Source organism: Schistocerca serialis, chromosome 5 (genome assembly GCF_023864345.2).
Source record: "Schistocerca serialis cubense isolate TAMUIC-IGC-003099 chromosome 5, iqSchSeri2.2, whole genome shotgun sequence".
Taxonomy (NCBI): Eukaryota; Metazoa; Arthropoda; class Insecta; order Orthoptera; family Acrididae; genus Schistocerca; species Schistocerca serialis.
Window position 1 is genome coordinate 305,813,299 of NC_064642.1, and position 288,358 is coordinate 306,101,656.

Sequence of the window (288,358 nt, forward strand, 5' to 3'; positions counted from 1 at the left end):
GAACCTCAGTCACATTTTTGATGCCCTAGATGGTGCCATCAGTGATGTACAGTATGTTATTGACGATAGTCATGACTGTAAACATCTGTACAGACTGTAGCACATCACCTATCCACAAGTTATTAAATACAGACACAAAATAAATGTGTGAAAACATTAATGAGCTAGAGAGAACTAGAAGCAACAAAGAACATGAGAAGCTAATGATAAACTCTACTTGTCACATATCAATTAGTCAATTGTGTCACTCCTACATAACCATTCTGTTTTGAACTGCCTCCACCCTGGAACTCATGTCCAGTAAGCAAATCTCAAAGAAGACTTTTAACTTCTCCATTTTATTAGTATTTGCTAGAATTTCATCTTCAGGTTTGCTAGTTCCTCACTGTTTTCTTTTACCTGGTTACTAACTTCATATTCGAAAGCCTGAAACTATTCACTGTTGCTTTATATTAATCTTGATTCTAGTTGTTAATTGTCCTTGTTATTTCTGTTTTCAACTGTTCACTGCTCAATTTTAACTGGTCATTATATTCTTTAAGTTTTAACTGTAGTTGTTCACTATTTAACTCTGACACCTAACTGTTCACCTACTTTGGTACTGTTTTCAGCTTGGAAAACTTGAAACTTTCACTTACTTGAATGGAAAATACTGTCCATACACCTGCAAAATTTAGAGTTTTCATTCTTATAAACTATCTGCAAATTGATCTAACAATTTCCAGCAACCCCATTGTCTTCAAGGTCTTTTGATACCAGTTTTTGCAATGGTGATGACTACAAGGTTACAAATAAAACTTAAGAAACTAAAAATTTAAAGTCACTTATGTTATCTTCACGTGCAGTCCAATTGATTATTGGTTGTTTTATTACTATCTGCCACTACTGATTGTTAATTTTGAGAATCAATCTGACCATAAGTTCATGAATTTCAGAAATACGTTCATTAATGGTGCTTTTCATTCAAAATTCACATGTAAATTCACTTTCTTTGTCTGAAACATATAAATCCATAACTGTGATTAAATCGTCTTTAAATTGTCCCAGACAGAGCCAACAATTGTGATGACTCTCTCCTCAGTAACTCATAAACACACAATGTAGAATCTTTAAAATAGTAATTACTGTCCTTTGATGCAAGTGTGTTTGCTAGTACAGTAAAGCCACAGCGTATGAGAAAGATGGCGGCACAAAGAGCAACATTGTTTAGTACTAATCTGTTTATGGCTCCATGTTGAATTAATGCTCACTGAAATAACAGCGTCCAGGTGGTATGATCCAGGTTTTAATTTTAGAAATGAATACTCTGTGGTTGCAACACATACATACAACCATTTATTGACTTATTTCCATAATAACTTGAAATACAACACTTCATTTTAGTTGATGAAAGTAATAGTGATTTCACAATGTTCCAATGAACTGAAATTCAGCTTCACTCCATATATCATTCAACAACATGAAATCACATTCTCAATTTTTGGGAAACAAAACCACTAGAAATAGTTTCGAAGCATAAAATCGTGATATATACAAACTGTACATCATCATGGCAGTATGCACCAAGTGCTAACATCTACTTCCAACTGACACAACAAATGAGCTGCCTGCAACTCACCTGCTCCTGGCATGTTAACTTGACTGAAAATATTCCTACGTAACAACTGATCTATCAACTGCTTTAAAGAAAGATATATAAACTGCAATTTGTATTGAACATATGTAAAATAAAAACTCATATGTTACTGTGAAATGCAATCAACATAATTTTTTAAAATTGTGTTTTATTTACTTTTGTTTATATCTGATGTAGAAATGGGGTCTTCATATCCTTGAATTTTAAAATACAAAACATTCTTGTGAACACAAAATAAATGAAGAAACAGTGACAGCCATAAACTATTTTATTGATCAAGTTCTCACAAAAACCAGCATCGTGTAATTCCCAACTAAAGTGGCCTCAAAGTATTCAAAGGAAAGGTGATATCATAAGATTCAATTTAGTTTAAATAGCTCAAACCTTGGTTCATTACAATTGCCACTAATATTCTGCACTATATATGTTTTGTAATTGGTGTAAAGACATGAGTTACATTTGGTGACATACAATTTGCAACATAAAAACTACAAGTCACATGTTGGCAATAGCAACCACACTAGGTTCAGATACTGAGATACTTGTAAAAAACAATTGAAGTAACAGCCATATATGCTACACCAGAGTGCTGATGTGTGCACTTATAAAGAACATGGTTTTATACTTGTGCCATGTCTAACATACTTCATTGGGTATCTGTAGCCGGCCTGTGTGGCTGAGCAGTTCTAGGCGCTTCAGTCTGAAACCGCGCAACTGCTATGGTTGCAGGTTTGAATCCTGCCTTGGGCACAGATGTGTGTGATGTCCTTAGGTTAGTTATGTTTAAGTAGTTCTAAGTTATAGGGTACTGATGACGTCAGATTTTAAGTCCCATAGTGCTCACAGCCATTTGAATCATTAGGTATATGTTGGTAGGACATGAGCCACTCATTCACAAGAAAGGGTTCTAGTCCAATGCTCCCAAATAAACTAGCCATGGATTCTGTTGCAGAATTGAAGAAGAGGAGGAAGAAGAAGAAGAAGAAGAAGAAGAAGAGGAGGAGGAGGAGGAGGAGGAGGAGGACTGAAACATTTACATAGCAGAACTGTTATTCCAGCAGTTTTCTAATATATGCATTTTAGCAATGCAAACATGAGCCTAAACATGTGTCTAGGAAATTTACAAAGTAAATTTTCAGTAAAGTTTATATCTTCTCTGGAGGAAATACAGGATCTGGTCAGCTACCTTGATACCGTAGGGACCTGCCCTATTCAGGGCCGCTACGCATCAGGTTGGACAAGAGAAATGGTGCAGGTGAGGGTCAATTTACGCTGGGATGCACAGTGAAACAATGGTAACATTAACAAATGTTTATTTCCAGCAACAATGTACAGAGGGACGGCATGCTCTATGCTGCCCAGAGGGCATGCGTGAAATGCACTGATGACATGACAGAGCCTGAGATGTCCATTGCCCTGTGTAATGGGTGGCAGCTACCAGGCACTGTGTGGCCCCAAGCAGCCAAAGAAACAAGTGTGGCCACCAGAGTTTGGCTGGCTATGTACCTATGCGCTTACTCACAGTACCCATGTTATGCACTTGGGTGCGACAGCCAACATTAGATGTTCAATGTCAAGCAGCAATGGGCCATCACCCACCAGGGTTTGACAAGGATAGTGGCCGATGACACCTAGGAGGCCGCAAGAGCACACCTCCCCCAGCCAAATTGTAGAAAGCTTGCATCCCATCAGTGGCAGAGGCTGGCTGCACACCAGCTTCTCATGTAGTGAAGTTTCCAAGTACACCAGGTGCTATGTAATGGGTTCAGTGTGCCTCAGACTGGAACTTGACAAGTTGGTCAGTGGGCAAGCAGCCAGGTGATGCTCATCAAAAAAGTTAGTCACAGTGTCTCTGAAACTCAACAGACCGTCATTCTTTCAGGTTTAAGATGCAGAGAGAATGGTGGTGCAAGTGAATAATCTGAGCCTCTAGGCTTGATTATTTGTACACTTACTGCTAGTTAGTTAGTTGGTTAGTTAGTTACATGTTCCATCGATCATTTTGCATGAGAAACTGTAATGAAGTGGAATGGGTCATTTTTACATTTACATCACAAATTTATTTGTATATACAGTTACATTCTGAAGATTTCTAAGTTTTTTTTTCTTTTTCCAAAAAGAAAGAAAGAAAGGTATGCAGATGTGAGTTAACAACCATCCACCTTTTACGCAATGCAACAACAGAAATTCTTCTACAGAATAGAAGGAGTTGTCAAGGAGAAACTTTCTCAGTTTGTTACCAAATTTTACTTTGCTCTCTGTCAGACATTTTATATCACTGGCTAAGCAATCAGAAATTTTTGTTGCAACATTGTGCACCCCTTTTTGTGCTAAAGACAACCTTAATGTGTAGTAATGAATATCATGTTTCCTTCTGGTATTGTGATTATGTTCTTCATTGTTCCTTTTGAACTGTTGTGGATTTATGAGGGAATAAACATACCATGAAACAGTAATCATAACACCCAACTCCTGAAGTAGACGTCTACATGATAACTGTAGATGAGCACCACATATTATTCTTACAGGACATTTTTGCAAAATGAAGACTTTATTTCTTAAAGATGAGTTACCCCAGAACATTATTCCGTATTATGATATTATTGAGTGAAAATATGAAAAATACTTCAACTTACTTATTTGACTCTGCCCAAGATGTGGCTAAACTAAGTTGTTTTAAGAATTCCAAACTGAGTTTTTCCCCAATTGAAGTTCTCGTAAATATGGACCTCTAAGAATTTTGAAGTTTCCACCACATTTATCATTACCTCACCATGTGTTACACTTATCACTGCCACAGTACCTCTAGATGTGCAGAACTGAATATGTTGTGTCTTTTTAAAATTGACAGTGAGATCATTCACAGAAAAAAAACCAGTCAATGATACTTTTGAGAACTTTGTTCACCATTTCTTCTGTTTCTGTACTATGCTTGGATCGATTACAATGCTAGATGCATCTGCAAAAAGACTAATTCTGCTTCTTATATACTAGATGGAAGATCATTTACATATATGAGGAACAGAAGTGAAGAATGAAACTTGGGGAATCCCATACATAATTTCTCCACAGTCAGAATTATGTCCCTGGACTATATTGCTTGACTTACTAAGTACAACTTTCTGCAGTCTTTTTGTTAGACATAACATTATGCATTGGTTCGCTACAACATCAATCCCATAAAAAGTCAATTTATCTAGGAGAATACTATGATTCACACAGATGTCTCAGAGAGGTCACAGAAAATACCAACTGGCACCATTCTATTATTTATTGCTTGCTAAATCTGGTGAATGAACGTGTAAATGGCATTCTCAGTAAAGCAACCATTTTGAAACCCAAACTGTGATTTGTTAAGGACACTCTGAATTACAAAACTGCTCCATTCACTTCGGCTGTGGGCAGTGTTCCAAACCCACCTGGCTGGAGAGTTTGACGTAATGCCAGCAGTACTTCCTAGTGGCCTACTTGATTAACACATGGGACTGAGCGAGACTCTATTGCCTAGCAGCATCCAGAATAATGCTTTAAAAGAATTTACAGCTCGCAGGCCAAACCTTTTTGGGAGACAGTACACCTCTCCCCTTTTAAAAGAGTCATCCTTTATCTTCCAAGATGAGTTTTTTATTAGAATTACTCTTAACCATAAAACCTGCTGATGACAACACCCAGCTTTCACACTGAGCATCCCACTTGAGTTTCTCCTGTATCTACTATTAACATGAGCTTACTCTTAAAGTGCAGTTTTCAGAACCTTATTACAATGCAATCCTTAATCTAATGCTTATACCATTTAAACATGTATGACTGTGTTCATTACAGAAAAAAGTACCTAGTAGAAAAACATGACAACTGGTAGCTGAAATGCATATTGATATAATCTTGTGCTACAGTTTTCTTGAACATGTTATAACAACTGCTCCATTGAAATTTTCCCCTACTGTGATTCAATAATTTTGTCCAACAAATACATCAGGTTGGTGTCTGAAAAATGTGTAAAGCTTATTTTGCTATTGAAATACGTAAGTCTCTGTGCATATGCTTTTTTCTGTAATGAACACAGTCATACATGTTTAAATGGTATAAGCATTAGATCAAGGATTGCATTATAATAGGGTTCTGGATACTGCACTTTAAGAGTAAGCTCATGTTAATAGTAGATATGGGAGAAACTCAAGTGGGATGCAAATGTGAAAGCTGGATGTTGCCATCAGCAGGGCATATAGTTTTATGGTTTTTATCGTCAGCTGAAGAATTGTGTGAGTAGAATGTACACCAACAAAGAGAAGGTAGAAATGTTACTCATCTATGGGGAATTTAAGTTAGCGGAACAGTAATTGCAATACTGTTTTCTTATGTATGGGTACATTTAGTACAGTAGCTTAGTCCTTTTAAATACTGTTGTATAAAGTAAGCATACAGTAAAGGCTGTCCTTCCTACAAACTGCATCGACATAACGTTCCTTTTATTGTTGTTGTTGAAGGTAGGTGAAATGCTATGCAGGCAGCGGAACTGTACAGAGAGCAATATCCTGACAAGAGCCCACCTTCCCAATGGATGTTTTCTCATCTTGTTGCAACACTTCAAGAAATGGGAAGTTTCAACCCACGACAATGCAATCGTCATAGCACTCGCACATATGAAGCTGCCAAAGTTACTGTTCTCACTTCCGTTGCTATGAATTCACATGTGAGCACACAACAGCTTGAACACGAGATTGGCATTCCTGAAACCAGTGTACATCGTATACTTACACATCAGCGGTTCCATCCTTGCCATGTACACCTACATCAAGAATTGCTTGGGAATGATTTCCAGAATCATGTACAGTTCTGTCAGTGGGCACTGCAGCAAATCCTTGCCAACCCGAACAACTTCTACAATGTTCTGTTTATCAATGAATGTTCCTTCTCAAACAAAGGACAGGTACAAGGAGCATGCGTTAATGGTCCAACGACAACCCACGCTGGCTTAGACAGGTGGAACATCAGCATCAATGGAGAGTTAACGTCTGGTGTCGGATAATACAATTATTGGCCCTTATTTCATCAATGGCAGTTTAAACGGCACAGCATATGCCAACTTCCTCAGACGAATTCTTCTTCCTCTTCTGGATAAAGTGCCACTAACAACCAGAAGGCTTATGTTTATATTAAAAATGAAGAAATTCCTCCTGCTGTATTTAAGGTGTCGATTTTATTTTGGAAACTAGTTTCAACGGTGTAACAACTTCAGCTTTGGGCCCATACACTTTTTGATGTCAACTGTGTGCGGCTGATATTAGACGTCAGTGGTGAGATACGGATGTGCTCCGTGTGCAAGGTGGTTAGTAACCACCTTCCACACGGAGTGCGTCCATATCTCACCACTGACATCTAGTATTACCCGCACACAGTTGATGTCAAAAAGTGTATGGGCCCGGAGATGACGTTACAACGTTGAAACTAGTTGCCAAGATAAAATTGACATCTTAAATACAGCAGGAGAAATTTCTTCATTTTTAATATAAATTTATACCAGCTGACCTCCCACTGTCCTCCATTTCAACTATGCTTATGTGGTGTCAACACGATGGATGTCAAGCACATAATGCCTTGCGTGCACGTCATGTTCTGAACTGAAGGTATCCTGCCAGATGGATTGGCAGAGGAGGAATAGTTATTTGGCCTGTTAGGTCCCCTGATTAAGACCCTCTGGACTTTTTTCTTTGGGGATGCATTAAAGACACTGTCTATCGTAATATCCCAACAACTCCAGAGGACATGCAGGAAGGTATCGTGCTTGCTTGTAATTCTCTTCGGCAGGCAACACTGGAAGCAGTAAATAATTCTTTCATTCAATGAGTGCACCAGTGTATCGGTGTCCAGGGTCACCACTTTGAGCACCCTTGAATGTTCTACTCTTGGGCAATGGTACAGGAGGGTCAAAGCCAATTTTGCATTATGTTTTTACTTGGTTTTCATTTGTTTTCTGACAACTCCAGCAAGTGGACGAGTTTGTGATCATGGGCTCAAAGTCAATGTTGTGTTATGTCATTAATAACATTGTGTTTCAGTGAATGGTACACTGTGATACATTTTTGAATAGGTCTTTAGCAGAGGAAATGAATTACTGAATAAAAAATATAGGGTGCCATTTAAAAAAGTCTAACCGCTGTTCATATCTTTGTTAAAAAAAAAAAAAAAAAAAAAAAAAAAAAACTTACAACAAGGCAATCATGCTGATTGATGTCCCCCTGATAGCTAAAAAACATTTGCTTGAAATATTTTGTAATTTGCATCTCTACAAACAGTTATTTAGGGAGGTCAAGATAAATAGGACACCCTGTATAGCCCTTTCTTTTTCACTTGAAGGGTCAAGTAAGAAAACAGCCTTTACTATAAATTAATATGAACCTTCATAATGGTAGAAAAATTTGCTCATTTCTTTCCTTAATTATGAAAAATGATGAAAGACATTCACCAGTACCAAGGCATTGAGTTTATAATTAGGGACACTTGTTTTTAAATTAGGTATATGCACTCAACACTGTGCCCATACAATTAAATATCTTTCTGAAATAATATCAAAAGGATAAAGATTGCTACTCACCATAAACATGTCATGTGTTGCAGACAGGCACAACAGAAAGACTGATACACAGTTAGCTTTTGGCCAAAGCCTTCTTCAGAAAATAAAACAAACACACACACACACACACACACACACACACACACACACACACGACTGTTTTCTCCAGCTGCTCAGACCAGAATGCAATGGTGTCACATTGAATGCAAGCAGCAGTTCTGAGTGGGGCAAGGAAGGGGAAGGGATAGTAGGCGCTAAACCCCAGACCTTGTCCCCAAACAGATTTCCTGTGCCACCCCCAATCCCGCCACCACTTCAAGGCACAGCTACAATGAAGTGGCCTCTTTGTCCCCCCATACTATTGGAACCAAATCCTTTAGCGGAGCTTTAATTATATACCAACCTGCCCTGAAATGAGGTACACCCACCCAACATTCTTCCCACTTCTCCTAAAGTGATGTTCCATCACCCATCCAACATCCACGACATTCTGGTCCAGCCCTACATCACTCCCAATCCCAGTCCCTTGCCTCAGGGGTCATATCCCAGTGGAAGACCCAGGTGCAAGACCTGCCCAATGCACCTACCCAGCACTTCCTACTCCAGTTCTACCCCATCAGAGGTTGGGCTATGTGATTTACTAGCTCTGCTGCAACCCTTGGACAGCCATTTATATTGGTATGACAAGCATCCAGGTGTCCACCAGGATGAATGGCCACTGCCAAACTGTGGCTAAGAGCAAACATGCACCTGAAAATAACATGCTTGGTTTTAATGGCTGCTTTACAGCCCAGGCCATCTGGATACTCCCCTCCACCATCAGGCTTTCTGAGCTGCACAGATGGGAGTTATCCTTACAATACATCATCCAGCCTCAGCCCACAGTTCCCACAACTTCCATCCAGCAGTTTCCACCCCCTCAGTCCTACACCACATCCTATTTCATGTCCCCTCCTACTCTCATTGTGCACCATTCTCTGCGCTCTTTTCTCCCTCCATATGTACCCTGCAATATATCATACTTACCCTGCCCCCACTCTGGATTATTGCTTACATTCGACGTAGCGCCATTGCAGACTGGCCAGAGAAAATGGTAACATGTACGTGGAATGTGCTTGCTTGTGTGAATGTGTGTGTTTTCTCTTCTGAAGAAGGCTCTGGGTAAAAGTTAAATGTGTAACAGCCTTTTTGTTGTCTATGTCTGCAATTCAACATGCCATCTATGTGGTGAATAGCAATCTAGTTTTTTCATATTATTTTTGACGTTCCTACCTGGACTTTCCATTGTTTTAATTCCTTTGCTCCTTTTCTTGTAAGTTGCTAGTTGGTACCTCTTCTATTTTGGGCCTAGAACATAGTTTTAACAATGGTTCTTCTAAAAGCTCTTTATTCAATGTTTCTACTGGAGAAAGTCCAGTTGACATGCGAGGTAATTGATTAAGGGTAACTTGAAACTCCGGAAACACCTGTGGCCAGGTTGTGTGTTTCTTAGAATATGTATGATATAAACTTCCTATCTCTTTTATTGTTCTTAGCAGGGTTGGACTGTAAGTGATGTTTTGATATAAGTACATGTTTTGCACATTCCCTTGTCACAAACTTTGAAAGTACTACTTATAAACTGAGTTTTATTACCAGTAAGTTAGTGACCATGTTTGCTTACATCCAAAAAATAATCTCTTAGGCAACTGCTTATGGTAGTTGTATTTGCTAATTTAAAGTGATATATCTTTACATATTTAGGCTAACATTCTACTAAAACAAGATCATAAAAAACATCACTTCTGCCCTTTGGCAAAGGACCAAAAAAATCTCCAGCTTTTAAATCATGAAATGCTGTAAAAATTACTGGATACAATGTCAACATTTAATTTGCCATTTTTTCCTTAACTTTCTGACAAAGATCACAACTTCTTAATACCTTTTTTATTTCTCTAATTAAATTTTTAAAATACTAAAACTTTGTCACATGTTGGATACACTTTCATATACCAAAATGCCCTAATCCCTCGTGTGTGAACCAAATCGACCTACCATTACAAAGCAGCATGCCTCAAATCGGCAACTATTACATTGATCTATACCGGTAAAATTAAATGCAATAAAGTGTGCCACTACTCAGACATGGTAAGATGTATGAGATACCATTATTTTGACACATTTACTGCCATGGTGTAGTTGGGTTACCAACCCCTTGGGGCCATTTACTTTTTTTCAATATCCTGCTTCAGTTTGCTCCAAGTAAACTTGTTAAGTGCAAATATGGCATTTTAGTACCTTTTTTCTTTTTGTTTTGTGTGAGTAACATTTGATTCACATGGCCCCAGAGTAAAAGTACCAGGTGTGTCATTTGCTATGTCACTAATAATTTTAGGTTTGTACTCTTGTCAAGTTTTTCATTCCACACTATTATTTGTGTACAGTTCCAGTATTGCTTTCCTGCATTGTTGCTACAGTCTTATTCAGTGTTGTTTGCTCCATAACAAAGTGATATTGTGGCAGAAGAAAATGTCTCGTAGAAGTTATGAAGATGAACAAAAGTATGTACAGCAGCTTTTAGATGAAGTTATGGACATAAGTGATGAAGATTCTGTGTCCTTATTTGGTGATAGCTCCGACAAATTTTTTACCAGAGGAGACCGGAAGCAAAACCGGAAGTTCTGATGATTGAATCATATCAGTGAAGGAAGGAAGAAGAGTTTTCTGTCCACAATAAGTCAAAGAACCAGACTTCAGACTTCACAGCTGTAAAAACCAGACAACAAAGCACCTCTAACCGAGTTAGTGCCATAACTACTGCAGTTGATTCAGGTTCAATTAAAGTATAATATCAGAAAGATCTGAAGATGGCAATGACGCACATAGAACAAATTCTAATGAGATTGTCTGGGGACCAGTTATGGGTAAAAACATGAAAAACTTTACATTTATTCATTACAGTTCTGGTGTAAATGCTTCTGTTGCACTACGGTAACTCTCAAAGGCAAGACACTATATGATTTCTTCAAATATTTTGTAACTGATGAAAATTTAGAACATGTGACTCAACAAACTAATTTGTATGCAAAACAAGTCTTAGAAAGTCATTCAAACTTAACTTGAACAATTTTTAGGATTTTTTTGTTATGGATGTCACTAAATGTAAAACTGAGGATTCCTAATTATTGGTCAAGAAATATGCTCTGTCACAACAATGTAAAAAATGTTATGTCATGCAATCGTTTTGAACTGCTTTTACGTACGTGGCATTTTTCCGATAACAACCAGTGCCCACCGGGAAACCGCTTATTCAAAATTCAACCTCTTATTGATAAATCAGACTAAGAACAGCCGACCAGTTGCAAAGGATAAAGTAAACTTTACCTAGGTTTCAATAGATATAAATCTATCTTCTTCAGAAGATGCAGTATTATAACAACATGAAGTGATATGTCCTTATCGTTTAGGCAAACATCTGCATAGTTACATTAATCATATAAAATATAGCCTTATATGATTAATGTAACTATGCAGATGTTTGCCTAAACGATAAGGACATATCACTTCATGTTGTTATAATACTGCATCTTCTGAAGAAGATAGATTTATATCTATTGAAACCTAGGTAAAGTTTACTTTATCCTTTGCAACTGGTCGGCTGTTCTTAGTCTGATTTACGTGGAACCATTGCTGTAGCGCAGCTATGTTTAAAATACTCTTATTGATAAATTACTGCAGAGATTTCAAAGTGCAGTTGGGCCAGAGAAAGAAGTTTGCATTGACGAAACACTTGTGCCATTTCGAGGAAGACTAAGTTTCATTGTGTATATAAAGAATAAGCGCCATAAATTCGGAATTAAATTGTTCAAACTTTGTCTAAATGGTGGCTACACCTGGAATATGGAAGTTTACTGTGGGAGGAATGTGAATCCTAGTGTTCCTCTTGTCACTTCTGTTTTTATGAGCCTTATGAGTGGATTACTAAATGAGAGCCGAATCTTACACACAGACAATTTTTACAGAAGTGTTCATCTAGCACACCAGCTTCTTGAACAAGCAACACATTTAGTTGGTACTCTAATATCAAACAGAAAGCTGAATCCTCAAGATGTGGTACAGGCAAAACTGAAATAGGGGGAACACAAAGCAAAGGAAAGTACCAGAGGTGTAGTAGTACTGAAATGGAAAGATAAGAGGGATGTTCTGATGCTGAGTACTGTTTATGGAGAAGAAGAAGCAGAAGCTCAAACCAGGAAGGGCACAAAGAAAAAACCAGCAATGATTATTGACTATAATCAGCCAAAGTCTTTTATAGATCATTCTGACCAAATGATGTCATACTCGCATTGTCTAAGGTGGGGTGCGAAATGGTACAGGAAGCTTGCAATTGAATTGTTGGCAGAGTCAGAACTGGTAAATGCTCATGTGATTTACCAATACATCAACAATGAGATGATCTCAATCACAGAATTCAAAGAGGAAGTGACTTTGAGACTACTCCATACAGAAGATGCCGATGAGCCTGAGACATCTCTCATCAAAGCTAATGCGTTTCCTGCAGATTGTGAACATGGGAGTAGCTAGATGTAGGTGAACAGTGGACTATGAAAACAAGAAGAATGAATCTGGATAAGAGCAAGCTGCCAAGAAAAGCAAACAAACTGCAGGGAAATGTAAGACTTGTGATTCATATTTTTGCAAAGAGAGTTTTTTCATAAAGCACAGTGCATACAGGCGTTAGAGAAACTAAGTGGAATGACCCAAATTTTTCAGTTTCATTGTTGTTGCAATTACAGCTGAAGAATGTAAATAAAACTGTATGTGATTTGCAATCTACTGTGTAAGTAATATGACAAACTAAATAATAAATAAATAATAAAAAGAAGAAAAATCCAATATGACTGAGCCATTTGAGTTATATATAACTCACGAATTCAAATGTCAATAACTACTCTAGAGCTCTTGAAAACCGTAGGCCATGAACATTATTTGTTACTGGGGCCATAACCTACTATAACCCCAAATCACAGCATGCTCCTGTGAGTTACAACTCCACCATTAAGCTTTAAATGGAAAAATGTCCGTTAGTTGTATTTACTTCATGTGGCCCAAAGAGGTCACTTCCTGTGAGTTATATTTAACTCACATGGCAATCAATATGTTAAATACATTGGTAAACTAGGGAGGCTCTTATCAGATAATGCCAAAGGACAGCCTTCAAGAAATTTGTAGCATGTGAAGGAGGGAAACACATACTGATACCCAATTACTATCTTCAAGTCAATCCATTAACAAAAGTGATATGAGAATTACAACAATTAGCATGAAGTTATTGTTCAGAAATACATTCATAGTGGGCACAACTGGTTGTGGAATTTGAGAAAGTACTGAATGAGTTATCACATTCCACAAACCAAATGGTGTCCGATGAAGTAGTTTCATAGGTTAACAAGAGACAACCTTCGAAGAGGAAACCAGGAGAAACACTTACAGCCAGTTGTAGAAAGCAGAGGAAATTAGGAAGAAACACAGAAAATAAGGTTGTACCAGTCACATTCAATGTGGGGATATGGTTCTGGTTCATAATCATCAATTGTGTTCCAATACAGATACATGAATTTAGAATTTTTTCCCCTTGTATGAAAGACTGACCATACATTACCAAAGCCAGAGACCATCCAAAGACTGGAGCCATACAAGTGGAATGTTTCCGCAGTGGCAGATGTACTGCGACATGATGTTGAGTCCTGTAACACTGTTGCTGGCTGTCGAACAGAATGCAGAGAGCAAAATATAGAGTCCTTTGCTGTGTCTCTAAATATTGTTTCAAGTAAATGATGCAAAGCTAATGTGTCTCTGTAGTTAGTTTTTCAATAAAACTTTTTATGTGGCACTTAAAAATTTAAATACCTTTCCTACTTGACTTTGAGGAAATTAATTGATAAGAAAATGGATTCTTTTGCATCTTATGATCTCAGATTACACCTTGACAATGGACTGGCTCTCTCTTTTCATTATTGCTCATAATTATTCTGATACATCAAAATTATATACCTCACAACATATATTTCACAATGTGAAGAACATCACTAGCTGATTTACATCTGATGCATTTTAAGTCACACATGGATGCGCACTAAATTTATCTAAAATGTGGAATCTTTTTTAAACTGGAAGGGTATCCATGCCCTGTTTCCAATATCAAGTAAGTAGGTGATGTACTGTATATTGGTGGTCAGCCGCTACAGGCTGTGACTCACCACGCGAGTCTAAGGCCACATACTAAGTTAACATTAAGAGTTTTAAATCTAGAGGTAGGCTATTACAGATCCAGTGGCAGAATTAGCTGAACACAGTACGCATCATTTTTCTTGTTTTTGCTAACAGTTTCATTCACGAAACATTCATTCAGTAACTGTTTTTGTTCATATATTGTTGAACAAACGGCATGTGTTCCAGCAAACAATGAATGTGTAACTAGATTTTGCTATTGACAAACTATATCATACTGTGTTCTGTGTAATTGTAAGTGAGACAGACTGTCATCAACTTAAAGACATATTTATTGTGATAAAATTTGAATCTGTCACGAACTGGCTGAAAGAAAAAGAAGTGTGTGAGTAAGTAAGTGAGGCTGGTAAAGTGCTTTGGCAGGTTAGAAAAATCTAAGGTTTTGCATGTAGAATACGAGATATCATTTGCATTGCTTCTTACATGTACAACTTCGTTAATTTCACTGTTCTATCTTTGTTAATTTCATTGTTCCACCTTCACTGTTAATTTCAGGGAGTGCAAGTACAAATTCTTTGGAAACATAATGCAACAATCTGATCTGCAACTGTTGACTCTTTATCAGACTATACTGAAATTGTTTCAGAGCAGTGTTTAGTGAATATGGTTTGTTTAATCAGGGTTGCCACATTTACCCAAGTGAAATTCCCTGATATTTCCCTGATTTCCAGACAAATTTTAGCATTTTTCCCTGACAAACTTTGAGATCTTAAAGGTAAGTTAAGACATAAGTAGACAATCTGTCTTTGCAGCTACAGTACAAGAAACAATAGTGCAAACGAAGAAATGTCGTAACACTTGCAAGCAGATGGTGCTTTCTGAAGTGAACAAAAATCTTAAGTACTAACTTCAACATCTTTTGTAACGAACTGTTTTTAGATGGAGAAAGCAAGCCAGATGGTATGTGTGTTTCATTAAGGCCACTGATGTTATTTTATTTTAATATAACAAAACACATGAGATGACAACAATACGCACAAGACAGATTTAAAATACCAAGACTGATTTCAGAAATAACCTCAGAAAAAAGTTGGCCTCTTGAAAGAAATGCATTAGGTTGGAAAGAACTGTGTAAACCATAACTGTAGGTGATCGCAAATAAAATATTGGTTCTACTATGTTCGCTATTCTTGGTTATTACCCACTGTGTGATACCTATTATTTTACAGGTATTTTAAGATTTTTCTTTCAAGAAATACATGAGTACATAGCGTACAAATTGCCAGCGGCTGACACAATTTTCTTCTTCTTATCATCCATACTTTCTAACATATAAACTACTTTTAAAGTTCTAAAATGTACCAGAACAAATAAAATGTCAATAAGATGCCACACTGTACAATGTACTTGAGGTGAGAGAGTCACAATTCCTGAAATCGACTGCCCATGGCCTCTGGCCTGCTGAGGAGCACCACAGTCCTGGGTCCATGGATAAACCATGAAAATCCACTGCATTATGCCACACACGAACAGACTGTACCTGTGCGCAGATTGATGAGACTAGATCCCACGGGCAGAGCCCACACATTAGTGGTAACCGAATGGTTTCAGATCGGCAGTCCCAATCCATTACAGATACCCACAGAAACGGCCAGTGGTTTTGGCCCCTCACAGAAATCCACTCGTGTGGCCGCTATTCACAAGCGACAGACAACATGTTGTTGAAATGAGACCACAGTTCTCAATCCATGCAACAGGTAACTCATTAAAATACTCTAAGAATCAATAATAATGAGGATGGGCAGCAACTTACCATAAAGAGGATTGCTAAGCCACAGACAGGCATGTAGAAAAGACAGTCACCCTCTCAAAACTAAATTTTCAGCCATAGCTTTTGTCAGGAAACGAGAGCACACACACATCACTCACGCACAATTCACACAATCACTCGCACACAACTCGTGCACACATGACCGCTGTCTCTGCCTGCAGTATCTACAGTCTCTGAAGATCAGATCCAAAACAGCTGCTAGGCTAACGGAAAGAACTGTTGGCAGCACTGACTGCAAGCTGAGGGGAGTGGTAGGAAGGAGAGAAGCAGTAGTAATGAGGGAGTAGGGAAGCGGCACACATACCCAGCTGTTCCAGCCAGTGACGATGCACGACACCTCAATAAACAAACCATTTACTGAAACAACGAGATTTTTCCAGTGTTTCTTTTCTCTTCAAATTTATCTGATGTTTCCCTGATTTCTCTGATGTGTGTGAAATTCCCTGATTTCCAGAACCTATGGCAACCCTGTTAATGTTCTATTTTTATTGATGTAAGAATCACTCTTTCCAATAATGGAACTGCCCAAGGAAATCACGTGGCTTAATTCTAGCGATGCAAAGGCATCCAAGCCATTACTGTCACTACTTTGAGAAATGAGCGAGTGAACAGTATCATTTGTCACACCTTGTAAAGAATTGTAATGCATGCCCCCAGCGATGCTTCAATCCTATTTTTCATTTCATTTGTTGTGCACATTTACAATAAAATACCATAATTAACAAATTACATATTTATCTTTTTACAATTACAGTGTATTACATGTTGGCCCAGAAAGCAACCATCGATCAGTCACACTCGGAATACTTCTGAAATCACATCATTTCAAATTTTTGTAATTATTTGATGTCCAGTTTTTAGTTTCATGTAAAATAAATAAATAAAAACACATTATCATCTCCATCATAACTGCAATTGAATTAGTCTGTCAGTCGGATTTTGTCCGAAGAAGCAAGATGTAAACAACAGCACAAATGTACAAGTATCTCAAAACTTGTCACTTCGACAATTCTATAACTAAAAATGAGTAATGTATTTGGAATATTAATTCTTCTCCAATTCTGACTGACTGTGTAGTCCAGAATATTATTACAATAATGAAAATGTGAAAAGGAACACTTACTAAAAAATTCTCTCTCTCCGCACGAATGCTCTGTGAAATCTAGAAATTATACAAAGCAAACGCCATTTCATGTCATATCTTTCTAGTTTCTGTACTCGTCTTCATCAGTCCTTATGTCTGAAACACAATATCTTTTCTCCATAACTTAATTTTCTACATCTACATCTACATTTATACTCCGGAAGCCACCCAACAGTGTGTGGCAGAGGGCACTTTACATGCCATTGTCATTACCTCCCTTTCCTGTTCCAGTCACGCATGGTTCGCGGGAAGAACGACTGCTGGAAAGCCTCCGTGCGCTCTCGAATCTCTCTAATTTTACATTCGTGATCTCCTCTGGAGGTATGCATTCGGCTGCAATTTTTTAATGCTGCAACTTCTCTGTATACTACAGCATCATCCGCGAAAAGCCGCATGGAACTTCTGACACTATCTACTAGGTCACTTATATGTATTGTGAAAAGCAATGGTCCCATAACACTCCCCTGTGGCACGCCAGAGGTTACTTTAACATCTGCAGATATCTCTCCATTGAGAACAACATACTGTGTTCTGTTTGCTAAAAACTCTTCAATCCAGCCACGCAGCTGGTCTCATATTCCATAGGCTCTTACTTTGTTTATCAGGAGACAGTGCAGAACTGTATCGAACGCCTTCCGGAAGTCAAGGAAAATGTGATCTACCGGGGAGCCTGTATCTAATATTTTCTGGGTCTCATGAACAAATAAAGCGAGTTGGGTCTCACACGATCGCTGTTTCCGGAATCCATGTTGGTTCCTACAGAGTAGATTCTGTGTCATGTGTGTGTAAATCTAGAGCATGCATTGTGGAAGACACATGCAGACACGAACGCAGAGCAGAGAATGCAACAGTGCATTCAATCAACTGGCCACTCCACTCCCAGTACAGACTGGTATCATCTGGCCCCTCTTCGCAGTCTACCATACTGCATTGCCTAGTTAATTCTTTTGGCCCTCACAGCTGCTGTTCCCCAAACGTTCTGCTCATGTAAACTCAGCCAAAAGCAACTCTTCAACAGGTACTTTCTACAATTGGTTTATACAGTTACTACAGTTTGAAGCAGCTTACAGGTGAACATCTGAATGCATTGGATAATAAGTTAGTTGTGGTTCATACTTTGAGAGAAAAAGGTTATAGTGTTTTATAGTAAATATCTTGTTACACTTTTTGATTAATATGAAAAACAGAATGGGTTATATGGTTATTTTATAATGTCTTGTGAATAATCATATCTATTAGATGTTCATAGTATTAACATCACTTAGAGAGAGAGAGAGAGGGGGGGGGGGGGGGAAGAAAGAAAAGTGAGGGAGGGAGAGGGGAAAGAGAGAAAGAGAGAGAGAGAGAGAGAGAGAGAGAGAGAGAGAGAGAGAGAGAGAGAGAGAGCAACCCTGGAGTGGATTCTGTCAAGGTAAAGAGCATCATACTGAAAATCAGTATATGTAAACAAATTACTATATCAATAATAATTCACCTTACTATTGCCATGCTGAAATGTACCTAATTAAGTTCTGTAAATATCTTCGAGCTAGCACCAATAACTTTGTAATTACATATACCACCTCTCTCCAATATTCTCCCCTTGCTGCCATTTCATCTTTGTCTCCCCTCATCCTTGCACACAAGTCCTTCTTATCCTGGAGTCTAAGCGGCTTGCTCTTCATTTTTAATTTTGCTCAGTACATCCCTCTCTATTGTCTTACAAGGCAGTGAAAGGCTGTGGAACTGGAAGTGTGTGTTTCTACATAGTGAGTATATAACTCTACATGATATGCAGTCTTTTTTTATGAAATTGCTATTTGTCTGATTTTCTGAACAATATACCATGAAATTATTTTATCATTTGACTTTTCAAACCATAAATGGGTGTTAGGGTGTGGTTGACTTGTTTGGGAAGAACTACAAAAAAATGGTTCAAATGGCTCTGAGCACTATGGGACTTAACATCTATGGTCATCAGTCCCCTAGAACTTAGAACCACTTAAACCTAACTAACCTAAGGACATCACACACATCCATGCCCGAGGCAGGATTCGAAGAACTACACATAAGGGTACAAACCATTAGTGTCTTTAATGTAATTACAGCTCCAGTTTCAAAAAGCTGTATAAAGATGTCAAATTTGAATAGCATATTATTGATGCATGGGGGGAAACAAGATGAAATAAAATTTTAACAAAAATTTTACCAAAACATGCAGCCGTGTCTTAACATAAATAGGGTTAGCTACAAATGACAGATGAATCACAATTCGATGGCTAAAGTTTGAGTTGCACATTCCACCATCTGCATCTGCACTGTCCAATGTGCAAGACTGCTGAAGTTTGGCAGTCAATTATTGTGGTACAGTTAGTTAGTTAACTCAATCCACTACAGCAACATCATATCACATTGCAAGGGATAAATCAGTTTTTAATTGTTCTTAGGGCAAAAACCGAATAAAAAGCAAAATGACATTTATTTCAAAATGTCATGAGACTGGCACAAGACATGTTTCTGTATGCTGTCCACCAGTTTCTGCCATACCTTGAAATCAAGAAACAGCAGCTTCTACAACAGACTTGTATCTTGGGGGTCATGTTCAGAATGTGTTGTGCAATGTACCCCTTCAATTCAGCTATGTTCATAATTGGAGCACTGAACACAACATCATTCAGGTAATCCCAGAGCCAGAGATCACATGGATTAAAATTAAGTGATCTGGAGAGCCAGGCTGAAGGGAAAGAATGGTTGATAACTCTAGCATTTCCAAAATGCCTCTGCAGCAGCTGCTTCACGGGTTCTGTAATGCATGGAAAAATGATCATATCCACACTTACGCACTTCTGAAGGGTTTATATGACACTACCCAGCACATTAAAACTGTTTGCCAATCTGAGGCTCAAACTGAGGACTTTTTCCTTTCATGGGCAAATGGTCTACTGACTGAGCTACCAAGCATGACTTGCGACCCATCCTCACAGCTTTACTTCCATCAGTACCTCATCTCCTACCTTCTAAACTTCACAGCTCTCCTGCAAAACTTGCAAGGCTAGCACTTCCTGAAGAAAGGATATTGGTGAGAGGTAGCTTAGCCACAGCCTGGGGGATTTTTCCAGAATGATTTTTCACTCTGCAACAGAGTGTGAGCTGACATGAAACTTCCTGACAGAGACTTGAACTCAGGACTTTTGGCTTTTGTGGGCGAGTGCTCTACAGACTGGGGTACACAAGCACGATTCATGACCCATCCTCATGGCTTGAGCACTGGGCGAAATAAAGCTGCAAGGATGAGTCACAAGTCGTGCTTGGGTAGTTCAGTTGGTAGAGAGCTACCTGCGAAAGGCAAAGGTCCTGAGTTTGAGTCTTGGTCCGGCACACAGTTTTAATCTGCCACAAAGTTTCATATGAGCGTACACTGAAGAGTGAAAAACCACTCTGGTTGGTATGATGTTGGTGCATAAAAGTGTCTCATAGTATTTACAAGTGATGGTACATGTAACAGTATCTACAAGACTCATTTCCTTAAAAACAAAATTGAAAAATTGTTGCCCTATGATAAACGATGCTATCAACCTGCATCACACAATTGCCTTTGCAGAATGAATTGGTACCAGCTGATGTGCGTGCAACTTTTCCGTTCCCCATATTCTGGATATTTATATGTCCTTTGAGATGGAAATGGGCTTTGTCCACAGAATGTTCCAAAGCCATTCATTGTCCCAATTCCATGTGAGCAAGAAATGCCACAGTGAACATTTATCTTGCCAAAAAGTCAGCAGGAAGCAACTTCTAAAGATGGGTTACTTTATATCGGTAGCAATGCAGGATGCTTCGATGTACAGTGCTCACAATCTTATCCAGCGTTTGCTCAATTCCCCATGCACTACATGCCTGCACACTAGCACTCAAATCCACCACTAATATTGTGGCCACATCTTCAACAGACATTGGATCAACTGATTTCCTTCCACCGCCACATCGCACTTCAAAAGAACCTGTCTTTTCAAATTTTGTAATCATTTTCTCCAGACTGTTAGCAGACGTTGAACCAATGCCTTTTTTTCATACCTTGAGAGTCCAGAACTTCTGCGGGGCTACTGGTAGACAGTCGCTGTTCTTGTAAAGACAAAATGTAATGTTGTAACAATGGCTTTGATTGAAAGTAGTTTTACGCTTCATACTGACACGAGGGCTATCCACAAAGTACATTACGTTTTGGAATTAAAAATAAATAAAGTATTGGAAATTTTTTTTATTATATACAGATAAAAGCTACACTTAAATACTACTTTTCTACACAGGTGGCATTTAAATTAAGGCACTTATCGTAGCGATGGACGAGCTTGGAAATTCCTACGTCGTAAAATTCGGCCGCCTGCGCCTTCAACCACGTGGTTACCTCTTCTTGAAGCTGTGCGTCGTCATCAAACCGCTGCATAGCCAACCACTTCTTCATTGCTGGGAATAAGTGGAAGTCGCTCGGTGCCAGGTCAGGACTGTAAGGCGGATGAGGAAACAACTCCCACTTAAAAGATTCGAGAACTTCACGAGTGGCATTTGCCGTGTGGGCCCGGGCGTTGTCGTGAATCGGCAAGATCTTTGAGCTCAACTTTCCCCTGCGCTTGTTTTGTATTGCTCTTCTGAGGTTGTGCAGAGTTTGGCAATACCTTTGAGACTTTATTGTAGTGCCTCTTTCCAGGAAATTCACAAAAATCACACCTGTCCCAAAAGAAGAGGTAACCACGTGGTTGAAGGCGCAGGCGGCCGAATTTTACGACGAAGGAATTTCCAAGCTCGTCCATCGCTACGGTAAGTGCCTTAATTTAAATGCCAACTATGTAGAAAAGTAGTATTTAAGTGTGGCTTTCATCTGTATATAATAAAAAAATGTCCAATAATTTATATATTTTTAATTACAAAATGTAATGTACTTTGTGGATAGCCCTTGTATTAATTAATAATCAATGAATGTTATTTATGAAATTTTTCATAGAAATCCTTTACACATCAAATGAAATATTTAATTTACTTGCAAATGAAACTAAGGTTACCAAGTAAGATTTCAGAATGGAGGCATCAAGAGAGTTTAATCTGAAAATGTAGTCCTAAACAGGAGTCAAGATGAAAATCTTTTAAATGGGGATTACAGTATTACAGTTCTAAAGCCTACACCATCACAATCTCTCTGTATAATCTAGGAGGTTTTAACATTTACTACCCTGGTGGACAGACCACTATCAACAGTCTGACACACTTTCTCTAAATGTACTACTGCAGATACATTCGGAATTTAAACTAAAATAAAAACAATTTGGCATTTACGAAATGCATGTCACTACCTCTCTTCCCCTTACCAATCAAACACTGTTCATGAATATTTCCTCCTCAGCACCAGGATTTTGGTCATATTTGTAAAGGCTGGACAGCGAAAAACGTCAGTGAAACATTTATAAGAATCATGCAATATAGAATTGAAATGATTAATGGAAAATCTCATATAAGATGTGAAACAAATACTAACAAAGAGATAGAGGGGCTGGCCAGTACTTACCTCAGCTCAGTACAGCCGATAGATACACATTAAACAGAACTGAAAATTTACATTCCTAGCTTTCGGAACTTTGTTCCTTCATCAGGGAGGAGAGAGGGGAAAAAAGGGAAGAAGGGAAAGTGGATTCAGTTACTCACAACCCAGGTTATGAAGCAACAGGGAAAGGTAAACAGGGAGGGTAGCAAGGATGGAGGCATGGTTGTCAGAGGGAAGCCAAAGATCCTTTCCCTGTTGCTTCATAACCTGGGTTGTGAGTAACTGAATCCACTTTCCCTTCTTCCCTTTTTTCCCCTCTCTCCTCCCTGATGAAGGAACAAAGTTCCGAAAGCTAGGAATGTAAATTTTCAGTTCTGTTTTATGTGTATCTATCGGCTGTACTGAGCTGAGGTAAGTACTGGCAAGCCCCTCTATCTCTTTGTTAGTATTTGTTTCGCAATATAGAATTGCCTTCTTTGGATAACTGTATATAGAACATTGCTGTTTGCATTATGTATTCTTTTCAAACAGCATAGGTCAACAATGGCCACATCTATGACATGGAAAATAGGAACACAGAAGTTACGTTCTTTTCTATCAGACACCAAACTTTTAGCCCAAATATCTTTGCACTCAGTGTACAGTTTGCAACAAGTTTAACACCATCTGTTATTGAAACGATATTTATTCACTAATGAACACTTATGACAAGTTAAAATTGTGATCTGGATGGGGTCTCAAACTTCAGTATTTACTCTTCACAAGCAATGCATTAGAAATTTTGCTGCCCAGGCACATCTCACTCAGTATTTTACCTTGCCCTTTGTTCGTAGATGTCAATAATGCAGGCAGGATTCTATGGAGTTTGGAAGGTACAGAGGGTAGCTAGTGGCAAACTGAAGCTTTACAAATGGTCCATTGAGTGTGCTTAGAAAGCTCAGTTTGTAAAGCAATGCCCATGAAAGGCAAATATTCAAGTCTGAGTTTCCATCCAGTTATAACAACTTTACCTTGCCACAAATAAACATCTCAGGTACACTCCACTAAGAAAAATGATACATTAGCACTTCATTCGTCAGTAAATGTATGATTTGTTTTGCTTTACAAAACAAATACAAAAATTTCTGCTTGATATGGCAGATACGCATAAAAATCTGACATACATAGAGAGGAAAAAAGACATCACTCATATAGCTTCGATGTAGAATCAGAATACAAGAAAAAGACTTCTTTATTTCACATAAAAAGTGAGACAATCGAATATTAAAGATGACTTTGTTCACTTCCTTAGAAAATATACAGAAAGCTTTGAAGTGAATTTTATATTCAGTCTGTTTTTTCATACTCACTTCCATCAGATCACTGTTATTCCACAAGAAGTACTATCCATTAAACCTTTCTAATGAATCAGCTTCTTACAAATTTAGACCCTCCATCCACTGAAAAATCTGCTCCAGTATAAAAGAAACACTTCACTATCAACTTACGAAATAATAATTCCAACCAAACAAACAGCTCTTAAAAAAAGATTTATGTTTACTATGCTCCGCATTTTGATCTGCAAAAGAGAAACCCTTTGCAAATGTCATACGGTTCACAAAACTCTTTCTCTGCATATAAAATAGGCTGAATTTTCAATATTCTTATACAATATAAATGTTTCATGAACATTTCCTGCCAATTCTTAATAACTCACTTATGTCAAAGCTGAACAGGAACATTATATATGTATATAAATTGCTAAAGGAAGACAGTTTCAGTACCTCTGTCAAACATATAAATATGAAAAGCATATTTTGTGAAATGAGTGCAAAGTATAACAAGTATTAACACAGACATCATAACTGCATCTGCTGAAAGACAATTGTAATAAATATAATGAGGTAATTCACACAGCAAAGGAAAATACAATACAGGAAAAAAATTACAGACAATAAACACTATATATCTTTAAAATACCACTCTGTTGGCTGATGTACTAAATGATGATCCACCACCACAACTGCTTGGAGGGTCATCATCAGGTTTTCTTTGATTATACCAAGTCTTAGACATAGTTCCCATAGACAATCTTCGCCTTTCTTCTTTCTTTTGCTCTATGAATAAAGCATTGTCTTTGAGAACTACCTCTAACAGGTGAGGTTGTAGATTTTCTAGTGGGTGTGAGCCTACTTCCAGTTGGAGATTTTCACTTGGTAATGCATAAAACAATATGTAGGGAGTATCTGCTGCTTTAAGGTTTGTTAGCTCATCAAGAGAACTAGGATATATTGACTCATCATTAAATACAAACCAGGAACCACTTTGGTCTCGTGAGAACGTGTAATAGTGTCCTGAATCCACACTCCTTCCAGAATGTACAACTGCTGCATACAAATTATATGTCTCACAGTGTTTCTGTTGCTGTCCAGCAGCTACAACAGGCACAAATAATCTTTCATTATAATGCATCTTGTGAAGTAGCTTTGTTCGTTGCATTGTGGTACTATCATAATGAAAGTGTTTTATTGTAAGAATAAGATGAGACGGTGCTTGCAAAATATTAACAGACCGCTGTCCCTCAGTCAATGCACTGCACTTATCACACCTATAGCAATTATCTCCACTCAGTTTCTCTGCAGAAACAAAATAATCAAGCAAATTCTGCACATCTAACACATCATATTTGTTGTCCTCTTCTTGTGGGGGAAAAGACAACTGTAGATCGGTGAATGTATCTGTTTGGACGGACTGTGAATGACAAGTCAAACACTCATTACAAGTGACTATTTTTCCACCAAATGTTTGATGAACAAGGCTTAGGTGTAAGCTAGGAACCTCTGTTAATGTTCCTGCAACACCTGCTTCATCACCACACACAGAATGGATTCCACTATCTGCTGATCCTGACAATGTGCTGCTTAGAATCTCTGTTTTCTCTGAGTCAGTGCCATCTGCAATAAACAAGAAGAATTCAAAAAATTCTTTACATATTAATATGAAACATTTTAACATTAAAATGTTGGTTACAATCTAAAATTGTTGCAAATATGATGAACCTTTTCATTTAAATATAAGTAATGTAGGTTTTTTTTTCCTTCTTCTTATTACATTTATGACACGCTGTGTTACGTAACTTTGCATTTATGAAAAGAAAGTTACACAATTAATATGTTCTAAATCATTTTTAAATTAATGAACATTTTGTTAGTAAAACAGTTAAATTTCCAAGGACAGAGGTGGGGTGGTCACTACTATCCTTCAGGAGTCACAGTTCTTAGCATAGCCAACAGAATGTACAAAATATACTACAGCAGTCCTAGCTTTAGGAACCAGAGGTTCTACCTAAAAGGGGCATTGATTGGGAGAAGGGGCTCAATGGGCATATGTTGCTCAGAATCAAGCCTAAGAGGGCACATCCTGTACGAGAAACAAGGCAGAGATCAACAAAGCATCGTCAAAATTTGCATTTTTTCTTCACTTGAGTTAACATAATTGTCAAATTCTTGGAAACTACATTGCAAAAACAATGGCATTTCACTGTCTCTCAGGCCATAAACCTGGGTGTGATATAAAATACAGCTCTAAAGAAATGGCACGAAAATAAAAGCCCCCAGCCAATTTAACACAATTACAACTTTTGTTGAGTGATGGAATAGTTTTGTTTTTATTTCCCTCTCATTCTTTTCTATTATGTCTCCCTGAATTGCAATCCCCGGGGACTACCTAATTAATCTCTGCATAGACTTCTGCTGCATGAGTGAACCTCTAGCTCCAATTACGCTCTTCTCAGTTAATGTTTCATTGACTGGTAAGGAGCAATATTTTCCATCTGCACTGAAATAAATGTCTGAAGATATAAGGACAAATTTTCATCATATGTTACCTAAAAACCAACTATTTTTTGCATGATACATAAATGGGAATACTTTGAAAGTGTATTGTGTATTATGCCCAAAAAACATTTCCAATATTTTTATTATGAAATGCATTCTGATGCTGAATCATGAAAGGCAAGAAAGACTGGCACATGGTGAAAATTTACTATATATGCAGAGCTCCACTGCTATTTGCAATTAGCAAGTAACTATAGACAACATTTCTAAGGTTAACTAAACAGCAAACTATTTTTAGATGTCAGTCCATAAAAACTAAAGCTTATATCTACCAACAGCTGAAAAAAAAAAAGAAAAAAAAAATATTGGCTGCGGCCTTTTCACATCCCATTAAACACAAACAATTTCAAATAATTGTAGCACAAGGATAAATGTTATGCAGAAATAAATATTAATTTGTTGCATAAATTACTGATGAAACAAATAATTCAAAATATCTAAAGCAAAGTTTCATCTCCAAATATAAGAGAGACTGAAGAAGTTTGTCTTCATATACCTCTATTTTTAAAGATATTACCTTACTCTGTTTATCAATTTTTTTATGCTACTTTGATAATATAATTTAAAGCTGCACAACACTGTTGGCTAGAAGAGCTCGAGGGATATGATAACCCACACAATCCGAAAGATTTTCTTTCTTGGCTTCCAAATTGTGAGATTGTTTTGTTTGTCAAGTGTATATTACTGTAATGAATGCATGTGAAGTTTAATTCCATGTGTTGTTGATGAGTAAAAGAAAAAGGGAGAGAGGGAAACCTTGAGCTGGTACACAGCCTGCACATCTCTAACACTAACAAGGAAACCATCAAGCTCAATGTTCCCAATGGACTGACGGATAACAGTCAAATGATACTTGCCCTCACTTTGTGATATGCACTGAGAAGGTTAGTGATTTAACACATAACACTGGAAAAAGAACTTTGTACAACAATTTCTCCCCTCACTGGTAGCAAATACTAGTAATTAAAAGAAGTTCTACCACCCAGATTTGAAAAGGCTAACTCCAGCTCAAGCATCACTGACTAAGCATGCTTCAGCGACCACTGTTACGGGTGCAGTGTACACCATTTTGTCAATGTGCTGACTATTAAAAAGAACACTACCTCCATTTGATGATAATACAAATTTCTGTTGGTAAATTAGAAGAAAGGTACTAATCAAACAATGGAAAATCCAAGATGGAATGTAGAGTAGTTTCAGCTCTCTGGGACTGCAGACATGTGTGCAAGTTGCAAGTTGCATTTGTGTGTGTGTGTGTGTGTGTGTGTGTACTGCTGACAAAGGCCTTAATGGCCGAAAGCTATAACTGTGTGAATCTTTTTATTGTGCGTATCGCGACTCAGCATCTCTGTTATAAAGAAAGGTACTAATTTGACATTCAACAGTACAATTAGTGGCAAGTTGTGCCCCTAATTTTGTGTTTCGACATTTGTATATTGTTTTAACTTCAAACACCTACACATTTAATCACATAGCATATAATTACCTTGACTACAGTCTGCTAATGACTGTGCCTTCCTTTCAAGCACCCCACCATCCGAAAGATCCTCTTCAGTAGTCCAACGAGAAATAGAGCCCATACAATTGTCTTCTTCCTTTCCATCTCCTCCTCCTCCTCCTCCTCCTCCTCCTCCTCCTCCTCCCCCACTACCACCACCACCACCACCACCTCCTCCTCCTCCTCCTCCTCCTCCTCCTCCGGTGTCAACTTCCATTTTGACTGCTGGAGTTGGAACTCCAGTTCCCTCACTTTTAACAAACCTTGCTTCTTGCTCATGCAACACATCCAAAAGATACCTACAACACAACAGAATAAATAATACTGAATAACAAACTGAACGTTTCTTTGTGAACAACTAATGACTATGGCATACCAAAAAACTGTGTATATCATAGGCTAGGCACTTGAAATAAAATGGCACCACAAAACAGAAAATCAAATAGTTAGAAAATGACTTTCAGAGTAGGTCATCACTGGCATAAAGATGAAAGCAAATCAGATATGCATATGATCTTATCTCCCTAAATCTCCAAATCAAAATCTGTAGACAGCAATAGCTGTGTTCACAAGGGTAAAAGCACAGTGGACAGTCCTTTTAGGCACAATTGTACATGCCATCACGTCTAATTCCACTTCAAATATATTGCACAGAAAGTGTGGATCAACATATGGAACCACCTTTTAGAGAACATTAAGTATGCATATTGCCTAGGACAGTTTCTTGGATGGATAGTCCAGCAGCATGTTGTACATTCAGGCATGGTCTATCACAGGTTGAATACGGCACAGCCACGGTTGTGAATACAAACATCGAGCTATAAAATAAGAAGGCTGTAGGCATATAACCTGCTCATTTAAACTCTTCCTATATGATGAAAGCACATACAACCAACTGCCAATGAGAAAAAGTGTCCACCTCAAGGTGGTAAAATAGCATATTCACAATCATATTCTCGTCAATGTCTACCAGTTAGTGAGTAAAAGAGATATTCACAAATCAAGCTCTGGTGCGAGAGAGCCGAAGACTATGAGATGGAATCTCTGCTTTTAATAAAATCAGTCGGAAATTGCTTTATTTATTCTCAGTGATTATTGAAATAGGCTGGAGGTTTATAACTGAGGCATACCTATGTACAAGTATGTGAATGAAGGTTTGTGCAAAATATTCAAATATATGTAAACTGCTCATTAGAATAAACCTTCAATAATAAATAAAGGTGAACCTATCACATTCTGAAGTGAAGTTTTCCTTACAGCATCATATACATTGGCAGAAAGAAAACATTCATAAAAAACTGTCAGCATTTCTTTTGATCATTAAAAACACATTCTAGCAAGTAGTCTGTGCTCAGTTACTTTTAATGTTTGTACTATTTGTAGTAAGTGTCTTAGTACAATTAGACATTCAAGATCACAGTTATGTTCCCAGAGTTGCTACAGAACAACACAGAAGGAGTACCGCACACCTGCATCAGGTGCCCCAAAGTTTGCCGGCTATTAACCATCTCACATCCACTGCTGTTTTCACTCAATACTCATTTGATCAACAAGCATCAGAGGAAACATGCAACAATGCTTGACTGACTGCACAACAGCTGTTAGACACATATATAAGTGACCATTTGCTACTTTTAATAATTCAGTCTCAGGTTTACATTAAATGAGTTTGCAGTTGTGAATAAGGATGACTAGCAGCTGTAGAATAGTATGACAACAATGAAAACTTGTGCTGAACTGGGACTCAATCCCGGATTTCTCGCTAATTGCGAGCGGTCGCCTTACCATTTGGCTATCCATGGCCAGACCCGAAGTTCCAAATGTCATCAACCATGCATCTATGACCTGAACTTGTACATCCATTATGTATATTCCTGTACAGGTCAGGCACTGTATTTGAAAGTCGCTTGCCTAGTATCAGCAGCTAAATACAATATGCAGTGCCTGCATTATTCCAATTACAATGCAAAGTTCGTTTGGACAAACATGCATGAAGTTTGTGTCTGGCCATGAGTCATGCACGGATAGCCAAATGGTAAGGTGATCACTCATGGTACACAGGAAATCCGAGTTCGGGTTCCGGTCTGGCACAAATTTTCATTGTCGTCATTCCTTCTATAGCTGATGGTTGTCCTTGTTCACAACTGCAAATTCATTTAATGTATTACATTGCATGTATGCATGCATGCCCAAAGAAACTTTGCAATGTAAGCAGAAGAACACAGGCACTGCAATATCGCACTCACAGATTTGTCTGGTATGACACTGACTGAAAATAGTTAAACTGGCAGTTCTGAAATAGCCTGTCCAGCCCATCCACACTATTCAGTTTGTCTGATCTTGTTTACCATTTGCCAGTTTCCTAACCAAGTATTTAGCAAAGCCTCTTTCACTCTTTATTATTCTTGTATTACAACCTTTCGTCACAATCTCCAGTTAATCTGTATTATCACTACTATCAGCCTATTTTATCACTTTTGTCTGTGCCCCAACTGCCGAAGTTTAACATGGGCACCCTGTTGTAAAAATGAGAGATGTGTAGGAGAAGAAAGCAGAGGTAGATAAAAATTGAACTGAGCATTTGTACACACACATGGTAACAGAACTGTTGTAGTACAGATGAGTGATGGCTCATAGATCTGAAGTCAGGAATTATGGTTTTCCACGTATGAAAGAAAAAAGATAAGAAGAAATGAAAACAAATAATAAAGAAACAGCACTGTATATATCAAGTTCCCAATTATGAGCCTGCAAATTATCTGGTTTGCAGACTGTCTGCATAGTTCGACATTTTTTGGAAAAAAGAAAAGTAAGTAAGTATTCTGTTATGTTTAGAACAACTATTTTTGCTTAGAATACATTATTATGCACGAGACTCGTGTTTTATTTCCGGAAGACAATATGGGACCCAATCCCACCATATGATGTCCCTGATTTTTTTCTCCGTTGTTTTCCATTTTATCTTCATTGTAAATGCAGGAATCTAACTTTTTAACATATTCACCGCCAATTTCCTGTCTACATGATTCCATAGGAGCTAGTAGTTGATAAATTCCAACTCACCCAAGGATGACAGTGAAAGAAAATGATTTAGGTTTTCTTCTTGGATGGTTCCCTTTAGAATTCTTGCTCCATGTTGATACAAAATGAAAGTATACTGTTAAACATCGCCAAGGCAAATGCAGTGACAATCTTACTTTCCTACCTGCTGACATACCTCTATAATACCAACCTCTATAATACCATAGCTTCTAACCTGAATCATTGACATTTCTTGTTGTTGTTGTACTTGCAGATGATTTACATGTTCTTGGTACAAGATAAATATTTGCAAACTTGTTGTTTTAAGAATCAAAAATAAGTTAGAAAAGGGCAATTAGCAACAAAACTCTATCAGAGTTATGGGATAGGCATAGTGAGAAACTGAAAGAGAAATAAAGAAATGATGTTAAATTTTACAGTCACAGATGGCAGCCAAGTTCAACAGTCACAGTGAAAGCACCTGAAAACTTCAACTTACATGGAACTAGATGAAGCATTGCACTTATGGTTCCAGGTGAGGAAAGCAGAGGTTCCACATCAGGTCCAATGTTAACAGAGAAGGTAGGAGAGCTCTACGAAACTCTGATGACTGAAGAAAAATTTTGCAAGTCATCAGAATGGCAGACTCAGTTTAAAAAACACTACATGATTCTGGAAATTGCTCCTCAGGGCAAGGTTCTTAGTACCAACAAAGATTCAGATGATGCTTTTTGGGATGACTTCTTTAGTTACATGAAATAGAACTATTTTCTCCTGGGACATGTTAGGTGTGTGTGTGAAACTGTGCTGGACTGGAAGGGGATTCCTGCATGAATGTTATTCTCTCAGCTGGAAGTGCATGTTCCTGAACACTGAAGCCACTCATTGGGGAAAAACATGCACACATTTACAGGAATAATTAAGTTACCACTTTATTACATGCATCAGAAAGGAACCTGGATGGACAGGACTATCTACAAAGACTGGTTCTGGTCTATGTTTGCATTTACTGTGCATCTCTATTTGGAAGGAAAAGATTTACCCTAAAGAGTTGTTGATTTAATTTACAATGCACCTCATCATCCTGCAGATGATGTGCTCATTTTGAATGGCATAATGATTTTTGTGAAGTATCTTTTACCTTGAGTTTGTCAATCATATACCAATGAACCACGGTGAGTAAACAGCTATGAAACAACATTAACGGTCATATTTTAATGGAACAGATCGTGCAAGACGGTTCAGATATCATGGTTCAGGGCATCCCTGAATGTGTTCAATGTAATCCACAGTAGTTGCAAGACTTAGGACAACACGAAGATAACAAAAATAGCGAACTTGTGGAAGAAAACTGCAAAACCATTTAATGAAACTGGAATTTGAGGTTAGAGTAGCAAATGATATCACTACACATTGGACTGCTCTTGTGAAACAAACTTCAGGTTATGATGATTATGACAAAAACAGCTGTGAGTGATTAAATGGCTATCACTATGAATCAGGATTCGAGTGGCTTATGTGACACAGATATAACAAGAAGTGTTAAGTAAAGGAAACAAGACGGAGGAGGAACCTGTTATCACACACATTGAAGTACTGAAATGACTGACTATTATTAGAATACACAAAACAAAGTTCATTTAATTATAGCGACGTTTTGACGCTCCAGTAAGTAAGGACTGTCATTAGGAAAATGTGAACGAAAAGCAGAAACAAAAGAAATTAGGCAATTACTTCCCAAAAATGAACTGAAAGCAAGTAAGATGCAATGAAACAATGGAAACTCCAGGAAGAAATATCAACAATGTATGAACAGACAAACTGCTACCTAGCATAAAGAAGACGCATTAAGTTACAAACAGGCACAGTGTCTTTTAATTGTACCTGTCTGCAACTTACAGTGTCTTCTTTTTGGGAAGTAGCAATCTGTTTTTTTGTACACTGTTAACATGCACTATAATTTGTTTTAAATTTCATTTCAAAATAAGATGTCAGCTTATGAGAAGTGAGGCATAATTAATGTAGTGGACTTTCAAATGTGACACATAGCTTGCTTTGTTAACACAGTAATTACTAGTCTTCATAAGAGAAAGAGAGAGAGAGAGAGAGATTTTGGATAACGTGTGTTTCTTGGTTATTGTGTAGTTTCAAGTCTATATTATCCTGGGTAACAGAATTTACTGCAATGGCATTATGATAACCTATTACACGTCACTTTTCCACATCATTCTGATGTTACAGTTCCACCAGAATAAAAAAAGAGAATTATTTTTCATTTTTTTCTTGCACTTTATGTCACTCCAGAGACAATTTCTGCACTGGTGCTCATTATATTTTCTTGCCTTTTATCTCTCCAATTTACTTGCTGAAAGAATTTTTAAAGTACTAATTATTACTGTGTGTTTCCAAACCTGTACACCTACCAACCCTTTACCAGCTCTATCATTCAAATAGTATAAATAAATAACACAATGAAATACTTGCAGTGAGATCTTGGTCATTTCCCATAAGTCTAAACAGCTATAAAATCATAGTTCAGGTGCCGAGCTCATGAAAATCTTGACATGTAATGCATTTAGAGCTCCTATATCTCTTTTACATTTATATCAATAGTTTTAAGGACATGGCCTCTTGACAAAATTAAACCGAAACACTCAATGTCTGAAGGTTTCAGTGCATGCTGAAAATGACCAGCAGAAATAAATAAATAAATAAAACGAAAAACAGAAGCAATACACACACACCAAGAGCCAATTAAAATAATTTGTTATGTTATGATTAAATTAATTTTGAATACCGTAGCAATAGAAAAGAGCAGCATAGTTACAAAAAACAGCATGAACAATAAGTAAGCATTTTATGTACAATATTTACATGACCGACCTAGCCATTTTTTTCAGGTGCTGCTAGTTTTCCCGTTATGTGCACCCACTGCCTACACTCCGATCAGACTGATCTATTGTTGCTCTCTCGCCATTACTTATAGCCGAGTTCGATTATCAACTTAAATTTTCTCAGCATTTCTCTCCCCTGGGGGCTGTGATGGCCAGTGAGATTTTAATAAATTGAGTGCTGGACCGCAAGAATTACTTAAATTGAAATCTCCATCTCTATATCTGTTTATTAGGTTTCTGACATCTTTATTTCAATAGACCCCTTGATTAGGTGGTCCCAAAGACTTTGTGTTTGCACAATGTCACTGGTCCCATACTATTTCATTTCACGATTATGTTCGAGGCACTGCTTGGTGACAGCTGATTTTCTTGCTTGTTTTAGTTGGGTATATTGTTGATGCTCCTGACATCTTTCTTTGACTGTTCTGACAGTCTGCCCCACATAAGACATGCCAAACTTCCACTGGCATATGATACAAACTCATTTTTCTGATACCTAGATCGAGTTTAACATTACAAAGAACTTTTTGTTTTGTTTTGGGAGCGAAATACACTGGATGCTATGTTTCCATAGGAGTCTATCGATCTTTCCAGATACTGGGCCAGCACAAGGTAGATAAGTGATTTTTGGCTTCTCTTTCTTGGTCTGTCTCAATCCCTTCCTCAGGTGTTCTTGATTTTGACTGCATCACCTGTTCCGTCTGATGATCTGAGTACCCTCTGCTTCAAAACACTTTTCATAGGTGTTTTAATTCTTTGGCAAGGCTATTCTCGACCAAAAGTGCTCAAGTTATATGGACCAGAGTCTGAAGCACCAAATTTCTGTGTACAGATGATGACATCACGAGGTGTAGAGATAGGTTAGTGTGTGTAGATTTTCTATGTACACAGTGACCCAGGGATGCTTCCACTGTTCTCTTAACTAACCTGTCGAGGACAGGTAGTTGGCCCTTTTTTATAAGTTCAGTCATGAATTTTATATTATGATGGTCAGAGTTTAAATGTTCCAGAAACTCTTATAGCTTTTCCATTCCATGTGGTCACACCACAAAAATGTTGCTTAAGTATGAAAGAAACACATTAGTTTCAAATTGCCAGATTCTAGTGTGTCTGCTTCAAAATGTTTCAAGTACATGCTCTCCATAACATATGATAACAGACTACCCACAACTGTGAATTCCATTCATTCATAATATTTTCTGTCAAACAGGAAATAAGCTGCTGTCAAAATCAACAATATAGAGAAATTGAGACTGCTTTGATGCAAAACACCTTGTTATTTGTTTACTTGTTTACGAACCCAAACTAGTTTTGGCGACAAACATCACCATCATAAGTGAGTATTTTTAATCTTATTTATTTTATGCTATAGAATGTTTTTTAGAATTATTGTCACTGTTTGCAACATATCTTCTGTGCTTTTTTTCTGTTGACATCGCAAACAGTGACAATTCTCAAAAACATGCTATAACATACAATAAATGAGATTAAAAAAAACCACTGGTGATGGTGATATTTGTCGCCGAAACTAGTTTGGGACAATAAACAAGTAAACAAATAACAGGGTGTTTTGCATTAAGGCGCACTCAATTTCTGATATTATTGTTTTTCTATGCAAACACGGACCAAATAGATGAGTTCCAAGATAAAGTTATTGCTGTCAAAATGTATCTAGAAAGTTCTGTGAAACAATCCTCAAACTTTTTTTATGATTAGCTGCAAAGCAATCAGAAAGAGGAACTCTTGGAAAGAGGGAAAAATACATCAAAATTGACAATAATATCCATATCCTGGAGTCGCAATTGACTGAGGCAATGTACAAAATCAGTGGGCTGTGGATGTGATGTTCACACTTCCCCACAATGAGAACACATTTCAGGTACTTCGCCAGATGGTGGTATGTAGGTGTGTCAATTGCACCTAAGACTAAGAATGTCCTGTTTTCACAGAAGAGAAGTAAATCCAGAAGATTAAAGTCAGCCAGTGCATTGCACACTCTGATGTGAAGAAACGTTTAAGGCAACACGGCCTCAAACTTTCATGAAGTCGTATGCCCCGGCAATGAAACATCGTCTACAGAAGACTAGTGCTGGCATCCCTACTTTGACAACTGAGCAGGACACATCAACCTGCATCTGTAACAGTATGTGCAATCTGCACCGCTAGTCCAACAACCAACTTTTCTACCAGTGAAATTATGGTAATTGCAGAACCAAACATCAGAAAGTAAAACAGACACTTGTGACAGACAGGAGAGCAGCACCAACAAAACAGTTCTCTTAAAACTGCCTTACCATTGCCCCAAAATCCAGGGTAGGTTGTATTAATATGATGTAGATCTGCCCACTGCCAACGGCAACACTACAGTCATGGCACTGTGTGGACTGCAATAATCTGATTTTCGAGCCTTTGAATAACACTGCATACAGACAGACAGATGTCGACCCTGCAAGTAAAATCAAAAGGAAGGTGAAGACTCTTCTTACGATTCTGGCTTGCCACATAATTTCATTAAACAGCAGTGCCACCATGATTATACGGCCTTCCCAGGGTACACAAGAAAGGAATTCCTCCAAGAATCATAGTAACATTAGTGCACCTACATACCACCATCTGGCATGTTACAACTCATTTACAGTAATGGAGCCCAGTGTGTATCTCATTATGACAGCATATTCTGCAAAGAGTTTGGTGTTGCTCTCAGTGTCTCTATCAGGAATATACCACTGTGCAGCCTCTTGACAGATTTAAGTTGCCCTTCAAGTCCCTCCTCAGCTTTATGGATATAAAAGGTGATAATATTTCCAATAAATTTTCTAAACCTTTTAACAACAATATGTACATGGTGACAATTACTGAACTATATGAAAAAAACATAAGTAAGTTACAAATTACAGCGTGAACACACTTAATTCAAGATGTAAACACCACTACAGATATTCGGATTTACATTATAACACGTTCGATATGCCTGCCATCATTGGCGATGATGTGGTGCAGACGAATAGTGAAATACTGCATGACCCACTGAAGTGTCAGAAATTCAATTCTGTCTATGATCACCTGAATAGCTGTTTTCAGCTGAGCAATGGTTTTGAAGTTACTGCTGTACATCTTGCCTTTAATACAACGCCACAAAAAGGAGTTGCATGTGTTCAGATCCGGAGCATATGGCGGCCAATTGAGGCCCATGCCAGTGGCCTATGGGTACCCCAGAGCCAGAATGTGGTCCTCAAAGTGCTCCTCCATGACATCAAACACCCTTGTGCTTCCATGAGGTCGAGCTCCGTCTTGCATGAACCACATCTTGTCGAAATTGGGCTCACTTTGGATAATGGGGATGAAATCATCTTCCAAAATATTCATGTACCATTTGGTAAGTCACTGTGCCATCAAGGAATATCGCACGGATTATTCCATGACTGGACATTGCACACCACACTGTCACCTGTTGAGGGTAAAGGGACTTATCGATTGCTAAATGCAGATTCTTAGTCTCCCAAATGTGCCAGTTTTGCTTATTGATGAACCCTTCCAAATGAAAGTGGGCTTTGTCGCTAAACCAAACCATACAGCACATACTAATACTCATTATATACCCTGCGGCCAACTGTGCAGTTTGAATAGCCTAACACAAACTGTTTGTAAGGTATGACAATTTTATTTCATATAGTTCAATAACTGTCACCCTGTACCTTGTTTACCACAGGATGTGGTCCATTAATATTACTTATTTCTCTTATATTCAGTCATCTCAGGCAGCCTATGCACACGAGGTCTCTTGATGTTTGGGTGGTAATACTGCCCAATGGACCAACAGAACTGTTGGGAGTATAGGAAAGAGATTTAGGCTTCATGGAAGTTCCCCAAGCAGTTAGGGCAGTAACTGTCTAGCCAGACAGAGCCCCACTTGCCTGGGTACACTTGATCATGTATGGTTGGTTCTCTGGTTAGCTGGAAATGTATCATATACCAGTTGGCTGGATAAAGGAATGGGATGGATGGATGGATGGATGGATGGTTTGTAAGGGTATAGATATCAATCCAATACTTGAAGGATCAAATCTACCCTTATGCTTCTTTGCTACAGCACAGTGACATCACTGATGTGGGTGCTCTGTCATCTAGAAGGGAGAAATTGGTGCCTGGAGTTTGTTTGGCATGAAGGAGTGAGTGAGCTGAGCCTGAGCAAACCTGCAGGGCTTGTCCCAGGTGCTCACACATCCAGCAATCAGACATAAAAGTGAAGTATTTTATGGAAAGATTACAGTCCACTAAACTGGAGCATGCATGCAGGGCAGGCCCCAAGAGCTTGTGCTTCCTGCAATTGCATGTAAAAGTGAAGTATTTTGTGAAATGATTACACAAAGTCATGGCAAGACCAATTTTAGCAAGGTGGTACACTTGCGGAAAATGCCATCATGAAAAAGTGGAACACAACAGGGACTAGAACCTACAAAACAAGAGTTAGTGTGGAAACAGCAATGGAGACTAAATAAAATGAAACGACAAATAGCTTGGAGAGAGATGACAAAAATGGTCAAGGCAAATCAAATAGTAAACAGCAAATACTGGTAGTCTGATTTAATGCTAGTGTGTGACAAAGGGTAAAGACAAAGCCCTACATAAATTATCCCCAGTCTTCATCAGAAACACTTGGAAAGCATGAAAGAACTGCACATTAAGTACAACATATACTACAGTTCAAAGATGTTTCAATAAATTTAATGTCATAGTAAAATACATGATTAAAAACAGTTCATCACCTATTTGTAAAATGTCTTGGTTGCAGCAGCTACGCCCTGGTCTGAAGCCTGCCTAATCAACTGAAACGTTTACTAGGATAGCTCTACTTATTCTGTTATATATTAGCCTCTCAAAAAGCTTGTAGCAGCAGCTAAGTAGGGCAATGGGGCAATAGTTTTCTACCTTGTTGCTGGGTTTGCCAGGTTTCAGAACAGGTGTAATCTTCGCCTTTTTAAACTCCAATCGAAGTTTACCAGTCAGCAGGATGTCAGTGAAGAATTCTGCCAGCCATTTCTTAGCCTTTCCTCCCATATGGATCAGGAATTCTGGATGGATACCATCGAATCCAGGTGCCCTAAGAGGTTTGAGGTCCTTCAGCCCAGAGTCAATGTATGAAACTATGAAGGGATGGGTACACTCAGATGACGGAGATGCCTTCTTTTTCAGGTCACGAAGCTGTCATCTGGGCTTGGTGCACTCAAGAGCCGAGTATTGTGCACCTGTTTGGATTAACAGTCGTCATACAAGGCTTGTTGATACACAGCTGAATATGACAATGCGCATAATATCTGGCACAATCAGATCTACTCCAGTTTATTGGCTTCCACTGTTAACCAGTATAATGCCTCCTGCTCTACACAGATGTACTGCCCTTATGAGAGAATTCCACAAGATCTCCAGGAATTCTAACCTACCCGTACATAGCGACCTGCCACTTTTAAATCGCAAGAGACTGAAATCACACCATCCAACTCTGTGAGATGCTGCTGACATGGTTGCTAAAGATTTCAAACCTCTTGAAGAATGGAAAGGTCGGTGGGAAGCAGTGACAGATGTGCACCTGCGTAACATCTGCTCAGAAGCTAAACTTCCAAGTGGATTCGACCTACCACGCAAGACCTGGACTACTCTCAACAGAATCCGTACCGGCCATGGCCGATGCAGGGATGCTCTCTTTAAGTGGAAGAAGCTGCCTGATCCAGCCTGTGACTGTGGGGCTCCATACCAGACTGTTCACCACATTGTCAGTGAATGCAGGACTCGAGCCTATCACAGCGCCAAAGAGTACTTCCTGCTAGCAACTCTAGATGCAATGCACTGGATTAAAGGACTGGATATTCAGTTGTAAAGACAAACTTATGTTTCTTGTGCGTCAATATGTACATAATATGTATATGTAATTTAATTTCATGATATGTCTGTATTAGCCATACGCTAAATAATAATAATGTAAAATGTCTTTAGCAGTGCATAGAAGAAGCAAGATCATCTGACAGTTGTAGAGTGAAAGAGAGCGCTGAAATGATACTAAGTATGGAAAACTGGCTAGACAGTGAAGATGAGGTGGATTTACTGAAAAATATGCAATAAGTGAAGATTTAGGTGAAGTGGGCAGTGGGAACATAGCCAGACACGAGTAGCAGAAATGTCTATGGCAAATGGTTCCAATTTAAATAGTTCTCATGGATAGATCAAATGGGAGTGAACACAAATGTTTGGAAGATGAAGCTCATGACATTTTTTTTATCATCACCAGTAACATGATCTGTGCCCAAGAAGTCTCTTCTTGTATTGTGAGATGTTGTGTGTTTGGCATTTCAGGCATTTGGAAAGCCGGTTAATGGTTATATTGACAAAGCACAAGTATTGGTCTTAATTATTACAAGGCTTTACTCAATGCAGCAGCTCTGAAAATTGACTATCACAGACAGAGCTACAACTAACTCAGAAAAGGCTAGCTTAGTGATTCACCAATGACTTATTCATTTGATAATACAATAATTTTCATAACTATTAATTGTAATTACAAATACTTAGTCTGCAGACTTGTCAAATGAGATACAGAAAATGTGTTGCAATAGGTTTTAAATTCTAATCATTTGCATCTATCTGTGTCGGCTTTGTATGAGAACACATGAACTATCCTGAAAATAATAAATTGTCAAAATGCACCAGAAAACATGAAAACATAACCAGTAGGGAATCACAATTGCACTTAAGTACAGAATGCTTTAGTCAGCATTTCCCAATGTTCTATTTCTGCTTAATTTCCATCAAAATGACAAATGTAAGTCATTTTGTGTTGCGAGTCATCCCAGAAGTAGTGTACTGATTGTACAGAGAGGTTTGTAATTGACCTCACAATGTAAAAATTATTTCAGATATTCCTGAAGTCCTTGCAGAAGCTAATCTCATAATTTGCAATACTGGATTTATATTGGGGCCTATGAACCAGAAGGTTATTACCGGTGCAATGAAAAGTGAAATGAAAGAGCTATACAGGATTAATAGGAAGTTCTCCTTGAAATACTATATGAACTGAGTTAAAGCACTTCCAAAAGAACCCAGAGCAGCAGCATGGGTGGAGTGTGCAGCAGCTAAAGGAATAAAGGTCTTATCTGCAAGAACACTGAGATCGTCCATAAAACAGCAATTATCTGCTTTTCTGGTAGGTTACAATTTAAAAACGGTTTCTGAATTTAATCTTGGTGTTGGATAATTTTTTGTTCTCTTAAAATTACAATTAAATATCTCCAATATTTCTGTAAGTTTATTGGTAACACAAACGAAATATAGTTCCTGTAAACTGTAGTTAAATTGTCTTAACAGCTAGGAAACACAGTTTGAAAACAGGACCTGCAGTTCTTTGAGAAACAATGATGTAGCACAACAAAATTTGGCATCATCATCATCATTTAAGACTGATTATGCCTTTCAGCGTTCAGTCTGGAGCATAGCCCCCCTTATACAGTTCCTCCATGATCCCCTATTCAGTGCTAACATTGGTGCCTCTTCTGATGTTAAACCTATTACTTCAAAATCATTCTTAACCGAATCCAGGTACCTTCTCCTCGGTCTGCCCCGACTCCTCCTACCCTCTACTGCTGAATCCATGAGTCTTGGCAGACTACAAATAACACAGATGACGTGAAAATTACCAACTTACAGCTTCAAACACAAGCTCCCCAAATTTTAATAAGTTTTTTAGCCTCATTATTTGAAAAGCTGCCATTTATTATTGTTAAGAGACATCAGTTGACCTGCAAGTAAGAAGCTGCTTTTTAATCTAAATCAGTCTTCTGACACCATGAATTACTTTCACTGCACTTCATCTTCTCTCTCTCACTTCCAAATCTTATGCTGAAAACTGCTAACATACTCTCTGCTACAATCTGTTAACAAAGCAATGTAGTTTGCCCTTATGACAAAAATCTCAAACTTCAACAAACTTTAAAGCACAATGTCTTGTCAGATCTGTCATCACAGATAAAGTCATTTCTCAGCAAAATGATTTTTTTGAGGAAACGGATCACTGATTTGGAAGGCACCAACAACTTTTAGATTTGTCACATCATGGTTTGAATATTGCTCCTCTGCATCATAAATTCTGTGTCAAATAGTGTGCCATTTTGATAAATTTTGAGGATTTCTGCAAATCTTACCATCAGTTCTTAGTCACCAATAGCAATAAAATTTCTCAATGAGAACTGAGGCTGAAAATTAAATTCTTATCGAAGCCTTCCACAATAAACATGTTTTTAAATGTTTCAAACAGTCTCATAAGATATGTGGAAGCTACAGTATTATGTGTTTGGACTATTTTTGTATCTGTAAATCAATTTAACACTAAGCAGTATGTCCAAGGTGTGAGTCATTATTGAGTTTTTATTTGTTGTTTTCCCAACAACATTCTTAAACAAGTGCTCCAACATGTGACAGTAAATCCGTCTTGTTTTTATTTTCCACTCCTTGTCACGTAATATGTGAGAGTAATATATTGTATGTATCATACCTGGTAGTACAGTATATATCAATTACAAAAATATTACCTTCTGTTTAAATAAATCAAACATTTGAACACAATCACACAAAATCACACTTACGTTAAAAATTCTGAACTGTCCTGCTGGTGACCTGGTAAAAAACCAGGCGGTCGGCATATGGCTAGCAAATCTGTTGGCGATAATGCTGGTCTTTTTGAATGAAGTAATAAAGCAAAAAGTGTCTGAAGCTTCCATATTAACTCTTGATTGTAATTTTTTTCTTTGGACAACAAGCCAAAACAAAACCTGGAAGTAAGTATAAATGCATCATTTATCCACTAAACTATATCTGACATTGAAACAACAAGAAAGAACACACACTAGAAAAAAATTATTTCTATCACTGATTAATACTGCTAAAAGCACATGCACATAATGCATGCAATACAGCTGTAATGTGCATTGAAAAGGAGAGTATATCTGTTGATCCTTTCTCGTCACCACCAATAATAAGTAGTAGTTAACCCTAGTGACACTTTTTTGAGGGGAATTATGATCTAAAAGCTCTATCTTTTGAGCAGAATTATGATCTAATCTGTTACGATTTCTTTTTCAAAATTAAGCCGATAGGAACATTAACTGGGTTCAGTATTGCTGTTCATACAAATGATTTTAAGTTTATCCTCATACAATATTTTAAAAAATTTGGAAGCTACAGTTGTGAACAATTCAGAATACATAAATGTTGTTATCAGTGGCAACTGACATGACAAAAGTAATACAAATTTGGTAAAAGCTAAGTAATTTATTACCTCTTAAATATTCTATAACTGCTCAGTGTCTCTACAATTTCTCATATCATTTCAAGATATTTCCCAAATAGCCTAAATTTGCACTACTATGGCACCTTCTGTTAGCCTACTACATCTACATACTTCATGATAAAAATAAAAGAAAAGACTCTTACCTGTTTGTCATGAAAAGTGCTTGCAGTATACTGTTCATGTAACAAGTGTTGCCAAGATTATAAAGACCAACACGTCCCGTTAGTTGATATATAGGAGCTACTTCAAGAGCAGGCATTAATCCATTTAAAGGTGACTTCCACTGTTTGATACTAAGCTGGGACCTACTAAATCTTCTGATTGTTGACAATTCCTAGAGCAATAAGAATCAATTTCATTTGTCAAAATCTTCACATATAATACTGTGCAGAGATGATAACCATTCTATTTAACAGCCTCAGTGTCTTAACACCTTCATTCCAGAACATGAATTACTAAGTTAGATGGAAAATGTGTTCAATGTGTGCTCCAGTTTACTTACTTCTCTGAATTATATTTCAGAACTGTGTGGTTTTTCTATCTGTTTAATGTTTTGAGTCCACAATTTTATGATATATTGTACACATGACCTGTGGGGCTAGTTAACTAAATTATTATGCTGGCATTCTGAAAGGTTCTAAAATGAATCACTTGGTTTTCCAATAAGTCAGCTTTCAAGGTTATTTAGCATATTTATGATATGAGTCAGGAATTTTGACAGCAATGAAAATGAAATGGAGAGATGGTGAGGGGGATAGATATGTTGCCAGGTGAGTGGATGGTACATAGACACAGGAAGTTCCCAGTTGGATTCCAACCGATGAGAAAAGACTGAGACAATACTCATGCCTATTGGACTATATAAAATACAAAGAGCAGCACTGGTGTGGATAGCTAAAAATGTCACATATTGGGAAGCCTGAATGAGGCTTTTATCTACCAGGGATTTGAAATGGCTGGTGGTGGTGGTGGTGGTGACAATAGCAATGATGAACAATGAAGTATTTCATATGTTCATTACATCACTGAGATGGCAGTACTATCTGAGAGCCAAATATGATTTAATGTATTTGTAATTACATCTGTTATTAGATATTACTTGTGTGCAGTGTGTGATGAGCACAACAAAATAACTCAAAATGCAAATAGAACATATATGAAACAACTTTTCTTAACCCTTTAGTTGGTTTGCATACCACAGTGCTTTTCAAGGTGTGGTCTACTGAAGATGTTATGTCCTTGCTTTCCTCCAACATTTGAAGGGATTTTCTCAGCTGATTATTGGGGGACCAACAATTTTACATGAAACTACAGTGAAACTAGACATGTTTCACATGCACAAATCATTGTCAGAGATGGAGGAATAGACAAGTGACAAAAAAAAAACCTCAAAGGCTGGTCTTAGAATTGATTGTAGAAGTTTTGTTTTTGTAATTTGACACTTACCCAACAAAAGTTAATGTAAATTGGAAAGTTTCCTGTAGCTTCAAAAGTAATTTAACCCATCTGCTTTTTGTCCAGTTCAAGTAATATCGAATTCTTGTTTGGTTGTAACAATAATGTAACAGCATATCTATTTGTCTGTATGATTAATTTCTCAAAAGAATGATTGGTCCACACTTGCCTGAAATAATGGATAGGACCATTTCCATGAACAGGTTCTAGTAAACTTCTAGCCTATGTAGAGGGGGGGGGGGGAAACTTTTTTTCAAAATGTCTATTCAGGTGCAGGGTGCAGTTTTGATGCACTGGTTCTTATACCTTCAAATTTTCTAGTTCCAAACTTTCCAACTTTTAGATATGTATTCATCTTATCAAAGTTGCCATAAACACACTCACAGAATTTTTGCTTCAGAACAGCTAACAGTTTCATTCGGTCAAAGGTTCTGTACTGCTCTGTTTTCTCTGTTTGGTATTTGAAGACCTTGTTCATTTATTATTTTCACCATCTCACTTTGTTGTTTAAGTACTGCAAATCTATCAGTACTTATGCCATAAGATGCACCACGGTTTGGATCCAACAATAAACTTTTGGTACCCAATAACTTGGTCGAAGAAAGTTCAGAGCGTGACGTGCCCAGTGAAATCCTGGACAAAACTTTATGAGCACCCACCCGCACGAACCTTGTAGTGTATGTTGGCAATACCCATTGTGAGCGATCATGGGAAGTTGTGATGGCACAGCCAATGAGGAAACAAAATATTTTTTGTTTCAGTTGTGAGAGAAATAATAGGTATTTAACGTAACAACACTGTTAACATACTACATGTCAGACTGATCAAACTGGGTTATTGGAGAAAACCACTTTGTTTGGTGCTGCAAATGCACAAAAAACACTCACTAATTTAACAGAGTTTTTATCATCTGTTTTTGCTGCATCACAGCTTTTGAGTTACTGATATAGAGGTGTAGGTTGGGGAAAGTAAAGAATGAAGCACAAGCCACTCAGACCCCAGGGTGAGCAGTACTTGCTTTGAGGCTTTCTTATCCTGGTGTCTGACCAACTTATGCTTTGTTCTTAACTTTCCCCACTCTATCCCTCTCCCCTCTCTGAAGCAGGAATTAGTCAGTCCCAAAACTATGATAGTGCATGTACTTTTTTGTATGTCTCTATAAGCAGTCTTAAAATTTCACCTCATGAATGTAATTATTGGCCAGCAATTCCATTACACAATTTTTTGGTATTTGAGTATTTATCATTACTGACACCTGTGATTGTTTGCAATAAAACTGTAACCAATGACTGTAACCAGCAAATGGTCACAGTTCTTCATTTTTTACTGCTCATCGAACAATGTTAAAACTTGCTGACAGTGAAAGATGAGATTCAAAATTGTAAGAAACTATTTTGCTAGGTCATTATGTGACACCTCAAAATGTTCATGTAACCCTTAGATTGAGAAGACTTGCTATAAGCTGTCTGTCAGCTGCAAGTATGATGGTACACAAAGTAAATTTTGTCGTAAGAAAAAGGTGAAACAGTTTTAAACATCTCCATTACTTCTCAGGTGCACTATCTCCAGACCCACATGTCAAAGAATAGTGGCACTCTAGTCTTTGTGACATACTAGCTCTGGTCTGCACAAGAAAAGCTTCTAACTAGAAGCAAACTTATTTTGACTTACCTGTGCACTTTGTAACTTAAATTCTTAAATGTTTTGCATATTAATGTACAAAGTTTTGAACATGGTTGCTTGGTTCAGTGATTATTCATAAATTAAAATTGAAACAAATGAGCCCTCGGTCACAATTTTTTAGTCTTATTAAACAGGTTTCAACACTTCAGAATTTAGACATTTAAAGTGGTCTATAACATAATAACAAATTTATGGGAAATACAAGACACAGTACTTACATGTACGGACTCAAGCCGTTGCAACCTGTGGCTGTACAGGTATGAGCAGCCCTTAGAGGCTCGCCTTCACACATTCCTTTTAAATGTTTTGTGACTAAAGCCCTTCTGACCTGTTATTTATTTTATATGTGACATGTAAGTACTGTCTCTGTCTTGTATTGTTAGTCAGTACTTACACTCTTTTATATAAAAAAATTTTTCCCATAAATTTGTAATTACGTTATAGACCACTTTAAATGTCTAAATTCAGATGAAGATACTCTTAGAAGTGTTGAAACCTGGTTAATAAGACCAAAACATTATGACCGAGGGCTCATTTGTGTCAATTTTATTTTATATTGATTTACTTTTTTTAGGCACGATACCGCATTTTAATAAGTATATACTGTATAGCTGCACCATTGTTTTGCAGAAGTCATTTGTTTTTGTTCAAACACGCAATTACAGTTTTAAGACACCTCAGTTAGATGGCAGTTTCCATCCCTGCAGCAGTGCAGCACAACACAATGTTTCATTTGTGGATAGTTTTACAAGCTTCTAACTAGAAGCAACTTATTTTGACTTATTATTTTGATTTAACTGTCTCATTTGTCCCCTGAAAGGTCCACTACACTGGCTGCCATGGTTACTGCCCACATTGAGGTTGACCCCTCAACTACGGCCAAGCAGAGGATTGTTTCAAAGTGTGTCAGGCAGTGAAAGATTTTTTCTGGGGAGCCAACTGAAGAACCTTTTCAGTTCATCTGACAAAGAGATTTCAGGTGCCATCTGTGGCTGATAAAGATCCTGAGCCAGAAGCTATCACTTCTTCTGTTTGAAAAGAAACCTCTCAGCCTGCAAGATATGGGCATTCACAGACAGTGGGATTACTTGTAGTTGGGAGTTGCAATGGTAGGTGTGTAACAGAGCACTTTAGGGGTATGGCTGCCAAGGCAGCTAAGAGGTTCAGTGTGCAGTCTGTGTGCATATCATGGGGAGCAATCCCAGGAGGGAAACAGTTGTTCAACGTGCCATGAGGAGCACAGGATGCACCTAAATGTAGGTGCTGACTAATATCAGTATTAGATGTGTGTTGCTTTGAACCAGAAAAAATTCTCTCTTGGTCTGGGCATCTATCTGAAATAGTAACGACTGCCAGTCTTGCTTGAGACATAAAGGCAGTGTTCACCAACTGTAGTTGACAGAAACAGTCTGAAAACTTGTAAGTGTATTGCAGCGTAAGCCATTCTAAGAACCAAATGTTAAGAAAATTATTTGCTATGTAATGCTATTCCTGAGTTACTTAACAATGAAGTTAACCAATCTGGTCATCGTGTGTACAAATTCAGGTGGCATGCCAGAGATGGTATTGGCAAATGTGTTCTCCATTTGGTGTCCTAAAACCAAACAAGATAGTGATACAAAAATTGGGCATGGAACAGTAGTAAAGACTGAACTGGAGCCAAAGGCTGAGCAGTCTCGTGTATTATCAACTACGCTGTGAGAACAGCTGACACTAACTGCATCTGGTGGTCTACTTGAGTCTGCACGCACACACACAGTGGCCTTATTTACTAACTTCGATGCTAATTAACTCAGAACTGGCACTACACACTGAATTTTTTCTTAGCAATTATTTCTCATCACAACCAACCCTGGGACACTCTTACAAGCTTTTCAGATTGTTTCAGCTCCCTCTGCATATTCCATCATGCCCACTGTGTACATAACTATCATTCAGCGAGCATTCAATGTTGTCATAAAATCAAGGTCTTATTGTCATGTCAATAAATTATGTTCAAAGACAGGTGTTATCTCTCCAACCTGCAACATGTCTCTCACTCTTTGACAATCTATTTCACTTCTTATACTGACAACAACATTTCTAATAAATTAACTGTTCTTACAGGAATACTTTGCAAACAGACGTGCACTTACTACTGCACGTGGGCATTTTTTCAGTGCATTTCTGCAGAGCACATTACACTAATTTTGTTATGTGGTCTGTGTAATCATCCCCATGATGAAAAAGCTACAAATCCCTGAACAAATGCGTAACAGAACTCTTGTATAACATCCAAAATGAAATCCCAAGTTAAGTATCAAATTACAATGTATGGACGAAATATTCTGTAAGAAGATGCTAATTTAATTTCCACAAACTGCAAAACTAATATCTTAAACTACACAGTCTCTATAAACATAAAATCATATCTCAGTCTGTAATTACAATTTGTTTCCTTTGGATAAATATGCTGCCAACAATTAAGTTTATAAGGCAAACTCTACTCAATTTATAAAGTTTGTACACATTCATAAATTTACCTTGCAAAACACTTCACGATTGTATAGACTGGAGAACAGCATGTACCACACAATAGTCCCCACTCCTTGCCTTGCACTGCTCCAAGTTTCTTCATTTAGAATGTTGTACACCTCTCTTCCCTCAAGTTCATTTATAAGAGCATCTAACCAGAGATTGACATGTGTTGCTCTGAGCAATACTGTCGGCCAGTGACAAAAAATTTGCAATGCCTTTCTTACAACATCATGAAATGTGTTGTTACCAAGCACAGTTTTTACTTTACATTTAATGCACTCAGGCTCAAGAAGTCCCAAGATAACTGCCAAACCAGGGGAAGACACACTGCTGATATTTAGAAAGCACTCAAGCACAATCACTTAAGTACTGAAAGCTGGCTAAAGTCACAATAAGTCCAGCCGAAATTTTTACAAAGGATCTGGCGGTGTTTCAAAAGGATATATTAAATTTAATTGGTAGTAGGGTGTTTGTTCCTGTCAGCAGTAGTTTATCTTTTAGTGAACTTGATATAGATAGTACCTCTGAGTTAATATGAATAGAGGGTACACCTGACAACCAGAATAAATTAATAGAATGAATTCTTCATTCTTTTTAGAATGTGTGTGAAATCATACGGGACTTAACTGCTAAGGTCATCAGTCCCTAAGCTTACACACTACTTAATGTAAATTATCCTAAGGACAAACACATACAGCCATGCCCGAGGTAGGACTTGAACCTCCGCCGGGACCAGCCGCACAGTCAATGACTGCAGAGCCTTAGACCACTCGGCTAATCCCACGCGGCAATAAATTAATAATTGGTTCCTTTTATCGACCCCCCAGATTAGATGATACAGCTGCTGAATGGTTCAGAGAAAACTTGAATCCCACTTCAAATAGGTACCCCACACATACAATTACAATTGGTGGCAACTTCAATCTAACTCTCGTATTTGACAAAATATGTTTAAAGTTGGCTGTAGGCACAAAATGTCATCCAAAAACACATTAAATGCCTTCTCTGAAAATTATTTTGAACAATTTAGTTCAAGGGTCCACTCAAAGTGTACAAGGGTGCTAAAACATACTTGATCCTGAGCAAATAGGGAGTATCACGATGGACACATGGATTAGTAACCACAAAGTCATTGTAGTGAGATTGGCCACTGCAACACCCAAATCCACCAAAAGTAAATGCTAAATGTAACTACTTAAAATGCAGATAAAAATTCTCCAAGATTGGCAATGTCTTACAAAAGCTCGGAACTTAGTGTGTACTTCAAGACGCTTTCAACAGCTTCCACAATGCAACTCTGTCTCAGTACTTGGCAAGGCTCCAAAGAGATTACGGTCATATCTAAAGTACACCAGTGGCAAGACATAATCAATACCTTCACTGCATGAAGGTAAAGGTAATGTTACTAAATACGGTTTTCCAAAATTCCTCCACCAAAGAAGCTGAAGTAAAGATCCATACATAAAGTATGGAAAGTTGCAGAGGCCACATCAAGACTCGAGACAGGAAACAGAAGTAATCCCCTGAATTAAAGATCCACATCACTGACATCAATTTGCAGTAAGATTTTGGAACATTTATTATGTTCAAACATTATGAATTGCTTATATGAATGCACGATTTGTGTTCTTTCAAAAACATCTGAAAGAACAGACACCACACTGAATCCACAACTGTTGTAAATATTATGTAAATTGAAGGTGGATGGGAGAAAATAGAGAAGAAAGGAATGAAATTGATGACATCAGCTAGATCGGGACATTATGCAGAACCAGCGGCGATGAGTGAAAATGTGTACCAGATCAGGACTCGAACCCGGAATCCCCTGTTTACTAGGAAGTTCCATTAACTACTGTGCCATTTGGACACACTGTTTATTGCAGACTATCTCAGCATGTTCCCCGGCCGACTCTCATTCCCAACTAGTGCCACCTATCCACAATCCCTGTCCATTTTTTCCACAGTCACTAATTTTTAAATTCCTATAGGAGTTCGGATGTAAATGTGCATCTCTACTGAAGGTGGTGGATTCATTGCCCATTGGGGTGAATCAGTTATATGAATGTGTGGTGTCTGTTCTTTCAGACATGTCCTTTAATTTACACAATTATGAATTACCTAGATGAAAATGATCTAATAGTCAGTCTCTTGAAACACAACTAGCTCTTTATTCACACAAAGTAATGAGTGCTACTGACAGGGGATCTCAATTTGACTCCATATTTCTCAATTTCCGAAAGGCTTTTGACACCATTCCTCACAACTGGCTACTAATCACACTGCATGCCTGTGAAGTATAGTCTCATTTATACAACTAGAATCTTGATTTGTTATCGGAATGGTCACAACTCATAGTAAGTGATGGAAAGTCATCAAGTAAAACCTAAGTGTTACCTGGTGTTCACCAAGGAAGTGTTATAGGCTCCCTAATGATTTTAAAAACAATCTGAGCAGCTCTCTTAATGTGCATTTTACACCTGTGCGACTTTCCATCCGCACTAGGTGCAAGCAGCCTTTGCACGAAGAGGCAAGGGGTACACACACTGGTGCAAAATTACACATGTCTCTCAACTGTGCGCAAGGGGGTGCAAAAGTCTCCCCATACCAGATGAGGAGACACGTGCACAAGGGGGAAAGCACAGCCGCACATCGTCTACCCACAAGGTTCACAGTTGTAAACGCACCTTTAGAGTGTTTGCACATGACGCTGTTATTTGTGTTCTAGTAAAACCATCAAAAGATCAAAACCAATTGCAAAATGATTTACATAATATACCCATATGGTGTGAAAAGCAGCTGTTGACGCTAAATAATCAAAAGTGTGAGGTTATCCATATTATTACTAAAATGAATCAATTAAATTTTGGTTACATGATAAAGCACACAATCTAAATGCTGTCAATTCAACTGAATACCACGGGATTAAAATTAAGAACAATTTAAATTGAAATGATCATACAGATAAAATTGTGGGGAAGGCAAACCAAAGACTAAATGAATTTTATCCATAGTGGACGCTGTTGATCTCCGTGGCTGTTCCTTTATAGAGTGTAGAAAAATTTCTGCTGTGACTGGTAGCAGAAATTTGTCTGCACCCTACAAACCAAAGACTGCATTTTATTGGGAGACCATTTAGAAGATGCAACACGTCTCCTTAGGAGACTGTCTACACTATACTTGTTCATCCTCTTCTGCAGCACTGCTACATGATATGGATTTGAAACAGATAAGACTGATAGAGAACATCTAGAAAGTTTAATAATGGGCAGCTCATTTTGTATTATGGTAAAATAGGGGAGAGAGTGTCACAGATATGATACATGATTAGAGGTGTTAATCATTAAAACAAAGGTGTTTCTCATTGTGATGAGATATTTCATGAAATTTCAGTCTCAAACTTCCTCCTCTGAATGCAAAAAATATTTTGTTGATGCTCACCTACATAGGGAGAATGATAATTTTAATAAAATAAGAGACATCAGAGCTCACACAGACTCAAGTGTTCGTTTTTCCCTCATTGATCAGAGCAGGACAGCAGAGAAATAATCTAAAGGTGGTTATATGAACCTTCTGCCGGACACAAGTGTGATTGCAGAGTGTCTTGTAGATGTAGATGTAAATTTGTATGAACACTGAGCTAATCTGTAACCTGCTGAGTTCCAGGTGCAATGCAATAAAGTTTCACACTACAATAAGTTAGATTAAAACTCACAAACAATTTGTTTGTTAAGATGAATGACTTTGCAGTTACTTAATGGTGTGCTACTGGGTTTCTGCTGATATGTTGTTTCCATTTTATGCACTATATTTCAATGACTGAACCAGTTATTTTCTTCAAGTGCTGCGAGTTGCGATGTTGTGTTTACTCGTTACCTGGATTCCTAGCAGGTTGTGGACTATTGTTGGTCTCACATTGCTATTAATAGGTGAGTTCAACTCACAGTGCCCACTACACTCTTTTATGCTCTTTTGCATTTCAGAGCCTGTAATGTCATTCCTTAGAACTCATTCTTTCAATGTTTTGCAGCTCTAGTGGATGTAATGACGCAAAATCTTAATAAACTGAGAGCTGGACCCTAAGCACTGTTTAAACTGAAACCTCCATCCCTCTTTGTTAGATTTTTGGACATCTTTATTTCAAAGAATTTCTTAATTCTATTGCATTGCAGGCAGAAGATGTGCTTTGTTGATGTTGCACATTTTAGCAATTTTGACCAAGATAAACTGATGCTGCAGTGTTATTCTTTGGGATGCCAGTGTAGGAGTCTGCACAGAAACAGCTAAGCGAAAAATCCATGCAATATGCATTTTTCTTTATACATATGAAAGTCAACTTCAGAATTTCCCTTTGTGTGAGACTGCATGTATGAGTTTCATGTGCCAATTTTAAGTTCTAAATTTGCATATTTTACTGTTCACATCGCTTCTGTATAATCTTTCTGTGACTATACCAATACCCATTTGTATTGTGATATATCATGAAATTTCGAACATTCACAAGTGCAGTGATAAATCTGTACGGTTATCATCAATTATTGGCTTTAAGTTAATTGCGCTCTTTTAAAAGTTTTGAGAACAGCAGGCCTATCCTCGTTCAAAACAAACACACACTATTTTATTGTAAAATTATGTAAGAAATAGATTAATTTTGAGAATTTTCAGATGCTTACAGAACTATATTTTTGTAAGTTAGCAATACGAATGTTTTGGATATGTAACTTATTTCACAGCAAATCAGTGCTTGTGGTTAACAGTTCTGCCAAAGATTATATCATCCCTGAATTTCATTGTATATCAAGGCTAATAAATGTGTGTTTCTGACAATTTTCTGAAGCTACCACTGTCCTATGCACAACTTACAAGTAATTTGTAGTAAATTGGCATTTGTGATTTAGTTACTGTAGCAGATATTTTATCTAGCATACTGTGTTACATCCATGAAACTTCCTGGCAGATTAAAACTGTGTGCCGGACCGATACTTGAACTCAGGACCTTCGCTGAGTCTCGGTTCAGCACATAGTTTTAATCGGCCAGGAAGTTTCATATCAGCGCACACTCCGCTGCAGAGTGAAAATCTCATTCTGTGTTACATCTAGTTTTCCCTTAAAAAGGACTAGCCTTATATATTATCTGCAGTGATTGTAAATTAACTTTACTAACAACTATAATTAACCTCAAAAAGTTTTGAAAAATTAGTAGCTTTTACCACAGGTTTTGGTGTTGTCTTAATATAGATCTCATTTTGTGTATTTGCCTCGATTCTTATAGAGAATTAGCAAACTTTTTAGCTCAACAGATTAAAAGATAATCAGCAAGCATTAAGTTATTCATTCACTGCCTTGCAATACATTGCACCAGCCAAAATGCAGCCCCACTGTGGTTGTTGCTATCCAACACTGGATGAGTGGGTTGACATTCATAAGCAGCTGGAAATAGTCTGACTACTGTCAAACAATTGGCAGCTGCTGTGAATTGGTGAGTTGGAAGAGCTCCCAAGCATCGTGTACCTGTGATACCGGTACGAGAGGTCCCTCAAGTACTGTCCGCTATGTGGATCCTGTGTCCTCTGCAGATAGTACAAGATCTGCCATTACTCGTCCACTTGACTGCAAGTGGCATTTTTATAATAGAGCTAAGAGGACTGAGGGTGTTGTACTGATCCCCCTAACTAACAAATATGACGTGCTGTCTATCACTGAAACTGAGCTGGTGGGACTTACTTCATCTGTTTTGAGGAAACCTGTTTTGTCCATGTCAAGAGGAAGCAAACGTAAAAGGGTAGGCTCTATTACTCATCAGAAATTCAAATGTATGGTGAATGATGGTATCCCTTAGGGAAATGGCAGAGCAAGGGACAGGGAAGGGAACCAGGCGCACCCAGTGCATATGCCTAGGGCACTCACGCAATTTGTTGAAGAGGCTATTCCAGCAGCCATTGAGGGAATTACTTGGGTCATTCCAGCAACAGGCAGATAAGGTCGAGAAGACCAGCCTAGTGCGTGAAGTTTCAATGAACCTCACAATTTGCAGCATAGTCTCCAGAACTGAACACAGCCCTTTGTTCTGAGTTGAGTGGAAGGACTGAACCAGAGACTTCGAAGGTTCTGTGCCATCTAGGTTGTGACTTCCTGGACATGTGCCATACGGTTGAGAACTGTACGGTCCCTCTAAATATATCTGGTTTGCACCCCAATCAGAGGCTGCTACTCAGGTAGCTGATTGTGTGTGTGTGAAAGGGGGGGGGGGGGGGAGACCAGACAAAGGTGTTTTAGATTAGGTGACTCTCCATCCAATCCAGATAATGATAGCTGTAGGAAACCCAGAATTATGAGTTAAGATTGAGAGAAATGCCTACCAGAAGTGAGAGTGTGAACATTCTTATGGTGAAATGCCAGAGTATTTGCAACAAAGTGCCAGAGTTTACAGCGCTCATGAAAAGCACTGATGCTCACATATTACTAGGTACAGGAAGCTGGTTGACGCCTGAAATTGATAGCAGTGAGATTTTTGGGGGAAATTTAAGTATATATCAAAAGGATAGGCAAATGGGAAATGGACTTGGTGTATTTGTCACAGTAGTCAAGAAACTCAAATCCATCCCAGTAGAAATTGAAGCTGTATGTGAGATTGATTGGACAAGACTAACAAGGAGTTGACTCCAGCAGTGGGATTGACCAAACCAATCAATTGAATAAATTTAATGATCAAAGTCTTTTTAATAAACATTTAAAAACAAAAAGAATTACTGCACCTGATGAGAACTCACACCTCTAGCATGTGAAGCTACCCTATCCATTACACGACACAAACAAACTGATGCAACTTTTTTTAATGCTGATGTGTGTCACACAACATTCCTAAACTTTTTTCATCAATTACTCACAAATGAGAGTCCACCAGCATGAATGGCTGCAATGTGTGATATCCAGAGTCTTAACCTATACAGCTGCACATTTGTTTTCAGAAAGTTGATTCCACCATTGGGGACCCCTCCGCATCAGTATTATGGGCATAAAATAACTTGATCCTTCTATTGCCCACCAGACTCATCTCCTGATATATCCAAAAACTTTAGAGAAAATCTCAGTTAAGTTCACCAATCATACTGCAATCATTGGTGGACACTTTAACCATCTAACAATTAACTGGGAAAATTACAGTTTTGTTGGTGGTGGGCATGATAATGTATTCTGTGAAACATTACTAAATACCTTCTCTGAACACTGCCAAGAACAGAGAGTTATGAACCCCACTCATTATGGAAACATATTGCATCTAATGGCAAAAAATAGACCTGACCTCTCTGTGGATGACCACACTGAAACTAATATCAATGACCACAACACAGTTGTGGCGACAATGAGTACAAAGTATGAAGGAGCACTAAAATAAACAGAGATATATATATGTCAGTAAACTAGATAAAAAAAATCAATAGTGTCATATCTCAATGAGAAATTTGAAACTTTCAGCACAGGGCAGCAGCATGTAGAGGAACTATATATATAAAAAAATAGAGGGAAACATTCCACGTGGGAAAAATATATCTAAAAACAAAGATGATGTGACTTACCAAACGAAAGCACTGGCAGGTCGATAGACACACAAACAAACACAAACATACACACAAAATTCTAGCTTTCGCAACCAACGGTTGCTTCGTCAGGAAAGAGGGAAGGAGAGGGAAAGACGAAAGGATGTGGGTTTTAAGGGAGAGGGTAAGGAGTCATCCCAATCCCGGGAGCGGAAAGACTTACCTTAGGGGGGAAAAAAGGACAGGTATGGCGAGTGCATACCCGTCCTTTTTTCCCCCTAAGGTAAGTTTTCCCGCTCCCAGGATTGGGATGACTCCTTACCCTCTCCCTTAAAACCCACATCCTTTCGTCTTTCCCTCTCCTTCCCTCTTTCCTGACGAAGCAACCGTTGGTTGCGAAAGCTAGAATTTTGTGTGTATGTTTGTGTGTCTATCGACCTGCCAGCGCTTTCGTTTGGTAAGTCACAACATCTTTGTTTATATATTTGACCATGCACTGGATAGATATTTACCCACTAGAACAGTTCGTAATGGGAGGGAACCTCCATGGTATACTGTCACCTAAAGAAACTTCTAAAGAAACAGAGATTACTGCATAATAGGTTCAAAACAAAGCATAGGGCTATAGATAGAGAGATGCTGAATGAAATGCATTTTGCACTCAAGAAAACAAAGAACGATGCCTTCAATGACTACCGCAGCAGAATATTGTCAAATTATATTTCACAAAACCCAAAGAAATTATTATGGTCGTATGTGAAGGCTGTTAGTGGCATCAAAGTAAGTATAAAGTCACTCACGGACGAAACAGAAACTGAAATTGAGAGTAGCAAAGCTGTAGTGACCCTTGCCATTCATGGAAGGGCATGTGTGTGTAGGTCAAATATAGAGCTCGGAGTAAAGATGTGCATGATCACAATTAGTTCATAAACATCAGGCCACACACCATGGGAAAATATTGCTCAACAGCTGCAAAGTCTGCCTGTTGGAGAGCATCTCTTCAGAGCAAGGAGTAACAAAGGAGTTCTGGTACCATGGCACATCTCCAGCACCACGGAAGACAAACATGAAGTGTATACGCAATTATTGTTATATACATACATCAAAAAAAGTTTTGCGTTACCTCGGTTCCAAGAGTTCCGGAACCCGTACTAAAAAAACTGGAATAGAGATCAACATAAACATCATTTCCGCCCTTTTTATTGCTCATTAAAACCACACATTACATATTGTACCACCATACAGCGAGACCTTCAGAGGTGGTGGTCCAGATTGCTGTACACACTGGTACCTCTAATACCTTGTAGCATGTCCTCTTGCATTGATGCATACCTGCATTCATTGTGGCGTACTATCCACAAGTTCCTCAAGGTACTGTTGGTCAAGATTGTCCCACCTCTCAAAGGAGATTCAGCGTAGATCCCTCAGAGTAATTGGTGGGTCACATCGTCCATAAACAGCCATTTTCAATCCATTCCAGGCATGTTCGATAGGGTTCATGACTGGAGAACCTGCTGGCCACTCTAGTTGAGCGATGTCATTATCCTGAAGGAAGTCATTCACAAGATGTGCATGACGTGGGCACGAATTGTCATCCATGAAGACGAATGCCTCACCAATATGCTGCTAATATGGATGCACTATCAATCGGAGGACGCCATTCACGTATCGTACAGCTGTTACGGCGCCTTCCATGACCATCAGTGGTGACATCAGCTCCACATAATGCCACCCCAAAACAACAGGGAACCTCCACCTTGCTGCACTCGCTGGACAGTGTGTCTAAGGCATTCAGCCTGACCGGGTTGCCTTCCAACACGTCTCTGACAGATGTCTGGCTGAAGGTATATGCCACACTCATCGATGAAGAGAATGTGATGCCAATCCTGAGCAGTCCATCTGACATGTTGTTGGGCCCATTTGTGCCATGCTGCATGGTGTCACATTTGCAAAGGTAGATCTTGCCATGGACGTCGGGAGTTAAGTTGCATATCATGCGGCCTATTGCGCACAGTTTGAGACATAACACAATGTCATGCAGCTGCACAAAAAGCATTATTCGATATGGTAGCGTTGCTGTCAGGGTTCCTCTGAGCCATAATCCATAGGTAGCTGTTATCCACAGCAGTAGTAGCACTTGGGCAGCCTGAGCGAGGCATGTAATCGACAGTTCCTGTCTCTCTGTACCTCCTCCCTGTATGAACAACATCACTTTGGTTCACTCCGAGATGCCTGGACACTTCCCTTGTCGAGAGCCCTTCTCGGCACAAAGTAACAATGCGGACACGATCAAACCACGGTACTGACTGTCCAGGCATGGGTGCACTACAGACAACAAGAGCTGTGTACCTCCTTCCTGGTGGAATGACAGGAACTGATCGCCTGTTGGACCCCATCCGTCTAATAGATACTGCTCATGCATGGTTGTTTACATCTTTGGGCGGTTTAATGACATCTCTGAACAATCAAAGACACTGTGTCTGTGATACAATATCCACAGTCAACGTGTATCTTCAAGAGTTCTAGGAACCGGGGCAATGCAAAACTTTTTTTGATGTGTGTACTATTAACAGACAGAATGTTAGCGACAAGTCTTTGAGACAGTAATATTAATTGATTCCCATGTAACATTTGTGAAAGTTTGTGATAATACACAGAGTTAACTGGAACCAGTCTACATTTTATTTAAGTAGAGAAACAGTGTTTTGTTCTACAGCCACTTCACTTACAGAAATCTGCACAAAAGAAAGAAGTTCAAGCCGAGGAAGAACAGGGCACAGCATAGCTGGACCGTGTGGTAAATCATTTAGAGTTGCATGGCTGAATATCTACACCAATCTAATAAATGATTGTTAAGGTGGTGGTGTTAGGTGTAGCTGCATGGAGTAATAGGTCTCAGACATACATTGCTCAAGCAGTCAAAACATTGCCACACTAGCTAAATATAGCAGTCATCATCCACTTAATAAACACTCCAAAGCAAAAGCTGAAATGCTTAACTCCATTTTCAAATGTTCGTTTATAAAGGAGAAATGCTGCAATTTAATTGTCGTACCACTGAAAAGCTGAATGAATAAGTATCAGTCTCAGTGGTGTTGAGAAACAGTTGAAATCATTAAAACTGAACAAAGCTCCAGGGCCCGACGACATCCCGTCAGATTCTAAACTGAATCTGCTGCTGAGTTAGGCTCTCTTTTCAACTACAATCCCTTGAACAAAAACCCGTGTCCAGTTCTTGGAAAAAAAGCTTATGTCACATCCATCTACATGAACGGTCGGCACCAATGATGCCTGTTGTCGGGATTCCGAGGAAATCCTTGGGTCCTTTCGATGACTGGCTAAATTGGTGACAGCGGCCTCCATCTCTCAAGGAGTGGAAGCCGAGCTGATGATCTGCAGCATCGTACCCAGGGTGGACCAGGGTCCTCTGACTTGGAGTCGAGCGGAGAATCTAAACCAGAGGCTACGTCGACTCTGTGACGAAAGTGGTTGTAGATTCCTCGACCTACGCTATGGGGTGGAAGGTTATAGGATGCCCCTCAATAGATCAGGAAGCAGCTACATGGGTAGCACAGTACATGTGGTGTGCATATGGAGGTCTTTTAGATTAGGTTCCTCCCCATGGGATACAAACCGTTGGCCTGAAAAATTACCAGTTCATGACACTGATGTGGGTGTGCCAACTGTAAAAATTGTTAGTTTACCTAAACAGGTCATTCCAAAGGATTTAAATATGCTACATCTCATGTTACTAAATTGTTGAAGTGTCTGTAGCAAGATCCCCGAGTTACTCTCCAAAATAAACAGTAGCAATGCCAATATTGTATTAGATACCGAAAGCTGGTTGAAACCAGACATAAATAGCAGTGAAATTTTGAACTCAGATTGGACACTGTTTGGGAAGGATAGGACTGATTCTATGGGAGGTGGTGTGTTCATTGCAGTTAAAAGCTGTTTAAACACAGCTGAGATCGATTTTGGGTCAGACTGTGAAATAGTCTGGGTAAAGCAGTCAATCAGACAAGGATTGACCATTGTATTAGGATGTTTTTATAGACCAACAGCATCCGCAACAACAGTCGCAGAATGTCTCAGGGAAAGTCTTGAGCAATTGGTTAGAAAACCAACTCGAGATAGGAACATTTTAGATATCTTGGCAACAAACAGACCTGATCTTTTTGAGGAAGTTAATCTAGAAGAAGGTATTTGCGACCATAATGTCGTCGTGGCTTCTATGTCAGTGGAAGCTGCAAAAAGTATAGAGTTTTCTTGTTCGGGAAAGCAAATAAAAGTGTCATTAAGGAATATCTTCATAGTCAGATCCACAGATCCTAGCATTCACCGTGGGACACAAAGATATTGAGCATCTTTGGTCGGAATTTAAAGATATTGTCCAGCACGTGCTAGAGAAGTGTGTGCCTAGCAAAAATTTAGGAGAGGGAAAGGATCCATCTCAGTACAACAAACATATTAGGAAGTTGCTGAGAAAGCAGAGAATTTTTCACAGTCATTTTAAACATAGTCACTGCCCTGCTGACAAACAGAAATTATGCGCAATGAAAGCAGCTGTCAAAAGGTCAATGAGAGATTCTTTTAACAAATTTGAAAGCAATATTTTATCTATAGATTCTAAAAATAACACCAAAAATTTTGGTCGTACGTGAAATCTATGAATGCTACAAATAATTCAATACTGTCTCTTGCTGACAGTATGGGTACTGTAACGGATGATGATAAACAGAAGGCCGAAACCCTAAGCTAGCTTTCAAAAACTCGTTTACGGTAGAGGACTGCAGCATCATTCCCTCTTTCAATTATCGAACAAATGCAAGGATGGCTGACATAGTGTATAGTGTACTTGGGATTGTAAAACAGTTAAGATCCTTAGATGCAAGGAAGGCATCTGGCCCAGGCAGTATCCCCATAAGATCATATGTTGACTATGCTACAAATATAGCACCATTCTTATTCATCATCTACCAGAGAGCATTGGAACAGCAGAAAGTTCCAAGGGACTGCAACAAGGCCCAGGTCATAGCAATCTATAAAAAGGGGAACTGGCCAATTTCACTGACATCAATTTGTTGTAGAATCATGGAACATATTTTGTGTTCAGACATTATGACCTTTCTACACTCTGAGAAGCTCATCTGCAGAAATCAGCACAGTTTTAGGAAACAGCAGTCACGCAAGACACAGTTGGCCCTCTTTGTACATGATACACAACAGGCTCTAGATACCAGCTCCCAGGTTGATGCCATATTTCTAGACTTTCGAAAGGCATTCGACTCAGTTCTGCACTGTCGCTTGCTTCAAAAAGTGGGCGCTTACAGTCTATCCGATGGCATATGCAGTTGGACAGAAAGTTTTCTAACAGACGGAGAGCAATATGTCGTCCTGAATGGAGTGACTTCAACAGAAACAAGTGTAACTTCAGGTGTGCCCAAAGGCAGCGTAATAGGTCCTCTGCTTTATACGATTTACATAAATGATCTCGTTGATGGTATTGACAGCGACCTTAGACTTTTTGCTGATGATGCTGTAGTCTACAGGAAAGTAGTACCACACGAAAGTAGTGAACAAATCAATGAGGATTTGTAGAAAATAAATGCATGGTGTAATGACTGACAGTTAACTTTCAATATTAGTAAGTGTAACCTACTGTGCATAACAAGGCGAAAATCCCCATTAATGTATGAGTACAAAATAAATTCCCAGTCTTTGGAAACGGTAACATCCGTCAAGTGTCTGGATGTGTCTATTCGAAATGATCTCAAATGGAATGATCAGACTACACAAGTAATGGGCAAGGTGAACTCTTGATTGTGGTTTATTGGTAGAATCCTGAAGCGAAGCAGTCCTTCAAGAAAAGAAACTGCTTACAGTGCGTTAGTTCATCCAGTCTTAGAGTATTGTTCGTCCATATGGGACCTTTACCAATCGGGCCCGATTCAAGAAACTGAGAAGGTACAAAGAAGAGCGGCAAGATTTGTGACTGGTACATTCAGCCATCACAAGAGCATTACAAATCTCATAGAAAGTTTGAAGTGGGACTCACTTGCAGATAGACGATGTGCTAAACAGAAGGGGATGGTCACTAAATTCCGAAATCCGATTTTCGCTGAGGATGTAGAGCATATATTATTACCACCAACTTTCAAATCGTGCAATGATCACCATTCAAAGATAAGGGAAATTAGAGCTCATACTGAGGTGTTCAGACAGTCGTTTTTTCCCTCGCACCATCCACGAGTGGAACACAGGAGGGTAAATTGGCGCGAATTGTGCCCTCCGCCACACACCGCTTGGTGGCTAGTGGAGTATATATGTAGATGTAGATGCAGAAGGGTAGTAGAAGTGAGCCACAAAACTACCGTTAATATCCTTGACATCAATTTGTTTCATAATCTTAGAACAAATGCTGAGCTGAAACAGAATGAGGTATGATGAACAGAATGAGGTATGATGAACAGAATGACCACCTCCATGCCAACCAGCATTGATTCCAAATCATCGAACATGTGAAACCCAAGTCACACTTTTCTCACGTCACACACTGAAAGCTTGGTCAAGGCATGCAGGTAGATTTAGTATTTCTGCATTTCTGAAAAATTTTTAACTCAGTACCACACCTACGCTTATTGCCAAAAGTATGATCATATGGAGTATCAAGTGAAATTTGTGACTGGATTGAGGACTTTATGGTAGGGAGTTGGAGAGCCATTGTCAGATGTAGGAGTAACTTCAGGTGCAACTCAGCGAAGTGTATTGGGACTCTTGCTGTTCATGTTGTATATTAACGACCTTGTGGACAATGTCAATAGTAGTCTCAGACGTTTTGCAGCTGATGCAGTCATCTATAATGAAGTACTATCTGAAAGAAGCTGCATAAATTTTCAGTCATATCTTCATAAAATTTAAAAGTGGTGCAAAGATGGGCAACTTCCTTTAAATGTAAAATTGTGCACTTCACAAAACGAAAAACTGTAGTATCCTATAATATCAGCAAATCATCACTGAAAATGGTCAACTCGTAGAAATACCTGGGTGTGACACCTGGTAGGGATATAAAATGGAATGATCACATAGGCCCATTCATGAGTAAGGGAGATGGTAAACATAAGTTTTTTAGCATAATACTGGGGAAGTGCAATCAGTCTACAAAGGAGATTGCCTATAAAAAGGGACAGGAAAAATTCATTTAAACGATAACACGACAAATAATGCAAATTTGGTTGTTTTTAAGGAAATAACATGAATTCAGCTGTTTTTAAGGAGGTAATGCGAATACGGCGGTTTTTAAGGAAGTAACGCAAAATCGGAGTTCTTCAACAAAATTTCTCTGAGTCCTCGTAAGAAGTGTCATAAATCTAATGATGTTTAATGTTGAAATGTTATATGTTCAACTGTCACACAACTTTTTGCAGTCGCGACGTAACTAGTGGTCTTTCGAATATCAACTTTTGCGAGCGCGTACAAACGACCACTGTGTGAATTTCAATTATTTATTTCTTTTGCAGTGTACGTACCGCAGTGTGCCATTTCAAAGCAATGGCACAATGAAAATTTATCACAAACACATTGCCAATGTTTATTAAATGTGTTTAATAACACAACAACGATATAAGTCTTGAAGAAATGTGATCACTTGAGACAAGACAGTAGCCGAACGAATAAGCCACGAGGTAACGGATAGTTTCGTGGTTTACGATATGAATGGAAGTTCGTGTTCCACTGATGCTAATACTTTTTTTTTTTTTTTTTTTTTTTTTTTTTTTCCCCCCATCATAGCGTTGCCAACACAGTCTGGGTCTTTTGTTATGAATGTAATGCAAGTGTTTGGAAGAAGGGTGAGCGCAAACACTGCCAACACCGTCATCAATCATTAAGCTTACAACTCTACCACTTTTCACAGCAAAAGTAAAGGAAAAAATCCAAAAGTGTAATACAAGTATGTTCTGTAATAAATGATGCATTTCTGTCTGGTTAGAGATCGAAGAATGAAATAAATATTTGGGTGTTTATTTCCGAATATGTGATGAGTTCCAAATGCTTGGTGAAGCAGGTATCTTACAGGACAGCATTATGTTCTACGACTGAAACGAGCAGCTATAAAATTAATCTTTTTTGATTTCCAGCAAGCTGGATTAATAACAGGACAGCAACCTGAGTTAATCAGTTTGATGCAGAAAACAGCCAAAGTTGCAAAATTCAGCTACTTTTGTTTAATTGATGATCGGTTCCATGTATCAGAACCCTTCCTCAAATCATCCAAACAAAGAGAAAGGTCTACTCTGTGATAGTATGCAAACCACGTTAATATTGTACATGATTGTGTTTAAGCCATTAGTCAAGTTTGCAGAGACCATTCATTGGCAGGACAACTGTTTTACGTATGCTTGTTGCCAACCATTGCTAATGAGTATGTATTAATTATAAAAATTTTAATTAATATTGATATGGTTGTTTTCAAATTTTGTTGAAATAAGGTTTGTTTAAGCAGTTACCAGACAGCTTGCCGCGCATGCACAGAGCAGCGCCTACTCCTGCTTCTGGCTACTTGAAGTGTGGCTGTTTGGTGTATAAACAGTGAGAGAAAGCAGCCAGCATCCACCTGGAAAAATTTTTCTGACGCTGCCAAGCTGCCAGATTGACGGATGCACATAGCTGTCTGAGTTAGAGTGGGGGTACACTTCATTTGTCTCGTGTTTTGTTTGTGGCGCGTTTTTCAATCGTTTCGAAGCTATTGCAGTTCCCATGTTCGGATATTTCACATTTACACTTCATTATTAATAGTAAGGTAAGCATATGAGATGTTTTGTCTGTTTTCACCCCATTTGTTCAGATCTTGGTAAAAACAACTGAAAATGCAGTACATAAATGAGTCTTACTACCAGTAGTATATGTGTGTCAAAAAAGATACTACGTTAAAAGAAAGTATTTTTGTATTAAAATACTGTGCTACTGATGGGATGGAAAATGGAATTTGAAACTCAAAACGTGTACAGAAACATATTATAAACTTTGTTTCCAACCAACGTCTGAGTGAACATTAAAAAAAAATAAAGAAAATTAAATCTCGTCTTATTTTTAACCCAAGTTAAATACCTTTTGTAAATGTTTATAAGTATTTTGTTTCTTAGGAATACTTAAAAAATAACCTTCAAGCCTTCTTGGTGAAATTCATACAGAAAAATCTCTTGAGGATCCAGCCAAGACATTTTATTTATTAAGAATAGCATTGCAAAGGCAGAGATTTTTGTTTTCATTAACAGATTTTCTTCTAAGTTTCATTATTGTTATTCCATAAGAAATTTCAACCATTTAACATAAATATTTAAGTCGATGAGAAAAATTGTCGAGAATTGATTGCGGATCTGAAAAAAGGGAAGCTCTGTATATTTTTAATCTGCTGGATACATCACTGATAAATTATTTTTTCCCCAGTATTTAAAATGTATGTATCACTCCACACCATTCTGACCAAGTGCAGCAACAATATACAAATGTTAAAAATTTAAGTAATAGTCTCTGTTGCAGATACTTTATTGATGACAAGTTTCACGCTCCTAGCGGATCTTCACATCATTCTTGAGCAGCGGAGACTAGCTTCTGTGGTCTCCACGGCTCAAGAACAATATGAAGAAGTGGGAAACATGTCATCAATAAAATATCTGCATCATACTTTTATTTTCATTTTTACCTTTGGTGTTTGTTTTTAAATAATTATTTTTGTCAAAAATTTTTGTTAAAATAATTTTTCTCTACACTTGTCTCATGTTTGGCCCACCCTATCTTAGGAATGGTTCTATTTTAACATAGCATTGAAAAATGGTTAAATATGACAATTATAGATAACTGATTGCCAGAAAATAACATCAACAAATAACACCAAAGTGTGCAAAAAAATAACACTGATTTTGGTCATAAAATAACACCAATTTTTTCCTGTCCCTAACTATAAATCACTTGTGCAACCGGTTCTAAAATACTGCTCAATTGCATGGGGTACGTACCAAATATCAGTAGCAGGGGATATTGAACATATACAGAGAAGGGCAGCACAAATGGTCACAGGTTTGTTTGATCCGTGGGACAGTGTCACAGAGATACTAAATGAACTGGAATACCTTTGAAATAGACAAGCTATCCCAAGAAAGTATATTAACAAAGATTCAAAAACCAGCTTCGAATGATGATACTAAGAACATACTACAATCCCCTATTTATTGCTCACATACGGATCATGAGGACAAAATTAGAATAATTACTGCATGCACAGAGGCATTCAAACAATAATTCTTCCCACAGTCCATATGTGAACAGAACAGAAAGAAACCATAATTTCTGGTACAATGGGGCAAACCCTTTGCCATGCATCACATGGTGATTTTGCAAAATACAGATGTAGATGTAATCCCACAGTCCCAGGAACTTAGTGTCTGCAATATGATCCTTGTTTCATTGTATTTCATTTCATGATTATATTCAAGGCACCACTCTTGTGATAAGTGATTTATATGGTTGTTTTACTCCAGTCTGGCACTGATATACCTTTCTCTGTGCTTGACTTTTTTCACAGTCGGCCCCAAGTGGTGGTGGTGGTTAGTGTTTAACGTCCCGTCGACAACGAGGTCATTAGAGACGGAGCGCAAGCTCGAGTTAGGGAAGGATTGGGAAGGAAATCGGCCATGCCCTTTCAAAGGAACCATCTCGGCATTCGCCTGAAACGATTTAGGGAAATCACGGAAAACCTAAATCAGGATGGCCGAAGACAGGATTGAACCGTCGTCCTCCCGAATGCGAGTCCAGTGTGCGCCACCTCGCTCGGTCGGCCCCAAGTAAAACATGCTATATTCACATGGAACATGGTACACACCCAGCTTTCTGAGACCTAGATCATTGTCAATACTATAACGCATTGTATTTGCAATTGCAAAAGACTTTTTATGTTTGTTGATGGGAGCGAAAAATATTAGATGACATGTTTCTGTAGAAGTCTACCAATCCTTTCAGATATTGGGCCAGCTTAAGGCAGATAAGAGATTCTTAGCTTCTCTTCATTAGATTGTCTCGATATTTTTTCGGGCATTATTGACCTTGACTCCAACATCTGTTCCCATTCACTGGGAACAATATTCGTGCATGTTGTAATTCTTCAGCAAGGCTCTCCTTCACTGAAAATATGGACTAGTCAGCACCAAATTCTTTGTGACGGATGGATGGAGCCGAGGCAGTGAGCATATAGAACAGCATAACTCATAGCACATGTAGAAGATGGTAGGGCCAGCTGTAAAATTATACGCATAAAGTGGAAATTAATAACTCGGCTAAACAGCCAGAAGCACACCATTAATCAATCACACTGAGAAAGACTGAGAGAATGTTTAGAATGATGATTTTCTTAAAATTCTTTTAGAGAAATTACTGCAAATTGAAAACAAAAGCAGAATACTTAATTCAGTAATTCTGTGATGTCATAATTTGTATCACTGTGACAGTCAAGCTTAGATTTTCAGGATGAGATGTGTCTTCCTGTCTACAGTGAAGCAGTTGAGATCTGCCAGCAGTACAACATGGATTAAATTAGTACAGCTGACCCGTTCAGGCTGCATGTATACTCTGAGGCCTCATTAGTAGCAATAGTGGTTAAATATCTTTATTATCATTTGGTAGTGAATGGGTGGAAACAAATTCACTCTGTTAGTAAGCATATTTTCAGAGTTTGTGTATGTCAAGAAACAACAGTTTTGGAAATGAGCACTAAAACAGCTGCTTTTGGCTTTATCATTTCAAAAAGAGGGGTGATTTTATGCATTAACAAAGTGTTGCATACAAAGATGTCTTGGAAAATAAACTGCTATGATGATGTTGTGGTGGTCTTCAGTCCTGAGACTGGTTTGATGCAGCTTTCCATGCTACTCCATCCTGTGCAAGCTTCATCTTCCAGTACTTGAGAGATAATGGAAACTGTTTATTATCTTGTACTTGCAGTGTTGCTAATCGAAATACTGCAAGAAGTATCAAGTGCAAAGAACACAGCAGGAAAGCTATTTTTGAAGAACCATAGGAACAGACACAGTTGTGTTACAATTTCTGGGAAAAAAACTAGTTAACAGCAGTCCTCGGGAAATATTACATACTGTTGGATCAAATACCCTACACACGTCAAATACAGTATCAAGACAGTGTTTGTGGTAGAAAATTTGCTATGCTACTAACAGTGATGGGAGCAACAGACAGCATAGTGGTTCACAGCATGGGGGCTGGTCATATGACGCAGGCATGAGCCATCTTTGTACGAAGCGACCAATAAAGCATCAGGACCAGATAGCTATTTTCACAAAATACCAAGCAGCTCTGTGAGTTGTGCCAATAACATCCCAGTACATTGCAGTAAACACTTCACTTCAAAAGATAAGTCCTATTGGCATTTTTTACAGTTGCACCAGTGCAAGACGGACACCAATTTGTTTGTGAATTGGTGTCGACTGCGCACAAAATATGTTTTCATGTAGCAAAAGGAGCTCCTTGTTTTCTGCAGCATACCTTGGACAGAATGAGAACAGCAGTCCCTTGCATGTGCTGATCTCCAACCATCTTGGTGTACAGGGGAAAAATCACTGAAGGAATTCGAAAACCAAAGTGCAAGCCAAATATTGAGCGTAATCTGTCTCTCCGAAATAAAAACACAACAGAAAGCAGTAAAAACAGCAAGATAATAGTATAATACCACTATGACATAAAGGAGAGAGCTTCGCAAGACAGAACAAACCGCTATACAATGCACAGCACCAATTTTTATTTTGTCCCACAAATCAGAAGTTCAACCCATCTCACAAGCTAGAAGTAGACATGTTGACACATTAGCTGAATCAATATCCATGCTAAATGAAGATACTATACTCTGTAGCTGGTCTCTATATACTCGTAAGTATCAGAAACATAACTTCTCATGGAGAGTTATGTAACTGGATAGATAAAAAAATCTAGTCACCAAGTGGTGGCAGGAGAACACACGCATTAAGAAAAAATAGTTTTACTTATGCAAGGTTTTGGAGCCAGTGGCTCCTCCTCGCAGCAGAAGGGTTGAAGGGGAAGGAAGAGGACTAAAGCGAAAGGAACTGGGAAGGTTTGGGAAAAGGGGTTGAATTCAGAAAAGTCACCAAGAACCCTGGGTCAGGAGAGACTTACCAGATGGGATGAGAAGGAAAGACTGATTGCTGGGGACTCCACTGGACAAGATTTGAAAACCTGAGAACTTAAAGGTGGAAGACAAGGTACTATGCAAGACAGTGATTATTGCTAAAACATCATTAATGAGTTAGTAAGAATGTAAATAGGGTTGCCACAAATTTCCCTAAGTGAAATTCCCTGATTTCTAGACAAGTTTTAGCATTTTTCCATGACAAATTTTGAGATCTCATGGGTGAGTAAACGCATAAGTTGACAAAAAAATGTAGGGAGTTCTGCATTTCTAACTGTGTGAGCAAAAATCTTAAGTACTAACATCAAAATCTTTTGTAATGAACTGTATTTAGATGAGAAAGCAAGCCAAACGGTATGTGCATTTCATTAAGACCACTGATGTTATTTGATTTCAATAAAACAAAACACAATTGGTGACAAAAATATGCATTTCCTTTGAGTTGCAAGACAGATTTAAAATACCTTCACTGGTTTCAGAAATAACCTCAGAGAAACGTAGGCCTCTTGAAAGAAGTGTATAAAGCGGGACATAGTTGTGTAAATCAACACTATAGATAACCGCCAATGAAATGTTGGTTCTATTTGTTCGTTATTGTCAGTTATTACCCACTGCATTATATATATTATTTTAGAGGTACTGTGTGTCCGCCTGCTTAACTGAGTGGCACCATGTTTGCCTACCTCACAGTGGGCCAGAGTTTGATTCCCAGGTGGGTTGGAGATTTTCTCTGCTCGTGGAGTGCGTGTTGTGTTGTCCTCATCATCATTTCGCAATCGCTGACATGCAAGTTGGCAAATGTGGCATCACCTGAACGAAGACTTGCAACCCAGTGACCGAAATTCTCTGGATGGGACCTCCCGGCCATCAATGCCACACAATCATTTTATTTTACAGATACTATGTGATTTTTCTTTCAAGAAATATATTAATGCGTAGAGCACAAACTGCCAGTGACTGTCACAATTTTCTTCTTCTTACTGTGTTCATACTTTCTAGTATACGGAATACTTTCAAAATGCCAAAATGTATCAGAATAAATAAAATGTCTATAAAATGCTGCACTGTACAATGTACTTGCGATGAGACAGTCTCAATTCCTGAAACACATCACCTGTGGCTTCTGGCCTGCCGAGGAGCACCACAGTCCTGGGTCCAAGACAAAAATCCGCCACATTACGCCACACACAAACAGACCTGGCCTGTGGGCAGATCAGTGAGACTAGATCTGATGGGCAGGGCCTTAATGGAAATGATAGACTTCAGATTGGCAGGCCCCATCCGTTAGAGATACCCACAGAAATGGCCTGCAGTTTTGGTCCATCATGGAAGTCCAATCATGTGACCAACTATTCACGTGTCACAGATACGATGACGAAATGAGACTGCGGTCATCAATCCAAGCAACAGCTTGCATGAATACTCTGAGAATCAGTACTAATAAGGATAGGTAACAACTCACCATGAAGATGATCGCTGAGCCGCAGACAGGCACACAGAAAAGACAATGATACTGTGGTGTCCACCGCCAGACACCACACTTGCTAGGTGATAGCCTTTAAATCGGCCGCGGTCCGTTAGTATACGTCGGACCCGCGCGTCGCCACTATCAGTGATTGCAGACCGAGCGCCGCCACACGGCAGGTCTAGAAAGACTTCCTAGCACTCGCCCCAGTTGTACAACCGACTTCGCTAGCGATGGTTCACTGACAAAATACGCTCTCATTTGCTGAGACGATAGTCAGCATAGCCTTCAGCTACGTCATTTGCTATGACCTAGCAAGGCGCCATTACCAGTTACTATTGATACTGTGAATCATGTAACGTCAAGAGCGACGTTCACCATCAGCGGATTAAAGTTAAGTAGTCCACCAGCTACGTCCGTTTTCTTTAAATTCTAATTTCCTTGTCCTGTTCCAGACCTCACGCCAGCCTGCGTGAGCTAAAACACGTGCCTTTCAGCTTCCTCTAGTAACACGGTGTTGGCTCTCCTGCCAACCACAGCAGATACTCTCATAGTTATATTTTCGGCCACGGCCTTTGTCAAAAAGCGAGAGCACACACACTTTCACATAATCACTCCAATACAACTCACAGGCATGACTGCCGTCTCCGGCCGCTGTGCCAATAGTTTCTGGGAATTATATCCAAACAAACCACTCCTCACACTTCCTTGCCTCTCATTGGCAGCTGCTAGCTAGCAGCAAGAAGTGGTGGGAACACGGACTGCAAGCTGATGGGAATGGTGGGAAGGGGAGAAGCAGTAAGAATGAGGGAGTAGGGAAGTAGTGCACGTACTCAGCTGTGCCAATCCACCAGTGATGATGCATCACATCTCAGTAAACAAACCATTTCATCTGCCGAAACAAAAACAAGATTTACCAGTATTTTTTAATTTCCCTGATATTTCTCTGATTTCCCTGACATGTTTGAAATTTCCTGATATTCCCTGATTTCCAGGACTAGTGGCAACCCTGGAAGAGCTAAGTGCATTGTATGTAACAGAAGTGGGAGGGTGGCGGCAAAAAAATATGTTTGAAATTTCCTGATATTCCCTGATTTCCAGGACTAGTGGCAACCCTGGAAGAGCTAAGTGCATTGTATGTAACAGAAGTGGGAGGGTGGCGGCAAAAAAATAGACAAGGCAGAAAATGAAAGATGTAGAAAAACATGAGTGAAGAACAGTGTAGCTACTATGAAGAAATGCTGAAATTACTTAAATTAAGGCCAGGTAGGTGGTAAGAACTAAGGACACATAGTAGCTCTAGTTCCCACCAGCCAAGTTCTGACAAATTGTGTTGGTGGATTCAACACCATTACCTCAAAATCATTCTTTACAATCCTTCCAAGAATTTCTCCCATCCAGCACTTCTTCACAAACCTTCCTCACGTCCCTGTAACATGACCTTAACCCGTCCTCTGCAGAACTCCAGGCTCTGTGTTCCCTAAAAGCTGATGACTCCATCAATATCCCCCCCCCCCGCCCCCCCAAGCAATCAAAGGATCTACCACTGTTGTATTTGATTGACAGGAGTAGGTTAGTGAAGGTCTATGCCAGCTGTCCGACACTTCTACATACAGCATCTGCCATCAAGATCCCAGCCCTGTGATTCAAACTGACCTGGAGTCCCTCCTTAAAACCTCAGTCCCCTCAGAATTGCTAACAACTCAATCCATAGAACTTCTTATCCCACACAAACTATGCACCTCCACCTTGCACCTTCTTTGTAAGATCCACAAACCCTATCCTGGCCATCCTACAGTTCCTGGCTTCAAAGCACCCACTGAACGTAAATCTGCCTTAGTTGATCAGCACCAGTAACCTGTAGTACAGAGACTTCCTTCCTGTATTAAACACACCAACCCTAGATCGTTGCTGTTTAGTCCCCCTTAAACATCCCAACAACCACCACCACCTAGGTCGTTTGATATCCTTGCTCATCCCATTCCTACCATACACCTTGCTTGCCACCACTGACGCCACCTCCGTTTATACCAGATCCCCCACGTACATAGTCTATCTGCTGCCGAACATTTCCTCAGTCAGCATCCACCTGATTCAAAATTTATTACACCATCCTTGCTCACCTTAATCAACTTTATACTTACCAACAACTACTTCACCTTTGTGAGACGGACATAAAAACATATCAGGGGCAAATCCATGGGAAGCAGGATGGCCCCTTCCTATGCCAACCTTTCTATGAGTTGCTTGGAGGGGACGGGGGTTTCCTGGAATCCATAAACCTTCAGCCCCCAGTTTTGTTCAGATACATTGGTGACATCTTTGCCATATGGACTCATGGTGAAGCTGACCTGTTAAAATTTCTGGAATCTCTAAATACCTTCTCTCCCATTTAAATTTCACATGGTCCTCTTCTGAATCCCATGCCACTTTCCTTGATGTTGATTTCATCCTCACCGTAGGCCGCTACACACTTCTGTCCACATTAAACCTACTAACAACAAACAGTATTTACATTTTGACAGCTGCCATCCTTTCTATGTCAAACGTTCCCTCCCAAACAGCCTTGGCATTCGAGGCAAACATATTTGTTTGGATGCACACTTTTTACAGAAATATGCCACCATTCTCACCTCCGCCTTCACTGGATGTTATTACCCCAACAGCCTAGTTCAAAACCAGATTCCCCAGGCCATCACATCCAGTCTTATTACTGCTTATCCCTCCAAACAAACCAGCTTCAGAGCACTCCATTTGTCATTCAGAATTATCCTGGTCTTGAATGTATTAATCAGCTACTTTGACAAGGCTTCCTAAAATCATGCCCTGAAATGAGATCCATTCTGTCTGAGATTTTGCCCACCACACCTAGAAAAGCTTTTTGTCACTCTCCCAATCTCCGCAATATCAATATCATTGTCAGACCTTACGCTCCTTCTGCACCCATCTTCAATCCTATGGCTCCTACCACTGTGACCATCCCCACTAAGACTCCCCCTATGCACCCTCCTACCACGATTCATATCAGCCATGTGACTGGCAAAACACATGCTATCAAAGGAAGAGCCACCTGTGAAATAACACATCATATACCAGCTGTTATGTAAATACTGTTCAACCTTTTACATCAGCAGGACTAACACCAAGTTATCAGTCACGATGAATGGGCACAGGCAGAAGGTTTATTCTGGCAACACACAATATCCTGTAGCAGAGCATGCTACATAACATGACAGTCAAGATATCGGTGCCTGTTTCACCACATGCACTACATGGATTATTCTCAGAGACACCAGTTTCCCAGAATTCCGCAGATGGAACTAGCGCTACAACTTGTCCTTGGTTCTCGCCACCTAGCTGGCCTTAATTTATGTTAATTTCTTCTCCTTGAGCATTTATTCATAGTAACTACTCCTTTCTTCACTCTGTTTTTCTACATCTTTCATTTTCTGACCTGTCTATTTTTTGCTGTCCCTCTCCTGCCTCTGTTACATACAATGCACACAGCTCTTCACTATTATTAATTCATGCACAATGTTTTGGCAGTAATCTCTGTCTTGCATATTACCATGTCTTCCATCTTTAACCTCTCAAGTTCTCAAATCTCATCCGATGCAGTCCCCAACAATCAGTCTTTCCTTCTCATCCCATCTGGTCAGTCTCCCCTGACCCGATGTTCTGGCGACTTTTCCGAACTTTACCCCTTTTCCTAAATCTCTCCAGTTCTTTCCCTTCACCCCTCTTCCTTCTCCTTTAACTTGGAGGAGGAGCCATTGGCTCTGAAAGTTGCATAAATAAAACCTTTTTTTTTTCCTAATGTGCGTGTTCTCCTGGCATCCTCGGTGAGTTAACTTTTTATCCATCCATTTACATTATATTGTCAAAAATTGATTATTTTTGCTATCAAAGTGTGTGTTGTTCAAAAGGAGTACACAAATATGGCAAGGTATGTAGTTGAAGTTTTGAAGTGCAGCTGATCGTCACCGGCGTGGAAGAAATCTCTTATTTGGTGCTGAGCATGAACTGGTGCTCTCACTACATGAGCATGTTGCGGTTCGTCAGGCAAGGAAGCAAAATACTGCCTACAGTGCTACACTGAATTAAGACTACAGGTTTGGAGTATTCACAGCTGTAATAACTGTTGTAGCCAGCACCACTACATCTCTGTCAAAGCTTGAAGTAGGGTAACAAGAAGACCACAGTGGCAGTGGTCAATCAGAGATAGTGTCAGCAACTCTGACAACATTTCTTGAAATTTATTTCACCTTTCAGTGTATTTTTTTTAATTATTATTATTCTTTTGGCAGGCATATAATTAGGCTATTAGAAGTGTGCATTAAGACAGCTGCATTTGATTTCAGCTAAAGGTGTGATTTAGTCAATTATCGGAACATCAATGTTTATATAGCAATATCTTGAAAAATAAATTAACTGTAATCATCCAGCATTACCATCAGAAGGACTATAATTTTCCATGCCCAGTTATATCATCCCAGTTTAACCTTGTAACTTCCACTGCTAATATCTTTGTCCAACTATATGACCGCCTCAGTACTGTGGTACAATCTTGGGCGAGGGAAGAGAGGCCTTTTCTTTAACTACAGTTTCTCAAGAACTCACTAGGTTGTACTGAAGTCCTAATATAAATACAATTTTTATTACTACAGTACATTGCAGTGGCTGGAGAGTAGCTACCAGCAAAATTGTCTATCCATTGAAATGCACTCCTCTCCATAACAGTAAAATTGACAACCTTCTTAATGGGTGTGATGAAGACTATTGTGGCAATCCTATCACTAAGGCCCACACAAGACAGATTTTCCATTCACAGTAAAAATCATTTTGCATTTGTGCAATTAACTATTGAATGATACTGATGACACCAGCTTTCATATACGGAAAGATAGATCCGCTCTAAGCTTCAGCAACATAACAACTGTAATATCCTCAGCGTACTGCTCAGGGGGCACTGGGCAGAGGGTGAGTCAGTAGAGCAGTGGGTAACTTCCACACAACAAATCTAAAGGCCTTGGGCTCAATACCCAGCCAGTCTTGCAATTTTTTGCTACTTATCACTTCTTTCACCTATTCCAACCATTTTTTAAAGTGAAAAATGCCAAGTTGTACCATTATATGGAGTCATATCACATTGTAGATCCACCTAACAACAGGCTTAGTAAGCCCATTCAAAAATTAGGGGACAGGAATGCTATACTATATCCAAAAAATCATGCCCAGTAAAGGCCAATATTCAGGTTTATAAAAGCTTTACTTTTTCTACTTCGCAGGCCTGTCAACAAAATCATTTTCCTCCATCACTTTCCAACCTTATCACAAAATATTATATCTGTTATAGAGCTGATGTCAAACATGAACTGCTACCAGTAAACAGGTCCATCTCAAAGATGCAACTCACTAGCCCAAAAATCATGATTAATTTGATTACCATATTTATCAAGTAGTTTTTGTTTGAGTTCCCTGAAGTATTTGGCACTTGGCAAATTTATACATTTTAATAAAAGTAATGGACATGGTGAGCATTAATCCACAATTACACATTATAAAAACGGAAACACAAATGCTTGCAATGTTGGCAGCTGTGGCAAAGACGATCGTGGTGTCACGAAGAGAAACATTAGTATGTTGTATCTAGGAACATGAGCATAATTTTTCTTCTTTAGATGATTTAAACAGTCAAGTACCTTCTTCATTTGAAACATAGGAGTAGTACATATTTAGCATTCATACCTCCATGGCCTTAACGACTTCTTCATAATCTTTCTTGAAATTTGGGATTTCTTCATACATGATGCAACAGTAATTGTACAGAAAACGAAGGGAAGCACTAGCATTATTACTATTTTCAAGTTTTAACTGTGCTACCACACCCGGAATTTTTGGTGAAATCTGGAAGCAAACAAATTTCTGTAGTAATTGGTAAAATGGTGAAGCATGTAACACATTTTAAGTAGAATCTGTAACACCGCACACAGCAAAATTCACCTTACAAAATGTTACTACTTTTAAAGGGTTTTATTGCAATTATACAATCAAGAAAATATACCTGAAGGCATATTTTGCAACACTTTTACAAGTATGTATCACATTACATTTGCAATCATTTATATTAATGTTGTGACATGCCCAATGTAATATAAGCCAATTTAACTGAAATCATAATGCTGTACATTTAAATCATTTATTGTTGAGCAGAAATGATTAAAGATACTTTATTCTTTCTAACTTATAATAGTAGCAAACTCACATATTATTTACAATTACATTTCTACCTGTGAATAATATAATTAATTATTGAACTAATTCAAGTATATCTCATGTTGACATATAACCATTTGAAAATGACTTCACAGCCAAAACTGCAAGTAATAATTGTAAAATAAAGGGGTATTTTAATCCATCCAATGGCAGCCAGTATGGCAGAATGTTATGATTCAGTAAATTTGTGATGACAGTGAACCCTGTGGCAACTGCAACCGGCAGTAGCTGCATTCTCTGAATGAGGCTCCTGAGGTGGACACTTGATGTGGTGGTGGTGGTGGTGGTGGTGGTGGTGGTGGTGGTGGTGGGAGGGGGAAGGGGGTGGAGAGGAGGGGGTGGGATGCCTGCAGTTACAGAAAACACATCTGCCCCACTGATCTGATTACTATCAGGTACACATCTCTAGGGTGGTCGGACACAATCTGAAAAGCTTGGGGTGTTGGAGAGTAGGTTGTGCTGAGATATAACTGTTACAAAAAAAGTTTGATACTTTGTGCCACTTCAAAATTAATTAGCATTGAAGTTGGCAAATCAAGCTGTTGCACACACAAATTCAAGCGGCTCACCAGGGATGATGTTGCCAAGTGTATTCTTCATTTGGTTTCCTTAACCAAACATGAAAACGACACAAAAATTGGGCATGGGACAGTAGTAAGGATCCAACCCTAGCCAAAGACAGAGTAGTCTCCTGCATTATCATCTACACTATGATAACAACGGACACTAACGGTATCTGGCAAGCTGCTTGAATTTGTACATGTAATGGCATATTAGCGAATGTCAATACTAATTAACTCAGAAACAGCAGAACACATTTGATTTTTTTCTTCACATTATTTCTCAGTACAACCTACCCTGCAGCACTCTCACAAGCTTTTTACACTGTTTCTGACCACTCTACATAATGCATCGTGTCTACTGTGTACACAACTACATCTAGCCAGCTACTCAAAGTTATGGTAAAATCAAGGTCTTACTGTCACTGTGTTCACAGACGGGTGTTACTTTTCCAATTTACAGATGTCTCCAATTCTTTGAAAATGTATATCACTGCTTATACTGGTAACAACATTTTTAATAAATTAACTGTTTTTAAACAAATACTTTGGAAACAGACCTGTGCACTTACTATTGCACATAGGGCATTTTTCAGTGCATTTCTGTAGTGCACATTACACTAACTTTTGTTATGTGACCTCTGTAATCATCTCATAATGAAAAAGCTACAAATCCCTGAACAAATGGGTAACAGAATTCTTATAAAATATCCAAAATCAGATCCCATGTGAAGTATCAAATTACAATGTATGGACTAAATATTCTGTAAGAAGATGCTACTTTAATTTCCACACACAGTGCACAAACTGCAAAACTAATATATTAAACTACACAGTTTCTATAAACACAAAATCATTTCTCAGTCTGTAATTATGATTTCTTCCCCCCCCCCCCCCCCCCCCCCCCCCCTTTTGGATAAATATGCTGCCAACAATGAAGTTTATAAAGCAAACTCTGTTCAGTTTGTAAAGTTGGTACACATTCATTAAATTTACCTTGCGAAACACTTCGTGATTGTATAAATTGGAGAACAGCATATGCCACACAATAGTCTCCACTCCTTGCCGTAAGGCAGGTAACTGCATTGATCCAAAGAGTTTATCAATGGTTTCAAGAGTTACTTCATTAAGAATGCTGTACATCTCTCTTTCCTCAAGTTCATTTATAAGAGCATCTATCCATAGATTGACAATATGTTGCTCTGGGCCATACTGTCAGCCAGTGACAAAATATTTGCAATGCCTTTCTCACTACATCATGAGATGTGCTGTTATCAAGCACAGTTTTTACTTCACATCTAATGAACTCCGGCTCAAGAAGTCCCAATACAACTGCCAAACTAGGGGAAGGCTCTCTGCCGTCATCTAGAAAAATAATTAAAACAAAGCACAATTAAAAATCAGAAAGAGAGAAAATAAAATACTTTTTATCTTCATTAGCAATGGCACAACTAACAATGGGCTAGCCAGTCAATTGTTTCTTCATTCAGTCACGTTTTTCAGTCAAATGAAAAGTATAAAACTACTTTCTGTGGCCATGTCAGCTATAGGAATGTATGAGTAATTTCATTTTATGTGAAACAAATGACTGACAAGTCTCTTATGGTTATGTCAATTATATGAGTCTTTTCACTAATTTTCAGGGAAGTAATGTCTTCACCTATTTGTTCAACTTTTTTTGGTTGTACAAGAGCCATAACTAAGGTTGCCAACATCTTTAGAGACAAATTGTGCATCTTACTTGAAGGAAAAGTAAATAAAATGTGTATTTCTATAAATAAAGTAGTATGAAAATGTTGTATTTATTTATATTAATAGAACTTTTTCATGTTTCTGGCACTGAAAATAATTGGCGTTACATTGTGAATTTTTATGTTTAGGTAAATGAATGATTACTTTTGGAATTTAAAATTACTGAAGCTTGGTCTCCCTCTGTATTCCAGTTTGTATCATTGATAGCTCACTTTTGGTAAATACTTGAGTGCACAGAAAGCATATAGGACACTATTTTTTTACTTGTTCTGTGACTTAAAATCACTTGCTTTTAAGCATATGTTGCCACCTTTACACAGCACCTTTTTGCGAAAAATATTTTGTCATCATATTCTACCAGTCTAGCATTCACCTAGATGAGTGTGTGAACAGATGACAGCCTGTGACCAACTGCATCAATTACCTCGATGATATTGTTTTGGGTTCTTCCAATAAAGACCACCTTAGAAATCTCTGATCATTGTTTTCTGTTTTGCAGTATGCAGGTCTCAAGTGCAATCTTTTACAGCTGTCAATCAAGTACTTAGGTTTTGAGATTTCTCGCACAGGGGTCAAGCTGTTGCATCACCATGTGGATGCAACTGCAGCTTTGCTGCGGCCAACCCCCATTAGGGAACTGTGGGTGTTTCTAGGTAAAGTTGCGTACTATCTTAAGTTTCTACTGGTCAGCATCTGAGAGTCTCTGTGTGATGTTGGCAGACAAACACACAAACAGGTCTGAACGACCCATTGCTTACATTTCTAAGACTTTAACTTCAACTCTCAGAAGCAGTATTCTCAGACTGAAAAGTAGACTTTAGCGATAGTGTTCGCCTCAAGAAATTTCACATCTTCTTGTTTAATTCTAAGCCCCAGTTAATCACAAATCACAAGCTGTTGGTTGCTCTTTTTAACTCTCTAGCTTCCATGACAGACAAGGCAGTACATCATTTGCAGCAGTGGGCTCTTTTCCTCTCCTGTTATCATTATTTGATCCATTACTCGCTGACAGCACAACATGCCAATGCCGGATCTGGTGTTCGATCGGACAACTTGCTTTGCTTCTATTTAGATATTGAGAACCAGAATGCAGTCGGTGGTTTTCCCATCACTAGTGCCATGACAGCATCGGCTGTTGCCATGGATCCTGTACTTGATCAGGTCATCTCTTTTTGTGCAGCGCTGCTGGCCGGAAAAAGCCCTGGACCGTGCCTTGGATCTCGCGTGTAATTGCTTCTACTTAAAGAACTGTTTTCCTCTGTTTGATGGGGTTCTTTTGTTTGCTACAGGGAATGCTGCTCCCCAGGTTGTGATTCCCACTTCCTTACACCATACTGTGCCACGGCTTCTGAATGATGATATGGGGACTTCTCACACCAAAGCTTTGTCCCACCAGCATGTGTATTACCTGGGCATAGAGGGGGACATTACATGGCTTATTGCTGCTTGCACTAACTCTGTTCAGCATCAGGCAGCCCACGGGCACCTTTTTCCCCCTGGCAAACACTGCAGCACCCGTGGCAGCATCTACATCTTGATTTTGTTGAGCCCTTCCTAAATCAGTATTGGCTTCCTGTAGTGGCTGCCTATTCCAAGTTTCCCCATGTGGCACGTTGATCATCCACATCATTGGTGTTTTCCACAACTCGTTATCTCAGTCCCTTGTGGGACTAGTGTTCCCCCCCCCCCCCCCCCCCCACAGTACCAGTGCTATTTTCTGTAGCATTTCTTCTCTGCACCACAAATTTTTTTTCTGTGCCTAGTGTTTTCGCACACATATGTGGGTTCCCACCCCCTTGAAGGGAGGTGGTATGTACTTTCACTCATGCCACGCATGATTTGAGGGATCATGCATCTATACAGTTCACAAGCCCGCTTACGGAGGTCGCCTGGGTCAGCCACCTAGCACACTCTGCCGAAGAAGCAGTATTATTTAAGTGATCAGAAAACAAGTGCTCAGCCACATCTGTAACCTGTATTACTGTTGTCCAGTAAATGTGTTCAGTGCTACGCACAACCTGTACGTATCATACTATAAAGTAGTATGTTCCATAAATCATCTATGTTCTTGCTATAGCATTATCCTCACAAGTCCACTGACAGCACTGTTGATATTCCACGAGCACTGTACTTTATTTTTCAAATTTACCATGTAAAGAAACTTATCCGAACAGAATTTAGTTTTTTTAAAACTGCTAGCTTGGAATGCTGTGTGTATGTGTCTTCATACAAAACAAAACAACTCTCAGAAATGTCACATGTTTACAGAAATTGATTTACAATAATTATAAAATCTGTACATACCTTTATTAGCTATAGCTGTATAAACTATCTTCAGGCAAGAATAAATAATTTCTTTTCTCTGCCGCTTTTTCAAAGCATCAGTTAGAAAATCTCCAATTTTTGAAACATTTTCATGAAACTGGCGAATTGCTTCACGTTTAGCAGCAGGTGTTGCAAAGGATGAAAGGCATGCTACTATCGTTTCGCAGAACTTTTTCAACTCCTCTTCACATGGCAAACATTTTGGATGACGGTTCAAGAATACACAAACATCAGCCAAGAGTTTGTCATCAAATGAAACCAAGCGTAAAAAGTCTGTCAAACAGTGCTGCACCGTTGGTTCTAAACCTGCAAAATAAGTTTTATATAACACAATAACTGAACTGATAGCAAATTTACACAACTAGAAGGCCATAATTAATGTAACCGATGAACATTCTTGAAACTTGGTTATGTGTACAGAAAATGAAGACATAAAAAATGTGATTTTAACTGCATTTAAGTAACTTTACATACTGTCAAGCTCTTTAGTTTAAAGACTGTCTTTGATGCAGCTTCGACACTATGCACAACTCTCTTCATCTCTGCATAATTACAACTTACATCCATTTGAACCTCTTTAGTGGAGTCAAGTTTTGGTCTCTCCACCCCTGCCTGCCCCCCTCCACACCCACACACATAGAATCAAATTTTAGAATTCACACATATACTCAAATTTTAGAATTAGATTTGTTACTTCCCCCTCCACTTCTATCTGTTTTTTCTCAGTTCTTACTGCTTTCACCAAGCAAATGCATTGTCTCACTTTTCTGTCAACATTCCACAGTGCTACTTTTCTTACATTTCACAATCTATATTTCAGTATACTTTCTCAGCATTCAGTACTTCTGTATGTCCTTGCTCTTATTTCCCTAGATGCTGAAAAACCCACTCATTTCCACCAGCCTATATACTCCCGTCACTCATGTGATGTTTTGTTGTTTTTCCTTTTTGGTGTGACTTGCAAGAACTACTGTATCATTTTTAATTGGTTGCCACACAATATCATGATAATAAAAAAAATAAAAAAATTGCTGCAGCCAAGATATTTATGGGAGCTATGAGGTGGGTTAATGGTATCACACTGGAACGAAATTTTACCACAATTCTGTGCAACTCAACCATGGACACGTCACACACAATGGGAAGGTCATCACATGCGTTCTTATCTGCAATTTGTCCCTCTTTTGACACCTCTGTGATGGAGGCAACCACCACGAGGCCAAGGAAAACATCGATACAAAAAGACCACAGAGGGTGACGTAAAGGGTGTCAATGAAACCATCCCTTCCTGTGGGGAAGGCAGTTGGCAGCGAGATGAGGAGCAGGACGATGTTTTTGACAAGGTTCGACACTGATGCCATGCCAAGGCATTTCAAACCTACTGTAACAACATTGTGAAGCCACAACCCCATTGAATGTGCTCTGATCCCTTTGAAGTGTAGTGTGACCACAATTCTTGCTCCAGTGTACAGTGTGGAGCCACTAGGGACCTTTCAAATCCATTTTATGAAATTTAAATGTGATGCAAGGCAGAAATGTGTATTTGCACTTTTCATCTTTACTTTTTCACACCCTCCTGTGGCGTGATCATGGAAAGCTGCAATATTAACACAAGCATGAATAAAATGGCAAAGGTTTCCCTTATTTTATCATGGTGAACATATCTCCCTATATAGGTCTGCGTCAACAAAATATTTTCACACTCTGAGGAGAAAGTTGGTGATCGGAATTTTGTGAGAAGATTCTGCAGCAACGAAAAAATTCTTTGTTTTAATTATGTCCATCCCAAATCCTGTATCATTTCAGTGACACTCTCTCCCCTCTTTTGCGATAATACAAAACATGCTGCCCTTCTCTGAACTTTTTCGATGTACTCCGTCAATCCTAGCTGGTAAGGATCCCACACTCCGCAGCAGTATTCTAAAAGAAGATGGACAAGCGTAATGCAGTCAGTCTCCTTAGTAGATCTGTTACCTTTCCTAAGTGTCCTGTCAATAAAACGCAGTCTTTCATTAGCCTTCCCTACAATGTTTTCTATGTGTTCCTTCCAATTTAATTTGTTCATAATTGTAATTCCTAGGTATTTAGTTGAATTTATGGCCTTTTGATTTGACTGATTTATCATGTAAATGAATTTTAATGGATTTCTTTTAGCACTCATATAGATGACCTCACACTTTTCATCATTTAGGGTCAGTTGCCAATTTTCACGCCATACATACAACTTTTCTAAATCATTTCGCAATTTGATTTGATCTTCTGCTGACTTTACTAGTTGATAAATGACAGCATCACCTGCAAAAAATCTAAGACAGCTGCTCAGATTGTCCCCTAAATCGTTTATATAGATAAGGAACAGCTTGTGTTTCACAAGAACGACGTTTTCTAAACCCATGTTGACTGGGTGTCAAAAGACCGTTTTCTTCGAGGTAACTCATAATGTTTGCACACAATATATGTTCCAAAATCCTGTTGCATATTGACGTTAATTTATGGGCCTGTAATTTAGTGGACTACTCCCATTATCTTTCTTGAATATTGGTGTGAGCTGTTGCAGCTTTCCAGTCTTTCTGTATGGATCTCTCGTTGAGCAAAAGGTTGTACACGATTGTGAAGTATGGAGCTATTGCATCAGCATACTCTGAAAGGAATATAACTGGTATACAGTCTGGACCAGAAGACTTGCTTTTATTAAGTGATTTGAGTTGCGTCACTACTCCGAAGATATCTACTTCTATGTTACTCGTGTTGGCAGCTGTTCTTGATTCGAATTCTGGAATATTTACTTAGTTTCTTTTGTGAAGGCATTTCAGAAGGCTGTTTTTAGTAATTCTGCTTTGGCAGCACTATCTTCAATAGTATCTCCATTGCTATCGTGCAGAGAAGGCATTGACTGTGTCTTTACGCTAGCAGTATAGTGGCAGTAGGTCTGAAATGTTTTTCTCAGCTATCGATAAGAATATCGCATCATTTCAATGCTGGGTGTCATGGTTCTGATCTCCATCACAGAGGCGTCAAAAGGAGGAGTGAAATATGGGTAAGAGGGAGTGTGGTGACCTTCCCATCTTATGACACATCCACGGTGGCATTGGGCATAAATGTGGTAAAATTTAGTGTCGATGTGACATCATTAACCCACCTTACAGCACACATGAACTTCTGAGTTGTGGTCTTTTTTTGCATGTGTTGGCACCTTGGTGTTTGAAGCATCGCTGAGCTCATGAGTGACGTCGCTGGGTGCCATGCTTTTGCACTGTTACAAAGGGAGGTTATGTGCACCTTTGAGCTAAATTTTGAACTCACACATTAGAATCGAAGACATATCTGCAGTTTCAAAAAAGTGATCTCTTAATTTTGTTGCACATTGCAAATGACAAAAGCACAAATTCCAGAAAAGCTTTCTTTTCGTTTAAATGAAGAACATGCACAGCAGGAACGCTGATGTACACAGCAAACTGCCACTGTTGAAATATTATAACTACTACACAGCAAAAGCTTCTAAAATGGTGTTATCCACAGTCTAGTTTGCACTAAGACACTAGGTTACATGTGACTGCGCTACCTGACTGTTGCACACGCGCGGAACATGTTTGCACAACTTACTGATGAAACTAAGGAGTTTCATTCATCTCATGCCAACTTTGGCGACACTACCTGCACAGGTTTTGAGGTGGGGTGTGTCAGTATAGTATAAACAAATTGAAATATGAAGTGGGGAAAGGAAGAAATTCTTGACTTCCTGGACACCTTTGCTATGCGTAGGTGTTCGGGAGATTTCAATTATGTTGACTACAAAAACAGGCAGCAACGTGTTGCTGCACTTGAGACCATCCTATGCTATGCTATCTGAATGTTGAAGGACTGGTGATGTCTGTGTTACAGGGCATAATGCATTCAATTAGGAATATTGTACAAATGAACTACGAAAAATACAGGCACGCAAAATATCTAGCAGCAGAATAGTCCACGACTACGAGACAAAAATTCCATGGTTCAAGTTGGCTGGTTCATTTTTTGAGAGAAACTGTGTACAGGTGGAAAGGATACACAAATCTCCTAAGCTGAATTCTTTATTCAATGTTCATTTATTTAAAAAGTTATATCAGTGCTACACATTCACAATCTGTAGTGCAAAATTTGTAGTATTTGTATATATTTTTAAACTCTTAAATTTTGTCAAGGTACAGCTCCATCTGTAAGCAAGTAGGTGGAAAACCATTCTCTTCCTAATGCAACCTGTTTCAAATAATTATTGCTGCCAGCTTGCAGCTTTGCGTGTATCAGCCCCCTCCCCCAAGCAATTATGCTTCTCCATGTCCTTGGCTGATGAACTCCACTTCCACATTCTTTTCACACATTACAGTAACTTTTCTTTTTCTTTATTGATTGTTAAATGTATTTAAAAGAAACATGGACTGGTCTGGTAACGTCCTAAGATGTTTAAAATAACTTTTAGGTCACTGAGCAACTGAGCTGACGTCTTTTCTTGATTCAGTCACTAGCCCAAACAAGTTTCTTAATTTTTTTTATCTTTTGTCTTATGTAGCAGTCTCACGCAAATAAGCATTAACTCCGCCACAACTCACACAGCTGCTAAAATTTTCATTTTATGCAAGAATATACGGCTCTTACTGACAGCGCCATGTCTACGGACGTATATGAAACCATTTGCGTGCCACTAATTTCATGCAAAATGTGGCACAAGGCAATGACGTCACGTAAACTAGGTTTAAGTTACAAAATTCAGTCTGTCAATAATGATATTTAAATGTCAGCAAGTTAAGCCAGACTTTACTGCAATTATCTGAAAAAATTCACAACTAAATGGGTCGTCCCAAGTTCCTGAATCAAAATAACCCAAGTTCATTTTCAACAAAACGGTCACCTAATGTGAGTCTGCAGGATTTTGTGGCCACTGTCATTGAAGGTAAAACCATCACTGACCAAAAGATCTTCTAGAATACAAGGCTGTATCATTTTCCACTTCAAGTTTTTCTAATCAATTGATGTTTGGATGCCTCTGCTGAGATCTTCTCTAGAATCTCTTGACATTTGACATTATCTGAACACTACCAGCTAACAGTGTTCTGCTAACCATGAACTCCACATGATCCTAAAGAATATCTCCATAGAGGGGCCAAAACATTAATCGAGTAGCAGAAACATTTGAAGGAGAAAATGACGTGGCCTTATGTCCTTTAAGATTTTACCTTCAGTCACCTAACTGTTTAAAATTTGAAACTTCCTGGCAGATTAAAACTGTGTGCCCGACCGAGACTCGAACTCGGGACCTTTGCCTTTCGCGGGCAAGTGCTCTACCAACTGAGCTACCGAAGCACGACTCACGCCCGGTACTCACAGCTTTACTTCTGCCAGTACCTCGTCTCCTACCTTCCAAACTTTACAGAAGCTCTCCTGCGAACCTGGCAGAACTAGCACTCCTGAAAGAAAGGATATTGCGGAGACATGGCTTAGCCACAGCCTGGGGGATGTTTCCAGAATGAGATTTTCACTCTGCAGCGGAGTGTGCGCTGATATGAAACTTCCTGGCAGATTAAAACTGTGTGCCCGACCGAGACTCGAACTCGGGACCTTTGCCTTTCGCGGGCAAGTGCTCTACCAACTGAGCTACCGAAGCACGACTCACGCCCGGTACTCACAGCTTTACTTCTGCCAGTACCTCGTCTCCTACCTTCCAAACTTTACAGAAGCTCTCCTGCGAACCTGGCAGAACTAGCACTCCTGAAAGAAAGGATATTGCGGAGACATGGCTTAGCCACAGCCTGGGGGATGTTTCCAGAATGAGATTTTCACTCTGCAGCGGAGTGTGCGCTGATATGAAACTTCCTGGCAGATTAAAACTGTGTGCCCGACCGAGACTCGAACTCGGGACCTTTGCCTTTCGCGGGCAAGTGCTCTACCAACTGAGCTACCGAAGCACGACTCACGCCCGGTACTCACAGCTTTACTTCTGCCAGTACCTCGTCTCCTACCTTCCAAACTTTACAGAAGCTCTCCTGCGAACCTGGCAGAACTAGCACTCCTGAAAGAAAGGATATTGCGAAGACATGGCTTAGCCACAGCCTGGGGGATGTTTCCAGAATGAGATTTTCACTCTGCAGCGGAGTGTGCGCTGATATGAAACTTCCTGGCAGATTAAAACTGTGTGCCCGACCGAGACTCGAACTCGGGACCTTTGCCTTTCGCGGGCAAGTGCTCTACCAACTGAGCTACCGAAGCACGACTCACGCCCGGTACTCACAGCTTTACTTCTGCCAGTACCTCGTCTCCTACCTTCCAAACTTTACAGAAGCTCTCCTGCGAACCTGGCAGAACTAGCACTCCTGAAAGAAAGGATATTGCGGAGACATGGCTTAGCCACAGCCTGGGGGATGTTTCCAGAATGAGATTTTCACTCTGCAGCGGAGTGTGCGCTGATATGAAACTTCCTGGCAGATTAAAACTGTGTGCAGAGTGAAAATCTCATTCTGGAAACATCCCCCAGGCTGTGGCTAAGCCATGTCTCCGCAATATCCTTTCTTTCAGGAGTGCTAGTTCTGCCAGGTTCGCAGGAGAGCTTCTGTAAAGTTTGGAAGGTAGGAGACGAGGTACTGGCAGAAGTAAAGCTGTGAGTACCGGGCGTGAGTCGTGCTTCGGTAGCTCAGTTGGTAGAGCACTTGCCCGCGAAAGGCAAAGGTCCCGAGTTCGAGTCTCGGTCGGGCACACAGTTTTAATCTGCCAGGAAGTTTCATATCAGCGCACACTCCGCTGCAGAGTGAAAATCTCATTCTGGAAACATCCCCCAGGCTGTGGCTAAGCCATGTCTCCGCAATATCCTTTCTTTCAGGAGTGCTAGTTCTGCCAGGTTCGCAGGAGAGCTTCTGTAAAGTTTGGAAGGTAGGAGACGAGGTACTGGCAGAAGTAAAGCTGTGAGTACCGGGCGTGAGTCGTGCTTCGGTAGCTCAGTTGGTAGAGCACTTGCCCGCGAAAGGCAAAGGTCCCGAGTTCGAGTCTCGGTCGGGCACACAGTTTTAATCTGCCAGGAAGTTTCATATCAGCGCACACTCCGCTGCAGAGTGAAAATCTCATTCTGGAAACATCCCCCAGGCTGTGGCTAAGCCATGTCTCCGCAATATCCTTTCTTTCAGGAGTGCTAGTTCTGCCAGGTTCGCAGGAGAGCTTCTGTAAAGTTTGGAAGGTAGGAGACGAGGTACTGGCAGAAGTAAAGCTGTGAGTACCGGGCGTGAGTCGTGCTTCGGTAGCTCAGTTGGTAGAGCACTTGCCCGCGAAAGGCAAAGGTCCCGAGTTCGAGTCTCGGTCGGGCACACAGTTTTAATCTGCCAGGAAGTTTCATATCAGCGCACACTCCGCTGCAGAGTGAAAATCTCATTCTGGAAACATCCCCCAGGCTGTGGCTAAGCCATGTCTCCGCAATATCCTTTCTTTCAGGAGTGCTAGTTCTGCCAGGTTCGCAGGAGAGCTTCTGTAAAGTTTGGAAGGTAGGAGACGAGGTACTGGCAGAAGTAAAGCTGTGAGTACCGGGCGTGAGTCGTGCTTCGGTAGCTCAGTTGGTAGAGCACTTGCCCGCGAAAGGCAAAGGTCCCGAGTTCGAGTCTCGGTCGGGCACACAGTTTTAATCTGCCAGGAAGTTTCATATCAGCGCACACTCCGCTGCAGAGTGAAAATCTCATTCTGGAAACATCCCCCAGGCTGTGGCTAAGCCATGTCTCCGCAATATCCTTTCTTTCAGGAGTGCTAGTTCTGCCAGGTTCGCAGGAGAGCTTCTGTAAAGTTTGGAAGGTAGGAGATGAGGTACTGGCAGAAGTAAAGCTGTGAGTACCGGGCGTGAGTCGTGCTTCGGTAGCTCAGTTGGTAGAGCACTTGCCCGCGAAAGGCAAAGGTCCCGAGTTCGAGTCTCGGTCGGGCACACAGTTTTAATCTGCCAGGAAGTTTCATATCAGCGCACACTCCGCTGCAGAGTGAAAATCTCATTCTGGAAACATCCCCCAGGCTGTGGCTAAGCCATGTCTCCGCAATATCCTTTCTTTCAGGAGTGCTAGTTCTGCCAGGTTCGCAGGAGAGCTTCTGTAAACTTTGGAAGGTAGGAGACGAGGTACTGGCAGAAGTAAAGCTGTGAGTACCGGGCGTGAGTCGTGCTTCGGTAGCTCAGTTGGTAGAGCACTTGCCCGCGAAAGGCAAAGGTCCCGAGTTCGAGTCTCGGTCGGGCACACAGTTTTAATCTGCCAGGAAGTTTCATATCAGCGCACACTCCGCTGCAGAGTGAAAATCTCATTCTGGAAACATCCCCCAGGCTGTGGCTAAGCCATGTCTCCGCAATATCCTTTCTTTCAGGAGTGCTAGTTCTGCCAGGTTCGCAGGAGAGCTTCTGTAAAGTTTGGAAGGTAGGAGACGAGGTACTGGCAGAAGTAAAGCTGTGAGTACCGGGCGTGAGTCGTGCTTCGGTAGCTCAGTTGGTAGAGCACTTGCCCGCGAAAGGCAAAGGTCCCGAGTTCGAGTCTCGGTCGGGCACACAGTTTTAATCTGCCAGGAAGTTTCATATCAGCGCACACTCCGCTGCAGAGTGAAAATCTCATTCTGGAAACATCCCCCAGGCTGTGGCTAAGCCATGTCTCCGCAATATCCTTTCTTTCAGGAGTGCTAGTTCTGCCAGGTTCGCAGGAGAGCTTCTGTAAAGTTTGGAAGGTAGGAGACGAGGTACTGGCAGAAGTAAAGCTGTGAGTACCGGGCGTGAGTCGTGCTTCGGTAGCTCAGTTGGTAGAGCACTTGCCCGCGAAAGGCAAAGGTCCCGAGTTCGAGTCTCGGTCGGGCACACAGTTTTAATCTGCCAGGAAGTTTCATATCAGCGCACACTCCGCTGCAGAGTGAAAATCTCATTCTGTTTAAAATTTGTTTGGATATCCACCCAATGAAATCCGTGTTACAATATTGGCTTTATATCCATATGGAACAAACAGTATGTGAATGCAATATACATCAGTGATCAAATCCTTTAAAAAATTTCTTGGGGACTTCTCCCCCTAACAACCTGACAAAAAAACTTGCGTGAAACACATTATGAGATCTAGCATAATACAGGCTCCAAAAAGAAGGAAGTGAAAATAAAACACATAGCAGTTTGACAATAATGATGTAACAACTGTACAAGACCAAATATGTTTTTCATTCTTTGTTTAAAGAGCAAGAAGGTTAAGTATAGGATAGTTAACAGTTATGAGAGGCACCAATGATTGATACGCAATTATGTGCTTGCTAGAAACACTGGAATGGTATTATCATAAAGGACTGAGCACAGAAAGCTTCAAAATATGCATGAGGGATCACCAGCAATGTGTTTGCCACTCATCACCTGGAAGAGCTTTGGCATTACATTTCACTATAAATCAATAACTGTGGTGATACATCTTCAGAGAAACACAAAGATTCTCACGACTTTCAGCTAATGAGCTACGACTGTCCGAGTCTACAGGAGGCCTTAGAAATTTACAAAAGTACTTTCTCCTCTCCTTAATCTCACAGGACATGTTTGGGCTGCAGCCTAAAGGCAAGTCGCTGTACGTTGTCTTGTTCTCAGAGACTTGTCATGCTGAGAGCAGCTCTGGACCAAGAATGGCAATCACTTCCTATGGAGGTCAAACATCCAGTCATACCCACAATTCACGTTCTCATTCTAGACCTTAAGTTTCCAGAAACCTCTTGCAGATGCAAGGCCAACTGGGCCTCTGGTCTTGTCCAGCTGACACGCTTATTGCATCGTACAAGTGTTCCAGTATTATTGAGAGCTGACTAAACAAAATCTGCATATGAAAATAATCAACATAATAACTAGGGAAACAAACTCGTGCTAAAATTTCACAAAACTTGGCCGTGAGGAACACCAAGTAATAAAGAGAGAGCAAAGAAAGACAAAAACATGCAGGTAAATACTTTATTTTATTCTACACCCACCAACATTACCATCAGGTAATATTGTAGTAAAACAGAAGTCACAGGTCCATTATTGAACTTTTCTATTGGTCATATTTTACTCTTGTGATAAGTACAATATTTATTAACAGCCAAAATACTGTTACTGTGAGTCTGTCAATTTCAAAAGAAAATTCAATTTCTATTTAGGCTGGAATCCATAAACTGTAAATCCATTCTCACTTCATCATTGACTAAAACAGAAGGCAAATCTCCGATTAACAATTTGTGTTTTGCGCTGCCACACCGAAATTTATGCTGAAAACCTGGCTGCTTTTACCCCATTTTCAGCTACAGTAACTCAGAACATTTTAGTTGCAACAAGCTCCACAGTCATGATAAACTTCTTGAAAGAAATTAGTTTCCTGCATCAGCATGTTTCTAGAGTGTTTATGGTATATTTAAAATCTTTATATTAATGCAGAATGTAGACTTTCTTATTAAAAGTGGTGTGTATCTCACCCTTGTATATCCATGAAGCACTTTTTTCATAACACTGTTCACGAAAAGAGGAAAATTTGATCAAGAGCATGTGTACAGAATTCTTTTTAGAAAACAACCAAATTGTTTAATAGTGTAGCAATAGGCTTGTCTTTTGTACAACATTAACATCTGAGGACCAAAAAACATCTGAGGACCATTTATGAAATAAATATTCTACTTTGTACAAGCAACTTTGAAGCACTTTAATTCAAACTGTGTGACTTTGCACTCAATACATTGGCAATTAGTATCTTTTCATCATACTTTTCCAGTTGGTTTCTCACCTCTCTAAGCCCACACTACTCATCTCATCAAGGGCAACTCCCTTTCACTTCAATAGCATATTGGTAGGAGAATTGATATTCGTGCTTCGTAACTCCCTTACGCTCAGCTGGTCATACAGTTTAGTTTGTTCCTTCACGTTTATATCATAGAATTTGTTACTTGCTCAGAAGTATGAGAAAAACTTCCTGCACATGCACTTTTCTTGTCAATGCTTACACTGTATCTATCCTGATAGAGGCCTTATCTGGCATACAATCAGTGGCTGTCCAGTTTTCCATATAGTATGCAATCACCATTGGTCTCGCATTGTCTTCAAGTGTCATAACCATGGGAAAAACTTTACTGCTTGTCCTTGAAGTGGCATGACCCCTGCCTTTCTCGTATGACCCAACCACAAATACTCGTATTTAAAAATAAAACTACTCTGGAATTACACACAAGAAAGCAGTTTCAACTGAAATCTCAATAAAAATAGTAAGAGCCCGAATACTGTCTTCCTAAACTTTCCAAACTTCCTTCTTGAACATAGCCCATGTCATCAGCAATTCTGTCTGGGGCAGGTTGGTTGGTTTGTGGGATTAAAGGGACCAGACTGCAACGGTCATCGGTCCCTTTGTCCAAAAAATTAAAACGACCCAAAGAGAAAAAAACGAATAGCAGGAAAGATGTCAGACGACACGGGACAAGAAATACGCCGACAGAGATCAGACAAAACAAATTAAAATCACACAGAGTGTGACGGTGGTTGGCCGACCACAGAGAAAAAAAAGGAAAAGCCAACCACCGAGAACACATTAAAAACTCAGTTTAAAATCGGAGGCCAAAAGCCAGAATCAACACTAAAAAACAGAAACACTCAGATTAAATGATAAAAACCCCCTGCCCGAATAAAACATAAAACTAAGCCAGCCATAGCAGGGTCATCAGTTAAAAGGGCAGGGAGCGTGTCAGGCAGTGCGAACGTCTGCCTGAGCACAGCTAAAAGCAGACACTCCAAGAAAATGTGGACCACAGATAAAATGGAACCGCAGTGACATAGAGGTGGGTCCTCACGGCGCAATAAGTGGCCGTGGGTCATCCGTGTGTGCCCAATGCGCAGTCGGCATAGGACGACAGACTCCTTGTGAGAGACGCGCAAGGAGGAGTGCCACACAGTCATCGTCTCCTTGACGGCACGGAGTTTGTCACGGGTGGTCAGACCGTGCCATTCAGCGTCCCAGAGCAGATAACTTTGCGGCGTAAGACCGCCCTCAAATCAGTCTCCGGAAGGCCAATGGCTAGAGTGGGTTCACTGGTGGCCTGTTTGGCCAGGCGGTCAACACGTTCATTGCCCGGGATACCGACATGACCGGGGGTCCACACAAAGACCACAGAGCGGCCGCAATGGGTAAGAGTATGCAGGGACTCATGGATAGCCATCACCAGACGAGAACGAGGGAAACACTGGTCGAGAGCTCGTAAACCGCTCAGGGAATCGCTACAGACAACGAAGGACTCACCTGAGCAGGAGCGGATATACTCTAGGGCACGAAAGATGGCAACCAGCTCAGCAGTGTATACGCTGCAGCCATCCTAGAAGGAACATTGTTCAGAATGGTCCCCTAGAGTTAGCGCATACCCGACACGACCAGCAACCATCGAACCATCAGTGTAAACAATGCCAGAGCCCTGATACATGGCCAGGATGGAATAAAAGCGGCGGCGGAAGGCCTCTGGAGGGATGGAGTCCTTCGGGCCCAGTGCCAAGTCGAGCCGAAGGCAAGGGCGAGGAACACACCATGGGGGAGTACGCAAAGTGGCCCGGAAAGGAGGTGGAACAGTGAAAACTCTAAGCCCGGAGAGAAGCTCTTTGACGCGGACCGCGATCGTACAACCAGACCGGGGCCAACGTTCTGGCAGATGGACGACCAATTGCGGGAACAGGAGACGATAGTTTGGATGCCCAGGCAAGCTAAAAACATGGGCAGCATAAGCGGCCAGCAAACGTTGGCGCTGTAACCGCAGGGGAGGGACACCTGCCTCCACTAGTACGCCGTCCACAGGGCTGGTGCGGAAGGCACCAGTGGCAAGTCGTATCCCGCTGCGTAGTATTGGGTCCAGTACCCGCAACGCAGATGGGGAAGCGGAGCCATAAGCCAGGCTCCCATAATCCAGACGGGACTGGATTAATGCCTGGCAGAGCCATAACAAGGTAGATCGGTCGGCGCCCCAGCTGGTGTGGCTCAAGCATCGCAGAGCATTGAGATGCTGCCAACACGCCTGTTTAAGCTGCCGAATATGAGGCAGCCAAGTCAACCGGGCATCAAAAAGTACACCCAAAAACCTGTGGGTCTCCACCACAGCAAGAAGTTCGCCGTCAAGATAAAGCCGCGGCGCAGGATGGACCGTTCGGCGCCGGCAGAAATGCATAACGCGGGTCTTGGCAGCCGAAAACTGAAAACCACGAGCTACAGCCCAGGACTGCACCTTGCGGATTGCGCCCTGTAGCTGACGTTCAGCAGCTGCAATGCCAATAGAGCTATAGTAAAGGCAGAAGTCGTCAGCATACAAGGAAGCGGAGACAGAATTGCCCACGGCCGCAGCGAGCCCGTTAATGGCTATTAAAAACAGGCAGACACTTAAAACAGAACCCTGTGGCACACCATTCTCCTGGACGTGGGAGGAACTATATGAGGCCGCGACTTGCACCCGGAAGGTACGATACGACAGAAAATTGTGGATAAAAAGCGGCAGAGGACCCCGAAGACCCCATCCATGAAGCGTAGAAAGGATGTGATGATGCCATGTCGTATCATACGTCTTCCACATGTCGAAAAAGACAGCGACCAGGTGCTGACGGCGGGCAAAGGCAGTACGGATGGCCGACTCCAGGCTCACCAGATTGTCGGTGGCGGAGTGGCCTTTACGGAACCCACCCTGAGACAGAGCCAGAAGGCCCCGAGACTCCAGTACCCAATTCAAGCGCCGGCTCACCATCCGTTCAAGCAACTTGCAAAGAACGTTGGTGAGGCTAATGGGACGGTAGCTGTCCACCTCCAGAGGGCTCTTTCCAGGTTTCAAAACGGGGATGACAATGCTTTCCCGCCATTGCGACGGAAACTCCCCCTCGACCCAAAGACAGTTGTAAAGATCGAGGAGGCACTGCTGGCAGTCCACTGAAAGGTGTTTCAGCATCTGACAGTGGATCCATCTGGCCCAGGAGCGGCATCAGGGCAAGCGGCTAGGGCACTGCGAAATTCCCACTCACTGAATGGCGCATTGTAAGATTCTGGGTGGTGGGTGCGAAACAAAAGGCTCCGACGTTCCATCCACTCTTTAATGGAGCGGAAGGCCAGTGGGTAATTGGAAGAAGCGGAACTAAGAGCAAAATGCTCTGCCAAGCTGTTGGCAATTTCGTCAGAGTCTGTACAAACTGCTCCATTCAGTGAGAGCGCAGGGACGCTGACAGGGATCCGATAGCCATAGAGGCGTCGGATCTTGGCCCGGACCTGCGATGGAGAGACATGGAGGCCAATGGTGGACACATACCGCTCCCAGCACTCCTGCTTGCTTTGGCGGATAAGGCGGCGGGCCCGCGCACGCAGCCGTTTGAAGGTGATGAGGTGTTCAATGCAGGGATGTCGCTTGTGACACTGTAGCGCCCGCCGGTGATCTTTAATCGCTGCAACGATCTCAGGCGACCACCAAGGCACAGTCTGCCGCTGAGGGGACCCAGAGGAACGGGGAATGGCAGATCCGGCGGCAGTAACGATGCCGGTGGTGACTGATTGAACCACCGCATCAATGTCATCATTAGAGAGAGGCTCAATAGCGGCAGTGGAGGAGAACAAGTCCCAGTCAGCCTTATTCATAGCCCATCTGCTAGGGCGCCCAGAAGAGTGACGCTGTGGTAGTGACAGAAAGATCGGAAAGTGGTCACTACCACACAGGTCGTCATGCACACTCCATTGGACAGACGGTAAGAGGCTAGGGCTACAGATTGAAAGGTCAATGGCGGAGTATGTGCCATGCGCCACACTGAAGTGTGTGAAAGCACCATCATTTAAAATCGAGAGATCGAGCTGCGACAATAAATGCTCAACGGTAGTGCCTCGACCTGTTGCCAATGACCCACCCCACAGAGGGTTATGGGCGTTGAAGTCGCCCAATAGCAAGAAAGGTGGCGGCAATTGGGCTATCAGCGCAGCCAGGACATGCTGCGAGACATCACCATCCGGTGGAAGGTAAAGACTGCAGACGGTAACAGCCTGTGGCATCCACACCCAAACAGCGACAGCCTCTAAAGGTGTTTGGAGAGGGACAGACTCACTGTGCAGAGTGTGAAGGACATAGAGGCAGACGCCACCAGACACCCTTTCATATGCTGCCCGGTTCTTATAATAACCCCGATAGCTACGGATGGCGGCGGTTCGCATTGCTGGAAATCAAGTTTCCTGAAGAGCAATGCAGATGAAAGGGTGAAGGCTGATAAGTTGGCGGAGCTCAGCTAGATGGTGGAAGAAACCGCTGCAGTTCCACTGGAGGATGGTATTGTCCATGGTGCAGAAAGGCGTGACGGGACTGGGAAGGCAGATTACGCCGCTGGGTCACCTGCTGCCTCCGATGGAGCACCCGTGCAAGTGCTATCCATTGCGTCTGAGGGACCGGCAAGATCGAGGTCCTCAGCGGACGCAAGGATCTCCACCTCATCCTCAGACGCAGAGCTTTTAGATAGCAGTGGAGTAGGTGCTACCGCAGGTGTCTTGGTCTTATGGGTCTTCAAAGTCGTTTTCTCTTGCTGTTCCTTTGGTTGCCATTGTTGAGAGGGCTTATTGGAGTCAGTCTCCAGGACCGAAGAGGATCGCGAAGCCCGTCGGCCAGCGGCCTGTGGCTTCTTCAGCCACTGGTTGGTGTCTGCTGTGCCGCTGGTAGGAACCTGGGAAGGGAGTGACCCAAGGGATCCCTTCCGAGCGAGAGAAGCCAAAGAAGACTTAAGCTTCTCTGGCTTAGAAGTGGGGACTGGTGTCCCCAGTGGTTTAGTGGGTGCTGCTCCCGAGGCAGATGGTGTGGGAGCAACAGCGAGAGAAGGGGCCCCCATCGTCAAGGGGGCAGGTGAGGTCCTCTGACTCTGTGACAGTGGAGGCATAAGATGATGACATGCGCACGGGATGTAGCCGTTCAAATTTCCGCTTAGCCTCAGTGTAGGTCAGTCGGTCCAGGGTCATATATTCCATGATTTTGCGTTCTTTCTGTAAGATACTGCAGTCTGGCGAGCAAGGGGAATGAGGCTCTCCACAGTTGACATAGACGGGAGGCGGAGCACATGGAGTATCGGGATGAGATGGGCGTCCACAATCTCGACATGTGAGGCTGGAAGTACAGCGAGAGGACATATGACCGAACTTCCAGCACTTAAAGCACCGCATCGGGGGAGGTATATAGGGTTTGAAGTCACATCGGTAGACCATCACCTTGACCTTCTCTGGTAATGTATCACCTTCGAAGGCCAAGATGCAGGCACCGGTAGCTACCTGATTGTCCCTCGGACCCCGATGAACGCGTCGGACGAAATGTACACCTCGGCCCTCTAAATTGGCGCGCAGCTCGTCATCAGACTGCAAAAGTAGGTCCCGATGGAAAATAATAGCCTGGACCATATTTAATCTCTTATGTGGGGTGATGGTAACGTTAACATCCCCCAACTTGTCACAAGCAAGTAACCTGCGTGACTGGGCAGAGGATGCCGTTTTTATCAAAACTGACCCAGAGTGCATTTTGGAAAAGCCCTCCACCTCCCCAAACTTGTCCTCTAAATGCTCTACTAAGAACTGAGGCTTCACGGATAGAAACGAGTCACCATCAGCTCTGGTACAGACGAGATACCTGGGCGAATACACGTCACTGTCATTCATTGCCTTTCGTTCCTCCCATGGTGTGGCCAGGGATGGGAATGATTTAGGCTCATAAACGTTAGCTTTAAAATGAGCCCTCGAATGCTTAGAGACTGCTGGTGGCTGGCCGCCAGCGAGAGATGATGTACCACGCTTCATTGCAGGTCATCCGCCCTGATGCCACCTACTCTGACCAAGGGCCCTCCCCACGGGCGCCACCCAGCTGCAGCAATAGCCACCTGGCAGGATGGCCATGGCCGGGAGTCCTGATGCCCCAGGGAGATGGGCATCTACTCCTTGGCATACGTGGGGAGTTAACGGCGCAGGCATCAGTAGAGCGATCCCTGTGTTGTCAGGGGGCTACAACCAACAGGGTACATGGCGGCCCCACCACAACGGACTGGCTACCGTGCTGGATCTTAGGTGCAAAAATGTCGTCGTCGCAGTTAAAAGCAACACTGCACAGTGCAGCGTGGTAATCGCACCCAGAGACGTATCCTCGCCCAAGAGATGGAAAACGAGCGGGACACCATTGCAACGACGAAAAAGCCGGCTAAAGGTCTCAATGCACGATGGATTCAGTGCACCATGTTGCGCCCTTCCCCAACTGGCTCGCTCTTCGGAATAATTTAGAAAGATGGAGGTCAAACCCGAGAGGGCACCATCACATAAGGCCAAAACATTTGAGACTCCTTTTAGTCGCCTCTTACGACAGGCAGGAATACCGCAGGCCTATTCTAACCCCCGAACCCGCAGGGGGGTGTCTGGAGCAGGTCCAGGCCTCTCGCTGTCTTGTGCTTTCCTTTTTAGTCCTACATAGTTATAGGCTTCCCCACTGACACTGCCCATTAGTTGGTATCTTCTTTGTGTACTCTAACCCCCCCCCCCCTTTTAGGACCCATTCAATTCCTTGCTGGAGTAAGCACTGGCATTCCAAAATGTAGTCTATTCATTTTTTTACTCTTTTCCTTATAGTGTCTCTGAAATTACTGTTCTCTCCATCTCTCATACCACCACCTCATTCCTCACCCTGCCTTCCTAACTCAAACTGGCTAGTTTCCTCCATCTACGCATTTCCAGTGTCTAATCTTCTTATTACAATCTCCAGGTCTCTGTACTATGTAAAACTATGCACCATATTCAGAATGTGGTTCATCTTTTCCTCTGGTTTTTATACAGTGGCCTTCATACAAATTTCGTCTTTTTCTTTAATGTTTCCTTAGCTATTGTTATTTTTGATACTGCTTGTGTGCCACATTGTAAGTCTTCCTTTAAACATTCCTCGAGTGCTTGAATTTTGCAATTTGTTTTAGTCTTCTCTCCTTTTCCTCCCAATACATTTTTGGTTTTTTTCCTTATTTATTTTCATTCCACACATTTCACATCTGCTGATCAAGTATTGCACTATTTTACTAAGCATTCTTGCATTTCACCACTACTACCATGTCATCAGCAAAGCAGGACACTCCACCCTTTTGTTTCTGCCACACACCTCTCATTACATCCATCCACTCTGCTACAATCCCTTCTAGGTAGACAGGCAGTGTAGGTACAAGGCACCATCACTGGCTGACTCCTCTCCCTATTCCCATTCCCTTTGTTAGTTCTCCGCCAACTCTGTCTCAGCTTTTTGCTTGTGATATAACTTCTTAATCAATTTGTTTTCTCTCCAATCAATTTTGTGTTTGTTTAGAATGAGAATGAGTCTACCTCACCTCAACTTATCAAAAGGTTTTCCAACCCAATAAAAGTAGCATCTTTCTATTCTTTTCAATTCACCTCTCTCTTAAGACTCTAAGTACACACATGGTACCAAACTTAAGGTTCTATGTTCCTCACATTTGCTTCTGTTGTTTTTCTTCTGTGTGGGCACCAAGATTGAATGCCAGAAGTCATTAGACAACTCTCCTTTTGAGTATATATACCTGCATATTCTCAACAGCCCTCCCTCTCCTTTTGCAGCTATGGCTTTTAATATTTCTGTTGGCAGTTCATCAGTCCCTCTACCCTTTACATTCTAAATCTTCTTAAGAGCTGCAACCAATATTCTTTTCCTTTTTTTTAACTCTTCTCGTCTTTCTCTTCTTCATTCACTATTCTTTCTATTTTCTAATCAAGTTTTTCTGTCTCTTGTCTGCCTTCACCTTCATTTAACCACTGAATACATTCTTTCCATCTCTCCTTTAATCCACATGGATCATTCATCATCAATGTACTGTGTCTCTATGTCCATGAAACTCTCTCATCCCTCCTTCCCACACATCAACACCACTGCTTCTTTCTGTATGAAGTCATAACTGACATCTCTATCATTCAATGTAATTATATTTCTGCTCAATCCACTTCTGTCTGAGTCAGTCTCTCCCCCTTCATAATCCATTACTAAAAACCTTGTACATTCATTTACCTGTTCCGTGTTAAATTTTTACATGTCCTCCTTTCCTCCATTTTATTGATCATTTTATATATTCTCCACACTTTCCATACCCTCTCTCTGTTCCTAGTATTTGTTTTGCTGCTGACTTTAAATTATTAAGTTTTCTCATCTATCTGTGATACTGACACTGATTTTTTTTAATTGTTCTAGAAAGTAGCCTTGTACTCCCATAAGTTTTCCCTCTTACATTAATGTTTCTAAAATCAGGATTTCTCTTTTCATAGCTTTCTTGACATTCTTTAGTCTAATACACAGCTCTACATTGTCTGAATTGTGATCCGAAATTTGGTACTGTTTATCATTCAGTTCTAGTGCACCACCACATTTTGTGGTGCTCAAAGAAAACAGAAGATTTCTAACTTCTGCCCTCTCTTGCTCCTTCTTCCAAGACCATAACTCTCAATGTATTAGCCCCCTCTGCATTCACCCGTTGTTGAATTTGCATCTTTCATAACATTTATATATGCTCCCCTCTTTTATCCTCTTTCATTAGTTTTTCTATCTTCTCAGAACACTCGTCTACCTCTTCATTGGGATGTTGCTTAGATGGCAGATATACTTATATGAGTAATAAGTCTCTTATTGTTTCTTTCAGTCACATCATATATTTCATTTACGTATCTTCCTTTTATAGTTTTTTCCCTTCATAATCTTGCCTATTAGTAGTCAGAGTTCATAAATATCAGCTCTCTCATGCCCTGAGTAGTTAAATCTATATCTCCATTGTCTACCCCTCTGTTTCTAATTTGCCTTGCTGTACAAGTCTCAGAATGTTCCACATTCCAATCATAATGATTTTCTCTTCTCTCCTTTCACTCCATTTCTTCTTTCTTTCACCCACTTCACTCACAGTATGTGGCCTCAATGGCTTCCTCAGCCAGAGATGGGTTATGTAAGGGGATTGTATCAACCTGTATCACATCAAAAAAGGTTGAAAATGACGCAATGAAGCATCGAAAATGGTAGCAACAAAATAAAATAAAATCATAAGGACAGATGTAGGTGTTTCTATTTTCTGTCACAAGAGATCAGAGTGGTGGAAAATTTTTACTCTGAAATCTTTTACACAAAGATCCATACCATAACTGTCTAAAGAAACAGTAGCGTGGTAGCCGCACACTTCTTTCCACACTTGTAGTAAGAATGCCTAGCCAGGTTCAGTCGCTGTAGTGTCACGTAAATAATAAAACTGGGTACTTGCTTAGTAGGAATAGCTGATATCACCACCTTCCAAAGAGCAACGTGCCCAAGTTTTAAAACTGGTGGCAACCATCTGCCTTTAGTGTAAATTATACCAATAAAAGGAGTAAACCACCTTCATTCAAGACTACTCTTGTCTTGTATTTGGACAAGTACTAACATTCAGCAGTGTAAGTATAGGCAAACTGCCACCACATTATATTGTTTTAATTTAATAACAAAATTGGTGGAGTCCATTACATTTGGCTTCAGAGCTCTTACCAATATCAAACCTGTCATTAACACATGGATTTAAAAATGTTACAGAGGTTATGACTTCTTTCTGTATAATGAAAATTCATTAATCTCAGTTACTGAGTGGAAAGTGACAAGAATTCACAGTAACATAGTATTAATCGCATTATTTTGCCAAGCAGATTTTTTGCTTTACTGTTGAAATAACATTTAGGATATAAATCAAGGTTCAGTTCAGAGAAAAACTAACAATTCATCAGTCTTTCAGTCAATATGTGATAAATATTTTTTTTACATTTAGCAACCAATACAATATCATTCCTAGAAAGTATATTACATTGCCCACTCTGGCTCAGACACTGCAATCCTCTGGACAACTCGGCAATCCTTCAAAGGGACAACTGACATTTTGCAGGGGGAACTCCCTATATAGGGAGTCAGATTGCACTCTTATAAGTATTATACCTCACTGGTCTTTGTTCAAACTTAGTCAGTCTACTACACTGGTCTAATCGAGTGTGGGGTGCGCATTCCCAGGCCATAGACATACCAGACAGGATCAGAAGAGCAATGGGTCTGTACGAAACAACAACTAACACCACCTTTTTCCAAAGAAAAATAATGCTGAATATATTCAAAATCATATCTTCTGGTAAACCTTCCGGGGTGTAAGGTCATGGTCCACGAAACTCTTCAGCTCCTAACATTTTGTCCAGAGCTGCGCTGGACATCTTCAGAGGGGTGTTTCTCCTCTGAAGATGTCCAGCACAGCTCTGGACGAAACGTTAGGAGCTGAAGAGTTTCATGGACCACGACCTTACATCCCGGAAGGTTTACCAGAAGATATGTCATCCGGTCGTGAAAGCCTTCATACTATTCAAAATCATATGATAATTCAGAGGAATGCCATTATCAGTTGAAGCTTGCCTAACCATACTACTGTTAACTAAACGCGTGTAGTGCAGAAATAGTATACTGGAGAGAAAAGAAGAAATGCAAGCTTCCACAGCTTGCTCATACTATCCAGCAAATAATAATTGAACTGCAGTCTATAATGATAACCTCAATCACTCAGGAAACATAAAAGTATGCCCAGGAATGAAGGGCAATGCTGAGAAAACATGCCTGTGAAATTACAAGTGGCAGATTTTCAGGTAGGCCAATCACGTCCATGTTTTATGGGCATCAGACCAAAACTGTTAAATTTACTACTGCTCACACATCAGAACACCAAATCCACTCAGTTAAAATGTGGTGAACTGGAATTTGTGCTCCACAGCCACCAGAAATGGATGGGATATCCTGACAGAGTAAAAAGCCATCCGTGACAGGGCCACAACCTATATGGAGATGGAAAACCGTCACTTCATCCTGCTTTTGTAACTGGAAGGAGGAACACCACAACCTGGTAACTACTACTTGTCATCCTATACAGTGAGCACGCATAATTGAACAGCACACACCTCCACAGCTGGCCTAAAGAGGCTGCATCTCATCAGCACAGATGGCACAGCAAGTGCTGCGCCATGTGCAAAACAACCTTATGGCCAGTGCACCAGGCCCTTGGCCACTTTAATATTTAGATGACAAATATATACTTCACAGACTGTGCCTTAATGTACTCCTTGGTTACATGTGTTTGTACTGATTACTATGTCATTCAGTGCCTTAGTATATTCTTTCATATGGAAGGGGAATAAAAGCTGGTTGGTGAGAATTTTGATATTCTTTTTGTGCAATGTTACAATATTTTTGGCAATGAGTATGGTATTCTACTCTGGGTGTTTCATTTCAAGGTTCACGATGGTCAATATGTCAGTGGAAGAAATTCTTAAATCTCTTGTTGAACAACATCGAGCTCTCACCAACCAGCATCAGGCTCTCCCCATGGTAATACACAATTTGGTAGTAATGTTGACACGGCAGGGTTAACCGCCATTGACGCAACCCCCACCATCTTCCCCATATGATGATTCTGCAGAGGATTGGAAAGTATATTAAAAACTCCATCGGCAACATTTCTAAGCTTTTGGTGTCACCAAACCCAATGTGCATAAAGCTTTCTTTCTGTCAAAGATTGCTCCACGTGTTTATCACCTTTTGGGTTTGCTAGCTCCTCTTCAGGAACCTTCCAGTCTCTCTTTGGATGAAGTGTGTCAGATGCTCTGTATGTATCACTGCAAATGTACTCATGTTATTGCTGCTTGTGTTGAGTTCTACCACTGTCAAAAGTGGCTGCAACAGCCATACAGAGCTCGCACAGCAGAACTTCACAGGCTTAGTCATTACTGTCAGTTTGCTGTGAAGCTCACCGGAACTCATATGCTGAGCCAATGGTTTGTGATGCTACATTACACTTGGTGCCTAATAGAGAAGATCATTGAAGTGCTTTACAATGTGAAAATTCCTCTCACATATTTTTTTTTAACATTATCCAGTCTTTTGAAGTGTCCAGGGAAGCTGAAAATATGATAGAACCTTGGTGTGAAATAGCAATCATTGCTTCTCCTCCTCTGCCACTGTTGGTTACCTCATGGAAGGAGGATGATGTCGCAGCCCTGCAATCACAGTCTCTTCAACACATGGGGCGGCACCATGCTAAACAGCAACAGCAGCCAGGGTAAAAAAAAACAACAACAGTGGCTGCATGCTCATCTCCCTTCATGCTCTCATTGTTTAGTTAAATAGATGCATGCCCAAAGCACTGGGTGATGGTCAACTATTGTAAACAAGAACATGGGGGGGGGGGGGGGCATATTGCATCTACGTTCGACTCTCAACGTCTTTCATCAGACTTGATAACAGGGATGTGAATAGCGTTTCACAAGTGACGGTAGCCCCGAACAAAATTTACACTTAAGTATATGTTATGAACAAAAGGTTAAAAATGGAAGTGGATACAGGTGCGCTAGTGACTTTGTAAAATTCTCAGACTGGCATTGACCTTTGTTGGTTGGTGAGTTACAACAAACACCACACACCCATATTGGGACAGTTTTCTACTCCCATAGTGTAAAAACCAGTTGTTCAGCCTTTGACCTTTTCAGTGGTGGATGATACCAACACTGAAAACTTATTTCGGTTAGCTGCCTTCAAAATTTTTGTATTATCCATTTCAGACAAAGTGTATCTGTTACTGGATCAAGTTCTGTACCAACAACTGAACACACACTGCCTGGAGTTTTCCTCACTCTTTCCAGAAGTTTCAGGTGTGCTACTGATTTCATAACTCACATCCCAAAGAAACCAATGGTACATCCCAATTTTTTTTTTTTTTTTTTTTTTGTGACTGTCCAATCCCAATAGCTCTGCAGGAGCAATTCAAATCGGAACTCAATCGACTTGCTTACTTGGGTGCTGTCACATCCGTCTCCTCTAGTGCATGGTCTACTCCAGTGGGAATTATAAAAAAAATCTAACTGCAACCTTTGGCTCTGTGGTGATTTTAAGAAGTCTGTAAATTCACAGTATATTATTGACACATATCCCTTACTCCATCAGGTTGAACTCCTGGCACAGCTTTCTGGACACCAATATTTTTTCAAAATAGACTTTGCAGAAGTCTATTTGAAACTGCCTCTGGATGCCAATTCTAAAATTATCCTCGTAGTGAATTTCCCCTTTGGGATATACCAATACCAGTGCCTGCCATTCAGTGACACTAGCGCTCCCGCCATTTTCCTATGATTTTTGAAGAAACTCACAGCCTCTGTGCAGGGGTGCATTGATTACCTGGATGATATTGTTGTCTCCAGTTCCATAACAGATGAATACTTGTGAAATCTTTGTGGGCTGTTGGCGGTGCTGCAGGCCGCCAGGTTGAAATCACAGTTTTTTTCAGCCTTCTATCATCAGTCTTGGTTTTGTAGTCTAGCATGCTGGCATGAAGACTTGACACCAGCATGTCAATACCATTGCAGCTTTGCTGCATCCTACTAACCTCAAAAAGTTGCATGCCTGTCTTGGTAAGATTCCATACTGCCATTAGTCTCCTCCTCATGTGGCTGCAGCAGATCAGCCCCCTCTTAGGTTAAAGTGTTCCTTTTCACTAGTCGCCTACCTGCAAGTGTGCTTTTATGCTGTTGATGTCAAAATTACACTTAGCCCCTTGCTTGGTTATCTTTCAACCATGTCAACATCTTGTTTTGCCACAGACAACTTCCAGTATAGCTGGGGCCATTCTTGTGCACAAATACATGGACAGTTCCAAACGTCCTATTGTGTACGCTTCCAAAACCCTGAATTAACTTGCAACTACTGTGTACACATTAAAACAATTCCATGTTTTCCTATAAAGTCATAAATTTCATGTGATTAATGATCATAAACCTCTTGTTTCTCATTTCCATCCTTCAGCATATCTACCGGGCAAAGTAGCCCATCATCTGCAATGCTGGGTTCTGCTTTTCTCACGTTAAAACTACAAGATTCACTTCCAACCCACAGCACAACACACTAACATGGACTCTCTTTCTCAGTTGCCGATTGGCCCCAACCCAGCATCTGATCAGAATTTTGCAGGTCCTTTCCTTAACTCCTTTTGGCTTGTAATAGTTGATGCTTTCTCATAATTTCCTTATATCATTTGTTGCCCGACCACATCCACAGCAGCTACAGCTCATGACCATCGCAAAGATTTTTTTCTTGGAAGTATGCTTGTGACTGACACTGGCCATAATTTGTGTCGCAGGATTTTGAATTTTTTTGCACAAAGGAATGCATCAGGCATGTTATGGTCCCTCCTTTTCATCCTCAGTCCAATGGTGTCGTGGAGTGGCTGGCCCATACTTTCAAAACTAAGATGAAAAGATATATCGCACAATCTCCTCCTGAGGAAGCACTTGATAGGTTCTTGAGTTCATATAGGTACACTCTGGTTGGCAATAGTAGCAAGGCAGAGCTGCTTCACTGCTGCAGGCCGCACGCTGCTTCATCTGCTCAGGCTGCCACCTGGCCTCCTGCTGGCATCCGTCTCTCAGCAGTTCCATTAAGGTTCTGCTACTTGTAACTTTAGGTTTGGCCTGTGCCCTAAGTGGATAGCAGCAGTTATTCACCACTGTCAAAGCTGACACCATATAGTCTGCCAATCAATAGATGGAAAATCACAGAATACCAACTGAAATGGGGAATGTTTTTCACCAGTGGCACAGAACCACGAATGCTGTTGGCTTAGAAAAGTAAACTCCTTAATAAATCAAAAACATAGGAATGTATACTTCCTGATTAATAAGCTACAAGAGGAAGCAGTAAAAGCTATATTTGAAATTGAAAGAGATCTCATTTGTCTTCCTCTTCAAAACAGAGGAAAAAGATACACAAGATCACAAACAAAGGGTTAAAATACATCGTAGGCTTGAAGGTGTTTAAAATCTCTGGCTTTCTTATAAAAAGTTAAGTGAGAAATTAAAATTCATAAAATAAGACAAGAAGTTTAATCATTTGCTGCAGTAACATTGCAGAAGAAAAAAAAAAAAACATAAAAACTTAATAATTATAAAATGGGAAGGGATGTTCGTATTACGAAACGACTGGCAGAGCCTGCCCCACTGTTGCAGTTTTCTTTGACAGTCTGAAAACCCACAGCTACAATACACTCATGTTGATAAAAAATGGAACACCTTGAAAGACTAGAGACAGGACGTTTATATTCACAGGACACATACATTAGTATGTTCTTTAGAAATGGTTAGCATTTGAACCATGTCGGCCTACAAGTTCAATGTCCTCAACGATACCATGGCTCACATTGGTGCTATAAACTGAAGGTAATGGATCAGTGTGACTTGAGCAAAGATCAGGATGCCTCAGAGACATATGTATGAACCATACCATTAAGTGTGAAAGATGGGGTATTATTGGCATGAGAGAATATGATACAACCATCTGGGAAATTGCTGGTCGTATGGGACGAAGTGTTTCAGCAGTGCAAGTGGCGTGTGAAGAATGGTTCACAGAAGGCCACAAACACTTGTGAGATGGGTCAGGTTGTACCATCCAGATCCCCCCCCGAGAAGATCGACACTTCATCCGAGGACAGATCTGCACAGCTCTTGCGCATCAGTGGAACAATGTAACATATCGCACACTATCAAGGGCGAGAGCCCATCACCGTTTATTACAGCATGGGTTACGTGCGTGTTGTCCACTTCCCCACCTACCTTTGACAAATGTGCAGAAACATGCTAGATGCCAATGGTGTATGGAGAGACATCTCTGGGAACAAGAATGGCATCAGATAGTGCTTTTGGAAGAATCTGGGTTCTGTTCATTTGAAAATGATGGCTATATTTTGGTTTGCTGTGGACACACGGGGGTTCTACTGGGTACAAACCACAAGTCACAGCTGGGTGTATGCCCAGGGCACTGTGACCAGTGTGACCTACACATTCTGCAACCCGTAGCCATACCCTTTCTGCACAACACATCAGATTTTTATTTTTTCAACAAGACAATACACGTCCACATGTTGCTGCATGAACACGTGCCTTCTTGGTGTCACACGATGTCAGCCTTTTACCCTGGCTCTTCAGATCACCAATAAGAAATATGTGGGATGTGGTGGAATGAGTGGTGCTGCACTGAGACTCAATGCCAACCACCACAGATGAATTTCGGAACAGGTAAATGCAGCATGGATGGCTATATACCACAGGACTTCAGCTGTGCCTTACATGCATTGATGCCATCATGCTTGGGACAAGTTATCAGGGTCCAAGGCAGACACTGTGATTACTAAGCAACAGGACACTTGCTGAAATGAGGTGACTGCAATGCTAATCATTTTTGTAGAACATACCAATGTATGTATCCTGTGAATATGACCATCCTATCTCAAGGTGTTCTGTTTTTTTTCTGAACATGAGTATCTGTGGTCTGAAACACCATGTTGACATCATGCGTTGCAAAGCCCATGGCCAGAAATCACACTACACCCCATGCCCTAAGCACAACGCATTTTTAAATATAAAGCGCACTGAGATACAGAGTACACAGTTTCCCGCAGTGTGGTAGCTTATCAAATATGAGGCCCAGATACTTCAGCAAATATTTAAAGTATAAAATGAAGTCCTTCATTCTAAGTTATCAATGAACACTTAAAACAGCACACTCATATTTTTCCTGTAAATGGTTAAAACGAAATTTGGTGTCCATTCCACCAGCCTCCTGTTATCCACAGTTGACATGTACTTGCTACAGGGCTGCAAAATATACCAAAATGCATAAGGTTATCTTGCGTAAAATGAACATATAGAATATCTCCATCGCATTACCTTAAATAAAGTGTACACGAGAGGAGGGTCCATGAGAAACGGACCAGAAGATGTCGCTGGAAAGTTCATATGTCGAGCTGTCTGGAGTACTTAAGCTTCAAGTTATATCATAAGACTTCCATGTCCACAGCATTAAATAAAATGTATTTTTTCATGTGACATCTACTCAACTTCCAATAGATCATCATCTACATATTTTCCAATCTCATCAAATTCAACTATGAACATTCTTGACTTGTCTGCTACACTTTTGTCTGGTAGAACGTTGTCCTAACCACAATTTCATTTTCTTTGTGGCCACAATTAAATCCTCCATTCTAGCATTCTAGTCTGCTTTCTAATCCCTTTGTTTACTTTCTCTCTCTCATAGCGATCATCAACACCCATTCATATTACTCACAGAGTAACCATCAACCATCAGTTTTTGAACTGTTTTCACTTTAAAGATTCAAGTCCACATAGCCAAAACACACTGAATATAAAAATTTCATTTCTGACACATCAGAAGCTTATTTTTTAAAACTTTTGCCAAAATCACTTCACTTCAAGCATATGTACATTACTTTAGTAACTAATTTTCAATCTTAGCTTCAAACTTGGTGCAGTAAATTCTTTCGTCATTATTGAAGTTTATCTGCACTAAAAACAAAGTGATGTGACATCATGAAGTTAAATAGCTTTATACTTAACTAACTGGCACACCGACTGGCTGTAACACTTGCTAATTGGGAATAATGTTGGAGCGGAGATCATGCAACTTCAAGTTCTGAATACAATTTACAATAGAGCTTTATTATTCTAATTTGATAGAAGCTGCAACAAAAGTGACATTGTGGTAATAGTGTGTGTTTCCAACCAATAGGTTCAGCTCAATGTTTCTCACTGGCGCAAACAACAGAGAATACAAGGGGTGACGAACTGTAGTTCTCTGTGTCATCACTTGCACTGTTCCCTACCACAATGTCCCTCTTCCCCCCATCTCCTTCCACCTTCTTGAGCTCAGTATTTCCTTCATTGCAGTAGGCTGTCTACTCAGTTTTATACACAAATGAGAAAAAATGAAGGACATAATGAAAAATGGTAACTATTGCCACAGTTCTATGTGCAGTTATTAAAACTTTAAATTGGCAGCAAAAATAGTATAATTAATGAATTACCATCTTCTTTGAATGTTGTGGCCCTTCTGTGTTTAGGAAATTAATATAAGAACACAAAGTGATAGTAAATGATTATTTTGGGATAAAGACAACAAGCATTACTGCCAAGATTTAAGTCAATGAATGGAGACTTATAACTGCTAGTGTGCTTCACCATATACTACTGAGGATTCTTCCTCAAGCAAAGGATTACACGACAATATGCCTGTCAACCTGTGAAGAAGTCTTTCTTAAAAATATATTGCTATCTTTTTCTCAGATATTTGTTTTTGAGCACTACTCTGGCTTTCGTTTTCTACAACGATACAAAACAAAATTAAATCACATAGATTTCTACCTCAATACAAAAACAATTAACTCTAAATAATTTAGAAATTACGCTTTGAAATCTGGAAGTGTGTTACATTAACTAAGTTATTATGCAAATGTATTCCAATACATGTTTCACTAATTCTGGAAAACCTACCTAGATCGCTCCCCCTCTCAAGGCACCACTCTACCAGTAGAAGTATCTCCTGAGGATTGTTTGGTGGCTTGGTGCCTATAAACAAATCCTTAATAACAGTTGCATTCAGCAATGAACCAAAGCACACACCTGGTTTTTTTGCCAAACATCTTAAAATTCTCCACCCTACAGTGATGTTTCGAGGATTCTCACTGTTGCGTACAAGGCTGAAAAAAAAAAGAAGTGGTCATAAATCATGCTGTATACAAACAATGAACTCAACTAATTGAATTATCAATTATTTTGTAACATAATGAAACATAATAGCTGGAATACAAACAGTGGAATGACTGAAAAAAATCACTATACAGTGCAGACAGAGTAGCTCACATATACAAAAAAAAAAAGGTTTAATGTTATAGTACTATTTATTCCCACCCTCGCTATAGGTACACCCTTCTGGGTCCCTTTCAACCTTGGATCTGTCCTCCTTTAACCATCACCAACCTACCCTCCACTCCTTTCTAAGGACAGAAAAGTTGACTCTGGAGGTCAGAAAATGTTTCACTTCATTTGTGTCCATTAGCATACTAAACATTTTGTCTCCTGGAAGTAAGTAATGGGCAGCCATTCTGTCTCATAATTTGTTGGCTCTCTTGACTGAACCTTCCTGTTATACAATTAAGTTCTATTTGAGTAAAAATTAGTGTTCACTTTTCTTGAGTATGTCAAATTTTGCATCACCCATTGGCAATAATGTTTAGAAGAATGTAGCTGCAACCAGTATTTCTTACTGGTCACAAGAAACACTTGAACACTGACTTCTTAACAGTAAAGATCTGTTGGGTGGGTTATACCAGTAAACTTCAGATGCAGATGTCATACATATATGAAGTATGATCAGGAAAAGCATTTTTTCACATCAAACTAATAAATAATTACACAGAAATTATACTACAAATGAAAGATATTAAAGCAGAATTCAGGAGTAATGTAAACAACAAATTTAAAGTCAATCGTTCACTTGCAAAAATTGTTCACACAACTTAGGAAGGACCGTCAATTGCAGAACAGGCAAAGAGCACACAGTACAACATTTACCATAGTTTATAACAGCTCCCTTCCACTAAAACAAAGAAATCGCTTCAGTAGCAACCAGCCAATGCTGAAAATGAAACTTATCAGAATACCATGGTGGTGGTGGTGGTGGTGGTTAGTGTTTAACGTCCCGTCGACAACGAGGTCATTAGAGACGGAGCGCAAGCTCGGGTTAGGGAAGGATTGGGAAGGAAATCGGCCGTGCCCTTCAAAGGAACCATCTCGGCATTTGCCTGAAACGATTTAGGGAAATCACGGAAAACCTAAATCAGGATGGCCGGAGACGGGATTGAACCATCGTCCTCCCGAATGCGAGTCCAGTGTGCTAACCACTGTGCCACCTCGCTCGGTCAGAATACCATGTCCGAGTAGTGGAAGTTATATTAAGAGATTATGGCAAAATCAGGTGCTGTTTGTGACATATATATTCCACGTTGGAGCATCCACAATATTAAGAAAAGGATAAACTGCTACTGAACGTAAAGATAACACACTGAGCTGTGTCAGGAGCAATGAAAAGGTTGTTACACATTGAGTTTTCGGGCACACACATTTGACCACTATCTCTAGCCACTGAAGCCAGAATGCAACTACCACATTGAATGAAAGCAGTAATCTGGAGTGGGGTGGGGAAGGGAGAGAAACAAGCCAGAGTACAGGTGTGGGAAGAGAAGAGCGCTGTCTGCCAGAGCATGGGGTTAGATGGCAATTGGACAAGGCTGCCAAGCACAGCATCAGGAGACTATGGAGGAGGGAGGGGGAGGAGCAGTAACAGAGAGGGGGGAGGAGAAAAGAATGGTTTAATATCAATGGGTGCAGTGTCAGTCAGTGAGCAGTGCACACTGAGGATGACGGGATACGGACTGGGAGGAGGTGATATGACAGAGGGGGCAAAAACTGTAGGGTGGAGGATGTGGGGACTGAACGTTACCACAGGTTGATGATGCTGGGTAATTTTAGGAGCAGAAAATGTCTTTTAAGGATAACTCCCATCTGTGCAGTTTAGGTAAGCGGGTGGTGGAGGGCAGGATCCAGATGCCCCAGGTGTGAAACACCCACTGAACTCAAGCACGTTATGTTCAGCTGCTTGTTGTGCCACAAGGCGGCCCAGCTCACTCTTGCTCACAGTTTGCTTGATGACCATTCATAATGGTGGACAATATAAAAAGCTGTGCAATGATTGCAGCAGAACTGGTACATGACATGGTTGCTTTCAAAGGTGATCCAAACTCTGATGGGATAGGGCAAGTCTGTGACAGGGCTGAAACAGGAAGTGGATGAAAGACAAAATCTCACTTTTGGTGGGATGGGAAGGATCTTGGGTACAATGTCCCTCATAGCAGGGCATGATGATAGATAATCAAAGCTTTGATGAAGGATGTGGTTCATCTGTTCCAGCCCACAGTGGTACTGAGTGACAAAAGGGAGGGGGGGCTCCTTTATACCTGGTTCTTGGGGGATGGTGGGAGGATTGAGGGCATATGGGGAATATGTTTGTGTAGTAGGTGGGGGTAGTGCCTGTCTGTGAAGGCCTTTGTGAGACTAACAGCATGCTGGGCAAGGGGTTCTTGTCACTGCAGATATGCCGTCCCCAGGTGGCCAGGAACTGATTTTTTTTGTGTGGGAAGGATGGTGTCTATCGAAATTGGTGGGTTTAATTTGGATATAGGTGTGGATGATGCCACTAGAGAGGAGGAAGGTGGCAAGCTGGGCTGAGGAGCACTAGGTGAAGTGGATGGGAGAGGTGTTGATGTTGTGAGGGAAGAGGGATAGGGTGTCTTGACACTGAGTCCAGATCATGAAGATATTGTCAATAAAACTGATCCAAACCAGGGATTTGGGGTTTGGTGAGGCTAGGAAGGTTTCCTTTAGACTGCCCTTACACAGGCTGGCATAGAAGGTTGCTTGCAGGTGCCCATGTCTGTGCTGTGTATTTATGTGTGTAGCTGTGTGTTGGGACAAGAATGAAGTAGTGGGTTTCGAGTCTGAAGGGTGCTGGGAGAGTTAAAGTTCAATAGAGGCAAGATCATGGGCATGAGGGATGTTGGTGTGTAGGGAAGTCTTAACAGTGATGAGTAGGGATCCAGGAAGGTGTGGTAGGGTTGTTGGAGAGCCATTGAAAGAATTGGTTGGTATCTTTGACGTGGGAGGCTACATTTTGGGCAGTTGATTGGAGGTGTTGGTCAATGAGGGCCGAAATTCTTTCAACGGGGCACAATAACCAGCTACAATGGGACATCCAAGATTGTTGGGTTTGTGGATTTTGGAGAGCATATAGAAGGTGGATGCATAGGGTGTCATACAGGTGAGGTGGGAAATCGATTTGGGGCAGATGTTCTGGGAAGGGGCCAAGGTATTAAGCAGGGATTGGAGGTAATGTTGGACTTCCGGAATGGGATCACGCTAGCAGGGTTTGAAGGTGGAGGTGTCGGGTAGTCACTGCAATTCATAATGAGAGTGGGGAACTTTTGTTGCAGGTAGGATGATGAGGTCAGGATCTGTCTTGAAGCTGTGTGTGGCTGTCTTCTGCTGAAAGGTTGGTGTTTTCATGAAGGTACTTAGGGACTGATGGTGAGGCCAAGTTGGAGGTAACGAATTCCTGGAGGGGGACCAGGGGTTGGTTGGGAGGGAGGAAGGGTCACAGTTGGATGATGGCATGAACTGGGAGAAGCAATGTTCAGTTTAGGGATTAAGTTCGCTCTGGTTGTAGGAACTGTTGGCAATGAAGTGTTTTTGTTGCAGGGATTGAAAGATGGACAGTAGATGTAGCACCCTGCACACCAAAAAATAAAGCCTGCCTAGTGGAAATGGCATATCTACAGTGACAAGAACTCCCTTGCCCAGCATGCTGCGAGTCTCACAAAGGCCTTCACTGACAGGCACTGTCTCCCACACCTACTCCACAAACAGATTTCCCGTGCCATCTTCCCACACACCTCAGTTCTTGCACCAATCCCAAGAGCCAGGTATAAAGGAATGCAGCCCCCCCTCCCCCTTCATCACCCAGTGCCACCCTGGACTGGAAAAACTGAACTGCATCCTTCATCAAGGCTTTGATTATCTATCATTATGCCCTGATATGAAGGACACCAATCCTACCCAAGATCCTTCCAACCCCTCCTTAAGGGACATTTCATCTTCCATCCAACCCCCACAACATCATAATCCACCACTATGCCCCTCCCAATCCCACCCTCTTGCCATAGGGATAATATCCCTGCAGAAGATCCAGGTGCAAGACCTGCACAATCCACCCACTTATCACTTCCTATTCCAGCCATGTAACAGGCTTAGCCTATCCTGTCAGAGGTTGGGTAACCTGTGAAAGCAGCAGTGTCATATACAACCTCTGCTGCAATCATTGCATTGCTTTTTATATTTGTATGACTACCAATCAGATTTCCACTACCATGAATGGCTACTGCCAAACTGTGGTCAACAGCAAGCTGGACCACCCTGTGTCACAACAGGCAACTGAACATAATATGCTAGGTATCAATGGCTGCTTCACACCTGGACTTTCTAGACCCTCATCTCCTCTGGAAGCTTTTATGGACTGCACAAATGGAAGTTATCCTTACAATCCATTTTCTGCTCTCTAAATTATCTCAGCCACAACCAATGGTAACCTTCAGTCACGCACCCTTCACCTGCAGTTTCCACCCCCTCTGTCCTATCACCACTTCCTAATTCACATCCCCCCACCTTCATTGTGCACCACTTTCCACCAATGCACTCACAGATCTCTTCCCCTTCTATTCTCCTTTTTATCCCACTTCAAACCACCCCCGCCCCCTCTCCCTCCCCTACAGCCTTCCAATGCTGTGCCAGGAAGCCTTGTCCTGCTGGGATCTAGTCCTTACAGTTTCCACTAGATAGCGATCTCTCCTCCCACTTGCACCATGCTATCGCTCCCTCATTCCAGCCTCATTCCAGATTGCAGCTTTTCTTCAATGTGAGAGTTGCATTCTGGCCACAGCAAACAGAGATAGTGGCCGTGTGTACATGAGTTGTGCCTGCTTGTGTGAATGGGTGTGCTATTTCTTTTCTGAAGAGGCTTTGGCCAAATGCTAAATGTGCAACAGTATTTTGATCGAGTCTGTCTGCAACTCAAAGTGTAATCTTTATGGTGAGTAACAATCTATCCTTTTCATAATATTGTTGATATACACTGATCAGCCAGAACATTATGACCAAAAACCTACTATCAATATAAACACATCGCAGCGATAGCAGTGTCACCTGGCAAGATACGATTAATAGTCAGACACATACACAGTGCATGTAGTATCAGTAAGCATCCTGTCCATGTGTAGAATGGGAAGGTGGGTGATCTATCTGAGTTTGACCTAGGGCAACTGTGATGGTAAACAAGCTCTACACAAGTATTTCAGAAACTGCACGACTTGTCAGATGTTATGGGAGTGCTATGGCGAGTGTCTTCAAGATGTGGAGAACCGTAGGTGAAACCATGTCCAGACATCGTGGAGTTGGGTGGCCACCCCTCATTATAGATGTTGGATGTTGTAGGCTGGGCAGACTGGTAAAAGAGAACAGGTGGAGAACTGTGGCAAAACTTAATGTCAGACTTTAATGCTGGGCAGAGTACAAGTGTGTGTCTGAACACACAGTGCACCAAATGACCCAGGCATGTGAGAATGTCAACACCACAACATTGACAACTGTGACTGAAATGGGCATTTGACCATCAGCACTGGACGCTGGCGCCATGGTGGAGCACTGCATCATCTGATGAATCCCAATACCTTCTTCATCCTGCTGATGGGAGGGTGTGAATCCGTCATCTTCCAGGGGAACAGCTCCTCGACACCTGTACTGCAGGATGGAGATGAGCTGCTGGAAGGTCCATTTTGCTCTGTGGAACATTCATGTGGGCATACATGGGTCCAGTGGAGCTCGTGCAAGGCACCATGACAGCCAAAGAGTATCATAAACTAGTTGAAGACCACATATGCCTCTTCTTGACAATCATATTTCCTGATAGCAATGGCATTTTTCAATAATATAATGTGCCACGTCACAAGGCCAGGAGTGTGATGGAGTGGTTTGCAGAACACAGTGTCTAATTCCAACTGATGTTCTGGAAACTTGCCAGATCTAAACCCAACTGGACACACCTGGGATATAGTTGAACGTGGCTTCAGTGCTCATCGCCCTCCCAACACCCCCCCCCCCCCTCCCCAGAATTAGGTGGTGTGTGTGCAGATGTAGTGTCAACTCCCTCTAGTAACGTACCATCGCCTTGTTGCTTCCATGCAACAATGTGCCGCCACAGTTATCCACGCCAAAGGTGGACCTACCAGCTATTAGGTAAGTGGTCATAATGTTCAGCCTGATCAGTGTGAAAAATTAATAATACTCTATGGTAATAAGAAATATTGAGGTTGTTAAAAGCATGAGCCGTATCAACTGTATATGCAACCTTACGAATAAAACCACTGCAAGCTGAAATATAGTGAGATCAGTACCAGTAAGCTATTAAATCTGTGAAATGGAACAATAGAGTTATCAGTGAAATTAGTGAAACTGTTAAATATTCAATACTGTTTCTGGTCAACTGTGAATATACTATCAGATTACTCTCATATAGCTTTCAGACACATACAGCAGAGAAGTTAAGGCTTTTATCAACTGTTGGTTAAGATCTCAGATATCAAGTACGATTGTAATGATTAGTGCTACCTAAAATCCCCCCCACCATGAACATGGACCTTGTCATTGGTGGGGAGGCTTGCATGCCTCAGCGATACAGATAGGCATACCGTAGGTGCAACCACAACGGAGGGGTATCAGTTGAGAGGCCAGACAAACATGTGGTTTCTGAAGAGGGGCAGCAGTCTTTTCAGTAGTTGAAGGAGCAACAGTCTGGATGATTGACTGATCTGGCCTTGTAACACTAACCAAAACGGGCTTGCTGTGCTGGTACTGCCAACAGCTGAAAGCAAGGGGAAACTACAGCCATAATTTTTCCCGAGGGCATGAAGCTTTACTGTATGGTTAAATGATGATGGTGTCCTCTTGGGTAAAATATTCCGGAGGTAAAATAGTCCCCCATTTGGATCTCCGGGCGGGGACTACTCTGGAGGATGTTGTTATCAGGAGAAAGAAAACTGGTTCTACAGATCAGAGTGTGGAATGTCAGAGCCCTTAATTGGGCAAGTAGGTTGGAAAATTTAAAAAGGGAAATGGATAGGTTAAAGTTAGCTATAGTGGGAATTAGTGAAGTTCGGTGGCAGGAGGAACAAGACTTTTGGTCAGGTGAATACAGGGTTATAAATACAAAATCAAATAGGAGTAATGCAGGAGTAGGTTTAATAATGAATAAAAAAAAATAGGAGTGCAGATAAGCTACTACAAACAGCATAGTGAACACATTATTGTGGCCAAGATAGACACGAAGCCCATGCCTACTACAGTAGTTTATATGCCAACTAGCTCTGCAGGTGAAGAAGAAATTGATGAAATGTATGATGAGATAAAAGAAATTATTCAGATAGTGAAGGGAGAGAAAATTTAATAGTCATGGGTGACTGGGATTCGATAGTAGGAAAAGGGAGAGAAGGAAACGTAGTAGGTGAATATGGATTGGGGGTAAGAAATGAAAGAGAAAGCCACCTGGTAGAACTTTGCACAGAGCATATCTTAGTTCAAGAATCATGAAAGAAGGTTGTATACATGGAAGAAGGCTGGAGATACTAGAAGGTATCAGATAGATTATATAATGGTAAGACAGAGACTTAGGAACAAGGTTTTAAATTGTAAGGCATTTACAGGGGCAGATGTGGACTCTGACCACAAGCTATTGGTTATGAACTGTAGATTAAAACTGAAGAAACAGCAAAAAGGTGGGAATTTAAGGAGATGGGACCTGGATAAACTGACTAAACCAGAAGTTGTACAGAGTTTCAGGGAGAGCATAAGGGAACAATTGGCAGGAATGGGGGAAAGAAATACAGTAGAAGAAGAATGGGTAGCTTTGAGGGATGAAGTAGTGAAGGCAGCAGAGGATCAAATAGGTAAAAAGACGAGGGCTAGTAGAAACCCTTGGGTAACAGAAGAAATATTGAACTTAATTGATGAAAGGAGAAAGTATAAAAATGCAGTAAATGAAGCACACAAAAAGGAATACAAATGTCTGAAAAATGAGATTGACAGGAAGTGCAAAATGGCTAAGCAGGGATGACTAGCGGACAAATGTAAGTATGTACAGGCTTATCTCACTAGGGTGAAGATAGATACTGCCTATAGGAAAATTAAAGAGACCTTTGGAGAAAAGAGAACCACTTGTATGAATATCAAGAGCTCAGATGCAAACCCAGTTCTAAGCAAAGAAGGGAAAGCAGAAAGGTGGAAGGAGTGTATAGAGGGTCTATACAAGGGCGATGTACTTGAGGACAATATTAAGGAAATGGAAGAGGATGTAGATGAAGATGAAATGGAAGATATGATACTGCGTGAAGAGTTTGACAGAGCACTGAAAGTCCCGAGTTGAAACAAGGCCTCGGGAGTAGACAACATTCAATTAGAACTACTGACAGCCTTGGGAGAGCCAGCCCAGGCAAAAACTATACCATCTGGTAAGCAAGATGTATGAGATAGGCGAAATACCCTCAGACTTCAAGAAGAATATAATAATTCCAATCCCAAAGAAAGCAAGTGAAAATTACCGAACTATCAGTTTAATAAGTCACGACTGCAAAGCACTAACACGAATTCTTTACAGACGAATGGAAAAACTGGTAGAAGCCGACCTCGGGGAAGATCAGTTTGGATACTTATCTTAAAAAATAGATTAAGGAAAGGCAAACCTACGCTTCTAGCACTTGTAGACTTAGAGAAAGCTTTTGACAATGTTGACTGGAATACTATGTTTCAAATTCTGAAGGTGGCAGGGGTAAAATACAGGAAGCGAAAGGCTACTTACAATTTGTACAGAACCAGATGGCAGTTATAAGAGTCGAGGGACATGAAGGGGAAGCAGTGGTTGGGAAAGGAGTGAGACAGGGTTGCAGCCTCTCCCCGATGTTATTCAATTTGTATGTTGAGCAAGCAGTAAAGGAAACATAAGAAAAATTCGGAGTAGGTATTACAATCCATGGAGAAGAAATAAAAACTTAGAGGTTCGCCGATGACATTGTAATAGCAAAGGACTTGGAAGAGCAGTTGAACGGAATGGACAGTGTCTTGAAAGGAGGGTATAAGATGAACATCAACAAAAGCAAAACGAGGATAATGGAATGTAGACGAATTAAGTTGGTTGATGCTGAGGGAATTAGATTAGGAAATGAGATGCTTAGAATAGTAAATGAGTTTTGCTATTTGGGGAGCAAAATAACTGATGATGGTCGAAGTAGAGAGGATATAAAATGTAGACTAGAAATGGCAAGGAAAGTGTTTCTGAAGAAGAGAAATTTGTTAACATCAAGTATAGATTTACGTGTCAGGAAGTAGTTTCTGAAAGTATTTGTATGGAGTGTAGCCACGTATGGAAGTGAAACATGGACGATAAATAGTTTGGACAAGAAGAGAATAGAAGCTTTCGAAATGTGGTGCTACAGAAGAATGCTGAAGATTAGATGGGTAGATCACATAACTAATGAGGAGGTATTGAATAGAATTGGGGAGAAGAAGAGTTTGTGGCACAACTTGTCTAGAAGAAGGGATCGGTTGGTAGGACATGTTCTGAGGCATCAAAGGATCACCAGTTTAGTATTGAAGGGCAGCGCAGAGGGTAAAAATCGTAGAGGGAGGTCAAGAGATGAATACACTAAGCAGATTCAGAAGGATGTAAGTTGCAGTGGGTACTGGGAGATGAAGAAGCTTGTACAGAATAGAGTAGCATGGAGAGCTGCATCAAAACAGTCTCAGGACTGAAGACCACAACCACCACAACCACAACCACCACCACCACCACCACCACAACAACAACAACAACAGCTACCTAAAATAATAAAGTACTTAAACAGTGGGAAATCCAGGATACAACAAAAACAACAACAACAACAACAACGTGTAAAGGAGGCACTGAGCTGGAGACAGGTACAATGTAAAAGAACAATACAAACATTTAGCTTTCCGGAAAAGTCCTTCATCAAATGTAAAAAAATATTCTCACATATTCACACAAGCACAACTCCCACACACATGGCCATTGTCATTTCTGAGTTCTCTGGGCATTAAAGCCTGACTGCGGCTGAGATCAGCAGCATTTTATTTAGGGGTGGGCAGTGGAGATAGGGAAGATGGTTGAGGTGGGGAGGGGAAGGGATAGCAGGATAGGGATGGCGGGCACAGTACAGTCTCTTGATGCTGCACCTAGTAGCCCTGTCCTGTCTCTAACAGATCCCTGCATGCACCCACAGACCATGCTATCCCACCTCACCCAGCCCTACACCTCTTTCATACCCCCATTACCCACCTCAAGTAGACTTGCTCATGCCACCAGATGCAGTTGTGGTCGGGCCTCAGTACCCAAAGAGTCCAGTGATGATAGTGGCTATGTCTGTAAGAATTGTGCATTGGGAATGTATGAAAGTTTTCTAAGTCTGGTGAAGGACTTAGTCCAAAAGTTGAATATTTCTAGCATTCTTTTATGAAGTGCTAGAGAATAAGAGTGTGTGAGCACAAACATCATCTATACTTCCCATCAAGAATAAGTGTTGTACTGCACTGACGACCTTGCTTTCAGATTGATTGAGGTTATGATGTGACACTGTTTGGTGGAGCCCCTGGGTACTTCAAAACACATACACAATTGTGGCTCGAATTATGCAATGTAAAAGTCATCACCTACACAGGCAGGAGCCAGAATACAAACAATATCTCATTCGCAAGGTCCATATAGTCAGGAAACCAATGGATTACAAAACAGCAATATGTTAGTTGCAGAACAGGCATCCATTGGTGTTTTCCAGAGATGCTGATCAGGATTAGATGAAATGGCTGACAGGATTTGACCAAGTTGATAGAATAGATGGGATGAAGTGAAGTTTTTGGCAAACATTTACTTTTACTTGGAAGGCACTGCCCAGAAGTTATTCAATATCAACAAAGACAAGCTTAATAGCTAAGACCAATTCCAGGCCGAACTCAAGAAACCATTTGATGACAATCACCAGCAAGTATACTTAGCAGAAGAACTATTGTGAAATAGGCTCCAGTATCACGGAGAAATAACACAGTCTTACATACACAATAAATTTAGCCATATGTCACATTTTGAATCAGAATATGACAGAAGTCAACAAAATCTCACTGGATGAAATGGTCGCAGAAGATATGTACCAATCTCTTCTGGTAAAGGATTTCACAGCAACAGAGGAATTCACAAGTGGTGCCAGCACATCAAGGAAAGCAACAGAGAAAGTCAGATGAAAGATGTATGACCCATCCCAGAATGTGGTCCTTATTGCAATTGTCGAATGCTACCATGACTTCGTCCCTCTCATATAGGTAGTAAGAGAAGAGGTATAGCAGTTTGTAACAGCCAGAAATGCCAGACTGAGTAGCAAGAGAGAGCAGCCATAAATGTCAATAAGTAATAGAGAATCTTGAAGAAGAGGTGTATCAATCTTTAGCACCAATCTCTGCCTCCTGTTGAACACTCCAGGAAAAATGAAAATGGCCAACTCTGACTTTTGCAGCAGCCATCAAGCAACAACCCAGCCCCAAAAAAAATGAGGCTACAAACAACTCCTCCACCAAAGGTAAAGCCCCACAGAAGAACACACATTTCGAGGACAGAGAACAACACAATAGCATATACGTGATGATGATGATGATGATGATGTCTGGACACATTGTGCACCACTGCACAGAAAGAAGATGAGTTTTTGATGGCTACTTCACTGTCAGATGTCAACCATAACAGCTATTCTACTTGTACCTGTCAAATGTAGATGATTATAATCAACCCACTGACAAAGCCGATCACTGTACATTGGATGAGATCACTCGTCAACAAATTGTAGCCATTCTTCATTGCCCTACAGAGGCACCAGCTATTGCCAGGTTGTCAAACTCAAGGAAACTAAGAAAGGCAACCATCTAGGGAGGTGAGGGCACAACAGTCACCAAGAAGTCTCAAAATCACACTTATGTTGTCATTAACAGCCAACCTGGCTCTGAGCACTATGGAACAGCCAACCTGTCTGGGTGCTAGTTGACTAAAGGGCTTCCTTTTCTGTGATGTATAGTGCTTATTGTTGCCAACTAAAAATGACTGTTCCATTACAAGAAAGCGACCGTTCTGAAAGTCGCAAATAGGAAATGCATTCAGCAAACAGGAGCGCATCTATTGCAAGAACAGCTATTAATGATGGAACACAGCTCTTCAAATTTGTCATTTGAACAGACTGTCACACCGTTATTCTCTGATGAGACCTCTTGCAGACATCACAAGCAGTCCAGACTGTGAAAAATCAGAGCTCCATAATGACAAAACTGTTTGAAAAAGCACACACAACAAAGACTGCTGTAGGTGGCTGTTTGCCATTGAGGATGCTGTTATTTTGTCATTAACAAGAGAAGTTCCAGCTGTCAGTCTAGATGCTCAGTTAAATTGTGAAGCAAAAAGGTACTAACTGTCAGTGGTGGTCATAAGTGTGATAGGTAGTCAAGGAGAACTGTATATCACTGATTGTCACCAACAGCTACAGTTCATACCTAAGGTATGTGTATGGGGACAGCCAAACCAGTCCACAAAGGGCAGCTTAGAGCCATCGACTAAGAATCTTACTCTGCTACCCGACAGACAGCATAGGGGAGGAAGCCGCTATTGAAATGGCAGCAACATATGGCTAGACCCAGGAAAAAAGTCTGCTGGCGTTTGCCATTCTTCCCCAATTTAAGAATGTTTTCATATCCGGAATAGGGAACAAAATCATGGAAAAAAATGGCTATTATTGCTTTGCATTGAGGATGTCCTAGACTGACTGAATGGAACAAAGTATTTCTCAACTGTGGACATGGATGCAGGTTATTGGCAAATAGAGGGTGACAAGGCTGTCCGGGAAAAGATTGCCTTCATAACTCCTAACGGACTCTTATGAATTCGAAGTTACGGCATTTAGACTATGTAATGCTCCAGCCATCTTCAAAAATTTTATGGATTTCAACACTTTAAATGGATGAAATGTCTTCACTATATGGTGGAAGACATTGTCTTTTTATTTCTGACTAACAACCATGAAGTACATCAGAATGCAGTCCTCTGTCAATCTGAAAATGTGACTTTTTGCAGCCCAATAAATAACAGTCTTGGGGCACCTACAGAAAGGTGATGCGAGTCTGTGCCAATCCAAGGAAAATAAGAGCACTCACTGATTTTTTGAATGTCTGGCACATTTGTGATGTGAGAAGTTCTTAGAATGTGCTCGCATCACTAGCAATTCATAAAGGACTTCCGTACTGAGGCACCTCCTCGGCAAGAACAACTTTGGGGAGATGCCTGACGTCACTGCTGGGAATACCATGTTCCACTACATTGCGAAGTCTGAAAGGAAGACTCTGCCATGTCAGAGAGGAATGTGGGCAGTGAGATGCAGCAACAGTTTTACTTTACAAGCAGAATTTAGGATATGCCATAATGTATGAAGTCACAGAGTATTTGGTGGCTGTTATATTAGAGGGCATGAGGTATGAATATAAGCTGTTTCAGAGCCCCGGCACATTGAAGGTCTTATGAAAATGTGTCATATTTGGTAAGATTTGTTATAATAAAATGACAGGAAACTACATATCGCTAGATCCAGGCTTCTCGTAACTGATGCTGCTCGTGTTGTAACTTGCTTGCTATAAAAGTATACTGTTTCAATACTATGGCACAATGATGATTAACCAAAAGTGTGTCTTTTTGGTGCAATTTGTCACAATTAAATATCAAATAACATCATTTGCCATTACAGCCTTTAGATATCATAAACCATATAACTTAGGTGCTGGTGTAATGTTGAAGTTGTCGTGTTGTTGACACTGTCATAAGCTATAATTCTTTTGTTTTCAGTTTTTGTTTTCTAAAAGATTCTAGGGTTTACTTTATAGTTTAATGGAAGTATTATCTGCAATAGTCAATGTTATTTATTATAAGTAATGTATTTACTGCAATTCTTGTTGCTTAGGCCAAGCCAGCAGTGCTGGCTTTGGTCACACACCTTGAGGCTGTTCCCAATGGGCATTGCTGATGGAGGCTAAATGTGGGGATGTGAGGAAGAGCCAACACATCCCTTGTGTCCGTCAATCAATCCACTACTGTAGCTGACGTGGGTGCTGCCTTCACTGAGAATAACCCCTCACCCATGATCAAAATTCAAAATTGTTTCATGGTGGGGAAGGCAGGAAATATTTTACGAGAGGGGGAGGGGAGGGGGGCTGATCGAAAGGCCTCCCCAGTTCATCTGATGAACAGGTTTCAGGCGCTATCTGTGGCTGACAAAGACCCTGAGCCAGCTGCCCTCACTCACCCTGAGGAAGCCTCTTGGCCCACAAGACTTGGGCATTCATAGGATTGTAGAAGATGCAACGGGTCTACTAAAGAGACTGTCTAAACTACGTTTGTCTGTTCTATTACAGAGTGTTACTGTGCTGTATGGGATCCTTACCAGACAGGATTGATGGAGGACATCAAAAAGTTTAAAGAAGGACAACTCGTTTCATATTATATGAAACTGGGGACAGAGTGTCATGGATATGATAAGTGAGTTGGGATGGTAATCATTAATACAAAGCCATTTTTTGGTGTGGTGATATTTTTTCAAGAAATTTCAACCAATAACTTCCTCTTCTGAATGTGAAAATATTTTATTGTCGCCAACCTATATGGGAAGAAATGATCATCAAAATAAAATAAAAGAAATCACAGCTTGCATGAAAGATTTAAGTGTTCAGTTTTCCTGTGTGCTATCTGAGTGTGCAATGGTAGAGAAATAGTGTTAAGATGGTTCAAAGGATCCTCTGCCATGCACTTAAATGCAAATTGCAGTGTAGTAATGTAGAGGTAGATTAATGGTAAAATCGAGGCACTGAAAGCAGTGTTGACATTAGAGCTAAGAAATAATTTAAGGAGACATAAAAGTATATGGGTCAGGCCAATAAGTAGGTCAGAGTAGTCATGAAAAGTGTAAACAGGCATTGTTGAACAAGACAAAAGTGACAAACATAAACCAGATAAACTGTCAGATGTTCTTATAAGGTGGTGCTTCTTGAGTTATCCTTTCATCGAGTCATACTATCATAAACAGAAGTCTTCAAGAAGATATTTTCATTCAGGGCTGAAAATTACATTAGTGTATGGCGATTATAAAGCCAATTTGAAGAAGACAACAGCATGCAAGCATCTCTAAAAAATATACAGCTATCTATTCCGTGACTAATTATTCGGATTCTTTCAACCAAAGAAAGATCAGTGTCACAAATTTCCTGCATTTAATTAACTGACCAAGAATGAGATGCTGTTAAAACAAGATCATCATGACAAACATTTACAGAGCAGTGATCTGGCTCAGGAAAAGCACATTGAAGGCAGAATGCTAGCACAAAGTGATCCAAGTGTTGTAGCTGTAAATTCTGATCTACATGCCATGTTGAACATTCCAAAGGGACCTTGTGGCTAAACATTCTACCACAGAAAACTGACAGTATATAATCTGACCATATATAATCCGAGAAATCAAGACAGCACTTGTTACTTATGGAATGAGATAGATTCTAAAAGGGGTCAACTGAATTTGCCACATGCGTCTGTCTATGTTCGCATCATAGCACTACCACTACAAGTGAGGATGTCGGATGTGAAGGTTAACAGAAGACCTCTACACAAGAAGAACCATCCAAATTTACAGTCAACAGATCATGCATTTTTTGAAGCAGGTCACACAGAAATGGAGTGTGACTATTCATTCCAAGACGAAGAAGAAAAGTAAGTATGTGCCATTGTGCCACCATGAAGGATTGGCCAAAATCATTTGAAGTTGCAGGAGGAATTCTTGTCCTTTCATCATCCAAGCTATGTCGTACAATGATTTCCTAAACTTTCAAAGTGACCAGAAAGACATCCCCAAAATTCCATTGCACAATATTTGTATCCTCCACTATGGCACAAACAAACCTCTTTAAGTGTTCTACAACAGAGAATTTAAAGAAGCCTTTGATAAAGTATCCTTAAAAAGAAGCTATAACCTTCAGTAAATGTGTGTTAACAAGGCATTACTGAAAAAACTTCCAATAGCAGAATCAAGTGCAAAGACTGATTCCATTTACTTTTGTTATTCATCGATACACAATCAATGCCCAAAGGTTCTGGCTAACTTTTTTGGCACATGATGTGTTTGGGTGGCTGTAATGTGGTTAATGCCCAAATCAAAACAAAAATTGCTGAAAAAATGGGCACAAAAGGAAGTTACGTTCTCACTAATGATAGCCTTACTAGGCACAATCACAGCCTATATTTTTTGTGAACCCTTCACCACAGCTTGTACAGTGGCTCCCCTAGAGGTAAACAACCAAGTGAATCTGAAAACATATCAACATAGACCAAAATATACTTTAGACAAATGTGAGTTCCAGGCAACATTCCTACAAAGCCCACATATAATTTTTCAAAGGGGATCTCTGCCGGGGTGGATGCCAAGAAATTGACCTTAGTCTTTTGTACTGGCTTACTCACAACACACATATTATAATTCTTTACATTATCCTTGATATCCTTACCCATACCCTTCCAAATAACCATTGTGATTTTTTTCCCAGGTTCTTAAATAACTGGCATGTCTGCCCATTGGGTATCCATAAAAATATTTAAATCCATACGAAATTAGCTCCGTTGATGTTACCAGTTTAGGCTTTCCATCAACTTTCACTGTCCCATATTCGTTCCCTAAGTGAGTATGGAGTCACCAACTCGCCTCTATTTAGTTGATCCTTAATGGCCTTCATGACTATTCCTTGGTCTTGATACTGCCTAATACCTTCATAAAATGATGGAAAGTGCATTGAAATTAAATTAATCTGTTCAGGATGAGAATGCTTGTTTGGTAACATATCCTGTTCCACAATATTTTCTGGGTTAACCAGTCTACTAACACCACTGGCAACCCAATTTTCAGTGCCCCATAATGAGCAAAACCTCAAGCCTAAATGCCAATATTCAGGTAACCCATGGCACTATTCACCTGGTCTTATAAGGCCTGCCCAGGACCCAACTCAATGCCTGTTTATCAGTCTCAAACTGAAAGATGGTAGTATGTTCACCAGAGTGAAAAGATGATACATAAGGTGATTTTGATGGTGTAATAACCCTCCATTCTAACAGCTTCTCAATGTGCCTTTTAAAGGCCTTTACTCTAGGTGGTGATAATCAATATGGTTTCTTCCTAATGTGAGTCTGACCTGTGAGCTCTATTTTATATTTAGAAGTTAAGTGAATTCCAATTCTATGGTCAAGATACCATTAAAACTTGTTCATAGGTCACAAACTTGGAGTCTCTGCTTATTACACAAATGCTCCAAACTCTTCATTGACATCTCATTTATTGGTGTTGCCTCCCCATCCACCTCTGGAGTATTTCCTTGTATCAGCTCCTTTTGGCCATAATCATGCTCAAACAACAAAAACCAGAAATTCTGGACAAACCTGAAATAATAAGCACTGCCGGCACAGTCAACAACTCTCCCATCTTCCTCAAAACATCCACGCCAAAAGTAAAAGGAGTTGACAAATTAGCAATTACCCTAATTTTAACCTTCCACATAAAGCACTGTATTCTCGAACAGTCAAGTAATATGCCTCTGACCTTCATTTGGGTGTTGTCTGGTACTACTATTTGCATTGATTCCTGTTCAATCTTCTTCCATTTGGAAACAACTATTATTTCTACTAACCCATCCCTGACCCAAAATCGTTACGATGCAGCCAGAGTCCACAAACCCACACACTGGTTCATTATTAGTGTAACAGCATATATATGGAAGCTGCTTAGACTGTCTCTCCTTCATGATTGTTAACCGACTCAACCTGTAGTTCTCCCCTTCCCACCACATGGTATGAGTCAACTGTCACTGTTCCACTCTCCTGCCTCTGCCTATAGGGCTGCACCGGGCTAGGTGGCCAAGACTACCATGAGAAAAATGCTTTAAGTTACTTTGCATTGCATACCTGGTATTCTCACATAGTTGGCTTCCATTGTTTCTTTCTCTTTCCTTCACTCACTGTCATAAGCAACCCCCCGGCACGTGACTAACCATATCACTCAAGGTAACAAAATCAGTGCATTTCACAAAATACCAGTTTCTGCCGGTCCTCTGGCTGCATACCCTCAAGAACAAGTCTTAACATTCTGACTAATTCCAGGTATAAGATTCTCGCACTCCATCTGACTACCTACATAGCAGGTAAACTTCTCTTATAGGACCTTGCACATGCCCATAATGCAAATAAATGAACTCCTGCATGGCTATGTGGTATGTATTACTTGGATACCCTCTTACAAAATACATGCAAAGTTTCACACTGGCTAATGCTATTCTTCACCTTCCCCAACTCCCGTTAATCATCATGATTATTAGTTGCAACAATTATTCCTGTCCAACATTTAAGGCTCCACCCTTCTCTTCCAATTTATCCAAAAAATATAGAAACCTACTGCCTCTGCAATGGAACTTACGAAAATTCACCTTCTTGCTGTAAAAAAGCTTGAAACAGGTTCGACAACTACTAAAGTGACCAACCCCAGTATTCCCTGCAGTTTTCTCTATCAAAACTGCCTCTTTTCTTGGACCCACTTTAAAACTCACTAACCACAAGGACAACATAAAATTTCTCTCTTGCAGTTCCACCAACTGTTATCTTTTAGATGCAGTGCAAGTCACTAACAACAAATCCTTAATTCGGTTCCTACAATGTTCCAGCTTCACACCCAACTTTTTAACTTGACCTGCAAATGGAACACTATTAACCTACAGGTCTTGAATATCAAGTTCTTTCAATGCCTTATCTATGATATGAAGTGTAAATTTTATCTCTTGTTCCCCCTTGGGCAGTGCTACTAATGGCTTTGATCCAACACCCTCCACATGCTCCAATATTTCCAAGGCAGCTCCCTGAGGTTTATCCCCTCTAATTGTAATCTCATATATCAACTCCTCTTTACAGAGATATCTAGCCACGAATCAATCTTGGTTCCATCTTTTAAACTTGACTAACTTGACAAACTGCATAATCCAAATCAGCTACACCAATAACCCTACCAATTTCCATTGTAGCAGCAAGGCACAGCCCTGATAACCCAGCAACCACACTCTGCAGCACACCACTTAAAACACCTGTTCGGTCCCACAAGCAATACGTGAGCTGGCAACTGAGGTTTATCTCTTTTACGATACTTATACGATGTCTAATTACAAGACCCAAGTCAGGCACTAGTACCAACAACCAACTAGGGAAATTAAGGCACACACCAATTATCACTCTGCAAGGCTTAAGGTTATATGTGTTTCACAATGTACTGAAAAATGCAACACAGGTCAGCCTCATATACACTGGCATATGTCATACGGAGACCAACTACTAAATACAGGAAGTGAGCCACTTTAATCAATGTAAGATATATCAGGCATTAGCTCCACAACAATTCAGAATTGTCTTAAAGTCCCTAAACATGAACTGCAAATAACAACCACTGACAGGTTGAAAAGAGAAACTCAATCACAACAACACTAATACTAAGACAGACTTCATCTGGAATTCCACTTGGGAACAAAAAAATTTATGAAATTTGTGACAAAACAATAAATATGAGCACTAACGCCTACTGACATATTAGAAAAATTAGGTGAACTAACCCCACTCAATTTCAGATGTGCTGTCATACAACCGAGAGCAATGTCACCCTATTACTATTTGCTAATTTAAGGATATACTTGCAACCAAAGGCAAGCCCCATCAATGGATATGCTTTTAAGAAAATTAAAACTGCTCTTCATGAATACTACTGACAAGAATGGACTTGTACATGGTAAAATGACAACAACAAATCATCAGCACTCCACACTTAACAGGTGCCATGCTAATCAGTGCAGCACTTAAAACCACATAAATATTTAAAGAACACCTAGAGCAATGCTAAGCACAGCTTAAAAAACATCACACAAATCTCTGTCAGGGAATAATACACAACCACAACACTATATCACCAATAGGGAGAAATTCTTAGTCCCTGCTCATATTCCCTTCGCAACAGCTAACATCAGCAAAAAAACACTTCATCACTGAACCTGCAAATGTCAATGGCTGGAAGCTAATCAAGGTAATCACTGATCTCTAACTATGCAATTCCTCAAAGGACAATGGAAAAAAACACATTTGTAGCAACTCTCAAAGACAGCAATGTGTCAATGGCCCATCATACACACCACTGCAAAGGCTTCACTCAACTCACTGGCTGCTCGTTTGGCTGCTACGGGGAATTGGCCGCTTACTCAATATGCAAGAATATGAAGCAATGGAGTCTTTTAAATTAATATTGTAGTGAACCACAGCTGAAGGCAAAAGAAAAACTCACGGGAAATGACATAAGACAGAATTTGCAACTATGTTAACAATAAATCAAACACAAATCAATTTCTTAAATTACCATTTATGTGACCTTTAAGACCCTGTTAAATATTCATTTGCCTTTATCTCAAAGCTAATGTAATACACACACACACATTGTTTTGGCGTGAAGTGGACAATACTAGAAAGTTGCTATGAAAGCAAAGAGAGCTTCTTCCAAGATGAAAGCAAACCCAAAGTCTTGTTGACAAATGAGAGCTGAAGGTAGCCTAATGAGCTCATGGAAATGAATGCAAAAAGCATTAAATGCATCTGTAAGTAAAATCTGGCCAATTGATCTGACAAAGAAAATTCTAAGCAGTTTTGGTCTTTTATAAAACCAATAAGCAGATCATAGCCACCTACTGCAACTCAGTGAGCAATCTGACACAAACAGAAGATGACAAATGGCTACTGAAATACTGAATTATGCCCCAAAATAGAAAATCAACTAAAATAATTCATCGGTGGAAAGACACTCGAGGGAATGAGATACCTGTAAGCAAAATAACATTTTCACTTTCTAGCAGCAGTTTATCATAGGTCACTCACTGGAGCAATGAAGTGTACAAAGCAATTAGGGAAAAATTTGCAGGTCATTTACATTTTCAAGAAGGATCAATGGATAGATGCAGGTAATTATAGACCTCCAGAATGAATTTTCACTCTGGGGCAGAGCGCACACTGATCTGCAATATCCTGAGAGATTAAAACTTTGTGCAGCACTAGGGCTCTAACTGCAGAACATCTGCCTTTTGCAGTCAAATGGTTTACCAAATGAGCTATCCAAGCACAACTCACAACCCTCTGTCACAGCCTTACTTCTAACAGCATCTTTCTCCTATCTGCAGAACAACTTATATTAGTGCCTCCTAATTTAAGGTTTAATTGGTTAAAATGTAGCATGAATGGTTAAAATCAAGACAAATGTATCTCCAGTGAAAACTTAAAATCAATCACCACAAATCATCTTCCAGCCTTTCAGTGGTCAGTTGTAGGCTGGATGAAGAGAGAAGGCTACAAAACCAACCATGAACAGTTAGCATTTAACAAGATTCCTTACAGTGGAATAAACATTGTTGAGGTCTACTGCAAATGAGGGACACTTCATATGCTGTCTTCAGAAACACATTTTTCCTGAGTGGAATGGCCTTACAGAGCATAACGAATTCTCTAGCAGAAGTAATGCTCCCAAAGTAATGACTGCACAAGAATGAATCAGCACATATCTTGATGATGTTTGTTACATTTCTAAGTGGTGTACACATTCTTGGGTTAAGAAAACATACTAAGTGATTCTGTTATAGGAAAGGCTATTGTATGGCTCCCTTCAGTAGAATTAGATTATCAATGATAGAGTGATATCTTCCGAATCCACGCTGGAGGCAGCTCTGGAGGGTTTCAGATTTGAGGACTCAATATGCTGCGCCAAACTACTATTGACTCAAGAGTGATTCCTATGCAAGTGATGAAAGTGACACACCATTTAACTGTTTGCATTATTACAGTAATCCACAACCTTCAATGGAGGAAATATTATTGGCTCCAGATGTGGGTATAGTACAGGAACAATATGAAAGCATGGATTTCAGTTGCAAAGCTCAAGTTGAGGGGAGCGGTCAGTCACCCACAAGTGCTGTTATTCTGTCAGTTAGAGCATCTAGTTTCATTAACAATGGTGGGCCGTTCAGCACTGTGTTTACACTGTTGAATGTTAGTTCAGAAGTAATGAGTCTGTTATCATCGTCCTATGGCTTTGCTGCACACAGTTCAATGTTCAGTGTAATGGTTTGATACCTTTTCACAACGCAATACTTCATTTGGTTAACTGTTTTTGCAAAGCTGGATCAGTTATGAAGCAAAAGTCGACTGGCCATCTTTGTGCGGTGCTCCACTAGGACGCATGCTCCGAGTTTGAGCATGTCTTTGTCACTCACTACAGTGCACCCTCAACTGCGCATTACAATTACATCCTTATAAATTTATGATCATACAGAAGCTTCACAAACTTGATTTGTGGGAACTGTTTTGTAAGAGAATGCTTGGTATTTTCACTGCTGATGATGTTTTAGTAATGATGAGCGATGAAGCTCACTTTTATCTGAATGGTTTTGTAAATTTGCATAACTGCTATTAAGCAGCAGACAACCCAAAAGAATCACCGTAAACCACTGTCCAATACTAAAGTGACCGTGTGGTGTGGAACTTTCAAAGTGGAAATTGTTGGACGTTATTTTTTTGAAGAAGGCAGTACTAGTGTAACAGTAAATCATAAAATTTATGTTTCAATGTTACGCAATTTTTGGCGATTACAACTTGAGGCTTTGGGGGTCAACAAGATGGAGCCATAGCTGACATGACTAATGCATCCATGGCAGTTGTTCCAGAAATATTCCCTCAACAACTGACCTTATGTTTCGGCAATCTCCACTGACTTGCATGCTCGCCAGATCTGTCGGTTCATGACTTCTTCTTATGGGGTCATTTGAAGTGCAGAGTCTATTGTCACAAACTTCATGCATTCAATGTTGTGAAGGTTGCAACATGCGAATAAGCTGCTGCTGTTTTAAAGGACACTTGGACAGAAGTTAGTTAGTTGCTTGGTTGGTTTGTTTTGGGAGGGGACCAAAGAGCAAGGTCATCGGACCCACTGGTTTGCCACGCCCTTTCATAGGAACCAACCCGGCATTTTCCTGAAGCGATTTAGGGAAGTCACGGTAAACCTAAATCTGGATGGCCGGATGCGGGTTTGAATCATCGTCAACCCAAATGCGAGTCCAGTATGCTAACCACCACGTCACCTGACTCTGTTGACAAAAGTCAGGTTGTACTGGTCTAGATATATTTCATATGTGATCAAAATAAACCTAATCATAGTAATTTGAAATCCATGTGTTGTTTTTGTGCCACCCTGAATTAAGAGACCAGATGTTACTAAAACAACTGAGAAGTGCATTTTCAGTGGCAAAGCACAGATGATGCAAAGTGATGAAATGCATCTGGTGTGCAGACTGAACTATTTCTCAAATCACATGCAGATAACAATCCACTTCCCTCAATGAGGGCAGCTGATAACAGATTTACTCATCAATGGAGAAATGCAATGTTTTCACCTTCAGAGTTCTGCAGATTATCTGATATTTTGAAGTTTGACTGACACAATGATCTTAAATAGTGCTCAAACATCACCTGAGCTGCACCTCTAAGCATATCACTGCAATAATTTTCCCCCAATAAAAATTACCACAAGAGGCGATACACAGCCCTTTCACAAAATCTCCCATACCAATTTAAATATTTGTGGAGTAGTTGTAATAACTAACTCTTTCTTTGAAAAATTGCCTTCAAAATTCAGGTGAACCTTATACTAAAAAATCAGTCTAGTATTTGATTTAAAGTTTCTGCCAATCTTAAAAATTCACAAGCTTGCTAACACACTGTCCCTCCTGCCCCACTATCACAAACCCAGAACTGTCTAACCTATGATGTGTCAATGCAGTCTACAGTGCCAGTGAACTCAAATTGAAAGTACTTTGCGTTATCGGTAACAGTAAAATATTTTTGTTACCTAGCAGCCAGTTTTGTAATAGAAGAAAATAAAAAGTATTCATATGATGCAGGCTATAAATTGAAAGTAATATCATATGCAGAACAACATGGAAACCAAGTTGCTGACAGGTATTTTGGCCAGCCACCAACAGAAAAAAACCATTCATTATTGGTGCCCTAGTAAAGAAGAGATGAAAAAAATGAGGAAGACTAAATGTGCAAAGAGAGGACTGAATGCAAAATGGCCAAAACTAGAAGATGACATATGGAATTGGATTCAAGGACACCATCAGAATGGCAATGGCAATTCATATAAAAATGATTCAAATACATGCTCGTGAGCTAGCGCTACAGTCGAACTTAACAGACTTTAAGGGTGGAGGTGGTTGGTGCAACAGGTTTATGGAGTGTCATGGACTTAGTACACGAACCACAACCAAAGTGTCTCAGAAAATGCCACAAGGGTATGAAGAGAAAATATTATCTTTCCATCACTTTATCATTCACCACAGAAAGAAAACCAGTGTGGAAATAAGCCAAATAATGGATATTGTCGAAACTCTTCTGATATTTGATGTGCTGTGTAACAGAACTGTTGCCATGAAAGGTGCGAAAACAGTAACTATAAAAACAAGTGGACACGGAAAAATGCACCACACTGTTGACCTTCCATGCTGTGCTCACAGTACTAAATTTAATCCAATGATCATTTTCAAGCACAAAAAATGCAAAAAGCTTCTGAAATACCACCAGGTGGTGGTATTCACATACACAATAAGACTCGGATGGACGAGGCTTGTATGAAATTATTGATTAACAGAGTGGGGAGAGAAGGAAAGGTGTTTTATTGAAGAAGAGTTCTCTTCTTGTGCTAGATCAGTTAGTGGTCATTTGAAAAGTTCTGTGAACGAGAGGTTGATACAGGGATATACAGAGCTTGCTGTTATGCTGGGAGGACTTATTTCACAATTGCAACCTCCTAATGCCTTGATAAACAAACCATTTGAAGTGTGTAGGAGAGAGGAATGAAACAAATGGATGACGGATGAAACCCAACAAGAATGCATGCTGAAGCAAGTTTAAAAATGACTACAATCGACCAAATGTGTCAGTGGATAAAACAGTAGTGGTCTAGGGTGAGAGAAGATATCATTAAATCTTTCAAGAAGTGCAACATAAGCAACACTCTCAATGGCAATGAAGACCAACTTCTATATGAAAAGGACAAAGATGGCAATGAAGACTGAGGAGGACGAGGAGGAGGTTCAAATGATTTTCATGAATTTTAAAGGTCAGTTCAGTACTATAAACTAAGTATTTTTTGTCTGGCTTTGCAATCTAATAACAAAATTGGTAAAATTGTTATTTTTTTTTAAATTGCTTAAAAATTAAGGTGCATCTTGTAGTCCATAGCACCTTATAGTTTATAAAACGTAGCAGTTAATTTACCACGTGCTGTCTCACCTGAAGAAGTGTGACATCTATCCAATATAAGTTTTTGATAAAATTATTTAATTGGATAAATAAAAAATCTACTCACCAAGTGGTGGCAGAACGCACTCATCGAAGACTTGTGATTGGCAAGCTTTCGGAGCCAGTGGATTCTTCCTCAGACAGAAGTGTTGAACGGGAAGGAAGAAGGGTGAAAGAAACGGACTGGAGAGACCTAGGAAGGAAAGGGGTAGATTTTGGGAAAGACACCCAGAACTGTAGGTCAGGGGAGACTTACTGTATGGGATGAGAAAAAAAGACTGATTGTTGGGGGCTGCATCGGACAAGATTTGAAAACCTGAGAGCTTAAAAGTGGAAGACAGGGAAATATGTAAGACAGAGATTACTACTAAAACATCGTGTATGAGTTAATAAGTGTTAGAAGCTAAGTGCATTGTATGTAATGGAGGTGGAGGGGGCAGTGAAAAATAGATGGGAAAGACAATGAAAGACGTAGAAAACTAAAATGGAGTGAAGCAAAGAGTAGTTATAGTGAAGAAAAGCTGAGACAGAAGAAATTACCAAAAATTAAGGCCAGGTGGGTGGCGAGAACCAAGGACATGTTGTAGTGCTAGTTCCCACCTGCAGAGTTCTAAGAAACTGATGTCTGAGGGAAGAGTCCAGATGGCACATGTGGTGAAACAGGCACCAAGGTCACAAATGTCATGTTGTAGAGCATTCTCTGCAACAGGATATTGTGAGTTGCCAGTATATACACTCTGTCTACACTCTGTCTATGACCATTCATCCTAATCAATAATTTGGTGGTAGTCATGCCGATAAAGGCTGAAGGAGGAGCCACTGGACCTGAAAGCTACCCAATCACTACAGTCTTCGGCGTGAGTGTTCTGCCGCAGCTTGGTGACTGGATTTTTTATCTATCCAATTAAATAATTTTATCAATAATTGACTGTTTTTGCTACAATATAAGTTTTTGTTTTATTTTCTACATATCCTTATTGTTAGAAATTATTTCTCCGAGAAGTTTATTTAGATATCATCTCACCCCTTCCTGAAAACTTTTCAGGCAAGTTTTATTTAATTTACATTATTCTACCATGCTTCTGTTATTATACAGGGTGGTCCATTGATTGTGACCGGGCCAAATATCTCACAAAATAAGCATTAAACGAAAAAACTACAAAGAATGAAACTCGTCGAGGGTAGCTTGGAGGGGGAAACCAGATGGCACGATGGTTGGCCCGCTAGATGGCGCTGCCATAGGTCAAACGGATATCAACTGCATTTTTTAAAAATAGGAACCCCCATTTTTTATTACATATTCATGTAGTACGTAAAGAAATATGAATGTTTTGGTTGGACCACTTTTTTCGCTTTGTGATAGATGGCGCTGTAATAGCCACAAACATATGGCTCACAATTTTAGATGAACAGTTGGTAACAGGTAGCTTTTTTAAATTAAAATACAGAACGTTCAAACATTTTATTTCGGTTGTTCCAATGTGATACATGTATTGTGAACTTATCATTTCTGAGAATGCATGCTGTTACAGCATGATTACCTGTAAATACCACATTAATGCAATAAATGCTCAAAATGATGTCCATCAACCTCAATGCATTTGGCAATATGTGTAACGACATTCCTCTCAACAGCAAGTAGTTCGCCTTCCGTAATGTTCGCACATGCATTGACAATGCGCTGACGCATGTTGTCAGGCGTTGTCGGTGGATCACGATAGCTAATATCCACCAACTTTCCCCACAGAAAGAAATCCGAGGATGTCAGATCCGGTCAACATGTGGGCCACGGTATGGTGCTTCGACGACCAATCCACCTGTCGTGAAATATGCTATTCAATACCGCTTCAACCACACACGAGCTATGTACCGGACATCCATCATGTTGGAAGTACATTGCCATTCTGTCATGCAGTGAAACATCTTGTAGTAACATCAGTAGAACATTATGTAGGAAATCAGCATATATTGCACCATTTAGATTGCCATCGATAAAATGGGGGCCAATTATCCTTCCTTCCATAATGCCGCACCATACATTAACCTACAAAGGTCGCTGATATCCCACATGTCGCAGCCAGCGTGGATTTTCTGTTGTTTAATAGTACATATTATGCCGGTTTACATTACCGCTGTTGGTAAATGACGCTTCGTCGCTAAAGAGAATGTGTGCAAAAAATCTGTCATTGTCCCGTAATTTCTCTTGTGCCCAGTGGCAGAACTGTACACGACATTCAAAATTGTCGCCATGCAATTCCTGGTGCATAGAAATATGGTACGGGTGCAATCGATGTTGATGTAGCATTCTCAACACCGACGTTTTTGAGATTCCCGATTCTCACGCAATTTGTCTGCTACTGATGTGCAGATTAGCCGCGACAGCAGCTAAAACACCTACTTGGGCATCATCATTTGTTGTAGGTTGTGGCTGACGTTTCACATGTGGCTGAACACTTCATGTTTCCTTAAATAACATAACTATCCGGCAAACTGTCCAGACACTTGGATGATGTCATCCAGGATACTGAGCAGCATACATAGCACATGCCCGTTGGGCATTTTGATCACAATAGCCATACACCAACACGATATCGACCTTTTCCGCAATTGGTAAACGGTCCATTTTAACATGAGTAATGTATCACGAAACAAATACCGTCCGCACTGGCGGAATGTTACGTGATATCACATACATATACATTTGTGACTATTACAGCGCCATCTATCACAAAGCGAAAAAAGTGGTCCAACTAAAACATTCATATTTCTTTATGTACTACACGAATATGTAATAAAAAATGAAGGTTTCTATTCAAAAAATGCAGTTGATATCCACTTGACCTATGGCAGCACCATCTAGCGGGCTAACCACAGCGGCATCTTGTTTCCCCCTTCAAGCTAGATGAGTTTTCTTCTTTGTAGTTTTTTCATTTGATGCTTATTTCGTGAGATATTTGGCCCAGTCACTATCAATGGACCACCCAGAATACTTGAACCTTGCCTGATCATTAACAGCTGATTACTTCCTTTTGAGATTTGTTTTGCTTTCCTCACACCTGCAACACCCATTGCTTTTGTGTAAATATATGTGTAAACCAACTGCTAAATTTCTTACAGTAAATTAATCTGACATACCTCCTTATTCTTAAAAAAATTCTCATAATCTACATTTCCACATATCAGTAGTACACAGTCATTTGAAATTCTAATATGCCTTAGGATCATTCCATGCTGTACAATTTCCTTCTTGTTTGATAATTTACAATAAAATTAATATTTAGTTTCATTAGATACTTGCCAAGACTATCTCTTTTTTTCCCTTCTGGCAAAAATTTTGGATTCTTTTGGTTTGGCACTATGAAAAGGCCAGGAAAAACTGTTTAGGTGCAATATAAAAACTTATATTTTACAAACACATAAAACATTTTACATATAGGCTATGTTTAAGATCTCATTACCAATCAAGAACCATAGAATACCATTCCACAGAGGTCTAAGGCACATGGCACAATGTACCCTGTGCGTAAATATACACAGTGGAAAAATACTTTGTTCACATATCCCCAACACTCCCCACCGAACAAAAATTTTTCAGGTACTGAACACTACATATCACAGGTCATACGATAATATTTCACCAAATTCTCGAACTTGTCCTTATTGAGAGGCTTGGTTAGGAGACCTCATAACATTTCTTCTGTGCATAGATAATTGATTGTTATACTTCCCTTCTCCAGCTGATCTCTTATAAAGAGATGTTTTATGTCAATATGTTTGGATCTCACACTGGTGACACTGTTCTCGGGAAGTTCAATAGCTCCCATATTACAGTAGAACCCCTTTTTAACGAATCTCAGGGGACCAAAAAATTTGTTCCTTAAAAGAGGGTTTTCCTTAAATAAGGGTTTAGGACAAAATACACTAAATAAGTGTTCCAGAATCAAAATTGGAACCTAGGCTATTTAGGCCATTTAAATACTCCATAATCACAAACTCACCTTGTGCTGCATACCAAAATACAGTGAACATGAAAATGTTTCTTGGCAAATTTAAAACTACTCGATATACTTGTAATACCCTTTTTTTTAAGATATTTTGGATGTTAGGTCACATCAAAAGTCATCAACTGGTATCTTGATTTAAAAGGAGAAAATTTTATTTAGCTAATGGCACTCAATGAATTAGATATCACATTAATGAATAAAACTGCTATACTGTCTTTATTTCTGAAAAAAATCTAGAAGAGTAGTCTGCTGCTTCCTTCCAGCACAGTGTACTGCTAGAAGTTGTCATTCCAGCTGGTTAATACTGTTAAGAACTGACTCATCCACAACAAAGGATGAGAAATACCTTCTAATAGTCTCAAGTCCTTCCACAGCTGCAGAAAAACTTGGTGTTGGTGAGTCCACATCATCATCATCATCATCATCATCCTCGCCACCACCACTGTCACCACCAACTTGTTTTTTCACCAATATCAGCAGCAAACAGCTCACTCATGTCCATAGTGGGTGTAGAAGTAAGTACATTATCATCAAACGAAATAAAATCTTGGAATATCACAGTTTCAGGAACATCTATAACATTCCTATCTTCTTCAGGGATATAGTCCTCATTCTCTTCAAAATCCCAAATAATTGTTAGCTTCTGCTGTATCATCAGTTTTCTTTGTTTGCTGGCCATATTACACGTACAAAAACACTACTGTAAGTAGACTACACTACTACAGTATACACTTAATGCTTTCACTTTATAGCGTCAGACACGACAGCTGGAGCGCGGTAGTGTGGAAGAATTGTGTTTTCAAATTATCAGTTTAACATTCACCAATCTCGATAACTTCACAACTATCGATACGAGACCAATATCCAAACACTGATGCGGACATTGATTTTAAGAACGCAAATGATCAAAGCCAACGTTATGATTTAATGTCTCAAAACAAGAAGTGCAGCTGCAGACTGTATCTTAATTTGCGAATTGTAACACATTTATTCCTTAAAAGTGGAATTTAAAAGAAAGCGCAATTCGTTAAAACTGAATTTCAGGAACACTGTTTTTATGGCGTTATCGCCGGGACCAATGAAAGTATTCCTTAAAAGTGGGATTTCCTTAAAAGCAGGTTCGTTAATACGGGGTTTTACTGTATCACAAAATATCAGTTTGTTTTACTTTTGTAAGAAATTCTATTTCACCCATCAGTGTTCTGACCCACTGAGCTTCTTAGATAGTGGAAAATAAGACCGCTTTTACAGAGCTCAAAGCAACTGTCTTCTTTGTCTTACATGACCAGGATATCAATCCTCACATTAGTTTAAAGCAACTTCTAGTGATGAAGTTTCTGGTTTCCAGCTGTCTCCATCACTGCACCCTGCCATCCAATGTTTTCCTATTGAATCATTGCAAAACTTGTTTCAGCATTTTTGACAAATGCAATGTCTGGTCTGGAAGTCTGCACCAAGTACAGCAGACTTCCCACAGCTTACAAATAAGGTACACTTTCCTTACATTTCTCATCCTCAAAGTTGTTAATAGATTTGCATTAATTTTCCATTGGGGTAGAAGTACGCTCACAATTTTCCATACTGAACTTTTCTAAGATTTTTCTTGTATACAGAGATTGGTCAATCCGCAATTGTTCTCTGTTGGTATTTCTTAGAATCTTTGTGTCTAAGTGTGATTAACTTCTCCTAAGTAATGCATGTTAAATTCTGACCATAACTGTTTCTAAGAAGGTCAATTTTATTTTCACTATTAGTCCAAAGACAAAATTATCTACCCATATGGCCATGACTAATTTCTTCCATGCTTCTTTCGTAGTATATACTTGGATCTGTTTTTGGTTGTGACATGTTTTATCAAAGTTTTGTGTAAACATTTATTTCAGCAATGGTCACTCTGCTTTAATCAGTACCTGCCTTTCTTCAAATGTCAAATTTTCCTTTTCCCTTGATGAGATCTTTTAACTTCATCAGGTGGGATAACATGTATTTCCTATTCCAGCTTTCCATTCAGATAGTCTGTTTTCATATCCATTTGATGAATCAACATGTCTTCCCTTACTGCAAGAGCTAAAAGGTATCGTAATGCTGAATTTTTCATCACTGGTGAGAAAGTCTCACTGTAATCCATTCCCTCTTTCTGACAATATCCTTCAACTTCAAATCCGGCCTTGAATTTTGGTATTGCATTCTCAGGATTTTTAATATTGAATACCCAACTTGATCTTAGTGGCTTTTTATTTTCAGGCATGTCAACCCATTCATATATATCTTTCTCCAAAAATTATTGTAATTATTTTTCAATAGCCTCTTTCCAACTTAGAGCATTTGTACTTGCCAAGGATTCATCAACTGTGATGGGTTCACTTTGGCAGGTTTGGGCAACATACATTTCGTTCTCTGGATATCTTTTTTGGGTTTGTTACACATGTAGAATGCCTTAAATTGACTTCCTCTATTGAATCTTCTTCCTCAATTTCATTCTCATGTAGTATATCAGTTTGCTCTTTATCATTACCTTACTTTGTTCCACTTTCCATCTCTTTTTCATCACTATCACACCTTATATTTGGCTGAATTAGTTTGGCTATTTTCCTTTAATTTATGTTTAGAATCCTCTAAAAATACTATCCCTCTGCTGCTTGTTATCTTCTTATTCACAGGATTACAAAATATGTATCCTTTTGAATCCTCACAGTAGCCAACAAAAGTATATTTCTGAGATTTTGCATCCCATTTACCTCTTAACAGTTTTGGAATCTGAACCCTGGCTTCACATCAATGACTTTTAAGTGTCTTAGGTCTGGTTTCTTACCAGTCCATACTTCATGATGTGTCATGTCTCACAACTTTGGTAGGTGATCCGTTACTTAAATACATCGCAGTTCACAGGCCCTCTGCCCAAAAACACTTGGGTACTTAAATTGTTTGCTTAAATGTTCTTATCCATTGTCTGATCCAATAATTTAATTTTCTTCCCAAGTTGTGTTTTGACTATTTTGCAACGAACAGCAAATATGACATTCATTTGATCCTTGGCACTTATACAGTAAACATGAATGTGTCTAGAAAAATCATCTTTGAATGCCAGGAAATAGCAGTTACCTCCTAAAGATTTATTCCCTATAGATCCACAGAGATTAGTATGGACGAGTTGCAAGACTTCTGTAGCCCTGCTCTGAATCGATTTAAATGCAGTCTGGCCTGCTTCCCTTGCAAACACACCCCACACTGCACATTATTTTTCCCATAATTTTCTATCCTTGTTGCCATATTCTTCAACATGGCCATACTTTTTCTACTCAAATGTTCAAGTCTCCTGCGCCACAAGAAACCTTTTGCAGTGTAAACAGTGTGATTTCCAGTTTCAGCAGCATTTTGAACTGTATTTAATTTGTAAATATCTCTTACATTAGTTGCAGTAGCTACAATATTGCCACAAGAGTCAATTATTTTGGCTCCCTCTATATCAAAGATAACCTTGTTACCTTTCCTTACTATTTTTCTTACCAACACACTTTTGGACAGAAATATGTCACTGTGAAATTTATTATTTCACTTTAATTCAGTGCTGTCGGATTCTTAGTTTCATGCAGCAAAATGATGTGGAAAAAATGTGTAGGGGCAAAATAGAAGCTTTTATTTTATTAACACACAACACATTTTACATATAGGCTACACACAAGATCTCGCTGCCAATCAATAACTACGGAATACCATTTCACAGAGGTCTAATGCACTCAGTACCACGTATCTAATGCACAACTATACACACTGGAAAAATACTTTGTTGACATATCCCCAACAAAAAACTGTACACCACCTTTTCTTTTGTTATTCATAATAAATAACAACATCACTGCCAAGTAACATATTCAAGTGTGCTGTGTGATACTAAAATTTTCGATCTTTCAAAATTGTTTTGGTCTGTGTTAATTAAATGGTCCACCAGCACATACCAATAATATACACATAAAATAATATCCAAAATTCTCACCCTTCATTTTCAAGAGATTCACAAATTAAAAAATAAAATTTACATCTTATATAGACTTCAAGTGCCAGCAAACTCATTCTCAACTTATTCAAGCAGGAGAATGGCACATTTTGATACTCACTCTATTCCTGCATGCAATACTGCTACCTGGTCTTCTGAACTTAGTTCATTGCCATTGTCAAGTAATGCATCCACCACATTTTCGAGGACATTTTGAGGGAAACAACTGCTCAGCATATTTTTCAAGGTGTCCCGTATCATGATGCCTATTCAACAAATACAATTATATTACAAACAAGAGAATTCTACAAATTTCAATAACTAAATAAATAAGTGAAGGTTGCCAAAACACTGCAGATATGTCGTTACCATGTTTACACAACAGTCACTGCATAGAAACTTTCAAAGAAACAGAGACTGTTGCACAGTAGGTATAAAACATACCACAGGGCTATACACAGTGATACTGAGTTAAACACGTTAGGCTCTCAAGAGAGAAGTGCATGAAGCCTTAAATCATTACCATAGCCAAATATTACCAAAAGACCCCTCACAAAATCCAAAGTAATTGTAGTCATATGCAAAGGCTGATAGCAGTACCAAAGTTGCGTCCAGTAATGGAGGAGACAGGAACTGAAACATGGTGTTAGAACAAAAATGCTGAACTCTTGCTTTGTAACATTCCTTTCCAAAGGAAAATCCAGGAGTATTGCCTCTACTTAACATCCACATCACTGCAAAGATGAGTGACAGATGCTAGTGTTGGTGTTGTTGGAAAAAAGTGATGAAATTCTATAACTGAACACAGCTCCAGGACCCAATGGAATTTCTGTCACATTCTATACCAAATTTATGGCTGACTTAGTCCATCTTTTAACCATAATTTGAGACAAATCACTCTAACAAAAAACCAAGCCCAGTGGTAGGTAACTGGTCACACCTGTCTACAGGGAAGATAGCAAAAGTGATCCACAAAACTACCATCCAATACTCTTGACAGCAATTTGTTGTAGAATCTTGGAACATATTCTAAGTCCAAATGTAAAGGGGTATCTCTAACACAATAACCTCATTCATATCAACCAGCATAGGTTCCGAAAACATCAATCATGTGAAATCCAACTTGTACTTCTATCATATGACTTTGTGAAAACCATGGATCAACGCAGTCAGATAGAAGTAGTGTTTCTTGACTTCTGAGAAGTATTTGACTACACCTGCGCTTATTATTGAAAGCACAATCATATAGTATCAAGCAAAATTTGTCACTGGATTTATGATTTCTTGGTGGGAGAACACAGCACGTCATCTTCGATGGCGAGTCATCAACAGATGTAGAAATAACTTCACGCACTCTCCAAAGTGATGGGTTGGAATCCTCTCTCTACAAATAGAATATAAATGACTTGGCATACAATACTGACTGCAAAGGTTTTTCTCACAGATATGCTGTTACCTATAACGGTGTATTACTGGGAGGTGGGGGGAGGGGGGGAGCAACCACACAAATATTCAGCAATGTAAGGAAGAGAGAGACTGCTACTTACTGTAAGGATAACACATCAAGCTGAAGACAGGCACAACTAAAAGATACTTTCACATTAGCTTTCGGCTGCAGCCTTCATCAGGAAAACACACACACACACACACACACACACACACACACACACACACACATAAAGGACCTCCATCTCTGACAGCTCAGACTAGAATGCACCGGTAAAGTTAGGGAAGAGGTAACAGGAGAGAATGGGTGAAACTATTGGGTGGAGAGTGTGAGAACAATATGGTACCGTAGGTTGAGGCCGGAATAATTTTGGGTGTGGAGAATGTGCGCAGTTCAGGAAAGGTCGTGGTGGAGGAAAGGACCCAGGTGGCTCAGGTAATGAAGCACCCACTGAAATTAAGGATGTTATGTTACGTAGCGTGTTGTGTCACAGGGTGGTCTACAATGCTCTTGGCCACTGTTTGGTGGTGGCTGTTCATCTTGGTAGACACCTGGTTGGTAATCATATTCCCTCCCCCCCTCCTTCCTCGCTTACCTACCACACAACTTCCAGACACTGCACCTGACGGCAGTCTAGTCCCTGCACATTCTGTCAAATTGAAGATGGCAAAACACTGCTATTCCTTCCCCTTCAGACTGCTGCTTCCATTCTACATAGCTCACATTCTGATCCGAGCTGCAAGGTATGGTGGTTGTGTGTGTGAGGTGTGCTTGCTGGATGAATGAATGTGTGTGTATTTCTTTTTCTGGTGAATGCTAATGTGTAAGTGTCTTTTAGTTGTGCCCGACTGCAACTTCACATGTAATTTTTACGATAAGCAGCAATCTATTTTTTCCTCATATTGCTGATATCCCAGCTGACATTTCTACTGTTTGATTTTACACAAATATCCAGATGGATATCGACAAGATTTAGGAGTAGAGTAAAGACTGAAAACTTGCTTTAAATGGTCAGAAATGTAAAATTGTGTATTTCACAAAATGAAATAACAGTCCTACAACAACAATATCAAAAAGTCTTTCAAGTCCCAACTGAAATTGATCACCTCATACAAATACCTGGGTGTAAGAATTTGTAGGGATATGAAATAGAACCATCACGTACACTCATCAAAGGTAAAGCAGGTGGGAGATTACCAAAATTGGTAGAATGCTAGTGAAATGCAATCAGTCTCCATAGGATGTTGCTTACAAAACACTCGTATGGTCCATCCAAGAACATTGCTTAAGTGTGCAGTACCCATATCACATAGAACTAACAAGGGATATTGAACATATAAAAAGAAAAGCAGCACAAAGGGTCACAGGGCTGTTTCACCCCTGCAGTTGCTGAAGAAACAGAACTGCCAGATACTTGAAGATAAACCTACCCTTACAAATTTTCAGGTACCAAGTTCAAGTGATTAATGTAGGAAAGTATTAAAAAACAATACATATCACTCTCAGAGAATAGTAGAGATAAAATCATGCTAATTTCAGAATGCAGAGAGGCATATAAACAATCATTTTGCCCTACATAATATATTTGAATGGAACAAAAAGAAGCCCAAATAACTGGTACAATGGAAAATAGCCTACTCTCTGCCGCACACTTCACAGTGATTTGCACAGTATTCAGCCAACAGCACAAACTTGGTAGATTCAAACATTTTTCAAAGCTGCACATTCACTCAACATTTATAAAAATACAGTTTTATGTGAACTTAAAGAATTTACTACCACTTGCTCTTACCCACTCCCCTCCCCTTTCTTGGATCTAACACAGTTGGAATTTCCCTTGTGCCTTAAACAATATAACTTGCTGTTACTGATCTTTTTCAAATAGGCTTAGCTACAGATCAGCCTGTCACCACAACCACGATTTTCTTAGTTATCACATACATTGGCTTTGCTGACTCAGAACCAAACTGTTACCTTTCAACCTAACACCTAACCTATACTTCAGATAAGCTACAGGTCAATGTGTCACCACAACCAGCTACCTCCTCCCACCTTTCACATTCGTCGACTTCAACAAGTATCAACAAAATTGTGAATGCATGTACCGAGAGGTGATGTGGCAGCAGCCTTTAACATTACCTCACTGGCCAAAGCTCACAACTTGTATCGAACATTCCTTTTGACCTGGGAAAAAAATCAGATCTTATCATCATGCTCATTATGCCAATACGGTGTATAGTAATGTGAGTATGGGCAATATTGTTTAGGAAGATGGACTCACTACTGAAAATAACTCCTGCACCAGGAACTGAGTCATGTTAAACTGACTCATAGATGTCTGCAGGCTTTTGTGGCCATTGTCACTGAAGGTACAATCTTCTGGCCCACTGGGCCATTTCTGTTTCTTCTGTATGATCGACATTTCAATAATTCTGCTGGGACCTTCTTCAGGATCATATGGTGTCCACAACTGACTAAACACTGAGTGTACAGTCCACTGTGTACAACACACGATCCAGAAGAAGTTCCCGGCAGAAGGGTTGAAACATCAATCATATAGAAGAAATATGATGCAGCTTAACAAGCCAGAAGATTTTATTTCCTGTTTCATGGATGTAGTTACTAAACTGCTTTGCAATGTGACCATAAGATCTCCCCTCCACCCACCCATCCCCCCCCCAAAAAAAAGAGAGATTAAAAAAAAATCTAGAACACAACTCCCAAACCATTACAGGTCCTTCAGCATCGTTGGGAAAAACTGTCTGAACTGTACGTTTCCCTGGTGCTATCCATATATATCCAGCAATCGGAACCAATGTAAAAGTGGTATTGTCTGACCACATCAGATATCACTATTTCTCAACACATTCAACACATCTTATAACACTCAATGCTCTTCTTTGCTCGGACTTAATTTAAAGGCGTTTTGACAACACTAGCTCTATCGTTAATTTTCTTTCTGTACAGTTCATTTCCCATTGTTTTTAGGATTCTGTTCTTTAAATTCATATTATTAACTTGTCACTTTCATGGCTTTCATCTTTTTAATCTTTAACGTTCCCTTGTCTCTACTGACATGTACTCCTTCCACAATTTGTTCAACAAAGTTTTCTCATCAAAATTTTATGATGTTTCATCACTTGATAAAATAGCTCTGGACATCTGAGGCAGATATGCAACATCCACACATTTTCTTACTTTTAATTCACTGGAACTCCCTCTTGTTTACTTTTTACAGTAGCACATCTCTGGAACCATTTCATTCCCTCAGCTCACCTGTGATCATGGGTCCGTCAACAGTAAAGTCAGAACTTAGAGACTTCCAACAAGCAAAAAAATCCATAATCCTTCTAAATGAGGTGGATGCAAAGAAATGGTTTCGGTCATGCAAGATGCACAAAAACTTAACTAGCTATTTGTAAATGAGAATGTGGGTTATGATCCCAGAAGGCTGTTTTTTAGTGTTTTCTACAGTAGAACATGTTTACATATGGATAACATAAAAACAAGTTAATAACTCTGACTATATTCTTTCAACTATGATTCACAGTTGAAAGAATATAGTCTTAATTATTAGCTTGGATGGTCATCATGTTATTTGCAGTATGTCATGTGTACTCAGTAAACATAAGTAAATTAAGATCTGTGGCCATGATAGGGGACATGTTCATTACATGGTACACACATTGTTTCAGACAGGGCATCTTATAAAATAAACACCCAAGGAAATCAGCAATTGTAAGTTCTCAAATCAATCTTAGGATTTAGAACCCACAGACTCAGTCACAACATGGGTATAAAGTGCTCCAACTGGTTTGATGGCCATATTAATGAAACAACAGATCAGTCCCTAGACACTGCACCACATACATTTGATCATTAACATCCCATTGCTTTCAGTACTGATTACACAACTATCAGCCGGTTGCACTCTTCCACCATCTCTTCAGAAGAGATTACAACATAATGTTGCAACGAACAGTATAAAATATTAGTGACCACTGCTGAGAAAATTACTTATGAACATCATGTTGTTCAAGGGAAAAGCTAGATGACTCGTTTCATGTTATGGACAATCCTTGCAGTAACACCTTTCTCACAATCTGGTCTGTGTGAATAGAAAATATAAAAGTATCGTTCTAATTTCTTTACTAGCATTACGCAATTGCAGAATCCAGTTGTCTTTTTTTCACATTGAACTCAACAATAATTTTAGTACAAGTAACATATGCACATTACGGTTACCTTCGAGTTTCAGAAGGAAGCATCACGAAATCCGGTTGCTGAGCCAAAGCCAAGGGCCTAGTATCATAATTTAACGCGACAGAGTGAGTTAAACGATGTCCTCCATTTAGTATAAAACATTAACACATTTTCGGGGTAAATGCTTCGTTTACAATATTTACTTTCGGCCCTTTTAAGAAACTTATTTTCTACACACAAGAGGGCTGTCTGAAAAAGCAGTGTCACTCTGTGGAAACGTCATCTCAGATTTATCGCGTCTGAAAGTGACAGAAAAACAAAATAAAGATGACACTACGAACCGAGGGCCTTTCTTAGTTTTACGGCCGTCACTACAACCTCAGTTGTCTCAATTTTTAGCTAATTGTAACAAAAGGTATTCAACAGATTACAGTGACTAATCTTCACAAATCACTAGATTTCAACATACCTCACTTTACACATAAATACTAAATTATGCCTCGGGCTTTCCTCGACTAGTATCAATCCTTAAGATAAATGGCACACATCACCACGCAGTACGTAGTGATTTGCTAACTGCTAACTAAATAAAAACTACACACAAACACACCACAAAAACAGAAAAACTCATCACATCAATTGTCAAATCCAATCGAACCAAAGATGATCAAGAAAATGCGTTCTCTGGAACAAAATACATGCGACAGGTGCTTACCAACATCGCATATGCCATATAATTTTCAATACAAACTTCAGTAGTATTCTTTATAAAATAGAGATGTTCAGAGGTTACGCTAACTTATGTTATTGGCATAGTTGTTAAATACTCGAAAGCTATTTTTGGACAAAATAAGATGATTTGAAATCCCGCATAAAGCATTAACATGTAATTTCTCTCAATCTGAGAGAGTATCGTAGTTCCCACATGACAACAAAATCATTACTGAAGTGAATAAATGGTTTGCAACAATGCTCCAATCTGTGGTCACAAATCATATCTGCGCTGATAAATCATAGCGTGTGGTCTGGAAATCCCCGCAAATCTTGCGCGCGACGTGTGTGAATTATCTGTTTCTTGCGTATAGTGTCTCTCGTCTTCCGTGTGCAATGAATTCTCAAATGGCTAATAACACGTAAGTGGAGTAAAGAGACCATTGCTGAATTTATTGAATTGTACAAAGGCATACGTGTTCGCGAAAAGTTAAGACACAAGGACTCACACAAGAAAACAGCCGCTTACAATTCTAAAAGTCGATAACATTTTACTGATGGATTTCAGACAATGAACTGAAAATTTTGGGAATATGTCGTTTTTAAATTATACTGATGTAAGCAGTAGTATTTTATATACTGGTATCTTAGTGTATTGTTGCATCGCAGAGAAATATGCTGGGTGAACGCAATTTTCTTAAACGTTTTCCCCAGACAGTGCTGAACCATGCAAGGCAGGCTCAAGCGCACTGTCGTAACCGGAATGACAAATCGGCAGAAACCCAATACCGCAATATAGTGACACTTGACAGAGGCCATTGCCACATGTCGCTTGAGCAAGATGTATGAATCGTCAACTCAGCAAGATGGCCTCACTACGCAAGCAACATAACGCCATTTTGACAGCGCGTCAAGGTGCCAAATTACACATAAATCTTACAGAAGGACGTCTTTCAGCCTGCTGCCACAGCAGAAAAGCACCAAGTTGAAGGACTGAAAGCCACAGTTGGGACACCAAGATGCAGTGAAGACTGCTGATGAACTCAGAAAACGAACCCATCCTCGGTCATCCTCACTAACACATAACGTCATTGCTTCCAACAGACAACTGTAAATACTAGGGATCCCGAGCCCCTAATCTTCCAGTTACAGCGATCCCAACACTGGGGCTGGACCTGTAATGCGCTACCTTCCATTCGCCAGATGACTACAACTTTAGGGATCACAGCCAGCCTGGTCTGCTGTGAGCTGCAAACCTCTCATCCACTGATGTCAAATCTTGGAGAATTCAACAATCAATGCACTGGGGACAAAATGATGGTGTTTGATGAATTATCATACTGCCACTGTATCATTATTGAGCGTCGATATTGCACGAGCAACGCCTGTTGCCAGTTGCGCAGCTACAATACGCAGCACTGCTCTGCTGCTTGAGCTACCATGACCTCACCAAATCACTGAGCTGCACGTGTTAGATTGTTCCACACTGCATACTACATCCGCAGACTTCCTCATTGCTGCTGCAGGGGAGACAATGCAATTGTAAAATAAAGCTAATAACTGTATAATTTGCTAATGCTGTCTCATTAGCGCCTGATGGGCCCTCATCACCATGCTCCATGCTTTGTCACCCTGTGTAAGCAAGTATTCCAGCCCACTGGCCCTTATAATATGCTGAAGACGTCTGCCAATAACAGTCAAATAATTATCTAATTGTATGACAGTTTAAATCAGCATTGTGGCGCCGCAATTGGTCGAAGATTATTACCAACAAAGTGAATTGTATATTTGCTTCCTGAGCTCATGTGGTCTTTGTGTACTTGCTTTCCCGCCACTCCAGTGCATAGCACATTCTGTTTAGTCCTGATCTTCTTTGTAGTGTCGCACATAGTCAATTGGTGATTTAATCAAGCATGTTATTTTAATAGCATCCATACTTTACTGTGGACCAGTGTTCCCACAAGTGATGTTCCCGAAGAAGACCATGAAGAACCAAAAACAAACTGAATATGAAGATACTCAGCTAGCTATTGTGAATACCATCTCATTAGACAGTCCTTTTGCAACGCAGAGGAAGTGTATTCTGTTCCTCCAGTGGCAACAAATGATTGACAAGTGCCAGGTACTTCACGTGATATGTAGCCCAAAGACAATTCACCTCTTCACTGTATCACATCTTCCGCATTGTGAGGCAAATTTGTCTCTCCAATACATACCATAACAACCAGACCTATACCTCTGGCTTTTGGAACTTTCGTTTATCGCCTATGGTATTTGTAATGTCAACCTCTGATTTGTTCTGAACATCAGTGCTTTAGACACTCAGATTCTTTTGTTATTCTCTGACACTGTTCATAACATGCAATCTGTTCGCAAATATACACACTTTATGAACATGCTCTCTCAAGTGAGCTAACCAATAGAACTTCGAATCCAACAAGTTCTGAACAGTGAAGTTATTGGCAATAAATTGCCTTCTGAATTGTGGTGTCATCAAGTTTGTGAGGTAACATTATAACAGGTGTGTTTCAGTCAGTTGCCTTTCACTGTAAAAACTGCTGTGGTTTGAAATAATACTGTGAACTTGATCACAGTTACTCTTTGCTGACCAACTGCATAATATTTTGTTTCATGAGAACATGTGGGGCCCCATAAAATGGCGATGGCAACTTAGCTCGCTCCAGCACGACTTGAGCAGCCTCCAGTGGCAATTCTGGCAAACTACAGCGAGTCCCAGCAACCCACAGCTCATCATCCGGCGTAGTTCTCGCCATGGCGTCACTAAGCAATGCATTACGTAACTGGTGTTTGTATCATTTCCATTTTGGACGACTGGCTAGAAAATGCACTCCCTCATGCAGCTGCACAAATGACAGCAGCGGCCAGGTATAGGCATGGCCAGTTGCTCTAATATAAAGTATCTACACTCCACCGCCACATCAGATAAAATATCTGATGTTTCATGTGATCCAGAGTCAGGTCATGAAAATCAAACTCAAGAAAATGGATTGCTTCCTAGTATCAAAAATGTGACTCTCTCTGACATGTCAACTCGATGGTCTGCTGCTAACGGTTTTGGTACACCATGTCACTTTCATGTCCCTAACACCTGCATTACATGAAGACATTAAATCAACTCAGTATAACTGTTCTACTGGTGAAGCTAGAAAAGCGATCTTCTGTTGCCTTGTTGCCTCCTGGTTCACTGCAGCTAATAACAAAAAAATTCCTACTTTGAGAGAAAGTATAAGAGTTGATGAACTTACTTGTCACTGAACCTTTTCTTGGGGCTGATTTCCTACTCCACTATCATGTTGATGTTGACATGTGGAAGACTGAACTTCATATGAATGGTGTGATTGCTTACAGACGTAAAAGGTTATTCAAGCGGCCTTCATGAGCTGGAAGCTCACACCTCTGCTTCAGGTGCAGCAGCAACGCAGTGGAATTCTGTGAATTCGCCTATTAACAAGAGGAACTTATTCCCATAGTCAGCACTGACAGTGAATTGTTTGGAAAATAAGAGACCTTAAAAAAATTAAAAGCAGGTATTATTAAAGACAATGGTGTGTTAAATTTCCGAACTGAAAAAGCACCAAAGCCCTAAAAAAAGCTCAGACTGAACTGCAGATGTTAAACGAAAACATTCCTACCCTGACGTCCTTAGCCAATGGGGACAAGCTGTCGGTGTACCTCCCTGGTGTGGCACACAACACTAGCCATCGCCTTCCAACTAAGCTGGACTGCCAGTAACTTTCAATGCTCGCAGGATGGTACCTGAAAATTATGCCATAACAAAGAAAGAATTTTAGGATTTATTAAACACGGAAGTTGTTCGATATCCCAACAGCCTGTAGGCATTGACTCTCCATTTGGTGAAGACTGAAGGCGGCTCCTAAGATCGTATCAGGAGCTGACACACTTTGAATGTGGGAACAACTACAGACTGTTACTCTGTACAAAACCTCCAGGACTTTACAGCTGATTTATCAGGTGCACAGCTTTCAGCATCATCGATTACCAGAAAGCCTATCATCAGACTCCCATAATACTTGTAGATATATCGAAAATGGAAGTGATCACACCTTTTGGCCCCTTCAAGTACATCAGAAAGCCAATTGCACTAGATAATGTGACTCAAATATGGCATCATTTTATCGAGGAAGTGTTTTGCGGCCTGCCCTAACGTTTTGTTTATTTGGACTGCATGACTGATATCTCTTCTTTGCATCCACCTCATTTAGAAGGATTATGGATTTTTTTGCTAGCTGGGAGTCTGTAAGTTCCGACCTGACTTTTGACTGATCCATTATCACAATTATCACAGGTGAGCTGACGGAATGGAATAATTCCAGAGATGTGATACTGTAAAAAGTAAACAAGAGGGGGTTCCAGTGAATTACAAGTGAGAAAATATTTGGATGTTGCATATCCACCACATATGTCTGGAGCTACTGTATCAGGTGATGAAACATCATACAATTTTGATGAGAAAACGTTGCTGAACAAACTATGGAAGGAGTGCTTGTCAGTAGAGACAAAGGAACATTAAAGAGAAAAAAGATGAAGGCCATGAAAGTGACAAGTGAGTAATATGAATTTAAAGAACACAATCGCCAAAACAACGTAATTTACAGGGACCCCTCACTGCCATGCTGTGATGACCAACTTCAAGAGAACAATGCCCCATGACTTGGACTCAGAGATGTTACTGGTGTTCGACAATGTCAAGTATAGTTTAAGAACCTGTTGTTTTTAGTGCATCCTATCCCTTCCATGACCATTATTATTGTTAATGTTAGTCAGACAGCGGAAAGGCGGTTCTTCAACAACAAATAAGACATACAAGGCACTGCTCGGGTTCTTTTTTGGCCTACTGTCGGTGTCGTAAGCTAGATGGAATGCCCTTGATCGAGATTTGTTGGAGTATATGAAGCTATTAAACATTTCAGGCTGAATGTGAAGTCACATCTCTCTGCAGTTTTTACTAACCACAAACCTGTGTCCTTTCCTTTCAAAACTTTATGGAACGCATTCTGAATAAGACAATTCCGCCATTTAGAATTTATCTGCTAGATTACTACTGATATCTGCCATTTATGAGGGGCAAATAATATTGTGGCTGACTATTTTTCCAGAATTAATGCGGTGACCGTGCCCATCGACTTTCGGTGACTGGTGGGGGTGCAAGGCACTGATGCAGAGTTAAAAGAACTTATTACGAAAAAAAATGGGATCTTATCTGTGGAACCTTTCACAGGACAATTTCCAGTGCAGTGTGAAACTTCTCAAAACCGAATGTACACTTTAGTTCCACCAGGTTTTCAGAAACAAGTATTTGATTACATTCTTGGACTCGCTCATTCTGCAGCCAGTTGCACTATATGGATGGTACTGATAGATTTGTACGGTTGGCGACCAAGAGTGACTGCGTGTTGTGAATAAAAAAAATGGTTCAAATGGCTCTGAGCACTATGGGACTTAACAGCTATGGTTATTGGGAGCTCCAACGTTAGGCGGGTGATGGAGCCCCTTAGGGAAATAGCGAAAAGGTCGGGGAAGAAGGCCACTGCCGGCGGCGATAGAGAGCACTGGGTGCACCCGACTGCAAATTGTTGCTCATGTCGGCACCAATGACTCCTGCCGTCTGGGTTCAGAGGTCATCCTCAGTTCGTACAGGCGGTTGGCGGAATTGGTGAAGGCGGAAAGCCTTGCTCGCGGGGTGGAATCAGAGCTAACTATTTGTAGTATCGTTCCCAGAACCAATCGCGGTCCTCTGGTTTGGAGCCGAGTGGAAGGCTTAAACCAGAGGCTCAGACGATTCTGCGGAGATCTGGGGTGCAAATTTCTCGACCTCCGCTATTGGGTGGAGAAATGTAGGGTCCCCCTGAATAGGTCAGGCATGCACTACACGCCGGAAGCGGCTACAAGGGTAGCGGAGTACGTGTGGAGTGCACATGGGGGTTTTTTAGGTTAGAGAATTCCCTCCCTAGGCCCGACAAGATGCCTCTTGAGATGCGGCAAGGTAGGAGTAGGCAAAATGCGACAGGGAATAACAATATTAATGTACTAATAGTAAACTGCAGGAGCGTCTATAGAAAGGTCCCAGAACTGCTCTCATTAATAAACGGTCACAACGCCATTATAGTACTAGGGACATAAAGTTGGCTGAAACCAGACGTAAACAGTAATGAAATCCTAAACTCAGATTGGAATGTATACCGCAGAGACAGGCTGGACAGTGAAGGGGGAGGCGTGGTTATGGCGATAAGAAGTGCAATAGTATCGAAGGAAATTGACGGAGATCCGAAATGTGAAATAATTTGGATGAAGGTCACGGTTAAAGCAGGCTCAGACATGGTAATTGGATGTCTCTATAGGCCCCCTGACTCAGCAGCTGTTGTGGCTGAGCACCTGAAGGATAATTTGGATAATATTTCGAGTAGATTTCCCCACCATGTTCTAGTTCTGGGTGGAGATTTTAATTTGCCGGATATATACTGGGAGACTCAAACGTTCATAACGGGTGGCAGTGACAAAGAATCCAGTGAAATTTTTTTAAGTGCTTTATCTGAAAACTACCTTGAGCAGTTAAACAGAGAACCGACTCGTGGCGATAACATTTTAGACCTTCTGGTGACAAACAGACCCGAACTATTTGAAACAGTTAACGCAGAACAGGGAATCAGCGATCATAAAGGGGTTACTGCATCGATGATTTCAGCAGTAAATAGAAATATTAAAAAAGGTAGAAAGATTTTTCTGTTTAGCAAAAGTGACAAAAAGCAGATTACAGAGTACCTGACGGCTCAACACAAAAGTTTTGTCTCAAGTAGAGATAGTGTTGAGGATCAGTGGACAAAGTTCAAAACCAACGTACAATATGCGTTAAATGAGTATGTGCCAAGCAAGATCGTAAGAGATGGAAAAGAGCCACCGTGGTACAACAACCGAGTTAGGAAACTGCTGCGGAAGCAAAGGGAACTTCACAGCAAACATAAACATAGCCAAAGCCTTGCAGACAAACAAAAATTACGCGAAGCGAAATGTAGTGTGAGGAGGGCTATGCGAGAGGCGTTCAATGAATTCGACAGTAAAGTTCTATGTACTGACATGGCAGAAAATTCTAAGAAATTTTGGGTTTATGTCAAAGCGGTAGGTGGCTCAAAACAAAATGTCCAGACACTCTGTGACCACAATGGTACTGAAACAGAGGATGACAGACTAAAGGCCGAAATACTACATGTCTTTTTCCAAAGCTGTTTCACAGAGGAAGACTGCACTGTAGTTCCTTCTCTAGATTGTCGCACAGATGACAAAATGGTAGATCGAAATAGACGACAGAGGGATAGAGAAACAATTAAAATCGCTCAAAAGAGGAAAGGCCGCTGGACCTGATAGGATACCAGTTCGATTTTACACAGAGTACGCGAAGGAACTTGCCCCTCTTCTTGCAGCGGTGTACCGTAGGTCTCTAGAAGAGCGTAGCGTTCCAAAGGATTGGGAAAGGGCACAGGTCATCCCCGTTTTCAAGAAGGGACGTCGAACAGATGTGCAGAACTGTAGACCTATATCTCTAGCGTCGATCAGTTGTAGAATTTTGGAACACGTATTATGTTCGAGTATAATGACTTTTCTGGAGACTAGAAATCTACTCTGTAGGAATCAGCATGGGTTTCGAAAAAGACGGTCGTGTGAAACCCAGTTCGCGCTGTTCGTCCACGAGACTCAGAGAGCCATAGACACGGGTTCACAGGTAGATGCCGTGTTTCTTGACTTCCGCAAGGCGTTCGACACAGTTCCCCACAGTCAATCAATGAACAAAGTAAGAGTATATGGACAATCAGACCAATTGTGTGATTGGATTGAAGAGTTCCTAGATAACAGCCCACTGCTTGAATACTGCTCAACAGTGTGGGATCCATACCAGATAGGGTTGATAGAAGAGATAGAGAAGATCCAATGGAGAGCAGCGCGCTTCGTTACAGGATCATTTAGTAATGGCGAAAGCATTACGGAGATGATAGATAAACTCCAGTGGAATACTCTGCAGGAGAGACGCTCAGTAGCTCGGTACGGGCTTTTGTTAAAGTTTCGAGAACTACCTTCACCGAAGAGTCAAGCAGTATATTGCTCCCTCCTACGTATATCTCGCAAAGAGACCATGAGGATAAAATCAAAGAGATTAGAGCCCACCCAGAAGCATACCGATAATCCTTCTTTCCACGAACAATACGAGACTGGAATAGAAGGGAGAACCGATAGAGGTACTCAGGGTACCCTCCGCCACACACCGTCAGGTGGCTTGCGGAGTATGGATGTAGATGCTGATGTAGATATGGTCATCAGTCCCCTAGAACTTAGAACTACTTGAACCTAACTAACCTAAGGACATCACACAACACCCAGTCATCACGAGGCAGAGAAAATCCCTGACCCCGCCGGGAATCGAACCTGGGAACCCGGGCGTGGGAATTGCGAATAAAGACTTGTCAAATAACAAAGGTGTGATGCCATTTCCAAAAACCTATTGGTTCATTTACGGAGCCTACATGACGTTTTTCAGTTTTTTAAGTACATTTATTTCAGCAACTGATAGATCTATCCATTGGATAGAAGCAGTATCCATCATGCACATTTGAGGCAAAACAGCCCCACTGACTTTACTAAGCATTTGGATCTCTTGGTTCAGCTGTCCAGCTGACGCAACTAATGCAAGGCTGTCACTTTTAGTCCACCTTGTTCTATGAACTGGCGTCCTTATGTTGTTTTGCACATCAAGATTCCACCAGTTATCACCCAGCCAGTAACAAGATGGTGGATCGTTGGCACCAAACTCTAAAATCTGCCTTAATGTGTGATGATTGTGCTTGTTGTTAGTTTTGCCTCTAGTGTTGCTGGGTCTGCATGCTGCACTCAAACATAATACTGTTGCTTCAGTAGCGGAATTCGTGTATGGCGAAATCATCAGATTTCCTTCAGAGTTCTTCAGTTAACAACATGACCACCCATCTAGCAATCCTCCATTCTTGTTACAACAAATGAAGAACTGCATTTCCATCATTCGTCCATCCACAGCATCCCACCACACGGATCCCTTTATTTTCATCCAGAAAGTCTCATTATGTGCTTTCACGTTATGCCACATATTGACTCTGTCGAAGTTCCTTTACAAACGCCTTACACAGGTCACAACCAGTACCGGAACGAAAGGAATGCACTGTGCACTGTAATGATATCGGTTAACAGCAAGTGCACCCAGGTTTCGTTGCACATATCAAGCTGCCTACCTGCTCCAGGCCGATGATTCTGTGGGTCAGGCTCCCTATTATCGCCTGATGCCTACATCGCTCAAGCAGAGGCCAATAAACCCACAATGTCGCAAGAACCGTCTCCACACCCCAAGCCTGTGCTGACTAGATCAAGCTCCACAGAACTTCCACCAGGTTCTTCTGTTTTACGTCCAGTCTGCACGAGAGTTCGCAGGACCATACAGCACAAATATCCCAGGAGCTCCACTCTATGTGGCAGGGGCTGTGTGATGATGCAATTGGTAGAAAACAATCACAGAAAAGTGAAGAGTGGAGTATTTTTGTTTTTTGAACTTACATGGTCTTTGTGAGCTTGTTTTTCCGCCAGTGCATTGCATGTCCTGTTTGGCGAGTGTCTTCTTTATAGTTTTGCACGTATTCAATTGGTGATTTGTGTGGTTTAACATTGTCTGCACTTTATTGTGGATTGACGTTTCCACAGAATATTTGCTTTAGGTACTATGTTCTCTTCATTGGCGATGTGCATAACACGACTGATGTTTTAATGAGTTGTTTATCTTTGAAGTACATAATATACACAAGTAATATGCTCATTGAAATTGTAATTACCAGGGTGTAACTAGGCTAGATAAACCAGAGCCCCCAAGGATGAGGGGCTCACAATGTCCCCCCCCCCTTCCTCCCCACAAAAAAATAAATGGCAAAAAAGATAAAAACGTGAAAGTTATGTACAATTGATCGGTCAAGTGAAGTCTTCCCTATATTAATCAGAGACGGTTTTGGAAATCATTCTAATCTAAAGATAGTGAATCACTTAGTGAACCTTATACAGCATATGCTACTGTGGTCAGTGCATTTATGTACTTTTAAATGAAAGAGGATGTACATACAGAACAGAGATCATAGAAATGTTATACTGCACAGTACTGAATCTGAAATGTTTTATATTTATTGATACATTCAATGAAGGTACTCTTTGCTCACAATATTGAAATCTAAAGGGCTCCACATATTACCAATAGATCACAGTGACCCACCTCATGGATTATGTATGGGCAGTCGCAGTGATCAGTCAGTGATTACTGATCATGTGGAAATTCTGGCCAATATGATGACTCACACATGCAATATGGCTGCCTGGCTGGTTACCAGTGATGTCTGGATGTGACTTGTTTGTCTAGTTATGGAATGTGTTTATGTAATTCTGTTTCACTTCACTTTGCCCATGTTGGATAAAAACTTTACTTTAAATGTCTAAATATTCAGGGACTATGAACCACTTCGAGAAGTGAAGTTGAGGCCAGAGTTGCCATGCATATGAAGAAATAACACAAAATGTACCCTTCAGTTTTGCAGTGATTACATTTTTAATATTGTGCTGTAGTAGTAGAATTGATGGGAAGTTCATTGTAATATTCACGATACACTGGACTCCATCTGATGATTTTGAGTTATTTATCAATCAGTTAGTTTTTGGCTTCTAAACAGAATGATGTAACATAATATTAAGTGGATATTTTAATGTTCAGAACAAATCAATAACACAACTATACTCATGTCCCTTGCTATTTCATATAATCTGACTCCCCCTCATACAATTTAAATAAGAGTTATCGGAAGCAGCAGTCCTGCTATTGACAACACTGCTGAAGACACATAGAGATTGCAATACAATCTGCATAAATACCTGCAGTTATGGTACAAGACAGCTGAACGAAAATAAGTGAAGACTAATGAACGAAAAACGAGTTGCGTTAGCACACTGGAAAAATGTACGTAAACCACTTGGCGCTAGAAAAAAAAGAAATATATTTCGTAAATTAACCTCTAGCTCCCAATAAAAAGTGTTTCCAAACAAGTTTAATAACTATAACTCACATTTTTAACTTATTTTTTGCCAAAATTCGTGTGGATATAGAGGTCAACAGCAGCTGCTGTTAAATGTAGCAATTCATTTTCCATAGCAGAACTTCTCCACATAGTGGCGTTCGTAGTAATGGTCGAAATTTCTTGACAAATTGGTCTTGTGTGACGGGGTCGAGATGAGCAACTGGCTGCAGCAATATTGCATGTGTCGAGACATCCATTTTCAGTATTGAAATTTAGGTTTCATTTAAGAACTTGCAGATTTGCGACCATAGTGGGAGCTTTGCAGCGTTGATCTTAATGATTGTTTATTCTTTTCACTTATATTCTCTGTGCATCCCAACTTCAGTAACGCCATAGCTGGGTAAATTCATATTTTGTTCAGGCTTGTTTATCCCTTCTCAGTTAGTTCTGACGGCTTTGTTTGAATTTTTTACTTTTATACAGTTTTATTTCACACTGTAAGACATGGATAGGGACTGTGCTTGTTGTGAGTGGACACAAGGGGAATTAGCAGCTGTCTGAAAATAGTCGACTGGCTTCAGGCTATTGCTCAAAGCCGCAGCGACACTGGGCCACCATGGCGAAACCTGCAACACTTTGTAATCCTCTTGTCACTGCATCTTCCGATGGGCAACGTCTTACCGGCCTGTGACAGACACTGGTATCTTCATTTCTCTATGGGAGGAGGACAAAATGTGAGAACTGTAGCACAATTGTCTACTTACACCTTAGCAGTAGGTACGATGTGTTGATAACACACCTGAGCCGGCACAGGATTTCTCTCCTGTTGGGTCAGTGGACGATTTTCCTGCCCAGTCCAGACAAATGCAGAGCACAGATATGGTGTTCTTGGGAGCTTCAACGTTAGGCAGGTAACGGAGACGCTCAGGAAAACAGCAGGTCGTAGATCGCTGGAGCAATGAAGGGCACCTAGAGACTGGAAAAAAGCGCACTTCATTCCCGTTTTCAAGGAGACTCATAGAATAGATGCACATAATTGTTAGCCTACACTGCTGATGTCAAGCAGTTGAAGACTTTAGGAACATGTTTTAAGCTCACGTATCATGACGTTCTTGGTGGTCGAAGATCTTCTCTATAAAAATTAACAAGGATTCCGCAAACAATGATGTGAGAAAACTAAGCTCTCTCTGCTTGTCCATGAGATGAATGCTCAGTTTGGTACTGTGACCCTTGACTTCAGGAAGGTGTTTGATACATATCTGCACTCTTATTGGTTAAAAAAAATACGAGCTTACCGAGTATTGGTCCAGATTTGTGACTGGATTCATGACTTCCCTACGTAAAGAAGTCAACACTTTACTCTTAATGGAACAAAATCAACAGATGTAAAGGTAATTTCCGGATAACCCACGTAAGTGTGATGGGACTGTAGCTGTTTACAATATATTCAGTGCAAATGATCTAGTGGATAACGTCGGAAACTATACGATTGCTTTTTGCAGATAATGCAGTTGTGTATAAGGAGGCAGCAACAACAAAAAACTGCAGCGAATTGCAGGTGAACCTGCAGACGACTATCAGTTGACCGTGAACGCAAATAAATGTAATATCTTGCCCATACATAAGAGAAGTTATCCACTACTCGACAATTACACTGTTTGTGACACGTTTCTGGAAACGATAAACATCTTTAAATATCTAGGAGAAACGATCAAGAGCTACTTCAAATGGAAAGACAACATAAAACGAATAGTAGGAAAAGGAGATCCCAGACTGAGATTCGTATTAAGAATCATAAGGAAATGTAATTCACCCACGAAACACTTTTCAGAGAGATTCTTGAGTATTGCTCATCAGTAGCGGACTCCCAACAGTTTGGATTATGAGGAGAGATAGAGAAGATACAACGAAGAGCGCGCGTTTCACCACGGGGGCGATTAGTCCTTGCGAGACTGCTGTGGAGATACTCAACAAACTCCAGTAGCTGATGCTACAATAGAGGCAGTGTGGATCATACAAAATTTCTGATTCTGGAAGTCATATTATATACTCCCGAACCTCAATTTGTAACTGAGAAAAGAAAATATTAACTCAGGAACGACGTGAGAGGTGCACTGAGGTGTAGACGTATTTTCAGTTTACTAACGTTGCTTTATATATACTCAGATACGATTGTTAATTATTGCAGCGATCCCCTATTGTAAGATGTCATGCACTATATTCAAAATCACTTCACTATATTCGTTCTTTTATAACTTTAATATTAGGTAATGCAGATGAAGAAGCACATCATGCAACTTCGATGTGCCAGCAACGTGAATTTGGGTTGACTGTAGTAGTCGAGTTTTGGGCAGTATCGAGTGGGCACGACCAGTTGGAGCGGCTGCTTGGCTTGGTTTTGGTGGTAGACCACATATTTGAAATCTTATATGTGCACCGCCACCTTCTATGTAATTAACTCAATGAACAACATCTCTGCAATGCAATAAATAGGAAATATATTTTAGTGTGTGAATTATGCAAAGTTTTAGCTGGCAAAACCCAGCACCGCCCAGGTATTCATTACGCCAGTTTTCTATCAGTAACGAAAACAAAAAATGAACTGCGTTTGTAGTGTAATTTCGAAAAACCTTAATTTCCATATGCTCATGAAAATACCTTTGAAATTATGAAACAGTCATACAAGGAAACAAGCATAATATACAAATGTATAAGTACAGTATCTAAATTAAGAAACATACTACCAAAATACAAATTTTCTGTAATGTTTATTTAACTCAGAACTTGATTATAAAAAATATTTCTAGCATGCTGGGTGCAGCTGCTTCACATGTCTACAACATGGTATTGTAAATGTCTCTATGGCAATGCCTCTTCATTGCTCTATAGATGGGTATTGTTTTCGCCTACAGCCATTTGTTGAAAGTTATGAAAGGCGCTACCTGGTGTCAGGGATGTCTATATGCTGATTCGACTGTAAGAATATTTTAGTAATAAAGAATAAATGTATTAAAACTTCATGCATGATACAGAATTTTTTCACGCATCTCAATGTTTATGACATCTTATCTCTTGAACTGTGTGTTGAACAAAGATACATTTGTCTAGATAAATTCAGTGGCATATGGGAACACTGTCTGCAAAATATACTGCAAATAGAGTAAATCACAAAGAAGTACTAAATTTAAAGATCATACATGATTTGGCAGTGTTTATGACGTTATATCTCCTCATCTGTAAGTTATACATTGATATAATGTTGTAGGTACAGTCAATGTCATACGTGGATACTGTCTGCAAAATGTCTTGTTAATAAAGTTAGTAGCGTAGTAGTAATAAATTTAAATGTCATGGACAATGTGGCAGTTTTTCATGGATCTCAGTATTTATGATGTCATATCTCTTGAAACATGATAGGTATGTGGTTCTTACCCCCCCCCCCCCCCCCCCAGCGACTGTTGCCTGTTAGTAAGAGACATGTGTAACAAGTTTGATTGAAATCAGTTCAGTGGTTTACGAGGAGAAGTGGAACATACAAAAATACACATATGCTTCATCTATTTTTTATAATATGATTTAGCTGACAAACCTGGCACTGCCCAGATATTAATTTTTCCAGTTATCTAATAGAAACAAAAAAAAAAGAAATGAACTGTGTTTCTAGTGTAATATCGAAGAAATTTCATTTCCATGTATTTGTAAATACATCTTTGCCATTATGAAACAGTTTCTGTGCACTGGGTGCAGCTGATTCGCATGTCTATAATGCAAATTTGTAAACGTCTCTTCACATCTCTATGGACAGCTATTTCTTTTCGCCTACAGACGATTGCACTTAACAGTTGAAATCTGTCAAAAGCGCTGCTAGGTGTCACGGATTTCCTTCAGTTGATGCCGTGGTAGCAGTGCTTGAAATTACATGCATGATGGGGCATTTTTACGCATTTCAGTATTTATGACGTCATAGCTCCTGAACTTTGACAGGTAGGTGGTTCTTACCCCCATAGCGATTACTGCCTGACAGTAACGGATAAGTATACCAAGTTTGGTTGAAAGCTGTCCAGTGGTTTAGAAGGAGAAGTGAAACACACACACACACACACAAACACCCAGTTTTACAAAATGTATGGATTTTATACGTATACATATTGTTACATGCTGAAATTATATCATGTTTGACATTGTAGTCAAACATTTACTACATCGCTTGTTAGCAGTTTGTGGCTTTGTCTGCTATGCGTTTATTGAAGAGTTACTGGCATCCCTATCTGAATTTGGCTTGTCATTTAGTAAGATTGAGATCCTTAGCCCACTGACTAGGTCACTAGTAGGTTTCTTCCAGCCTCACATCAAGAAATGTGGAGCCGCAACATACAGGCTCCTTCCACACAGCAACATCTGTAGAAGACACAAGGTAGGTGAACAGTCCTGCCTTGATGCAGCGGATTACAACTTGACCCCTTGCATGCTCTGCATTCAAAATAAATATGTCAACAGATGCATGTTATCTGGGGGGGGGGCTGGTGTTAAGAGGGAGGGGTAAATGGGGAACAAGTGCCCTGGTCAGAGGGCACCAAAGGGGGCTCACTAGCCTGGATGTCTAATTAAATGGAAATAAAAGGCGAATTTTAAAATCCACACCAACGATTTTTTGCAAAAGGTCTGAACGCTGGAGGCCATAATTGAAACTGTGAGATTGTATTAAAAAATCTACATTAGTTGGCCGTTAAATTAAAGCAGAATGCTATAGTTTTGCATGTAAGGCATGACCAATACATCAGATATTAGAGCAGAAAGTATTATTACTAAATACGTGCAATTTTGTAATGTTTATAATTATATTTTAATTTCCATCAATTGGTACCAAATTTTAGTGGAAGTATAAGGAAATGTTTTATTTGAAGTAACAACAATGATTTAATTATCATATGAGATTATTTCTAGTCACGTTGAGTATGTGTATTGCATAACATGTACAAGTATGCATGTAAGGAATTTAAAATTGATGCCCCTTGTTAAGTTTTGATTTTTCATATTGATTGTGCTGCAGCGCTCGTTTTGACAAGTCCAAAACTATTTTTTATTAGTTTCATATAAAAATAATGTAAATATTTAAAGTGTATTCATTAGCAAAAGATGTAAACAACTTAAAACGATTTTTGTGTTGGGCAGCTTTTATGTGGGGACAATGGTAACAAATACTTTCAAATATTTTATGTGGAAATCCTTAAAGCTTTTTAAATATCTCAAACTTTATTAACATTCTACATCTCTGTTCTGCATGTCTACATATTTATTTCTCAACTTCGTCAGCCTGACAGTGAACATATGTCTCCCACAAAGAGACCAGTTTGTCGATACTGTCACTATAGAATGTTTGACGTTGTTGACAGAGCCAAAACCTCATCCCTGCTTGCTCTGCTTCATCACTACTAAAGTCAAGTCCTCAAGGGTATTTATTTGGAAACAGATGAAAATTTGATGGGGCCAAGTCAGAACTACATGAAGGATGTTTGTTGACCATGAACCCAAAGTGTCAGATTGTTGCAAATGTCACAGCCCCCAGTGCGATCTGGCATTGACATTCTGAAAGAGAGGGTGCTACATGTGTGGATAAACACATCAAATTCGAAACTAGATTACAACAGGCTGTTTCTCATGCAGTAATGTAGTTGTGTTACACACTGCCATGTAACTCTACCATTCGGATCTCCCTTTAAAGGCAGATGGCCACAAATAAATTGGCCTGAAGAATAATGACGTAGAATGTTAAATATTTTGTTTTATTTAAAAAGTTTTCACATAACAAATTCGGAGACTTTGCTTTTCATCGTGCCCTTGTCATTTACCATCCACATAAAAGTTTTAAATACATAAAAATTTCAATAATTGGCCTCTAAAAGTTTTATGTTCAATAATTGCTTCTTTCCTTCATTTCAAAACTATTTGGCCTTTTAGGGCATTAAGACCTCATTGCAGACAAATATGTTCACGTTTTGTTCGTTTTAAAATGGTTCAAGCTTTCACGTTTGTTTACTGATATTTGTTTTGGGCTGCCTGCAGCCCACAGGCCATTGATTGGGCACTCTTGCATTAGCTGTTCGTTCCATTCAACAGATTTTTTAATTCTTCTTCACTTTCACTGAGCATAGCGAAGTCATTCCTTTAGCTTACCCTTATTTTCCTCCCAATTTCCTGGTGCCTCTACCTTTCCCAAACTGATCGTCATCTAACAGATCAACAACTATCTTTTCCATTCTTCTGTGTACCATCCTTGTCAGCAATGTGGATACATAGCTATCTTCAGAATTATGTGAATGATGTTTTTTCAAAACTAGTCTCTTACATTATACACACTGTAATGAATAGTCGTTTTGTTGCCACTTCCCTCAATGATTTTAGAAATTTTGATGGAATGTTATATATCCCTTCTGCCTTATTTGACCTTAAGTCATACAAAGCTCTTTTAATTTCTGACTCTAAAACTGAATCCCTTATATGTTCCCTGTCAACTCCTGTTTCTTCTTCTGTCACGTCATCACACAAGTCTTCACCCTCATAGAGGACTTCAATGAACGCTTTCCACCTATTTGGCCTCTCCTCTGCATTTAACAGTGGAATTCCCATTGTACTCTTTATGCCTTTAATTTGACTTTTCTACATGCTGTGTCAGTCCTTGCAACAATCATTCCTTTCACCATTTCTTCACATTTTTCAGGTAGGTTTTATCTGTTAGTTTCCCTGGACTTCCTACTTATTTCTTTCCTAAGTGACATATTTCTGTATTTCTGAATTTACCTGAACATTGTTGTACTGCCTGCTTTCGTTGATCCCCTTAAGAATTCTTTATCGCTATATTTACATCCTCAGAGAACTTCATTCCTATCTCTTCTTTTCTCGGTAGTTCTGCATCCCACTTCTGCAGGCCCTGATTCTTCCTGGCCAGTCTCTTAAACTTCAACCTATTCTTCATCATTACTAAATTGTGATCTGAGTGTCTATCTGCTCTTGGTTATGCTTTACAATCCAATATCTGATTTTGAAATCTCTGCCTGCCTATGACCCAACCTAACTGGAATCTTCCTGCACATCCCAGTCAGAACATGTTTTTATGAGAAGTACCTCATTCTATATTTTTCTATGTTAAAATACATTCAATTCAAAACTTCATGCCAGAAGGAAATAATATATATTGTAGGTAGATACATTTGCGAGTCCTCCATCATAACAAGAATGGGGAAATGTTTTCGGACTTAAAATGATCTAGAAAAGGACCATAATAACTCCCACGACAAAAAAAAGAAGAATGATATGTCTTTGTGAAAAAGAAGGAGTCATGTCAAACTTTGAGTACAATGAAAAGTTTTTGTTCATTACACAGAATTAAAAGATAAATTTTGTATCACATATTTTCGTTCACACGACTATGTATGACGTAAAATTACGAAACAGAGTGATATAATGGATCATAATGGATCTATTTCACATAATTTTTTTTTTTTGTCATCAGTCTACTGACTGGTTTGATGCGGCCATCCACGAATTCCTTTCCTGTGCTAACCTCTTCATCTCAGAGTAGCACTTGCAACCTACGTCCTCAATTATTTGCTTGACGTATTCCAATCTCTGTCTTCCTCTACAGTTCTTGCCCTCTGCTGCTCCCTCTAGTACCATGGAAGTCATTCCCTCATGTCTTAGCAGATGTCCTATCATCATGTCCCTTCTCCTTATCAGTGTTTTTCACATATTCCTTTCCTCTCCGATTCTGCATAGAACCTCCTCATTCCTTACCTTATCAGTCCACCTAATTTTCAACATTCGTCTGTAGCACCACATCTCAAATGTTTCGATTCTCTTTGTAAAATGTTCTCTTTGTAAAATGTTCCAAAAAAAGAATGTCGTCTTTCCTCCAAGGATTCCCATTTAGAGTCCCCAAAACAACGCCGTAACACTAATGTGTTGTTTGAACCTATTGGTAAGAAACCTAGCAGTCTCATCTCTGAACTGCCACAATGTCCTCCCACAATCTGACCTGGTATGGATCCCAAACACTCGATCAATACTTAAAAATAGGTCCCACCAGTGTCCTACATGAGGTCTCCTTAACATGTGAACTATGCTTACCTAAAATTCTCCCAATAAACCGAGGTTGACCATTCACCTTCCCTACCAAAATTCTCACGTTTATTTCTTTTCATATCACTTTGAGATGTTAGACCCAGATATGTACTGTAATGTCTATTTAAAAGTATTTTATATTTTGTAACTTTGCTACTTGTGGAAAATAAGAATTTCATTTGACATAAGCATGTTTTTTATTATCAATAATCTGTGATTTTCGCAAGTTTCGTCATCAGTAAATAAGTCTATGTGAACTATGTTTGTTTAAATATATCATTTTTGTTTAACTTTTCCTGAAAATTATGTGTAAAAGTTCTCAGAAAACACATACATTTCCACTTATTTTATGTTGTTATAAGCAAATATCTGGCCACATTGAAAATCTTTGCCAACATTTTACAAATAAATACACTATTTTTGTTGGGATAATTAATTTTCATTTATGTTCCTTAAATCATACCATTTTGTACCTATTATATGTCTGAAAATGCATGACAGAGATATTATAACTAACCAAGATCTTATGTAAGTTCTTCAAATTACTGAAACTTACAATACCACTTTATTTCGAACTATGGTTATACATATTTTCAGATATATAATGTGTGATTCGTGTTTTTGGATGTTTACACAATGTTACAAAGGTTTTGTGAAGTTCTGCTGTTAATAAAGTTAGTCGAGTGTATATAGATATTTTTACATGTTACTGGGATATACTTTAGATTTAGTCTTCTTATAAAAGTCACAACAAAATATAAAATACAACATTGTTCTCAATTTTATTCTATTAAATCAAAGTAACGTCTCTTATGAGAAATGTCACTTATATGTGTTTAATTTACAAAAGATATTATTTTGGTTGATGTTATGACATGACTTACTATCTGAGTTTCGAAAAGCAGTTAATCAATTTTGACGCCTTCAGAAACATTTTTCATTTTCCTTAGTACAACTGATTTTCATTTGTTTTAAATATTAAAATCCGAAATTATTCAAAGCCAGTTTGAGTCATCGATAGTTCTGTATGCTTCGAGAACAACATGTAATAGTCTAACAGATATACAACGTAATTCTGTCGTTAAAGAGAGTTCGTCACTGGTTTTATCACTATGCTTGATTTTAGTTCATGAGACTCTTTGATATGAATAGTATGAACTAAGAGCTAGTATGCAATACCATTTGTTATGCAAACTGTGACTTTATTTGCTGTGGAAAATAATTCTGATATGTCTACTGACTTGGTAGAAGTGCAAATAAGAAGAGGGTATGAAAAAATTTGTGAACTATATTTCAGTTGCGGCTGAAACACTATGTTGGATCAACTTCTATTTCCATTAAGGTTATCGACTGGACAAGAATCTTAGACCTGACACCAACAGCAACATGAGTAAAACATTTCTATGTATGTTGCATTAAAAGTGTCGCTCACTTATTTGCAATACGTTTGAGACTCTTCCATTACGAGATTTTGATGCTTCTCATTCAGCTACAGACATCGGTTTCATTTCTGCAAATTATATGATACTTAACTAAACTCCAAAATTATTTTATTTTTAGTGGCACCTTTTACAAAATGCTTTATCAGACACTGAAATTTGTGGGTTGAATTTTTGAAGTCTTATGTCAGAACTGAGTGTTGCAAATATTAAATTATTTGTAGCGCTACCATAAACGTGAGGCTGCTGTTTTTAAACTGACAACAAAACACGTTTTCATAAATTGTCCACCAATTAAGCTGCAAGTGACTGCAAAATTTTAATGACTTTTCAGAAAAAAGATATGTTCTTGAAAAATTCAGGCACTTTCCTCACACAGATTGCTTTAAGTGACGTTCTCTGTTCAATTTTAGATACTGAAGTTTCCTTATGAGTGCAGGTAAACTGTTTTCACGCCCTCCATCTAAAAAGCCATCTTTCGAAGGACACACGCAATTAATTATCTTCGCCATCATCGTTAACTACTTCACTCAAGCTGTTAACATCTTACACTTCATTAACCAGAGAACTATATTCTGCTGTGTGCTCTAATGGTCATTTACTGTCTTTTTCTTCAAGTATAGCAATCTGTTCATTACTTTTAACAATGTTTCATCATTAACTTCAAATGATTCACATATGCTTGCTGAAGAAAGAGGTTTACGTGAGATGTATACCTAATGTGTGTTTTCAACTGGGATAGTTATACTGAGTTATATTGGGCTATTTCAGGAAGAGTGACTTAAATAGCGCTGGTAGCTCTTTCGAGTAACACATTGTGCTTCCACTGTGAAATGTTGTGTTGTTGGCTGTATATGCTGAATTGTTTTCATACACTCATACTGTTTCAAGTGTAACCATATCATTTCTTTGCTGTAAAAGTCAATGAGATCTCTGCCTTGATCCACAATATTTAACTCCAGATTGTCTAATGGCTGAACAGTCGCTGGGAGGTATATTAAATTGGTGATGCATCAACGATTTTATATCATTGTCCAGTTGTAGTGAAGGAATCCACAATTATTTGTCTTGAAATACGAATTTGTTGCAGTAGTGTACTCGACACAAATTGTGCTAACAGGTAGTATATGTACTGATACAGCTGACTCATAAAATTTAACCGGATTCAGCTGCAAAATTTGCTCCTTTGATAAACGTGATAGCAGTCCTATTGTACTTTCATGTCTCAGGTCAATGATCATTTTTATTTCCATTTCGATTATCATTTCCAATGATCATTTTTATTTCCATTTTCATTATCATTTCCAATGATCATTTTTATTTCCATTTTAAGTGTATGAAGTTTAAAGTCTGTTATAGACTGTTTAAGTCATCAATGTCATATATGCTGTGGGGTACTTAACCAGCTCTTCTATTTTCCATAAGTAGAATGATGCTGTTATATTAAGAATACTATAGTACATTTCTGATGCTATCAGTGCAGTACTCCAATTCCTTTTGTTTAATTCAATTGGTAGAAAGTAATTTGTATGTAATGCTGATGATAGCATTTTTAAACTCAGAGCATATGACATCCCACCTGAAGTTCACCTGACAAACTAATGTGAATCATGGTTGTGTTTTACTTGTAGCCAACAGGAGGCATATCAGGTATGTATTGAAGTTATGGTGGCATTGAAAATCTTAGATGATGTGGTTCTTTTTGCTGATAAGGTAGTGGTATAATTCTTTGTAAATACCTGTATGAATGGAAGTAGTAGACACTACTTTGGTTTCTTTTAACACATGCCACCCAGTGAGTGCCAGGTCCTCCCACATCATCTAAATTTACTGTTAAGCTTTAATTATACTTTCACATGGCCACAGGTAGTTTATGTATCATAAACACTCCGTGAAATCTTAGAATGGAGAATGTATTGATGAATTTGAGCAGTCTGATGTTTGTAAGTTATTTTTTGGGGGTTATCAGCTACTAGCTTCCATTTTTATAAATGTTCTATCCCCTGTCAGTGTGATTTTAAATGTAGTCCTGCTCCAACAGCTACAGATTCCGTCACCTGTTATGTCTTTCATTTTGTCCGAGCGCTTTCTGCATTTTTGCTCTTCTAGAGATTGCTATTGAGCCACCAGCTAAAGATGCTATACCAGAAATTCATACCCATGCTGTAACTATGAATCAAAAAAATTTACCTGGTGTCTTAGATAGTGATAAAGCTATAGGACTATATTCAATTTACTTTCATGGCACTTTTAGTTGCTGCCATTGGTGATTGAATACAGTTTTTTGTTCTTCTTATTATTCACTGTACATCGAGTAATGTTTGTAATTTGGCTGAAATTTAACCAAAAACTCAAGTTAAGTACTGCACACATCGCCCTATCAACAAGAAGTGTTACAATATGCTGACCAATAACAAGATCTCTTCCTACGTGTATTTCTTTGTATCTATCAGCTAAAATTCATTCTGCCACCTCACAGTCTTCATTTTTCTCACATATGCAATATTGTGTTGTTTGCAAGTTCTGTCCAGCAGATTGATTCACTTGTCACGATTTGTGAGGCTTTTTTCTTCTAGGATTTGTCTGTTAAACTTTGGATACTGTTAATATCTCTGATGACCATTTTGTTACAAATGATTTTTCGAATGCAGTCTTGTAGTTTCAAATGTGTAATAAATCACCTACACTAAATTTCTGTTTGCATGGATCCACAATTTTAGTATGGCATTATATAGTATTCAGAAGCTCATTATCACAAGTGGAATTTGGTTTTATTTCAATTGTTTGGTGTACAGTTTGGTCATACTGATTAGTCATTTGCAGGAAAATATCACTCCATTGGTATACTCCATGAAGATTAAACCGCATTTACATACTTTTTTTTTATCATTGTGTTCACATTTTCCACAATACTTGCCTTCTTCTTGGAGAATGTTGAGTGGTGGCATATCCCACACTGTTCCAGAACTGCCTTGAACTATCGGTTGTAAAACTCACCACCATGATTGGTTTGAAGTGTGTCAGTATGTGATTTGTAGCCATCTGCAATAATTGATCCATCACATGTGAAACTTCTTTTCCAGTCTTTGTTTTCACAGGTAAGGTCCTGGTGAATTTGGATTATGAATCAATAATATTAAAATATACTTGAAACCTTTAATGTCTCATGAATACTATCTCATATATACAAGACAAAATTGTCTAAACGTCATATTGTAATATATGTTTGTGGGGATGTGTTGCATGTTGGTGTGTCGAGCTCTTGTTCTATGGTCTCTATTATTAGATAACATGAGAAGCTCTGTAATGATTTCATTCCAATGAGATGTATTCCAAGCTGTGGTCAATGCTATGAGCAGCCATAATTGCTCTACGACTTTGTTAGGGTGCTTGTAATGTTATGGAGATCGATTGTCATTTTTATCATGTAATGATAATGATGCTGCCAACTCTGCACTCTACTGCCAGTTCAATAATGTTTTTGTATTTTGCACTGTTTGAACTTTTTGTTCCTCCACTTTCTTTCTTATACATTACATTGATACTTAAGTTTTGAGCGCTTTTGTTTTGCATTTTAGTATTCTGCTATGGGATTATTTATCAATTGTAATTTTTTTGTAGTTCACTGTTGTTATTTGAGTTTATATGCATTATTTTTCTTCATTTGGGGATAGTGAGTGGAGCTGTGAACGATAGACACTGGTGTGCCAAGTAGAGAGATTGGAAGATCTCCAATATACTCTCCTGGAAATTGAAATAAGAACACCGTGAATTCATTGTCCCAGGAAGGGGAAATTTTATTGACACATTCCTGGGGTCAGATACATCACATGATCACACTGACAGGCACATAGACACAGGCAACAGAGCATGCACAATGTCGGCACTAGTACAGTGTATATCCACCTTTCGCAGCAATGCAGGCTGCTATTCTCCCATGGAGACGATCGTAGAGATGCTGGATGTAGTCCTGTGGAACGGCTTGCCATGCCATTTCCACCTGGCGCCTCAGTTGGACCAGCGTTCGTGCTGGACGTGCAGACCGCGTGAGACGACGCTTCATCCAGTCCCAAACATGCTCAATGGGGGACAGATCCGGAGATCTTGCTGGCCAGGGTAGTTGACTTACACCTTCTAGAGCACGTTGGGTGGCACGGGATACATGCGGACGTGCATTGTCCTGTTGGAACAGCAAGTTCCCTTGCCGGTCTAGGAATGGTAGAACGATGGGTTCGATGACGGTTTGGATGTACCGTGCACTATTCAGTGTCCCCTCGACGATCACCAGTGGTGTACGGCCAGTGTAGGAGATCGCTCCCCACACCATGATGCCGGGTGTTGGCCCTGTGTGCCTCGGTCGTATGCAGTCCTGATTGTGGCGCTCACCTGCACGGCGCCAAACACGCATACGACCATCATTGGCACCAAGGCAGAAGCGACTCTCATCGCTGAAGACGACACGTCTCCATTCGTCCCTCCATTCACGCCTGTCGCGACACCACTGGAGGCGGGCTGCACGATGTTGGAGCGTGAGCGGAAGACGGCCTAACGGTGTGCGGGACCATAGCCCAGTTTCATGGAGACGGTTGCGAATGGTCCTCGCCGATACCCCAGGAGCAACATTGTCCCTAATTTGCTGGGAAGTGGCGGTGCGGTCCCCTACGGCACTGCGTAGGATCCTACGGTCTTGGCGTGCATCCGTGCGTCGCTGCGGTCCGGCCCCAGGTCGACGGGCACGTGCACCTTCCGCCGACCACTGGCGACAACATCGATGTACTGTGGAGACCTCACGCCCCACGTGTTGAGCAATTCGGCGGTACTTCCACCCGGCCTTCCGCATGCCCACAATACGCCCTCGCTCAAAGTCCGTCAACTGCACATACGGTTCACGTCCACGCTGTCGTGGCGTGCTACCAGTGTTAAAGACTGCGATGGAGCTCCGTATGCCACGGCAAACTGGCTGACACTGGCGGCGGCGGTGCACAAATGCTGCGCAGCTAGCGCCATTTGACGGCCAACACCGCGGTTCCTGGTGTGTCCGCTGTGCCGTGCGTGTGATCATTGCTTGTACAGCCCTCTCGCAGTGTCCGGAGCAAGTATGGTGGGTCTGACACACCGGTGTCAATGTGTTCTTTTTTCCATTTCCAGGAGTGTATTTTTCTCTTTCAATTTACTCGTGGGGTGGCAGCTGCAAAGGCAGCCAAAACCACTTGCACTGTATATGGGGACAGAGCACTGCAAGAATTTTTTTTTTCGTTTGGAGGAGGATCGTTTTGACATTAGTTCAGAAAAAATCGGGTGTATTTGTACCACATGCTCTAAGCCAAAATCACAAAAATCGGCAGGTGGCCATATGTATTCTCTGCTTACTCATCTTCAATTACCTCGTGAACACCGACCATTCCTATTATTTATTGTTACTGGTGATAAGAAATGGTGTATTTATGCTAAAATAGGCAAAAGACAGGAATGGTTGAGCCCAAATAATCTACAAAGTGTAACCACCACTGCTGACATTTATTATCAACAACTGAGACGTCTTGCAGACTGAATCCATGAACAGTGACCAAGAACACTGCATGAAGTGATGCTATTCCGCAATAACGCCCAATCATATTCTGCCAGACTGATAAAAAGCATTATAAGTGGGTGGGGTTGGGAAGTCTTCCCATGCCCACCTTAGTTATCTGATCTTGCACTCTGAGATTTTCACCTTTTCTGCTCTCTGTCGAACAATCTTCAAGAAACTTCCTTTCTGTATAAAAATGCTCTCCAAATGTCGTTCATTAAGTTCTTTGATCACAACCATATGATTTCCACAGTTGCAGAATCGAAAAGTTATATGAGCATTGGTAGACTGTTGTAATTAGTGGAGGACAATATATTACTGATGACTAAAAATGGTTCAAATGGCTCTAAGGGCCATGGGACTTAACATTTGAGGTCACCAGTCTCTAGATTAGAACAACTTAAACCTAATTAACCTAAGGACATCACACACATCCATGCCCAAGGCAGGATTCGAACCTGCGACCTAGCAGCCATGTGGTTCTGGGCTGAAGCGCCCAGAACCGCTCGACGACAGCGGCTGGCCACTGATGAGTAAAGTCTCTGTTGTGTGTATCTGTTGTGTTTACTGAACTTATAGAAAAAGGCTAGAAACTTATCCACCAACCCAATATATCACTCACACATAATATTTAACCGTACATTTCTGTATATTTTCGTAAACACTTGTCGATATTTGAAGTTCTTAGGAATATTACATATCTGGTTAAATATGGCTGCATGCCCACTACACCCAATAGTACAGTTTTTCCTAGCTGACTCCATAAAGCCTATCTGATTATCACTGTCATGTTTAACATGCTTACTACCATGATGCGTTCAACATAAGCAAACATAAAGGCAGAGTCTTGCATCTAACGCTGTATGCCCACTTGCAGCAAAAGCGGAGCCACAGACCTGGTCTGGTGGTGAAACATATGTCATTACTCATGTGACAATCAATGTATTAATGAAATCGCCAGTAACATCTTCTTCACTTGTCTGCAAGGGTCAATCACGAAATTTTGTAACAGTCTTAATCGTTTCTCTGAGAAACTGGTCTCTTTCCAAATGGCTTGAACTTTAGCAATCGTAGTTTCTCCTAGTTAGCATTGTGCGCTTCAACAAATTTGTTTTGCAAACATGTTATATACTGAGCAGCTTGCAGAAGACTCGTTGATCAACCTCAGAAAGGCTTGAGAACTGATTGGAGTATTAGCACCCCAGAGATTTTTTTCAGTGTTTCAATTCTCGTGTTAAGACTTTTTTACTATCACTGAATGTCTTAATTTTCACAGCATGGACCTGAATTTTCATGTCAAAATAGACAGTTGTTCTGCCTCCTTTCAGACTGAATGTGGAGGGGAGGGATATGAATGCAAATTTGTCCATAGCGTGATGTATAATGGTATAAATACCTACGATTTACAATATACACCATCATCATATAAAATTTTCCTGAAAATTTCACCCATATCGACAGTCATTGGATTGTCTTACTATACGAGCCACTTACAACGTATGTTGTGTATGATGCCAACTCTCTCCAATAAAAAGTGGTAAATTCATTGAATGTCATGTCCTTCATTATGTGTGCTTGATAAATGTGTTGTAAATTCATACTATTTTGATTGAAGGCAAGAATAATGTGTGTGTTATCACTTACTAGCTGCTTTGGAATCCTAGGGTAACTCTGACTCCAATAAAATGACATCTAAAGCTAATTGACGTCTGAAATAGAAGTATTTTCATATTTGATCTTGACTCTCCACTACATCATCATCAAATATAAACATAGCATTCTGGGAGCGGAATATCATTTGAAGTCTTGTATATTATATTGTATATTACTGACAGTATCTCTGCAATAGCTGGTATTTGGGCTGGAATAATGCTTTTTTGAAAATACATATGCATGTTCCATGTAAATTCCAAATGGATGCACATGGCAAGGATATAAGAACATTCACATTGTCAAAATCCAATGGATATACAATTATCATTTTATATAGTCAGGTGGGAGTTATTCGTTTTTCTTCTGTTTTTCTGCAGTATTTTCAAATCAGTCAGTTACTACAAAGTCCTTATGAAGGTGGTGTTCCATCTATTCGCTCATCAGCATTTCTATATGAGTGCATTGGCATTCCCTGGACTTTATAGGGAAAAAACCATTACACAAATACCTCACACACTTTTTTGATTATAAACTTTCATAGTATGTTCTACAGCTACATCTAGAGTGCTACATTCTAACAGTTCTCCACTGTCCCATCAACCAAAAATTAATTAAATGGTGTAATTTTTACATTAATATTTCTTCATCTGAACTACCAGTCATTAAATGTATTTCAGTAAATGTTGGGAAACGCCACTGTAGCACAAAGGTTCCAATGTTGGTTATTGCATAAACCATAGTCTAAGGCAGTGTTCACACATGCAGAAAAAGTGTCGCCACAGCTGGTGGCATATTGCAGTTGCATGTGTGAACTCCCCAGATTTTTTGTGGTGCAACTCAAGAGACGCAACTTTTGTGATGCTACAAAAAGTGCAACTTGGTTGTACTTTGTTGCGCCACTTTCCTTCCACCACTACTCCCTAGTGGCAATACTCCAAAACACGAGTATTCTCTTGCAGTTATTGTGGAGTAATTACCACTGTAATGTATTCCATTTCAGTGAGTTTTCATTTTAATACTGAAAAAGGTGGAAACATTGGTTGGCAGACACTTTCTCAGCTTCTGGACCTACAAGAACAGGAGCAACCCATGTTTGATTTTCTGCAGCAGTGTGTGTGTGTGTGTGTGTGTGTGTGTGTGTGTGTGTGTGGGCGCATGCACCGCTTGTGGACATTATTTGTAAACCACTTACATAACCCTAACTTGAAAGATTTTTGGATGTATAAATAAATAAACTTAATATATGTAAACAAAAAAGCGAATCGTATAAACTTTGTGATTTGTGAGGCCAAGATTATATAAATTGTGGATTATAGCTCGCTAGTGCGATGTGGCAGCTATTAACTTAAAAATTAGTTACTGAAATGCTTATATCGATGAATACAGTAACATTCTAAAATCTTGAAAGAGTGGAGTATCTGTAAATGACACTGACATGCCAGCTGTTGGTTGTTGCCACTGCAGACAGCGACTTCGTCTCTGAGTGTTATTTCTTTTAGAAACACGTTTGTGCCCCCTGATTTATCCCTGTGCGAAATTTATTTTCAGAGCCAACATTTGGGTTTCGCCTTCCTTGTATTTAACTCTTGTCACAGCTCTAATGCCATAACCGGCATATAACACTCATACCCACACATATGATTTCAACTGACGCCATATTGAAAGCTACGTACAATTTAAAGCATCCTGTGTGAATGGTAGCTCATGATGCCACCTTAGAAAGCCACGAGCTGTGGCGCCACACTAGTTGCGTGTGTGAACCAGCCCTAACATAAAATTCGCTCTGCCACGGCGGACTTGGTCGGCTGTGCGTTGTCTGTGTGGCGTTTATGTTCACTACATCTCTACTGTACCGTCCAGATGGTCTGCCCTATATACATTTTCCCGCACTAGCAAGGGATGCGACTTAGGACTCTGGAAACCGGGAGTTTACAGCATCTCGAAAATGTATATAGGACAGACCATCCGGACGGTACAGGAGAGATGTAGTGAACATAAAAGCCACACAGAAAACGCACAGCCGACCAAGTCCGCCATGGCAGAGCACTGCATCTCACATGGACATGACATGAACTACGATGGCACAAAGGTGTTACAGCAATCGAACATCTTCTGGGATTGTCTCCTCAAAGAGGCAGTGGAGATTCGGCTGCATGACGAACTAATAAATAAAGACAGCGGTTTCCAGCAAAGCAAAGCCTGGGATCCAGCTTTGAGTATGATTAAAACACAACGACAGTCTACACGGAAATCCGCTCCCGTCAGGACACCTGAAGAAGAAGAAGAAGAAGAAGAAGAAGAAGACAATGGGAATTCCGCGATCGTTCATTAAATAAAATATGGCGTTTCAGTCTTCGATCTCTATTCTTTATTTTCAATTACCGGTTTCGGGCTAGCTGCCCATCTTCAGATCTGTTAGACAAAGTAAAAAATGTAATTAATAAGAGAGCGACAGTTAGTGATAGAAATATCTTAGTTTACAAAAAGAAGTTTTGGAACGTATTAAATGCCAACATACCATATGTTGTAGTTACAGAGTAACTTGTCCGTACAGAACACACGGTTCACTGTCATAAGTAAAGTAAATTTCAATCTGTTAAAACATTATATCGCAGTTTGTAAGAGTAACCTGATTGGTAACAGTAAAAAGTGCCCTCTACCTACAACAATTGTGCATCTGTTATTATTTCACCGTATATATTAATGGCGAATATACTTTTTAATAAAACAATTTTTAAGGTAATAACATATGAATAATCTTTTTTGAGTGGACCATGAAACGAAAAATTTACATTAATTTAAAATTTCTTTATAAAGAAACATAAAACATAATTAAAATGTAGATATTCTTCCGAAAATGTGCGTCTATAGAAAAGGCACTTGCTCCGACAACATCATAGTAGCGACGTCGCACCACCCGGCACAGCATAAAAGAGCGTACTTTCATGCAATGTGCAACAGAGCCCTCAGATTGCCACTAAAGGAAGATGAGTTGCAGAAAGAACTGGGTATTATTAAGCAAGTAGCAGCAGCTAACGGATACAGGACACAAGATGTTACACGTATGTTTAACAAGATCAAAAACAAATCCGCGGGTATCAGCAGCGATTCTAGGAAAATTAAAGATAAGAAGAAGTTTGTCACCCTGACATATAAAGGGCGTGTGTCGGAAAGAATTGCTAAATGCTTTCCAAAAAACATCGCAGTGGCATTTCAGAACGAAGGTCAAATAGCACATAGACTAAGACATAAACCAGCAACGACAAAACAAATGAAATACAATAATTCCGGAGTATATAAGATTAAATGTGCTGAATGCGACAGTTATTATATAGGACAAACACAGCGGAATTTTGAAATTCGATACAGGGAACATTGCAGTCATAGCAATCGAACAGCATTTGGAAAACATGTAAAAGAGAGTAGAAATGAAGTGAGCAATATAAATGAACAAATGGAGGTGCTACATAAAGCTCCAAAAAGTCTCTATCTCAACGTGCTCGAAGAGATTGAAATATACGCACATCAAAGAAAAACCCCAGGCCTACTACTTAACGAGCAAAGTGATTTTATGCACAGCAATTATTATGAGATTTTTAAAGACCTGTTTTAGGCTTACTCTTGTATGCAACAGCACGCCCCAGTAAGAAACAGCTGCAGCGGAACGGCCCTCAGCGTACTGGCGCCGAGGTGAATTGGGCGCGGCGAAGAGGACTCGGCGTGGCGTTGTATACGTTCTGATGTAGGGAAATCCACTCCACCACCAATCAAAACAAAGAAGAGGAAACGCACATTTTCGGAAGAATATCTACATTTTAATTATATTTTATGTTTCTTAATAAATAAATTTTAAATTAATGTAAATTTTTCGTTTCATGGTCCACTCAAAAAAGATTATTCATATGTTATTACCTTAAAAATTGTTTTATTAAAAAGAATATTCGCCATTAATATATACGGTGAAATAATAACAGATGCACAACTGTTATAGGTAGAGGGCACTTTTTACTGTTACCAATCAGGTTACTCTTAAAAACTGCGATGACAGTGAACCTTGTGTTCTGTACGGACATGTTACTCTGTAACTACAACATATGGTATGTTGTCATTCAATACGTTCCAAAATTTCTTTTTGTAAACTAACATATTTCTATCACTAACTGTAGCTCTCTTATTAATTACATTTTTAACTTTGTCTAACAGATCTGAAGATGGGCAGCTAGCCCGAAACCGGTAATTGAAAATAAAGAATAGCGATCGAAGACTGAAATGCCATATTTTATTTAAGAAGAAGCATGGTCACCACGACGGCAGAGTTCCGCAAGCGGCCGTAGCTACGGAAGGACTGTGGCCCGTGATCTGCCGCAGGGCGCCGCGCTTACCCTACCACCGGCCGCAGACCGCTCGGAAGCGCCCAGACGGAGGCTGCGGGAGAGGGGTGGAGATTATATATAGTCGGCATCCATCAGAAATCAATCAGACACCAAGAACACCTGAACATGGCAAGAAGTCGTCTTGCCGAAATATCGCGCCTTTTGGACGACGCTACCCGGCTGAATACCCGAGAAATTTTCAAGATTTCTGTACCCCGGGAAACCTCAGATCACACATCAGAGGTAAGACTTGACTCCATCTTAAGTGAAAATTAGTTCTACATCTCTGTTTTTACGACTGTCCTCTCGCATTGCTCCCTAATAGCTACTCACGTTAATCTCAGTGAAGACATCACAAACCTTTGGTGATGTGCATCAATGATACATGTTTGCAGCAAGTCTGGGGTTAATATTTATCAAGAAATTATGTATGATATGGACGAAACTTATGGACACAAAGTTATTACCGGTAGAAATTTTTGGACATTATCTTGGAATGGAAATTTCGTGACCAAAATAAAAAGTGAACAACACAGTTTTCGAAAACACAGTTGACAATCAGAATACGTATAGTAATCCACAACTGAGTAGAACTTGTAGCGATAGACACGCGCAAATGACAAAATGGATGATGCAGTAGACGTCGATCACTTGCTGCAACACTGAGTGGTTATTACGATGGAGCTTCTGTCCTGTTATTCTTTATCTTAGTTGCTTGCTTACGTGAATAAAGTGAAGCAAGCTAAGAGAATTTATAAGATGAAATAATTTTTTTCTATAGAAGAAGTAGTAGAAGTGCTGTCACAGCGAAGCTACGCAGCTCTGAACGAAGTGCTGATAATTCAAGATACTTTGTCGCTAGAACTTCAGATTTAGAAAGTTTTCGAGGATGAGGATGAACCATTGGGCAATGGTTCATCATAGCGTTTTTGTTGCATCAGCTCTAGCCGGCCACCTATTGTTCGATAACCTTTTCAAAATCGGAATTTTATTTCTATCATTTTTCAGTACTTTGAAAAGAATGCCCCTGTCGGTAAGTAGAAGCGGAAAAATATGTATAGAGGCTTTCAAGGAAATCACAGGAAATGGTTGTTTCTGTACAATTTTGTATATTCAGCATACTTATTTATATCTTTAATTTGTGCTTCTAGGCCGGTGTACCTGCTACTCATGTTACTGGCATTGTCATAGCTTTGCTGACAACAATCTTTGATGTTAATGCCATTCTCTGTTAAAAATATAGTAAGCTTTGTGAGAGTTGTTAAGCAGTATGACCTTCCATACACAAAAATTTCACAAATCCTTCCACTGGTCCAGATGGTAGGAAATAACGCATTATCATAGTCAGTTTATCTACATGAGATATATCAGGAGTAGAATCCAATGAGGGTGAATAGTATCTGAATCTCTTAACTTCGCAAATAATATGATCCAGTGTGGCTGATACAATTAGATGGATACATTCCTCGTTTGTTGCTTTTAACAAATATGACATTTGTCGCTTTGCTTTAATTGCACGAATATGTATATGTTGGGCCAGAAACACATCAAATTTCGCTAGTAATTCTAATAACACTAAATAATTTCCATTGCGGGGTAAGCCAACAATTTCATCATTCCCTCGAAATGCTAGCCCTCGCTCAGCTAAAAAACTTATAACTGCAACAATTTGTTCTAACAGTGTTCGCCACTACTTTTGTTCACTCTCAATTTGGCTTACAAGTTGAGAATCGACACGTGAATCCTTGTCTTTCGAACTAACAGGAAAATTATCGCTTTTCAATCCAAACTGCTTTCTTCATGTCTCTTCAGCAAAATATTTGCATTCTTCCAGTCATCTAATCAGACTTTTGCAAACCGACGCGAGCCATTAGAATCTGCCACTTTGCAAACAACATGAAACAGTCGCCCTGTGCTTTCTCAATTGCACAACTGATGTCTCATGAAAGTTTTATTCGTGAGTTTATGTTTATATGTGAAAAACGACTTTCTACATAATCTTGGCTTATTTTCCTTCTCGTATATTTTCATTGAAGACAAAAAAAAAATACTGTTCATATGCTGAACTTCGTTACTGCCTTTCATAATCCAATAATCTCTGTCAGAGTTGTTTGGCCACTAACCAATATCGTTAGAATACATTTTACTTTCACTTTGTGTTTCACTTGTTGAAGATGCAGTAACATCAGAAGCCTGTAACATTTTTTTCGACTTCTCTTTGCCTTGAAGACAAGGTCTCTGGACCAATAGGAGTTCCTATGCTTCTCAATTCAGTTTGGCTTGGAGATGATATGGCTGAACTGGGAAGGCTTGCCGTTTGTTCATTTGTTATATCACTTATGGAAAACGTAACTAAATCGGAAAAATTTGCATATTCGGACGAATCTTCTGTAGTATAACAATCATCCTTACAATCAACTACAGCTTTTGTATTTTGTACTTCATTCTCTGTATATATGGCAGAATCAAACTCAGTTTACGTGTTTTAGATATAACAGCATACGTCTCTCTCTCCTTTTCATTTCTTGCTTTACGCTTTGCACTTCCAGAAGCAAAGTGGCGTTCAGTACCTCTCTGCTGCTCATGTTGGTTCGCTCGATCTGTGTAGAAGGGAAAATAAATTGCAACATAAAATGGAACAACACTATTTAATCGGATTGCGTAACGCGTAAGTATCGTAAATAATATATGTCCATTTTCTATTGAAGCTAGAGCCAGCTGAATGCGCAAGGGTGAGTCACTAACTATTGCCACCAAGAATTACTTCGAAAGTATGATAGAAGCTGAAAAGTTTGTGGGACAAAAGTTGCATGGTACAATGGGGGCCATAATATGACGTTGCTTTTTTGTCGCTAGGTGGGTTCGCGTCAGATATATGAAGACCAATTTTTTTTATATGGGCTGCTATAGTTTGGTACTTATTTTCTGATAGCAGCTATAGGACGAATCCAGTGATGTATAACAGTAAGGTCTTTGAACGTCAACGAATGTTACAAAGATGGCATGAACGTCCATTTGCAGAAGGTGTTCGAAATGATGACTATTGGTATGAAGGCAGTGCTGCAATCTTCTTGTCACTTCAGCACTTATCGAAGCACATGCTCTGACAATTCTCTCTCGCATAGCTTCAGGTGTAGTTGGAATGTCTTTATAAACAATGTCTTTTACGAATTCCCACAATCAAAAATCCAGAGGCGTCAAAAGTCTAGCGAATGAGCCGGCCACGACACATCTCCTCCGTGTCCAATCCAACTAATTTCTAGCCATCAGTCTAAAATGTGCCGGACACCCATCGTGTTGATACCACATTCTGTTTCTTGTTCCTAAAGGTATTCCTTCAATTGACAGACCTGATGTTTCTTGCAGTACTGTGGTTTACTTTCTACCATTAAGATTTCCTTTGATGAAATAGGAGCCTATAATTCTCTCCAGAATCTCACATCATACATTTACCGACCACGGGTTATGGTGTGCAACTTGCCGCAGCCAACATGGATTTTCAGTTGCCCAGTAATGCATGTTATGCAGATTAACATTTCCAAGGTTCGTGAATGTAGCCTCATCAGTAAATAAAATCAAATTAATAAATGTGTCAACCCTCTGAATCTGAAGTTGAGTCCATCGGCAGAATTCAATGCAACACATACAATCGATACCAGTTAATTCTTGTTGGAGACTGATATGGTGGCGATGCAGAACACGAACAACACTATTCTGGCTCACGCCAGATTCCCTTACGATTTGTGCAAACTAACACAAGGATCTTGAATCACAGTGGCCAGAATACCAGTTTTTATTTCCTCGTTAGTAACTTTCCTTTGCCGGATATGTTTTCGATGCATCAAAGATCCAGTTGTTCTCAATTTATTATACACATATTTAAATATACGACTTGTTGGGAGAGTACATTGAGGATATATTTCAGTGTATAAGTCTCTAGCTCTCACTGAATTTCGTTGGCATTCTCCATAAATGAGGAGCATATCGACTTGTTCTTCGAAGGAATACACCATTCACATTCGCTTGTTTCGACGATACTAGTATTACCATTCCTATTAATGTTGTATTACGTAATGATCGAATGGTGTTTACATGACAATGGCACGTTAGATGGATATGCCGTATTCAGTGAGTATTTACTATTTGCACAATATACGAGAGAGAACTGTCAGAACATGTGCTTTGATAAGTGCTGCAGTGATAAGAAATACCACTCAGCCCATGATAAGAACACTGCAGCACTGCAGTGATACCAATGGTCATCACTTCGAACATCTTCTGTAAATGGACGTTCATGCCACCTTTTTTTTACCTTCGAAGACCTTACTGTTACACATCATTGGATTCGTCTCGATAGCCGCTATCAGAAAATAAGTACCAAAGTATGGCATCCCAATAAAAAAAATAAAGTTGACCTTCATATCTCTGACGCGACCCCACCCAGCAACAAAGAGCCAACGTCATATTATGGCCCCCGTTGTCCAATGCAACATTTGTCCCACAAACTTTACAGCTACTGCCATACTTTCGGAGTTATTCTAGGTGGCAAAAGTTGGTGACTCACCCTGTATATGGAACCTTTTCACCCATAGAGATTTTACAAATGATACATGCCGTGCGAACAGAAGCGAGTGTCTGATCACTAGCACTAAACGAAGTGGCGCAAAGCCAACAGTCACATTCCAACTTCAGCTTCCCGCATATCGAGATCTATAGAATCTCTACCCATAAAATCCATGCAGGAAGAAGAAGAAAACGAGTTGGGAGTGAGCTCTCAGCTTTTATCTACCCGTCAATACAAACTCAGGCACATCTTTAAATTATTAGTAACTAGCGTTCTCAACAAAATATCATCCACTTGGCTTCATGTTTTATATTTAATACGGAAAGCTTGAGAATGTGGGCCATATAGTGAAAGTATGCGGTTAAGATCTGACTATACTCTTGCGCACTGGCTGTTCGTCACTCGCTCCGCCACATTGCTGCTATTTTAAGCCTGAACGCGAAGTACATACGTAACTTCGACTTACCGGCTACACACGAGTTACAGCGCAGCAGTTCCAGGATTTGAATGGAAAGACAGTCAAATTAAATGGGTTGAATGTAAAACAGCGAGAGCTAGTAAAGACATGACCGACTAAAATTATTATTTTCCATCTAATTCACATGCAGATGGAAGTGTAAAACTTTTCTTTGCGCCCTTATTTATACGTTTCAATTTCGTTGCAACTTTCCAAATGAAGACGCAAATAATGAACTGACGTTGGATACTTGTTTACAACCTCCAAAGGTGGTAAGGTCAATGGATGGTAAAATGAGAAAGTAAGTGATAATGAAGACTGTTCTAAAGATTTAAAATCATCAGTAATAGCTCGAGTTGATAGCGAAAGATTAGTCGAAACGGTCTGTCACTTTCTGGAAGACTAAAATGAAGGTAATGTTCAGGGCAGTTATTGAGATTTTTAATTATTGTAACAAAAACGATCTGTAAATTAACAGTATTAACAGTAAATAGGATTGAAAGCGATGTACGTTTGTTCATATGTTTTGAAAGGTCAACATAATCGATCTACATAAATTTAATATCGTGTGCTACAATAACGTGACGCTACACGACGTTAACATATTAAGCAGTGGGACGTTATAGCCACAATACAAGTGGGCCCAACTTTGTAAAATAATCCGTTACGTGGGTGTACGTATTCAATAGTTCTATTGTGGTGCGAAAGGCAACCCATCTTACTACAACAAAACAACTAGGTATTGTGACGAAAGTCATATTTACTGTGTGTGTGTGAAGAATTTTTTAACGACACCCTAGCTACTATGACTATGTGAGTTTGCGATAGATAAAATATGTATAAGAGTATTTTCATTTTATTAGTCGCGTGTGGTCGTCGTCCTATCAAATAGAGACGAAAGACTACACACTTGTTCAGTCTGTGCGTCAGTAATACTATATAAAGCTACACAACATGCCAACGGTATCTGCAAAGAAGCGATGTGAATACTAGGGGCACGAGATGAGCAAACTTTGTTTTATGAGGATCATATTTTACCAGACAAGTCAGTTTATAGACAAGGAATACTGGCGGATATGGCGAGACGACGTGTTTTTTAAAATCATACAAGATTACAGTAAACTAGTTTTCATTCCGTAATAGTTTTCAGGTCACAAAATCTTGTCAATAAACGAAGAACATGCTAAAAATGTACTAAATCGTGAGAGTTGTGTGCGTAGTTTCGTTCAATGGACATTAAAAAATGCCAGGGCCACACACACTTAACCACTCGCTTGTACAGGTGTTTTTTTGGCCACTTTCCGCGAAAACTAGTTTTGAGACTGTTTGCGAGCTGTAACTGGTGCAAGAGAAATCTTTGCTTTGTACATTTTTATACTGCGACTAGCTTTTATCTCTGACTTCGTCCACGCATAAAAGACGCCGGTGCAGGCGGCGGCTCACCCGGTGGTCATGCCTCCTCGGAGTGCTCCAAACCCCGGGACGCTCCCCCCACTTGCGCCCGCTGTGGCGGGAATCATACGGGCAGCTACATGGGCTGCCCAAAAATCCAGTCATTTAGGGCATATCAGAACCAAAAACGATTTTCAGGGCCCTCGGCGGCGGCCCATCCGGGCACTAGTTACGCTGGTGCCCTGGGTGGGTCGGCGTCACGGACTTACCCCCTCCACGTGTCTCGCTCCCATCCTGCCCTCAGGGCTGCTACCCACCCCCCCCTCCTCTCCATCCCTATCCCTCCCCCCCAGCAGCATTCCTTCTCCTCCCTTCCCAGCAGGCGTCATGCACTGCCCCCCCCCCTCCCCACAGCGGGCGTCATGCTCCGCTGTTCCTCACCCACCCGGCAACAGGCGTTAAGCTCTGCTGCCCCCACCCCAGTACAATCTCAGCAACTCCCTCTCCCCATCCAGTCTCCCATTCCCACCCCCTTTGGTGACCTCATCAACAATGTTGTTGAGGCCTTGACCTCAGCAATCTCCTCCACTTTCAGCTTGTTCCTCCAAACCATCCCACTCCAACTTGCCTCTGCCCTCTCCCAATCCATGTCCCCCACCACCACCCCCATTCCAACCAGTCATGGCTGTTAGACATCACGGATTGACAGCCATGATCTGGAATGCCAATGGTCTCCACAAACAGCAGGGCGAGTTCCGTCATTTTCTCCTTGATGAGAGGGTTGACATTTGCCTTGTTGCTGATATGCACCTCAAACCTGGTGTTTTTGTCCGTGTAGCAAACTACTCCTGCTACAGGACAGACAGGCCCACCGCCTTCGGTGGCACAGCGGTGTGCGTACGAAATTCACTCCGCCACCACCCCATCCCCCTCCCCCCACTTAACACTGTGGAAGCCACTGGCGTTGTTGTTCACACGGTGAGTGGTCCCGTCACGTTCATGGCTCTCTATAGACCACCATGAGGCCTTCTTGAAACACTGGACTATGAGGCATTGCTGTCGCTCGGCAACGACGTCTTTGTTGGCGGCGACTTCAATGCCAAACATGCTGCCTGGAACAGTAGATTAACAAACACATCTGGTCGTCGACTCCTCCGGGTCGCTGAGCGGCATCACGCCTGCACCATCGGCCCGCACGACCCCACAATATACCCCACTGGAGGACGTCCCCCTGATGTCCTAGACATCGCAGTGGTGAAAGGTCTACCCCACCCCATCACTGCAGCCACCCGCATCGCTCTAGCCTCTGACCACCGGCCGGTCATCTGTTCCATCGACCTCGCTGGAACCACGACCACGCCGAGTGAAAGCCTGAACATCCGCGGCATTGGCTGGCAGTCCTACCAGAGACGGGTCGAAGCAGCCCTACCCACAATCCCTGTTGCCAATCAAACGGACGCAGATCGTACCCTCATACACCTCACCACCATTGCCCTAGATGCTGCAACAGCAGCAACCCCTCCCCGTCCACACCGGCGCCCAGACCATCTGCGTCCACTCCCCCTCCCCCTACCCACACATCCTTGCTCTCATCACAGAGAAAAACCGGACCACCTGAGAATGGCATCTCACTCGGAACCTGGCAACCAAGCGCCTCATCAATGGACTACAGCGCCAAATCAAGGCTGCTGTGCAAGACCACCGCAATCAGGCATGGGAGAACAAAATCTCTGCCATTGACCTGAGTGACCCATCTGCTTGGCGGCTCACAAAAAGCCTTCTGAGACGAGAGCAACGGATCCCCCCCCCCTCCAGGTCGGCAATGACTTTGTGTCCGAGCCAGACGCCAAGGCTAACGCCCTGGCTGATGTCTTCGCGCACAACTTCACCCCGGTCAATGACCCCGTTGACCCCGACCATATCCGCCTGGAAACGGCTCGCCTCCCACGAATCCTTGCCGTCCAGGACCCTGAGGATGAAATCATCCCATCAATGAAGAGGAGGTTGAACTGCAATTGCGGTACCTCAAATCCAAGAAAGCTGGTGGCCCTGATAAGCTGATGAATGCCCTCCTCAAGCAGCTACCCCCAGCTTCTATTCCCATCCTGATGGCCACCTTCAACAACATCCTCAGAACCAGGCAATATCCCACTGCCTGGAAACATGCTGAAGTAGTTGCCATACCCAAGGCTGGGAAGGATCTTCGTTCCCCTGCCAACTACCGCCCCATCAGCCTCTTGCCCGCCATCTCCAAGGTGTTCGAGAGGCTGTACCTTAAACGACTGCTCATCCACACTGCCCGAGAACGAGTCCTCCCTGATGAGCAGTTTGGCTTCAGGCAGGGACACGCAACCTCTCACCAACTCCTGCACCTTGTAGAAGAGGCACTGGACGCCATAGAACGTAGGGAGTACTTCGGCGCCACACTCCTCGACGTGTCCAGAGCGTTTGACTCGGTCTGGCACGAAGGGCTGCTCTACAAATTATTTTCCCTCGGCTTTCCAGTGTCCCATGTATGGCTAATAGCCACATACCTGGAAGGTCGCACCTTCCATGTTAGGATCCCTGACGGGAAATCTACACGACGATGCATCAGGGCAGGAGTACCACAAGGCAGCGTACTTGGACCGCTACTCTACTCCCTCTTCACAGCCGATCTGCCCTCTGCACTGAGGGTACATTTAGCTCTCTATGCAGATGATACTGCGCCCTTCTTTCGTTCTCGGAGTGCAGCAGGTCTTCAACAGCGGCTCCAGGGGGCTACAGATTCCCTAACCGATTGGGCTAGGACCTGGCGTCTGGCATTTAATCCCTCCAAAACCCAAGCCCTTATCATCTGCCGACGCCATATTCCCATTCGGCTCCCTCAGATGATGGTCCTTGGTACACCAGTCCCCTGGACTCGTACTGCAAAGTACTTGGGTGTTACCCTGGACCAACGCCTCATCTGGTGCCCCCACATCGATGACGTGCGTCGTAAAGCAATGGGGCGGCTATGCCTGCTGTACCCTCTCATCAATCCAACCTCTTCACTCCCCTCCCACCTTGCTGTTAGATTGTACACCTCCCTTGTTCGCCCCATCCTTGAATATGCGGTGGTGGTGTGGGGCAATGCTGCCCCCACCCACCTCCGCCGACTCCAAACAGTCCAGAACCGGGCTCTCCGGCGTGCCCTCCACCTCCCTTTCGACTTCCCAACCCAAGAGCTCCACATCCTGGCCAAGGTGCCGCTCCTTCGTACCCGTATCCTCTCCGCAGCCAATTCCTTTCACCAACAAACCCGTCACTCTCCTAATCCCTTAATCCTTTCCTTGGGCACCCGTGTCCATCGTCTAGCCACCACTCGATGGCCTGACCTTTTATTCCGCCCCCCCCCCCCCCATGACCTCGCACACACTAGCCACCTCAATTCATGTAGACTACCATCTCTCATATCATTGATTCATCTCCCCTAGTCAAGTCATCCACCCTCCACAGAATGCCACCCTCATCAGCCCCACACCCTCCCCACTACCGGCCTAATCATGACAGGCTCTCCTTTTTCACTTCTTTATCTGTCACTCTCAGACTTCTTTCTCTTTCTTCCCACCCCACTTCACCACCTCAAGACTGTCTGCCACCACCATCAAAAGATGCCGCCAAGAAGAAGAAGAGGCCAGGAAAATGGCCTTTCGTTTTCTCTCAACTTATGCTGTTCCTCCTCCTATCTTTTACTCTATCACTTAGTTATAATTCTCGGCTAGCCAATGGGCCATTCGTCTTCCACACACTTCTACTGTCCCTTCTACTGTCCTGTCTTCTTTCATTAAAAAAAAACACACACAGCGCAAAAGTCAAGCAAACATCCAACCGCCATGACATCCCACACCAATCTTCAAGTAAGAAGGAAAAGCGCCTTAGTTGCGCTAGAACTTCGCCAACTGCAGAGGGTACAATCCCTCAGTCATGTGCGTCTGCGTCTGCGGCGGCTCACAAAGCTTTGCCGTCCTGCCGGCACATTTGATTGTTTGCAGCAAGCAACAATGTCCTATGGTGTGTAATAGCACATGTTTTATAGCAAAACTGGGATAACTTTGATTCTATGCGGCGTGTCAAAATGAAAGCTATATCACTTTTTAAGTTAGACTTGCAAAACTACAATTGAAAATCGCATCTAATTCCGTGCATCAGTTTTTGCATAGTGCGCGTACACACACACACACGCGCGCGCGCATACACACACACACACATTCTAAACATAATTTTTTTTCGCTTAGATAGCTTTAAAAAAAAACACCCTCGTATTCAGTTCTTTTAAATATCTCCTACGTACAGACATCTTCAAGTTACAATTTTACTATATGCGTAAATTCACAATGCAATGGTAATCACTGAGCATATCATTCGAAGAGTACCGGCTTATATGCTGCAAAGCTATGTCCAATATTGAATGATTTTCGCTGCCAATGTCTTGACTGGCTGGTGGACGTCACTCCAGATCACCACCCTTTGACAAATTGTTGGAGTCCCTTTGAATTATAAAGCTAACAAGTATTAATGTGAAGTACAGATTCAAGAACTACACCATTCTTCAACGCTACGGATTTGTAAATTGAAAATTATGAACCTGTTATTAAAATAATTGTTTAACCAATTACATGTGTTCGTGCTTCACGCTTTACCATTAAGAGGATACTGCAGGGTGGGGTGGGGTGCTGCAACGTGCTAATGCTTAAGATGTACATCACAGATATTCAAAGTTGCGCACTACCAAAATTATTGCTCAAATTTTGACGCAAATTCGATTGCTAGGTTGTTATTTCACCAGTGTTCCGTTCTCCTCTTTAAAATTTAAGTTCAAGTCGATGACGTTCCATTTTGGCATTAAAAACTCTCAATTACATACCAGTACTAAGGGTGAAAAAATTCTGAACGCTAATTATATGTCTACTGTATTCGAAATCATCCAAATGATGATAACAAACACTAATACTGATTCCTGCATAGTTACATACCGAGAACCAACATATTTTTTTATTGTTTAAACTTCTGGGTATATATGAACAAACAAGGACCTTACCTTATGCTTCAGTGGTTCCCTCTTTTCAGTCAGTAGCTTTGGAATCAACATATAATATCGATGTCACCCACTTAATATCTTGAATCTTCTACTTTGTAAAAGAAGTTGACGATTGGCCTCCAAGCACCGATTATTAGATGTCTGTACCTCACGGGAATTGTGTTGACTGCTCTTTTTGAACCACTGTTGTCTACGTCAACACTCCTGCGATTTTGCATTTCTAATTGTTGTGCTGTGTGGCGTTGGTTACATGCAAGGGGTTTGTTGCATGAACTAAATGTCACTAACAAGCCATTGCTGGCTTATTAATCAGTTGGCAGATTGTTGGGAACTTAACCAAACAGAGAAATAATTCACCTTTTTCACTAGTCTACTTGCAAGAAATAAATGCTATACTTGAAATGTCTGTAAAAAACACAAGAGTTTTGGCGCCCAAGCGCCCTTCTGTTTTTACCAAACCCGGCGCACAAGACCGAAAACTTGACTGAGGTTGTACTAAAAGCCCTGTCTACAAATTCCATTGATATTACTAACTGTAGGGGCCAGTCATACGACAACGCAAGCATTAAGTCAGGAACCCACACTGGTTTGTCGGCACGCATTAAAGAACGAAATCCGAAAGCGCATTGTGTGCCTAGTGCAGCACATTCTTTGAATTTACTCGGCACTAGTCATTTACTAAGTCTATGGCACTAGTGCTGCAAACTGTTGTCGGGAAGCATGTTCATTTTTCAATGTAGTGCAAAACCTTTATAATTTTTTCTCTGCTTCTACACAGTGCCGAGAAAAACTTCTTTCTTTCATGAAACCAGGAAGCAAAACGGTAAAAATCTTATCAAAAACACGTTGGTCAGCAAGAAAGGAAGCGTGTGTGTATGTAAACTGGGAAGGCGTTATCTATGCCCCCACACATATTACCAATAATACGTTTGAAAAACCGCTTGTGCGAAACGAGGCTTCAGCTTTATTGAATCAACTCAGCAGACTAGAAACAGTATTCACGAAGACAGTTTGGAAGAACATACTTCAGAGATTTATTAGTGTAAATCTGAAATAGTAAAGTGTAAACATTGATACTAAAATAGTGCATGAATTATGTGGATCACTTGTAGGCTTCTATTGCATCCATCCGTGGCATGTTCGACTGTTATGAAAATAAATCCAGGGAGATTTTGACTGACATAGACTATGAATGGACCTATAAAAGATCACGAAAACGCAAACTTCGTGATGGCTAAGAAGCGGACTCTGAATAAGTTTTTCTGACTGGAAGGGAAAAATTTAGAGTCGAAACATTTATCCCAGTACTCGACAACTTGTACGCCGAATTAGTGAGGAGGAAGGAAAGCTATAGAACACTGTTGGACTCCTTCACAGCTTTCAGTAACCTTAAGAGCCTTCCTTCACTAGTGAATGTGTACATTTCGTGGAACTTTTGAAACCTCCTGAGATTAGTGAAATACCAGTCGAAATGAGTAAATTTTTACGAAAAGAGAGGTCATAGTCCGTGTTTCTGAATGTTGACATTACTCTTAGAATATTTCTACGAGGGTCACTCCAAAAGAAATGCACACTATTTTCGTAAAAATACAGTATTCATTCTGCATGTGTGAAAGTTTTACAGTGTGTAGATACATCCTTCCCGCTTGTTTTCAAACTTATTTCAACCTGTTCCCGTGAGTGGCGCCGTCACAGCATGTCTTCAAGATGGCTGCTACACTTGACGTCCGTCAGAAGCAACGTGCTATCATAGAATTCCTGTGCTCTGAAAACGAGACATGAGGTTGAAAAAGGTGTATGGAGATGCTGCTGTCGATCGCAGTACAGTTAGTCGGTGGGCAAGCAGGTTACCGTTTGAAATCGGGCACGGCAATATTGAGGATTGTCCTCGCAGTGGGAGATCTCGTACTGCACACACACCAGACAATGTGCAGGGTGACTGCTGACAGACGCATCACATTGAACGGATTGTCACGCTACGTTGGGATAGGGGAAGGAAGTGTTTGCAGAATACTGGAAGTGTTGACGTTAAAAAAGGTTTGTGCCATGTGGGTTCCAAGGATGTTGACAATGGCTCACAAAGAAACAAGAAAAACCTTATGCAGCGAACTTTTGGAACAGTATGATAATGGTGGAGATGACTTTCTTGGATGAATTGTGACAGGTGATGAAAAATGGCTCCATCATTTTTCACCAGAGACGAAGAGGCAATCAATGGAGTGACATCGTGCAAATTCATCCAAGAAAAAAAAAATTCAAAACCGCACCTTCTGCTGGAAAAGTTATGGCTACGGTGTTTTTCGATTCCGAAGGATTCTTGCTTGTGGACATCGTGCCAAATGGAACCACCATAAATTTGGATGCATATGTGATGACACTGAAGAAACTACAAACTCGACTGAGGATGTTTTGCTGTTGCATGACAATGTACGGCCACATGCCAGTCAAAAAACAATGTAAGCGATCACAAAACTCGGATCAACAACACTGAAACACCCGCCTTACAATCCTGACCTGGCTCCATGTGACTATCATCTCTTTGGGAAACTGAAAGGCCACTCTTCGTGGAACAAGGTTTGAAGATGTGCACACTGCCAAACAGTGGCTCCAACAGATTGGTCCAGAATTTTACCGTGCGGGTATACAGGAGCTGGTTCCAAGACGGTGTAAGGCAGTTGAAAGGGTGGAAATTATGTGGAGAAAAGAAAAACTTTTTCCTGAAGGATGTATCTACACATTGTAAAGCTTTCATACATGTATAATAAAAGATGGATTTAAAAAAAAATAGTGTGCATTTCTTTTGGAGTGACCCTCGTATGTATGACACTTATAAATTGTTCAGCAGAATGCTCGTTTTCATCTCTTAAAAGACTGAAATTGTACCTATGTTCTACGTTGTCTGAGGAGAGATTGAACGCCTTGTCCAATCCTCACATCGAAGCCGACCTCCTAACTGATAACCATCTGCACTATGAAGATATTATCAAAGAGTCCGCCTCCATAGCATAGCGTTAGCGTTACCGCCTACCAAGTAGGGGGCCTGAGTTCAATTCCCGGCAGGAGCTGGGTGTTGCGTGTCCTTCATCATCATTGACTCGCAAGTCGCCGAAGTGGCGTCAACTAAAAAGGACTTGCAATACAGCGGCCTCCCGGCTAACAATACCATACGATCATATCTATAGATAATGGCAAGCCGGCCCCGGTGGCCGAGCGGTTCTAGGCGCTTCAGTCTGAAACTGCGTGTCTGCTATGGTCGCAGGTTCGAAACCTGCCACAGGCATGGATGTGTGTGATGTCCTTCGATTAGTTAGGTTTAAGTAGTTCTAAGTTCTAGGGGACTGATGACCTCTGATGTTATGTCCCATAGCACTCAGAGCCATTTTTGATAATGGCAAACTTTGCTGACTAGTGAGTTTGTTTGTTTATTCATATTGGTTTTAAAAATTTAAGATTATAAGGTGAATTTTATTATAACTCAGAGCACATTCATTGGATTTACAAGCTACATATTACCTGTTTATTTTATAATTGCCGATGGCAAAATGTGGAGCTAAGCCTCGTTTATGTCCATTCATAGCCGAAGGCGCCCAACAATACTAAACAATACCCGAATGACCCAGGTCGCTCAGCACTTTACAGTCAAGTCATACTGATACTGTAGTATATTACAACTAATGCGTTTTCTTGGCATCTGCTGAATTCAATAGTTATCATCGAATCGTTCTACGAGAGTATGCTCAGATGATAAAGTGTTAATAAATAAAGTAGTTCAGTTCTGTCGATAAATGCATAAAAGCTTTGCTAATACCTTTAGAAAGAGCTATGTTGAGAACAGTAGCTGCAGTACAAAACTGTTCAGCCCTTACATGGATTAACGGTATTGTATACACTTATTATACAGCATCTAGCTAAGGAGACCCCAATGCTTTACACGTTACCTATTAGATTATATAACAAATTTGATTTTTCCACACTAGTCTGTAAAATTATGTAATAGCAAATCCAGTTCTGTGTTTGTTCGTCTGTATTTAGTTATTACTTCGTGACCCGAAATCTCTATTTCATTTTCATTTCTTACGCTTTCCTATAGATTCACATATTAATACCGAACGTGTCTTTTTTATCTGCTACACATTCATGTTATTAGATAGTAAAACGACAGTTTAATTTTGAACGCATCTCTGAAAAGTACGTATTAATTTCTAATGTTCACTCCAATTTTTAGATCATAACACAACTTTCTTTATTTTCATTTTCAATGGTTTTGTATAAAACAACATATTAAAAGTGAATGTACAACAAAAATCCGTTGTCTCCTACATGCTCTGCTGAATTTTTAGGCCATAAAAGAAAAGTTGTTTTCCTTGTGTTGATTTCTGTTGTCTTTCGACAGAAGAAAGTGTAACACCATGTATGGTTTGCCTAGGAGCGCAAAATTTTTAAATCAGCCACTGAGCAGAAACTGGCTAAAGTACTAGTTGGTGAGTGGTCCACATGTTTCGAAATACCATACTCGGTCACGACACTTGGAGGTCATCAATTGGAATCACAGCTGTTCACGGAGGAATGAATATCTGCGGCTGCAACCATCTATGCATAATCATTTACCATTCAGCAAGTAATGGGATGGTGGAAATGTTTCACCGGATGTTACAGGTAGTGCTTATGTGCAACAAGACAACTTGGACCAGTGTGATACCCCATTATTAGCCTTTCGCACAGCAGTGAGGGAGCGGCTGTTCCATGAGAACATGGACACAAACCTTACAAATTAAAAATATTCTATTCACTGAAAGACTTTTTTTTTAATTTGAAGCTTTATTTTCATGTTAAGAAGTGCTCGGACTGAACAAATGGATTTATAGCTTGTCTAAAATTTCAGTTTCTAGAACCTCTACGAAATTAAGTTTTCAGAAGTACTACAATGATGCATTGTAAAGTAATTTATTAACAGAATATATCTGGAAAACTTAACAAGTATCTTATGCCAGCCCGTTTCAATAGCTTACATTGATATTATTTAATAAGTTAAGTCCCCAGGCTGATTTATTTTTTATTGTTATCTCCGGTCATTGTGTTACTGAGAAAAGCCTGAAATTTGTTTTCAGGTCAATGCAATTTCATAGAATCTTGAAAATAGGCAAGCAAATACAAATTAACAAGATAGATAAAAGCCTCACAGCAGAGAAGACATATTCATTATAAACAATATTTTGTAATGGTAACGGAATGACACACATGCGGTAATGGGATGACATAAATGAAGTAACGGAATTTTATAACTGAATTTGACTGATATTTCTTACGATGTTGTAGGTCAAATACATTTATATGTTGGCTATACTGCAATTTTATGTGTTGGCCATACTGTTATTAAAAACTGGAGGGAAAGTGGGGAAATCCCACAACCCAAGAATGTACTTTTCAGAGAGAAGATACTTATATCCAATGAGTCTGAAGAGTAACTGCTGAAAGGTGAGTAAATAAGCTTCTTTGGTAAAGATTACAATGTAATGACTAAATGGCTGCATACTACATGTAGAATGGAGTTAATTATTTTGATAAACAGTATTTCTTCTTCCATAACCTATGCTTTCTTTGGGAAGAAATGGAAACGCCAAACTATAAGAAAACCTCAATATTCCCTATAGAAAAATATTTTACTGGCATCCTAAGTACTGCAACAGAATGTTAATTATCTTTGAAGGTCACTATGTATTATGCCTAAGTAACAGAGACATTTTTATGTATTGTGTTTTTAGATTACTATATTGTATATATTTTTTTATTTAAAACAGATAGTGGCTTATTTCTAGCAATTACACTGTTTCCACAATAATTCTCAAACAAGGTACTTCATTTTTACAGTTGTTATCATGCCTCTCACATCAGTCGAGAAAATGAGAGAATACTGTAAACGACTCACAGAAACAGAGTTAAGTGATGAGATTAAGAGAAAGGACAGGGAAAGGTAAAGGCTGAAATGACAAAATTTAACTGTTGCTCTTCTAAAGAAGCAAAGAGAAACACAATTAAAGAAGATTCACAAATAAAGTTAGAGGCAGCAGTGAAGGCAATGTTGATGATTCTTGCGTCATCTACACCAATAGTCCATATAAATTCCCAGCTACATTAAGCAAAGCAGTTACCCGTGTGGAAACTTGTTTATCTGCTTGGAATTAGCTGCTGCTCATGGAGTTTTGGTGAACAAACAACAGGCGAAAAATAAAATTCAGCACCTAAATCCAGGCACAGAAGAAGCTGTTGTTACGTTTTATGTACAAGATGTCATTTCATGACAAACTCCTGGAATGAAAGATTATGTGATAAGGAAGGTGGAAAAACCAAAGTCCAGAGGAGGTACATGATCATGACATTGAAAGAAGCACATGCTATATATCAAGAGGAATTCCCCGACATGCCAATAAAATTGTCCAAGTTCTGTGCATAGAGAGCAAAGTTTGTGTCTCCCTGCTGATACCAGGAGAATGTAAGCTACTTTTGAAAGTTATAAACAAGGTTGTTCCACAAGTGAAAACCACATTTCTTTTATTTCTCTCCTTTCCGCTACTTACCCCCTCCCCCCTCTGCACCTTCTCTCCTACCCTCCGTCTAATCTGCAACACTTGACTGTCTGCCACTCCAACCATACTACCCCTCCCCCTCCCTGCCCCAGCCTCCTCCTTACCCCCAACCAGTCGCCACCCCCATCATGCACTGGTGCTGCTGTTCGTAGTGTGGTCTCAGCTCTCTAAGACTGCAGACCTGTGTGCAAGTTGCGTTTATGTGAGTGCGTGTGTGTCTACTGCTGGCAAAGGCCTTAATGGCCGAAAGCTTTATGTGTGAATCTTTTTACTGTGCCTATCGTTACTCATCATCTCCGCTATATGGTGAGTAGCAACTTTCCTTCTCTGGTATTGTTACATTCCATTCTGGATTTTCCATTGTTTGATTTTATGTCAATTTGTGTGTCTGTGCTTTCACTTTTCGAATTCTATCAGAAAAGGGTTCAACAGTTTCATTGTTTTTTGCATTAATCCACTCCACTACTCTCTAAAAAAATCTAGTACTATTCTGTTTATTGTATCTCTGGTGTACACTCTCTGTAACTGTTCGAATGTGCGAACTTTGCTAAGTCTCTCATGATACATCACAAACATTTTAGCCTCACAGGTCAGATGTAGACTGCCCCTCTTCAGACTCATTTTTCACATTCCTGATTTTATCCCTTAGTTTTCCTGATATTCTAGATATAGGACCCCCATGTCAATTAGGCACTTATCTTCATACTGATCTATTTTGACATTAATATATGGACAATCTAATCACCACCAACTTCTTTCCCTTCTGAAACTTCATATAATTAATCATGTTTGACATCTCTGGAATTTCCCCAATTCCAAGCCTTTTAGTTTTTACTATATTAGTAGAGGCACCAGAATCTTTATTACTAGTATCAATTTTTAACATACGCTGAACACAAACAATCGTATTACTACTTATAACTTTTTCACTGTAGTTTCTTTTTCACTTCCTTCCACCAGTTTGCACATAAGGCTCTACTGATCTTTGTTAATTGACTCCAAAATATTACCCTGTCAGCATTGTTCCCAAATTGATCCCATAATAATATTAACAAAGTAGGAAAAGACAGATTGCTACTTACCATAAAGAAGACACATCAAGTTGCGGAGAGGCACAATTAAAAGACATGACATTCTGGCCCAAGATGCTGGAGTTGGCAGGTGTGCGTGCGAAAGTTTTATGTAGGTGTCTTTTAATTGCACCTGTCTGCAACTTGACATGACTTCTTTATGGTAAGTTTCAGTTTGTCTTTTCCTACATTGTTGATATTCTCTTTGGAGTTTCCATTGCTCCATAACAGTATTAAAAGTTTCTCCCTATTACCTTCCAGATTTATAAACAGATTTAAATGACAAGTTATCCCACTCCTACCTTTACTTCTTCCAATGATTATGGACTGATCAACATAGGCAAGTTAACAACTCTTGTTCAGGTGGTACATTTTCCCTGAATTCAACAACAAAAACATCATGAACATTTTGCCTCATTTCATCTCTATTTGCTTCAATATACACTTTATGCTCCCCTTCAGAATCCTCAACATCTCATTCCTTGACAGAGATACTTGTAACATCATTACCTTCAACAGTATTATTTTCAACATTGCCCCCCCCCCCCCTCCACCCTTGCATTCTCCTTACTACTTGATGTAGCTCAGCACTATCATTCACTAAGTTATCATCTTTCTCCTCAAACAAACTCCCCTCCTCCAATCTAGGGCTTATGTACATTTCACTTTCCTCATTATCAGTTTCAACCTGATGTTTATACTAGTTGTAAAAATCACTTATAGCCTCTACACATTCCTGAGCTTGATTATTCCTTAACTATTCCACATATTATCCCAAAATTTATTATTGAAGCGTATATGATTCGTCTGATGCTCTACTTATGTGATTCAAGTCTGTAACAATTATTTTGCTTATTTGAATTCCAGTAAAAGTTAGAGGTCCCATTGTAATTTTATCTGTTCATCCAAAAACTGCGGCTCCTCATTGAGACAATCTGATGTTTTCTGAACAGTCTCCCTTGCTATACTCTCTCCAATTTGTTTACATTCTATTTTTCCCATTCCAGCTTCCATTTCTGTCACCAACATTTCTTTCCCAGCCTCAGTCTCTTCTGTTTCCACTGCAATCTCTTGCCCTGCCATTTTGATTTTCATGTCTACAGCTGCCATGGTGACAATTCTCATTGCTAAAGTTTTGTGAATGATTTCTCTCCACAGTCCTATCTAATCTGTCTACATCAAGAACTCATCTGACCCATGAACTAGATCCCTCTGTAATCTTCCTGGCAAATTTCTTTTGAGTGTATCCATGTGGCTTATTTTATAAAAATTTTATCTAATTGTAGTAATTTCTTTAACTGATTCCTGCAAAAGTCCTATGTAGTTCCATTTCTTTCTCCGAAAACAGGCCCAATTAAAAATTCACTCTTGATTCTAGCTTGCTCAGACTCTGACCAAAACTGGTTCAAAAACTTTTCTTAAAATCATTAACGGTTTCCCACTGATCAAGATTTTGATTGGCCCATGACAATACCTTACCAACGAAACTTTTAACAAATGTAATCTAATTATCTGATATACCAAGTACAAACTTTTCTTTGCAGTGTTGCAAGAAATCAACAGGACATAAATTATCTTAAGGGAAGCTTTCCACTGGCAAGCTGGACCACACTGTACCACCATTCAAACGTAAATGTTTTGATACAAAATATTCTCAAATTCCATTCTGTAGGGGCGCCGAGTAGACACACGTCTACGTTGCCAGGATGTTTTTGTGGAACCCGTAGAGCAATAAAACACGATTAGCAAGTTAATATTTATTACTCAGATTTACTGTTCTTTGTGTTCTCATCAGCTTGGCTGAGGCCTCGTGCCAATAAAACAGAGGAATTCCGCTGACTCCTGTTGCCAGCTTGGTTGTACCGGTAGCCAAGGCTGCTACACCAGCAATTTGGCCAAAATATCATGGGCGGCCAACTGGCAGATGAAATCGTAGCATGAGATTATGACCCAACACTGCATAACAGCATCGTCAATCCCAATTCAGGTGACGATGACCAGTGGGGACCCACTGAGATGTACTGTGCTGTTGGAAGTCGGCTGTTCCTGGCCGCACTGGACAGGTAGGCTCTTGCACCTGGAAGTATCTGCGACAGTGTTAGAGTGATAAGCACCACGAGATGTATTGATGCTGGAAGACAGTCAGTCTACCCATTAGTAATGTGATAGATAGCCAATGTGAAGTCCCACGAGTGGCAGATCATTGTTACTTGGATGCTACCATCTCGAGAATGGCAAGCTATGTGTTCATGAGAAATGCTGGAACATCTGATACATGGATGCCCTACACCATAGTAATCATTGAACCGAGTACTCCAATATAAACATCATGGATCTTAATGATCAAATGGATTGTGGTATTTATGGAGATGGGTGGGAAGCAACGATGTAAGGGTCTGTTCATGATGAGTGACTATGACCTGCTTCTTTGCTAGTTGTCAGCAGACCGCATACCACTTTGTTTGCTTAACAATTTGTTACAGGCTCTTAACAGCACTGTTAAGTCTCTGATAGCTGTTATTGCATGCAAGGTATAATTTGCTGCTTTCTCTTTCTCTCTTGTGGATGTGTTTCTGAAAGTGTAACTTGTGCCTGGGTACTGGTATCCATGCAGCTACGTGTGCTCATGTCTGTGGCCCACTTACAGTGTTGTTTCTTTCTGGTGCACAACTGTATCACCCCTTCTGCCTGGTAACACCTATGGCTGTGTTAGTGTGAACTTTAGAAAAATTTTAATTTCTTCCCCTTTTCTACTCTGTGGCATCACGATTTAGTTTTTTACTGAAGATGCTCACATCTTCTGTAAAACACACACACACACACACACACACACACACACACACACACCAAAAGGTGATTGTTGGATTTTGTTTCACTTCTCATATTACATGGTAGTTCTGCTGTTTGAGAACTTAAATTCTACACTTGTCCTAACACGGATCTCATCAAATCACATAAGTCTGGCTTTTTATCAACTTGTGATTGCTCTGAATCCTGACATATTTGATACCACCCCTACTGCTTGATTTAGCATCTTCACTGATGGTCATTTTTGTTAACATAATCACAAACCACGTGTCTCGAATCTCAGTTATTCTTGAAGTAGGCACTGTTCACAGAGTTCACGTCCAACACTAAAATTTCTTTATATCTGCTCAGTGCTGAATCTCATTTTTTTTAAATTATATTTCAGAGCAACCATTTTTCATTCATCTGGAATACAGAAACTAGGATAAAGGATCCCAACACAAGACACTACATCTAACAGTCGTCCCCACTGCCCCATCAACAAAAATTTTATCAAATGGTTTAATTTCAACAATAACATTTCCTCGTTTGAACTACCAGATGTGTAAATGTATATCAGTAAATGTTGAAAAACAACAATGTAGAATAAAAGTTCCAATGTTGGTTGTTGCAAAAATTAGAAAATATTAACAATACTCATTGGGATTATTCATGGCTCAGGTAATTGTCCAATATACGTATTTTGGGATATGATTTTTAAAGGGGCTCAGATTTGAAATGCTTTAAAGATGTTACTAATTTGTATGCAGTAAACCAATGTGGTTTATTTCCAGCTTTAATATATCCAACAATTATTTTGAGAGAGAAATAGCAGACTCTCCCACCACTATCAAAAGATACAGAAGGCTGACACATCCAAAAAACGTGAGTGGCGAGATTACAGTGGTTTCATGTTTAATGTTAGTCAAAGCGCTGTGCACTAAACTGTAACACACATATGTGGAAGAACAGGAAAATGACATAACACCAACAAAAAAACCATAAGTAACAATAACAGTTAATACTGTTTATAGCAGCAAGTTAATGCATGTGGACTGTTCATGATGTAGCAAAGAAAATTTCAAGAGAAAAACCATACTGTCACAGTGACCACTGAAGAAGCTTTAGAATAACGCAAAATGTGTTTGGTCTTAATAAGACTTGCATGACAGTTGCAAAAGCCAGTAGATATTTAACCTATACAACGTGTCTGATGTGCTTACAAATTCTATACTTTTTTCTGTCTTTTATTTTGTTCTCTAAAATGGAATAACTTTGCACTTTAACCTTCTTGTATGACTCCTATTCCCATCATTAAATTCATTACAAAAAGTTTCAAATTCATTATGAAAATCTTCATGTCTGCAGTGAATAACTAATCCATGTAACTACAACTGTATGCATGGAACAGCCATTGTGTGGAGACAGAGCACAAGCTTGTATGTGAATTATTTATCTGATGAGGGAATACTAATGATCAGGCTTTTCATCAACATGAGTGGTAATGTTAGTAAACATACATAAATGTGGAAATCTATTTCCACAATGTTGTGTGCAGTTATTTTAAAAATCACTTCAAAATCCTTTCAATCAACAATGGAATTATGAGAAGAAGAATACTATAAAGGAACACAATTTGAATGTCATAACCTTACAGAAACTAATGCCTAATTGTCTAGTTTCCTGAACATATAGAGGGTGGCTACTTGAACTTAAAAAAAATCCCTGAGAATTCCAGGTAAGTGTTACAAATTTTATGGTGAAAATATTCATTTCTTTCTCATATAACATCGCTACATAAATTAGTACGCAATGGTCCTCGTGTACAAAGGAATGGAACTTTATAGCATAAAAAAGTTTAAAGTGTTATACATACCTGTATTTTTGGGAAAAACAATGTTATTGTAGGAGGTTCAGGATGAAGTGGTCAAAATAGTGATAAAAGACCATGCAAACAAAAAAATTATTAAGTTGATAAAAATCAATTTAAAATGAATCATGCTTATATAACAAAATACAGTTTTCTGTCAAAAATCACTTTAAATACTATTTTCATTACAAGTAATGTATTCTTACAGAATATATGTATTTCAAATGTTTCATTTATGCAAGCCCCAATGATATCTTGAAACACTGAAGTCCCACTTAAAACATATGAAATGTCTATTTATTAATTTGGTAGGGAAACAAAAATTTTGAAATTTTCAGATAATTCACTATTTATGAAACAAATACACTGTCACAACGCAGTTTTCTAATTTTTGAAGCCTTTATTGGTTCTTCAAGTGTTAATTCTATTTTTGTAGCATTTTCTAAAGTGTCAGCAGGTAGTTTAAGGGTGATCCATTATTAAGTTTGATGACCAATGTTGGAAGACTTGGCCTACATTTTTGTTGATGTATTAAAAGCTAATTTCATGGACGTACCGCACCATCCTAATGGATTCCAGTGCACTAAATTCAGACGGGACCAGACCATTCTAATCATTGTCACTGGTAGTAACACAGAATTCCCTACTCAGACACCAGTAGTTACCATCTTCATAGGACCATCACATATGTAGCCAAACCAAATCGGTTTTTCTTTAATGGTTTATGGATATCAAAGCCTAGAACTAGGTTTTAAGCAGGTAACAGATTTTTTCCTTCCTTGAATGAAGTGCTTTTTTCTAATATTTCCGGCTTCATAAAATGTTCTAATATTGTCTTACTATAGGTACCAAAGCTGTGTGGAGAAATGGAGTTAAGAGATTATCTATCTGGAACTTTGTTTGGAAATGTTCAGTATTGCAAGGCTAACAACCTGAAAAAAGCAATTTTGGGAAGCAGCAATGGATCGTAAATAAACTTACTCTCTAATATGGAAATTTCACGGTTTTGTTCATTACGGAATTCTCCAGCCATCTGAGACAACAAAATTTTTTGGAAACCTAGTGGAGTTTGAATAAAGAATATATAATGCTATCCCGACTGGGGCTTTCTTGAACAACTTAAACACAACTTTAAAAAATAATACAGTGTCCCTTCGAAAGCTTTACGCACGTAGTGAAGACCACAGCATCCAATATCTAGCAGTTTCAATTCTGCTGAATGTACTTTATATTCTTTCACACATACCCAATTCACATGTGGCCCATCCAACGACATCTGGAAAATCTTTCCCTTTGGTATGTCTTTTGTCACATCAATGAAAGAATATAAAAGGTCAGTAGCTGTGGAGCGACCAAGAAGAGAGCAAGTAAGGTATATTGTTGATATCTCTTTTTTTATCTTCATTCCAAAAATCTTGTATTTACAGCAATTTGTGCGTGTCCCCCAACTTTATTCAGCGATTCATCACCAAAACCTAAAATACAACTGGCTTTCATCAGCAAGTCAAGGAACTGTTGATTAAAATAATGCACAATTCTGAACATAAGAACATACCCTATCTTATCTCACGTGAGTTGCATCTCGGTAGCTGCTTCACTACCTTTACACATTCTTGAGATTACAGCAGCATCTTTTTCAGTCTCTCAAAGTGACTTGTGTGTCATAAGTGTTTCAAAATACCTGTCAGCCCCCAGTAGCTGAGTGGTCAGCACGACAGAATGTCAATCCTAAGGGCCCGGGTTCGACTACGGCTGGGTCAGAGATTTTCTCCACTCAGGGACTGGGTGTTGTGTTGTCCTAATCATCATCATTTCATCCCCATCGACGCACAAGTCGCCGAAGTGGCGTCAAATGAAAAGACTTGCACCAGGCGAACGGTCTACCCAACGGGAGGCCGTCGTCACATGACATCATCATCATCAAAACACCTGAGAATTTCTGCTGTTGTTACATCTTCTTTTAACACAAATTCTTCAATCTGTGTGGGGAATACAGATACTGTAACATCCACGAGATAAATTTTAGCTACAGTGCGACGAGAGGAAATTATGCCTCTAACAGTTATAAACATTATCTATTCGATATATGCAAAAAACAAACAAACCACAGTGAAAACGATGATAAATATTAATTATTTATATAATATTTTATGATGTAATTGCACATATCGATGTGTATCATTCAAGGACAATGATAACTGTAAATTCCTTTTATGATATGCGTTTGTCTTCTTTTGTTTTTACCTTTTGTTGGTTGGCTTTTGTAGGTTCAGGACGCGAGACGCAAATCAAACTGAGGTCTGTTAAGAAATTGTAATTATTTGTTAATTATTACTTGAGAATAGAGCTCATTATTATTATTATTATTATTATTATTATTATAAATATGAGTGAATAATTATTTGTAACTTTAATTCTTCTCTCAATAAGCATTATCTGTGTTAATTATTTCTTTCCGCTGCAAGGAGTGCAGCAATTGATGATAGCGATTTGTGTTGCGTTTTTTTGTCTGCGTTTTCCTTAGAAAAAGATCAAATGTTTGCTTGATGAAGTCTAAATGGTACACAATACGAAAGTAAAGTTTAATAAGCATTTCAAATACTTTCGCTCTAACAATAGAAAGTCTCTATTAATTGTCTGCCACCATCTTATAAATTATCTCAGCGGCAAATTCAAATTACGCAACTCTGCAGACATAAATGGCGAAGGTAATAAAATTGTGTAAAAATAATGTGCACCGGTGGTCTCAAACTCATTTTAATGAAGATAGTTCAAATCAGATTGGTTCTTTAAAAACAGTGCTCATAGCGCGATCCATATAACAAACTTTTTCTTGCTGATGTATGGAGCCGAAATTAATTACACACGAATTGCGAAGAATATTGTTTCAGCTAAAATGCGTCAGTGTTGTGTGCGGCTGATATTCGGTAGTTTTAATGACCATTTTGCTGAAGATAACTGTTTACGTCACAATCAATAGTTGTATAGAATCTGTTGTATGAACTGTAATTTAGTGACACTTACACAACTTACAGACAACACTTTAACACAACGTTAACTTGGAGTTCTTTAGCAACTTGACCAAATCTTTAGCCGAGAGAAAAATTATTTAGTAATTACTCACTGTAATAAAATAAGATTATCATTTTCATTTGCAAATTAGTTACATACCAAACCACTGAATAAAACAGTGAAAGCCACACTGGCGCCCAACGTGGGGCCACCAATGCACATTTATTCATTTTAATAATTGAAATTGTGATCTATTACAGGTACCATAACAAACTATTAATCATTGTATATTTACTTGTTTCAGGAGCATTGACATCTTCCTACCAAACTGCTGTATGAATCTGTATTTGCGCTGGTGCGAGACGCAGGAGTAACTACATATAAGCAGTGCAGCCCACCACTCTCAATCAACACAGGTAGGAACAGATGTTCATGTTCAGTAATTAAACAGCAGCACATGATCAACAATCACTGTGTGTGCAATTTTAAATTTGATATCAGTACCTGCAGCCATAAGTGGTAATAATTGAATATTCTGGCTGCGAGAATAATATTTTTAAGTGTTATTTGTGTATATGTGTTAGTTATAAGATTATTTTGTGTCAATTGGTGCTTGTCAGTGATTTATATATTTGTTGTGCTATATTGGTGCTACAATAAATAAACAAAAGAAACAGATTAAACTGAATGACCATACTGATGCAGAGATGACATCAGAGTCTCAGGTAGAACAATCTACCCATATTTCTGTCGAATTATTAGAAAATTTAATTATGAATGATAATTTAGTAACTGATGTCCCGAGTGATAGTAAAACTGAGGAGTTGCCAAAACAAACTGACACTCCTGCATTCAACCAGTTAGGAATTAATGACAGTATTTCTTCTGGGCAAAGGGCAGAAGTTAGCAATGCTCAAGCTATGTGCATACAGGATATGCTAACAGCATTATTTGAAAAGTTTACTATTAAAGAACAGGAGCGTGAAAAACAATGCGAGCTTAAAGAGCAGGAGCGTGGAAGACAACGTCAGCAGGAAAAGGAAAAAATGTAGACAGGAAAAGCTTATAGAAAAACAGCAACAGGAGCTCAGGGACCAAGAAAAGGAAAAGAAATTTATGGAAAATATAAACAATATTTTTCTGGAAAGAGATAAATAAATTGTCCGTAGGATAAATCAAGTGTTGGTCGATCATGATAATGCTATTACTACCCATTTTAAGCAGGAGATCGATGCAGTAAAAACCACTATTGAACCGTTAACAAACATTCCAGTTCTGGTCAATAGCCTTCAAACTGAAGTAGATAGACTAGAGAACGAATTCAAAGCTTTGACTACCACTGTGGAAACAATGCAGGAGGACATTCCCTCGAAAATTCGAAAGCAAGCCCGAACAGAAGTAGGCAGGGTGCTGAGCTCTGAAAATCAAAACTTTGAAAATCTGACAGTATGCAGTAATGACAACACTGGTACTGACAGGCAAAAGATCGCAAATAATCTAACGGCGAATTTTAATGCACCACAAGGAAGACCAAATTTTGGTAATCAACCGATATTACCAGAGCAATATGTGACACCAAGGAACAATAATAGTGAAATAGAATATACTTGTAATAAAGTAATCACACCACCTGCAAATCATAGCAATTCCATGCACTTAACTACTTCGATGCATGAAGAAAGCCTGATTCAGCATAGACAGTTTCGAATATTTAACGAAGAAAGCAAGAAAAACATATATCCAGTGGTTTTCATTCGAAACTTGAAAAGTGTTCTTCCAAAATCGTGGTCGGAAGAACAGAAAATACAGTTTGTGGTTTCACATATTTCTGGTGATGCGTCGCTCTGGGCATTAAATGCAGCAGAAACTTGCAAGACTTTCCACGACTTTGAGAAGGCATTCCTTGACCAATTCTGGTCAGCATCTACTCAAGAGCTACTCCGTAAAGTTGTTTACAATGCAGAAATGTACAATCCGAAGTCAGGTTCCGTTAAGGAAGTACTTTGAAACATATATTAACATGACCCAGTACTGGGATGAGCCAGTAACCACCAGAGACTTACTGCGAGTGTTAAAATCTAGATTACCCATACATATTAGAGAAAAATTATTTAATGTTACAGACACCGATCTGAAAGAATTTCTGTCTGTAATTGATTCTCTGGATCTAGTGCAAGAAGACGCCAAAAAAAATTCTGACGTGATCAGCAATACCAATAGTCCTAATAGAAAAATTTCATGGAATGGAAATAATGGAAATAGGGGCGAAGGTAGTCCAAAGAAAAATAAAAGTAAAGCTTATAGTAACAGAAAATACAATAATAATAATAGTAGCAGGAATCCATACAACCAAAATTTTGGTTATCCTAATAATAACAACAGTAATTATCAAAAGGCCGAAGAACACCAACAACCAAATGGTAATCTGAGGCAGTACCACAATGAAAACCCAAACAATAACAATAGCAACTGAAAGAGATGAAATGACAACAGGTCAGACAGTCCATATAAAGACTAGCCTAAAAATATGTGGGGTGACAGTGAATATTGGCGACAGCCAGGGCCAATTCATTGGCTGCCGCAGCAAAATTCTATCAATTCAGGTCAGCCAATAAATTATGTACAGGCTACACCTATACCAAGCAATCAATATCCACCGTGGTGGGATCCAAGCAGGCCTCCACCGACTGAAAACTCACAAAATGTTAGAATAGTGGAGGTATCTTCGGAAGCAAAACAAAACACTCAGAAGCCAACAAACTAATTTCGGTCCCTGTAGGCCTTCGCCAGGTGACCGAGGCTAGCAATGAAGGCAATAGGTCGACGAAACAAAAAATAAACATGATACAGTATCAGGATGGCAACAGGATCGAAGACGAGCTATATCAGGAACCTGCTGTCTCTGATAAGCCACAAAGGGAAAATATCCAAGCAAGTGTCACCGGAGCTGTAAATGGTGTAACAACTACTATTCTGCTTGACACAGGTGCAAATGCATCAGTTATGAACAAGCATTTTTTTCAAGAAGGTATCGGAGATAAGAAGATTGCCGATTTTGCCGGTTGCAAATTGTAAGGTTATAGGAGCATTGGGAAAAAAGACACAGAGTATAAAATACCAGACACAGGTGGAAGTTTCCTTGGGAAATGATCGCTTATTATGCACGTTCCTACTAATGGATAACTTGTCAGTACTGGTGGCTTCTGGGTCTTGAGTTCCTTTGGGAAAGGGAAGCTGTAATTGATCTCGCCCGTGGGACATGTGCACTTAAGTACCAACAGCTGAATCGGGAGTTCGATGCGAACCTTCCGCTGATGAGAAAAATGAATCTTTCTGACAGCAAACAGAAGTTGTTAGTGTTGGATCATAAGCACCCACAGATGTGTCACAAATATCAAAATAACGATGCACCCAGCAACGTGAGTGACATCGTCACAACAATAGAAAAGAAAGTACAGGAGGCAACTTGCATTAATGGCTCTGAGCACTATGGAACTTAACATCTATGGTCATCAGTCCCACTTGCATTAATGTTACAGAGGCTAGACAATTAACAGAATTATTATCCGGATACCTCGAAGTAGTCACTGAACGCCCTGGAATCATAAAAGATTACCAGTATAATATGAAAGTATATCCGCACAAGACCTATTGCAGAGCACCTTACTCGGTCCCCTGGACTAGGAAAAACGAAGTGAATATACAATGGACCAATCAGAAGTGCAAGTGCACTATCCTATAACTGTAAATATAATGTTTATGGTAAGATAATTAGCAATAATAATGGGATAATATTATGTATGTATTAGTTTATAAGCTTTTATGTCGAGTACTACACTGTAATGTTCTTAATTATTTGAACAAGGCGTAGAGAATCCCCATAATAACTGTATTTTACTCTAAAAGGGATCAGTAACTTGATAAACACTTGAGTGTTATTGCATTAAATGTGAGGGATTTTACTTTTTATACGTAGGATAGAAATGATTAAAATGCTTAAATAATATATTTGTTCGTGTGTAAGAATGGATATAGCAAAAATATTTTCATAAGATTGAGTCATGTAGTCCCACACACGTAGCGAGTGTTCATGGTGTTTGAGCTGTGTGACTGAAGAAAGAAAAAAAAAAAAAAGAAGTAAAATAAACTGCTTTCACCACTAGTGAAGGGAAATCTGAATGTGTACTGATTTATATATATGGTTTCATTACGAAATCATTTAAAATGCTCTTATGAGCAACATTCTGGTTAGATAAACTGAACATGGACATCTGTACCAAAAACATGGTAAATAACAGTCCCAATAAAAAAATAGAAATATGTAAATATATGTATCTGTAATAAAAATGGAAATGTACTGTTATCTGTACAGTTCAGTAATGATCTCATGGTCAAGATAATGTAGCAGATTCTGAAAGTTTTATATTGTCTCATGTTTATGTGACAGTGTAAAATTTTAAATTTTGCTATTCAGTCATGGTAATATGAACTTATGTGCAAGTGTACCAGACCTCATTCCTTGAAAAGTGTCATTTGCACATAGATTGTCTGTTAAGCACTGTGGAAAACTACTGACAGCAATCAGAACTGTGAAACGTGTTTCGGAGGAACTAGTGGACGTGTGAAGAACTGTGATTTATATTGTGAATAATGATGAACAGTGATAAAAACTGTGATCACGTAACCGTATGAATGCTCTTGGAGTGTCAAAGCTAGCAGCAACGCTATGAACATTGAGTACTGTTGACTGTATTAATAATTAACTTGAACTGATGACCTCTAGTAGTTTGATACGAAGCATCTTCGCGTGCCAAATTTAATGTGACAGACTGTACAGCCAGCCGCGCGGCACGGCAGAACAATAATGCAACGTTGGTTACGCAGCGCATCGCGAAAATATTTACATTCCGCTTAAGTAAACGAAGCACACTACGGACACTTGTATGATCAACGGTGCAGTGTTCAAAATGTGCATATTGTGATAAACTTACACATGAATCACTACATTGTGTTGAACAGTGTCAAAATACAGAACATATTCCAAAACCAGTCTAATTCCATCCGTGTGAATTCGAGTGAAATGGACACTAATGAACTTTTCCACAGAATGAGAATAGTAATTATCTTGTCACTGATGCTTATATTTTGACATTTCATGTACCCATCTAAAATTGAGGGACGTGGGAAAGGAGAAACAGGACCTGCTGCAGCGCGACTTCTAGCCAGCAGCAGATCCAAACCACGGTGCAGGCGACGGCAGCCGACGCCCCACCGACTTGGCTGGGGGGCGGTCCAGTAGAAGCCACTACCTGTCTGCATTCCAACGGCTCGACACGGGGGCAGTCTTACAACATCAGCGGCAAACTGTTATGACATTAACTTTGGAATTTTTATGATATACCACCATGAAAAAACATTCATTATCCCAGATGCTTACAACAGAGTCATAAATTTGCATTTTCCAGCATATTTATTATATTCATGTCAAGCCTGACTGTTAAATGTAGGTGTCTGCATTTTCTTGAAGCCCCTTGGACGGTTTTATTCCCGATTTTCTGAGTCCAGTGAACCCAAATGGGGGGGGGGGGGGGGGGGGGGGAGAGATAAGTTAATCGGGAAGTATCCGCAGCAACTTCCGAGATAATACAGTCACTTAAGTCATTTAAAGTACTCGATTCAACTATAGTTTTATCATGTCTAAAACAACATTGAAACTAAAAATTTGCATCTTGAGAGTAGCAAATCTACGTGGATTACGTGGACTGATAAAAAAATATACAATAGATAAAATAATTTTTTTTCTCAGCCCAAGGGGCATTGTAACATCCACGAGATAAAATTTAGCTACAGTGCGACGAGAGGAAATTATGCCTCTAACAGTTATAAACATTATCTATTCGATATATGAAAAAAAAACACAGTGAAAACGATGATAAATATTAATTATTTATATAATATTTTTATGATGTAATTGCACATATCGATGTGTATCATACAAAGACAATGATAATTTTAAATTCCTTTTATGATCTGCGTTTGTCTTCCTTTGCTTTTACCTTTTGTTGGTTTGTAGGTTCAGGACGCAAGACACAAATCAAACTGAGGTCTGTTAAGAAATTGTAATTATTTGTTAATTATTACTTGAGAATAGAGTTCATTATTATTATTATTATTATTATAAATATGAGTGAATAATTATTTGTAACTTTAATTCTCTCTCAGTAAGCATTATCTGTGTTAATTATTTCTTTCCGCTGCAAGGAGTGCAGCATTGATGATGATAGCGATTTGTATTGCGTTTTTTTGTCTGTGTTTTCCTTAGAAAAAAATCAAATGTTTGCTTGATGAAGTCTAAATAGTGCACAATACGAAAGTGAAGTTTAATAAGCATTTCAAATACTTTCGCTCGAACAACAGAAAGTCTCTATAATTGTCTGCTGCCGTCTTAAAATTATCTCAGCGGCAAATTCAAACTACGCAACTCTGCAGACATAAATGGCGAAGGTAATAAAATTGTGTAAAAATAACGTGCACCGGTGTCTCGAACTCATTTTAATGAAAATAGTTCGAATCAGATTGGTTTTTAAAACAGTGCTCATACCAAGATCCATATAACAAACTTTTTCTTGCTGATGTATGGAGCCGAAATTAATTACGCACGAGTTGCGAAGAATATTGTCTCAGCTAACAAACGTCAGTGTTGTGCGCGGCTGATATTCGGTAGTTTTAATGATCAGTTTGCTGAAGATAGCTGTTTCCATCACAATCATAGTTGTATAGAATCTGTTGTATGAACTGTGATTTAGTGACACTTACACAACTTACAGACAACACTTTAACACAACGTTAACTTGGAGTTTCTTTAGCAACTTGACCAAATCTTTAGCTGGAGAAAAATTATTTAGTAATTACTCACTGTAATAAAATAAGATTATCATTTTCATTTACAAATTAGTTACATACTAAACCACTGAATAAAACAGTGAACGCCACAATACTTTAGATTTTTAAGAAGATGATACTGAAATGTGTGGCTTAGAAGTAGTAGGTGACAGGATAGCAGTTGACTTTTTGGCTAAAAACCCTTCAAGATGATATTCCCTTACTTAAAGCACATTGTGTATGTTTTTCTCCCTTCATGTGGCTAAAAAGCGTCTGACATCCCATATTACTAACAGAAATCTGGCTACAGCAGTAACTGCAATAAGCTAAGTAGGTTCACCAGGCACAGATCAAAACAGTCCTTTAAATTTGGGTGACTCTTCCAAATATAATGATAAAATGTCTTGAAATTAGACACAGTAGCACTATTAAAAGAAGAACGAAATACTTACACTGCTGGAACACACATTCTCTCTCTCTCTCTCTCTCTTTCCTGTGTCCCCCCCCCCCCCCCCCCCATATTGTCTTTAAGACTTGTACACACTGCAACAGGAAACATATTTTGGTTCAAAACATGTATTCTGTAACATTTTCCAACTTTTTTGTGGTCTCTGTCTCTGTACACACTTTTGGACAATATTTCTCTTAGTGCATTTGCATCATCTGTAACAATGTCGGTCATACAGTTTTCGTATCATCTGCTACGTTAAGTCAAGTGATGAGGAAATGTAATTATATGTGGTGCTGCACTATTAATACTCTAAAAAGGGTCATACAGACCAAGTGAAAGACATCATTGTTAGTGGTGTACGAAGGCTACTAGAGAACAACTGGCGGTAATAACATGTTGCACGAGCTGCTTATGGAAGACAGCTCTGGTTTTTGTAACTTCACTTGGATGTCATCCACTTATTTCGAATTCCTGCAAATGTGGTAGCACTAGCTACTGGAGAAAAAGAAAAACACACACAGATTTCAGGAAGGCAATCACAGTCAACAAAAGACCTCCTGTCACTCTTAATTTTTTGGCAATGCGAGATCTATTTCTGAGCCTTGCTTACCAGTGCCATAGTTATTTCACTTTTCAAAGCATGTTACATCTCCAGAAGATTTGTGTAATTGTAACTAAATGAAAAACATTGTTAACCTCGAGCAGGTGCACTTATTTATAAAGTGTACCAAACACTTGTTTCACATTAGTGAGCTCATGTCTAATCCTTCATTATTGCTTCACGTAACAGTCATAAATTGTGTTATCATACAGCCATGAGAACAGAAGTAATATAAAATAAACTCCAAGCTTGGTCAGAAAAAAATTACCGTCCTTGCAAGAAAATGACCAACATTATGATCTAGCAAAACAATCCCACAGTGAAGCAGTTGTCTACGTGATAATGCATGGTCAAATAAGTGGTTGGCTGGAATCTGGTGCCACTGCACTGTTTAAGACTTTGGTCATTACTGTGGGGTAACGCCTTTCCATGAAATCAGAGGGATATAACGAAAGTTTATTTCATTAGTGTTTAATTAAAAATTGCTTTAGAACACATTATGTAAGTGTATTTTATCATTATTTAACTAAACTAAGATTTTGCTCATACATGTTTACCTTGGTAACATGAAGACAGCTATTCTTTACATGTGTACATAGCACACCGTGTGCTCACTCGTGTTACAAAAATCAGCCCACTCACTCGAGGGTTCAAATTGCTGAGAGCTCAGCAGCCAGGGACTGTGCATCTGAGTTTCGCTTGTGTGTGTGTGTGTGTGTGTGTGTGTGTGTGTGTGTGTGTGTGTGTGTGTTGTCTATTTCTGATGAAGGCCTTATTGGTTGTGAGCTTACTTTCTCATAGTCTTTTTGTTGTGCCTATCTGTGACTCAGCATCTCCTCTATATGGTGAGTAGCAACGATCCCTTTCATAATTATTGACAGTTCTTTGCCGTTTTTCCTGCTTAAGTGCCACATGTAACATCAACAGGCAGTTTGAACTTGATGCTATGGACTATAGGGCTTGAGAGTTGAATGCTGACTAAGTCGCATCAGCGGCCCACTGAGAAATTCAAGCAAATAAGTACATACAACATAATTCCATGTATACGTTTTACAGTTACAAGAGGGCTTGCACCACAGCAGTATTGAAACACAGACTTATTTTTATTTTAAATGTTTATGGCATAGGCCCCTAAGTTGCAGTCTTGTGGACCTGATCAGGAGAATACTCTCAGCTGTAAATTCTATTTTACAAGTGAAGCAAGAGTATGGATTAACGCCCAATTAAAAATGTCACTAGACACAGCATAAGTTTACATTAGGAAGGACGAGAAAGGAAATCGACCCTATTCTTTTTGAAAGGACTATTTAAGTGCTTGTCATAAATAATTTAGGGAAACCACAGACAATATAAATCTGGATGGCAGAACACAGATTTTAACCTCAGTCCTATCCAATGAGTCTAGTGTCTTAACCACTATGTCACCTAATTTGGTAGTTTTATGGATGTTTCTTAATTTATGTAAATGAGGTTTTGTAAGCATGCACGATAATGTTATTCTTTTGCATAAACAGAGAAAACAGATAATTTCTGTTTACCTTTATTCTGCCCCACATACATGTATGCATAAGATGATTTGAGAATGTCTCTTATTACAAAAAAAACAACACACGCAAAGTGTGTTGTTAATAATTGAATGACTACAGTGTTTCACAGTTGTGAATGAAATCTGACATATTAACACAGCATATTCTCCGCAGTAGACTAGTTTATTACAAAATTTTCCACACAAATGCTGTAGAAAAACCTCTATTTTCAAGATTTGTTTGTGGTGGTAGGCTATATGTTGCCAGTAACTGCAAGTTTCCTTTTGGAATTACATTCATTGCATGTCGTCCTGGATCACCAACAAATATTGTCTTCCCAGCATTCTGCAGACTCTTGATCCATGGTTGAAGCCTTTGTGCAAACTCTGTGTCATACAGTACATCACCCAGCAAGATAATATCCCACTCAAAGCACGTATTGCCTATTATGTCATTTAATGACACATTCACGTTCACTTGATTTAAGGAACAATTGAGGAGTATTGCCTCTCCTGCTACTGCAATAAGAATGGTACTGTTAGTTTACAGTAGTAACAAGCAGTTCAATACAAAAAATTATATTGATAAAAACTGTTTCAGCAGCTCCAAAATATTTATTTCCTCATTAACTCAAACACAAAAAAATTGCGACTGTTTGCAATAGAAAGCTGAATGGGATAGTTGTTTTAAGTATTACATTGTTTATTACAAACACTGAAAATAGAAGCAAGAAGGCTAAAAAATAAAAATATCTATCAAAGACTAGAACAATAATATTCCCGATATTATAGAAGATAATAGTGCAATACGAAATGCAATTGTGGTAAGGAAGGCAAATGGTCAACTTTGGTTTATTGGGAGAATTTTAAGAAAGAGTGGTTCATCTATACAGGAGGCCGCATATAAGATGCTGATGCAACCTATTCTTGAGTACTACTCAAGCATTTGGGATCCGTACCAGGTCAGACTGCAGGAAGACACTGAAGTAATTCAGAGGTACACTGCTAAATTTGTCACTGGTAGGTTCGAACAACGTATAAGTGTTACGGGAGATGCTTTGGGAACTAAAAAGGGAATCCCTGGAGGCAAGGTGATGTTCTCTTCGAGAAACACTATTGAGAAAATTTAGAGAACCAGCATTTAAAGCTGACTGCCGAACGATTCTACTGTTGCAAATGTGCACTGTGGGTAAGGACCAGGAAGATAAGATACAAGAAATTAGGGCTCATACGGAGGTGTACAGATATTCGTTTTTCCCTTGCTCTATTTGTGAGTGGAACAGGAGGGGAAATGACAAGTAGCGGTACAGGGTACCCTCTGTCATGCACTGAGTACCAGCTTGCGGAGTATCGATGCAGATGTAGGTCTAGGTGTAGGTGTAGATTAAAATTGGTGTTTGAATGAGTACTTTCTTGTTAATGTGGCACAACAGTAACATTTTATAAAAACATGGAATCTACACATGCAGTCAATCTAAAGAAAGGTTAAATACAAACGCTGCTGAAATTCTTAATCAAGAACTTTTAACTGTCACTTATTAACTGCATCAAATTGATTTTGGATATTTCTTGCCTAGCTTTTAATAGGAACATTATAAGGATATATGATACAGACTTCATCAAAAGTTATGTACCCCCTGTGCATCTGTGAACATGTGTGGGTTTACACTTAAGGGAGGCGGGTGATTGAGATGTGCTCAAGCCTATCCTACGTATAGACGGCACAGAACCCCCCCTCCCCCCCCCCCCCCACACACACACCCAGGAGATCATACAACCTTGAAAAATGGTGGGGGGAGGGGGGGGGGGCTTCTGCAACGATACACTGTTAAGGTGCCCCTGGTTCAATTCATGCTCAACTGGGAGCACATCTGGAGATTTTGTAGACCTTTCCATTTAGTCAATTCCTGCCTCCTCAACGAAGTGTTCCAGAGGTGGGCAGAGGGTTTGAACATTACCACCCTGAAACATGAGTATATCCCCAATAAATTAACTTTAGGGCTGGACTGTAGGTTGGAGGATGTTGTCCTGATAATGAACAGTTCTCAAATTACTGTTGACTGTAATGAGCAGTGTCCGACAAACACACACAATACAAGCTCAACATATCACTGCCTTATTACCTTGATAACCTGTGGTATGGCATGCCTGTGAGAGGCATCTGTACATGCCTGCCTCTACACACTTCTATGGCTATTCTTGGTGGTCAGAAAAATTCTGTATTTGTCAATGGCGAGAACCTGGCATCATTGATCCAGGTTCTGTTCCATGTGTTCTGATGTTCTGTTATCGACTTACTCCACACACCAACTACTGAAGGATTTGTACCTCATTTGTAATGGACTCCTAGAGGCCAAATTCATACTGTGGATGTGGTGTCATACTATTTTGATCCACAAAAACCTCACAGTTGCCTCCAAAATCACAACACAGTTCTGTTGTACTCTCTTTAGAGTACCTAAGAACCATGTTTATAGAGAAAAGTAATCAGTTGGTGGTGATCACATGCAACCACCATGAGGCAGTTCCTTAATATTTTGTGTATCACAGTAGTGGCTGTATGTCTGAAGTTGGTGTCAGTACATCAATTTGAAGAGCAACTTCCCACACATAACCCTTTGTGTTGTAAGTGACAATCCATACATGGTCTGAGCTTAAAAAGACCCTTCAAGGAATTTTGACAGAATGAAAAGCGGAAACATGTTGCAGTGTCCCAACACAACTGAAGATATGCTCCTTTCTACTGTATGAGACTTAGAACGAAAGTTTACTTTTGCCTCTTTTATGCAGGTACATAACACTTTGCTGTGGTCAAGAGTATTGAGATAGATGCTAATGATCAAAAAATGACATCAACTGTATATATGACAGGGGTGGTGCAAAAATTTTTTGAGCTGTTCATTTTTTCAGAATAATACTGGAAATAGATGCAACATAATAATAAAAATAAAATGAAACAAGAAACCTGTAGGACTATCCACAAAAAAAGACGTTCAAAGCCTCTGAAATAACTAATAAGATAACAAGAAAGGTTAGAAAGCATGTGTATAAATAGCTTTACAGAGTGCCAAATAAGCAATATCATTTTTCGAAGAGTGTGAAAGAAACAAGACTGCAGTTAACAGCATAAGTATATGTTTTTGCTTCTTTGTGTGAGGGAGAACAAGTAAATACATAATAAATATTTTTCATAGATATATGTTTCAAGAGTTTATTAATATAAATGACCAACATGACTGAAACACACAGTAATTCATTGTTTGGTATTTGCTCCCCTGGGACAATATCTCCCCTGTGGCAACAAGTGACCGGGCAATCTTCGATGAAGAGACATGCGGGGGAGAATAAACTGACAGAACAATATTAAAAATAAAAAGGTGATCGTGACAGATCTGGCAGCAAGTGCCGACAATAGGCAGGATGAGACCCATTGTCAGGAGGAGACGAAGAGCAGCATAGTGGACCACTGGGACAAGTCGGTTTCCTAACAGCAAACTGAAGAAATGGAAGGTATTCACAAAATTGAAATGATGAAAGAAATGAAAACAACTTCATTGAACAGTCTTCAACATCAAAGAGGGTGCAACAACAGTTGAAGAAAACGAAAAGTAAGTTTGCAAGAAACAAAACTATAGATTTCCAAGTTTTGCTGACATAGAATCGTTGATTGAACCTGTCGTATTTTTATTTTTATTTATTTATTTAATTTATGGACTGTGTTATAAAAATATTTTACATGTTCATTCAAACAGCTGCTGTTACGAGTCAGCTATTACGAATTATTCATTACAGTTGAAAGAAGTGAGAAATGCAATGAAAGCTACTCAAAGGAACAATTTAAACAGATAATGAGGGGTCGAAGGAAAAGAACTTAAAGAAATATCATTGTCAATATTATGTAGGTGTGAAGGAGTTGTGGTCAATTATGAGGGATCAGAAACTGTCAAACAAGTAGGAACTTCCAAATCAGAGGCAGAACTGCAAAAACATGACCAAACTGAAAGAGTGGCACACACAAGTAAAGAAATCTGAGTGAGTACAGATTTAGGTCAGGAAGGTTGTTCGATAGAAGAGAGTGATATACAAGCAGAGGATAGTAGTGTAAGCGAAATAAGGGGAGAAATCTATAACACATCTATACAATTGACACTTTAGTAGTACCAAATTTGTGTGTGGTTTGCATATTAGGAACACACTGGATGAACGAATATCGAGTACATGTTAACTCTGACGAAAATACGGTGAAGATTCAGAAGGGCGAAAGAAAGCAGCAAATGGTTATATTTAAAGAGAAGAAGACTATAGAGGATAGAGATGCACTTACAAGGATATACTGCACTGTGATAACAGAAGATCATGAGAAATGGGAACAAATAGATCGTGTTAGATACAGCAGTTTAAAAAGCATTTAGAGGACAAAGAATGCCGAACAGAAGAAGACGAAGTTAACCAGAAAATAACATAAAAAGATAGCAAAATCGAAGGAAACTCATCTAAATACCAGGAAAAGAAAGCAAACAGAGGAAAATCATGGCAAAGAGAGAAGAGGGAAGGGAGTGTGAGAAGGCCAAGCAGACCACCACAGCAGATTTGTAGCTATTTCAAAAAATCTTGTGTGTGTTGTGTAAGGAAAGAATGAACTTATTTTATGGTGTGAAACAGAATCACAGCAAGAAGAAGAAAGACAGACCACAAGCTTCAGTACACCGTAGTGACAGGAGTTAAAAAAGTGATGTTTTGAACAGGCTGTAAGAAGGTAAATGCCTGTGTTAATTTTCAAAATGTTATCTGCAGGTGGACACTTGAAGCACAACTTTTCAACAAACCGAGCGCTAACGGCAACAATGGATCCAACTACCTACACTGAGAATGTGCATGATAGAGCTGGCTCCTTCCACTAAACAGCAAGCTGAGTCACATCCAGATATCAATACTGTGCAGCCCCAGGACACATCCATGCGTCCCTGCCAGAGCTGCTGTGTGAGGTTGCTAGGAGCAATTCTGAGCATGTATGGGGCCTGGAACCATCACCACCAGCCAGCAACGACCTCCAGCCGTTTATATTGAGCCAGCAGCTGATGTTTATAGGCACAACCACAAGCACAATGCACGACCCACCTTATTACGAAGGACCACGAGCGCAATGTACAACCCACCTCATTACGATGGACCACAAATGGTACAGCATCACACCCAAAAGTGAAGGCGTTTATGTTTGTAAGTGGGAGTGCGATGGAAAGTGAATTTAATTTTATGTTCTTGATGATTAAACTATTCCCTTTCAGCAGACAATCCAACATTCCATATATTGAATTGGAAAGTCATGGAACTCATTACTAGTGGAATAACATTTTGTCTCAATTTATTTTTGTCAATAGTTAATCTCGGTTTATTTTTTGGTCCATTACATACTGTAATGTTGAAACACGAGGACACAGCGTGCCTTAAATAGTGAATATTTGTTTGGAGCATGTACACCAACAAGACAAAACATTATGATCAATGCTCATCGCAACGTTGGATGCCACCTGATGATGATGTCGGGACATGGCATGGCAACAAAAGTATGTAAGTGGAGCAGACACGGATGGGAGGTCACCCTGCAAATGGGGAAGTCCATTGAGAGAAGCGACTCTGACAAAATGCAAATTATTATTACTCAGTACCTGCGAATGAGTATATCGAAAATCACAAAGCTGGTCAAATATTCCATATGACTGTCATGAGCATCAACAGAAGAAAGTAGGACAGTGGAATTGGCACTAGGTGCTCTCAATCTTCACAGAACATGGCATTCGGAGGCTTGTCTGCTCTATAAACTAGTATAGATGGTGATCTGTGGCATCTCTGCCGAAAGAGCACAATGCTTGTGCACAAACAAGTGCTTTGGAGCATACTGTTCATCGTACATTGTTGTACATGGAGCTCTCAGCAGACCAGCCATATGTGTACACATGTTGACCCAACAACATCGTCAAATATGATCGCAGTGGGCATGGGACCATAGGGATTCAACCTTCGATCAATGGAAATGTATTGACTCTTTGTGTGAATCACATTTCTGCTAAACTATGTTGATGGTTGTTTCCACAAACACCATCATCGAGGTGAATGGTGGCTTGAAACATGCATGCAGTGGGTCATGGACACAGGCTGGTGAGAGCAATATTATGCTATGGGAGGCATTCTCCTGCACTTGCCTGGGACCTATGGTAGTAATCTAAGACATGGTGACACCATCATGCTAAAACCACCTGCATCCCTTCATGCTTGATGTCTTCCCTGACGGTGATGTCATCTTTCAGCAGAACAACTGTCCTTGTCTCAGAGCCAGAACCATGTTACAATGGTTTGATGCACTCACACTGCTGTCTTGGTGAACAAATTCATCTACATCTACATGATTACTCTGCAATTCACATTTAAGTGCTTGGCAGAGGGTTCACAAACCACAATCATACTGTCTCTCTACCATTCCACTCCCGAACAGCGCGCGGGAAAAATGAACACCTAAACCTTTCTGTTCGGGCTCTGATTTCTCTTATTTTATTTTGATGATCATTCCTACCTATGTAGGTTGGGCTCAACAAAATATTTTCGCATTCGGAAGAGAAAGTTGGTGACTGAAATTTCGTAAATAGATCTCGCCGCGACGAAAAATGTCTTTGCTTTAATGACTTCCATCCCAACTCGCATATCATATCTGCCACACTCTCTCCCCTACTACGTGATAATACAAAACGAGCTGCCCTTTTTTGCACCCTTTTGATGTCCTCCGTCAATCCCACCTGGTAAGGATCCCACACCGCGCAGCAATATTCTAACAGAGGACGAACAAGTGTAGTGTAAGTTGTCTCTTTAGTGGACTTGTTGCATCTTCTAAGTGTCCTGCCAATGAAACGCAACCTTTGGCTCGCCTTCCCCACAATATTATCTATGTGGTCTTTCCAACTGAAGTTGTTCGTAATTTTAACACCCCGGTACTTAGTTGAATTGACAGCCTTGAGAATTGTAGTATTTATCGAGTAATCAAATTCCAGCGGATTTCTTTTGGAACTCATGTGGATCACCTCTCACTTTTTGTTATTTAGCATCAACTGCCACCTGCCACACCATACAGCAATCTTTTCTAAATCGCTTTGCAACTGATACTGGTCTTTGGATGACCTTACTAGACGGTAAATTACAGCATCATCTGTGAATAACCTAAGAGAACTGTTCAGATTGTCACCCACGTCATTTATATAGATCAGGAACAGCAGAGGTCCCAGGATGTTTCCCTGGGGAACACCTGATATCACTTCAGTTTTACTCGATGATTTGCCGTCTATTACTACAAACTGCGACCTTCCTGACAGGAAATCACGAATCCAGTCACACAACTGAGATGATACCCCATAGGCCCGCAGCTTGATTAGAAGTCGTTTGTGAGGAATGGTGTCAAAAGCTTTCCGGAAATCTAGAAATACGGAATCAACTTGAGATCCCCTGTCGATAGCGGCCATTACTTCGTGCGAATAAAGAGCTAGCTGCGTGGCACAAGAACGATGTTTTCTGAAACCATGCTGATTGCGTATTAATAGATCGTTCCCTTCAAGGTGATTCATAATGTTTGAATACAGTATATGCTCCAAAACCCTACTGCAAACCGACAACAATGATATAGGTCTGTAGTTCGATGGATTACTCCTACTACCCTTCTTAAACACTGGTGCGACCTGCGCAATTTTCCAATCTGTAGGTACAGATCTATTGGTGAGCGAGCGGTTGTATATGATTGCTAAGTAGGGAGCTATTGTATCAGTGTAATCTGAAAGGAACCTAATCGGTATACAATCTGGACCTGAAGACTTGCCCGTATCAAGGGATTTGAGTTGCTTCGCAACCCCTAAGGTATCTACTTCTAAGAAACTCATGCTAGCAGCTGTTCGTGTTTCAAATTCTGGAATATTCCATTCGTCTTCCCTGGTGAAGGAATTTCGGAAAACTGCGTTCAATAACTCCGCTTTAGCGGCACAGTCGCCGGTAACAGCGCCATCAGCGCTGCACAGCGAAGGTATTGACTGTGTCTTGCCGCTTGTGTACTTTACATACGACAAGAATTTCTTTGGATTTTCTACCAAATTTCGAGACAATGTTTCATTATGGAACCTATTAAAGGCATCTCGCATTGAAGTCCGTGCCAAATTTCGCGCGTCTGTAAATTTTAGCCAATCTTCGGGATTTCGCGTTCTTCTGAACTTCGCATGCTGTTTCCGTTGCCTCTGCAACAGCGTTCGGACCTGTTTTGTGTACCATGGGGGATCACTTCCATCTCTTACCAATTTATGAGATATGAATCTTTCAATTGCTGTTGCTACTATATCTTTGAATTTGAACCACATCTCATCTACATTTGCATAGTCAGTTCGGAAGGAGTGGAGATTGTCTCTTAGGAAGGCTTCTAGTGACACTTTATCTGCTTTCTTAAATAAAATTATTTTGCGTTTGTTTCTGGTGGATTTCAAAGAAACGGTATTGAGCCTAGCTACAACAACCTTGTGATCACTAATCCCTGTATCAGTCATGATGCTCTCTATTAGCTCTGGATTGTTTGTGGCTAAGAGGTCAAGTGCGTTTTCGCAACCATTTACAATTCACGTGGGTTCATGGACTAACTGCTTGAAATAATTTTCAGAGAAAGCATTTAGGACAATCTCGGAAGATGTTTTCTGCCTACCACCAGTTTTGAACAAGTATTTTTGCCAACATATCGAGGGAAGGTTGAAGTCCCCACCAACTATAACCGTATGAGTGGGGTATTTATTTGTTACCGACTCAAATTTTCTCTGAACTGTTCAGCAACTATATCATTGGAGTCTGGGGCTCGGCAGAAGGAGCCAATTATTAACTTAGTTCGGCTGTTAAGTATAACCTCCACCCATACCAATTTGCACGGAGTATCTACTTCGACTTCACTACAAGATAAACCACTACTGAGAGACATAAACACTCCACCACCAATTCTGCCTAATCTATCTTTCCTGAACACCGTCTGAGGCTTTGTCAAAATTTCTGCAGAACTAATTTCAGGCTTTAGCCAGCTTTCTGTACCTATAATGACTTCAGCTTCTGTGCTTTCTATTAGCGCTTGAAGCTCAGGGACTTTCCCAGCACAACTACAACAATTTACAACTACAATTCCGACTGTTCCTTGATCCAACCACGTCCTGTATTTGCCATGCACCCTTTGAGATTGCAGCCCACCCCGTACTTTCCCGAGGCCTACTAACCTAAAAAACCGCCCAGCCCACACCACACAGCCTCCGCTACCCGTGTAGCCACCAGCTGAGCGTAGTGAACTCCTGACCAGTCAGCAGAACCCGAAACCTCACCACCCGATGGCGCAAGTCAAGGAATCTGCAGCCAACACGGTCGCAAAACCGTCTGAGCCTCTGATTCAGACCCTCCACCCGGCTCTGCACCAAAGGTCCGCAGTCGGTTCTGTCAACAATGCTGCAGATGGTGAGCTCTACCTTCATCTCGTAAGCAAGACCGGCAGCCTTCACCAAATTAGATAGCCGCCGGAGTCGAGAGAGAATTTCCTCACATCCAAAGCAACACACGTCATTAGTGCTGACATGTGCCACCACCTGCAGCTGGCTGCACCCTGTGCTCTTCATGGCATCCAGAAGAACCCTTTCCACATCAGGAATGACTCCACCCGGAATGCACACAGGATTTCTTCCCCTCCTTAGCCGTCATATCCCTAATGGGCCCCATTATGCGCCTAACATTGGAGCTCCCAACTACCAATAAGCCCACCCTCTGAGATTGCCCGTACCTTGAAGGCTGAGAATCATCCTCTGAAACAGGGCAGGCAGCTGCATCTGGCTCAGCCAGAGACAGTACCTGAAACCTGTTTGTCAGACGCACCGGGGAGGCTTTCTGATCAGCCTCCAGGGACGTCTTTCGCTGCCTGCCACGCCTTGGAACGACCTCCCAATCAACCACAGGCGAGGGCTCAGCCCCACTGCGGGCAGCAACCAGGGCAACCACAGTGGCAGACCGATCTGGGGACAGACGGGATGAGGTTGACATCCCCGTGATACCCAAGTCTGGCTCCCCACAGTGGTGCCAGCCTCAAGCTGCGCGACCGAAGTCAGCGCCGCCTGCAGCTGTGAGCGAAGGGATGCCAACTCAGCCCTCATTCGAACACAGCAATCACAGTCCCTGTCCATTCTAATCTATGTTGAACAATAGTTACTGAAACACGAGTCTGTGCCTAGATAACGCAAGAGAAACACGCAAAGAATGTATGAACTAACCTGTACAAATGCCTAACGACTGAGCTATAATCTGCCTGAATTTACGATTACAGTAACTAAAACTCGAAATTACACCTCCTATACGAAACTCACATGCAATTTAAGTTAGAATCTATGAAGTAAACACAGAAAAGAAGCTATATACGTATCTTTCTGCACTGTCCCAACTGGGAGTTCAGCCCACAACACGCGAATTTACACTAGTCAGGTACTAAAGCGTGATGCTACAACTCTCAAATACTATAATACGCCCGAAATTTATGAATTAAACAATGCAAGTACCCAAAAACAGGCAAAGAAGTTAAGAATTAAACTACGTAACAAACAAGTAAGCTAGGAGTATACGATTTGCTGCTGGCAGCTGCTTATCCAACGGCAACAGGGAGTACAAATAATACTGATGTAAATCCTATGCAACCTGCTTGGGTTGCTAACGGCCGCCATAACTGTGTACACAGATCAGCAGCCCATTATTTATGTGGATTACATGGTCTGTGCATATATATCTAATGCAACATACATCTAAAAACCTGCCAACAATCTATTGGATCCTTGATATGCACGATCAGTGACATATTACGTTCCAAAGATGGACAAACAAGCTATTAAGTGGACGGTCATAATGTTTTAGCTTATCAGTGTATACATTTGTTATGGCTCTTTGAAGCGTTATTTGATTCATATGTTGTAAATGACCTTGTAATAATCTGGAGTGCTTGCAGAGTAAATTAGTATATCAGGCTAGTATGTCATCTCAATTTCATGACTTGGCGGGTTTTCTTTGTTATTATTTGTTTTTTCCAAATTTTCTAGCCAAATTACAAAAAGAAGTTAGAGATGGATGTAAGTTATTTTTGCTATGCTGTGATCTCTGATGAGTATTAGTCATGGAGCAGCTAGAGTGCCAATGTTGAATGTTGTTGAGGCCACGTGCCAAGTGAAATGATGCAGTTACAAAACCAGTCACAGTGGGCTGAGTGCCAGAAACAGATGAGAATATTGAACAAATAACAAGAAAGCAGAAGTGTGTATAGATAACTTTACGTTCAGAGTATGGAGAGTCGTCGTTTTAGAGTGGAGTGCCAAATAAGTAACATTAGTGTCTGCAGATAATGGAAGTAGCCACTGTGCAGTTAAAAGCAAAGCTATATGCTTGTGTTTATTTGTGTTATGAAGAATAAATTTTTATGTAATGAATAGTTTTCAGTTTAGCTATATGTGTGTGTGTGTGTGTGTGTGTGTGTGTGTGTGTGTGTGTGTGTGTGTGTGTGTGAAGAGTTTATTAATGTAAATGACCAACATATTGAGTGACTATTTGCTGCTCCGCACTGATGTCTTATAATCTCTATCAGCCCACAGTCTGAAGATTAAGTTTTTTAATAAATGAAAAGCACCAGTCTGCTTTTGTTCTACAATATTGTAGAACAAAAGCAAACTGGTGCTTTTCATTTATTATTATAATGTTGTTCTACCAAGAACCGACGGAAGATTCTGTTAATATTAAGTTTTTTATTTGTATTTCATTATTCTATTTACATTACTAAACCCCTTGCAAAAAGTTACTGCTAGTTGTTACAGACACAATTATAGAAACTCTTGTTAACAGCAGCTGTTGTTCCTAGGAAGTTTATTCTCACAAATATACAATAAACCCAGTGCTAGAGATGCAAGGGGCTGCTAACTTCAACACTTGACTAACTTCAACTTTCTTTCATGATTATTGCTATTACTCTTATAATTAAGACAACACATTCATATTATTTCACAGCTTGAACATTAACATTGGTTTTGAGTTTACAGCTAAAAATAAATCAAGCATTGGATGGAAAGCATATTGATGACGTGGTGTTCATATGACAAAATATGCTAAGCCATGTCTTCCCAGAATGACACATCACATTTACTACTGCCAAGTTTGCTTGCCACTAGTAAGCAATAGGATCTGATATAACCATTGGCAAATCAATGCTATCTTGAAAGAACTTGTGCACATTAAACTGTTTCTTGCCGTCATTCTTGATTCTGAAACTACAGGGCATAATGGCTCCAGCAGACACTCTATGCAAGATGGTAGTAGCTCGTCATGCACCAAAATTTCAAATGAATTGATAATGAAACTATCAGACAGAGGTCTAAACTCTGCACCTATGCCAACAGTACTACCTGTATCAGGTTTCATAAGGACAGTAGGGCAAGTGGCCACAGCTCTTACACCAAATCTAACAGAGGAACTTCATCACAATATATGCCATATACTGACCAGTACTCAGTCATTTAAAGTCAACAGTTCCACAGTTAAAAGCACAATACTTCGTAAGTTGCAAGAAAACTACAGCTCTGTCATCTTTCCTGCAACAACAGGTTTATGACGAGAAGGTTCTTCAAGTCAACAAGAAGATGGCTGTGTTTCAACACCTCAGGTTTCTCAGAGAATACCATCATAAGCAGTCTAGCATGGGCATCAAATAACCAAAACTCATAAGGAAAAATCCTCACTCAACCCAATAGTGAACAACAAGTGAGCCTCAACTTACCCACTCATCAAGTTCCTCAGAAGAACACTGAGCCCATACATAAGCAAGTGCTGCCATCACATATCGATCCCTTTGGGCCTTATCCCTTGGACCACAGACTGCATAACAGATAATTACATTATGTTCAGCTTTTATGTAGTTTTCTTGGGCACCAAGGTCCACCTAAAGTACACATCAGTACTTGCTTGTGAAATGTTTGACTCTACAGTGATGGATATGTTCAGGTATCTGGTAATATTAACTTACTTTCAGTAAAGATGGCAGTATTTTGAACAAACCTAAGGGAAAATTGTGGACTACCTGCTTTATCCAGTGGTAGCAAATATCATCAAGGAAGAAACCTAGCAGCTATCCACATACAAGCCTACTGGTTTCTTACACTAAATGACCAGGTTCCAACAATATCCAAATTCTCACTATCCCAACATTAGATTCATTGTGCCTCTAGAAAAGGATGAGAGTTACCATTGCAATACATTTGGTGAAGCAGAGTCAGATGGCACACTTGGCCACAGCAGATACTGCATACTGCAAGCTCAGCCACACTGACCCTGACCTCATCAAGAGCCTCAAACTCAGATACGCAGAGTATGCAGTTAATCAGATGATTAATTTTGCCTGCAAATTACAACATCTACAGGTCTTTCTCAAGAAAAGGTATTTTGATAATCAGACTGAAAGTTGAGATTGTCTTATGCAAGTCCTGAATTTACAGCATTTGAGATCGATGTGGTATGCCATACACTGGCTAAACAATTAAGACAATTTAGGTCCAATGCTTGCAACATAACCACTCCACTTATCTGTTGCAACCAAGTGACTCAGTTGTCACTGACTATTGCCTAGAGATTAAGCACACCATGGATTATAGTGTAATAAAAATTCTGGCATAGATCCTTTGGTTTTGAGAGTGTGTTACCAGAGAGGCAGTTGGGATCAGACTGGCAGAAAATCTTACCAACAGAGATGCTGGTTACAAATTCAGAAAGATGTGAAATCCTGCCTTAACCGTTAAACTCACTGAAAGAGTAGGATCAACACTACGTGACCCGAGAACCACAGGAAACAGAGCTGAACAATTTGCCTTGCTATGAGTATCCGACGACATCATGTGGGCCAGACACCATTCTAAAAAGTGTGAAATATACCATGCATGTGTCACTAATCTATCCCTACAACCATAATACATTTCATTTTTGCATCTGCATGTCCATTTGCCTCTCTCTTTCCCAAGACTGGATGAAAACCTATACTATCTACCCTGATTGGCAAGCCTCAATTGGAATCTGAGCGCACCTGGGAACAGGTAGAGTACTGAACATCAGCTACAGAAAATGAGGCACACCATGTGTCACCACAACTAGGAGCACTTGATGATAATGACAAGTTATGTAATCACCGAAATACTGTGCCAATAAGAACCTAGAAACCGGCAACATACACAAGGAAACATTACATACCAGCAGCATTTATGAAGCTTAAAGGTCTTTCAGAAATAACGAATGACACTGAAAGATAAGGTAATTTGCAAACAAGTCAAATGAGGGTTGTCAATAGAATGAACAACAGATATTGATAGTGAGGCTGTAGAAAAAGTGAGAGATGCAACAATGTTAACAAGATCGGCTGAAATATGGGAAGTAGAAGAGAAAAGAACAGTCACTACTAACAACTTCATTGGTGTTTTTACATACATGTCTGGAGGGAAAAGAAATACTTTTCATTCTCAGTTTACTCTTAGAACCTTAAGAATATTCCATTCAAGTGTCTTCAGAATAATTATCATAGTGATGCAAAAAGAGACAGCCAGAGATATAGCTAAAATGGAATGACCACTGAAAACAGCAGTAAATAAAGTGAGTACATAACGTGTACGGTCCCAAATAACGTTCGTCAACGAACCAAGGCTGTAAGGTATTTTCCCACTGCAACTAAAGGTAAGACTCAGATCTTCCATCACAACGATCACCTACACAATCAGAGGATGACTCAGCACTGTGTCTGTTATCTACATTGTTATTACAGGAGGCGATGAGATAGTGGATGAGGCAGTCATTTGCCAAATTTCAGCTGGCAAATGTTGTGTCAAGAAGGAAGTATAATGAAATTAATCACCCCTAGTGGTCCTCGTACTTGTGTAGTGCAACACCACCTCAAACCTTGAAAACGGCCTCAATTTGGCAACAAAAAGAGACTACTAGTTTTCTCATTGAAGTTATACCCAGCTAAAGCCACACACTGATGATTATAATTTTACCAAACTGGTGTGATGCTGATTGGCAGGTTATCCTGCTGTCTCAAACACTCCTATATTTTCTTTATGATTAAGGTCGTGCGAGTTAGCAAGCCAGTCAAAGTGAGAGTGTAAGTCAAACCAGAAAGGTACTTTTGCAACCCTGTGATCAGGTCTGTTGCCATCTTGGAAGACAGGAGTGTCCACAGCACACTAATCATAAAGATGAAAGAGAAACAACATTCGGCCTTGTTGAAGTCAACTTCCTAGTTCATTTTCACAGTAACATGTATCAGTGAGCCCAAAGACTCGCAAAACTTTACAGTACCAACACTGACCAGAGCTACACGCTCTACACACTGTCAGTTGAATGCCTTGTTGGGCCATCAGTGTACTTGACGACTTGCATCAATTGAGCAGAAGCACAGTTCTGACTAATTGGATCACACCACACACCTCCAGTCAGCCCCTACCCAGTTTCTGAGCATTTTGGCCCACTGATGAAATGCAGATTTATGCACTACAGTGAGCAATAGCAACTTGTGAGATAACATACCCCAAATGTCCATTACACACTGTTTCATTCACAATGATTGCTTATTAACTGGATCAGATGGCTTTTATGCCGAATGTTATTGATAGGGCATGAAATCTGTCTCATGTGTTTGTCTGTTAGGATCTTTTTACAATCAGTGTTCTTATGCCATATTACCTGGCTGTAAGTATTTCACCATTCCTTGTAGACATATTGGACTGTTCATGTTGGTACATCACCAATTTGTGCAGCACCATTTACAGTTTGTTCATGTGCATTTCCAAACACAATATTCCTTTTTGTCGCTCTGACCCATCTTCTGTTTTGCCACATTACAGTGCTGGTTCCATACAATGGACTGGTACATACACATTTCACTGCCATGATGCATATCAGCTGTGGAGGGCAATATGGCTGCCCGATACCAATCCTATACCACCTACAACACTCCAAACTGACCACTGTGCTCTTTGACCGGGGTGATTAATATACTGTCTAGCAAGCTTAAATGCACAGAACCTGCTTGGGTAAGTGCTTTATCTGGTGATATCATTTCATTTTTAATCAGAAAATCTCTATTATGGAAAGCGCATAAAGAGCAGGAGAACTCGTCTAGAAAATATGTTTTGAAACCAACAAAACACATAGTTCCCAATAAATAAATAAATAGCAGCAGCTCGATGGTTACGGTAACAAGCCGTTTATTACTTTATGAGACCATAAAGGCTTTGTTTTTCCTCCCTGAGGAAGGAACTAATGGTACTAGTAACTTGTAATAGCAGAATAGTCTTGAAGCTTAATCCTGGAAGGACAATGATGAATATGGGATCAATGATAATCCTACATGAGCAAAGTTCATAAGATGGGAAACACTATGTACACAATATACCTGGGTCAATATCATTAGCAGTCACTGACTGTGCTCCAGCCTTGGCAGCTGCTATCGCACATGCTCCACTGCCACTGCCCACATCAAGAACATGAAATCCGCATACAGTCTTAGGGTTGTCCAGCAGATACCTTCAGTAAGAATATTCACATATATTTCACCAAAAGTTTCTGCATTCAATTCGCTGCTGAGCATTATTATTCTAAGCAAATAAAATGCAATGAAATATTGTATAAACAAAAACTTTAACAGACAACATGCATCACAGATGATGAACTCAACAAGAACACGCAATTTGCACTGTGTATGTATCAACATCATTTTTTAGGGTAATTTGTAGATGAAAACTAGGCATACAACTTGGGTTTAGTAAGGATTCATAAGTGGCGGAAAAATATTTATACCCCTTACATGAAAAACGGCTCTTATTTCTAAGCAGATTTCCATGTGATATACAGTATCTTTTTGAGTGGCATTAAAATTTTTCATAATTTCTGTACGCTCTCTTGTCATTCCAAAAAGCCTGCAGTCATTCATATCAGAATAGAGTAGAGTTGTACCATGCAGCACTCCCAGCCCATGCACTTAGCCAGTCGACCAGTCTCATTTTACTCAGCTTGAAATATGCTCACTATTTTTATTTACTTAAATTTGGCATATTTCGTGACAGTACCTTTTCCGTGAAATGTTTACAAGGCGATATTTGTCTTGGCTTCAGTTGTCTAGTGGATGTATGATTCCACAATGCAGTTTTGTCGGCTGCAGAAATTACCTGGTTCAATGCGTTTGCCTCATTTTTGGTGCTTCAAATACCATTTCTTCGAATGTGGTTTCTTCTTAAAGTTTATATAAAAAAAAGTAGTAACATAATTCATTTTTTCTGTTCACTTCCAAATTATTATGACGGCGACCTGCACATCGTTCTATCGTCAACACACACCAAGAGTTCACTGCGAACTGACTACAGTCAAAGATGACTCCAGCGTCAAAGACATTTTACACAACACACAAGCTTCCACTTGTAATCAGTCTCTTTGATATTCTTCGTCACATCTACTAATAGTAATCAATATGCTGTCACTCTCAAAAATATAAGTAAATTAACATAAAATAAGGCAAATTACAATTAAAAAAATATTCTGACAAAAATATAAGAAAACATTTTCAATTTGGTATCGACAAATCCGGTAGAAAATAACACATCTCCCAGATCCATTACAAGCTGCCTTCCAGCCTGCAGTCCTGTAATGCCTCATCCCATTGCAGTCCATGCAATGTGTTCCAGATAACCAATGCTGGCACCCCGTGCTCTAACTCGGGGACACGCAGCACAGTGACATTAAAACAGGATAATTTGGGGTTGACATAAAGCTGCCACTGTCACCCCTGTTGCTCTATAATAATTTTAATGTAAATTGAGTTTTATTTCACTTCAATAAATCAAAATTAATGTGAAAAACAGTGTAAGTGAACCAAACATACCCAACACAATGTGCAATAAATGAGAAGTCTATCACAAGTACAAACTACCAAAACGGAAACTCAATGTGCAAAAAGAGTTTCAGCATACTTTTTCACTCATCTGCCCCCGATAAAGTTAAGAGCCCTATAAATGCACCAACTGAACAATTTCATGTGCAACCTCCCCACATGCCGACCAACTTTACTCAGCAGTTATAGTACTGCCCTGTTCCTATCAGTGATTGAAAATTGTTTATGGTAAGTTCGCTGAGGTTATGTTTAATGAAATGCTGCTTGGTTTTACACAAAAACAAAAACTGGTATTTGCCTTGGATATTTTAGAGGTAACAAGGACAAAATAAGCTGAGGGAAAGTTGTGGGCAAAGAAGTGACTAAGGCAAAAACAGAAATTCCACTCATGTACTGTTACTGAGATGGGAGCTGATGATTTTCATTATTATTTTAGAATGGGTGAAACATCCTTTTGGGAGCTGCTGAACATCGTCAAACAATTCTTAATAAGAAAGCATACAGTCATGACAGAGGCTGTGAGCTACAAGTGGGGGCTATCATAGCTACATCATGGTTTTTAGCCACTAACAGAAGTTGCAAGAGCCTCAAATTCAGAGCAGTAGTACCCTCCTAATTATTATCTAAGATGATCTCTGAAACATGCAATGTGATTCACAGTTGCCCAAGGAAACACGTCAGGTAAAGCAAAACAAATAAAACAAAAGATGTTCATGTAAACTTCATTAATTTATTTACATTTGTAGCATAACAGATGTCCCCTGCAAGTTTAAGAAACTCATTTCAAATTGGAAGAAGGAAGAACACAAATGGATTTTTTAACACTTCTGAATTGCTGAATCATCATTTATTAGTCTCATAACATACATAATCTAAATCATTTGATTCAGGTACAAGAAACACATCAAAGTTGTGGTAAAATTTCACAGATTTCTAACAATGAATAAAGTATATTTTATGAATGAATGTCCTCTGCTTGTCTAAATGTCAATTTTTAGGTTTTACTTCTAATATGCATTGGAAATGAAATCAATGATTTAATCTGTTCGTATTTCAGTAGCTCTATTTGAAATAATACTTAAAAACCGAAATACAAAAGGTCAATGGACTTTTATCCATAAAATATCTCCCTTTTATTCTCTGTGTGTCACATGAAACCATTATGGATTCATTAAAAAATGAACCAAGTGCTTCATTTCCTGCATCTCTATTTCTATACATGTCCCACCAACATCTGAAGTCTAAATTTCTTCAGAATCTCTCCTATCAATGTTTTGTACACTTCATATTCTGTCACGTGTATTAGAACTGCATTTTATGTTGCTTGCAGCAGCAGAAGACGAACTTTTGTCATGCATTTAGCATGACAGTGCTCCACATGTCCAATTTGTCAGTCTGTTGGTGCATGTGTAGGGGTCCTATGATGTATATAAAAAGATGAGCATCAACATTCTTTGGATGTAGAGTGACCATCCTGCATTTACAATAAAACCAGCAGAATTAAAATTCCTTTCAGAAGTCAAGCTGTGTGTTTTTACAAACTATATTTTTCTGGAGATCTGAAGAGTCAGCAAATTCTGCCTTTTCGTTTCCAATAATAATCCAAATTTTCTTCCATTTTGCAGTTTTGATTTAAATATCCTTCCTACCCATCTTGCAGTAGGACATTCATCAAAATATGTACACAATGCAAAGTACTTTACTTTCGGTGATGGTGCAGTGTTTGTAACACTCTTTATTGTATCCTTTTGAAAACCAGCGCAAATGTTGGTCCTATTAAGAATTTGAAAGTCTGTTGGAAACCAAGCAAACATTCTATTTTTGAAGTTATCTGAAACATTTCAGTGAATTTCAGGGGTCTGCCGAGGTCACTCAAGGTTTAGAACGGTTGGTCTGAGAGCATTCTCAAATATTCAGCTAGTTTTTTTGTGAGGGGACATCAAGTCTAAGCCTTTGATGCCTGTACATGTTTCTATAACTAATCGTGGTACTGACCAGTAGATGATAATTCCCTGGAACTGACCACTGGGGGCTATTAATATAACAATAAATGGATTGTACTTCTTACCTCTGCTACGATATCAAGCCTTTATCGACAAATATCATTTTTGGATGATAAAATGATGACCAGAGAAATGCTGATAGCTTATGGTACAAGCTAGAAACAATTAACTTCTCCTCCAAGAGTGGTGTCAACATTGCCTGCACCATGGCACATGCTGCCAAGTCACTGCCGTTCAGCAGGACAGTGCAGCATAGTTGTACCTGCAGTGTCATAGCAAAACCATCTGCCATAACCTCGTGAAACAGCAGCTACACACTGACACTGCTACAATTACGTTCTGCCATGGACATCACTAAGGCCAATGACAATGGAACAAAATGCCGATTGGCCCCACTGTTCCGCAAATTCAACTTTACCGCAGAAGAGTGGGTCACATAAAAATGGCAACGGTTTCAACACTTTGCAGCCCACAACATTTCGGGTCATCTTAAAAATCATATTTTTTCTTGAATTGGTGTAGACATCTCATGCATTTGAATCAAGCTTTTTTCCCCACACTCAGCCTGAATTAGTTTCTTTCCTGGAGGTCATTTTGACTTTACATAAGCATTTAAACTCCCAGTTTTGGTTGCCACTGCATGGTACAAGTTCTTCTGAATGAAGCAACAACCTACCCAGTCCTATAAGTAGTGGCTCTTGGAGTTAGGAGGCAAGACCTGCACCTGCAAATCTGCATGTACCTGTAGTCAGTCATATGCTGACACCATGTTGTGGTACCCTATAGTTCAAAATGTTATCACCAATTCCAGACTTAGGGCAGAGGTCCTCAAACAGTCAGACTCCACACTTGAGAGTGTCACTCATATAATCAGGGCACAGAAGCCGTTTGACATCACACTGCTGGAAATGTTGCCGCCTGTGGTAGTTGCTCTCAACACATGTCAGTCACTTGTCCTACTGGGCACCATAAACAGTCTACTGTATGCCTGCGGCAGAAACATAATAGTGGCAAATTACAATCCTGCCCTTAAGTGGTACATCTCTCATGATGGAGACACTTGTCACTTTCACTGAACCAAATATTTGTTTTGCAAACAGATTGGTCATATCCACAATGTTTGTTCAAAAAGATTATGAGGCCAATCTATTAACACAACCAACCACTGTTCTGAAGCAATGGACACCCATCAGGTCTACATCTACATGGATACACATTTAAGTGCCTGGCAGGGGGTTAATCAAACCAGCTTCACATTTCTCTATTATTCCAATCCTGTATAGCACGCAGAAAAAACGAACACCTATATCTTTCCATATGAGCTCTGATTTCCCTTATTTTATCATGGTGATCGTTTCTCCCTGTATAGGTCAATGTCAACAAAATATTTTCACATTCAGAGGAGAAAGTTCAGGGGTGGAATTTCGTGAGAAGACTGCGCCACAGCGAAAAACACCTTTGTTTTAAAGATGTCCACCCCAAATTCTGTATCAATTCAGTGACACTCTCTCCCCTATTTCACGATAATACAAAATGTGCTGCCCTTCATTGAACTTTTTTGACGTACTCCATCAATCCTATCTGGTAAGGATCCCACACTCCGTAGCAGTATTCTAAAAGAGGACGGACAAGTGGAGTGTAGGCAGTCTCCTAAGTAGATCTGTAATGTTTTCTTACAAGGGAACCTCCCCATCGCACCTCCCTCAGACTTAGTTACAAGTTGGCACATTGGATAGGCCTTGAAAAACTGAACACAGATCAATCGAGAAAACAGGAAGAAGTTGTGTGGAACTATGAAAAAAATAAGCAAAATATACAAACTGAGTAGTCCACGCACAAGATAGGCAACATCAAAGATAGTGTGAGCTCTGGAGCGCCGCGGTCCCGTGGTTAGCTTGAGCAGCTGCGGAACGAGAGGTCCTTGGTTCAAGTCTTCCCTTGAGTGAAAAGTTTAATTCTTTATTTTCAGACAATTATTATCTGTCCGTCCATCCGATGCAAGGTAACTGCGCCGTAGTATGGGGACGCTACACCTAAACAAACATCGGAACACACGACGTCAGTCGACTACAGCGCACGGGAGAGAGAGTATTCCTGCTAATGAGGTTCCCTGGCTGGCAGTTGACTGTTCGCTACTTTGGATGAGAGTGCGTTAAATACGTGAGATGTATTCTGTGAGCAATATGAATCCAGCAAATATACCTCGCGACTTCAATAACAAGGTCAATGAATATTGGAGAGGCACGTCCTTTCGTCTACTAATCGTACGGTTTTGCGGTGCGGTCGCAAAACACAGACACTAAACTTATTACAGTGAACAGTGACGTCAATGAATAAATGGACAGATAACAACTTCGCGAAAATAAAGAAAGTAAACTTTTCACTCAAGGGAAGACTTGAACCAAGGACTTCCCGTTCCGCAGCTGCTCACGCTATCCACGGGACCACGGCGCTCCTGAGTTCACACTATCCTTGATGTTGCCTGTCTAGCGCGTGGACTACTCAGTTTGTATATTTTGCTTATTTTTTTTCATAGTTCCACACAACTTCTTCCTGTTTTCTTGATTGATCTGTGTTCAGTTTTTCAAGGCCTATGCACTGTGCCAACTTATAATGAAATCTGAGGGGGTGCGATGGGGAGGTTCCCTTGTTAGCATCCTGCCAATAAATCACCGTCTTTTGTTAGCCTTCCCCACAACATTTTCTGTGTGTTCCGTCTCATTTAAGTTGTTCGTAATTGTAATTCCTTGGTATTTAGTTGAATTTACAGCCTTTAGATTTGACTGATTTATTATATAACTGAGGTTTTAACACATTCCTTTTAACACTCATGTGGATGACCTCACATTTTTCGTCATTTAGGGTCAATTGCCAATTTTCGCATCATACAGATATCTTTTCTAAATTGTTTTGCAATTTTTTTTTTAATCTTCTGATGACTTTAGTAATCGATAAATGACAGCATCATGTGCAAACAACCTACGGCAGCTGCTCAGACTCTTCCAAATTGTTCATATAGAAAAGGAACAGCAAGGGCCTATAACACTACGTTGGGGACTGCCAGAAATCATTTCTGTTTTACTCGACAACTTTCTGTCAGTTACTACGATCTGTGACCTCTCTGACAGGAAACCAAAATCCAGTCACATAACTGAGACAATATTCCATAAGCATGCAGTTTCACTACAAGCTGCTTGTATGGTACAGTGTCAAGAGCCTTTCAGAAATACAGAATCGGGGAAATCCCTTGCCAATAGCACTCAACACTTCGTGCAAGTAAAGAGCTAGTTGTGTTTCACAAGAATGATGTTTTCTAAATCCATGATGACTGTGTGTCAATTGATGTTTCTCTGATGTAACTCATAATATTCAAACACAATACATGTTCCAAAATCTGCTGCATATCCATGTTAATGATACGGGCCAGTAATTTAGTGGATTACTCCTACCATCTTTCTTGAATATTGATGTAACCTGTGCAACTTTCCAGTCTTTGAGTACGAAACTTTCATCAAGCGAATGGTTGTATATGATTGTTAAGTACGGAGCTATTGCATCAGCATACTTTGAAAGGACTCTAATTGGTATACAGTCTGGACCAGAAGATGCTTTTATTAAGTGATTTAAGTTGCCTCACTACTCCAAGGATATTTACTTCAACATTACTCACGTTGGCAGCTGTTCTTGATTCGAATTCTGGAATATGTACTTCATCTTCTTTTGTGGAGGCATTTTGGATGGTTGTGTTTAGTAACTCTGCTTTGGCAGCATTGTCGCACAGAGAAGGCATTGACTGTGTCTTGCCGCTAGCATACTTTAATACAGCCAGAATCTCTCTAGATTTTCTGTCAGGTTTCGAGACAAAATTTCATTGTGGAAACTATTATAAGCATCTCGCATTGAAGTCCTTGCTAAATTTTGAGCTTCTGTAAAAAATCACCAATCTTGGGGATTTTGTGTCTGTTTAAATTTGGCATGTTTGTTTCGCTGTTTCTGCAACAGTGTTCTGAACCGTTTTGTGTACCAAGGTGGATCAGCTCTGTCATTTGTTAATTTATTTGGTATAAATCTCTCAATTGCTGCCGATACTATTTCTCTGAATTCAAGCCACATCTGGTCTACATTTATATTGTTTATTTGGAAGGAGTGGAGATTTTCTTTCAGAAAGGTGTCAGAGTGAATTTTTATCTGCTTTTTTGAATAGGTGTGTGTGTGTGTGTGTGTGTGTGTGTATATATATATATTATTATTATTATTATTATTATTTTTTTTTTTTTTGAGGATTTGGGGGTCACAATATTCAATCTCGCTACAGCAACACTGTGTTCACTAATCCCCTTATCTGTTCTGATGCACGTTATTAGCTTGGGACTATTTGTTGCTAAGAGGTCATGTGTGTTTCCACAACCGTTTACTATCCACGTGGGCTCATGAACTAACTGTTTGAAATAATTTTCAGAGAATTCATTTAGCACAATTTTGGATGGTGTTGTATGTGTACCTCCGGATTTAAACATGTATTTTCGCCAACATATCGAGGGTAAATCAAAGTCACCACCAACTATAATCATACATGTTTGAAATCAAACTCAAGTTTTCTTTGAACATTTCAGCAATTGTATCATCTGAATTGGGAGGTTGGTAAAATGATCGAATTATTATTTTATTCCGGTTGCCAACAATGACCTCTGCCCATACTAACTCACAGGAACTATCTACTTCAATTTCCCGACGAGTAAACTACTTCTAACAGCAGCAAACATGCAACGTCAACTGTGTTTAGCCTTTCCTTTTGGAACACCATTATGTTATTCACAAAAATTTTGGCTGAACTTATCTCCGGCTTTAGCCAGATTTCAGTGCCTGTAACTATTTGAGCATCAGTGCCTTCTATTAGTGCTTAGAGTTCTGGTACTTTTCCAACACAGCTACAACAATTTAACACTGTTATACCAATGGTTCCTGTATCTATGTCCTTCCTGTATTTGAGCTACATCCTTTGTGACTGAAGTCCTTTTTGTGTTTCCTCGACACCCTCTAATCTAAAAAACTGCCCACTCCACACCACACAGCCCCTGCTACCCATGTAGCCGCCTCCTACATATAGTGGACTCTCGACCTATTTAGCGGAACAAAAAACCCAACTACCCTTTGACACAAGTTGAGGACTCTGCAGCCTGCATAGTCACAGAACCATCTGAGCCTCTGATTCAGACCGTTCACTCGGCTCCGTACCAGAGCTCCGCAATCGATCCTGTCGACTATGCTGCAAATGGTCAGCTCTGCTTTTATCTCGCAAGCAAGACTGGCAGCCTTTGCCACTTCTGTTAGCCACTGGAAACCAGAGAGAATCTCTTCTGATCCAAAGTGACACGCATCATTGGTACCAACTTGAGCCACCACTTGCAGTTGGCTGCACCCTGTACTCTTGGTGGCATCCAGGAGGACCCGTTCCATGTCTGGAATGACTTTACCCAGTATGCACACGGAGTGCACATTGGCTTTCTTCCCCTTCTTGGCAGCCATGTCATAGTGTGGCTAATGTTGGAGCTCCCATGTCGATGCTGCCACACTATGGAATCATTCGGTTTCTGATGAGCCTTTACCATTTCAAACCTGCTACAGCATTTCCATTCTGAACAAAGCAAACTGCCAGTCACCCTCAATGTCCCTCTGTGTTTGTGTCAAATTCCACCTGGATACTGGGGCTTCCGAACATTGATTAATAGGTGCACATTCGAAAAACTCCAATCTTCATGGCTCAAAGCTCCAACAAAGCACCTCACTACATAAAATGAGGATCACATTGCCATCCTTGTCATATCTTCTACAGTCACAGCACTTCCAGTCACGGTGCTTCACTTTTATGACAGCCTTAAGATTTTTGGGCTCAATACCCTTGAGATCTTTGGGCTCCAAATCTCTGATAATGTGTCAATGATCAATTCCCACATCCCCCATGACAGCAATGTGAAGCTGTGTGACAAATAGCTGCAGGCTTTTGAGAACACTCTGGGGTGGAAAATTCCACCCACATTACATTAAAAGAAATCACACAGCCGCAATTTGTCAAACCACGCGGTGTCCCCCAAGCAATATGGGAGGAGGTTGTGGCAGAGTCGAGACAGATGAAAGAACTTAGGTTTAGTCTCTGTCAGTCAACAGGCATCACCCCTCGTCTTCACTAGACAACCCAAAGGGTTGGTTGGTTGATTCAGGCAAGGGGACAAAACAACAAGGTCATTGGTCCCATTGGATTAGGGAAGGATGGGTAAGGAAGTCGTCCGTGCCCTTTCAAAGGAACCATCCCAGCTTTTGCCTGAAGCGATTTGGAAAAGCACAGAAAACCTAAATGAGGGTGGCCAGATATGGGTTTGAACTGTCATCCTCCTGAATGTGAGTCCAGTGTGCTACCCACTGCGGCACCTCGCTCTGTAAACCCAGTGAGCAACTCTGCTTTTGCACAGATTGTAAGTCCACAGTCAATGCACAATCTGTCATGGATTTGTACCCACTTCCCTGCTCCAAACTGTTAATGTATGAATTACAAGGGACTGGGAAAGGGCTAAGCGCCAATGAGAAAACAACATTACAGACAGGATTTGTTTCACTTATGAAGCAAATAATGTCACATAGCAGAAGGGATTAGAAATCATATGTTTCTGAACTTTAGCAAAACCTTCAGAGGTATGGTGGATAGTGAGTGAAACCCTATGAAACCGAACAACTGAATGTCATTTGCTCACACCTGCCTACTGTTTTCACACAAGAGAATGCAACTGATCTTCGTTCATTAAGTGTTAACTAGGCTTAAAATATCCATGCAAGAGACCACATTCCCAAAATTTAAAGACTGAATGAAATGCAGAACAGTCTCTTGAACATGATAGAATTTTGTAATGACATGGAAACTGAAATATTGAAAGTCCAACATAGCTTAAAACCAAAGAGTTCTATTAGCAAATACTTTATCGAAGACTTCTTTATGTGAAGCTTACACTGAATCATTTTGTGTTCAGCACTGCAGCAGCAAGTCACGCAAAGGCATACAACACTTTGATAGAGTCAGTTTAGTGGCTTTACTTTCAGCAGGTCGTACGCAGAAAGATGTTGCCGACGAGTTACATGTCACTCAGAGTGGTGTGTCTAAGGTGTGCAGTAAGTAAGGAGAGACAGGAAATGTGAATGACAGACCTCACAGTGGTCATCCTCATATGGCATCACCAATGCCAGATTCTTTCCTCCAACTGTAAGCTCGCATGTGCCCAACATGAACTGCCAGAAACACTGGAAATGATTTCTCCCGGGCAACAGAGATTATCATCTCAGACCAAATAGTGTGTAGAAGATTGCATTGGGGTGGTCTTCATACCAGAAGATCAATGAGAAGTTTTGCCCTGAACCAATGGAACCGATGCAATCAAAGGACCTGGGCTCTTGCACATCGACATTGGACCATTGCAGAATGGAGTAATGTCATGTTTGCTGACATGACCAGGATTGGTTTGCGACTGAACACTACACTTTAGGGTTTGGAGAAGCAATAGATGACACCAGGAACGCTAACACGTTCAGGAAGTCCATCCATTTGCAGGTGGAAGTGTAATTTCCTGGGTGGCAACACTGATGGATGGCAGACCCCTCTAATTCCCATCTACGGCAATTTGACTCATCCCCGATACCTCCAAAAGGTCCTACAAACAATGTAAGACCCTACAGACTTGAAGTAGGTGACAACTTCATATTGGTCAATGATAATACCAGACCTCAAAATACTCTAGCAGTGTCTCGGTATCTTCAAAGATGGAACACCAACCAAATGCATACGCCAGCACAGTGCCCAGATATGAATGCAATTGAAACTTTTTGACAGATTAAAACCGTGTGCCGGACTGAGACTTGAACTCAAGACCTTTGCCTTTCACGGGCACATTCTCTTCTGACTGAGCTACCCAAGCACAACTCATAATCCATCCTCACAGCTTCAGTTCTACCAGTACCTCATCTCCTATCTCAAACTTCACAGACAAGGTACTGGTAGAACTGAAGCTGTGAGGATAGGTCGTGAGCCATGCTTGGGTAGCTCAGACAGTAGAGCACCTGCCTGCAAAAGGCAATGATCCCGAGTTCAAGTCTCGGTCTGGCACACAGTTTTAATCTGTCAGGAAGTTTCACATCAGTGCACACTCCGCTGCAGAGTGAAAATTTCATTCTGTGAATACAACTGTGTGTGCATGGGACCTGTTGAAGGTGGCCATTGCAAAGCATCTGAGTCCATCTGACAATTTTCAAGATCACACTGAAGCAGCCATAGAGGAGTGGGACCTCAGAGGAGTGGACCTCAGAGTGGGACCTCATATCCCGAGGTAAAGTTGATTGTCTCATCGAGAGCATGCCTTTCAGAGTACAAGAACTCATCTGTGTGTGGGGATGACAGTCTCAATACTAAAAACTGATAATCATCATGATGAGATAAAGATTTTCTGCTTTCTTTTAACAAGATGTACACTTAGGAGATAGCCTGCTTTGTTTTGTAACGATTTTTTGTAGCTAAACTAAATCATCCTTATTTTGAGAAGGAATTATGCTTATTTGTTAACAAGGTATTGTACAAACCTCAACAGGTGAGCTATAAGAAGTCATTTTAGTAAATTCTGTCATATTCCAAACTTTTGTTGAGGTGAATATATTTTCATTTTCTGAGAGACAATTATTGTTACCGGTATAGTCTGACTGCTGGATATGGCCCCCGGAAAGTTGCACAGCAGACCCCAGTTTGATGCCTATTTTGAAGAGAAGTCATTCATGAACATGTAATGGATCTGGGAGATGTGTTATTTTCTACCGGATTTGTCGATACCAAATTGTAAATGTTTTCTTATATTTTTGTCAGAATATTTTTTTAATTTTAATTTGCCTTATTTTATGTTAATTTATTTATATTTTTGAGAGTGACAGCATATTGATTACTATTAGTAGATGTGACGAAGAACATCAAAGAGACTGATTACAAGTGGAAGCTCGTGTGTTGTGTAAAATGTCTTTGATGCTGGAGTCGGCTTTGACTGTAGTCAGTCGGCAGTGAACTCTTGGTGTGTGTTGACGGTAGAACAATGTGCAGGTCGCCGTCATAATAATTTGGAAGTGAACAGGAAAAATGAATTATGTTACTACTTTTTTTATATAAACTTTAAGAAGAAACCACATTCGAAGAAATGGTATTTGAAGCACCAAAAATGAGGCAAACGCATTGAACCAGGTCATTTCTGCAGCCGACAAAACTGCATTGTGGAATCATACTTCCACTATACAACTGAAGCCAAGACAAATATCGCCTTGCAAACATTTCACGGAAAAGGTACTGTCACGAAATATGCCAAATTTAAGTAAATAAAAATAGTGAGCATATTTCAAATGGGGACTGTAGCCGGGATATTGTGTTCACGTGATCTTCAACAGTGCTACGAAGAAGAAAATTTTTGTGTGTTCATACCAGTTTTTCAGAATGTGTGTTACAGTATTTGTGTTCATGGGGAAGTAAAAGATTTGGAGAAGAAATGTTTCGGCAAAAAATATAATTTTTGACAGAAGAAAAAATTTCAAGAATTTTGGTCAACAATCACATGGATGGAAAACGTGGATTTGCAACAGTAGAAGAGTGCTCCAGATAAGTCACGAAACCCTCGCATTTTGTTAAAACAATATTTTTATCTTGTTTTGTATTGTTGTGTATAATTTTTTTTTTTACAATTACTTATGAGATTTTCTAGAGTATCGTGCCTAAAGTAGAAAATAGTAATTTAATAGACTTCGGAAGTCAGGGCAGGTCAAATGAAACAGAAAGAACCGATCAATTTGATTTAAAAAGTTTTCTTGTAAATTTCACGAAAGAAATTAAACAATCAGTTGACGGCAATAAGACTTACTGGGATGAAAAAATTGATAACATTTTGTTGCAAGTCCAAGCAGTCAATACCCAAGTGGGTGATCTTTCGAACAGAGTTGGCAGCGTTGAGGAAAAAATTGAATCTGTGGAAGCAAAAGTAAATGAAATCGATGCTAAATTGAGTGATGAAATTAATACTGTAAAAAATGAGTTACTGACAGATAGCGAAAGAAATTTAATTGATTTTCATGAAATAAATGTAAGTTTGCAGTTTCTGAGTTAAAATTTTTGGGTCATGTTGTCACAGACAAGGGAATATTGGCAGATCCAGAAAAAATTAAAGCAATTTCAGAAATTCCTATTCCTAAGACTAAAAAACAATTAAAGTCGTTCTTTGGGTTATGTGGTTATTACCGAAAACATATAAGTGATCAGAGTCTGAATGCACCATGTTTAAGTCAGTTACTTAAGAAAAACACTGTTTGGGTTTGGGATAAAAGTTGTCAGGAAGAGTTTGATAAAATTAAGCAAGAGTTGAGGAAGCAACACTTACTACACAGACCTGATTTTAATTTACCATTTTGTTTGAACACTGATTGCAGTAGTTATGGGCTTGGAGCAGAGTTATTTCAAGAAAGAGTAGAGAATGGAGTTAAGATACATTGTACCATAGCATTTGCAAGCAGAATGTTGCTCAAGGAAAAAAAAAAAAAAATATTGGACAGTCATAGAGAAGGAACTTTTGGCAATTCATTGGGCTTTTACAAAATTTAGAATTTACCTTATTGGACGTAAAACCATAGTATTTTCGGATCACAAAGCTTTGAGTTACTTACAAGAGTGCAAATTATACCACAGTAGATTGACCAGATGGGCAATATTTCTGCAACAGTTTGACTTTGAAATCAAGCACATAAAAGGTTCTGAGAATGTAGTAGCTCATTCACTTTCAAGGTTACCAATTGGGGGAGAAAAGGAGATTTTTGAACAAGATGAGGAAAAGCAATTTAAAATTAGATACCTGAAAGGGGTGGAAAATGAGAAAACAATTAGAACTATCTGTAATAAAATTAGGAAAAATCAAAATTTAGATCAAAGTTGGAAATTAATCAAAGAATGTTTAGGCAAGAAGGGGTATGAGAAACTTGATAAATTTTACAAATTACATAAGGGGGTTTTATTTCGGAGAACAGATGTAGATTCTGATAATTGGAAACTGTGTTGGCCAGAAGCAGATGCTGAAAAGCTGATTATTTACATACATGAAAGTTTTGGTCATTGTGGGGTACAGAAGTGCATTCAAAAGATACAAGAAAACGTTTATTTTTACAATGTTGGAAAGAAGGTAAGAAAAGAATTGGCAACCTGTGACAAATGTCAGAGAGTTAAAGTGAGCAATCAAAGACGTGGTGGAGAGATGCAAAACATTATTCCAGAAAAACCTTTAGATCTTATCGCTGTGGACTTACATGGAATGTTACCAAAGAGGAAAGGTGGTCATTGTTACATATTTGTTATGGTAGATGTATTTTCAAAATTAATTAAACTATATCCAGTGAAGAAAGCTACTAGCCATGAAATTATAATAAAAATTGAAAGAGATTATTTCGCACAGGTGGGTAAACCAAAAGCTATATTATCAGATAATGGTTCACAGTTCACCTCTAAAATTTGGAAAAAGTTTATTGAAAGATCAAAATTGAAGCATATACTTATATCTGTTTATTCTCCATCCAGCAATTCTGCAGAAAGATATATGAGGAAAATTGGATGACTTTGCAGAACCTATTGTAGCCATGAACATCCAACCTGGTTTGAGCACATTCGAAATTTTGAAGATATTATGAATAGCCTACAACATAGTTCCACAGGATTTTCACCATATGAGATAACGTTTAACATCAGACCTCCAAATCTTATATCAGAACTTATTGAATTTCTTAAATGTACACCTTTAACCATGCAAGAGAGAGAAGATATTGTCAGGGAAACTATGAGAAAACAAGGGGAAAAGAGGAATAAAAGACATAACAATAGGGTAAAATTAACCACTTTCAAATTGGGGATCTTGTTCTGGTCAAATCTCATGAAAAATCAAAAATGTTAACTTCAGAAAATTAAGAAATTCTTTGATATCTATATTGGGCCTTTTGAAATCATAGAAAATCCACACCCTAATGCTTATCGTTTGGTATACCCTAAGTCAAAGAAATTATTTGGTCTCAGGAATGTTGTCTCTTTGAAACTATATAAACAGAAATCATAATTTCAAAATGTAAATAACCTATTTTCATCTAAAATAAAAGTCCTCCACTGGAATATGCTTGTTAGAGCAAAACTACCTGTACAACCCAGTATGTATATTTGCATGTATAAATTAATAATTTGAAGTCACATGTTAATTGAAACTGATGAAAAAACACTGTTGTAACAAAGAATGAGTGAAAGATTTATTTTTACTTTTTTACAAAAAAAAAAAAAAAAAAAAGTCTCCATACTGAGCATTTCTGAATTTTTCTAATTTTTGGAAGCTAAGTCTTCCCTGTGGGTGAAGGCATGCATGTGAGGACATGCATGCAAAGGTATAAGTTTCAAAACCAATTTTAGATAAAGCTTCATGATATATGAGCTATTTATTGTTCTTTATACTGATGATGTGGGGAGCGAAAGTACTCTTCACAAGAATGTGACTTGTAGTAATACTGTAGTAGAGAGGCAAGTGTACATAAATAATTGTAAAAAAAAAATATTAGATAATACAGATGTATCTTTAGCTATACTAAAAGAAAAAAAACCATGAGTAAAAAAATATATATATAAAATTCAAGAAGAAAATCATAAGCAAAAAAAAATACAAAAAAACCATGAGTGAAAAAATTCAAAAAGAAAATCTGAAGTAAAAATGTATATAAGGTAAATATATATAAAAAAACACTACACGATATATGTCCAGTATCATTTTTTATTCTACAATATGTAAGCAAAATGAAACTAACATTAATATGAGGAACAAAAAATTTAATTATGAGAACCAGTTGGCACAGTGTGACCAAAGAAGTGGTTGTAGATATCTTATTCTAGCAAATGAGTTTTATCTTACTATTGTTTTCAATCTGTATGCTGTATTTTAGAATATTTCTCATGTATGTTTTATGCCATGTATATTTGTCATGTTAAATAATTTCTTTACTTGAATTTTTTGTGTATGAAATTGATGGGGAAGGATCATTGCAACAACAGCCAGTAACAAGTCCACAGATTCAAAGAGTCCAAATTTGGAAGAGGTTATCAGACTGCATCATTAATGTACTAATTGTATAATACAGATCCATTACTGAGTGTGGTCGGGATTTTGTTGTATATGTTCATAACAACAAAAGCCCTGGGGTGCAGTTGTAATGGATCTGGGAGATGTGTTATTTTCTACCGGATTTGTCGATACCAAATTGTAAAGATTTTCTTATATTTTTGTCAGTATATTTTTTTAATTGTAATTTGCCTTATTTTATGTTAATTTACTTATATTTTTGAGAGTGACAGCATATTGATTACTATTAGTAGATGTGATGAAGAATATCAAAGAGACTGATTACAAGTGGTAGCTTGTGGCTTTGACGCTGGAGTTGTCTTTGACTGTAGTCAGTCGGCAGTGAACTCTTGGTGTGTGTTGATGGTAGAACAATTTGCAGGTCGCCGCCATAAATAATTTGCTAGTGAACAGGAAAAATGAATTATGTTACTACTTTTTTTATATAAACTTTAAGAAGAAACCACATTCGAAGAAATGGTATTTGAAGCACCAAAAATGAGGCAAACGCATTGAACCAGGTCATTTCTGCAGCCGACGAAACTGCATTGTGGAATCATACTTCCACTAGACAACTGAAGCCAAGACAAATATCATCTCGTAAACATCTCACGGAAAAGGTACTGTCATGAAATATGCCAAATTTAAGTAAATAAAAATAGTGAGCATATTTCAAATAGCAGAAAAAATTGCTTATACACAGCAGTTCCTCTAAAATTTATAGCTTATACTGGTTCTTCAGAGTATGTGTGGGATCAATTGATAAGACTAATATGCCATGACATGAAATGAAGGTGAGACCATCATACAGTACCTTCTGGCAGAAAGCAATGCAACACCACTAAAGTGTGAAACATTTCCAGACCTGAAGGAAATTGTAGAAATGACTATAAGACAAATTAAAAGAAACTCTGTGTGATGGAGGTGATTATACTATAAGAACGCAAAAACTGAAAACAGAAAATTAATAATATTAAGAGATTTTTTTAAAAAAAAAGATACCTTCGTATTTCTCAAAAATTAAGAGCATGTCTAACATATGTTAAGCAGTTTCTGTTACCCTTCTGATTATCGCAGGGTTCTGGCTAAAAGGTAACGCAAGAGTAAAAAGTGTAGTGGTCCACTGTTGAGAAAAATCCAGCAGCAAATAATTTTTTATGAAAACTGGGTATTCTATTAGCTGGGCTGTCTACAGTTAGATGATGGATTGTCACAAAATATCTACTAGACTTTAACAGAAACCTTTCTAATCAACTCAGCAAGAAAAATGTAGCACAAACCACTTAAGAAAAGGCGCGTGTAACTTCTTTTGATGAGATGGTGATAATGTGGCATCTGGAATATACAAAAGATTTGTATTTAATAAGTTTAGTAGATTTGGGTGATAAGTGAAGGAAACAATTTCCTGGAAATTATGCAGTTCTTAAATTGTCTCTTTCCTATCTTTCTATTATTTTCTGCTAAATTACTACCATTTATTATTCTGACACTCCGTTACCCAATTTCTTCGTAACATATTGTTATTATCCTTGTTTCATTGCTCATAATAAATTTTGCTTGAAATATGGAACAACGTACTACCATATGTAAAACTGGATAATGTACGACCTCCTTTTTAAAATATCAAGCAGCAGGCCTTAAATACTCAATAAATGAAATGAAACAAAACTTCCTTTTACGGTTAGAGGTATTTACATAACTGCAAGTTGCCTGTTTCAAACTTTTTGTCTAATTCAGGAGTAGAACATGCAGGTTAATTGAGACTCTTAGAGAAACTAATTATTTTACTCCAAAATGCAAACCTGCAAACCAAAATTACGTGTTTGTGATCATGGAGGTAGTAATCAAAGCATGGTCAAGCATTTACATGTTACTCCAGAAATACCTTATTTCAGTGTAAATGGACAAAGTTGGCTATACATTTTGTCCCACATTTATTCAGAAGATTACGGAAAAATCCACTTCATGACTATTTCATTTGCAACAATTCTGTTGTTTCATTTGAATATGTTAGGAAGATATAAGTTACAGCAGTGATAAGAAGAACAAAAACAGCAGAATGCTGTCAAAAACCCATTGACAAACATTTGCAACCATGTGTGGCAACCAAAGAATTGCAGAGTGATACAGCAGAGGACACAGCTTGTTTTATAAAATTTATGAACAAGTTGGTTGCCTTCTGAATAACAGAGCAGAATTTGATGAATTCTTCTCGGGTTATCAGCCGCATGGTGGCATTGTCTTGTCACAATGTTTCAATGAGATTTGTACCCATCATCTTCTGGCGACAATGATGGGTACGAAACTCTTTGAAACATTGCGACAAGACGATGCCACCACTTGGCTGATAACCCAAGAAGAATTCGTCAGTGGAATACACCAAGAAAGACTGCAATTGCACAGAGCAGCATTTTGTTCAAATCCAAATACCTATGCATTATCAGAACACTGCCCAGTCGTAATGGAAACACTATACAGAGCAAAAGAAGTTTTAAATATCATACATAAAATAGATAAAAAGACAGGCAAACTCACAACACCATCATGCATTATAGGATTGATACATAGTTTTAACATAGTTACTTAGTTTTTTTTTTTAATTTTTGCTGACTAACAGGTTGAATCAAGATGCCTAGGGAATTTATTTTAAGTGTACCATTAGAAAGGCAGCTACAGCCAGAACCCAACAGCAAGAACACTTGTTCTGAACAACTCCTGACACTGCAAACTGTGACAATGACAATGGATGATTGTGAATTGGAAAAGGAGGTGATGAACTTCAGCTATTGGAGATCTCTGTACATCCAGATGTATGGTTGTTTGAGATGCAAGGACACACTTATTTCTAGCAAAAACCTTCAAGAGAAGAGAAAATTATTTATTCTCCATAAAAGTGACATAACTGGCAATTTTTCAGCTGGGCTCAGAGCTCTAACTATGAAGTTCAGCAAAGTTGAAGTATCTTTACAGGCCTACAATTCCTGTTTCATACATTTTTCTTTATAAGAGAACTATAAAGTTTTAGGTTCTTAATTAAATGAAATCAGTAGCTGAAAAATTTCACTGGCTAGATGATAAGGAGTGTGGGGAATATATACCTTATCATCTTACTATATGCACACTGTTTTGTAGCAACAATGTTCGAAACAGATTTAGTAAATTCTCAAAAATTAAGATAGTAAAAATTATGTAGTCTATTTATATTGTGTTGTAGTGCCAAATAAAAAAAAATCTGAGTTACCCTGTGCTAATCCATTTCACTGTCTTTCCTTCATATGCCTACCACATTTAACTGGAAGGAAGTAACACATTAGCCGGCCGGAGTGGCCGAGCGGTTAAAGGCGCTACAGTCTGGAACCGCATGACCGCTACGGTCGCAGGTTTGAATCCTGCCTCAGACATGGATGTGTGTGATGTCCTTAGGTTAGTTAGGTTTAAGTAGTTCTAAGTTCTAGGGGACTTATGACCACAGCAGTTGAGTCCCATAGTACTCAGAGCCATTTGAACCATTTAGAGCCAAGTAACACATTAAATGTGACCAAAACAATATTGTTTGTGACAGTGGGAGATGACCTGACAGCATATTGAAGATGTTTACTGCTCACTTTTTTTAACACCATTCTGAAACACATGCTTGTTTAGTGCACAAATGAAATGATGTTCATTTACAGCTAACTGTGATCAAGAGTAAAATGTCGTTGTATAAAGAATTCCTATAGAAAAGCTTACAAAAAAAGATAAAATTGTTTCTTAAACTTACTTTTACTGTGTCAACGTGAAGAATACACTGTCGTTAGAATTTATCCAGTCCTTACACACACACACACACTTTGAGAGGATTATGACCATAGTTTCACAACATGATACCTACATCTACATCTATACTCTGCAAACCAACGTGCAGTGCATGGCAGATGGTAGGTCCCACTGTACCAGTTATCAGGGTTTTCCTCATTCCATTCACATATGTAGTGCAGGAGGAATGATTACTAAAATGCCCCAGTGCATTTTATAATTAATCTGATCTTGTGATACATATGTGAGTGGAATAGGAAAAATCCTAATAAAAGGTACACTCACACTACTTCACTCATTCCCTACAGGAGCTATATGTAAAAAAGCACCCCGTCTTCAGGCCACAAGTGGCCCATCGGGACCATCAGACCGCCGTATCATCCTCAGTTGAGGATGCGGATAGGAGGGGCGTGTGGTCAGCACACCGCTCTCCCGGTCGTTATGATGGTTTTCTTTGACCAGAGCCGCTACTATTCAGTCGAGTAGCTCCTCAATTGGCATCACGAGGCTGAGTGCACCCCGAAAAATGGCAACGGTTGCAGTATATTCCTAGAGTTACATTTACAGCTGGTTCCTGAAACTTTCTAAGTAGGCTCTTGGGATTGTTAGTGTCTATCTCCAAGAGTCACCCAATTCAGTTTCTTCAGCATCACTGTAACACTGCCCCATGGGTCAAACAAACCTGTGATCATTTGTGCTGCCCTTCTCTGTAGACATTCAATATCCTTTGTTAGACCTATCTGGTATGGGTCCACACACTTAAGCAATATTCTAGAATGGGTTGCATGAGTGATTTGTAAGCAATCTCCTTCACAGACTGATTGTATTTCCATAGTATTCTACCAATAAACTGAAGTCTACCACCTGTTTCACCAACAACTGAGCCTGTGTGGTAGTTCAATTTCATATCCCTAAAACGTGTTACACTAGGGTATCTGTATGAGTTGACCAATTGCAACTGTGACACATGTCCCTGGAGGAATGGTCAATATTCAGGTATATGACCGGAATGCTCATTTGAAGCAAAAAACTTTATATGGACATTTGCCCTATTCTGAACAGTTCCTGAGATAGGACACATTTAATGTACATTTGTTTTTGGGTTAATGGTGCATGCACGTCTTACCCACCCTACCTCTGACATTTTATTCTGGCAAACTTACCTTATTGCTTTCAACTTCAGGATGTATTTCTGCCATTAAGCTAGCCCACTGAATGAGCAGCTGTGCATGGTGTGTTGCGAGTGAAGTAGCGCGAGTGTACCAATTATTAGGATTTTTCCTATTCCATTCATGTATGGAGTGTAGCTTCCTACACTCATTATTACACTTCATTATTAAAATGCCTTCATGCATGATGTAATAATCTGATTACGATCCCTTCAGGAGTGATATGTAAGGGGTTGCAGCTGAAGTTTCAAATCTCACATTTAAGAAATCATTCATGCAAGAGACAAAAATCAAACAATGGAAAATCCAGGATGAAATGTAACAACAATTCATGAAAAAGAATCGTACACACATACCATCAAATAGATGTACTACTGTATGGAAAACTTAGTAATAAGTATCCATAGCTTAGTAATGAGCAACACTAGCACAGAGAAACAACTAAAAGAGTTGAAAACAATTAGGTCACCTAGTCCGGATGGACTCCTAACTCAGTTTTACAAAGAGTACCCTATGGCATTGGACTCTTACCTAGCTTGCATTTATCATAAATCTGTCGCCCAGTGAAATGTTCCAAGAAGTTGAGTGAGTGCAGAACGATACAAAATAACTTACGCAAAAATTTTTGTTGGTGTGATAAATGGCAGCTAGCTCTAAATGTGGAAAAATCTAAGTCAATGTAGATGAGTAGGAAAAACAAACTCTTAACAATCGGACACAGCATTAGTAGTGACCTGCCTGACACAGTCATACCATACAAAAATCCGAGCATAACTCTCCGAAGTGATATGAAATGGAATGAGTACGTGAGAATTGTGGTAGGAGGTGAATGGTCAAATCCGGTTTATTGGGCGAATTTTGGGAAAGTGTAGTTCATCTGTAAAGGAGACCACATATAGGACATTAGTGCTACCTAATCTTGACTACTGCTCAAGTGTTTGGGATCTGTATCAGGCTGGATTAAAGAAAACCAGCAAAGCAAAACAGAGGCAGGCTGCTACATTTGTCACTAATAGGTTTGAACAACATGCAAGTGTTATGGAGATGCTTCCGGAAATCAAATGGGATTTCCTTGGGGTAAGGTCATGTTCTTTTCGAGGAACACTATTGACAAAATCTAGAAATCTAGAGAACCAGCATTTGAAGCAGACTACAGAAAGATTCTATTGCCATCAACATACATTTCACCTGATGGCAACAAAGAGAAGACAGGGGAAATTAGGGCCCATATAGAGGCTTATAGACAGTCAGTTTTCCCTCCACATTTGCGAGTAGAACAGGAAAGGAAAAGTCCATACTGGTACAGAGTACCCTCTGCCGTGCACCATATGGTGGCTTGTGGAGTATGTATGTTGATGTAGACTGAGAGTGTATCTCAGAGGAGGATTGGTTAACTGTGTCCGTACACTCACTGACAAAGAACTGGCAGATATGGTGTATGTTTATGCCTTCTGCGATGATAGTGCTGCTGCTGCTGTCACAGAAAATCATTGGCACTTTGCGGTACATCGAATTCCAGAGTGTAGCACATTTACCACTGCATGAAACATGTATTCTTCCAAGTACCCATTCTTCTGAACATGTAGTTCAATGACCTGTGCACATTGCTGAAATGTTGCGCTTAGTCCTAATACCAACACACGGCGACATTCTGCACGTATCAACGTCCACAAAAATGTGAACTGCCAACATTAGTTGCAGAAAACTTGTACCCACTTCACATACAGCATCTCCACAATCTTCACATTGCCTACAATATCAAATGACTTCGATTCTGTCACTGGTTAAATGACAGTCACCATTTGCTTCCATTAACACTATTCACTGACTAAAACCACTTTACACAAAATGAAATCAACAACACACATAAATCATCAAATGTTGCAAGAACATGCCTATGTTACAGTGGAAACTAATTTCCAAGTTCATTTTCCAATTGAAGTTTGCTGCGGCATGACTGGTAACATGCTTATAGGTCCAGTCATTTTAGAAAAGCAAATGACGGGACCAAATTACTTGCTTTATTTGGAAAATTCCTTTGCTGAACGCCTTGAGGATGATCCTTCGGACAAGTGGACTGTTACATACTTGCAGTATGACGGCGTGCCTCCACATTTTAGCACACATGTGAGAAAACATCTCAACTGCACTTACCCAATCACTGGATTGGCCATGGTAGTACAGTTAACTGGCTCTTGTGTATGGGGTTGGAAGAAGTCTGGGGTGTTCATATGAAAAGTAGATACATGTGAGGAACAGCTCAGTTGCACCATACATGTTGCTTTCCTCATTAGTGAATGCGCAGACACTAAGACAAGCAGCACATTTTCACCCAAGAGTGCACAAATGCACTGAAGTTGATGTTGAGATATTCAAACATTTATTGTGAAATGTACAGTAGTTAAAATGTGATATGTATGGTAATGCTTAGAGGTGAATGTGTTAAAAATATGTATTTTTCAATTGATATTTTGTACAATGCATCTTGTAATGTTTACTAACTGTTGTACATATGTAAACCTGACAATGTAGTGAATAACACAGAGAAATAAACAACAATGTGCATTAAATGCATTCTCCTTGGGAACAGCATTGCCTATTCCATGACACGTACGCGCATGGGCACTAATTTTTGTGCCACTTCCACTATTTAAATAAAACCAAAATTTATTAGATTGGGAGAGTTTATGCAAAAGGATTTCTTTGTGGCACATACTGTGTACTGCCTTTTTGGAGTCATACGCATTTTGATTAACATCTTATTTATTTATTGGCCCTCTTTAGCTACAATAGCTTTTCATGCTACAGCTACTGGACAAGTCAGTATGCTGTTGATGCATACCGGATTTACATAATTAATTCCGTGAATAACTACATGAATTAAACATCTAGTATAATTCTGAACCTTGTACAAAACTCGGTTTGTTTATTTAAATAAATTAGATGGGATAACAAACTGGACAATGGAACTCTACTTTTTATATAAATTTATTCAGTAACTGAACAGAAACACTGGCATTGTAAATATTGCTGTAAGAACATTTTAGAGTTCGAATCTCTGATTGGCTCAAGAAGTTCATTAAAATGTTTCAAGCCGCTGTGAACTGTTCAATTCTGGATGGGTTAAACTGTAACACAGATCTTATGAAGATTTTTGTTAAATATTGTTTTATGATTGTGAGCATCACAATTACTTTGCAACATTTTTTCTTTATCAATTACATTTGTTTTAAATCCTATAAGTGTTTCTCTGAAGTCAACACATACTAGGTGAAGTGTATTATGTGCTGTAAAGCCAGTTTTACATGAATCCCTCATTTTAGTTCCACTTATTATTGTAATGGATCTCTTTTGTGTTCTGAATGTACTGAGTGATGACAGAGAAATTTCCCAGAACATTATTCCATCATTTATTTGAACTGAATGTAATAAATTACAAATTTGTACCTGGTGCAGGATTTCTGAGTTCTTAAGTCATAAAATCCTCTCCTTAGTTTACCGTAACATATACAGTGTTTAAGCCAGTTTAGGTCATATACCTGAGCATTTTGTTTCAGCATTACTTAACATCTATTCATCTTGTTGGAACCAACATGTTTATATGCATTACTCTTTTGATGAGAATGAAAATTCATGCTTACAAAAGGATCTGTACAAACTAATTATTCTACTACATAGAAATACTTCAGGTGCTCGGTCAGCTATTCATTTGAACTCTTGAACTCAGGCTACCTTTTCTCTAATCATTGCCTGAATAAAGGGACACTGCCTGAAGAGTGAGGCCACCTCCTCTATTTCCACCCAACCCCCTATTAAGGCCAGTGTATCTTTGTGATAATTGTTGCTACAACTGCATCAAGGTTATTGATCCTCATAAGATTAAGATCTGACCATCACCAATAACCTAATACATTTTGGTCATTGTTGGGGTTCCAAATTAAGTGTTTGCAGCAAGTTTAGTCTAATCTGCCATTTATGACGAAACCGTATTTATGTCTAGCATAGAAACAGACAACAGATAAACTGAGGTTATCTCTCATATTTGCAGTTACTTCTCCAGATGAGTCTCATGGTCAGTCTAAGATTCTAATACCAGCTTTCAGGATATCCTTTAATTTTGTTCAAGCCGTTCCTACCCAGTAAACACTCTAGCACAGGGTGGAGCAGAGGAGACACATGTTTTTCACTATTGAATGACTGGGACACTGTTTGATAAAAACAAGCATTAAGTGATAGATTTTTTAATGCAGTTTTGAAATATACATACTTTAATTAGGTTCAAAAATAATGTCTTGAACATGATGTCCTTCTTGCTGGATACAAATTTGGATCCTCTCCCGAAAGTTACGCATGGCTCTCTCCAACATTTTATTCAGCACGGCTGCAATTTCCTGACAAATGGAATTCTTCAGGTCATCGACTGTGCAAGGCTTGTTCATGTAGACTTTTGATTTTAAATATCCCCACAAAAAGAAGTCACATATTGACAAATCGGGTGAGCGAGGGGGCCAGTAAACGTTACTATAACTCGAAATAACATGTCCTGGGAACATTTGTCGAACCACTTCCATGGATGCTCTCACCGTGTGAGCTGTGGCACCGTCCTGCTGAAACCATATTTCTCTCATGTTCACTTGACACCTTTCAAGTTTTGGATGAAGAAAGTTGTTTAACATTTTAACGTAGCACGCTGATGTCACAGTAACTGCAGTCCCTTCTTCTTCCAAAAAAAAAAAAATAGGATCCAACAATCCCCATCTTTGAAATGCAGCACCACACTGTTACTTTTAAACTGTGGAGAGGTCTTTGGTGTAATTCATGTGGGTTCTCTGGCGCTCAATACCAACAATTTTGAACATTGACATAAGCATCTACATGAAAATGTGCTTCAACACTCATGAAGACTGTAGTATCTGCATCTTCTGTACAAGTTTCGTCCATTACGTGACAAAACTGCCTGTGCTGCACAAAATCCCCTTCACTAAGCTGCTGGATGATCATTTCCTTGTACGGGTGCAACTTAAGATCATCATGTAAGATGCAGTGAAGTAACAACGTGATATACCCAGAGCTACAGCCTGTCGTCCAGCCGATTGTTTCGCGCTAGCAAGAACTGCCGTTCTCACTCGGTCGACATTTTCCGGAGTACGAACTGAACGAGGAAGACCAGGTAGTTTCTTTTTCAGCACAGATCCAGTACTTCTAAATGCTGCATCCCATTGGAGTACAGTATTTCAATCAGGCACTGCACCTCGAAGTCCAACTCTAAAATTTAGATGGAGAAGATGCTATACTGTGACTACGGAAGCATTGTTTTTAAAGTACTGCTCGACAACGAACACAAGATGCTCTACGCTCCAACGTTCCATAGCGACTGAAACTGCATTGTATGGGCAGTCTGCCAACATTCATTCAAAGTCAATAGCCCCTCTCATCGCCGCGTACCAGCAGTTCAAAAAACATGCATTTCCTCTGCTCCATCCTGTATGTACCGCAGATCTTATCACTATTACTCTCTGGTTTTAGCCACCTTGTAATATGAGTATTGCACAAGCCCATCTGCTTTTCAGTAGAACATGAAACTGTTTTTCAGATACTTTTGGAGCATGTCCTGCAGTCTGACATTATTTTAGTGCTCTCTGAAACTGTGTTTATCCTAACTAGATCAGATATTACGTCATCTAAATAATCTTTCTGTGCATTTCACGCAAACACATGTGCACTGGTACTGTTATCTCATGTTTAATAAATATATGAACTATTTATATGAACTCTACATCATTCTTCTCTCTGGGACATGACGTCTCAAGCAGCAAATCACTCAAGTACAGTCTATAAAGAGCAGAACACTGACGGCAAACAGAAGCAGAGCCACACATTATGGATTTGGGCTAAAAAATCTTGGCGTATGAATCAAGAGCTCTAACTCAGAGGGCAAGTTGTATTTAATGGTTGAAATCCACTACCACATGTGTTGCAAAACCTTCCAGTCTTGCCACCAAAAATGTGGAACTACTTAAAAAGACCAACCTCAATCTATTTTCATAAGCAGTCAATGACTTAAAGCACATTTCCAGACAGACTTCAATATGGAATAGTAACACCCATTTATAAATCTACAGGTAAATATATCACCCCTAATTACAGATGCAATGCACAACAATGTACTTGTTACAAATATGAGTGAATAAGTTAGTGGAATTTTCTTAACTGGAGACCAGAGATGAATTGCAGGGCACCTGATAAGGAATATTAGGCTACAGGCACTTACGGTGTCGGCGGCTCTTATGTGATGTTGGCAATGCATTGACATTAGTCATAGCCAATCAGGTGATTATTAATTTTAAAGTCTGTTACAGATTTATTTATTTATTTGGTGACTAAACAAAAACTAGATATTCTGACAGATTGACCTGTTAGGTAGAAATATGGCAATCTGGTTGTGAGTATCCAAAGCCAATGAATGTGAATGGAAGAAAACTTAATATGCTGACACAATGACCTGTTGTGTAGCTCAAGTCCTAGGTTAGATTGGAATGTGGTAATTTGCTTATGCGCTGGTGAATCCAACAAATCTCAACAAAGAAAAAAAGGATTGCTTTAACAGTTATAGCAGTACCCTACTTGTATGTCTCATTTCCAATTTTGCCAAAGATCATGACGATGTTAAATTCTAATCTAATAGAAGAACATACCAGCTAACATCATTTACAAATTCTAGGAACTTATGGATGAGTATTCCGATCAGCTACCGACTAAGGGGGTCAGGAAGGGACGTTGAACAGATGTGCAGAACTATATACGTATATCTCTAACGTCGATCAGATGTAGAATTTTGGAACACGTATTATGTTCGAGTATAATGACTTTTCTGGAGACTAGAAATCTACTCTGTAGGAATCAGCATGGGTTTCGAAAAAGATGGTCGTGTGAAACCCAGCTCGCGCTATTCGTCCACGAGACTCAGAGGGCCATAGACACGGGTTCACAGGTAGATGTCGTGTTTCTTGACTTCCGCAAGGCGTTCGATACAGTTCCCCACAGTCGTTTAATGAACAAAGTAAGAGCATATGGACTATCAGACCAATTGTGTGATTGGTTTGAAGAGTTCCTAGATAACAGAATGCAGCATGTCATTCTCAATGGAGAGAAGTCTTCCGAAGTAAGAGTGTGCCGCAGGGGAGTGTCATAGGACCGTTGCTATTCACAATATACATAAATGACCTTGTGGATGACATCGGAAGTTCACTGGGGCTTTTTGCAGATGATGCTGTGGTATATCGAGAGGTTGTAACAATGGAAAATTGCACTGAAATGCAGGAGGATCTGCAGCGAATTGACGCATGGTGGAGGGAATGGCAATTGAATCTCAATGTAGACAAGTGTAATGTGCTGCGAATACATAGAAAGATAGATCCCTTATCATTTAGCTACAAAATAGCAGGTCAGCAACTGGAAGCAGTTAATTCCATAAATTATCTGGGAGTATGCATTAGGAGTGATTTAAAATGGAATGATCGTATAAAGTTGATCGTCGGTAAAGCAACTGCCAGACTGAGATTCATTGGAAGAATCCTAAGGAAATGCAATCCGAAAACAAAAGAAGTAGGTTACAGTACGCTTGTTCACCCACTGCTTGAATACTGCTCAGCAGTGTGGGATCCGTACCCGGTAGGGTTGATAGAAGAGATAGAGAAGATCCAACAGAGAGCAGTGCGCTTCGTTACAGGATCATTTAGTAATCAAGAAAGCGTTACGGAGATGATAGATAAACTCCAGTGGAAGACTCTGCAGGAGAGATGCTCAGTAGCTCGGTATGGGCTTTTGTTAAAAGTTTCGAGAGCATACCTTCACCAAAGAGTCAAGCAGTATATTGCTCCCTCCTACGTATATCTCGCGAAGAGACCATGAGGATAAAATCAGAGAGATTAGAGCCCACACAGAAGCATACCGACAATCCTTCTTTCCACGAACAATACGAGACTGGAATAGAAGGGAGAACCGATAGAGGTACTCAGGGTACCCTCCGCCACACACCGTCAGGTGACTTGCGGAGTATGGATGTAGATGTAGACTACCAACTCATGATTCGTCACATTCATTTCTCATAGTTCAACACAGGAGTTGTTACAAACTTGTCTTGGAGCATAACAACTGTTGACACCATCTTAGTGTTAAACATGTAAGAATCAGCATGTACACAGTGAGTAGGATTCACTGCACTGGGTGCAGTGGTGAGTGATGCAGCAAATTACACTGCAGACCACCAAACATAAGTTTGTTTGTTCTGCTTGGACATTTGGAAGTGCCAGTTGCAAATATTGGACCTGTGCCTGCACTGCTGTGTCTTTTGAGTGTCGGTGTAACCAATATTTGATACCCCATGATATTTTGATGGAATTTTTGATGGTAAGCATGATTTGCCTTACAGCAGTGACAAGATACCTTATTTCTGAAATCCAGTGACTAAATGTATCACATTACCTCACTTCTACACCCATCACCAGCCACCTGGACCATAGCTCAATTTGACAGGTCATTTGATTATCTAGAATAGTGTAGAGTTTTATGCAGTATAATAGTGTACTGATCCCTTCAGTCTATGCTGTTCCAACACACACACACACACACACACACACACACACACACACACACACAAAGCATGCATGTGTGACGCCCCCCCCCCCCCCCCCCCCCCCCCCCACACACACACACACAATTTTAACCCTACAACCACCAGGCACAGGCAAAAACTGCCCACACATTCTCCTTTATGACCTCGAATGTAAGTTTTACCGTACCTCGTTGAGAGTCTAATTGATGATTTCATCTTCATAGTTGATTACTAACCATTATTAACAGCAGTCTGTCACAATAGAGCAAACACCTTTATTGTAAAGTGGATTTTCTAAAATGAGTTAAAGGAGCTTGAGTGACGCAGAAATTTTTGCTGAACTTTTAGTGGACAACAAATTGCCAGATTTCAGTGATTTTGAGTTGGATCACACAGAAGTCGAAGAGAATTCAACAATTAAGAAACAAACCATGAAGGTAATGCTTGACAAATATGTTACACAAGTTCTGGTAGAGTGTCTCTTGCAGAAGCTCCAAGGCATTGTAAAAGAGATTTTGACAACATAGTCTGTGTACATCAGGGAATTACTACTGCTGGGAAAGTAACAAGTATATGTGAATCATTCAAGAAATTTTCCACTCCTGAAATAGTACAGAAAATTGTTGACATACAAATGAAGAAGCTGACACGAAAAATGCGTATCTCCTGTTAGAGTTTTCGAAATATATGCTTTGATGGGAATTTTAATTCTAATGGGAATTTACAAGAACACTAATATTTTGGTATCTGACTTATGGTCAAATTTACCGAGAAGTGCCATATATAGACCAACTATGTGTAAGACAACTATTGAAAATTCATTGCTTTCATGATAAAGGTATCAGGGCAGAAAGACATGTAGGTGCCAAATTTGCGCCACTGCGTCACGTATTTGAAGAACTGAATGGAATATTTCCAAAGTAATTCAGAACTTGATCTCGCACTACAACTGATGAAATGCTATGTCTTTCCAAAGGTCGTTGTCCTTTTCAAATTTTCTTCACAGACAAACCTGGAATTCTTAGTCGTGTAACTTAACAATACGTAACAAAAATGGAAGTGTATGCTGGAAAAGACATTTGACCTTCCTGTGAACAACACCCTCTTGCGATTGTGAAGAGATTGATGGAGCCAATAAAGAATACAGGCTACAATATCCCAACTGACCGTTTTTATACTTCTGTGGAATTGGTGGACATTCTGTATGAAGATTACAAACTTACATTGCTTGGGGCCTTTCAACAGAAAACACATACCACAGAAACTTATGACGACAGCAGGTAGAGAGCTGTATTCCTCCAAATTTGCATTACAGTTCCATCTACTCAGAAGCCTTCAGTAACAATTGTCTCTTACATCACAAAGAAAAAATAAATAAATCTGTTGATGATGTCAAGACAACATCATGATGCAGAAGTAGAAGTAGAAACACCAAAAAAGAAAACCCATATAAACCTATACTTTAATCCCACAAAGGGTGGATGGGTGCCTTAGATGAAATGGCTAGGATATACACTACAAAAAGGGGTCGAGAAGATGGCCATTGTCAATATCCTAAAGCCTACTTGATACAGTGGCAGTAAACTCATACACATTGTTCAAGACCAATGTGACTAAGTGGAACTAAGGGAATTCAAACACCAGAAAATTGTATCTTCATGAACTGGGCCCTGAACTTTTGAAATCATATGCAGAACAGCAATCCAGGGACGTGAAGGGACTAAAGTTGCCTATCATTTGTATGACGGGAGAGATCCTTGGAAAGAAACTAGAGGTAACCAAAATTGCTGCAAATGAGAAACCAAGAAGGAAAGCAAGATGCTACATATGCTGGAAGAACGCAAGTAACCAGACAGCCAGAGACATCATCACGAAAACCCAGTTAACATGTCGAAGCTGTGGTCTCCATCTGAGTCATTCAGAATCAATCATTTTGTGTGCAGGATGTAAATGTCATCTGTCAATGACAGTATTCGAGTGAAAAGTGTTTTTTGAAAGTTTTCGATGTACCATAACCTATATTTGTATAAGCCTTTTTATTTCTGTTTTTTAAACTTTCCATCAAGAAGAAAACTGTATTATTCAGTTACTAGATCAAAGAGTGCAGAGAAACTTTGGACAGCCTGTGTATTCATGTACAAACTTTATGTGTCTAGTTTACAAAAACTTTCATTGTCCAAGATTTGACCACTGTTCAAGGCTTAGGGTCAATGGAACTTTCCAATTCCATCCGTCTGCTTTGATCCATGACATAAGGGTGTTCTAAATTTTGTACTTTTCGTTGGTGTTTTGGTATAGTCAGCTGTGGTTGACCTATGTAGGTCAAGGGAAGTGTCCGATTCCTGTAGATTTTGTTGGTGTAGAGGAATGTTGTAATCTTTTTTTGTTCGTCATTTTGTGTTTTGGGATCGTGATGTGTTTCCTTTACTATTATATTTAGCTAGTCCCCACCCTAAAACCCCCCAATCAATTTCCCACAGTTGTCCCATTGGTTTGATTGTATTTTTGGGAGGCAGATGTTACTGTCTTATTTATATGTATTTTCATGTTCATTGACGTGTGTGACATCGTAGGTGCCATATTGGAGATGTTTAGAATAGCCATTTCCGCAGAATTGATATTGTCATGGGTCAAAGCAGATGAGTGGAATCTGACACTTCTGTAATCCAGTTGCTTGTTATATTCACCCTATGTGTTCAAAATACTTACCTTTTTGTTTATATTGTCACTATTCTCTCCCCCACCCCCGCATGAACCATGGACCTTGCCGTTGGTGGGAGGCTTGCGTGCCTATGTGATACAGATAGCCGTTCCGTAGGTGCAACCACAATGGAGGGGTATCTGTTGAGAGGCCCCTGAAGAGGGGCAGCAGCCTTTTCAGTAGCTGCAGGGGCAACAGTCTGGATGATTGACTGATCTGGCTTTGTAACACTAACCAAAATGGCCTTGCTGTGCTGGTACTGCCAACAGCTGAAAGCAATAGGAAACTACAGCCGTAATTTTCACCGATGGGATGCAGGTTTATTGTATGATTAAATTATGATGGCATCCTCTTGGGTAAAATATTCTGGAGGTAAAATAGTCCCTCATTTGGATCCCTGGGCATGGACTACTCAAGAGGACGTCGTTATCAGGAGAAAGAAAACTGACGTTCTACAGATCGGAGTGTGGAATGTCAGATCCCCTAATCGGGCAAGTAGGTTAGAAAATTTAAAAAGGGAAATGGATAGGTTAAAGTTAGATATAGTCGGAATTAATGAAGTTCGGTGACAGGAGGAACAAGACTTTTGGTCAGGTGAATACAGGGTTTTAAATACAAAATCAAATAGGGGTATTGCAGGAGTAGGTTTAATAATGAATAAAAAAAATAGGAGTGCAGGTAAGCTACTACAAACAGCATAGTGAATGCATTATTGTGGCCAAGATAGACATGAAGCCCACGCCTACTACAGTAGTACAAGTTTATATGCCAACTAGCTCTGCAGATGGCGAAGAAATTCCTGAAATGTACGATAAGATAAAAGAAATTATTCAAATATTGAAAGGAGACGAAAATTTAATAGTCATGGGTAACTGGAATTCGATAATAGGAAAAGAGAGAGAAGGAAACGTAGTAGGTGAATATGGATTGGGGGTAAGAAATGAAATAGGAAGCCACCTGGTAGAATTTTGCACAGAGCATAGGTAACTTAATCATAGCTAACACTTGCTTCAAGGATCATGAAAGACGGTTGTATACATGGAAGAAGCCTGGAGTTACTAGAAGGTATCAGATTGATTGTAATGGTAAGACACAGACTTAAGAAACAGATTTTAAATTGTAAGACATTTCCAGGGGCAGATGTGGACTCTGACCACAATCTATTGGCTATGAACTGTAGATTAAAACTGAAGAAACTGCAAAAAGGTGGGAATTTAAGGAGATGGGACCTGGGTAAACTGACTAAAACAGAGGTTGTACAGAGTTTCAGGGAGAGTATAAGGGAACAATTGACAGGAATGGGGGAAAGAAATACAGTAGAAGAAGAATGGGTAGTTTTGAGGGATGAAGGTAGTGAAGGCAGCATATGATCAAGTAGGTAAAAAGACGAGGGCTAGTAGAAATCCTTGGGTAACAGAAGAAATATTGAATTTAATTGATGAAAGGAGAAAATATAAAAATGCAGTAAATGAAGCAGGAAAAAAGGAATACAAACGTCTCAAAAATGAGACTGACAGGGAGTGCAAAATTGCTAAGCAGGGATGGCTAGAGGACAAATGTAAGGATGTAGAGGCATATATCACTAGGATAAGATAGATACTGCCTACAGGAAAATTAAAGAGACCTTTGGAGAAAAGAGAACCACTTGTATGAATATCAAGAGCTCACATGGAAACCCAGTTCTAAGCAAAGAAAGGAAAGCAGAAAGGTGGAGTGAGTATATAGAGGGTCTATACAAGTTCTTGAGGACAATATTATGGAAATGGAAGACGATGTAGATGAAATGGAAGATATGATACTGCGCAAAGAGTTTGGCACAGCACTGAAAGAGAGCCGAAACAAGGCCCTGGGAGTAGACAATGTTCCATTACAACTACTGACAGCCTTGGGAGAGCCAAGTCTAACAAAACTCTACCATCTGGTGAGCAAGATAAATGAGACAGGCGAAATACCCTCGGACTTCAAGAAGAATATAATAATTCCAATCCCAAAGAAAGCAGGTGTTGACAGATGTGAAAATTACCGAACTATCAGTTTAATAAGTCACAGCTGCAAAATACTAAAGTGAATTCTTTACAGACGAATGGAAAAACTGGTAGAAGCCGACCTTGGGGACGATCAGTTTATATTCCATATAAATGTTGGAACATGTGAGGCAATACTGACCCTTCGACTTATCTTAGAAAATAGATTAAGAAAATGCAAACCTACGTTTCTAGCATTTGTAGACTCAGAGAAAGATTTTGAAAATGTTGATTGGAATACTCTCTTTCAAATTCTGAAGGTGGCAGGGGTCAAATACAGGGAGCGAAAGGCTATTTACAATTTGTACAGAAACCAGATGGCAGTTATAAGAGTCGAGGGGCATGAAAGGGAAGCAGTGGTTGGGAAGGGAGTGAGACAGAGTTGTAGCCTCTCACCGGTGTTATTCAATCTGTATATTGAGCAAGCAGTAAAGGAAACAAAAGAAAAATTCCGAGTAGGTACTAAAATCCATGGAGAAGAAATAAAAACTTTAAGGTTTGCCAATGACATTGTAATTCTGTCAGAGACAGCAAAGGACTAGGAAGAGCAGCTGAACGTAATGGACAGTGTCTTGAAAGGAGGATATACGATGAACATCAACAAAAGAAAAATGAGGATAATGGAATGTAGTTGAATTAAGTTTGGTGATGCTGGGGGAATTAGATTAGGAAATGAGACACTTAAAGTAGTAAAGGAGTTTTGCTATTTGGGGAGCAAAGTAACTGATGATGGTCGAAGTAGAGAGGATATAAAATGTATACTGGGTATGGCAATGAAAGCGTTTCTGAAGAAGAGAAATTTGCTAAAATCGAGTATAGATTTAAGTGTTAGGAAGTCGTTTCTGAAAGTATTTGTATGGAGTGTAGCCATGTACGGAAATGAAACATGGAAGATAAATAGTTTGGACAAGAAGAGGATAGAAGCTTTCAAAATGTGGTGCTACAGAAGAATGCTGATGATTAGATGGGTAGATCACATAACTAATGAGGAGGTATTGAATAGAATTGGGGAGAAGAGGAGTTTATGGCACAACTTAACTAGGAGAAGGGATCGGTTTGTAGGACATGTTCTGAGGCATCGAGGGATCACCAATTTAGTATTGGGGGGCAGTGTGAAGGGTAAAAATCAGAGGGAGACCAAGAGATGAATACACTAAGCAGATACAGAAGGATGTAGGTTGCAGTCGGTACTGGGAGATGAAGAAGCTTGCACAGGATAGAGTAGCATGGAGAGCTGCATCAAACCAGTCCAAGGACTAAAGACCACAACAACAACAACAACAACATTCTCTGTTAAACTAATTTCACATTGGAAACCCAATTACTTAAAATAAATACATATTACAGGATTTACATCTTATTGTGAGATGGGTAAAATTTGCCCTTGGTTGCTGCTGTTGGTTGGTCACATCAGTGACACCCAAAATTTGAGTCAGTCCAGGTAACCTACTTAGTTAAATTGACTGCATATAATATGCAGGAGATTAACCCATTTCAGATTTAGGAAAATACTCCCAGCAGGTGACAGTATTAATGGAGCAGTTATGGTGTCATGTAGTGATACTGATGTGTAACTAAAGGTCACACAATTGGGGACAGTCTCTTGTCAGAGAGCAGTGCATGCTTGGTGTGGTGAGATAAGTTATGTAAAAAACATAGGGCATGCCCTGTGGTGTCACACTGCCTCTAAAAGCCACAATTGCAGCCTGAGCACTTCATGGTTCTTCAACCTGTTCACCCAAACTACCCACACCGATCTGGTGACAACTCTTGTGCTGCCAGGACTACACCTGTGGATGTTATCTGGATTGATTTTTATGTGAATTTGTTTACGGACTTGCAATTAAACCTGGTAACTGTACTAACGAGTTATGGGTTGTTACGTGTATGCAATTCTGTAGTGATTTTCATATGTTTAAAGTAAACCATGACACAGTGTTCAGCACTGATCGCCTACAGAAGAATTTGCAGCCAAAGTGCCAGATTTTGAAACACTTTAGAAAAACTGAAGGTATCAAAAAATCAGGTTACTTGTTACTGGAGGTGATGTTTCTACTGCAATGATAATAAACTTAAATCCATTGCAAGAGGAAGTAAATCTGCTTTCAAAATTGTTGCGCAATGCACTATATATATGTTACAACTTGTGTCTGAATCTAGTTATTAGCTGCCAGGCACATCTGCAGAAGTAACTGGAAAGTACAGAAAACATCTCAGTTCACAGCTAGATTTATGTATTTGGGCCATAAGACAAGAATTTCAGTGGAACTGTACACAAAGCCTTCTCTGAATGTTACTTAAAAAAGATAATTTGAAATCTCATCCACGTAGAAAATACTTGTATTTTAAATTTATTGGCAATAAAAAACTCTTGACCTCTTCGAAAGAACCTGACAAAAGAGTTCTCTGTATCCATGAGTGCTCCGGTCACACTCATACCTACAGTGCCAAGTGCAGAAGGATGTGGAGTGGAGAAGTGAAGCGGAAAAGAAAGGCTGCTGCCAGACACCACTACCGCAGTACAATTACCATGACCTGAGTCATATAAGATTTGTGTTTTTCAGTAGGGAATACAAACTGGGAAGTGCTTTAGTTTCATATATTGTTTGAAGAACGAGTTACTTTATATTTTAGTAACAATGTCTGAAGTTACACAATCATACAGTTATTGATGATGAAGTGCTATCAAAGAAGAGATAACAAGATTGGCAAGTGGCTGTAGCTATATATATGTTCACAAAACTAGATATGCAACTTTATAAACTAGGAATCCTATCACCCATGATTTAGAAATCATCATTTATCACCCATTTTTTCAGTTCTCCTTAGAGCCTACCGACGAAGGAATTAAAATGGGGCATACTTGGTATTACAGAAGTGTCCAATGCCACCCATCTGCTTTGACCCCCACCGTCATGAATTGCGAGGAAATGCTTACTTCCAATGTATACAAAATGACAACAATAACATCACTACACACACATGCCAACAAACACAAACAAGAATTAAAATGACACAATAATGTCTCACTCCAAAAATAAAATGAAATTAACAAAACAACAGTGGAAAATTGGGGGTTTAGGATGGGGACACACTAAATATACAACAATAAAAGAACACTGCACCATCCAAAACAAATAAAATAATTAAAAAAATTAATTTACGGCATTATGCAACACCAACACGACCACAATACCAAACAACCCAACACCTACAACTCCAAAAAGTGGAATCCTAACAACTCAAAAACGTAAATACCTCATATTTGCTACATCAATTAAAACACAACCAACCTACCATACATATAAAATAAACAAAACATCACAATTACCTATGGAAACACACACACACACACACACACACACACACACACACACACACACACACACACACACACCTGTAATCCGACAACACTGCATATTAAATGTCCCGGGGCCCCAGCTGTTGGAACTCTCATCAAACTCACGCTGTTGCCACAAATACGACACCTAACATATTCAGCAATAAGACCGAACAGCTGTGGGAAACTGTATGACAGACACCAAATCATCACCCATCTCAGAACATAATGATGTAGTCATGAACTTCATTATCATATCTATATCTAACAAAAAGCAATTAAAAAATTAGACTTTTTCCACACAACAAACACCAAACTAATCAGATCTAACAAAAATGTCAAATACATAAACAAAAAGCCTTAATAACTCACTGACAACACTTCCACAACACACATTACCACACCAACAACCTAAGCTGAATAGCACATTAGCAAAATGACAACCAAAACTGAAATGAACCTAATCCCACGCATTGAACTCGGCACATCTGCATCCACCACCAGAGGGCACCATCAAAACCATAAAACGTCATCTGCAAACACAACCAACTCAAACTCTCCACATCATAGTGACATCACACACCACAACACCATCGCATCATGGGTGAAAGCAGATGGGTATAATGGGATAATTCCATTGACCCAGCATACCTTTATGTACAATGGTACATATGTATATGTCTGTTACGTTACTCTAATTTTCTCAGTCTCCCCAGACTTCTGCATTCTCTTGATTTGAAGTTCTTACTTCTGTGAGGCAATCTTACATCTTTTAATCTTATTATGTGTTCATTCCAATTTGTTGATTCATATGCTTCTCCGATTCCTTTATTAATAAGTCTGTCTGATCTTATTTCATTTAGGCTAGGCCTATTTATTTTTTTAAAACACATTGTAAAATTACACTTGTTTTGTCTTATTTTGCAAATCCTTTCACAACAATTTCAGAAACATATTTCAAGTGATACATTTGTGGCCTGCTTCAGACTTGTAATTCACTTCCATATACTAGTGTAGGAATTGGTACTGTGTTATGAATTTTCATCTCTGTTTGCTCTATGTTTTGTTCTTTAAATATGTGTAGTGTCTGACATATATCCCCTAAATCTTGGCAACATTTTATCTATGGTATCAACACTGTGTATGAACTGTCACAACCTAAACAATTAAAATGATCTAAATGATTTGAAATGCGATTAAAAACAAAAACATGTGAAGAGCTATTAGAGAATATCCACAGTACCACTGCTTCTATTCAGTAAGTGAATACATAAACTTTCGGCACCGATTATTTTTCTTTATAAACATTACATTTAAGTCACGTTCAACATCATCTAAAGCAACGTTATGCATATGGTCGAAATATAGAAACAAGTAAAGGCAGTCACCTTGCAACAGCTTGCCCACCAGGCCAATAAAAAGCCCAGTATGGATCACTGAATGGTACTTGAGCTTGATCTTTGCATTCCCATAATTCGCAAGAAGGAGTAATAAGGTGGAGTGCAATTTCTGGCGTTAAATGGTCTCTAGAAACCTCTGTGTGTTGCTGTATCAGATGTCGTAATCTGCTCCCTTTCGCAGTCGTGCACAGCATGCGTCCCCTTGTACTTGGAACAGAAACAAAAAAAAAAAACCTTCATTACCCTATATGTTAGGCAACTTTCGAGTGTCTATGTATAACTTTTCATATTTTTGGTACGATACAAATCGCGCATCTCATCACCGTCATCAACAGGCAAGGAAGTATTGAAGTCCAATGCCGCGTCGATGCTGTGGAGACTAAATTGTTCTCGAAATTCCCGGTTCGATAACTTATTTAATAGGAATTCCAAGAGACAGCAAAGCGGACAAACCACACGCCAATTACAACACCGCTTACTGTCACAATAACAAAACAAACAAATAGGAATTTACGGAATAAGTTTCACTTATAGTACAAAACAAAGTTTCCGAACTTACCTTGTTACCGCTACTAACATCGTTCGAGGAAATAATGTAGTGCTAAACATTATGAAAAGATATTGTTGAAAGCTGACCGCTGCAGACCGTGAATTCATAATAATTAGTTACAAAACTTGTTTTTTTCCGGTGCATATAGCGCCACAGCAGAAGATTTCCTACCACAATCTTTTCTCGAACAGCGCCAAAATTCGTCGTCAACATGTAATCATATATTTATTCAATAGCGCTATAACGTATTATATACCCTGTATATCGCACTCTGCATTATCACTTTGCTGTGTTAGCATAATCTCTCTCATCAAGGATGTGGATGCCAACACCTGTTTAATGTTTTCAAAACATTGTGGTTTCTTTTTTTCTTATATAAACATCGAGGTTAGCATCGATGTTTTGAACGGCGATAGATCGCCGATGCATCGACAACAGAAGTCCAAAAACATCGACATTGTTCAACAATGGATCATTCATTCCGGTAGTGGATCCTCGTCTGAACACATGACGAGTACCGTAATTTGAAGAGTGCTTCATTTATTGCTGTCCTCGTGACTTTTGTATTTTTGAATTAGTAGGTAAGTAAAACATGAAGGTTACAATATTATCATTTACATGAAATACTCTCAACTGAATTAAGACCAGTTAATACTGGCCGTCCCGGCACCGTCACGTCACGAAACCATCAACTAACATGGCTGTCCCCAACTGTTCTTTTCGCGGGACATGCTATTGTCGCAAGATGATTGTCAAATGTGTTGGGAGGTTGTTGCTCAAAGCTGATAGCAAAGAAGTTAAAAAATTTATTTCTATGCCTTTCTTGGACAATATATCATATAGGATAAAACATCTAATGAAAAAATATAACTGTAACGTCTCCTTCTCTACAGATAACAGTTTCAAAAGAAATCTTGTACATTCAGTAGAGATCGCCGGCGATTGGTTTTCCAATTCAGGGGTTTACAAGCTAACCTGTAACAACTGTCCATCATATTATATTGGTCAAACAGGCAGAGCTGTGAAAACAAGACATAAAGAACATCTATTAGGTAAAAAAGGAGCGAATATACACAATTCTACTTTTGCTCAACACCTCCTGATATCCTGTCATACGCCAAAACATTTAGAAGACACTGTTATCCTACACAGAGAAGACAAAGGGCGTAGATTAGATCTGTGGAAAGAGTTACAAATTTCCAAACATCTTGAGCTCAAGGACGGTAATATACCGAACGACCAGTTGAACCTTGCTTGTAGACAATTTTTCGAAGGCTTGGAACCTGTACTGTTTACAGTATAACATTAATGCTGGTAACCTTAGTGGTTTATTTCCTCAGGAAGCTATGATGCACCTTCAGTGCTTTCAGGTCACTACCCCTTATGTAATGGTGGTTTTGTCATGATGTATGTTTGCTACTACATCGGCCCTTATGTGATTTTGCCTGGCTCTAAAATTTTGGTTTTCCCTGCGAATGTGTATTAACAGGATCGGGTACCAGTGTTCGTAATTCTTTCCTGACAAGAGCCATTATAGTCAATTTTAAAGTTCTGACATGTATACCGTTTGTGGGATTCACTAATATAGTAATGTAATTTTTTATATTTTGGCTGTATATGCCACTGGGCGTAAGTTTCTTAGCGTAAGCGCCACTTGCCTTTTTTGATGTATAAGTGCATTATTTGCACCAATGCTCCCATACTGTTATAACAGGAGTGTTAATTTCCTTCCATTTTTTATTGTTACTCTACCTAAGGACGTTATTAATACTGATAATTTACGCGTTGCCTTTGTACGCCAATTGGCACATGTTTCTCAGCACGAGCGCCACCTGCCCTGTTTTCAGAGTAACTACGCTCACCGATTACACTCAGTCGGTTGTGAGCTCTGCAAGATCCATGAGCTATTTTATATTTACGTGACAAACCCTAAATCTAGGGCTATATTTTATTTTTGACACATGGGTCTATGCCAACAATTGTAAAAAAGGCGATTGTACATTAGTCCTAACTAATGTAAAATTGTAAGTACCAGTCGTCGTTATTATATTTCTGTAATGCAAGAGTTCTCTAATTTGTGTTAAAATTTAGCTTATAAGTTTCATACTTTCTAATGTAAGCTATGATGTTCATTGTCCTTCTGAAGAAGACAAATTTATATTTGTCAAAACCTAGGTAAAGAATTTCTTTATCCATTGCAACTGGTCGGCTGTTTATAATTTTATTACTAACATCATAAATGAACCCACCAGCACCTTCATAAATATCCTTCAAAGTTGCCCCTAGTGGTTGCCCCCTATTGGTAAATAGTGCAACATGGGTTACTACAGTGACTGCATCAGTAATTTACAATGTGACCACGAATATGGACCGGGAAAAATGTCATGTAGCTGGAAAGGTCTCAGACTATCAGACCAGCTCTGTCAAATAACAACAGTAAAATCAGGCATCGAATCATTCCCTAAACTACAAGCCTATGAACGAAATCTATCAGAAATCAAAATAAAAGATTTTTCAAAGGAACTTGCAAAACAAAGCTGGGATGAAGCATATACGGAAACCAATGTGTATATGAAATTTTCTAAATCATCCACATTATTTAAACTGAACTTTGAAAAGGTATTACCAAAAGTCTACATGACTGTAAAAATACCTCACAAAAACAGATGGATAACAGTAGGTATTAAGAACTCCTCCCAAACACTTAAATACCTCAGTTCTATGAAAAAGAGTTGCAATGATCCATAATTCTCAAATTTCTATCATAGATACAAAAAGATCTATAGGAAGGTGCTGATTGGTGCAAAAAAGTCATTTAATGAAAAAATAATATATAAATCAGAGAATAAAAGCAAAACAGTCTGGGATGTTATAAAAAAGGTAACAGTTAGAGGCAAAGAAACGCAGAAAAAGACAATGCTAAGGCAGGGGGATAAGGTAATAAATGATCCACAACACTTAGCAAACTATGTGAATTATCGTTTTTCAAGTTTTGCAGAGACGTTACAGCAAAAAAAAAAACAAAAAAAAATGGTGCACTAAATACAATTATGTTACTTCCAACCACAGAGAATGAAGTCAATCAAACCGTTCAAAAACTAACAAAATAAGAAGTCAGTGGGCTTAGATGTAGTATCAATGTGTGTACTGAAACAATGCATAGAGATTGTACAAGGCCCCTTAACAAATATAATAAATGAATCCTTCACATCAGGGAAATTTCCAGAGCAGTTAAAACAGGCAAGAGTTGTACCTTTGCTTAAGAAAGGTAATGCAGAAGACACAGAAAATTACCAACCCATTTCCCTGCTGTCATGATTCTCAAAAATAATAGAAGCAATTATGAAAGACACATTAATGAATTACCTGAATAAATACAATCTTTTAAGCGAATCACAGTTTGGTTTCCAAAGTGGCAATAATACAGAGTCAGCCATAGTAGAATTCACAAAGGTTGTACTTGATGCTCTTGACAAAGATGAATATGTCACAGGCATATTTTTGGATCTTTGATACTGCTGACCACAAGATCCTATTAAATAAATTAGAAGCATTAGGAAGAAGAGGGGTAGCTAATGACTGGTTTCCATCATACCTAGTAGATAGAGTACAAAGAGTAGAGATAACATATACTTCAAATACATTTAAACATTCAGTAAAATACTTATCAGAACCAAAATACATTAATATAGAGGTTCTGCAAAGTAGCACATTAAGACCAATACTATTCGTGATAAACATCAACAACTTTCCCAGTAGTGTTACTCATGGTCAAAAAATTCTCTTCGCTGATGACAGCGATATTATTGTCACTGATAAAACAAGAGAACTCCTTACAGAGAAAGCAAATGAAGCTCACAAGGAAGTTTACAACTGGTCAATAAGCAGTAAAGTGACATTGAATATGAAGAAAACTAATGCCATGAATTTCAGTTTGAAGAGGGAAAATGACAGTGTTAAATTAAATGTACATGGCACCTCTATAGACCGTGTAACAAATGCAAAATTTCTAGGAATGAATATTGACTCTCAGCTGAAGTGGTGTGAACACACAAAGGTACTTGCAGACAGAATGTCATCAGCATGTTATTCCCTTAGAATCCTATCAACAGTGTGTAACACTGTGTCTTGTAATATTAGTAATTTTCGCCCCACAAACATTAATATACGCTCAATAGTAAACGCCTGATGGCCTAAAGTTCTCGAACAATTGTAAAATAAAAGAAATGAACCATCACATAGCAGCGACAGGATCTATTATTCTTTATCTTTGCCGTTCTTGTGCGGTGCCTGTAAATCTCTATGTACATGTATCAATTAATGATGTAAAAACATAATTCTGTTGTTTCAAGACAAATGAGGCAATTGGCGCCTCACCTTTTATTGTTTGTATTCCATGAAAGGCGGATGCAGACTTGCTGCGTACCGCAACGTTATTTTATATTTCATGTGAAAATATTGAGTGAATATGCTAATTGTTATTTTTCCAATCAGAAAACATGTAGTTTCTTGTAACTGATTACAAACAGACAGCATCAAGAGGACATTTTGACTGTTATGTATAAAATACGTAACCACAATGGTCATCTATTGTAATTTAATATGAAAAGGTACATAGCATTAAAAAAAGTGTGTTAAAGATAAGTGTGCTTATTTTAGTAAATTAACCTTGATGATTTCCATCTCCTCATTTACTTAATTGATACTTATTTTGTGTTAGTTTATCACCAGAAATTACGTTCACGCTGATGGGCCGAACGCAGCATGAGGCAGAAGAAACATTATCGTTTTCCTATTATTTCTGAACCAACTTTTTTTAAATTGTGTAGTGTTGCATTTCTTTTAAAGTCTATAAATCTTCTGGTCCCTTAGTGTTGTTCCAGGTATGACTACATTGCGAATATAAAAACGCACAGAAATTATAATGTTTCTCTTATTCAGGTATTTAATGATCAACGAATGTTATTATAATAGTGTGCTGAATCCCTGATTGTGTTGCCAAGTGTCCCACCAAAATATTCACTTTTTCGACATTTTTGAAAAAGATATAAAATAACAATTCTTTTTCTTTTTGCCCCCCAAAGAGCAACGCTACATTTGCAGCCGAACGGGAACCTGATCAGAAATCATTTCATGTATGTGTTTAAAAATTTGTCAGTGCTTGTTCTAATAATTGTTTCATTTTTTCATGTGGATGCAATTCAACCGAAAAAGAAAAGTGGGAAAACCTTATAATTAATTCAAAAGAACGATTGATGAAATTACCAAAAAAGAAACTTAAACGCGAGTATCCAGCCGTATCACTATCAAGACAGCCATAATAAGTGAAATTTTAATACGCAGCAGCCAAGCATTCGTTGTGACGTTGCACCTTTTGAGTTGATCAGAACGTAAACCTGTCTTTCCTTGCCTTGAAACAGCTTTATTTCAATTTGTCCATAGTCCATTCTTATGTAGTTAAACTCAGTGAAAGTGTGCTATTGTTGTCAGTGCATCAAAAAAATTTTTACAATATGGCGGATAATTACACTCAAAACTGGTAAAATCGTCTGATACTTCATTTGTCTGTAATTAATTTGAACCATCTTGTCTTCTTGGCGTACGTGAATGTCAGTTGTTACCCAGAGTTAAAATTTCATCTTAGGTCCCAGTAAGCCATAGCACTACGTCACAGACAAACGACTGACGGCAGTGACAAACAATATCTGTAGCATTTTGACGTTTGACAAATAATTCATGAAGATGGCTGACCGTAAACAGCGGCACAGACAAAATCAGATGACAGCGGTGATGCGAATGGACCTCACTATCCATTATGATTACGCGCGATAGGCACACGAGCGGAGGCAGAAGCAGCCTCGACCGAAGTTTTAGAAGCCGGTCCTAGAGTGCAAACTATTCCCGCTTTTGAAAAAAATGACTTGGCCGTAATGATCGAAGCAATAATGGAAAGCAAGTTCGACAGTCAAAGACAGAGAGAAGCGCAAAGAAAAGAACGTGAAAAGCAGGTAAAATTAGATGAAAAGGCCCGCTAAGAAAAAGAGAAGGCCGAAAGACGGCATAATAAAGATCAGGTCCTTACAAATCTATGCAATTCAGTAAAAGCAGACATAAAACAGACATAAATTCAGTAAAAACAGATCTGCAAACGGAGATAAATGACCTAAATACATGGTTAAATTCGGTAAAGGCAGACATAACAGCTAATTTAAATACCCTGTTGGGTAATGTCCAAAACCAAATCAGCAGTAAGACCACGACCATGAAGTTAGAAATTGACACACAAGTAGAGTCAAAAATAGAGGATATCTCAGAACGGTTAGATGAAAAAATCGAAGCAGCCAAGGGAGAGATAAATTCAAAAGTGATGGAATATCATGAATATGCTGCAACCTTAAAAGAAGATTATAATGCAATCTCTGATGAGGTCAAGGGAATTAAAACCGCAGTAGACACGATCGAGAATGTTGTTGATGATCTTTCCAAACAGATTGAGACTCTCAATGTAGAGGATCAAATAAAGAATACTGTTAAGGCACATGCTGAAGCATTGTCCGACCACTACCAAGGGTGGATTAAAAACAAAGACGGATTCATAGAAAACAAGGTCAAGAACGAACTCTGGGAAACTGTCAAAAATGTAACCTTTGAAATATTGGCAGCCCCTGGAAAAACAGGAGACACGGTCATGTCAGAATTAGGCCAGATAAGACGAACGTTAGCTCAAGATTTACCTGAATGGCGTCAACAGATAGTTGATGAAGTTCGTACACTAAAATGTCAAGCTGAAAATTCCCCACATCCCGTGTCAGGAGAGTGGAATAATTCACCACGATGTAATGAACAACAGCAGGTACATTACCGTTCACCACTTGATAACGCTCAAACTCATAGTTCTATAGAAGCACAATTTAACCAGAGTACCAGCCCATCCACTTTTGTCAGTTTGATGCAGGAGGAAAGGGTGATCAAACATCGTGTTTTTCCGACCTTTCCACCCACAGAAAAGAGAAATTCATCCTATAGTATTTCTCCGAAATTTTTCAGGAATTTTTCCGTATAGTTGGAGTGACCGCCAGCGAATTCTATTCGTTACTGGATTTATCGTAGGCGATGCTGCCCTATCGGGAACCGAAATGGTCGACTCTTGTAAAAGTTACAAAGAGTTTGAACAGATGTTTTTAGCTAAATTCTGGAGTTCTTGTGTGCAGCAGCGCCTCAGAAAAGAGGTTTACAACGCCGAAGTGTTTAACAGTAAGCCCGGTAGTCTGAGGAGATATTTTGAAAAGTATTTAGCGAAAATCAAGTTCTGGGATTCGCCGATCACCGCCAAAGACGTTATTATGATTCTAAAACTAAGCTACCGATTGCGATCAGAGAAAAGTTAGTAAACGTGTCTGAGGACGATACGGACACCTTCCTATCTGTGTTACACTCATTAGATCTGATTTACGAGGACGCTAGAGTTGATGTTGGCAACGCCCAGTTCAGTACAGGCGGCCAGCACAATACAGAATACGCAGGCAACAATGGTGGCCGAGCGAAATCGCGTCACAGCAACGGCCAGTACAAAACCCAGAACGGCTTCAAAAATAAACACACTACGTACTCCAACAGTAAGCACAAAAATAAGTACAATAACAGACAGAGATACAATCCAATATATAATTCGTCACCACATCAGTACGGAAATGTACATTATAATACACAGCCCCAGCAATATGGAAACACGCAACCGACCAACGGTAATTATCAAAACAATCAGTCTTACGATTCAAATCGTCAGTGGAAAGGAAATAAATGGCATAATCAAGGTGGAGACCAACTTACACCTTTCAGTAACGGTTACAATCAACACAAGCCACAGCAAAATACTTTTCAGCCACAAAATATACACTTCACGCAACAAGCGAACGGACCTTCGGGAAGTCTGAAGCCTAACGTCCGCATAATACGCAAATTTATTATGCGCAAGCGAATACGACAGGGCAACAAGATCCATTTCCACCCGAGTTCGTACCACAAAACCAACACCACTTCGAGACGGAACAAACTTTAGGAAATATAAATCAGCAGGAAAGTAAGCGTCGAGTGGAAAATTAAAAGCAGCACCTTTGAGCCTCCTAGAGGATGCTGCAGGTGTGAATGGGGGCACCCTGTCCATTAGTCCGTACGAAATTAAAGCAATTAGGTATGACAAAAATACAAACGTACGGGATGACCTAGTAGCAGACACTGAGACGAAAGACAATGATGGCGCAGGGGATGAACAAGTTGAAGCTTCCATAAGAGTGTCAATTGCCAACATACCAGTAACAGCCATTGTAGATACAGGAGCTAATATAAATGTCTTATCTTTATGTTTATTTAAGCAAATATCATCTGTATGCAGAGTTTTATCACTTCCAATTCAAGGTTGCACCGTTTCCGGAGCAATTGGTCCTCTAACACAACGTGTAAATCTTCAGACTCAGCTTCAAATCCAGATAGAGTCTATTTCAGTAACATGCATTTTTCTTATTGTTAAAAATCTATCCTGAGTATGGAATTCTTGAGGCGGACGAAAGCTAAAATTGACATCGAGTGTGGAAACTGTACTCCAGTAGTGGGTCATTAACAAGTAACAGTAAATTTGTTAAGAAGTAAGGAGAAGACAAACTTTGGTGTGTTTCAAATAGCAGTACGGCTATGGACTAAAAGACAACAGCACAGTCAGGCAGAAGACATGACAGATCTTGAAAGTGTTAATGACGATGAGTATAAAGACCTAATTCTCGGTCAGAATGAATTATATGGTAAAGCTAGTGAGTCGACTGAGTTATCCAGACAACAGAAGAATGAGCTTTACGATTTGTTAACAGATTACGTTCAAGTATTTTCTAAGAAACCTGGACTAATAAAGGGCTTTGAATATCGAATGGATGTACTGCCCCATTCAACCTACTGTAGAACAAGCTACTCCATTCCATATGCGAGACGCGAAGCTATCAAGTGCGAGATCAGGAAAATGTTAAACGTTGGAATGTGATAGAAGTATCTCATTCACCTTATTCGAGTCTTTTATTGTCTGTACTAAAATCAGATGGTAGCGTAAGGCTAGGCCTAGATGCAAGATTAATCAATATAATTATAGTACCCATAAGAACGAGACCTGAGGCTCTTGAAGAGCATCTGCAGAAGTTTCATGGAGTTAAATATTTGAGCACCCTCGACTTGAAAAGCAGTTACTGGCAAGTAAAACTTGCGCAGGAGTCTAGGAAGTACACTGCGTTTATATTTGCGGGTAGATCTTACCATTTCAAAGTTGTACTGATTGGACTAAATGTGAGTTCTGGAATTTTTATTTCAGCCCTTGACTATGTACTAGGTCCTGAACTTTTAGATGAGGTAACGGTCTATGTGGATGACATTCTTGTAGCATCGAAAAATTGGGAAGATCATGTGGCCCTTCTGCAAAAGGTATTTCAACGATTCAGAGAGTATAGTGTTACAGCAAATCTTAAGAAATCCAAGTTTGGAAAAAGTGAAATTAAATTTTTAGGACACATCATCACCCCTGAAGGAATTAAACCTGACCCCGAAAAACTGTCTGCTATAAAAATCTTTCCAACCCCTGTTACAAAAAGGCAACTGAAAGGATTTATCAGTCTTACGTCATTCTTCAGACGTTTTGTTGCCAATCAGGTATTGAACAATCCCACTCTTCACAACCTTTTAAAAAAGAATTCACATTGGAATTGGACGCCGGAATGCCAAGACGGATTTCAGAAAATTAAAGACAGTTTTCTTAACAGTAACATTCTCCATCATCATCAGATGGATAAGGAATTTTGCATTACTGCAGCCGCTTCCTTTGAGGGTATCGGCGCTTGTCTTTTCCAGATTCAATTAGTAGATGGACACGAGCAAATCCAAGTGATTAGCTTTGCGAGTCGAGTGTTATCTGAGTTTTAAAAGTCTTACTTGGTTACAGAGTTGGAGGGACTCGTCGTTGTATGGGCTTTTTCGCGTCAGTTTCTCTTTTCTCTTATTTTGCTTTGTTTTATTATTATTATTTGCGTAACAACGCATATACGAAAAGAGCCGCGAAATACCTTTTATTAATGCTGTGCCATGAATTTCTTTATAATCATTAATTTTCAACAAAACAGAATATATTGGGTTCTTATTGTTCTGTAACTGACTTTCTGTTAAAGGAACATTTTTCGTTACTGTAATTCACTATAAAAGTCAACATATTTTCCCTCCTTTATAGTTATTGAAAATGAAAAATTATTTTGTTATGAAATATTTATGTTACAGTTCGCAAAGATTGTTCATCATCAAAATAATTTTGCAGTGGATTTTTGTTAAGAGTAAAACACCAATAATTACCACGACTAGCACAAGAACATGAGACTATTGTCAGAGAAAAATACGTTTTCACTATAAGGTTTGCCAGACAAGAACTAAGCACAGCGAAATTCCTATTATGTTACGAAGGTAAATTATCTTTTTTGTACTGTTAGTAATATATTATCAGCAGCCCGCATCAACCTGCAAAACACATCATAAAATCTGTTGCTCTGCTCTGCAAGTCCAGAAGCTGAAAGAGATGATTTTATTTCACTATTACCTTCCCGCTTCTTTGCGGTATGATCGATTTCTTTTTATGCAGTTTGAATGCGCCGCGGCAGCGGCTTGTTCGTTCGTAGCGCAGCTCTGCACCACGGATAATATTTAAATAACTGAAAATATCTCAAAAGGATGGGATAATATTCCAAGCAAGCTACTACAAATAATAATGCAAGGCTTCATTAAATAACTCTATTCAAAATATTCAAATATGTTAACTAATACACACCTTTTACAATGAGTACGTAATGACGTACATTTATCGACTTTGACAAAAGAAGACTACGTTAGCATATACTACTGCGTCACAGGCTATCTTACTCGTACAACTCCCAAAAGAAGACAGAGAAATTAATGTTCGTTCTGTATTATTTATACTAGTGGTATATTCTTATCTTTGTATGATATTTAACGTCCGTGCGGTTTCAGTACTCGCCGACACAGATATTATCTAAAATAAATAATAATAATAAAAAAATACATAATTCCATACAATAACAGAATATGATGCACAATGTTCTCTCTTTACTACAAAATATGTCCTTTGCTAATAGACGTTACAGCTTCTAGGCGATTTAACTATTATATCTATGGAAGAAAAATTAAAGTCTATTCAGACCATCAAGCCATATCATTTCTCCTTATATGCAAGTTGCAACACCCTCGTCTTACTCGATGGTGCTTATTCCTGCAGGAATATGACTTTGAC

At 39.6% G+C, this 288,358-nt stretch overlaps 2 protein-coding genes across 5 annotated transcripts; both read right to left on the reverse strand.

The window, feature by feature from the left end:
* Positions 1-24,114: 24,114 nt before the first annotated feature.
* LOC126481253 (ubiquitin carboxyl-terminal hydrolase 35) lies at positions 24,115-151,695 on the reverse strand. Its single transcript, XM_050104872.1, is given in 12 exon segments — positions 24,115-25,834; positions 28,263-28,423; positions 28,538-28,573; positions 42,820-43,005; positions 43,667-43,857; positions 77,134-77,292; positions 79,218-79,415; positions 79,417-79,586; positions 82,278-82,604; positions 111,686-111,891; positions 145,510-145,654; positions 151,508-151,695. Coding segments are annotated over 11 exon segments (2,757 nt in total). The 5' UTR covers positions 145,650-145,654; positions 151,508-151,695; the 3' UTR covers positions 24,115-24,851.
* Positions 151,696-220,256: 68,561 nt separating this feature from the next.
* Positions 220,257-277,555, reverse strand: LOC126481416 (electron transfer flavoprotein beta subunit lysine methyltransferase-like). Of its 4 annotated transcripts, none has more exons than XM_050105156.1 (4): positions 277,045-277,555; positions 276,474-276,692; positions 236,756-236,886; positions 220,257-220,773 (listed from the first exon to the last, which is right to left on the reverse strand). In XM_050105156.1, exons 1-4 carry the CDS (start codon positions 277,140-277,142, stop codon positions 220,445-220,447), a joined length of 777 nt encoding a protein of 258 aa, XP_049961113.1. In that variant the 5' UTR covers positions 277,143-277,555; the 3' UTR covers positions 220,257-220,444. The 4 variants fall into 4 exon arrangements, with proteins under 4 accessions (XP_049961113.1, XP_049961112.1, XP_049961114.1 ...); XM_050105155.1 differs by having other exon boundaries at positions 220,257-220,776; positions 277,045-277,548; XM_050105157.1 differs by lacking the exon at positions 277,045-277,555 and adding an exon at positions 276,809-277,033 and having other exon boundaries at positions 220,257-220,776.
* Between the last annotated feature and the right edge of the window lie 10,803 nt (positions 277,556-288,358).

Excerpts from the sequence above, each read along its gene's own strand:
- LOC126481416 (XM_050105155.1), bottom strand. The coding sequence starts at position 277,142 with ATGAATTCACGGTCTGCAGCGGTCAGCTTTCAACAATATCTTTTCATA. Across the intron at positions 276,693-277,044 it reads ATGTTAGTAGCGGTAACAAG|TACAAGGGGACGCATGCTGT; the intron begins GTAAGTTCGGAA and ends TTCTGTTCCAAG. Across the intron at positions 236,887-276,473 it reads GGTGGGCAAGCTGTTGCAAG|GTATCTGCTGGACAACCCTA; the intron begins GTGACTGCCTTT and ends TTCTTACTGAAG.